The sequence below is a fragment of the Schistocerca piceifrons genome, chromosome 3 (assembly GCF_021461385.2).
Source record: "Schistocerca piceifrons isolate TAMUIC-IGC-003096 chromosome 3, iqSchPice1.1, whole genome shotgun sequence".
Taxonomy (NCBI): domain Eukaryota; kingdom Metazoa; phylum Arthropoda; class Insecta; order Orthoptera; family Acrididae; genus Schistocerca; species Schistocerca piceifrons.
The window spans coordinates 392,211,724-392,500,081 of NC_060140.1; the positions used below are offsets into that span (position 1 = coordinate 392,211,724).

At 42.3% G+C, this 288,358-nt stretch overlaps 1 protein-coding gene across 1 annotated transcript; it reads left to right on the forward strand.

The window, feature by feature from the left end:
• Positions 1-32,392: 32,392 nt before the first annotated feature.
• Positions 32,393-234,824, forward strand: LOC124788686 (diuretic hormone receptor-like). The gene is made up of 11 exons (XM_047255968.1): positions 32,393-32,553; positions 51,046-51,281; positions 74,307-74,496; positions 105,942-106,035; positions 127,020-127,113; positions 150,620-150,700; positions 194,902-194,972; positions 206,115-206,237; positions 229,648-229,833; positions 234,393-234,571; positions 234,815-234,824. Exons 1-11 carry the CDS (start codon positions 32,393-32,395, stop codon positions 234,822-234,824), a joined length of 1,425 nt encoding a protein of 474 aa, XP_047111924.1.
• Positions 234,825-288,358: the final 53,534 nt, after the last annotated feature.

A 288,358-nucleotide genomic window follows, 5' to 3' on the forward strand; every position in this document is an offset into this window, starting at 1 on the left:
CAGGAATGAGAGGACGCAAAAAGCAGAAATGTATGTCACATACTAAGGCCCACGGGTCCTTAGCAGTGAACAGAATTTGAGCTTCTTAGAAATCCAGTCAAAAGATACGGCTATTTTTGTCACACACATTCGTACTTGCCAAGTCAGTCATCAAAACCTATATGGTATCAACCTCCTAGATTCATGAAATTTGCCAAGGAGCTAGATTTCACAGTACAAGTGCCGGATAAAATCCGGAAATCGTTAATTTTAATCATATGACACAAAAAGTTTTTTCTTCATTTTTTTATCCTTGTGTCTGTCTGTCTGTCAGTTAAGAACCCATTTTCTCAGGAACTGATGGGCGTATAAAGTTCAAATTCATGTCACGTACTGATTTCTGTGATCCCCTGGCGATTTAATACGTTTAAGCTTCCAAGTAAATGGAATCAAAAGGTATGGTCATTTACGTCATAGACTTTAATACTCATTCACTCATTAAAACTTATAGACGACTTCGTGTTAAGCTAGAAACATGAAATCTGGATAGAAGCTAGGTTTTCCATTGCAAATAAAGGAAAAATATCAGAAAAATTGTTAATCTGTAATTGTATCACACGAACAGAATGTCTTATTTCCTAATTTTTTATTAATTGGTCTGTCTGCCCGTCTAATAAGACCCACTATCCTTAGGAAAGGATGGGTTTTGAAATTCAGACTTAGGTAACACACTAATGTCTACAGTCTTCTGCACTGTAAAATATTTAAGGTTCTTAGTCGAGATCTTATAGCCATGGTCTATGGGTAGCGTCTTTGATGAGTAATCAAAACATCTTCGGTCCTGGGATCGAACACTGCCATGGATTAAATTACGAATTAAAATCATCAGCTTTTGCGTTGAAGACTTTCGGCATAAGAAGACACCATCATTCTGCCAACCGCCCTATCAAAGAGGGGGAAGCAGCGGACAGAAGTTCAGGGCACTCCCTTGCTCCTGGGTTGGAAAACTGCCCGTAAAGGCGAAAAAATCAGAGAACATCAACGGCATGCGGATGCAGAAGTCAAAGAAACCACTGCTTTAAAGCCGCGTAATGTGTATCCACAACAAATGTGGCCCATAACTGAAAAAATTCAAAATGGCTCTGAGCACTATGGAACTTAACATCTCAGGTCATCAGTCCCCTAGAACTTAGAACTACTTAACCCTAACTAACCTAAGGACATCACACACATCCATGCCAGAGGCAGGATTCGAACCTGCGACCGTTGCGGTCACCCGGTTCCAGACTGTAGCGCCTTTAACCGCTTGGCCACACGGGCCGGCAACTGAAAAAGTGTCATGATCATCTCTTCACTGGCAAAAGATTCCGAAATTGTCTCTTCTTCGGATCTCCAGGAGGGGACTGCAAAGGGAGATGTGACCAAAAGAAATTGAACAACCAACGAAAAGATAACGCTCTACGAGTCTGCGCACGGAAAGTCAGAAGTCTGAACGTGGTGGGGAAGCTAGAAAGTCTGAAAAGAGAAATGTAAAGGTTTAGTCTAAATATAGTTTGGCTCAGTGAAGTGAGTGGAAGGAAGACATTGACATCTGGTCAGATGAGTATAGGGTAATATCGACATCAACAGAAAATGGTGTAGTGGGAGTAGGGTTCCTTATGAATAAGAAGGTAGGACAGAGAATGTGTCACTGTGAACAATTCAGTGATAGGGTTGTTATTGGAATCTACACAAAATCAACACCGAGAACACGCCGACGTCGAAAGCTGAAGATGAAGGGATAGAGAAAGCGTATGAGGATACAGAAAGGATAATTCAGTACGTAATGGGTGATGAAAATCTAATAATTATGGATGACTGGAATGCAGCTGTAGGGGAAGGAGTAGAAAAAAGGATTGCGGAAGTGCGTGGGCTTGGTACTAGGAATGAGAGAGGAGAAAGACCAGTTGAGGTCTGCAACAAATTTGAGCTAGTAATCGCGAATACTCTGTTCAAGGAGTAGGTTGTAACACCCCACCCGTCACTTAGCTGGTTTTGGCGTGTGTTCACTCCAACTAATTGACTAACAGATCAACAGAGAGTGAAAATCTGCCGCAATATCGGATAACGCAAAAAAGTAATATGGCCCTGTGACTCCTGATTGAACTGCAGTGACAGTGTTGACATTAATTTATTCCGAATTGATCACTTTTAATTAGAAAGGGGTGCACATTGATGTTATATTCAGCTATTGAACACCAGATGCAAATGTTGAACATAAAATTAATTAAGAAAGTGACTTGGGATTTCAACTACTTGACTGAAAAGAGATGCAATCGATTAGCACAAATTTATTTTAACTCCTGACCTTCAATATTACATTACAATACTCTCCTATCAGGCAGTGCTAATAAATTGAATTTGCGTGGAATAAAACACAATAACTCAAAAGTAATTCCTATCGACTGACTCAGGCGTAATGCGAAGTGCGAGAAGAATTCTACAATACACGGCCCCTGAAACCCTCGTGGAAACTTTGCCGACGTGGTCCAACAAATTAATCAGTGGCCAGAGCATGCGCAATATCACCGAATACAGCGTGGCAGAGCGACATCATTGTGTGGATGTCGGCCGACCTCGTGGTGCTGTAAGGCTGCGTTCGTCTATTCACTCGTAGCTATCTTGCTCAGTACATAGCTGAACCAAAACTTCCTATCTCCAAGCTCAATCGTTCCATTTGCTAAGTCCTAAACTGCAGAGATGGTCACTCTTTCTCAGGCAAGCTGTAAAGAACGCCACATCTGCACTCTAGGCAAGCTGGGAACGGAAGACCTCTACGGAGACTTCTCACAGTCCGCTCTTCGCCTCGGTTTCCCCTCCAGCAAAATCACTTACGCCAATTGCAGCACAAGTTGCACTAATTATGTGTCGCTTCCCAGCGCCGACCAATGCTTGCTCTGGGAAGTGAACTAATTCCCACAAAATTTCCCTTCCTCTCAACTTCTGCTATATTGCTCCTCGCAGGCCACCCATCAAGGTTAGCGTCTGCACAAACACCAAGCTTTCCGGAATTCTGACTCCAAGGAGAGTACTTCAAATTCCTTGGTCCTACATTCCCATCAGAGGCCGGCGTATTTCATTCTGTCGCTCTTCCCCTGATTTGCTTCAGAGTCTGCGGACAGTGAATTCAGCGTGAAGTTGCTATAGTCACGAACACGCATATTTTGACCCCTGTTGACCACTCCACCATAGCTTTGCGTGACTTTCTCGCATGTTTCACAGAAAACGGGACGACGGACATTTATCAAGTCACGAACATGCATATTTTGACCTCTGTTGACCACACCACCGTAGCTTTGCGCGGCTTTCTCGCATGTTTCACAGAAAACGGGACAACAGACATTTATCAACAGGTGTACAAGTTCTCCGTCTGTTTCTCGGTACACCAGTATGGAGTTGGGGTCAACCACCCACTCACTGTCACTCATCTTAAGGCGGCTGGAGGCCGCGCCCCGTTTCCGCTTTCTCAGAGTTTGAGCCGCCCTAAGCTGCCTATTGTCGCTTCCCTTAGCCGCTCCCCCGGCGGCCACGGTCAATTCTGAGTACTTCCCTGGGGTAAACTAGCCTCCAGTAAATCGATGTGTTTCCTCAAAGTTTTCATGTCATGTGAATTACTTTAAAACCATCACCCGACATTAATTATTCCAATACATCCATACTATATCCTCTACAAGATGCATTGTGCCTTGTCAGTCATTTTTGTTCAGCCCTACTGTTCGCTCAACGTGAGTTAGGTGATCTTTAATGACTTCATGTAAGGGGCATAGTTCTTGCCATCTTACAAGGTTACGTCATGATCAAACAGTGATTTCTAAGTCAGATACCGGATTGTGTGGCGTACCCAGAAGTAGATATAGACTTAAATCACAATCTAGTAGTGATGAAGTGGTGTCTGAAGTTCAAGAGAATCGTCAGGAAGAATCAATATGCAAAGAAGTGGGTTACGGAAGTACTAAGAATTAAAGAGTTGGTCTTGAAGTTCTCTAAGGATATAGATACTATGTTAACGAATAGCTCAATAGGCAGTTTAGTTGAAGAGTGATGGACATATTTAAAAAGGGCAATCACAGAAGTTCGAAAGGTGCAATACTTCAGTTGATCTATGAATGAAGGAGTACCAAAATGTTCAGGAAAATTTAGGAATACAGAAATACAAGTCGCTGAGGATTGAAATTGGTATGAAATGGCTACATGAAATTTGTGAAGAAAGAGAAAAAGAAATAATTGTCGGAATTACTGACTGAGCATACAGAATAGGCAAAACTACCTTCGGTGAATATTAAGAAAATTAAGAATGCAATGGAATTCCACTGTCAAATGCAGAGTAGATGGCTGATAAGTGGGAACAGTGCATTGAAAGACTGTCTGAGGGGGAGGATTTGTCTAATGTAATAGAAGAAAGAACCGGATTCAATACATAAGAGAGAGGGGATACAGTACTAGAATCAGAATTTAAATGAGCTTTGGAAAACTCAAGATCAAATAAGGCAGGTGAGACAGATAACATTCCATCAGAATTTCTGAAATCATTAGGGGACGTGGCAGCAAAACAACTACTCACAATGTTGTATATAATGTACGAGTCTGGCGATATATCATCCGAATTTCGGAAAAAAGTACCATCTACACAATTCCGAAGACTACATGAGCTGAAAAGTGTGAGAATTATCTCACAATCAGGTTCAGATCTTGTGTACCCAAGTTGTTGTCAAGAATAATATACAGAAGAATGGAAAACAAAACTGAGGATGTGTTAGACGACATCAGTTTAGCTTTAGGAAGGGTAAAGGCACCATAGAGCCAATTCTGACTTTGCGGTTGATAAGGGTACCAAGACTAAAGAAAAATCAAGAGACGTTAATAGAATATGACTACTTGGAAAATGCGCTCGACAATGCCAAATCGTGCAAGATATTTGAAATTCAGAGAAATACAGGAATAAGCTATAGGGAGAGAAGGATAATATACAACATGTACAAGAGCCAGAAGGAATAATGATAGAGGAAGACCAGGAATGAAGTGCCGTGATTAAAATGGGTGTAAGACAAGGATGCAATCCTTCACTGCTACCGTTCGATCTGTAGATCGAAGAAGAAATGATAGAAATAAAAGTAAGGGTCAAGAGTAGCATTGAAATTCAAGGTGAAAGGATATCAATGTTGAGATTCGCTGATGACGTTGCTATCCCCAGTGGACTAGAATGAACAGTCTAATGAACACAGAATACGGTCTGAGAAAGACGAAAGTAATGAGAAGTAGCAGAAATGAGAACAGCGAGAAACTTAACATCAGTATTTATGTTCGAGAAGTGAAGGAAATCTGCTAGCTAGGAAGTAAAGTAACTTACGACGGACGGAGCGAGCATCCAAAGCAGACTAGAACTGTATAATAGGGCATTTTTCACCACGAGAAGTCTACTACATCAAACACAGGACTTAATTTGAGGTAGAAATATCAGAGAATGTACATTTTAGCACTGCATTATATGGTACTGAAAGTTGGACTGTGGGAAACTAGAAAAGAAGAGAGTCAAAGCATTTGAGGTGTGGTGCTGCAGAATGATGATAATCAGGTGGACTGCTAAGGTAAGGAGTGAGGAGGGTCTTCGCAGAATAGGCGAGGAATGTAGTAAATGGAAAACACTGGCAAGAAGAATATATATAAATGACCTAGTAGATAGTGTCGGAAGTTCCATGCGGCTTTTCGCGGATGATGCTATAGTTTACAGAGAAGTTGCAGCATTAGAAAATTGTAGCGAAATGCAGGAAGATCTGCAGCGGATAGGCACTTGGTGCAGGGAGTGGCAACTGAACCTTAACATAGACAAATGTAATGTATTGCGAATACATAGAAAGAAGGATCCTTTATTGTATGATTATTTGATAGCGGAACAAACACTGGTAGCAGTTACTTCTGTAAAATATCTGGGAGTATGCGTGCGGAACGATTTGAAGTGGAATGATCATATAAAATTAATTGTTGGTAAGGCGGGTACCAGGTTGAGATTCATTGGGAGAGTCCTTAGAAAATGTAGTCCAGCAACAAAGGAGGTGGCTTACAAAACACTCGTTCGACCTATACTTGAGTATTGCTCATCAGTGTGGGATCCGTACCAGATCGGTGTGACGGAGGAGATAGAGAAGATCCAAAGAAGACCGGCGCGTTTCGTCACAGGGTTATTTGGTAACCGTGATAGCGTTACGGAGGTGTTTAACAAACTCAAGTGGCAGACTCTGCAAGAGAGGCGCTCTGCATCGCGGTGTAGCTTGCTCGCCAGGTTTCGAGAGGGTGCGTTTCTGGATGAGGTATCGAATATATTGCTTCCCCCTACTTATACCTCCCGAGGAGATCACGAATGTAAAATTAGAGAGATTAGAGCGCGCACGGAGGCTTTCAGACAGTCGTTCTTCCCGCGAACCATACGCGACTGGAACAGGAAAGGGAGGTAATGACAGTGGCACGTAAAGTGCCCTCCGCCACACACCGTTGGGTGGCTTGCGGAGTATAAATGTAGATGTAGATGAAGAAGGGACAGTCTGGTAAGACACCTGTTAAGACGTCGGAAAATAACTTCCATGGTACTAGAGGGAGCTGTATAGGGTAAAAACTATAAAGGAAAACTGAGATTGGAATACATCCAGGAAATAACTGAGGACGTAGGTTGCAAGTGCTACTTTCTGATGAAGAGTTGGAACAGGAGAGGATATCGCAAAAAAAAAAAAAAAAAAAAAAATTGTTGCTTGGAGACTTACTCATTGAAACCTGTAGGGAACTTCCAGTTTACCTAAAATCAAATTTGGCAACAAGGAAATCTCAACAATGTTACACTGTAACTACATAGCATAAAAATATATTTTTGCTGTTATAAATTACATTTGATTCAACAACTGTCAAAAGCATGTTAATAAACTATTACTGTTTGTAAACATAAAATGTAAGTTGTAATCATATTTTAGTAAGTATATAAAAACATTTTATTAAATATTCTCTATCTACATACACACTCTAAGACAAAAAAAACATACAAAGGAATAATGCAAACTGGTCACAGTTTGTAATTCATATATGTGTCGACGGAAAACGCAAAATTGTGAACTCTGCCTGCCGATGAATGAACGTGTGACGCTGCAGCGCTGTTCCACCATGAATGTGTCAAGGATAGTTAACCGGGAACATATCGACGCCACAGCACAAATACGCTGAGCTACCGTGCCGGCACCACTCAGCTAAGGTGGCGGACGTAACAATCCATACCGGTGCGAAGTGCCCGCGAGATTTGAGGCGCCATGTCACAGATTGCGCGGCCCCTCCTGCCGGAGGTTCGAGCCCTCCCTCGGGCATGGGTTCGTTTAGCTTAGTTTAAGTAGTGTGTAAGTCTAGGGACCGATGACTTCAGGAGTTTTGTCCCTTTGGAATTCACACACATCTGAAAATTTGAACAACTCCATACCTAGATATTTATAAACTTCTAGCTTATTTAATCACCACATTCGTCACTAAAAATGCTATTGATATGTGACCCAACCGCGCTGACCACTCAACTACGGAAGTATGTTGATGACCATTGATCCTTAAAATTATGAACCGGGGGGAAGCTGCTTGTGAGATGTCAGTCTTACACTGAAGCGCCAAAGAAACTGCTATAGGTGGGCGCCGTCAAATACAGACATAAGTAAACAGACAGAATACGGCGCTGCGGTCGGCAGTGATCATGTTAGACAACAATTGTCCGTCGTAGTGGTTAGATCGGTTACTGCTGCCAGAGTGGCAGCTTATCAACCTTTTAGTGAGTTTGAACATGGGATTATAGTCGGCGCACGAGCGATGGGACACAACAGCTCCGAGGTAGCGATGAAATGTGGATTTTCCCGTACGACCATTTGACGAATGAACCGTGAATATCAGAAATCCAGTAAAATATCAAATCTCCGACATCGCTGCGGCCGTAAATAGATCCAGTTGGAACGGCACCTACGACGACTGAAGAAAGTCATTCAACGTGACAGAAATGCAGCCCTTCCGCAAATTTCTGCAGATATCAATGCTGGACCATCAACAAGTGTCAGAGTGCGAACCATTAAATGAAACGTCATCGATATGGGCCCTGTAATGGTGGGGGCATGTGAATCTGGAGTATTATGGGACTCCTGATACTTCCAGATACGACTCTGACAGCTGCCACGTAAGTAAGCATCCTGTCTGATCACCACTCCATCCATTCATGTCCCTTGTACATTCCGACAGTTGGGCAATTCCACCAGGAAAATGTGACACCCCACACGCCCAGAATTGCTACACAGTATCTCCAGGAACACACTTCTGTGTTTATACACTTCCGAAGGCCACTAAACTCCCCACACGTGAACATTATTGTGCATACTTGGGATGCCTTGAACGTGTTGTTCAGAAGAGTTCTCCACTCCTTCGTACTCTTACGAATTTATGGACTTCCTTGCATGATTCAAAGTGTCAATTTCCCCTACTTCAGACGTTAGTCGAGCCCATGCAACGTCGTGTTGCAGCACTTCTGCGTGCTCGCGGGACCCCTACACGATATTAGGCAGGTGTACCAGTTTCTTTGGCTATTCATTGTACATTATCAATGTCCACCTGCAAGGAGATGAAACAGTTCTTCTAATCACAGTGATGCATACTTACCTGTTACAGCTTGGTTATTTATTGTGGCCTTGAAGTTGTCACAGATGCAAATAAACTCGTCTGTTTGACAGACCACGACGTTTGGATATGACCAGAGACTTCATGAATTTTAGTGAAGAACTCCTAGGCCATGAGAGCATCTAACTCATTCTGCACAGACACTTTCAAATCGAACAGTATACACTAGCATATGTGAACCGTAAAATAACGTGGGTACGGAGAGTGATATGTGTGAAAATCACTTTTGCACGTCCTGAACATTATAGAAACAGGGAGCTCAAATTGTTACAAACGTTTCTGGACTCTCAGATAAGAAATACTTCTGCTACTTATGGCTGAAACTGTGTATCTCCAGATATATTTTGGCTATCCTTATGATTGTCCACCATAAACCATAGGCGCACCACCTGCGTAAACGTGGAGTTACTGCTTGACGAAACCGAAGCAGAGGGCTGGGACATGACAGTAAAGGGACAGAGGTCTAACGTGCTTATAGCAACCTTCAAAGGCGGTCTCATCTTTACAGTCTGTCTTCTGGTATTGTAACAGACGACGGCTATGTGGGCAAAAGGCTTCGTGGTGGGAGCAGGCGCCGCGGCTGTGGCGATGGAACTCAGGGCAGCAGACAGCCTGTCTTGACGCTAGAGAGGTGGTATGGCTCTTCGTAGATGGCGAGGATGGATGTCGGTTGAAGCTGTGAAGGCCGCGTTCAAATGCGGCGGCGAATTGTAGGCTTCCTCTGTTATTGTAAATGATCGTGTGATGCGTGCTACTTCTTCCAAAATAGAATGTGGTAACTTCTGGACATCGATCCGGACGTGACTGCCAGTGCATCTTGGATCAGTCTATCTTCCATGAGGCTGTGTTCAAAAAATTTAGCAGTACAAGTGAATTCACCGTGTCGACTATAGCATTGGAATTCAGTGGCGTGTCTGCACCAGTTGTTCAGCACGCGGATAAAAGCGCAGTGATATGAATTCGGCAATCAGAGTGTGGGTCTACTTTATCCACGAGCTCGCCCAGGGTGAAGACGGAAGGCTCCTTCTGAGGAGTGTAATTCTGTATCATTTGAAACACTTGTGGTTCGCAAAGTGCGAGGAAGTAGTCTCCGGCGACAAGCAGTGTCACTATTGTGTTCCGCAGTGAGATGATGACACAGGCATACTGCATAAGATGAACTCTCCAGAATACGAACCCAGTGCATTAACAACTACGCCAACTCGCTCGACGTTAAGGATGCCTTGGGTTTTTATATATTTTTGCGTTACTTAGCCGGACCTGTTTACGGCCTTTAGGTCATTTGTTCCATATGTCTGTAATTGTCGAAAAATACTAGAAAAATTTCAGGTTTTCGGGTGCATACATGTGATTCAGTTATGTACGAAGGCGTGCTGAAAAGTAATGCCTCCGAATTCCTTACGTGAAAACTCTTTCAGCTTTTTAGGTGAGACCAAAGTTACTAACATGCTACACCTTTATTCTTCATGTATACATATTTATTTCTCAACCTACTCACCCTGGCCGCGAACACATTTGTCCTAACATGAGACCAGTTTGTCTATATCGTCAATGCGGATGTTTCACTTTGTTAATGGAGCCAAAACCTCAGCTCTCCTTGCACTGCTTCATCACAATCAAAGTGAAGTCCTCGAAGATGTTATTTAACTTTTGGTAACAGACGAAATTCGAATGAGGTCAAATCGGGACTGTATGGAGAATGATCGATGACAGTGAAACCAAGGCGTCGGAATGTTGTAGGTGTGGCAGCTGTCTTGTATGGTCTGGCATTCTCATGCTAAAGGAAAGAATGCTTCATGTCTCGACGAACTATTCGAATTCTTAACTCGAATACAGCAGACCTTTTGTCATACACCGACAAAGTTCGTTACACACCGCCATTCGGAACCCTCTAGCAGCACGGGCTTGCAACTTACGTCAGCGAAGCAGAAAAATCGACCGAGTGATATGCACAAAATTTAATGCCTCAACCGATATCGAGATACAATATAAGGAGGCACTACTTTTCAGCACACCCTTGTTCATCTGAGTATTTTTATGATGACAATTATATCTCAAGCATGCGGGATTTTCGTTTCCGAACCATATCATACAACAAGTGATGCTTATGTTTCGAAAAACCTAAACCATATGTTTGTTTAAAATCTTTCTTGACAAAAACATGTGTTATTTGAAATAGTATATGGAGTCACTTGCCGTGATGAAGATTCCTACATTATCATCGCTCAGCAGCAAAATCCTCATATCCAGTGTAGAGCATTCTTTTCAAACATTAATCCTCCTGTAACAATTTGGACGACCTCTTCTTTTTGGGTCATCAGTCTTGTTTGATGCAGACCGCCACGAATTCCACTACTGTGTTAACCTTTTAATCTCAGAGTAGCACTTGCAATATATGTCCTTATTATTAGCGGTATAGGTCCCTATCTCTGTCTTCCTCTAGCGCCAAGGTAGTTATTCCCTGATGTCGTAACAGATATCCCATAAACCTGTTCCTTCTTCTTGTCAGTGTTTTCCTTTACTCGCCGGTTCTGCTGAGAACCTAATTCCTTACCTTAACAATACACCTAATTTTCAACATTCTTCTGTAGCACCACATCTCAAATGCTTAAATTATCTTCTGTTCCGGTTTTCTCACAGTCCATACATACAGTACTGTGCTCCAAACGTACAATCTCAGAAATGTCTTCCTCAAATTAAGACCTATGTTTGTTACTAAATACTTCTCTTAGCCAGGAATGCTAATTTTGCCATTTGTAGTGCGTTTTTTATCGTTCTCTTTACTGATTCAGCCATTGGCTATTTTGCTGATTATGTAGGAGAATTCCTTTTCTTCGTCTACTTCGTGATTCCGAATTCTGGTGTTAAGTTTCTCGCGTTCTCATTTCTGCTATTTCTGATTAATTTCGCCTTTCTTAGATTTATTCTCAATGCGTAGTCTGTACTTATTAAATCGTTCATTTCATTCAACAGATACTACAATTCTTCTTCAACTTCGTTCAGAATAGCAATGTAATCAGCGTATCTTAACGTTAATCTTTCACCTTGAATTTTGATTTAATTCTTGAACCTGTTATTTCCATCATTGCTTCTTCGAGGTACAGACTGAACAATAGGACGAAAAATTACATCTCTGTCTTACACCCTTTTTAATATGTGCAGATCATTCTTTGTTATCCACTCTAATTGTTCCCCCTTAGTTCTTGTGGATATTGTGTATCTTGTACGTGCTGCATTTTACCCGACTTTCTCTATAGCTAACCCTTATTTTTGTCAGGATTTCGAACATCTTGTGCCATATTACGTTGCCGAACGCTTTTCCCGTATCGACAGATCCTATGAACGTGTCTTGATTTTTCTTCAGTCTTACTTCCATTATCAACCACGACGTCAGAACTGCCTCTGGTGGCTTTCCCTTTACTAACGCAAAACTGATCGTTATCTAACAGATCCCCAATTTTCTATTCTTCTGTACAGTTTTCTTGTCAGCAACTTGGATGCATGAACTTTTAAGCTGATTACACGATAATTTGCGCACTTGTCAGCTCTTGCATTCTTCGGAATTTTCTGGATGACGTTTTTCTGAAGTTCTGATGGTACATCGGCAGTCTCATAGATTCTACGCTACCTTATCGTTTTCATTTCACTACCGCTACGTACATTTCTTAAACTTGTGCTCTGATCTACAGAATCATTGTTGAAATTCTCTTCTATGTTCGTTGTTCTCTTCTTCAATGCTCCATATCCATCAACATTTCTCATTATATAACGTCACTGTCCCTCAGTTTCATCTTGTTACGACACTCCGCGGTGTATGTTTTGGCATTTTAGAAAAAATAAACGTGTGTACAGATGGTTATTCTTCTTCAAAATTCATATTTCCCGAAAATGTGCAAGTTTCCTTCAACTCTGTTGTCTCCTATATTGCTAAGCCCATCACAGAATATGCACAGAGTGAGAACGAGAGGAAGAACAGCAGTAACTTAATACAATGCGAGATGCTGAGGTATGACGTTGCGTAGTCGTAATCCGAGTGCAAAATTTTTCGGCAGAATCAAACGATTTATATTTTTCTAACGTTATGTGTCATTTTCGCATTATGTCTTGTACCTGACACTCTGAAGTTTCTACAGAATGAAAACATGATCAGAATTTCAACATTATACACTTTCTGGGTTAGACTGTTACTGTGCTAATTCATCATCAGAACGCAAACAGAAGCAGCAGATTACCAACTGATTGTGCACAGCTACGCAGAACGTATCGAAATAACAAGTCTTTTTCTGTTGGCAATAAACAAAATTTTTGTAAACCTCGTGCTGTTGAAAAGCTGTTTGATAATAAATCCCGAGTCCCGTTTATTGCTTCGTGCACTGGACTTAGAAATAAATGCTTGCGTACTTTTTATTGTGCAACTACCATTTACGTCTTTCATAAATGCTCATTCAATATCAACAGTTATGCTACTATACTGAAGTAAGTACTGATAGTGAAGAACATTTTTTCAAACCATTCGATACGAGAAGAAGTAATTTGCTCAAGATATTAGCACTTTATTTAACCACACACAATGTGGAAATAAGTTATTGTATTTTTTGGAACCTGCTGTATATATAACATGGTCTCACGGAATATTATGTGTTCCGTTAGAGAAATGTACCGTTTCTTTCAGTGAGAAGTATTTAGAGTCAATTTTGTTGTACTGATAGCGTTTCCTGGAATGAGATATGCTACATTTATGCGAATGAAGAACTTAGTGAGTACACTGCGCACACCTCATGTATCAACTATCGACATACACATCTGCACATTACTGTAATGCTGTACGTTTATGAAAACCACTTCCTTTTGTCAGCACGATCCGCAAATTGACGTTACAGTAATGGCTATCGCAGTTCATTAATTATGTAAAATTAACGTTGCCTTCCACATAATTAATATTGCTGCAGGATACCGGCTCGATATCACACAGAGCTTTTCTGAGTGAAGTACATTTCAATTGGAGCGTTAGCAGCAGCTATAATATCCAAGTACAATAGTCGTTCCTTCAAATTCAGTAGAGTCTGAACACTGTTTTGAGCCCCTGTTACTATAGTAACTGATCTGCCTCAGAGTGTTGAATCTTTAATCAAGATAAATTCAGCACATCCGTACAGCCATGGAAGGCGTTAATTATAAACACCAGGTTAATATGTTGAACCTTCTAGATAAACGGAATTTGTTAAGAAGATATTTTATCTTTATTAATTTTTGCCACGGTGAATGCTGATATTAGTTACAGAAGTTCGTAGTAGACGTGTTCAAATGCACAGTATTCCCAATGGAAATTGTTATTCATACAAAGTTAAATTATGAGGCGGGAGTACGTAACATAACAATTACCACAATAGTTGTATTTATAATAATTTCCTCAGGTGCACTCATATATGCATTAAGTGACGTATTTATAGTTACAGCGAATGAATGGAGACGTTACAGTGAGCACAGATGTAATCTATTAAGGGATCTTTCTATGGTCAGAATTAACTCGTTATTGTGTCCAACGTTGTGGAATAGGTGGAAGTAAATAATGGAATTTCTCTAGCTGTTACTCTGATTAAACCAATTGTTTTCATTCACTTCCTCATGATTTGGTTCTTACAACTGTCAGTTTTTATGAACTGTGCTATCAAGAATGTGCTATATCCAAACCAAATCATTATCGTAACGGTTATCACTGAAATGGAAGTTTTCCAGGTAGACTTAGTATGTTTTTCTGCTTAGCCTTCTGTGCTTTTAGAAAAAAAGCAAAATGGGTTAACAATTTATCATAGTGACCAAAGGAGGTTGTCCGTTTAAAAACATGTGTATGTATAAATCTACTAGGAGAAAATCATGGACAGTTGCAATACGATACCGATAGCGAAATTATTTAGAGGTGATGTAAACGGATTTAGCAGTAAAAAAATTAGAACATTGACAAAAATCAAAAGAGTACATTTGTGAATGTAGACTGTATATCTGTACTAACAATAAAACTCTGAAGCCATCGTGTCTTTCTGTTTGTCTGAGCACGCTAATGTCCAAAACTACCAGACGAATTTGCATGGATTTTAACAGGTCCCATGAATATAAATTGGGCCAACATATAGATTTTATTTAATCAGAATTGGACCTTGAAAAAAAGATATCTTACTGTAATTTAAAGTTTTATTTAAAACCATGGCGTGTGTGTTTTCTTATTTGAACACACTTATCTCCAAAACTACTAGACGTATTTTCATGGCATTTTCATAGATAACCTTAGTGTAGTTTAGGGGAGCTGACGGGCTTTTTCCATCAAAGTCAGATGACGGAGAAAAGATACGGTAATTAAAAATATTATTCACTCTAATATTAAAAATGTTAACTAACTCTGTTTCTTGCGTTTTCACCTGTTAACCGGTTTCGATTACATTTGGAATGGAGTTATTTTGACCGTTGAGGAAGGAAAAAGGCTACTTTACAAAGCGTGTAGTACAAGATGTTTAGCGATCTGAAGAATATTATGCGCATTAGGCAAAAATATTTACTCTTTGAAACAGCTAAAGAGCTATTTTCTGCTGTCGGTTGAGGTCGGAGCATACCCCTAGGCTGTACAAAACCAATTTCTGATACCCAACTGAATGAACAACGACGCGAAACGGTCATGCAAAGCATGCTAATTGCAAACAAGGATACTGTCACGCAACGGAAAACGTCTTATTTAATGAATATTAATGGAAGTGGGCCAAATAAGCACATAAAAGGGTATCACACCACTCACGGAGATTAACGGCAGGAGGGAATCTTTTAGTTATGAATGGAAAACATTGGCATTTTATCCAGTATATTTATTGACTTTGGACATGTACGTTATTACTTATTGAAGTCTTAAAAAGAACATTAATAATCGGACAAGGGAATACAGTTCACAGTGTAGCCTGGCACAGGGAGGATAAAACATTGTCAAATATTTGCGAACACAGCCTGTGACCGGGGAGTTGTTAATTAGATGTGGGAAGCACACGAAAAATAGGAGAGAGCACCATTAGATTGCCAAAAATGCGCACTGAAAACAACAAGCTGGATGCATGACATCGTGATCACGTACTCGGTTCCTGAAGAAAGCGCGTTAGATTCGGTTCTGAACTGCTTCAGATGTATCGACGATGTGCCTTTTTAGAACTCGGGCAGTGAATAAATAAAGTGGCAGGCGGTGGCAATGGCTGGGAGATGTGCTTTCAGCCCGTCTTTTGTACTTAATGCTTAAGTACAGACATACCTTTAGTGGCAGCAATTGTCGTCTCGTGAGTCGTCTCTCCCGTCCTTAACCTGAGGTGTTTATCCCCTGTCAGACCCTGAAGAGAAGAGTACTTCACAAAGCCTGAAGTAAAGTTAGTTCTCTAAGAGCCGTCCGAAATTTGGTTACGTTGCTGCCAGAACTAGAAACCGCCACCAATGAGCGCAGAAATTCCTCGACTTTACGCGAATGAATAATAGGTAAGAGCGTTAAGCAATCTCTTACTCGTTTCTACGTCATTACACTTCAACCAGTCGCTCAGAGGTGAGCAGTTAGAGCCAGGAGACTACCTTCACTCCATGAAATGATTATGGAAAGGTTGAATGAACGGCTCCACATGTAGGCACAGCGCAAAACCGCGAGCGTTCACCTACATCTACATCCACACCATACTCCGCAAGCCACCTAATGGTGTGTGACGGAGGCTACTTTTGTAGCACTAAGTCAGCACTCCAACCTTGTTCCTCTAGCGAAAACCGAGTGGGAAGAATGATTGTCGGGAAGCCTCTGTATTGGCTCTAATTTCTTTCTCCTCGTGGTTATGACACAAGACATATGTGAGGAAAGTAATGTGTTGTCCGACTCTTCCCGGAAAGTGCTCTCTCGAAATTTCAATAATAAGCCTCTCGTTGATGCACCACGCGTCTCTTGTAACGTCTGCCAGTGGAGCTTGAGCATCTGCATAACGCTCTCTCACCGGCTAAACGATCCCGTGACGAAACCCACCGCTCCTCGTTGGAACTTCTCTATCTCTCCTAGTAGTCCTACATGGTCGGGATACCAGATAGATGAACGATACTCAAGAATCGGTCGAACAAGGTCCTTATAGGCCACTTCCTTGCTGGATGAGTTACATTTCCTTAAGATTCTTCCTGTGAATCTCAGTGTGCCACGCCGGCCACGGTGGCCGAGCGGTTCTAGGCGCTTCAGTCCGGAACCGCGCTGCTGCTACGGTTGCAAGTTTGAATCTTGCCTCGGACATGGTTGTGTGTGATGTCCTTGGGTTAGTTAGGTTTAATAAGTTCTAAGTCTAGGGGACTGATGACCTCAGATGTTAAGTCCCATAGTGCTTAGAGCCATTTGAACCATTTTCAGTCTGGCATCTTCTTTTTCACTGTTTGTTTTATGTAGTTATTCCCCTTGAGGTCAGCCTGCCGAAGTGGCCGTTCGGTTAAAGGTGCTGCAGTCTGGAACCGCAAGACCGCTACGGTCGCGGGTTCGAATCCTGCCTTGGGCATGGATGTTTGTGATGTCCTTAGGTTAGTTAGGTTTAACTAGTTCTAAGTTCTAGGGGACTAATGACCTCAGCAGTTGAGTCCCATAGTGCTCAGAGCCATTTGAACCAACCCCTTGAGGTCGCTCTGGATACTTACACCTAGATGTTTTACGGTAGATACTGTTTCCAGCTGTTTATCATATGTAGTATAGCTGTACAGTCGCGGGTTTTTTTCCATGTGTATGCGCAATATGTTACGTTCATTTATGTTCAGGTTCAATTGCCAGAGCATGCACCGTTTACCAGTTATGCAAATCATTACTATCGTCTGACGTCGCTGCTTTGTTATAGACAATCACCCATCTGCGAACAGCCTTAGAAAGCGAACAGCCTTATGGAGGAACAGAGCAAGCTGAGTTCCGCTAGATCTCTGTTTGCGGAATCCATGTTGAATTTTGTAGCGGAGAGTTTCATTCTACAAAAACGTCATAACTGTTGATGATAGAACTTATTCCGTATTTCTGCAACAGATTGACGTCAACGATATTCGTCTATAATTGTATGCATCTGTCATACGGTCGCCCGCATCTCGTGGTCGTGCGGTAGCGTTCTCGCTTCCCACGCCCGGGTTCCCGGGTTCGATTCCCGGGGGGGTCAGGAATTTTCTCTGCCTCGTGATGGCTGGGTGTTGTGTGCTGTCCTTAGGTTAGTTAGGTTTAAGTAGTTCTAAGTTCTAGGGGACTGATGACCAGAGATGTTAAGTCCCATAGTGCTCAGAGCCATTTGAACCATTTTGTCATACGGCCCTTCTTACAAACCGGAATGACCTGCGCTTTCTTTCAGTCGCTAGGTACCCTTCGTTGCTCAAGTGATCTGGGATAAATTACTGCTAGAAGGGGCAAGTTCTTTCGTATAATCCTTGTAGTATCTGACAGGCATCTCATCTGGCCCTGACGCCTTTCCACTACTAAGCGATTATAGTTATTTTTCTATTCCGCGATCGGATATCGCAATATCTGCCATTTCGACGTTCTTACGACGATCGAAAGGAGGCACCGTGTTACGATCTTCCGCGGTGAAACAGTTTCGGAAGGCCTAATTCAGTATTTCGGCCTTCCCTCTGTTACCCTCCTTTTCGGCGCCAGTATGGTCACTCAGTGAGTGAATAGATGATTTTGATTCTCTTAATGATATTACGTAGGGATTTTACTCAGATCTGTTGAAAAAGTTTTACCTTCAAAATCATTGAACGCTTCTCTTATTGCATTCCTCATGCCCATTTTCGCTTCGTTCAGCTTTTTTTGTCAGGTAGGTTTTTTCTTCACTTGCATCTGAGGTGAAGTTCTCTTTGTTTATGTAGCAGTTTTCTTACACGGCCATTAAACCATTGTGGGTCTTTCCCATCCCGTAAGATCTTCCTTGGAACATACTTCTCTAGGGCACATTGCACGATGCCTTTAAATTTTTATCATTCGTTCTCCACATCTTCGTTCTCATCACTAAATATTTGTTGCTGGCTGCTCGGATACTATGAAATTTGTGTCCTGTCAGTTTTGCTAAGAAATTTATCTTCCTACCTTTCTTAACATTCTCTGTAAGACCCATCGTCGTAGATGCTATCGCAGCCTTATGATCGCTGATACCTTCCTCTACGTCAACTGATTCAATATGTTCAGGTCTGTTTGTTGCCAGGAGGCCTAAGCCGTTACCCTCACGAGATGGTCCTCTAGTTATTTGCTCAAAGTAATTTTCGGACAGAACATCCAGAACACGTATCCCTGTCTCTCGCACCAGTTTCGATACCATGACACTCCCAATCTATAACTGGCAAGCTGTAGTCATCACCTATTACAACGGTATGATCAGGAAAATTTCTAACGATACTCAGCAAATTCTATCTGGAGCGCTCTAGCTTTAGAGCTCCTGATCCAGGCTTTCTACAGAAGCATCCGATTACCATTTTTGGCAAATCGTTGATATTTAACTTCACACAGGTTATTTTACAATCGGAATAAGTGATAACGTCAGTAGATTTTATCGAAATCTTGTCCGCCGTCCGGTAGCTGAGTGGCCAGCGTGACGGTTTGTCAGTCCTCTGAGCCCGGGTTCGTTTCCCGGGTGGGCCGGGGAATTTTCTCCACCCAGGGACTGGGTGTATCGAATTCTTTGCTCCTATAAGCACTAATTCTGAGACCTTTCCTTGGATGCTCCTGCAGCTTACTAAAATCGCATTAACCTTTTCTATCTCTGATCTACAATGACGAACTTCTCTGAGGACATTGTGGCCAATTTATCAGGTAAATCATCTCTGATCCCAAGGGAATGTTTCTCTAACCCAAAAAACTCCCCATATGCAAGCCACACGTACTCCACTACGCTAGTACCTACTTCCTGCGTGCAGTGCACGCTTGATCTATTAAGGGGAATCCTACAATTCTGCACTCGTTAGCTGAGGTCGAGAAATTCGCATCCGATACCGTCGCACAGTCGTTTGAGCCTCTGGTTTAGACCTTCCACTCTACTTCAAACCAGAGGACCGCGATCTACCCTGTGTACGATGCTGGGTACGATGTCTAACTTAGCCTGCACCCCGTGTGCGATGCTAGTTGCCTTCACCAAATCAGCCATTCGCCGAAAGGAGCCGAGGATGCCCTTAGAACCCAAGCAGCAGGTGTCATTCGTGCCGACGTGCCCCACTACATGAAGCCCGTCGTATCCAGTGTGGACGACACACCCCAGTAAACATACCGAGTACACTCTGACATTTTTTCCCACCTTGCCTGCTATTTTCCGAGGGACTCTATCACCGCCTAACACTGGAGCTCCCAGTGACAAGTATACCCACTCTCTGGTCTAGTCCAGATCGTGCAGGAAAATCGGCCACTGGCCCCTACAGGAGACGCATCCCTTGCTGACTCAGAGTTATCACTAACATTGGGTATCATCTTGTACCTGTTGCTAAGGCACGGGGAGCCAGCCGCGTGACCTGCTCCCTCTTTCGCCTTCCGCCTAGTGGCATGTGAACACTGTCTGCCACACACTTTCCATTGGGGACAGACCGGTCAGATGTTGCGTGTCAGAAAATGTATCGACAGCTGGGTCACCAGAGGATTCCATGGTTACCATAGGTGCTGTAGGTCTCGTCACCAGGGCCGCAACTTCAAGCATTAGCCAGAAGCATATCAACGATAGCCAACACCTTGCACCTGCTTACGGACAGCAGCCAATTCTCCCTGTGTCCACTTACAAGAAGCACAGTCCGTAGCCGTAATGTAATGTGTAAAATATAGATATAAGATCTCAAATGGCGCTAATGAGTTGGAAATCTACGCAAAAAACAATGAGGAGAAGAAAAAAACATTAAAAATTACTCTGCAGATTTCTTTACAATACTTTGACCCAGCACGCTCTTAAACAGAAATAAATTTCTCTATTGAAGTGGATGTATCTACAATTACCTGTTGTTAGAAATTCTGAGTTCCCAAAATACTGCAGCACGAGATAAGTATGCAACTAGAGTGCATTGACCTAAACTATATGCTGTGTACCAGCACGAGATTTAAACTCCAGTGGCGTGCCATGGATTTTCTGGTGGCTGGAAAATTACACTATGAAGCCGCCTTACAGAAGGTTATGCACTATGATTTAGGCAAAAACAAAAACTTACAGTAATTTTCTAACCTCTGGTCAAAACAATAAAATACACACGTATAGTTCACTTCTTTCCAGAAACGCGTGGAAAAAAATCCAGAAACGAAACCATATTACCTTGTATCAGTCAACTGCTGCTGCCGCTGCCGCTACCGCCGCTCTAGCGCGCACTCGGCTCGGCGTCTGCCGAAAATGAGAGTGCGAGCCAATCAGGAGATTCTATTCTAAAGTTTAAACTGGATTACTTCAAGGCACTGTAACGAACAATCACAAGCCTTGAGAAAAGCCACACCTGCCTAGAGATCTCTTATCTAGCTGAAAGGGCTTGTACAAGGAATTTCATGTTTCAATCGAACAAGGAATGCATGTCCCACAACCATCCTGCACTGTGGACTGGGGGAACGTCAAGGCCAGCCTCCCTACCTGTAGGCAGGGGCTTCCGCAGAACAGCTTTATAGTGCCAATTTCCTCTCACCCATGCATCCTGTGAGCCTTCAGGCCTACGAAAACTCAATCAAAATTCAGTGAAGTGATAACAGCCACTGGCAATGCTAATCCACAGCTGCAATTAAAGAACAGTGTAATCAACGATACTTGACATTTAATGAACATTATGAGAAAAAATACCATATTACACTATTTAATCTTCGACTTTTGACTTTATCATGTTTTTGAAAATGATTTTATTGGTTAATATGTACTGTATGATACGACTCAACGTAATGAACATAACGCTTATGGAATCTTCAGTATTTCTATCCCCTACTCCCATACTTATGTTACTAAATGCGAAAGTACCTTCTCAAGTTTCGCAACTACACCACTGAACCAATTTAGATGAAATTTGGTATGGAGAGAAGGACACAGGGTACGTTCTAAAGTAAAAAAGAAACTCTAACCTTAGAGGGTGAAGTATGAAATCGAACATCTATTTTTCCTTCAGTGAACATAAACGATATTAAAGAGTTATTAAATTTGTTGCATAATGTACACATTGCATAATATAATTGTGCAGGATTACATGGCTAGAGTCAGCTGACATAAAAGCTTTCTGAATACGGTACTGTGTCATAATGTAAACCCAGAGAAATGCCACTGTAACCGTGGCCGAAACATTGGCTTCCCCCAGACCAAGAAGATGGCCCTAATGTAATCGGGAAAGGTTGTTTGTGGAAGCTCAAAATGGAATCATGAAGAAAATTTAGAACATTGACCACAACATGTATAGGTCAATAGTCCAATGGTGCAGACAGAGAAACTTCCAGGAAGACCTTATGTCGACTGAAATGTTTCCATACAGTGCCGAAGGCTGGAGGATAAGGGTCTATCATGGAAAATCAACGCACAACCTGAAGGATACTGAAATACAAGAGGTATCTCCTGAAGATGAAAGTTACTGTCAGGTGCAGGAAATGTGAATTAGCAGGCAAGCAGTATACAATATTGCGTGCCCTGAACATTCAAAATCAGCATACCTGTGGAGACATAAGAGGGAAAGTAATTGCTTCAACGACAATGTATTACACATGCATAGTTGACAAGCGGTACATCAGCTGCTTCTAATTTTTAATCCAAACACCTGCTGTATCGAGATCGACTAGTGTTCGCTGATGCGACAACAGAATACTGATAAATAGATACAGATCTGAAACAAATCATTCCTAAAATCTCCAATAATACTATACAAATAACACAACTGACGAAAGAATTGTGAAGGTGCGAGGAACTAGCTTTTCACATCAAATATATTTGGCACCTCCAGAATGTTGGAGCATAAGGTATTCCAATTTATCCAGAAATAGCAGTCTCAAAAATTTTTCGATGTATCTGAAACCTTAGGTTTCCGTAATTCGTGAAAGAGAGAAGCTGGTGGTTCTACTTTATTACTTACATGTAGAACGACCAGAAAAATTCCTAAGGCGCACACGGATGTCTGGGGAAAACAGTCAATTTCCTATTTACGTTCATTTTTTAAAATACTTTTTATTTCCTACCTCTCAAAACAGAGTCACGTCAATTTCGGCCAGTCAGTAAGGTCAGTTACATTCTTCTATTGTACTAGATGATGTATTATTATTTATTCTATAATGGTGTTTGATGAGATGAGTCATTACTGAAAAACTTCTAAAAAGGCCGGTGATGATAGTTCGCTTATTGTACCACCACAACATAACCTCAAGAGGCCTAAAATCAAAAATAGTATAAAGCATTATTATCTAATCAAGAGAGTCAAGCTAGAACATACTGCACTTTCTTCTCTCCTAAAATGATTCTTCGTGAAGTGAATCATTACTGCCATCTAGAAAAAGTCAGGTGATGAAAAATCGTTTACTGTAGCCACCTTTTTCAGTAGCAGATGCTGTCCCCACATTGCACACAAAACTGTTATCAAAATTCAGCGTGTTTTATTTACAGTAGAGCAAAACTGTTGCGTAAAGTAAGCAAACAAACCGCTCTACAGTTCACTCAATACACACTCAAACACAGCAAAACAAATCTAGGCTATTGATTTCGGGATGAAAATGGCTGGAATTTGAAATCTTTTTTCTTCCGAACTTCAATATGTTTTAGGGTATACTGCTTACAATAGTATTAGCAAAAAAGGGAATATCTAGTAAAATCAACCAATAATATCTTTTCAAATCGTTCATAGTATAATTTCTCGTCGTTGTACAACGCCAACCTGTGGGGCATAGACCTGCATGGCGATGGCACCAATATATCCAACATTAATTATAAATAGCATTTCAGTCAATATATCTTATTGCAATAGATCGGTACTGTTGTGTGTTCTTGGGATGGTGACGTTGGAACGTTGCTGGAGTGGGTGGCTGAATACTTGGCAGCCTACCTTTGGTACCTGCTTGGGTATCTAATGCTAGACGAAAGTTGCTCACCAATTTATACAGTGTACATTCATTGGTACATAAAATGAAACACAAGAGATTCCACAGAAGTCAGAAATCAGACGACTACAGATCGAACTAAGAAGACCAGTTGGCAGGGCAGGAGGAGGGGGTAAGAGATCTACAAGCACAAATATAGTGGAGCAAGTGATCAGATATCAGTGTAACAAAGAAAGTTGTTGGCTCTAGAGTGCATTTACAAGACAATGGCATGAGCTAAGACAACATGTGCTCTCTGTCCACCTTGTCCTCCTATTTCCACCTGTGCAACGAGCGAGGTGGCACAGTGGTTAGCACACTGGACTCGCATTCGGGAAGACGACGGTTCAATCCTGCGTCCGGCCATCCTGATTCAGATTTTCCGAGATTTCCCTAAATCACTTCAGGCAAATGCCGGAATGGTTCCTTTCAAAGGGCATGGCCGACTTCCTTCTCCATCCTTCCCTAATCCGACGAGACCGATGAATTCACTGTTTGGTCTCTCCCACCATATCAATCCAATCCAATCTACCTGTGCATCTCCTTCTCCATAGTTTCCATCTCTTTCTTGCCTTTGTCTATTGCCTCTCTTTCCCCCCCTCCCCCACGCTCTTTCTATCTATCCCCCTCCCTGTACCCCCTCTCTTTCAGTATTCCCTCCCTCTCCCCCCTCTCTCTCTCTGCTTACCCACACCCATAAGAATGTGTAGCCCCAGCAAGGCATGCCAATACTACCTGCACAATACTTCACTCTCCATCAATATCCTCCTCCCTGCTCTTTGTGTCCATCTCAACCTTCTGCTCTCACTATGCCCATCTCTTCTTCTACCCTATCTGTCTCTCATCTCCTCCCCCTCCTGTCTGTCCATATCCTTCTCCCCATTTCTGACCTCCTCACTTCTTTGTGCCCAGTTCCTCTTCCCAATCCTTTCTCACCCATTCCTCATTTCCCATTAGCTCTCTTCATCTCCTGTTCCTCTCTCTCCCTGTCCATTTCCTCTTCTACCTTTCCCTACCCATGTTCTCCTGCCACCCTATTTCTGTCACCCCTATACCCTTCTCTCACCCACTACTTCCTGCCCCTTTCTGTCTATCTGTCCCCTCCTGGCCCATTTCGCTCCATAACAATCGCCTCTTGCACTCCTCTTTCTATCCATTGCCTCCTTTATCCATCTCAACATACCACTAGTCATGCCCATCCGCACATGTAGCTCCAGTTGGTTGATAAAGCAGGCTAGCACCACACCCACAACATTCCTGTCGTGCAGTGTAGCCTACCTGCCAAGGGCCTTGGAAACCGTTTTTTACCTCTTGTGATAAGCTACCTTGCGGAGATGGTTGATAAGGCAGATCAGTACTAATGTACATAATGCTAACTGCTGTAATTACCCTTATGTCAGCTATAGTTGAAACGTTTGTGTCATATGAGCACATTTGGCTAATCAATTTTATGTGTTGAGAGTGGCAGAAGTGTTGCATTGTAAGTTAGCTTTGACATTGACTCTTTGAGTTTATATTTATGCCCTATATATTCCATCCAAACAGGCCTCAGAAGGCTCAGTGGTAACGACCGATCACCATGCCATCTTCAGCTGATAGGCATCACTGGACATGGGTACAGAGGGGTATGTGGTCAGCACACCGCTTTCCACACTGATGTCAGTTTTTGTGACTGGTGTCGCTACTTCTTAGTCAAGTAGCTCCTCAATTGGCCTCACAATGGCTGAGTGCACCCTGCTTGCCAACAACACTCAGCAGACGCTGACAGTTACCCATCCAAGTGCTAGCTACACCCAATAGAACTTAACCTCAGTATCTGACAAGAACCAGTATTACCACTGCGGCAAGGCCACTGGCTAATATTAATAGATAAACTGGAAGATAGCGATGAGTCCTTGAAGCCTTGTATTGTAGAGACCGCAGTGAATAAATAACTCAACAACTATAGTAGATGTTTCCTGGTTAATATCACATACAACAGTTTTTGTATGTCACAACTGCAAAAATTTATGAGACCAATACCGCTCAAACACAACACACATGTCCTGCAAGGGAAGCAGTACGTTGTGACAAAAAGCTTTTACTGCCTCTGAAATGAAGGCTGCCCTGGAAAGCAAGTCAATATTATGGTACAGTAGTGACTGAAAAACCAAGTTTTGTCTTATGTTCTGCTCCTATTGGAGCTAGTAGTAATGAACCCCACAAAGGTTGCACTGGTTAAATTTGCTGTTTCTGTCCAACATTTGGTTGAAGTGGATCCAGGGATTTTAGAGGCCTCTCAGACATACATACATGCGTGCTGATTCATATGCCGAGAGAAAAAAATCCCAACACCAAAAAATAATTAATTTAGAGTAATGAAATTTCAGGAACACATTTATCTAGCTAACATATTTAAGTGATTAACATTGCAAGATCACAAGTTAATGTAAGCGCGAGATAAGTCGTTGCAAAGGTGAAATTACGATGCATTTATAGCCACTGTAACTGCCAGAATGTCGAATGCAAGCATGCGAATTGGCTTTCATTGTGTTGTTGTACAGGTGACGGACGACAGATTCTGCAATGGAGTTCCATGTCTGTCGTACTTGGTTGGTCAGTACAGGGACGGTTACTGCAGGTTGTGGATGACGCTGGAATTGTCGTCCGATTGTAGACAGATCTGATGACTAAACAGGCCAAGGCAACACGTCGACACTGTAGAGCATGTTGGGTTACAACAAGGATATAAGGGCGAGCGTTATCCTGTTGGGAAACGCCCCCTGTAATACTGTTCTTGAATGGCAGCACGACGGGTCGAAACATCAGACTGACGTACAATTTTGTAGTCAGTATGCTTTGGATACCTACGAGAGTGCTCCAGCCGTCATATGAAACTGCATCCCAGATCATAGCTCCAGGTGTAGGCGCAGTGTGTCTATCAGACAGACAGGTTTGCTGCAGTCCTGATTGTAGCCAACATAAGGTCATCACTAGCACTGAGGCAGAACCAACTTTCATCAGAAAACACAACAGACCTCCATCAAGCCCTCCAATAAAATGTCGTTTGGCACCACTGAAGTCGCAAATGGCGGTGGTTTGGAGTCAGTGGAATGAGGGATAGAGGGCGTAGTTAGTTGTATCACTGTGTTGCCAGGTGCTGCTCAAATTACTATAGAAGATGTAGCACAATGCAGCAGGGCCATACGCCGAACACGATGATCTTCCTTCTGGTTAGTGCCATATGACCACCTGGAACACAGTCCTCTTGCATCAGTGCATTCTCGTGACGACCGCTACCAGCAATCGTGTACAGTGGCTACATTCTTTCCACCTCTTTTTGTATTACCACTGATGAAACCCTGTTAGAGAGCCTCGTTCAAACTCAGTGCGATGTTGATAATGGCGTCTTTGTCACCTTAAAGGCAATGTTGACTAACATCAACTCATTACGTCTAATCTGAAAGGTAAGGAACGCTCACGAACGTTACAGAGTGTATTTAAAGCAAAGATTATTCGCATACTTTTAATTGGCGCTGCGAGTACTACTCTTATGCGACTGGTGCGAAACTTGAATAAACAACATTTATGAGATGTAGAAACATGCCTACCAACTTTCGTTTATATCGGACAGCTCTTTCCCAGTGTTGAGAATTTTTACCCATCAGGATCCATAAAGCAACCAAATATTTCGTAAACGACGTATCTTACGAAAAAAGAAGTTCTCTGTGAAGAGTTAACATTAGAACAGGAGACATTCGTGTATGCTACAACTGGCCACATCCTAACCACCCTCCTGCATGTGTGGGGTCAACCCACCCTAGCACCCATTTTCATTGCATATTCGGAATCTAAGTAAAGATATACGTAGGAGTTACTTAAAACATTCTCTCCCACTCATGGTAGACGACGCCGTAATCGACAAATTTCAAATGTTCCTGTTTCTGCAGTTAAGAACCGACGTATTCGATTCTACGATTCGTTTACGATGTAAATGTACACCTTTGATTTCTAACGTTTGATATTTATGTTCGAAATTTACTTTAGTGTTGCAAATTTGGCTGTACTGTACAATATGGTTAACTGTTTCAATGTCACATTTAGCGTGGATGTAATAGTTTTCTGCTCCCATCGGGATTCTTGAGATCGTCGAGATCCCTTGCTTCTCCCTGTTGGGCTGCTTGATTTCAGTGAGCCCCTTGCCTCTCACGACTAGGGATGCTTGATTTCGGTGAGTTCTTTTGCTTCTCATCACTGTGGTGCTTGATTTCGATGAGTATCAATGGCAGGTCCACCTGGCACAGTCACTTCACCCATGCCCGCATCTCGTGGTCGTGCGGTAGCGTTCTCGCTTCCCACGCCCGGGTTCCCGGATTCGATTCCCGGCGGGGTCAGGGATTTTCTCTGCCTCGTGATGGCTGGGTGTTGTGTGCTGTCCTTAGGTTAGTTAGGTTTAATTAGTTCTAAGTTCTAGGCGACTGATGACCTCAGCAGTTGAGTCGCATAGTGCTCAGAGCCATTTGAACCATTTGAACAGTCATTTCACAGACATTTTATGTAGCCGCGTAGCAATCAGTGCGTGAGTAAGGGCGGTTGGATGGAAACACCCACCGAAGTCAATCCCCTGATGGTAAGGCTCATGGCCATCACCGAAATCAAGCATCTCGGTGGTTTTGGGATTCGCCACAATCAACCCAGTAGGGGGCAGAAAACTACGTTACCGTACAAGTAGCCTATTTACCAAAAATGTGAATGTCGAACTGTATTATTTGTACCGTACTACCACTTTGCCAACACTCAAGCAACGTTTGAACATCAACTGCTAGTAAAACAAAGGTTTGCATTTATATCTCTAAACGAAATACAGACACAAAGGCGTGTATCATTGTTGAAAAAACAGGCACACTTGATATTTGTCGATTACAGTGCCATCTGCCCCAAATGGGAAACAATAATTTGAGAAAACCGTATGTTTTTTTTTTTGGTGTACATCTGAATATGCAGTAGAAATGGGGGGAGGGAGCCAGTTGTAGCACAATGCCCCTTTAGTTATATTGTCCGGTCCAAGCGAGAATCTGATGCTCTTAAACGTAGCTAAGTAAATAACGAGCACTAGTTTCAAGTCAACGAATATTTATAGAAAACTGAAGTCCGGCACGCATACAAGAGCACGGGGCGAACTACCTCCGGCCGGAAGGTTCCACAGTATATATGGAGATATACAGAAGCTTCTAGAACATTGCTTCTTGACACGTCTAGAAGGTACTAGAATTAAATATATAAATTAAAATGGGTCTCGAAGTCATGACCCTTTGCGTAGTATTCCGATACCGTATCCACTGCACCACCCTAATACTCAGTTCCTTATATTCGTCTGCGACAAAATTAACTTTCGACACAGGACGTCTTTACGATGCGTCGTTTGCGAGATGTTTAGTTGTTCAAGGTAAGACAAGCACCTTATACAGGGTGTCTCACACCTTTTAGGTCACATTGAAGCAGATGATAGTGGGTCCACAACTGATTATACCGAGGTAAGGAAAAATGGTCGGAAGTGAATACTTATTGTTTTATGGAAATGCAAAGCATAACAACAACGTAAACCATTGTAACTGTTCAAAGTGACAACCGACAATCTTAATGCATGTATGGAAACGGCGCAAGCAGCTCTGAAGCACTGTTTCACAGATACCTGTTGTCGGTTGCACAGGAGACAGGCAGCCTGGACGCTAAGAAGGAGGTCTTGGTCCATTTATACGGGGGTTTCATACACCGAAATCTTGACGTAACCCCAGAGGAAAAGTCCAGATGTGTGAGATCCGGCAAGCACGCTGGCCCTGGGACAGGATATCCATTTCCAATCCAGCGATGGCGGCTGGTGCAACGTCGTGTTGAAACCACATCCTTTCGCAAACAAAAACGGGCACACCTCTAAGAAATGTGGCTGCACATCTGCATAAACACGAGGTAACGTGGACCAGTCAAACTGGGAGGCGACAAATAAGGTCACATTAGGTGGTTTCCTCCCATACGTTAACGGAGAATCGTTGCTGGTGGCCACTGGTGTGGATGGCATGGGGATTGTCCTCTCTCCAGACATGGCTATTGCGGCTGTTGAAAACACCATCACGAATTAATGAGGCCTCACCCATGAACAATAAAAACTGGAAGAAATTCGGCTCGTCCACACCATGGTGGAAAATCCGTTTACAGAACAGAAAGTGGGGCTGAAAATTCGTTGGTCCCAATGCTTGCGCACCTTCTTTACGATGCGGTGTAATACCTGTTCCACCAGTACTCTCCACACTGTATCCTTAGAAGAGCGAATTTCACGGGCAAGTGGACAGGTGCTCATTGCTGGGTGGTCGGCCACACGATCCAACACCATATCCTCAATGTCTGGTGTTAGGACATATCTTTGGCAGGAACCTTGGCCGGTTCTCTGTGGTGTGAACGATCCCGTCTCTCTTAAGTTAGTATCCACAAAGACAAACTTATTTCAATTAAGATGATGCCTGCGGAGTATGCGGTCTCTGTAAATTCATGCTGCTTTACGGACACTACATCCTGCCGCGCCGTACCTTAAACACATATTTACTAACTCTCTTGACAAGTAACGTTCCGTCATAGGCTATGTGTCATGCACTGTACGCAGCAACACATCTCACAATGGACACATCACAAACCGTCTGATGTAATGGACGACTGACGTCAGGGATAGTAGTGCGCATGCGGCACATGTTAACGCGCTGGTGTCATGCAGGCAGTCACCACGTGGTATGAGCCAACTTATGTAGGATGTCTGATTGGTGGTCATGAGTGGACGCAGTGTGTCACCTATTGCCTGTTCCAGTGTACAACAGACACCTGGGATCTTTGTGAGTGTGCGACAGAACTGCTGTATGCATCGTTGCAATACGTTCATTGAGAAGCGGTCGTCGCTTTGAACAATTACAATGACATATATTGTCGTTACGCAGTGTGCGCTGTTCATGACCATAACGCATTAAATATTCATTTCCGACCACTGGTTCCATATATCAGTATAATTGGTTATGGATCGACTATCATCTTCTTCAATTTGATCCAAAAGTTTTGACACACACTGCATAATATTTATGAGGAAATAACCATAGGCCAGTGTTACTCACAGGCAGAAATAAAGTATGTTGCGAAGTTTATCTAAGATAACGGAACGTAAGCTCTAAATTAGAACTCGTCATTGTGAACAAGTAACAAGTCCTACAGTGTGTTAAAAAAGCAGCACAAATGCCCTCAACATATTTGGAAAATAGATTTCACAATATAAAAGTATTTGATTCATTTGTCTCTTCAGTAAAATATAGGAATGACCAAGCAAGTAAAGGAAGTCAAATAACATAAAAAAGACGTTGCGTCTATCAAGGGAGCCAGTAGTGAGCTGAAATTTTGCACGTGATTGTTGAATAGCAAAATACAGTCACATGAATACGACTGATTGAACTATTGTTATCCATTGCCACGAATCACGTTCAAGCGTTGGTGGCAATCGTCTTGTCACCAGATAACGGTTTGGCCTCCAACCCCCTCCTTTCTTCACTGTAGCATCACTCAGCTCTTATTCTGGGCCTAGTGAAGTGGCGCGCTGTTAACACGATAGGCACGTTTTAGATTAGAGGAAGTTTGTCTGCGCCGGCTGATGTGACCGAGCGGCCACAGTCTGGAAGGGCGCGACCGCTACGGTCGCAGGTTCGAATCCTGCCTCGGGCATGGATGTGTGTGATGTCATTAGGTTGGTTAGGTTTAAGTAGTTCTATGTTAAAGGGGACTGATGACCTCAGAGATTAAGTCCCATAGTGCTCAGAGCCATTTGAACCATTTTTGAAGTTTGTCTGCATTTCTTGCGGTGTGTCTGTATTGCTGCAGCTGAATGCCTTCATGGCTTCTCGAACAAGGACAATGCCCATTTATTTCTTTCATCGTACTATCCAGAGTTAGTCTGTTCCTCCTAGAAACTGCGATGTCAACGGAATGATAAACCGTGCCCATCCCATAAAAATTTCGTTCCCAATTAGTACGAAACACAATATTTTGTTGTTACACTTGTGTCCAGACCCAACTTTTCTAATGCCCGGATCATCGCAAACCGCAGTGAGCATAATTATTGTCTTCGAATAAAAGTATAATTTCTGCTCGCTTCATTGCGTATTTCTTACAGTTACGTTCTGTGCTACACTGTAGCAATACTTTCTACGTGTGGTCCAAGTTTCTTCGAGCTATGTTAGTTGGTAGTGAAAGTCCTGCACACCAGTGTAGTTCAAATGTTCAAATGTGTGTGAAATCTTATGGGACTTAACTGCTAAGGTCATTAGTAACTAAGCTTACACACGGGATCAGCCGCACAGTCCATGACTGCAGCGCCGAGACCGCTCGGCTAATCCCGCGCCGCCCGACCACTGTAAATCTATCGACATTAATTGAACGAGCACCAATTATTGACGGCAAAGTGGGAAGTACTTTTGTATCGGAGGAGATCACTATAAAAAAGTACCTGCCGCTATCCATTGCCGATATCCACACGAAGGAAGAGACGCGACTCTCACCTTGCTGGTGGAGGATGCGAGAGGCATTGATTATGGTGAGGACTGAGGCCGCAGGTGGCGTGTAACCTGCTCCCACGCAGCTACAATGGCCAGAGGACCAGAGGCGGCGGTTGGCCGCGGTGGGTCGCGGCGCATGCGCACAACCGGGCCCAGCCCAGGCCGTGACGACACGCGGCACGCGTCGAAGATTGCCCTGTGTGGCGGATGCTCTCACGACGACACCGTGGCACGCCACGTCGATATCACGTATGGCTCCAAAGTTGCTGTTGCTAGTTCCATTTCGTACTCTCTAAGCCCATCTGGAATCTAGCTGTGTTTTTTTGAAATGGGATTGATTCGAGGCCCAAACAATAATGTGAAATCCCAGTTCCACAACTCCTGTGGATGTACTTGTCTTCTGGTCCTTGGTTCTCCATGATCCCAAGTCCACGGTTTCACTTTTTGTCTGACGTCATCTTAATTTCATAAATAACAAACATAGACTGTAAATAACGTTGGACTATTATCGTTAAATACGAAAGAAAAACACAAGTGAATAAGACAGTGTTTCTAAGTGCATACTAAGTGGAAACAATGTCTTGAAAAATACGCACTTCTGTAACTGGTAAAGCATTTGCTTGCTACACCCGTTGATGCCGCTCTAAGACACTCTCCACAACTACCGGTCCTCAGCTGTGACTACTTCATTTATTCTAGTGGCTTTTCACGTCGTTCCTTCGGCGTTACACAAGGCCTACGTTAGATTTACGTCGTGTCTTACGAATTAAGTTTCATGTCATTTTTAACTGAGGCTGATGGTCAATTATGTGGATAATTCAGTGTAGCGAAATATTACTGAGAGATCCTCACAGATTGCCGGCTAATTGTATTTACAATACATTGGTAACCGAGATGCATGAGGGTGGGAACAATGAACCATAAAAAATCACTAGAAAAATAACAAAATATTGTGACGCATGTCAAACAATTCCATTTTCTCGGAGAATACAGAACTGAAACTCGATTTTATCCAGGCGAAATACTACGAGCGTTATAAATGTATTTTATCATTGTATTAATTAATAAGTAGTGATTAAACATCATCCATTTAGTAAAACACATTACTCCACTCCGTTTCGGGCTGTTGTAGCAACAGAGGTTGAATGTTAGAAAAGAGACGTTGTTGCATGTGTTTCATTAATAATGAGGCGTTTCACGGAGGTAGCGCATTTTCAGATTATCTTCAACAGCGGAGACTGCAGTAGTCGTACCTTTAAAAGCCATCGATATGACAGCATTCAAGCGAAGTCTGGAATCCTAAAATATGAACATAGGAAAACCAAACCATGGTAATATTCGATGCAGTAAAAGGTTAGCAGTCACAGCTCTGTATCACAGTAGTAAACACAGTTGTACATAACGTGTATGCAAAAACGAGTGTGCCGCACAGTAAATTGACGTGAGAATTAATCTAAGTAATAGCACCGAGTGGCTACTACCATCGTTTGGCTTTCCTGTATCCATCTTTGACGACCGAGGTCCTTGCTTAGCGCCATCATATCAGTGCCGTTTAAATATGACCAATGCAGTATCCGCTGTTCAAAAGCGTTTGAAGAGGCGCTAACCACACGAAACGCATCTTTATTAATAAAATATTTGCAACACGGACTGTATTCTATTTTTGGAACATTAAGTAATAGCAATATTTTAACCTCTTACTTCGACTGATGTATCTTAATAGCTTCAAAAGATTTTTCTAAAAGGATGTCAAAATTAACTTGAATTATGTTTTATTATCACACCTGATAGGAACAACTGATGGAGGCTGCCCACTAAACCTGTGATGTTACAGCGGACATTAGTGGTTCTGACTCACAATACCTGCTAGAAAAGATGGGGAATAATATTTAAATAGAAACTAAATACGAAAACTTGGACCACGCGAAGAAAGGTGGTGATGTAATTTCACATAAAAATATCGATATGGAAGGAGCAGATAGTACAAGCAGTTTCTTATAGCGGCGGAAAATGTCTTATCTTACATCGGAACACATATTCATTGCGTAGAATTTTAGATAATAATTTAGAAAGGACGTTTAATCTGAAGCACTCGATTTGGAAGAGATCGACTGGCCCTAACCGAGCCTCTGATTTACGAAAATTTCTGCAAGTTTAATTATGTCACTACGTTCTCCTGAGGAGGTTCAGCAAGCCACCGAGATTTCTTAACGGGATAGCCGCGTGGTATCAGGCGCCTTGCCACGGTTCGCGCAGCTCCCCCCGTCGGAGTTTCGAGTCTTCCCTTGGGCATGGGAGTGTGTGTTGTCCATAGTGTAAGTTAGTTTAAGTTAGATTAAGTAGTGTGTAAGTTTAGGGACCGATGACTTCAGTAGTTTGGTCCCACAAATTTTCTTTTCGAGATTGCTAAGCTTAATTAATTATCGTTACTACAATGCTTCTGTTGGTAAGGAGAATGATGCAAGCACTTCGGCGTCTACGCCTGTTGTAAAATACATGAATGTATTCGCAATGGCGAATACGGACGACCATCAGTTGTGTAATGGAATGATGACAACGAAAAATTGTGCCGGACCAGGACTCGAACCCCAATTTCCCTGCTTTACGCCAGCAGTCGCCTTAATCATTTTGGCCATCCGTGCACAACTCATGACCAGACCCAAACTTCCATACGTCGTTGTTCTTGCGTCAGTCATTCAGAGACAGTCAGACCAATTAAGGGGACAGCTCGCGTAAAGGGGGAAATTGGAGTTCGATTCCCGGTCCGCCACAAATTTTCTGTTGTCGTCATTCCACTATATAGGTATGGTTCTTTATATTCGCAACATTGAATAAATTTCATTTATTAATTTAGTTTACCCTCCAGTGCTCCTGTGACATTGTAATGTCTGTTCTACCCGCCTCCGTAGTCCAGGTCGCTAACGTACGCCTGTAGCAGGTAGATGGGTGGTGGTGGTTGCAATTTTTTCTCCTCCTGTATTTAGCCGAAAAGGGAGGAAAGATAGTGGCGTGAATCCCTCATCACCTGTCTCAATGTCAGCGTCCTGGACTAATTATAAGGCTTTGCGCAATGTCTCATAAAGTGAGGGCATGTCACACCATCTGATGGGTTTATTCGGGAGGATGTGGCTGTGTGGCAGGATGCAAATTCTCCCTTCTTCCGTCATCACAAGACACAAATACACTGTGCACGCATCCATTATACTAACCGAAACTCTCAAAATATACACACGACCCATCTTTTACGTATTTGTTATCTGAGGATATAGAAACAGTGATAATGAATACCAGAGTAAACAGTTCATTTGAAGAACAATGGACGTCTCTGATAGTGGGAATCACAGAAGTTGGATAGACCAACATAGGTAGAAGGAAGTTACCTGCAAATGGCTCTGAGCACTATGGGACTTAACTTCTGACGTCATCAGTCCCCTAGAACTTAGAACTACTTAAACCTAACTAACCTAAGGACGTCACACACATCCATGCCCGAGGCAGGATTCGAACTTGCGACCGTTGCGGTCGCGCAGCTCCAGACTGTAGCGCCGAGATTACCTCCAAAGAAACCCTGGGTAAGAGGAGAAATACGTCAATCAACCGACGAAAGTAGGACGTACGAAAATTATCAGGCAAATACAGAAATACAGCAATATAAGTCAGAAATAGCATGAATATGAAGTGCAGGGAAATTGAAGCGACAAGCCTGCACAAAAAATCCGAAGAAATTATTTATTTATTTATTTATCCAATCTGATCAGATTGGAACCTTAATCGGACGTGGGTTTAATATATACAGTATCATTCGACATCATAGTTACATAAAATATAACAACAGTTTTAATATGATAAACGAAAATAAAATGATTTGGGTGTCTGTAGGGACAGTGTGAATAAATATCATTGATTAAGAGCCAATAAAGTTAATTTTGACCGTACTTACACTATTGTCGCTTCTGATAACTATGATTATAATAATGATAGTCGTAGATATAAAAAATATATATATTTGATGACATAGCGAGCTCTGACAGAGGGTAATTTAAGAATGTAGCACCAGATATGCACGCTGGGAAACGAACACGTGCTTGGAACGAAGGATGTAAAGGGCTGTCGAGTGCGGAAAGAGACAATGGCAATCTTTATTGTCACTTCGGTACATAGGCCATTAACTGTGTTTTGAAACTAGATATCTTGCTTAATTCTGTAATAACACGAGGGAACTTATTCGATAGTCAGGTTCGTGCTATTGAAAAATACTTCGAGAAAGTGTGTGATCCATGAAGTAGGGGCGCGTGGAGGGGCCACGGGTTAGAAGCACCATGTCACGAATTGTGCGGCCCCTCACGCCGGGGGCTCGAATCCTCCCTCGGGCATGGACGTGTGTGCGTTGTCCTTAGCGTAGGTTAGTTTAAGTAATGTATAAGTCTAGGGGCCGATGATCTCAGCAGTTTGGTCCCTTAGGAATTCACACACATTTTAACATGAAGTATTACAGAAAGCATTTTGCTCAGATGGTAACGGGTGTTTCTACCATGTTGCTCAGACGAGACTCTAAACCTCGAGGAGAGATACGAGGGACACTGTAAGTCGATAAGAGAATGCATCAGACAGAGGGTATAGTAATGACGGGGCTTGTATGAACATAGCTGTGCGTATGACTGTGAAATGTGGTCAAACAATCGAACATCACAGATATATTGAACGTAGTGATTCATAACCATTTCGAGGCGCCGCGAGCTTTCCTCAGAAAGTTTTTGCAGGATAACGTCCCTGTAATCAATAAGTGGAAGTGAAAGTGTTTGTACAACTTCCTTTCTGAATTAAAGAGGGAAGAACTTTTCATATTGTTATAGGACAGAAGAGATGCTGACGCTTTCTTGTACATCGAAATGTTGGTCAGAAAGACAGTTTTGGCGTACAGAAAAGTCCGAAGAACCTTTCCCGAAATCAAGCAAAGGTGCCTATATTAAGAGTCCAGGATTTAATTCTGCTGAAAAAAATTAAAATTAAAAAAGTAAAATAAAATAAGTAAAAAAAAAGCATTGAAGGGCACTGTGAGAGAGGCTAGATAGAAGGGAAAATTGGAACCGATTTGGAAGACGTGGGGGATCCATTATTAGAGTTTGACAGAGCTATGGATGATCTTCTATCGAATAAGGCACTACTTTAGAATTTCTAAAATGGTTGCGAGAAATAACAACCAATCAACGATTCGAATTAGTGTATGGACGATGAGAGATTGGAGACATACAATCGGACATTTTGGAAAAATAACATCCCAGTTGTGAAGACAGGAAGGGCAGGCAAGTGGAAGAATTTATACACATTCGGTTTAACAGGTCATGCATCCAACTTATGACAAGACTAATATTGGCCTACAGAAATATTGGAAAGAAAATTGATGACCGCTTACATACGATCAGTTGAACTTGAGGAAAGATAAAGGCAGAAGAGTCGCAGATCTGACGTGGCGATTCGTAATGGAATCAAGGCTTACGAGAAAAACAAGACCGCTTCAGAGGATCTGTCGATCCAGGAAAAGCGTTCGACAGTCTAAAATGGTGCAAGACATTTGCAGTTTTCAGAGAAATAGACGTAACCTAAGCGGAAGGACGGGTCATACAAAATATGTAAAGAACTGAGAAGTAACTTTGAGAATGGAAGATCACGAACTAAACGCTCGGATTATAAAGGGTGTAAGATAGTGTTACGGCCATTCTCCTCGGTCGTTCAGGGTAGTGGTAATGTTGAAAATAAAAGAAATGTTCAGGAGTAGGTTTAATATTGAGGGTGAAACAGTATTAGCTAATGCTAAGATTATATGAAATGTATAATGTTGTACTAACACTCCGCCAGAGCTGCTTTTTGTTCTCTGGGCAGCAGCAGCTGTTTAAAAGCATGAATAATTTTTCCCTCAATGAGGAATTTTCCCAAAATATAATCCCATATGAAAGCAGAGAATGAAAATGGGCATAGTAGCTTAATTTACTGATATGTTTATCACTAAAATTTGCAATAATCCTGATAGCATAACTAGATGAAGTCAAGGGTTTCAACAGATCATCAACATGTTTCTTCCAATTCGATTTCTCATCAGTGCACACACTCAGAAATTTGGAATATTCTTCTTTAGCAACAGACTTCTGTTCGAAGTCTATGTTTATCAGTGGTGTTATGCCATTTATTGTACAGATCTGTGTATATTTTTTTCTCCAAAAGCTTAGTGGGAGTCCATTTGTAAAGCACCACTTAATAATCTTAAAGACACTACTTACGATGTCCTCAGCCAATTCTTGTTTGCTGGATATGACTACTATACTTGTATAATCTGCAAAAAGGACTAGATTTATATCTTCATGAATACAGAGTGGAAATTCATTATCATACATTAAGAACAATGAGGGATCCAAGACTGAACCGTGTGAGACACCTTTCTTGATATCTCCCCAGTTAGAGGACTCTGCTGACTTTTGCAGGCTGTGTGCACTGTTAATTTCAACCTTTATGCATTCTTTCAATTAAATATGAATTGAATATTTGTGCACTGTCCCACTCTTACCACAATACTTAATCTTATCCAGAAGAATTTCATAATTCACAAAGTCAAAAGCCTTAGACAGATCAGAACAGATCCCAATGGGTGATTTGCGGTTATTCAGAGCATTTAAAATTTGGTCAGTGAAAGCATATATATAGCATTTTTCGTTGAACAGCCTGTCTGAAAACCGAACTGACATATTGTTAGTACTTCTTTTTTAAAAATATGTGAAGCTACTCTTGAATACATTACTTTTTCAAGAATCTGTATAAAGCTGTCAGAAGTGAGATTTGGCGGTAGTTGTAGAGGCAGACGTATCCCCCTTTTCATGCAGTGTTTTAACAATAGCGTATTTCAGTCTGTGTTCAAGAATGGCCTGTTTCAGTCAACTACTACATATGTCGCTGAGAATCCTACTGACCTGTTGAGAACAAGGTTTTAGTGATCTGTTGGAAATGCTATCAATTTAATGCGAGCTTTTACTTTTGAGTGAATTAATTATTTTCTTCGTTTCACTAGGAGATGTAGGTTGAATTTCAATCTTATCAAATTGTATAGGTATTGCCTCTTCCATATACAGCATTGCATTTTCTAATGAACAGTTGGATTCTATTTTCTCCACAACACATAAGAATGATTATTAAAATATTTGCTTCTTCTGACTTTTATTAACGAACTTTTCATAGAGTTTGATGTGAATACAGTGTTACTGTGATCTCGGTTGTCCTGTTTCTCTTTTAACAATGTTACACATTGTTTTAATTTTGTTATCAGAAGTGCTAATCTGCACATACTTCTGGTCTTTTCAATAAGTTTTCTGAATACAATGCAGTAGTTTTTATAGTGTTGGACTATTTATAGATCATTACTCCTTATAGATATAAGATACATTTACCTTTTTTGTTTATATTTTAATCCCTTTAGTAAGCCAAGGAATTTTAGATGGTTTCTTACAATTATGTTTCACTGTTCCCTTAAGACACTGTTTCCAAAAATACTCACAAAAGTATCATGAAATAGGTTAAATTTCAAATTCGCATCTGGTGCCCTGTACATCTCGTCCCAATCTAACTGTTCCAAGCGTTCCCCAAAATCTGGAATTGTAAATTGTTAATTGAAAGCACTATTTTGGAGGACTATTTTGCGTTACAGTATACTGCAGTGTCATGTACTGTAAGTTGTATAGTAGTTTAAGACGAACGAAGACTCATCTGAACAAATGACTTTCTTCCATCGCTCCTAACTCCAGATTTTATGGCTTAGCCACCACGTTCTCCTGCTGCGGGTATTTTCATGTTTTGTTCCTTTCTTAAGGAACTTCCTTCGTCTTGTTTTGATACTGACAGGATGCGACATTCGGTCCTGGTGTGACTTTTTCAGCTGTCGTTTTCTTATCTTATTCAACGATTGTCTACCATGTTTAATCAAGACACATTTTTGTCCTCGCTGTGACGAAGTGGACTGTATTTATTATCTGTTCTTGTTTTAAGTATAGGTCTCCGATACGATGCCTCTTGAAACACCAGGCACTTCGGCTATCTTTTGTTACGAAAGCATTAACCATACGGGCATCACCAATTTGTCAACGTTCGAATTCATTTAGGTCCAACATAATGCACGCACAACTACGCTGAAAACTATTCCGACCACGACTGTGTCCAGCAACGTATTGAGGACATTGCACAGCTGGTGTCTGTGGTCGTATGCATTACATTCAAGTATGCATTCCTCGCTGGTTTTTTTTTTCACATTTCTTGATCAGCTTCTAAATTTTACGAACTAATATTTAATTTAAATTTTCCCAGAGGGACCAGAAGAGACCAGACTCTATTATTTCTATTTCCATAAAGATCCAACATATGCCGTTACTTGTACAGACCGGCATAAATTTTACTTTCCTAGACTATGATAAAAAAAGACAAAAACGTCTGTAGAAATGGCAGACAGTATCGTCATAACATTCAATGATTCAGTACATGCTCGTCGCTACGTACGACTCCCTTCCTGTCCACTTACTGAACTCACTCGTCAGTTTCGTATCCGGACGGCCAGTAACAGCCGCAATATTGCAAAATGAGAAACACATTTCATTGGGATTGATCATTTTCTCCCATTCAAATTGACATGTTGAATATAAGAACATAAAGTGCAAGCTAGCAATGTAAAACAACGGAGCAATTCCTGTGCTGGATGTGGTGGTGTGTACATTTAGCAGCAAAATAGGTCATAAAAGTCTGCAGGAAACTGACGCACACGAACAGGTAATTGTACGGGGATTCGTACCACTAACCAGCAGAAAAGAATTCTGGAGTGCGTACGCTGACAGCCCGAGATCACTAGCTTTGTGACCTCAACCTCAATCAACATAAATTAAAAAACCTCAAGACTACATTTCGAGCAAATAGATACAACAACATAGACATATAATTAGCTCGCAGGTGCAGTGAAGACAAAAGAGACAAACGTACAGAAGGAACTCTTCCTGTTGTTCATATAACATATGCTAGGGGCGTCAGCAATTGCGCAGCAAGATTCTGAGTCACGGAGGAATCAAATAGATATTCCAGAGTGGCCGCAATATCTAAGATCTGTTGAGGCCCACTAAGGGTTCCATGGGTGTTCACCACACCTGCAGGCGTCCACGGACGTTGGTGTGAATCATGCGAAGTCTACGTTGGAGAAACCGGGAGATCCATTAGCACTCGCCTGTCGAAGCATGAATGTAACGCTCAACTGGGGCAGAATAAGAAGTCAGTTCTAGCTGAATACCACCACAGATATGACCATTATATTAATTTTCGGTAGCCATGGATGCGGCAACGAAAAATAAAAGAGGCTCTGAAAATAAACAAACGCCTAGCAGCAGGAGCAGGAGGATGGCTACAAGTTACCTACGGCCTGGCAGCCAGAGGTTCCAGCCCGGCGGACCACCACAACAGCTACACTTGAACCCTGTTTAACAGTATAAACAGCTGCCACGAGAGAACTGCCGTGCGACCTTAACGCTTCGCTGCAGGAAAACTGTTGCTGATTTGCTATTGCCTACCAATCAGCAACGAGAAATGCCTACTAATCACTCACTAGAGAGCCATAGGCGACAACTTGCCGGTGCGGTGTTTCCTACCAATCGCCTACCAGAGTTGACTTTCTACCAGCCACCAGACAGCACAGGCAACAGCCTACCGTACAGCCATCCCGTTCCGTAGCAACGGCTCCTCAATTTGTCCAGTGACATCCCAGATATGTCACATCCGTAGCCACTGGATAAACGAAATAGACAATATATAGGGAAAGATATTTACCGGTATCCAGTAGTGAATACTGCAGCAAGTCGGTCGAAACGTCAATACTTTCCTTAGGGTTTTATAAAGACGCGAGCTATTCATATGCTCTGTATATTCATATGCTCTGGTTAACATAGTCTAACATCACAGAGTCTTACTTTTCGTATATACCTAGTTTTGCATGAATGAGCACGGTATGAAAATTACGTTAGTAGCACACCAGGGTATAGTCATACATATAGGAAGCCGAAAAAATTGTGGGCAGAACAGCGATGGGGAGACAGAGATACAAAAATAAATAAATAAATAAATAAATAAAATCTCCATTTATTTAATTGATATGGCCTATACCTGTCTCATGAGCAACAAGAGTGGATGGCAGCAGAAATTTGCAGGGAGCCGGGATATTTCCACTGCGAATGCTGAATGAAACAACAAAGGCTGACGGTCTCTCTCCTCTATGTCAGAATCAAAGATGAAGAGTAGGATGGAGGGAGACGCAAAATACGATAAGAAGCTGTCCCGCAGAGCTAAAGCACAGGTGAATCGTAGCAAATGTCTTAAGTGATATATCCCCGAGAATATCTAAAATACAAGAGAGCCACACACACATGCGTAGCTATGTTAAAATGTCGTGTGATTAGGGCTTCCCGTCGGGGAGACCGTTCGCCGGGTGCAAGTCTTTCGATGTGACGCCACTTTGGCGACTTGCGCGTCGATGAGAATGAAATGATGATGAGTTGGACAACAGAACACCCAGTCCCTGAGCAGAGAAAATCTCCGACCCACCCGGGAATCGAACACGGGGCATTAGGATTGACATTCTGTCGCGCTGACCACTTTTATCTGTTTTAATTTTTATTTTTATTTATTTTATTTTTATACAAATGGATAAAGGAAAGACGTTCCTCTTCGGCTACATAAACAGAATAATAGGAAGTCGTCGCGTTGCGACATAAGGATGCTCCGTACTATAGCCCGCTGCGAATTTTTCGATGACTGTCGTCTCGTTGCAGCTACCGAGGGTGGATGCAGCTCTGTTGACAGACACGGATAGCAGTCAGGTGGTGTCTCTCTCACGCGTGAAGACTGTGTAGTGAAACAAAGCCAGGCGTTCCTATATCTTGGTACACTGTCTCTACGCAATGATTTTTTTTTTCAGTCAATCGAGCACACATGTAGCACATTTCCCTAAAACGATGGAAATTATTGGCTTCCAGCAAACCATATTGAGATTGCCAACAGAGGTTATATAATGCTGAGGTTTACACGTTTCAGTAATGATTGGGACAGCAAAACACCCAGTTTCTGAACGGAGAAAATCTCCGACCCAGCCGGGAATCGAACCCGGGCCCTTAGGATCGACATTCTGTCGTGCTAACCAGATCTATTTTTTATTTTTTTTTATTTTTTTGTAATCTCATTTTGTTCGCTTCATCTGCTCGGTGCGTACGTCGCAAGACACACGCTTCAGTTGGTTGTTGATCCATTAACTCAGTTTTTTTATTACAGAGGGCAGCTAACCCTTTGACCGAACACGCTGAGTTCCCGTGACAACGACCACACAGCTACCAGGGGCGGACATGGCATATGGTGAAACGACGGATGCATCACTTTAACCCAATGTCAACCACAACAGATGAACTTTGGAACCAAGTGAATGCACCATTGATGGTTGTAGCACAGGATGCTATTCGCGCCTTATGCGTGTCGGTGCCATCACACATGGAACAAGTTATCAGGGCTCATTGTGGACCCTGTGCCTACTAGGCAACAGGACACATACTGAACCGAAGTGACTGAAACGCTAATCATTTCTGCAGATTATACTAATGTACGTGTCCTGTTAATATGAATGTCCTATCTCTAGTCGTCAAAGGTACTCTGTTTATTCTGACGGTGAGTGTGCGGCTCCCCAATGGATCTCACACGTGCTCGATGGAATTTAAACAGTGGGGACGGACAGGCCAGTCCATTCGTCGAATATGCTCTCGTTTCAAGAGCTCCTCCACCTGTGCTGTTCAATGCGATCGCATTGTCTTCCATAATAACAAACTCAAAGTCCAAAACACCCATGAAAAGTAAACATGGTGAAGGAAAGCTTCGTCAAAACTACGTTGACCTGTGAAATTAACATGTTCAAAGATTTGGAATCAGTACGCCCATGCCTCACCAGACCATAGCAACTGCGTCACCAAAACGATGACCGGGCAAGGTGGCGCAGTGGTTAGCATAGTGGACTAGTTGTCGGGAAGACGACGGTCCATTCCCTCGTCCAGTCATCCTGATTTAGGTTTCCCGTGATTTCCCTAAATCGCCTCAGGTAAATGCCGGGATGGTTCCTTTGAAAGGGCACGGCCGACTTCCTTCCCCATCCTTTCCTATCCGATGAGGCGGATGACCTCGCAGTTTGGCCTACTCCCCCCAAATCAACCCAACACATCCAAAACGATGTACGTGCGGTAATGTTTCTAGATGCATTACGTGTTCCCACCTCTCGCTGTATGAGTTCGTACAGAATCACTACTCAGACTGAATGTGCTCTCATCCAAGATGAGCCGGCGGCCCTACTCCTAGTTTATCACTCTCTAAGCTCTTCGCACCATCGCAAACGAAGTCGCTGAAGTGAATTTGCCAATGGAATGCACCGCACTGTTTCTCAGGTAAGGAGATCGTATATGTAAAGGCACCGTGCAACTGTGGAGCGCGAGATGGCGTGCCTTTTAGTCCTGTTACATCTAGTTACAACTGCGACTGCAGTTCGGAGTGACTCTCTTCATGCATCTTGTACAGTTTAGCTGTCATCTGATGCTGTAGCGGAAAGTAGTCGATCATCTCCTTGAGGCAGCAATGTCTGTGGTTCAGAACGCTCCCAATGTACATGAAACAATGCTGTAAGCAACCCAAATTCTTGCGCTACACTCGTTCTACTTCGTCTTTTATCCAGTTTCCCATTGATTTCCCCGTGCGACTTCATCTAAATGTTGTCTCCGGCCTTCGTTATAATGAAAACATCGCCATAGTGCGCCGGAACTGGTCGCTGATTGACACAGACTGTCTTCTCCCTTTCTTTCAACTGCTGGCCGGAGTGGCCGAGCGGTTCTAAGCGCTACAGTCTGGAACCGTGGGACCACTTCGGTCGCAGGTTCGAATCCAGCCTCGGGCATGGATGTGTGTGATGTACTTAGGTTAGTTAGGTTCAAGTAGTTCTAAGTTCTAGGGGACTGATAACCACAGCAGTTAAGTCCCATAGTGCTCAGAGCTATTTGAACCATTTTTCCCTTCAACTTCCTCGTGTTGCGGTGAAGCCTCATTTGCCTCTATAGGCATAGTGACCTAACACCATGTGGCGTCCTGCTATCTATAGATGACTGTCAACATGCTTCCAGATTTTAATTCCTTTCCAACTATTAGTTATTATGTTACGTTACTTTATCTGTCTAGTCCTTAAATTTCGCTTAGCAGTGTAGTTTCGTCACCACAAGAGGGTCCAAAATTCCTTTGAAACTTTTCTCTGCAGAACAAGTAACTACCGAAGTTCAGTTAGCAGTGGATTTGTTACCAGTGAGAAGGAAAAAAGTAAACCTGTGCGAGAAACAACGAGCAACAGTGTTCCTCTTCAGCTTCGTAAGTGTCAGCTTCTGGAATCGAGCTTGAAAATTGATAAACAAAACAACTGGTCTGTCCCTGGGGCTTCTCCACTACTGCACAAGTTCCCCTATACGTGGTAAAATCGATGACTTTCTCAACATATGCCGACTAACTCTGTGTATGACAGTATACTTTTGTTGCAACTTGCGCGCGCGCAATCGCACACACACACACACACACACACACACACACACACACACACACACACACACATTGCGACCAGTAAGCAATAAGTGCCACTGAAAAGTTCCCCTTTGAAAATGCGTTTACTTTTCGAATATAGAAAATACCCCTCAGGTGCCAAATGAGGAAAATAGAGTGGGTATTCGAGTACGTAGATCCATTTTGCTGATGAATGCTGTTTTACAAGTGCCACCGTCATGGAGAAGAGCCAAACTCTTACTTAAGAAAAGGTGTGTTTCGATACTACACATGCGAGGAAAGTCGCATTGCATATCTCCTAAGTAGTGCTTTCAGGTCACTGTTGTGCCCTCTGGAAGAAATTAACAATGAATCATTCCAGAAACGCAGCAAAAAAAAGAAAAGAAATCACTTTTGTTTGGTAGGTGTTTTCTGCAGCCTGTGTTTCCTGTGTGACATTATTCTACGCCATTCCATTCTCTGACGTTTTGCCTCTGGGTCGAAGTGAAAACACCAACCTTTATCCTCATTTACAATTCGTTTGAACAGATTAGAGTCTCCGTCAGCTGCGGCGATGGAACTGATGCAATATGCCGTTCACGCTCTCTCTGTTACTCTGCCACAAATGTGGCAGAAACCGGGAACAAATCTTTCTCTAAAATGGACGTACTCACTCCTTAGTAACATCAAGTCCACTACAAGCATTCTGGTATTGGTGTTCAACTGACAACAGTTTTTTCGGCTTTTCCAACGTTTTCATCCACCCGACCAGACGCAGGACGTCCGACGGATGGTTCACCTTCTAAGGATCCATTCGTATACGCTGACAACCAGCGGAACGCTTGTGCACGATTAAGACCCTCATCCCTGTAAACACGTAGCATGTCTTCGTAAATTTCCTATGCAGTTTTCCATAATTTGCACTAAAATTTTATCACAACTCTGTGAGCCATGAAGAGTTGCACGAAGTTACTTTAATGCAGCTGTGCCTGCGCTGACTGAGCAGTCGACACGATGAAAACTTTTGCGTGCTCATAAACATCTAGCGGATGAAATGGCCACAACATTTGGCGTCTTTCTTGGAAGTTTTCCTAGCATCATTATTATTTGGCATACTGTGCACTATATATATACACTCCTGGAAATGGAAAAAAGAACTCATTGACACCGGTGTGTCAGACCCACCATACTTACTCCGGACACTGCGAGAGGGCTGTACAAGCAATGATCACACGCACGGCACAGCGGACACACCAGGAACCGCGGTGTTGGCCGTCGAATGGCGCTAGCTGCGCAGCATTTGTGCACCGCCGCCGTCAGTGTCAGCCAGTTTGCCATGGCATACGGAGCTCCATCGCAGTCTTTAACACTGGTAGCATGCCGCGACAGCGTGGACGTGAACCGTATGTGCAGTTGACGGACTTTGAGCGAGGGCGTATAGTGGGCATGCGGGAGGCCGGGTGGACGTACCGCCGAATTGCTCAACACGTGGGGCGTGAGGTCTCCACAGTACACCGATGTTGTCGCCAGTGGTCGGCGGAAGGTGCACGTGCCCGTCGACCTGGGACCGTACCGCAGCGACGCACGGATGCACGTCAAGACCGTAGGATCCTACGCAGTGCCGTAGGGGACCGCACCGCCACTTCCCAGGAAATTAGGGACACTGTTGCTCCTGGGGTATCGGCGAGGACCATTCGCAACCGTCTCCATGAAGCTGGGCTACGGTCACGCACACCGTTAGGCCGTCTTCCGCTCACGCCCCAACATCGTGCAGCCCGCCTCCAGTGGTGTCGCGACAGGCGTGAATGGAGGGACGAATGGAGACGTGTCGTCTTCAGCGATGAGAGTCGCTTCTGCCTTGGTGCCAATGATGGTCGTATGCGTGTTTGGCGCCGTGCAGGTGAGCGCCACAATCAGGACTGCATACGACCGAGGCACACAGGGCCAACACCCGGCATCATGGTGTGGGGAGCGATCTCCTACACTGGCCGTACACCACTGGTGATCGTCGAGGGGACACTGAATAGTGCACGGTAGATCCAAACCGTCATCGAACCCATCGTTCTACCATTCCTAGACCGGCAAGGGAACTTGCTGTTCCAACAGGACAATGCACGTCCGCATGTATCCCGTGCCACCCAACGTGCTCTACAAGGTGTAAGTCAACTACCCTGGCCAGCAAGATCTCCGGATCTGTCCCCCATTGAGCATGTTTGGGACTGGATGAAGCGTCGTCTCACGCGGTCTGCACGTCCAGCATGAACGCTGGTCCAACTGAGGCGCCAGGTGGAAATGGCATGGCAAGCCGTTCCACAGGACTACATCCAGCATCTCTACGATCGTCTCCATGGGAGAATAGCAGCCTGCATTGCTGCAAAAGGTGGATATACACTGTACTAGTGCCGACATTGTGCATGCTCTGTTGCCTGTGTCTATGTGCCTGTGGTTCTGTCAGTGTGATCATGTGATGTATCTGACCCCAGGAATGTGTCAATAAAGTTTCCCCTTCCTGGGACAATGAATTCACGGTGTTCTTATTTCAATTTCCAGGAGTGTGTATATATATATATATATATACACCTTTTCTCATAAAAACTGGAGTACGTCAAGGCGACGGGCTATCTCCACTTCTGTTTAATATAGTCCTGGATAAAGTCATTAAGGAATGGGAAAAAGAATTAAAAAATCAATCCTACGGGAAACCAATCCATCTTGGTAGAACCAAAGACAACGTGGAGATATCTTGTTTAGCATTCGCGGACGACTTGGCCATACTTGCAGATGATGAAGAAATCGCCACCAAACAAATAGAGATCCTTAAGGAATGCGCGGATAAAGTAGGTTTACAAATTTCGTTTCAAAAGACAGAATTTTTCTGTACGAAATTCCATATACACAGTTTGAACACAAAATATGGAAAAATAAATAGAGTAAAACATTTTAAATACCTAGGTGAAATTTTGGAGCCAACCGGAGGAGAGAAAGTAGCACAGAAGATCAGACAACTAAAAATGAAGAGAGCATATGGTATGACACAATAAAAAATGCATCTCCTCGAACACAAAAATCAGACACTACTGCGCAGTAATTAAGCCAGCAGCACTATATGCTAGTGAAACGCTCACACTCCACACAAAATGTGATTTAGAAAAAATACTAAAAGAAGAACGCAAAATTATGAGAAAGATTTTAGGTCCAAAATTAACAGAAGAAGGATACCGGATACAATCAAGAAGAACCACAGAAACTATATCAAACCTGGCAGCAGACATAAGAAGGCGAAGATTAAAATTTTATGGACATGTCACTAGACTTCCCCCCACACGACTCACCAACAGAATTCTCACTTACATAGAAAAAGTCAAATCAACAACACCATGGATTAGCCAAGTAAAATTAGATTTACAAAAAGCAAATATTGAACTTAAAGATATCAAAGATAGAAAAACTTTTAGAAATAAGGTGGAAAAGTGGATTGTATTGTCGGAGAAGGAAGCACTAAAGAGACCAGGAACAAAATGGACAGAAGAAAGAAAAAGAAAACATGGAGAACGAATGAAAGAAGTATGGAAGAAACGACGTCAGAAAGCTTTGCGTGATCCTTCTGGGTCCATTCGCGATAAGTAAGTAAGTATATTTGCATATCACAGTATCTTCTTCCTGTCTGTTAAATTGCATTAAAATTGCTACACCACGAAGTTGACGTGCAACAGACGCGAAATTTAACAGAGAGGAAGAAGATGCTGTGATATTCAAATGATTAGCTTTTCAGAGTATTCACACAGGGTTGGTGTCGGTGGCGATACCTACAACGTGCTGACATGAGGGAAGTTTCCAACCGATTTCTCATACACAAACAGCAGTTGACCGGCGTTGCCTGGTGAAACGTTGTTGTGATGCCTCATGTAAGGAGGAGAAATGCTTAACATCATGTTTCCGACTTTGATAAAGGTCGGATTGTAGCCTATCGCCACTGCGGTTTATCGTATCGCGACATTCCTGCTCGCGTTGGTCGAGATCCAATGACTGGTAGCAGAATATGGAATCGGTGGGTTCAGAAGGGTAATACGAAACGCCGTGCTGGATCCTAACGGCCTCGTATCACCATCAGTCGAAATGACAGGCATCGTATCCGCATGGCTGTCACGGATCGTGCAGCCACGTCTCGATTCCTGAGTCAACAGATGGGGACGTTTGCAACACAACAATCATCTGCAAGAACAGTTCGACGACGTTTGCAGCAGCATGGACTATCAGCTCGGAGACCGTGGCTGCGGTTACCCTTGACGCTGCATCACAGGCAGGAGCGCGTGCGATGATGTACTCAACGACGAACCTTACACGAATGGCAAAACGTCATTTTTTCGAATGAAACTAGGTTCTGTTTACAGCATCATGATGGTCGCAATTGTGTTTGGCGACATCGCGGTGAACGCACATTGGAAGCGTATATTCGTCATCGCCATACTGGTGTATCACCCGGCGTGATGGTATGGGTTGCCATTAGTTACAGGTCTCGGTCACCTCTTGTTCGCACTGACGGCGCTTTGAACAGTGGACGTTACATTTTAGATGTGTTACGACCCGTGGCTTTCCCCTTCATTCGATCCCTCCGAAACCCTGCATTTCAGCAGGATAATGCACGACCGCATGTTGCAGGTCCTGTACGGGCCTTTCTGGATACAGAAAATGTCCGACTGCTGCCCTGGCCAGCACATTCTCCAGATCTCTCACCAATTGAAAACGTCCGGTTAATTAGGGCCGAGCAACTGGCTCGTCACAATACGCCAGTCACTACTTCTGATGAACTGTGGTATCGTGTTGAAGCTGCATGGGCAGCTGTACCTGTACACGCCATCCAAGCTCTGTTTGACTCAATGCCCAGGCGTATCAAGGCCGTTATTACGGCCAGTGGTGGTTGTTCTGGGTAATGATGTCTCAGGATCTATGCACCCAAATTGCGTGAAAGTGTAATCACATGTCAGTTGTAGTATGATATATTTGTCCAATGAATACCCGTTTATCATCTGTATTTCTTCTCGGTGTAGCAATTTTGATGGCCAGTAGTGTATAAGGAAGGACGTAGCGATGTTAATGTGTGAGAGTAAGACGAGTTTGTGCGGACAGTGTGCGCAGGAGGAGCGGCGCAGCGATGCAGCTGCGCGCGGACGGCGACAACGGCAGCATGCTGCGCGAGCTAGAGTGCCTGCTGGCCGGCGCCGGCGCTGGAGACGCGGCCGCAGACGGGCCGCGGTGCGCGCGCTCCTGGGACCGCCTGCTGTGCTGGCCGGACACAGAGCCCGCCACGCTCGCCACCCAGCCCTGCTTCTCCGAGCTCAACGGCATCCCCTACGACACTACCCGTAAGTCGAACAAGAAACGCTGCGCCAACACACTCACTCACAGGGTCCCTCTCTGTTTTTTTAACTCATCAGTCTTCTGACTGGTTTCACGCTACCCGCCACGAATATCTCTTCTGTGCGAACCCTTTCACCTCACAACCACGCCTCCAGATGTCAGGCACTCAGACCGGTGCCAAACGTATGTCGACAGAGCATCAACGGAAATAACAAGCCGGTCGGGGTGACCGAGCGGTTCTAGGCGCTACAGTCAGGAAACGCACGACCGCTACGGTCGCAGGTTCGAATCCTGCCTCGGGCATGCATGTGTGTGATGTCCTTAGGTTAGTTAGGTTTAAGTAGTTCTAAGTTCTAGGGGACTGATGACCTCAGAAGTTAAGTTCCGTAGTGCTCAGAGCCATTTGAACCACTTTTGAAAATAACGATTTAGTTTGTGCTGTGTGCTGTAGGCTGTATGTAAACGATAATTAAAAGGAACGCTAGAGTTACGAAGCACAGGAAAAGGGCATTTCTAGTGGCTGTATTGTAGATCTCGCGTCGGCGAGAAGGTAGAGCGTTAACTGTTTACATATTATATGGGAGAACATTCTCCTGACATGTAAAATGACTTTTCGAAGTTTGTAGCAATATTTTGTGATTGTTACGTACTTATTAATGATCTTATTCTTTTGTTTATTATTAATTATTGTTATTACTATTACCTCCCCACGTGTGAGGAAATTGTTTCTTTAGTTTTCTGTTCTGTTTGGCTCAAAAATGGTTCAAATGGCTCTGAGCACTATGGGACTTAACATCTGTGGTCATCAGTCCCCTAGAACTTAGAACTACTTAAACCTAACTAACCTAAGGACATCACAAACATCCATGCCCGAGGCAGGATTCGAACCTGCGACCGTAGCTGTCGCGCGGTTCCGGACTGATCGCCTAGAACCGCTAGACCACCGCGGCCGGCTGTTCTGTTTGTATATTCTGTGAAACTACAGATGTGCTCTATAGGTTCACTACTTTCAAAGAAAATAAGCGAAAGCATACTGCCAGGATATCATTGCTGTAAAATGCTAAGAACCATTTTACATGTCGTAAATGTAGTCGTATATAAAACTTTCACGTACGATACAGTAAAAAAAAATGGTTGTCATTTGGGTTTGAGCCCAGGACGCTTGGTACGAGGATACAACTCTCTACCAACTTCGCCACGGAAGCAAGAAGTGTTATTTACTCACAGTATTCCGTAGTTACGGTGTTATTTTGAGTCAACGTTTACGCTTGTTCTGCTGGACGACAACACTTAGTACGAACTAAACCAGAGTTTTGGTTGATACTCTATCGGCATACAACGTTTAGTACCTATCTGAGTGTTTGACATCTGGAGGTTTGGGTGTCAGAGTAACACTTGCAACCCACGACCGCCTTCACGTATATTTTAACAGATGTTGTATCATCCACTCCCCTCTTCTTATCAATATTTCCATGTATTCCTTTCCTCGTCGCTTCTCTGGAGAATCTCCTCATTCTTTACCGCATCAGTCGACCTAATTGTCGACATTCTTCTGTAGCACCACATCTCAAATGCTTTCACTATCTTGTGTTCCGGTTTTCCTATTGTCCATATTTCGCTAACGTATAGTTCTGTGCTCCGAACGTATTCCCAGAAATTTTTTCCTCAAATTAAGACCTTTATTTGACGTTAGTAGACTTGTCTTGGCCAGGAATGCTATTTATGACATTGGTAATCTGCTTTTTATACTCTCCTTGCTCCGTCCGTCGTGGGTTATTTAGCTACTTTGGCAGCAGAGTTCCGTCACTTCATCTACATCATAATCCCCATTTCTGATGTTATGTTTCCCGATATTCTCATTTGAGCTACTTGTCATTACTTTCAACTTTCTTTGATTTACTCTCAGTCCACATTCTGTGCCCATTCGGTTGTTCATTACATTCTACACATCCTGTGATTCTTCTATATTTCCCTGAGTATAACAATATCAGCCGCGCTTCTTATCATTGATGTTCTTCCATCCTGAATTTCAATCCCGCGCTTGCATCTTCCTGTTGTTTCCGTCACTGCTTCTTCGTTGTACAGATTGAACATTAGGGTTGAAAGACTGGATCCCTGTGTTACACCCTTCTTCAATCTGAGCACTTCGTTCTTTGTCTCCCACTCTTATTGTTCCCTCCCTGCTTATTTACGAACTAATTCACACATCGCAAAGACAGTCACATTATTTCCTACTTACACAGTGAAACGGCCACCCCATACCACGTGCATTGTGAACTGGTAGATAGTCTTGCTTAAGATGCTATAACATTTTAACCTCTGAAGACGCCCATTGCGCTGTAGCAACCAGTAGCAGTGAATACAGGTTTATTCGCAACTACCTATGGAGTTTCAGAAAACAAATGCGTGGAAACTAAAAGACAAATGTAAAATGACACATAACAGTGGACAAAAGATCTCTCCTAGTTTCGCCTCGTACCATGTGCCATGGCGAACTTCCAGTAGCTGACAAGCGCGTCGGAATAATGGAACAAGTGGACATATCGTCTACATCATTCTGTGGCTTAGACTTAGTTCACGCCTGCAGATAGGGAAACTCTGTGTACTGATTAGCAAAGCATGCTGCTGTTGCCCCATCCCAACCAATGCGAATCAGTGACTTCAATGAATCGCCAACACATATTGAAGTTTGATGCGTTACAAATGGCGCTCATATTGATGAGTTGTAAAATACTGGGAGGGATGCTCTGTCCACTGATAAGTATTACTTTGTGAGTGTCTTGCAGTTTTTGTGCAGTCATCTCTTGTAATCCTTGAGGTACTCATGAACAAACGTGTATATATAATGATCACTTGAGTAAAAATGAGACAGATGGATAAAAAAGAAAACTGTCTATTATTTCAAAAGTAATCGCCATAACTGTTAAAACACCTATCCCACACTGAGACAAGGCGGTCAGTGCCTTCATCAAAAATGTTTGCAGTTGACTACAGAACCATGATTGTACCAGAGCACCTCTCCCTCCCATGCAAATGGCTGGCTCTGAGCACTATGGGACTTAACTTCTGAGGTCATCAGTCCCCTAGAACTTAGAACTACTTAAACCTAACTAACCTAAGGACATCACATACATCCATGCCCGAGGCAGGATTCGAACCTGCGACCGTAGCAGTCGCCCGGTTCGAGACTGTAGCGCCTAGAACGGCTCGGCCACCCCGGCCGGCCCCATGCAAATCTACGGCCACGAATATCCTTCTTCAGGGCTCTAAAATTGCGTAAATCGCACTGGGGAGATTTTGGAATTGTAATGTGTGAATTCTTAAGAGACCAAACTACTGAGGTCATCGGTCCCTAGACTTACACACTACTTAAACTAACTTATGCTAAGAACAACACACACACACACACACGCCCGAGGGAGGACTCGAACCTCTGGCGGGAGAGGCCACGCAATCCATGACATCGGAATTGTATGGAAGATGTGTGCTTCCCAGCGAAACTGCTACTGCTTAGTAGAGGCAACCTTGGCAACATGTGGGCCTGCCTGCCCTTATGTATCCTATCCCTATGCGATTTCCACGTTTTTGGAACCCTGAAGAAAGACATACGTGGACGTTGATTTACTTCGAACGAAGATGCGCATACTTGGGTACACTCATCTTTCCCCAGGCAACCACAAATATTTTTTCATGAAGGCAGTGACCATTTTGTCTCACAGTGGGATAAATGTAATAACAGTTCCGGCGATTACTTTTCAAGTAAAACAGTATACTAACTTCTTTCCCATCTGCCTCTATTTCTTTTGACTGTCCTTTGTACCGGAGGGTTATAAATAAACTTTCCCTATTCAACACGTTATAACACGGAAACTAACTACCATAAGAGTACCAAAGCTGGTAGAATTAATGCCAAGGACGTGGGGGAGAGAAACAATGCAGAATCAATTCTACAGAAATACTTTTAATGTGCTGCTACGGTGCATCATGCATACCGGTGCCATTACTGTTACAGAAAGGGGGCTCAATATGGCACGCATCTGTGTCCAGAAGAGTCTCAAGGCGCAGAATTGCATTCTGCACAGCATAACGAAGCGTGTCCGTAGGTACGCTGGTTACCTCTCTTGATATGCTGCGCTTCAGATTACCACATGTGTGAATGTTCCCCTGGTAAACCCTGTCCATCAGGTAGCCCCACAACCAGAAATCACAGGGAGCGAGATGGTGAATTCAATGCGTCTCTCTCCTGTAGGGCGGGTATGACATGCTGACGAAGCATATCGCAGTAACGCTGGCCAGTCACACTGCACGTCTTTCGTCCTTGAGCGCCAGTCTATTCAAAAAAGAATGGGCCAATGATGAACATAGCTGTGAAGCCACATCGTACGGCGACACGTTCACCATACAGAGGAACATCAAGCACAGTGAATGGAGATGAACACACAGTTCTGATTGTTCATCTCACACGTCAGAGGGAAGTGAGCTTCGTCTGTCCATAGGATGGTCCACGGCCAGCTCTCGTCAACTTCAATCCTTGCGATGAAGTGGAGACCGAAGTGATCACGTCGTTGTGCGTCCTGTGATTGAAACTGCTGTACGATATGGATTTTGTGCGAATACCATTTGAGAGTGGTTCGAAGCGCCTTCCGTACAGTGGACAATGGGTTGTTCGACTGTCGTGACACAGCACGAGCACCACCTAACGGCCGAGAATTGCGCGCATCATTGTCTGCCATTGCCATAGCGATTTCATCAACCACCTGTGGTGCAACCGATCGTCGGTCTCTTCGTGAAGCGACAGCCAGTTCTCCAGTTGATTCGAACTTCTTCATCACGCTTCGCACAGCAAGTGGAGAAAGAGGTCTCTTCCGTGATCCTTTCAGAAGGCGATATTCTCGAAGTACAGCTGCAGCATTACTGTTGTTTTGATAATAAAGCTTCACCAATAATACCCTGCTCCTTTTTTCCAAGCTCATGTTGACACGTCAACAAGTGCACTGCGACTGGTCATGTGTGTGAGACTACGAATCACGATAACTGGTCACGATACCTGGCGGCCTTGGTACTGGACGGTGGCGCTGTGCCCTTGGAAATCCCCCCTACTCTGGACATTAATGTTACCAAGTTTGGTAGTCGTACGGTAATTAGTTTCCGTGTTATAACGTGTTACATAGGGAAAGTTTAATTATAATCACCCCTTATATACTTTGTCGAGGTGACTACCGTTAAATTACATCATATTATTAAATTAAGTTTCGAGACATTATTACTTCTTTACTTTCACTACTCCATTACTTATCTTTACTTTGGTGGCAAAACTGCATTTGCAGTACACGTATAAAGTGGCGGCCGTAGATCCATTGTAATATTCAAATGTACAAGCTCTTTTGCTGTTGGTTTAAACACTGTATCAATACTGTGCTTCCTGGCTACTTTGCTAATGCGATCTTTGATAGTTTTTACAAAACATCCGCCGCTTGCCACAGCAGGAGTACACAAATATCCCTTGCACTTGCGGCAAAACGTACAAATGAACTACAGGTACAAACATTTACAGCCGACTTAAGGGAACAAGAGTAATTGTCGCCTGGGCAAGACGAATAATAGGCAGTAGTAGATCATGCGCTAGGACCGGAAAACCACCAAATTCGTTTCTCTGACACTGTGGTTTCAGCAAGCTCTAATAATTATCACGCTATGATGCACAAGGAGGTTATAGAAATTCAATAATTCGAAGATAATTTTAATAAGAAAGAAGGACTGAAACAAGACAGTTTGTGAGCCTTAGTGCTAAATAAAACAAACAGCTCCAGCACTACAAGCTCCGTACAGCACGCGTAGGCGCGACTCTGCGATCTTACGCAGCGGTCTGATGGTGTCACGCACCGACCGTTTCATGGGATGGATATAAACAGTTCTGCAGCCTCTTTCTGAGTCGTTGAAGCCACTGACGATGTCTCGAACATTTGAAGGCGAAAGGTTAGGCAGAGATTTATGCATTGGACAACGGCCTTACGTTCATAAAATAAATATCAGCAAATAGGCAAATACTGACCGTGAAAACCTGCGTTCTGTAAACACTAACGCACTATTCTGGCCATTCTGCAGCTCTAACACACCCATAGTGTGTACGTCTGTAAAGTTAGGGTCACATCTTACCATATCTCCCGCTTCACTTTTTTTAGGCAGTGACTTCCTCAGCATTGTTCCAGTGAATCTAAGCCGCGCTTATGCTGTTACCAGGATTTGATGTGATCGTTCCACACTATTTATTTATTTAACATGGCAAGATTAGGGTCATCAGAACCTCTCTTACATCTTTCCCGTTGTTCTACACGTATCACCTGATAAGTAACACCGGTACGTAAGGCGGAACTGGTCACTACATGTCACGAGAGGAGGACCTTCCAGTGTAAGAGGAGGCGGAGAGTGTTGTGTTATGAGTAGGGAAGCAGTAACAGCAGAATGGATAGGTCAGGAGAGCACAGTGACTCCGAACTGGGATAGTCATTGGATGTGACTTGAGTAAACATTCCATCAGGGAGATATTAGACTATGTAATGCTAGCCTACACTACTGCAGATGATGTGATTGTGAAATGGAAAAGCAAAGGAATAGCCATAGCTAAGTCAATAAAAGGCAGATCTCAAGTACGGAGGCCAGAGACCACAGAGCATTGCGGTGAGTGATTGTAAAAAATAGCATGAGATCAGTGGAAGGAATCTTTCTTGAGCAGCAGTCCGGATAACACAATGACTTTAGGCAGGAAGTTAAAAAAGAGTGCGATACAATGATTGAGCATCTATTCATAACCAATTTACTTCTGTAGTCAGTGGGAAGTGACGGTTGAGGTGGCTTAAAGAACAACGACACTGGACATTGGATAATTGGAAACGAATGATTTCGAGTGATGTATCCCTCTATACGCCGTGATATTCCAATGTAATGGTTTGGGTTTGGTGAATGCCTGGGAATGTCATCTGCCTTGACATGTAGTCCCAGCAGTGAAATATCGGATAGCTGCTGCTAATTGTATGGGGGTGTTTTGCGTCGTCTGTGTGCACTAGAGGAACAGTTCGGAGACGATGGTTATTTGTATCATCATGACAATGCACCCAGTCTGTGAGACAGTGATTTGTGGACAATAACATTTCCGAAATGTAAAAGAAAACAGTAGGCTGTAGTATTCTTAATTAATTGTGTAGTCAGCCGATTTCGAAGTTTCTCATTGTCAAGCATGTGGATATAAACTTGTTTAGGCTGTGCCCCGTAACAAAAATAAAGTGGGACATCTTTGGGACGAGTCAAGACGCCGACCTCGATCCAGACTCCAGCGCCCAAAATCACTACCGCCTCTTGTTTCGGCTCTGCAGGGAGAATGGGCTGGCATTCCTACACAGACATTCAAACACCTCACTCAAAGTGTCCCTTGCATAGTTCAAGCCGTTATAAAGAACACACCTCATATTAATGTCTTCTAATAGGTATCAGAATACTTTTGATCAGATAGTGTATTTTGCTTTAATACAGTATACTTAGCATGTTAGTCGTTTCTTCTAATAGAATCCATCATTTGAGAGTTACTCCAACATAAACAGAGCAGAAAAATCAGAGTTTCTATTCATTCATAAATAGTACAAAAATAACGACGGATTACTGGCAAGTAGTTTTAAACTGTGAGAGTTAATAGGAATTGGCACAAGAGAGGGGGTGGAAGAGGAGGAGGAACGTGATAAAATGTAATGAATGTAGACACGAGAAGGAACATGGCGTGACTGATTGAGAAGTGGTAACAAAAATGAGTGTTACTGAAAGTAGATGGTAGTAAAAAATTGCTGTTAGTCGGACATCCATAAATGTTACATAGAATGTTCGTAATTGAAACTCTCTATGTAGGGAGGTGTAATTTCGAGTTTTAGTTACTGTAATCGTAAATTCAGGCAGATTGTAGCACAGTCATTAGGCATTTGTACAGGTCAGTTCATACATTCTTTGTGTGTTTCCCTTACGTTATCTAGGCACGGACTCGTGTTTCAGTAACTGTTGTTCAACATCGATTAGAATGGACAGGGACTGTGATTGCTGTGTTCGGATGAGGGCTGAGTTGGCATCCCTTCGCTCACAGTTGCAGGCGGCACTGACTTCGGTCGCGCAGCTTGAGGCTGTTGCCAATGGGCACCACTGTGGGGAGCCGGACTTGGGTATCACGGGGATGTCAACCTCGTCCCGTCTGTCCCCAGATCGGTCTGCCGCTGTGGTTGCCCCGGTTGCTGTCCGCAGTGGGGCTGAGCCCTCGCCTGTGGTTGATTGGGAGGTCGTTCCAAGGCGTGGCAGGCAGCGACAGACGTCCTCGGAGGCTGATCAGAAAGCCTCCGCGGTGCGTCTGACAAACAGGTTTCAGGTACTGTCTCTGGCTGAGCCAGATGCAGCTGCCTGCCCTGCCTGTTTCAGAGGATGATTCTCAGCCTTCAAGGTCCGGGCAATAGCAGAGGGTGGGCTTATTGGTAGTTGGGAGCTCCAATGTTAGGCGCGTAATGGGGCCCCTTAGGGATATGGCGGCTAAGGAGGGGAAGAAATCCAGTGTGCACTCCGTGTGCATTCCGGGTGGAGTCATTCCTGATGTGGAAAGGGTCCTTCCGGATGCCATGAAGAGCACAGGATGCACCCAGCTGCAGGTGGTGGCACATGTCGGCACTAATGACGTGTGTCGCTGTGGATCTGAGGAAATTCTCTCTGGATTCCAGCGGCTATCTGATTTGGTGAAGGCTGCCGGTCTTGCTTACGAGATGAAGGCAGAGCTCACCATCTGCAGCATCGTTGACAGAACCGACTGCGGACCTTTGGTGCAGAGGCGGGTGGAGGGTCTGAATCAGAGGCTCAGACGGTTTTGCGACCGTGTTGGCTGCAGATTCCTTGACTTGCGCCATACGGTGGTAGGGTTTCGGTTCTGCTGAATAGGTCAGGAGTTCACTACACTCAGCTGGTGGCTACACGGGTAGTGGAGGCTGTGTGGCGTGGACTGGGCGGTTTTTTAGGTTAGAAGGCATCGGGAAAGTACGGGGTGGGCTGCAATCTCAAAGTGTGCATGGCAAACACAGGACATGTTTGGATCAAGGAACAGTCGGAATTGCAGTTGTAAATTGTTGTAGTTGGGTTGGGAAAGTCCCTGAGCTTCAAGCGCTAATAGAAAGCACAGAAGCTGAAATCTCTTTTTTTTTTTTTTCCTTTCCTGTGCTAACCTCTTCATCTCAGAGTAGCACTTGCAACCTACGTCCTCAATTATTTGCTTAACGTATTCCAATCTCTGTCTTCCTCTACAGTTTTTGCCCTCTACAGCTCCCTCTAGTACCATGGAAGTCATTCCCTCATGTCTTAGCAGATGTCCTATCATCCTGTCCCTTCTCCTTATCGGTGTTTTCCACATATTCCTCTCCTCTCCGATTATGCGTAGAACCTCCTCATTCCTTACCTTATCAGTCCACCTAATTTTCTGCATTCGTCTATAGCACCACATCTCAAATGCTTCGATTCTCTTCTGTTCCGGTTTTCCCACAGTCCATGTTTCACTACCATACAATGCTGTACTCCAGACGTACATCCTCAGAAATTTCTTCCTCAAATTAGGGCCGGTATTTGACATTAGTAGACTTCTCTTGACCAGAAATGCCTTTTTTGCCATAGCGAGTCTGCTTTTGATGTCCTCTTTGCTCCGCCCGTCATTGGTTATTTTACTGCCTAGGTAGCAGAATTCCTTAACTTCATTGACTTCGTGACCATCAATCCTGATGTTAAGTTTCTCGCTGTTCTCATTTCTACTACTTCTCATTACCTTCGTCTTTCTCCGATTTACTCTCAAGCCATACTGTGTATTCATTAGACTGTTCATTCCGTTCAGCAGATCATTTAATTCTTCTTCACTTTCACTCAGGATAGCAATGTCATCACGTTGTATTTCAATTCCACTCCTGAACCATTCTTTTATTTCCATCATTGCTTCCTCGATGTACAGATTGAAGAGTAGGGGCGAAAGGCTACAGCCTTGTCTTACACCCTTCTTAATACGAGCACTTCGTTCTTGATCGTCCACTCTTATTATTCCCTCTTGGTTGTTGTACATATTGTATATGACCCGTCTCTCCCTATAGCTTGCCCCTACTTTTTTCAGAATCTCGAACTGCTAGCACCATTTTATATTGTCGAACGCCTTTTCCAGGTCGACAAATCCTATGAAAGTGTCCTGATATATCTTTAGCCTTGCTTCCATTATTAGCCGTAACGTCAGAATTGCCTCTCTCATCCCTTTACTTTTCCTAAAGCCAAACTGATCGTCACCTAGCGCGTTCTCAATTTTCTTTTCCATTCTTCTGTATACTATTGTTGTAAGCAGCTTCGATGCATGAGCTGTTAAGCTGATTGTGCGATAATTCTCGCACTTGTCAGCTCTTGCCGTCTTCGGAATTGTGTGTATGATGCTTTCCCGATAGTCAGATAGTAAATCGCCAGACTCATATATTCTACACACCAACGTGAATAGTCGTTTTGTTGCCACTTCCCTCAATGATTTTAGAAATTCTGATGGAATGTTATCTATCCCTTCTGCCTTATTTGACCGTAAGTCCTCCAAAGCTCTTTTAAGTTCCGATTCTAATACTGGATCCCATATCTCTTCTAAATCGACTCCTGTTTCTTCTTCTATCACATCAGACAAATCTTGACCCTCATAGAGGCTTTCAATGTATTCTTTCCACCTGTCTGCTCTCTCCTCTGCATTTAACAGTGGAATTCCGGTTGCCCTCATAATGTTACCACCGTTGCTTTTAATGTCGCCAAAGGTTGTTTTGACTTTCCTGTATGCTGAATCTGTCCTTCCCACAATCGTATCATTTTCGATGTCTTCACATTTTTCCTGCAGCCATTTCGTCTTAGCTTCCCTGCACTTCCTATTTATTTCATTCCTCAGCTACTTGTATTTCTGTATTCCTGATTTTCCCGGAACATGTTTGTACTTCCTCCTTTCATCAATCAACTGAAGTATTTCTTCTGTTACCTATGGTTTCTTCGCAGCTACCTTCTTTGTACCTATGTTTTCTTTCCGAACTTCTGTGATGTCCCTTTTTAGAGATGTCCATTGCTCTTCAACTGTACTGCCTACTGCGCTATTTCTTATTGCTGTATCTATAGCGTTAGAGAACTTCAAACGTATCTCGTCATTCCTTAGTACTTCCGTATCCCACTTCTTTGCGTATTGATTCTTCCTGACTAATGTCTTGAACTTCAGCCTACTCTTCATCACTACTATATTGTGATCTGGTCCATATCTGCTCCTGGGTACGCCTTACAATCCAGTATCTGATTTCGGAATCTCTTTCTGACCATGATGTAATCTAATTGAAATCTTCCCGTATCTCCCGGCCTTTTCCAAGTATACGTCCTCCTCTTGTGATTTTGAACAGGGTATTCGCTATTACTAGCTGAAACTTGTTACAGAACTCTATTAGTCTTACTCCTCTTTCATTCCTTGTCCCAAGCCCATATTCTCTTGTAACCTTTTCTTCTACTCCTTCCCCTACAACTGCATTCCAGTCGCCCATGACTATTAGATTTTCGTCCCCCTTTACATACTGCATTACCCTTTCAATATCCTCATACACTTTTTCTATCTGTTCATCTTCAGCTTGCGACGTCGGCATGTATACCTGAATTATCGTCGTCGGTGTTGGTGTGCTGTCGATTCTGATTAGAACAACCTGGTCACTGAACTTTTCACAGTAACACACCCTCTGCCCTACCTTCCTATTCATAACGAATCCTACACCTGTTATACCATTTTCTGCTGCTGTTGATATTACCCAATACTCATCTGACCAGAAATCCTTGTCTTCCTTCCACTTCACTTCACTGACCCCTACTATATCTAGATTGAGCCTTTGCATTTCCCTTTTCAGATTTTCTAGTTTCCCTACCACGTTCACGCTTCTGACATTCCACGCCCCGACTCGTAGAACGTTATCCTTTCGTTGATTATTCAATCTTTTTCTCATGGTAACCTCCGAATTGGCGATCCCCTCCCGGAGATCCGAATGGGGGACTATTCCGGAATCTTTTGCCAATGGAGAGATCATCATGACACTTCTTCAAATACATGTCCTGTGGATACACCTTAGGTGTCTTTAATGCAGTGGTTTCCATTGCCTTCTGCATCCTCATGTCGTTGATCATTGCTGATTCTTCCGCCTTTAGGGGCAATTTTCCATCCCTAGGACAAGAGAGTGCCCTGAACCTCTATCCGCTCCTCCGCCCTCTTTGACAAGGCCGTTGGCAGAAAGAGGCTGACCTCTTATGCCAGAAGTCTTCGGCCGCCAATGCTGATTATTTATCAAAGTTTAGCCAGTAGCGGGGATCGAACCCGGGACCGAAGGCACTTTAACTATGTATCAAAGAGGCTACCCCTAGACCGCGGGGGTTATAGGTACAGAAAGCTGGCTAAAGCCTGAAATACGTTTTGCAGAAATTTTTACGAAGTCTCAGACGGTGTTCAGGGAAGATAGATTAGGCAGAATTGGTGGTGGAGTATATGTGTTTGTCAGTAGTGGTTTAACTTGTAGTGAAGTCGAATTAAAAACTCCGTGCGAATTGGTATGGGTGGAGGTTATACTTAACAGCCGAATTAAATTAGTAATTGGCTCCTTCTACCCACCCCCAGACTCCGATGATATAGTTGCTGAACAGTTCAGAGAAAATTTGCGTCTCGTAACAAATAAATACCCCACTCATAATGTTACAGTTGGTGGGGACTTCAACCTTCCGTCGATATGTTGGCAAAAATACTTGTTCAAAACCGGTGGTAGGCAGAAAACACTTCCGAGATTGTCCTAAATGCTTTTTCCGAAAATTATTTCGAGCAGTTAGTCCACGAACCCACGCGAATTGTAAATGGTTGCGAAAACACACTTGACCTCTTAGCTCTTAGCCACAAACAATCCAGAGCTAATAGAGAGCATCATGACTAATACAGGGATTAGTAATCACAAGGTCGTTGTAGCTAGGCTCAATACCGTTTCTTCCAAATCCACCAGAAACAAACGCAAAATAATTTTATTTAAAAAAGTGGATAACGTGTCACTAGAAGCTATCCTAAGAGAGAATCTCCATTCCTTCCGAACTGACTATGCAAATGTACACGAAATGTGGCTCAAATTCAAAGACATAGTAGCAACAGCAATTGAGAGATTTATACCTCATAAATTGGTAAGAGATGGAACTGATTCTCCGTGGTATACAAAACAGGTCCGAACGCTGTTGCAGAGGCAACGGAAAAAGCATGCGAAGTTCAGAAGAACGCGAAGTCCCGAAGATTGGTTAAAATTTACACACGCGCGAAATTTGGCACGGACTTCAATGCGAGATGCCTTTAATAGGTTCCACAACGAAACATTGTCTCGAAATTTGGTAGACAATCCGAAGAAATTCTGGTCGTATGTAAAGTACAAGAGCGGCAAGACGCAGTCAATACCTTCGCTGCGCAGTGTCGATGGTACTGTTACCGACGACTGTGCCGCTAAAGCGGAGTTATTGAACGCAGTCTTCCGAAATTCCTTCACCAGGGAAGACGAATGGAATATTCCAGAATTTGAAACACGAACAGCTGCTAGCATGAGTTTCTTAGAAGTAGATGCCTTAGGGGTTGCGAAGCAACTCAAATCGCTTGATACGGGCAAGTCTTCAGGTCCAGATTGTATACAGATTAGGTTCCTTTCAGATTACGCTGATACAATAGCTCCCTACTTAGCAACCATATACAACCGCTCGCTCACCGATAGATCTGTACCAGCAGATTGGAAAATTGCGCAGGTCGCACCAGTGTTTAAGAAGGGTAGTAGGAGTAATCCATCGAACTACAGACCTATATCATTGACGTCGGTTTGCAGTAGGGTTTTGGAGCATATACTGTATTCAAACATAATTAATCACCTCGAGGGGAACGATCTATTGATACGTAATCAGCATGGTTTCAGGAAACATCGTTCTTGTGCAACGCAGCTAGCTCTTTATTCGCACGAAGTAATGGCCGCTATCGACAGGGGATCTCAAGTTGATTCCGTATTTCTAGATTTCCGGAAAGCTTTTGACACCGTTCCTCACAAGCGACTTCTAATCAAGCTGCGGGCCTGTGGGGTATCGTCTCAGTTGTGCGACTGGGTTCGTGATTTCCTGTCATGACGGTCGCAGTTCGTAATAATAGACGGCAAATCATCGAGTAAAACTGAAGTGATATCAGGTGTTCCCCAGGGACGCGTCGCCGTCCGGAGTGGCCGAGCGGTTCTAGGCGCTACAGTCTGGAACCGCGCGACCGCTACGGTCGCAGGTTCGAATCCTGCCTCGGGCATGGATGTGTGTGATGTCCTTAGGTTAGTTAGGTTTAAGTAGTTCTAAGTTCTAGGGGACTGATGACCACAGCAGTTAAGTCCCATAGTGCTCAGAGCCATTTTTGAACCAGGGAAGCGTCCTGGGACCTCTGCTGTTCCTGATCTATATAAATGACCTGGGTGACAATCTGAGCAGTTCTCTTAGGTTGTTCGCAGATGATTCTGTAATTTACCGTCTAGTAAGGTCATCCGAAGACCAGTATCAGTTCCAAAGTGATTTAGAAAAGATTGCTGTATGGTGTGGCAGGTGGCAGTTGACGCTAAATAACGATAAGTGTGAGGTGATCCACATGAGTTACAAAAGAAATCCGTTGGAATTCGATTACTCAATAAATAGTACAATTCTCAAGGCTGTCAATTCAACTAAGTGCCTGGATGTAAAAATTACGAACAACTTAAGTTGGAAAGATCACATAGATAATATTGTGGGGAAGGCGAGCCAAAGGTTGCGTTTCATTGGCAGGACACTTAGAAAATGCAACAAGTCCACTAAAGAGACGGCTTACACTACACTCGTTCGTCCTCTGTTAAAATATTGGAGCGCGGTGTGGGATCCTTACCAGGTGGGTTTGACCGAGGACATCGAAAGGGTGCAAAAAGGGCAGCTCGTTTTGTATTATCGCGTAATAGGGGAGAGAGTGTGGCAGATATGATACGCGAGTTGGGATGGAAGTCATTAAAGCACAGACGTTATTCGTCGCGGCGAGATCTATTTACGAAATTTCAGTCACCAACTTTCTCTTCCGAATGCGAAAATATTTTGTTGAGCCCATAGGTAGGAATGATCATCAAAATAAAATAAGAGAAATCAGAACTCGCACAGAAAGGTTTAGGTGTTCGTTTTTCCGACGCGCTGTTCGGGAGTGGAATGGTAGGGAGATAGTATGATTGTGGTTCGATGAACCCTCTGCCAACCACTTAAATGTGAATTGCAGAGTAATCATGTAGATGTACAATTGACATAATTATTCTTACTGAAGTCTTGTATAACGCAGTTTCAGGATCTCAGCTCTATCTTCAGATCCAACGAAAACCAGCACAATGTGTAAACGTCCCAGTTAAATTAAAAGACGATACATCTGCACGCATGACTCATCGTACTCCTTCTGATGGGCCACGGAAGGCAGATGTGCTGCCCTTTAAGTTATCTGGGACATGTGCACTTTGCACTTGTTTTCGTAGGGTCTGAAGAGGAGCTGAGACCCCGGAAGTTTTAGTAATCAACAATGTAGTTGGTAGCGTTTGATAGCGGATTAACTGAGCATATACGTAAATTTTTGAGTAAACGTTATGAAATTGGCGAAAGGAAGAGCTTCAGTTTTTTCATAAAAGCAGCAGGGCATAGAACTGTGAGCAAAATACACGCTCGCAATGAATTAGGATGACAGCAGTGTCAGAGAAATAGTTGTCAATTTTTTTTGTACATGGTTGGGAGCACCTAGTTTACAAGACAAATGAGATATTGTGTATCGATTATGATACGATGGCATTTACCTCGTATACTGGATCTTGGGGCGTGTGTACGCCGAGGAACTATGAATTGGGCATTGCATAATCTCGTAACTTAGCTGTTGTCAGTATTGCGAGAGACATAATAATGTAGAAGGCAATAATACTCTCAAAAAAAAAATACCCTCGACGAGGGGATTAATCGAAAAGGGAAATCAGTAGACGTCATGTACATGTACAAGCAAACAAACGATTATAATTTAAGCATTTCAATAACGCGTTGGTCCACCTCTGGTTTTTATGCAAGCAATTATTCAGCAGATTGACAGAATTGTTATGCCCTCCTGGCGGTCATTGTGCCAAACTCTGTCCAACTGGCCTTTAGACCGTCAAAATTCCGACGTGGTTGGAGGGCCTGCCCATTATGTTCCAAATATCTACATTTGAGCAAGGTAATGTCCGTCTATTGCTTGTCTTCGTGTGTGCCAAAGGATAACTTGGTCATCATGGTCACCAGGTCTCTCCCAGAGTGAGGATTTTTGGCACATGGTGGGCAAGGCTTTCCAGCCAGCTTGGGATTTAGACGATCTTACATGCCATTCGGACAGAATTTGGCACGATATCCTTCAGGTGCACATCCAACAGCTGTATTAATCAACGCCAAGCCGAATAACTACTTGTATAGGGGCAAGAGGTGGACCAACGCAGTACTGACTCGCTCAGATTGTGAAGCCCTTGCCTGCAGCTCTTGCGGTTAGCGATGGTGACTCTCGACTTCGCGAGCCGGGTTCTATTCCAGGCCTCGTCAGGGATTTTCTCCACTCACGGTTGGGTGTATGTAGTTCTCATTATCATTTCATCGTCATCAACGCTCAAGTCACCGAAGTGGTTTCCACTAAAAAAAGACTTCCACCAGGTGGCCGAATTCTCTGGAAAGGGGTATCCTGCCACAAGTGTCATATGCACATTTCATTTCATTTGTGAAGCTCTTTCTCTTGAATGAACCTTTCAACTTTTCTGAAATTGTGATCGTTTGTTTGTCTATAAAAGTACATCACACATACCGATTTCCTTTCCCCGTCCCATTCAGGTAATTCCTTCACGAGGCATTTTTTGTTCCTTTTTTTTATTAGTACATATTGCCAGGTTCCTTCTGGTGCCTATTGTACCTGGGGTATGAAGAGTTGGCAAGATCAAATAGACGGGTGTTGCTGACGTAAGTCACACAAGCTTTCCTAGTTAGTTCAGAGCGTCTTCACTTTTCACGAATCGTACCATTAATAACAGATATTAGATAGAACGATTGGTTACGCAATAAATTTCCTCACTGAAGTTCCTTCGGACGATTATTTGCATGTATTATTTTAATTCTTTATTCAGAAAACTACATGATACGTATTTAACTCACTACCTAAATACATTAGTGGGTCTTAATTTTATATTTGTATTGCAAATACTGCAGCTTTTCTTGTTATTACTACTGTATGTTAGTGCTACTACTATTTCCACTATGGGCATTGCTAAGTTTTACTGTTATCTTATGCTCCAAGTTTCTTTTATTACTGTGTTACTTGGGATTAGTTCACTACTGCTATTTCTTATTTATATGTTATCTATGCTTAAACTAATCTACGCTACCTGCAGCGTTACAGGTGTGCCAGCATGTTACAAACCTACGTGGTCGGCTGTGCCCACCAAGCTTTGGGTCTTTATCTGGACCTTTCTTAATTATTACAACATTTGCCTTTTTGCAGATGAAGGGGAATTTCCTGACCTGTAGGCACTCGTTGTATAACTTAGTGAGAGGTGCCACCAGCGACGGTGACAGGAATTGTACCACCTCTGCCTTGATGCCGTCTGGGCCAGACACTTTGGCCTTCTTAAGCGCTTTTATTTGGGCACGGACCTCCTCTTCGGAGAAGGGATAAACTATGCTATTATCTTCGTAAGCCTGTTGGTTTTCTGTCCTGATTCATCATTGTTCCTATGAATCACCTTCTTCACTCTCGTCAGGCAACAGGACCCAGAGGAGGACCTCGGCAGTCTCCGTCCAAGTTTCCATCATCCAGTCTGAGTGCTTAGCTGGGTGGTAACGTGCTCGCCTCCCGTGCAAGTGGACCTGGCTTCGATTCCCGGCCAGGTTGGCGATTTTCTCCACTCGGGGACTTCGTTGTGTGTTGTCTTCATTATTTCATCCTCATGACCGGTACGCAAGTCGCCTAATGTGGCGTCGACTGAAATAAGACGCACTTGGCCGCCGTGCTTCCCCGGATGAGGCCTCTTGGCCAACGAAGCCATAAGCTCATATCCATTTCCGTCATCCAGCCCTCATTCCTGACGGTGGACAACACCTTATCTTTTCCCGTAATAGCTTGTATGGGATACCCCATAGGTCTGTAGCCAATTGACTTTGAACGTATTATGCCCAACTCTTCACCCTGACTGCCCTTAGCTCCTGTTGAAATTGTTCTTTCGCTTCCCTGTAAACATTTGCTTTTTTTCCAGTAGATACTTCACTGGTAGTACCTCCTCGCCCTCCTTACAAACTGGCGAATCTGTCTCAGTTCGGCTGACCATGGTGATGGAGAAGCTGCCTTTATCGCCCTGATGACTGCTTTCACCAGTTTCTCGGCATATTTCTCTACGTTCTCGTCACCTTGTGGTAATGTCTGTACGTCACACTCCCTCGCCAAGCGCTCCAAATCGGTCCTGTTGTAGCTGAATTGTATCTCACACCCCATCTCTCAGTGGCAAACTCTATCACTCAATGAGAATGTTATTACTTTGTGGTTGCTAGTAGTAATTTGGTCCCAGACAGTCCAATCTTTTATCTTGGTTGCGAGATGAGGCGTTATCAAAGTAACGTCAATATTTGTGCCCTCACCTCCACCACCAGTTTAGATAGGGGGGTGCCCTTGTTTATTGGTTACCCTTAACTGCAGCGCCATGATAGTTTCTTCTGTTTTTCTCCTCGGTCCTCTCGAGTGTCACGGAACCATAGTGGGGAGTTTGCGTTTATGTCCGCTGTCACGACAAATCTGCGCCCCTGCAACGCTGTGGCCACATCAGTTAGTTTGTCTAGAAATTCTTCAATTCCTCTACCATACCGGAGGTACTTACTGATGAGGTACGCGCTCCAATAGACGGCTGTAGTTCCACGACATTGCAGTGGTCATCGGAGAGCTGTGCGAAAACCGTAGCTCTCAGCGCCCTATTTATGACTATGGCTGCAGCTCTTGGTTCCACTTCACTGTGGATCACTTGCCAGTTGGCTGCTACAAAGGGTATCCACCCAGCATGGGTGTACAGCTCCTGTACAGAGCCCTTCCAGACTCCTCTCCTCCACCACCCTTCGGAGTTCCTGCATTACTAGTTGACTGTTGTGCGCATTTATTTGTCCTATGTTTAACGTGCTCGTGGAAAGTATGTTCGGATGTGAGTATCTGGCCAGTTCTTCCACCATTCATGCGCTATCCTCTCATTTGTAATAACAGATTGGTTGTATAACTCGTCCAAATCAAATTTTTCATTTCGTATTTCGAACACTTTTTTGGTTGAGTCTCGCAGGGCCCCAAAGTCAGTGGGGAGATTCATCGTCTTGAGCTGTATCCTATCCACAGCCTCCATCACCAGGAAGGTGACGTCCCTACCGTACCCGTGACCGACAGGCCCCACATGCCTCAGAGCTGTAGTGAGGACAGCTGGCTCCTCCAGGCGCACTAATTGCATACCGTGTTCTAAGTTTGAGTACACCCTAGTGAGACCACACCCAATCCTCTCTGGAAAGGTGGGTCTATTGGCGAATTTGTACTACTCATAAGGTTAACCTGCACTCGCTCTTTAGTGACCATATCATTGTGTCTTATCATCGGAAGACTCCCTACCACAGGATGCGCTTTCGGTCATTCATGTTCTTCAGGCTACCTTAGACCCCAGCTTGAAGGAGAGGGAACATCTTTCTGACCACAATGGTCTGTTTTAATACATACATCTTTCATTACCACTCTTTGAGTTTGCTTCTTGTTGAACTTTTGCATAAATTCCCTAAATCTGCTGGCTCTTAGTCCGTCCTTCAACCTTTTGCTTGGTGACTTTCTCTTAGGTTTCCTGTGTACGGGTATCGGCTCAGCCCTAATCAATTCTGGCAATGAACCTTTGCTCTAGCTTCCTGTACGTATGGCAGTTTCTTCTGGTGATGTAGCATGGTTTCTTCCGTCTTCGCGGGCAGGGGATGCATATCCCAGTTCTGCTGCAGTTTTTCCTTACATGGTCTTCAGCTCCACACCTGGAGCAAGGTGGCTTCCTTTCGCAGTCCTTATGAATATGGTCTAGGTCGCCACAATTGTGGCATCGGCTAACTACTAAGTAATCCCTCACATTGAAGGCATGAAAGTCCATGTATATCCTGCCCATAGTGGTGAGCCTGCACGACATTTTTCAGAGAACCAGGCAACGTGATGTACATCTCGTTTCCTGGGTCCGGTTTTAAAACGCAGCTTAAACTCGTTTTTGAATGTTTCCAGGTTCATGTCCTCAAAATTCTGTTGACAGATTGTTTCGTAAATGTCAATTTATTTATAGTGTGACTGGTGCATCATAAAAGTTTACCAAAGGGTTCTGGTTCTTGGGTGGTTCGAACTTCATTGATTTGTTTAATTTTGAATGATTTAAGATTTTATTCCGATCTTCTTCAACGGCGAAATCCACTGTAACTACATTTTTGTCGCCTTTATTTTATTTATTTTGATTTTGTCTTTTGCAATGTTTACAGTGGTTGTAAGAATCTTTTGCACTTTTTTATTGTCTTGACAGGAGAAGACCTCCGTGTCAGATATTTTCCATACTTTAGCCATTGTTTCTTTTGTAGACTGTGTCTTGGTGGCTAGTTGCACGGCCACTCCAGCCCCTTGTTTTTATTGGTTGCTTACGCAGTCGTTCGTTCTGTTTCTCAAATTCCTCCACTCGCCCCTCGAGCTTCGCACTAGCGATGGTCCAGGCAGAGAATTCATTTTTGATTGCCAGGACTGCTACCTAACTAATTTTCCCATTTTTAACACTAGAATCTAGTATTTGATTAATTATACTAAGCCTTTCAATAACAGTTTCCTCATTCAGCCCCAGGCCCTCTTCTGAGGTATGAACAGCAAGCATCAAAGACCTCGAAAAAGCACTCATGTCACTCGCCTCCTGATCAGCCATTGTGAAGTGTAGACGAATGAAAATATGGGAGCCCGTCTCTTACCCCAGACCAGCTTCTCTCGCAGAGGGGAAGGAGTGGGGGGGGGGGGGGATGGGAGACTGCTGCAGTCGCTCCCCCCCCCCCCTCCCCTAGGCCAAGGGCATTCCTGAGATGCCGGGTGCAGCACACCGTCGCCAACGTACTGGTCCCCCTCAGTGGCCCCGTCATCGATGATTTCACTCAGTGCTCCTTGGCAAGTACACCCCGCACTCTGGAGAAGCAGATGCACTTCTCGCCCTTAGCCGTCTACTATCCCAAGCTTCATCTTACCGGCCAAGGATGACTCCTACTCAGATCGTGGGCCAGTGACCTAGTCGCTCAGCGGTCTGGACCCAGCTAACCTGGCCCAGGTGATGTTGCCACCTCATGGGTTTGGCGGATGACGTCCCAGCTACCCATAGGCGCGTGGAAGCGTCCTTGCCGAGGCGTTCCGAGGTTCTACGCCAACAAACGAGGTCGCTGGCATGCAGGGCACCCGGTGTTCGGCGCTCTGCTCAAGGACAGAAGGGTGCTGCAGCCACCCAGCACAGAGGAGTCTCACACAGAGTGAGCAACACCCTCCAGCCTAGCAGTCCAGCTCAACCCTCCCCGCCCCGCCCCCCCCCCCCCCCCCAAGGGACCCATCTTCTGGTCCCTTGGGGGGCAGCTCTCCCTGTTTCATGCACCCTTCGCTTTCACATCGGACTGAGTTGCAGCTCTCCTTTCTGACGCAAGGCAGCATCATGGCGGGCCCGGGAAATGCCGAGCATAACTTCTGGACCACAGGAAGGCGGAAATAGCCACTTGGGAAGGAGAGGCTGTATGTGAGGCATGTCGCCGGCACGCTCGACCAAGAAGCGATACGCCCTGTGCGAGATTCTGTACCTTACGGCGCGCCGGCGGTGGGCGGGCCCGTACCAAGTGCACCGTACAAGTGACCGAGGAACTGCGAGCCTGCACCCATGCTCAACTCATCCGACCTCACGCCATGTATTTTTTTTTAAATCTTTATTCAATCCAATAATATCATACATTATAACCCACCACCTTATACATTAGTGCCGGCCGGTGTGGCCGTGCGGTTAAAGGCGCTTCTGTCTGGAACCGCGTGACCGCTACGGTCGCAGGTTCGAATCCTGCCTCGGGCATGGATGTGTGTGATGTCCTTAGGTTAGTTAGGTTTAATTAGTTCTAAGTTCTAGGCGACTGATGACCTCAGAAGTTAAGTCGCATAGTGCTCAGAGCCATTTGAACCATTTATACATTAGTGGGTCTTAACATCTACAATACAATTCAATGATGTTAGCAGAATTTTTTTTTAAATTCTAGTTCTAGTCTACTTACATGCTACAGGAAATTATGAGTTAGTTACTTAATGGGTAAGATCTAGTCTCTACTCTAATCTAACTATTCTAAAAGCTACTTCCTGCAGCGTTACAGCCGTGCTAAGTTGTTGTATAAACCTACTATGTGGACGTGCCCACCGAACTAATCCCAGTGGGCATACCCCTGGCACCGGGCTGGCGCTTAGAAAATCGCTGCAGGTTCTATTTTGAGATGTCCTTTCTATTTCCTACTCAGAATTATCTATCTACTAGGTCGCTATCGGTGTGCAATTGTCAAGTTCGTGTGTTAGCGCACCTTCCCCCTGTTCCAGAATGTGGCGGATTCCTACCGTCACGGTGATTGGCCAGTCCACGCCCTGGCGGTATGGGATAGGTCGCATTGAGTCAAGGCGTGATCAATAGTTCATGTGTTTTCCCTACGATATTCTCGCAGGACGTTTGCCGATACCTCACTGGCAAGGCGGTTTATGGTGTCAAATGTTGTCGGGCTTCAGATTGAGTGATACGTGCCATGTATTTTACTGCAGGTACAGTTTCCAGTGATTTGTCGCCAGTAGCGTAATCGAACCTGTACCCGTAGCCGGTGTGTTGCAGAGAACGCGTCGCGGTGGTGCCACGCGAACGGCACGTGGTCCAGCTACAGCAACTACTCGCTGTGCCGCGACCTCAGCCCGCTGGCGGCCGACGAGCCCGGCGTCGAGGTGGCGACGACGCTCTACTTCAGCGGCTACGCCCTGTCGCTGGCAGCGCTCGCCGTCGCCGTCGCCGTCTTCCTGCACTTCAAGTAAGCGAACTACGAGCACGATAGCTGTGACAACTGGAGGCATGGGGCACGTTTCATAGTTTAGAGTCAACCTACAGACAGAAAGTCACGAAAGAAATTACAAATGAACAAGATCATATTCTACAAGGGGCGACCAAAAGAGTTACAGTTTTAAGGCGTTGCTCCAAGTTACGTAATGGGGCAAATAAAAGTGCCCAAGACGAACGGATAAGATTGGACGTGAATTTGTGGCAGCATTAACGAAGGAGCAAAAGACTTACAGTTACTTCCAATAGGATGGAGCAACTTCCCATACAGCCAGAACGAACCTTGGAGCACGCTTACCCAATCTCCACGCGTGATAGAACTATTAGTAGAGGTCAGTCTGGTCGCGGCACTAGCGGACCACCCAGGTCATTTGATTTGTCGGTGTGCGACTACTTTGTGTCGAGTCCTCAAGTCTAAGGTGTATCGCAACAACCCACACGGTCTTAAACAACTGCAGCACAACGTTTCGGACAAGACTGAAGCAGTTCCAACAGTTCAGCTTCGATCTGCCTTCAGCAAATTGCTAACCAGGCCCAAAAGTGCCAAGAGATGAATGGTAGTCACTATCTACTTCTGGTGTAGTAAGGTTAGCACTGTACTTTATTTCCTCTGCTATGTTTCTTTGTACCCTGGAACCCTGTTCTCCGGGCCTATTTTATTTGTCCCGCCATGTATACGCAACATATCGCGATTTCGATGCGGTTACATAAGCACCAATATGTCGTCAGGGGATTAGTGTGGCACTCGTGTCTTTCCGACACGCGTGCGGTAAATGCGGAAACGTGAACATTATCAAACGCGTCCAAAACGGACCAACGTGATGTTATTCTTTTCTTGGCTGCCGAAGGACAAACAGATTTAGACATCCTTCGGAGAATGTAGAATGTATATGGGACGGCATGTCTGTCGAAAACCACCGCCCAGAGAAACTGCGACAACGGGTGCTGCAGCTTCATGATAACGCACGTCCCCGTATTACGAATGTCGTAATCCAGAAGTAATGCAAACTCAAGTGCGAGGCATTCCAGACCCATCCTGTAATCTTATCCCTCCCTACGCGATTTTCACGCTTTCGGAGCCTAGAAAAGCCTCGAAAGGTCGCCGAATCCTGTCGGACACGCATGTGCAGCAAGCAGTTGCAGACTTCTTCAGTGGAGCAGGACACGGCGTTTTACCATAAGTGTATCTTCAACCTGGTGCGTCCGTGGGATGATTGTCTCAATCTTCATGGCGATTTTGCCTTATTCGCGTACCTATTCTGGACTGTACAGCCTTCTAACGGGATCTTTTTGATCGACACTTGTGTGTACCTCTGTCCAGAATTAATTTGTGTCATCACAACATGAGGGAGCTGAAAAACAAGGTAGGTGAGCTTGTATCTGTTAAAGAAATTGGAAGTTTTGATGCGATATGTGTTCTGTGCCTCTCTGGTTGCAATATAGCCACAGGGATAGAGAATTTAATACCAAAGATTATACTTTAGCATGATTTTCATCTAGAATTTATATGGAAATATGAGAAGTGGCAATATATGTAAAACTTGAATATAAAGTCAAAATTATTACAACAAGCAGGTTTTCTGTAGATCACAATTTAGAAACTGTTCTTACTAAGTATTCGGCAACAAAAGTAACACTAGCGGACACGAAACGCCTTATATTCCGCATACCGGTTTCAAGCTACATTTTATCCTTCATTTCATTCCTTTCCTGGAGAAACTTTGTCTCAAATGTATATACATTATCGTCTTCTAGGCTCAACATCTCACTCGTTATAGAGAGACGCTGACTCAGGTTTTCAGGCTACCAAATGGGAACGTGTTGTGCACAAAATGGTCCTAATATCACCTGATTGTGAGTGTTGCGGGCGTAGCACTATGACACAATGTGTGTATAGTGTGTGAGCGTTTAGATTGACTGGGAGTGAGAAATGAATAAGCAGCGTAGATTATCCATTAATCACTGTTAAATAGCTTATTTGTAAAACAGTATTGTACACTGGGTCTAAACAGTATGCGACAGCGCTGTTTTCAACAGAGTGGCTTTGCATTCTGGAAGGTGGTGGCTCCAATCTTTATCCACCATCTTGATTTCTTTTCCGTGGTTTCCCTAAATTATTTCAGGCAAATTCCGGGATGGGTTCCACTATAAGGGCTACCGACTAACTGTCCCAACACTGTCATTCTAGACAGGTAATAACAAGACATATCCAGTATCTTTATAAAAGACATCTCCGGATAAATAAAGCTACTGCTACTACTACTACTACTACTACTACTACTACTAGTAGTAGTAGTAGTAGTAGTAGTAGTATTTAAAATGTGCTGCTAAGGACTGTCAAGGATTACAACATCTATGATGTGTACGAGCTGGCCTGTTGTTCAGTCGAAGGCAAAGAAAAGACCTCTTGGTACAATGCGAAGAAGATACCAAGGTTGGTTATGGGGCGGAGATGGAGTAACGAGAGTAGAGAAACTTTCAGTAAATGCATATTACACAGGGAGGGGATAACCGAACATAGAGACGCCAGTTAATGCCAGTAGATGAAGTGGCAACGGAGTCAGAGGTTAACTTGCAAGCTGCAGTATATTCTGTCTTGATATGGCTAGGAGCCAGACTTAAGTACAAGACGAGTGACTATTACCATATCATGTATCAAATATCCGGACAGAAATCTTACAGGCGGAGAATTGACATTTCATACAACAGAGAAGCATTTAATGACAGAAACTGTGCAACTGTATGTGGTGTGCGACACGTACTGCAGGAAGTAGTCAATTGAACACAGAACAGAACAGATCCGCAACAGATTTATGAAAAGTAGAGAATGTGAAGTAACTCATTACGCTAAACAGACGATAACGCTTGTTACAGCATTAAGGCGTCTAATAAGGAACAAGCACCAAAATGTGAATAACTTTTCCTACAATTTATTTCGTAGACTGAATCCATCTAAAAGTGAATCGTCGGCGAACAGATCTGTTGAAACAGGTTTTTGCCAGAAGAAACGTATGTAAGCATTTTGTGACGATGACTGATCGTATAGCATGGATTAATACACGAGGATGGCCAGATTGAGTAACATTTACTCAAAATCCCTAATGGATATAAAATAGGACAGCCTAATGCCATGGGAAAAGCCAACGTAGTGCGTGAAACTTCAAGAACCGTAACTAAAAACACAAAGAACCCAATACGCCAATAGCTGCCCAAATGGTCACCTTGGAATTACGTCCTATGACAACAATAATGATATTTTACACGGAAATTACAGTGACACAAAAATAACAGTGTTGTTAACAATACGTAAATTGTATGAAAACACAATCTGGTTGCCACAGACTTTGAATTTATTGATGATATTGACTTATTGCTACTGAGGCTAAGGGATATTACTTCGTTGCAAACGCTATCGATGCACAACACGAAATCATTGATGCCGTATAGCCGTCTGACTGATTCCGTGGGAGGCAACTAGAAGAGACTGTAATGGAACTCCAAATAGAGGTACTGAAAACGTCTCGCAATCCGCCAAACCATGGAGGGCTTGTGAAAGGCGAGACGATTGAGAGTGGAATGACATCGAGTGATCGCAGTATCATACGCTTTTTTTTCATTTTTTTTTTCATCAGTCTACTGACTGGTTTTATGCGGCCCGCCACGAATTCCTTTCCTGTGCTAACCTCTTCATCTCAGAGTAGCACTTGCAACCTACGTCCTCAATTATATGCTTGACGTATTCCAATCTCTGTCTTCCTCTACAGTTTTTGCTCTCCACAGCTCCCTCTAGTACCATGGAAGTCATTCCCTCATGTCTTAGCAGATGTCCTATCATCCAGTCCCTTCTCCTTATCAGTGTTTTCGACATATTCCTTTCCTCTCCGATTCTGCGTAGAACCTCCTCATTCCTTACCTTATCAGTCCACCTAATTTTCAACATTCGTCTATAGCACCACATCTCAAATGCTTCGATTCACTTCTGTTCCGGTTTTCCCACAGTCCATGTTTCACTACCATACAATGCTGTACTCCAGACGTACATCCTCAGAAATTTCTTCCTCAAATTAAGGCCGGTATTTGATATTAGTAGACTTCTCTTGACCAGAAATGTCTTTTTTGCCATAGCGAGTTTGCTTTTGATGTCCTCCTTGCTCCGTCCGTCATTGGTTATTTTACTGCCTAGGTAGCAGAATGCCTTAACTTCATTGACTTCGTGACCATCAATCCTGATGTTAAGTTTCTCGCTGTTCTCATTTCTACTACTTCTCATTACCTTCGTCTTTCTGCGATTTACTCTCAAACCATATTGTGTACTCATTAGACTGTTCATTCCGTTCAGCAGATCATTTAATTCTTCTTCACTTTCACTCAGGATAGCAATGTCATCAGCGAATCGTATCATTGATATCCTTTCACCTTGTATTTTAATTCCACTCCTGAACCTTTCTTTTATTTCCATCATTACTTCCTCGATGTACAGATTGAAGAGTAGGGGCGAATGGCTACAGCCTTGTCTTACACCCTTCTTAATACGAGCACTTCGTTCTTGAACGTTCACTCTTATTAATCCCTCTTGGTTGTTGTACCTTATTGTATATAACCCGTTTCTCCCTATAGCTTACCCCTACTTTTTTCAGAATCTCGAACAGCTTGCACCATTTTATATTGTCGAACGCTTTTTCCAGGTCGACAAATCCTATGAAAGTGTCTTGATTTATCTTTAGCCTTGCTTCCATTATTAGCCGTAACGTCAGATTTGCCTCTCTCATCCCTTTACTTTTCCTAAAGCCAAACTGATCGTCACCTAGCGCATTCTCAATTTTTTTCCATTCTTCTGTATATTGTTCTTGTAAGCAGCTTCGATGCATGAGCTGTTAAGCTGATTGTGCGATAATTCTCGCTATACCATCACTAGGAGGGAAATCCAAGGAACCACAGAAAACGGGAGTATAAGAGCGAAATGCAACGTCAAGTAAGCTACGTGCGAAGAATATAGCCAAGTATGTTTCATTGTCTACGAACTCCATCGCTGGCTGATAATGCAGGTTTTCAAGCGCAATTACTAAAAGTGACTAGGCATGGAGGCCTGGATACTAGTTATGAAAGGTCTTCTAGGCTATCATGCTGCCATGCCGGAAAGGCAGTATTCTCTACGAATGGAGAAAAAGTATCTGAGATCGGCGACTACTGAATAAAAGAGTTTTCAGGATTTTCCATTGCGTTGTTGGCTAAGATTACAGCAAGGTGAGGTCTAAATACACTGATGGAAACGAAATCGCAACACCAAAAAATGGTTAATGTAGACTATGGAAATTTCTGGAATACTTAAGAATCACAGATTAACGTAAATGCTAGGTGCGTGCATTGTGTTGTATAGCTGCCAGACGTCATTTTATGGGATGAAATTCAATGTCTGTTCCACTTCTTCGGTTAGGACAGCGACGGTTAATGCTGTTTGTGGAGTTGTCGTCCGGTGATGTCCCGTATGTGCTCCATTAGAGGCAGATTTGGTGATGGAGCAGGCCAAGGCAACATGCCGACACTCTGTAGAACATATTGGGTTTCGAAGCTCTATGTGAGCAAGCGTTTATCCTGTAGCAAATCACCTCCTGGAATGCTGTTCATTAAAAGTCGAACCACTACACTGACATACAAATTTGCAGTCAGTGTGTGTGCTTAGCCACTAGAGTGCTCTTCCTGTCTTAAGAAATCGTACGCCTCTCAACCCACAACTCCACAGACATGTCCACTATGTGTAGCTGGCAGACAGGTTGGTTGCAGGCCGTCAATTGGCCTCCTTCTAACCAACACACGGCCGCCACTGGCACCGAGGCAGGATCAGCTTTCATCAGAAAACACAAGAAACTTCCACCCTGCCCTCCAGTCAACTCTCGCTTACCGCCATTGAAGTCGTAAATGGTGGTGGTTTGAGGTCAGTGGAAAGCATTCTACAGGGCTTCCGGCCCTGAGCTGTCGTTGCATAAACCATCTGCAACAGTTCACTGAGTCACTATTGTGCCACTTTTTTGCTGCCATATTCCAAATACGATGCTCTTCCCTCTCGATAGTAACTCGTGGCCGTCTGGTGTCATGTCTTGTTGTGAAGGTACACTGCCGTAACCACCGCTGCCAGAAGTCCTGTACAGTGGCTACATTCATGCCAAATTTTTCTGCAATATCGCTGAAGGAACATGCAGCTTCTCGTAGCCATATTACACGACCTCGTTCAAACTCAATAGTATGCTGATAATGGCGTCTTTGTCACCTTAAAGGTGTTCATCACTCATGCCAGCTCACTGTGTCCTATCCCTCAAAGGTAACTAACGTTCACGACCATCGCAGCGTGTGTTTAAAGCAAACGTGATTTACAACCTCATAGTGGTGTCACTAAGGCCAGTCTTAAGCGAATGGTGCGAAATTTGAACAGATATCATCTTTCAGATGTAGAAACACATATAAGCTTTCGTTTATGTTGCACAACTCGTTGTTGTTGCGATTTTCTTCCGTCACTGTACTGGTAGCCAATCGTGGAAAAGATTGTCGAGATGTTAACGCTGCTGACTCGCTCTCCTGTGACCTACGATCCATCAGATAATGGCTGCAGTTCGATGTAGTTTGAGGGAGGATCCAGTAGCGGAAACTACCTTCCATATCATAATGTAGAAAACCGTACTGGAGAAACGGATACAGTGGCTTTCTTGTGGGTGTACTGGGTCCACAAGACCAAGAATTAGGCCACTGTAACCATGACCGAAACGTTGGTTTTTCCCGAGTTTTTACATTATGACGCGGTACGCTACTCAGAAAAAAAAGTGTCATCTGACTCTAGCCGGGAAAGACCAGGCAACTATACCTTCCATAGTTTATACGTAACCCCAAGGCATGAACAAAAACAGAATTCAGAATTTTATCGAAGATTTGTGGTACCAACAAGAGTATTAGTATTGGGTAGTTGTTTAAAGAGTCAATAGTAGTAGTCTGCATTGGTATCAATTAGTTTTTTCGTAGTATTCTGTGTTTTGCAGTTTTAGGAACTTACCTGTAATGCTTCTAAGTACCAGGTAAAAGTAATTTATCTATACCCGTTTGTGGGGCGGCGGATGTATAAGTTTGTAATAATAGTAAATCTATTGCTGGATAAACGCTTGCGTGTTGAATCAGTTTCTAGCTTTTAGAATGTTGTTAATGCTGTCTTTTGCCGTTCTCAACACTGGCTCTCTATTTACTTCGTGGCCCCCAGAAAGTGATTTAATAAAACTTGGAGCCAGTAAATAGATATCCTAGTGCCCACTTTACGTGAGAATGTTCTTATAGCTGCAGCTTATAGCTCTGAGGAATTAGGAGATTGTCCGGGATTTCTAATCAAAAACGGTTTTCCAAAATAGTTGAGTATATTCTGAAATTCACTGATAAAAACCACAAGTATCCCTACAACCTAACTAACAGAGCAGTTCAGAGTCTAATGCGCTGATGCAACTATAAATGTCCGAATTAAATGTTAAAAAAGAATGCTAGCCAAAATTTGATGAAAATATTTCATCAAACGCCACGCTAAATATTTGGTAGAATGACTGTCCCGCGACGGCACGTGAAAATACGACAAAACGCAAACTGAAGCTAGATAATGAAAATCATTCCAGAATTAACACTTCACATAAAATATTTTCATGGTTCCGCATATCTCTAGTAACTTAATACGGCACCCGAGGCTGTTTGTAGCAGATACACTGATGCGACGCGACTACCGACACAGATGGCGTGTCATTCAGCGTCTGGAGAGAACTGGGGCCTTGCTTCCTCGCGCAATGTTCTTATATATAAAGCCGCGGTGCGGACGGCGAAGGGAACGCCTGATCTTTCCGGCTCTCTCGACTAGCCGCTGGGCTAGTAACGCACCACTTCAAGTTACATAATAATTTATAGCTTCTTTGGCTGATGGCCGAAGAAGCTCTTAATTTAAACGTGCATTCAGCACGCAGGTAAGTATTGATAATAAAATTTTGACGTGGCTAAGTTAAATACTTTGGGCGAGAGAATTAATCTAATTACCCTGCACGCAGCAGATGAGCTCTGAACTGTCCCTTTTGAGATCCGCTATCGCTATAATTTTATAGGTATTAAAAAGAAACTTTACACATCTTCATAATCATAGCGGACCTCCAACCTATTTAAATCTAAATATCCTAGCCTTATTTACTAGCCTACTTAATCTATCTTGCTTCCTTCAGTTTTGAGACGAAAACCAGAAAATCATGAATTTCCACTAAAATCTTAATTTGTGAAATCCAAAGTACTGTTTTTATTAAATCATTATGAAAGATGAATCTAAATATAAATTTTGAAGTCTCTAGCTCTTCTCTGTTGCGCCAATGATTTTTCCAGAAGAACGTCCAAATCTCGGAAATGGCTGAAGTTATCGAACTGATATTTAACACACATTAATTTAGTATTATTTCTGACATGCTAGAAAAGTTTTAGTTCATTTGCTTGATTTTTAAGGTATTGCGCAACATTTATGACGTCAGAGCTAGTTACAGCAGACTGGCTGGCACACAACGGAAACTGATGTGGATTTACTACAGCGTGAGTAGGCTGCTTCCCTACATCACCCTCTACTTAAATTTTTTGTTTATGAATGTTAATGAATGAAAAAAAAAATTTAATTACAAAAAGGGAAGCAAGAGTACAGTTTAACTCCCTATGAAAAATCAAAATTGAAATATAAACCTGTAGAAACATTAAAGAAAACTGATTACCTACATTAATTATTTAAATTGTAGGCATGTTCACTGCCTTTTAAACAGTGTCATTACTCAAATTTTTAAAGCAAAGTTATGAAATATTTTGGCATACATATTGCCTTAGACAAACAAACACATAGAAATTGAAAATTTATGAAAATCTTAGATCCATTAGATACATTAAATACACTTTTACATACACAAATTCAAAGAAAATAACATGATACATAAACAGATGATTATCTCTTAGCAGTCTTTTCTAAACCTGAAAGAAAAGTTCACAAATAATTTTTACACACGTGGTTGTAGCCGCTTTGGCTGGCGTCCTACACTTCCATTCACAAGGGTAGAGGAGGGGAAGTTGCTATGGTGTGCGTCCTTCACGTTCTCTCTAAATTACATGGGGGAAAGGGGAGGGGTCACTGTGAGTTGTGTCCAAGCCACTCCACGCTTTCACGCAGCTATCAGGCTGCCATTATCTGGTTTGTCCTGTAGAACAAACAAAAAGAGTGCCTCAGACTCTGTTCACTTAATATCTAAGGGTGGGTCACAAAGAAATGGGGATATATACATTTTATCTTCCAATATTTTGCTGGAACAAAGTTAACAGAACTTTTTCAGTATTACTCTCGCGGTTACTTAACTGTCATAAAATCGTTAAACAAATGGCTCAAAACGCCTTTAGTCATGTACTAGAGAAAATTTATGCTCCTAAGGCATACAATCATAAATCATATTTAATCTGAATTTATCATTTCTGGGCCGGAACACTGAACCAATGCTCGGTACATTCCTGACAAATATGCATCTTATTTACTTAACTGACTCATCTTTGATTACTTTATCCTTAGAGATAGTATGAGTATGATTAGTGGTTGTTTTCTCAGCTTCCATGTACATGTGAGTAACTTTTGGTAATAGTACAGTTTTGAGTGTTCAAAACACACTACGATTAGTTGACTACTAAATCCACTTATTGGTCCTCTACTGTTGTCAGTTCCACATCTGCAATTACGTACTTACTTACTTTGAAGTGTATTTATGCTGAGCTAAAATAATGTTTTACGTCTGTCAGTATGTTATTTATTTATTTTGCTAGTGTATGTACTTATTTAACACTCACTCTATTAATATTTAAAGCATAGGATAGCACATTTATTTCATATCCATAGTGTATTGCAGCTGATTAGTTTGCTCACGTGGCAATCCATTTCCACTCGATCGGACGCTGAAACCTCAGGTAGTCTCTCTCGGACCTACCACTAAAGTGCATCAAGTAATTATGGACGAGCGTAATGCTAAATTCCTTAAACCTATAGGACACCATGAGCTGCTCTGTCTCATTTAACATAAGGGTACCTATGGTCGCATTCACGCCTCCAACCCATAACCTCAATACGTGTAGGTGTATCCTGTCACACACTACACTAAAATAATGGCCAGCTCCAACCTTATAAATACTTCAGGGACGTGTCCTTCACGTCTCAACCACAAACACTGCCCAATTCTATTACACTGCCTTTCCTTGCTACACCAGGTGAGTTTATACTTACAACTTATCTGCATATTTTTCATAACACTAAGCAATCTCTTTTATTATTAATTAGTTAGCTCTACAGCATACACTAGGTTTCACTACCACTTCAGATCCTGCTTGTACACGAATTTGTACATCCTTTTAAAATACTGTTGGTGGACCATTTCCAATAAAACAACACTTTGTACTTACTATATTACCAGGGTACTATACATAATTGTTACTCAAATACATTTTATATCTTAATTACGTCATACTTCTCTATTGTTTGTCACTATTAGGTTTGTCACATTAGGTATTTTCTTTTGTCACTAATCGGTAGATAGAATGGTTACATAACTCATGGCTTGATAGTCATGACAGAAAATTTTCATGTCTGGAAAGAAGAGGTCGAAATTTTTGTGGACAGGAAAGAGGAAGAATGAGTGAGACCTGAAATGGGAAAGAAGATCTCACACAGCTGGGACTGCACAGCTGCCACACTGTGTAGAGGTTAAAGAACAACCTCCTCCCTACAGCACTCATTAGTTTAATGCTGTAAAGAAGAGTTAGAAATTGTAGGTGGATAGAAAAGATGAAGAAGTGAGTGAGACCTGAAATGGGAAAGAAGATCTCACACAGCTGGGACTGCACAGCTGCCACACTGTGTAGAGGTTACAGAACAACCTCCTCCCTACAGCATTCATTAGTTTAATGCTGTCTTGATAACCATACCGGAAAATTTAATGTGTGAAAGAAGACGTCGAAATTTTTTTTTTTTTTTTTTTTTTTTTTTGGATAGGAAAGATGAAGAATGAGTGAGACCTGAAAGGGAAAGAAGATCTCACACAGCTGGGACTGCACAGCTGCCACACTGTGTAGAGGTTACAGAACAACCTCCTCCCTACAGCATTCAGTGGCTACCTATGAATCTGCCACGTCGATCTGAAAATACTTTATGATGCCTTTTTAGAACCTGTCTCAGTTCTTCCTTTGTATTGTCTGAAATCTTATAGATTTCCTGCAATTTAGCTTCTATCTTGTCTAACATAATTGCTTCTTCTTCTTCTTCTGTGTTTAGCTTACTTGTACCAGGATTAACATCCTCGTCCCAATACCTCCTATTTTTCAGAACTCGTATAGGCAGCTCCCAAGTTCCATCATCAGTCACTACATGCTTATCACTAAAAGGTACTATAATTACCCCGGTTATTGGCAAGACCATTTTCAACTGGCTTCCTTCAAAGTCAACAACACTCTAATATTTTGACAAGAAATCTATGCCAATTAAAACCTCAATACTGAGATTGTTTACAATTAAACATGGATGATCAATTAAATTACCACTTATGTTAAATGGTAGTAAAGCTTCTTGCTTTATCGTTTTTGACACCTTGCCAGTAGCACCAATTATTCTTAGTCCTGATACCCTCATTACTGTAAGCTTGTCTTTACCAGATAATGCATCAAAGAAGGACTGCGATATTGCACTCACCTCACTTCCACTGTCTAAGAGACAACGTACATTGATACCCACCACATTCACTATTATTATAGGGTGGCTTATTCTAAGTTGTACAGGTGGTTCCTCAAATTCATCTAATAGTTCCTTTTGGATTTGTCTCCAACTAAAGTGATCGACATCTGTCTTCATTACATTTAGGTCACAGTGTGTAGGGGTTTCCTGAATTACATTCTCAGCTGCTTTTTCCAGTCGATCTATTAATTTTAAATCGAAACACCGCACGACTTCATTACATTTAGTTTGCTGAACATGACCCAAATTACTGTAGTCTGAGCGATTCTGCGCCTCCAGACCGGGCATAACACTAGTTACAGCTAAACCACTTTTACTATTTTCGTCGGGTTCCTTCTCCAGTGACAACTGGTCACAGCTACTGGGTTCATCGACCCTCAACAGCCTACCCTCTACATTCTCACTTACCTCCTGTCCTAAATCTATTAGTACATTATCAACATCCTGCACAGGCACTTTAGATAAGAGCACATCATCCTCATCGTAAATATAAGCATGAATTTCTTCTGCTTCTTCACCTGTCAATTCAGTATTTTGTAGCTCATCCCTACTGTTACACTGCTGCGCCTTCTCTTTCTCTTCCCACTTAGAAAGCGTCTCTAACACGGTATCTATCAAATACTGTGAGTGATCTAATATTTCTGTTGTATCCTTAGGTGCTACCGACTCTTCATCCACATGTTCAGTTTGAGTATTCTGATCTGTCTTACCAATTCTCTTAACTACTGGCTTAGGAAAAGTAACCGCCTGGTGAGCGCCAGTGTCCTCATAGACGGGAACTAGTTTTCCTGCCTAGGTCTACTACTGTTTCCTTTATTTTCATTACAGTTAGGTGGCATAGCCTTACTTTCCGTACTGTTGTTTACATGCATATTTCTGTTTGGAACAAAATTATTATCCCTTGGACGCCATTGTTGGTTCTGATAATTATTTCCCCAATTCCTATCTCTCTTAGGATGACGAACACCTACTGTTCTGATGTTTACATTGCCATTTTGCTCGTTCCTAAAATTACTATTATTATTATTGGCCTTACGGTTATTACGTGCTTGCTCCTCATTGGCAGCAACACGTTCTACACGTTCCAAATTTTCAATGAAACGATCCAAATTGTCTCTAGGGGCTGATATAATTCTAGTTTGCCAGTACCATGGCAGTTTGGCTTCCAGACCTAGTATAATCATTTCTGGTTTTAGCTTTTCCGCCAAATGTGACAAACGTGAAATCCATGACCTAGCAAACTCTTTAATAGATTCCTTGCCTGCATTGAAGCGTTTTCCACTCCAAAATTCTCTCAACACTTCATTTTGCTTATTGCTAGACCAATATTCATTAATAAAAGCTGTTTTAAATTCCGCTAATGTTTTACATTTCAACATAACATCAGCTGACCAACGCATGGCGTCACCTGCTAAATGGCTTCTAATAAATGAGATTTTCTCTCGCTCAGACCAAGTTGGTGGAATCACATCTTCAAAATCGTTCCAGAAATCTAGCGGGTGGATATTTTTATCTGGATCGAACCGCAAGAACTGCCGACACCCGATAAAAGCGGCGTTTGCAGCTACAACATGTTGTACATTACCATTACCAGAAGTTACTGAAGCTACTTTACTCTCAATGTTAGCAATGTTAGTACTTATATTTTCTACTTTCATTTCAACATTATCTACTCTTTGCACAATATGAGTAGTGTCAGTTTTGATTGCTTCTACTTCTGCTTGACATATGTTTACTTTTATATTAACATCTTTAAATCTATCTGAGCACAGTTCAGACTCCGCCTCGATCTTTTCTGTTAACTTGTGCTCCAGCTTCGCATCTTCCATTTGGAAGTCTTTGCGAAACTCAGCAACTTCGGATTTAACTGTTTTATACATTTCAGAAAACTGTTGAGCAACCTTTTTCTTAATATCCTCATGATTGCAATCAATTTTACAATTCAAACTATCTAGATCCTCTTTCAACTTATTGCAACCAGCCTTGAAGGTATCGTCCATTACCTCCAATCGTTTATTAAAATTACTTTGACTGGCCACAATCCTGTTATTTACCTCAATTATATCCGATTTTAATTCAGCATTATTGGATTCTAATTTATTGTTCATTGCCTCAATTATATCAGATTTTAAATCAGCTGTCATTTTTGCATTACTGGCAGCTATTGCTTGTAATATAACATTTAAGTCAACAGCCCCAGCATCTTTGGGTTGCTCACTAGCTGGCTTTTTATCATACTCAGGTGACGAAAAACTAGCTCCAACACCAGAATCATCAAAACTAAATGAAACTTCTGATTGATTAGTCATATCTAACTTCTCCTTCTTAAACTCTACCATCTCTGATGACTGTTTCATTTTTAATTCATTAGAGAAACTATCATCCCATAAATTTACAATTTCTACTTTCCGCTTCACTACAGGGGTCTCTATTATTGAATCATTGCCCCTTCGCACACTACTGTCAGGAGACAATACTTCATTTTTCACTCTAACATTACTACTTTCATGTATATTTACACTTGAACCGTTGTCTGGATTTACAGTTCCTTCAACAGACATGGGTTCTGATATAAGTTTAACCTCAGTTTCTTTTGGCGGTTCCATCGCCGACAGTCTTTTAGTGCAGGTTAGTAAAATTTTTAACAGCTTTTCACTTAACTTAGTTCCTTCTGCACGACGTATGACGTTGCCGGCGCGGCGTACCAGGATTTCTGATGCGACGTGGCACGTTGAACTGCAGACGGCTCTCCGATGGCTGTTGTGTGTTTGCGTGGCCCGCAATTGCAGGCTCTGCGCCGGCTGCTCCAGCGAACGACTGCGGTGCGGCGAGACTGGTTTCTCGCGATGCCGGCAGCACCGCTAGACTCCGTCAATCCAGATGCGTTGTTAATCCAATTGCGTCGTCCATATGCACACGTAACACATTCACTGTTCTATACTCAGTTGCGTGTCGCATTTCACTCGCGAATCCGAAAAGTTAAAAATCACTTTCACTTAGTTGATTTCCCGGCCGATGCACCATATGTGGGGCGGCGGATGTATAAGTTTGTAATAATAGTAAATCTATTGCTGGATAAACGCTTGCGTGTTGAATCAGTTTCTAGCTTTTAGAATGTTGTTAATGCTGTCTTTTGCCGTTCTCAACACTGGCTCTCTATTTACTTCGTGGCCCCCAGAAAGTGATTTTATAAAACTTGGAGCCAGTAAATAGATATCCTAGTGCCCACTTTACCTGAGAATGTTCTTATAGCTGCAGCTTATAGCTCTGAGGAATTAGGAGATTGTCCGGGATTTCTAATCAAAAACGGTTTTCCAAAATAGTTGAGTATATTCTGAAATTCACTGATAAAAACCACAAGTATCCCTACAACCTAACTAACAAAGCAGTTCAGAGTCTAATGCGCTGATGCAACTATAAATGTCCGAATTAAATGTTAAAAAAGAATGCTCGCCAAAATTTGATGAAAATATTTCATCAAACGCCACGCTAAATATTTGGTAGAATGACTGTCCCGCGACGGCACGTGAAAATACGACAAAACGCAAACTGAAGCTAGATAATGAAAATCATTCCAGAATTAACACTTCACATAAAATGTTTTCATGGTTCCGCATATCTCTAGTAACTTAATACGGCACCCGAGGCTGTTTGTAGCAGATACACTGATGCGACGCGACTACCGACACAGATGGCGTGTCATTCAGCGTCTGGAGAGAACTGGGGCCTTGCTTCCTCGCGCAGTGTTCTTATATATAAAGCCGCGGTGCGGACGGCGAAGGGAACGCCTGATCTTTCCGGCTCTCTCGACTAGCCGCTGGGCTAGTAACGCACCACTTCAAGTTACATAATAATTTATAGCTTCTTTGGCTGATGGCCGAAGAAGCTCTTAATTTAAACGTGCATTCAGCACGCAGGTAAGTATTGATAATAAAATTTTGACGTGGCTAAGTTAAATACTTTGGGCGAGAGAATTAATCTAATTACCCTGCACGCAGCAGATGAGCTCTGAACTGTCCCTTTTGAGATCCGCTATCGCTATAATTTTATAGGTATTAAAAAGAAACTTTACACATCTTCATAATCATAGCGGACCTCCAACCTATTTAAATCTAAATATCCTAGCCTTATTTACTAGCCTACTTAATCTATCTTGCTTCCTTCAGTTTTGAGACGAAAACCAGAAAATCATGAATTTCCACTAAAATCTTAATTTGTGAAATCCAAAGTACTGTTTTTATTAAATCATTATGAAAGATGAATCTAAATATAAATTTTGAAGTCTCTAGCTCTTCTCTGTTGCGCCAATGATTTTTCCAGAAGAACGTCCAAATCTCGGAAATGGCTGAAGTTATCGAACTGATATTTAACACACATTAATTTAGTATTATTTCTGACATGCTAGAAAAGTTTTAGTTCATTTGCTTGATTTTTAAGGTATTGCGCAACATTTATGACGTCAGAGCTAGTTACAGCAGACTGGCTGGCACACAACGGAAACTGATGTGAATTTACTACAGCGTGAGTAGGCTGCTTCCCTACACGTTCCATTATATGAAAAAAATTGAACTGTGTACGTTTTTCAGATAATAGGCTGCAGTTGTGAACGATAACAAATAACATTGGTTAGTGACGCGTTAAATAGTTAAGTATTCTGTATTTGGAGTCGTATTCTCGTAGTTTGACTTAAAGTCCGTCATCTCATTCGAGCATTATTTGAATCAGGCTTTGTAAGAATGACGTTCTCCACGGTTATATTTGTCCTTGCGCATGAGCAATAAGTGACTTTTGTGTATACTCCCAGACGAAAATGCTCGCCGCGACAGGGCACATATTGCGAAAGCAGATGACCCACAGAAGATATTTTAACATCTTCCACGTCAGTTTCAATTATCAAGAAGTGACTTGGGGATAGCAGTCCTTCTCGTGACATCATTTGTATGATGAAAACAGTTTAACAAGATAAATGACACTGACATTCTATGACGGGCGCAGTCTGCAGAATCATGAGCATCTAACGTCTCTGTATGTGTTGTAAATGCTTTTCCATTGGATCTAAACAAAACATGTAATGGAAAGGATCTCAAGAGAGTGCTTTGAGGTATAAACGGGTGTCAAGAGACTACCTGAAAGAAGAGTTCCGTTGAAGCATTGCGTTTCGTTCGGCGTCCATCCAAGTACGAAGTGTGGCGTTACGAAATGCAGAACAAGGAGTAACTTTAGGAACATACATAATTTGGAGCTACAGTATATTCGAAAGAAAGCACAAATGGAACTGTGTTTATAACAGATTCCAGATTGCCAGTGTCAGCTGAGCTGGACAGTTGAAGACCTGATAAATTCTACATCTCCATCTACATTGATACTCCGCAAGCCATCCAACGGTGTGTGGCGGAGGGCACTTTACGTGCCACTGTCATTACCTCCCTTTCCTGTTCCAGTCGCGTATGGTTCGCGGGAAGAACGACTGTCTGAAAGCCTCCGTGCGCGCTCTAATCTCTCTAATTTTACATTCGTGATCTCCTCGGGAGGTATAAGTAGGGGGAAGCAATATATTCGATACCTCATCCAGAAACGCACCCTCTCGAAACCTGGCGAGCAAGCTACACCGCGATGCAGAGCGCCTCTCTTGCAGAGTCTGCCACTTGAGTTTATTAAACATCTCCGTAACGCTATCACGGTTACCAAATAGCCCTGTGACGAAACGCGCCGCTCTTCTTTGGATCTTCTCTATCTCCTCCGTCAGACCGATCTGGTACGGATCCCACACTGATGAGCAATACTCGAGTATAGGTCGAACGAGTGTTTTGTAAGCCACCTCCTTTGTTGATGGACTACATTTTCTAAGGAATCTCCCAATGAATCTCAACCTGGTACCCGCCTTACCAACAATTAATTTTATATGATCATTCCACTTCAAATCGTTCCGCACGCATACTCCCAGATATTTTACAGAAGTAACTGCTACCAGTGTTTGTTCCGCTATCATATAATCATACAATAAAGGATCCTTCTTTCTATGTATTCGCAATACATTACATTTGTCTATGTTAAGGGTCAGTTGCCACTCCCTGCACCAAGTGCCTATCCGCTGCAGATCTTCCTGCATTTCGCTACGATTTTCTAATGCTGCAACTTCTCTGTATACTACAGCGTCATCCGCGAAAAGCCGCATGGAACTTCCGACACTATCTACTAAGTCATTTATATATATTGTGAAAAGCAATGGTCCCATAACACTCCCCTGTGGCACGCCAGAGGTTACTTTAACGTCTGTAGACGTCTCTCCATTGATAACAACATGCTGTGTTCTGTTTGCTAAAAACTCTTCAATCCAGCCACACAGCTGGTCTGATATTCCGTAGGCTCTTACTTTGTTTATCAGGCGACAGTGCGGAACTGTATCGAACGCCTTCCGGAAGTCAAGAAAAATGGCATCTACCTGGGAGAGCAAGAGACAAATCCGTCTCACTGTTGGACAGTAACCTGGCTTACAATTGACAATACCGCGCCGTTCTTACGAAAATGAAGCGAAAAATCCACCAGATCACAAAGTACGGCACGTGAGGTCACTAGCTTGTGATGTTGCAAGCGAAGTTTTCATTTTACTAACTATGGTCATGCCTTGTTGGGAGGTGTGCGCAACAACATTCCAGAAAGATAAGCAATGTTTCACAATCAGCACAAATGCATGCACCTCACGCAAATCAAGAGAGAAAGCCCAAGTTATCCTTACAATTTTATTACCACAATGTATAATAACGCCAACGCACAATCATTTTAAAAATAGAAGGTTTGCACCACTTATACGAGTGAGTACAGAATTTACAATAATTTGAACTCTCACAATTCTTTACTGGCAAGACAAAGATCAACGGAATTATTCTTGCGATCACAGGTTTATAACTTTATCTACGTATATTTCCTTCAAAACAACATCTGTATCAAAAACTCTCATATATATTCTCAAATACAGGTTGGCAGTTACATAAAACCAACTATAAACCGTAACAGTTAAGGCTGGAAGGAACACTTTACTTCCGGTAGGGGCTCAAAAAATAGATAACAGTCAAAACAATGGCGATAGAAACAGTAACCCATAACTACAAACATTTTTCAAACAACCCACAGCGAAGGTCATTCAGTAGGCCGCGAAAATAAACACAGTATCTCCCACTGTCAATAAGTAATGAATAGGAGGCGCTAGTACTAAACACAATCACATTTTTGAACAAGACAAAAGTGAAGTTCACCAAATGTCTGTAACCTAGAGCACCTTGTAACGCTCTGGGCTACAGCGTACCTTGAAACGCAACAGGTTTCTAGCGAGTCCAGAATCCAATACAACTGGAAACCAAACAAATCAGGCCACGCCTGAAAATCGCATGCGGCTGTAAAATCCGTTGAGGACCCCCAATTGACGTCGAGTCGAGACACATAGCAATCTGAGTTGACGCGGCGCAGGTTGTCTGCCAGTCATTTGTTTGCTGGCCTTCGGTCAGGAACTGAGACCGCGACTGGTAGCAGCACCGCCAAAGCAGGCCACCAGAGTGCCCTCTCAGCAGTCGTGGCCAATGTCAACACTTTATTGGCGGTCACACCGGAACCATTTGGTGGGTATTCAAAGTGGCCCGGCGAAATGACGAAACTTAATCGTCGCACTAAGACTAGAAAACTTCCTCATTGCTTTACACACCACAAAGTACCAATAAGTAGATAACATACAGAGTGATTATAATTAAAGTTAAACTTTCAAACCGTTGAAGAAATAACACCACCGGTAAGAATGACGTGAAACTGCGATGTAATATTTTCAGAGAAGGGGAAAAATATATGGCAGAAGTAAAGTAAATAGTTACAAAATGTAGCAACAGATGGCACTGTAAGCATCATAATTTAATAGTGATCGGCTACAAATGACAAATGAATCATGTAACAATGCCTAAGGTGTACGTTTGATGCTAAAAAACTGTACTACTCAGTGTACATGGGTCTACAGGTGTGATACTTTTGGTTCGTAAGCCCATCCATGATGGCAAGGTCATATCATATCTGATGGAAAAAATCTGTTTTTAATTGTCCTGAGGCCAAAAAAGGGCACAAAAACCATCATTTATAACAATTTTTAATTATCCTGAGGCCAAAAACTGCATAAATAGCATCAATCACGTTGGTTTTTAATTGCCCTGAGACCAAAACCTCATAAACAGCAACAATTACATCGGTTTTATTTGTCCTGAGGCCAAAAAAAAGCATGAAATGAAATGTCGTGTGACGAGGGCCTCCCGTCGGGTAGACCGTTCGTCTGGTGCAAGTCATTCGATTTGACGCCACTTCGGCGACTTGCGCGTCGATGGGGATGAAATGATAATGATTAGGACAATACAACATCCAGTTCCTGAGCGGAGAAAATCTCCGACCCAGACGGGAATCGAACCCGGGCCATTTGGATTTACAGTCTGTCGCGCTGACCACTCAACTACCGGGGGCATGATAAGCATCTATCGAAATCAAATCAGATTATTGATTTCTGTGTGGCTGGCGCAAAACATATTCAATATGCTTTCCACCGCTTCCTGCAACAAAATGAAAAGTAGAAATAGCATCTTCCACAACTGATCGCATTGTTTCCAGGGTCTAGTTCAGAATGTGTTGCACAATGCGTGCCTTCAGTGCATGTAAGTTTGCAGTTGGTATGCTGAACACAACATCTTTCAGATGGCCCCGCAGCCAGAAGTCACACGGATTAAGATTAGGTGATTGGGATGGCCAGGCTATAGGGAAACGGTGGCTGATAATTCTAGCATTTCCGAAATGGTGCTGCAGCAGCTGCTTAACTGGATTTGCGATGTGCGGAAGTGCGCCATCTTGCATACTCTTTCCACATGTTCATGCTCTTGGAGACCTGGACTGATGTGATTGCACAAAAGACCCTCAGAGTGCTTACAAAAAAAAAAAAAAAAGATTCTAATGGCTCTGAACACTATGGGATTTAACTTCTAAGGTCATCAGACCCCTAGAACTTAGAACTACTTAAACCTAACTAACCTAAGGACATCACACACATCCATGCCCGAGGCATGATTCGAACCTGCGACCGTAGCTGTCACGCGGTTCCAGACTGTAGCGCCTAGAACCGCTCGGCCACCCCGGCCGGCGGAGTGCTTACCAGTGACGGTATAGGTAACAGTACCAGAAACACCTGTTTCTTCAAGTAAATATGGTCCTATGATAAATGATGCCATAAACTAGCACCACACAGTGACCTTGTCAGAATAAAGTGGTACTGGTTGATTTGTGAGTAGATTTGAGAAATTGCAGAGCACTCTCCCTTCTGACTGGGTGACATGTTGCTTAACGTTCTTAGGGAAGATGATTTTTATTACGATCTGACTTCATACATATGGAGCGCAGTACTTACGCTCTTCCTTGTGTGCTCTAGTGAAGGAGAACCTTTACCTGCGTTCAAGGAATGCCGATTCAAACGAGTGCAGTAAAACCGTTCGGCGACTGAGGGCCGAGGGAAGTGCGTTTTTTTTTTCTGTGGAGCCCGGATGAAGACATTTCCAGACCGCCGAGTTCTGTGGTCTTATTCTGCAGACATGTTGGATGGCACCGGTTGGTTTTCGGTCGCGTCCAGGTAGGCTAACTAGCGCCGAGGAAACACCGCTGCAGTAGGCAAAGCATTAAAGACTGGCAATAAAGCAGAGGATTGGCCCTTGTTAGGCAGGAAGCCAACAAGACAACTGTGGGATAGTTCACTGGCACCCAGGCGTCCAGACTCTGCTACAAAACATATTTCTGACGGCACCAGGCATTTAGAAAGTTAATGGCCAGACTTCGGAAGCTTCGAAATGGATGCAACATGGGAGGTAACAATCTTTTTGTGGAGGGCTGTGGTTCCATCCTGAGCATGTTGTTAGCGCAAGACATGGCGTAAATGCGTGGGAAAGAGGCCACGAAGCTGAATTTTTCTTTTCTTTTCCTTTTTCTCCCAATCAACTTAGCGTGTCGATTGGTCAAATCTGTGTATGCAGCGCAAGGAGCAGTCTCCCAACTTCGAATGCGGTGCTCCAGCTCGTGAGTGGCTTGTGCTAATGTGGGAGTAGAGTAAGTTGTAAATGGTCTTTGCTACCGAGCTGGCGAGGAAAGCAGGGAGAAAGAGAAGAAGTCACTCTTGTACTGGCACTTCGCTAGTAAAGAACTGCTGGTCACTACCTAAACGGTGAGAGTTGTGTCCTTTGCTAGTGTGTCACGGCGCTGGCTCCAGTATATGTTTTTCAGCACCCTGTTCTTACGAACCATATTTTTCTTTTTGGAATAGTAGAGTATCGATCTTTGATAGTAGGGTAGTTTTTGTGCCATACCCAGCCCAGGATTCACGTGTATGAAGTCAGATAAAGCGATTAGTGATCTGGTTGGTGTCGTGTGTCAATCCCCAGCTGATCAGTCTGCCCACCATAGACCCCACATTAGTGAAAGCGTTTGTCAAATATAAATGTTTGTGTGAGGTTTCCTTATCATTTTTTTTTGTCTTGAGATAGTATGAATGGAAATGGAAATGCCGCGTTTCTAGGGCCTCCCGTCGGGCAGACTGTTCGCCTGGTGCAAGTCTTTCGAGTTGACGCCACTTCGGCGACTTGCGTGTCTATGGGGATGAAACGATGATGATGATCATGAGGACAACACAACACCCAGACCCTGAGTGGAGAAAATTCCAACAAAGCTGGGAATCAAACCCAGGCCGTTAGGTATGACATTTCGTCGAACTGACCACTTAGCTACCAGGGGCGGACATGGTATGAATGAATAAATCTATTTTTAATTAGTTCACAACTACTCCCTGTGTTCTGATGAACGTTACCTTTGCCATTTTTATTAAAGTCCTGATTACAAGAGGAAGTAGCAAGCTTGCAGATTTTCCATAGCCCATATTAGACAATTGTGCGTATTGATATATCCTGTCAGCTGGAAATGGGCTTCAACCGTCCACAAAATCTTCCAAAAATGGCTCTGAGAACTATGGGACTTAACATCTATGGTCATCAGTCCCCTAGAACTTAGAACTACTTAAACCTAACTAACCTAACTAACCGAAGGACATCACACAACACCCAGTCATCACGAGGCAGAGAAAAACCCTGACCCCGCCGGAAAAATCTTCCACGGCCAACTATTTTCCACTTCCATGCGAGCAAGAGTTTCTAAAGCGAAGGTCTCTCTTGCTGTTGGGGCAACAGGAAGCAACAGGAAGCTTATGGGTAATTTTGAATGGGCAACAGAGAAGGATGATTGGTAGTTTTTTACGTGCCGTGCTCACGGGTATGTCCAATGTTCGGGCAATTCTCCGTGCACTCCCCGTTTGCACACCACCACTCGTCTCCTCCTGCATTGCTGTGGCCACTGCTTCCACTGACGTCGCATGAATTCATTTCCTTTTTGAATTTCCGAATCATTTTCTCCAGGCCCACAGCAGTCATCGGACCAACGCCTTTTTTCAACCCTGTCAGTGTCCGAAACTTCTGCAGAGCGACGTGTGCACAGTCATAATTCTTGCGACACAGGTTTACTAGCAGAGCGCGATCCGCATTGAGAAAGTCATGGCGAACGTCGCAGACGCGAAAGAAGGAAAAGCCGTGTACTCGGCGTGTTTATACCCACTTCAATAGATCGTGCACGTGACACGTGTTTTCATTTACGTAGTCTGACAACTACAGTGCCATCTATTGATCAATTTTCAGACTTTTTTTTTCTTCTGCCATACAATTCCCCCTTCTCCGATAACATTCCGTTGTAATTTGACATCATTCTTTCTATTGGTGTCATTTCAACAGCGTTTTGAAAGTTTAATTACAGTCACCCTGCACATCCTCAGGTGACACACTGCATGCAGTTCCGTGTTTTATGCTTTATGCTGGAAGAATACCGTGGCAAAAATACGAAGGTGTTTGATCACCGAAGTACAGGGAACCAAATGATATTGTGCTGTAGTACGACACTGGGCGCTCATCCTGGGTGCTCGTGGTTCAGATCCACTTTTAGATTTCCCACAATTCACGTTAATTGCTTCAGGAAAACTGCAAGGCGTTTTTGTTGTAAAGAACTCACCCGGTTACGTCGTCTAGTCTTTCCTAGTCAGAGCATGCGCTCCAAATTTAATGACTTCATTGGAGAAAAACTTGTACAGATTGACGCCTCTAATAAAGATCGTAAGGAATTACCGCGTCCAAGGCATAAATTACCCTCACCTTTTACACAAACGGAAGATGACCCACCTATATACCGCCTAAGTGCAAGATAACAAACCGTAACATTCCATTGTCGTTTTTCTCTCTAATAATCTGTTCTACCTCACAGTGTCTTTACAGCAAGAGGTGGGAATGGATGGCCCTATGGTGGTTGGTGTAATTGTAAAGTTGGTTTCAGGAAGCTGATAGTGCACTACTCTTGGCGGGGTAGCAGTGGAGCGACGGGTGGTTGTATGGGTTCATTTCGACGTATCATGGAACATTATATTAATTTTATTAGTGATTAAAGTACAACAGACTTAGCTTCACTTGGCAATGGCAACGCCCACCAAGATGTTTCCCGTAGACAGTAGTTATGGAGGTGCTGAGGGAAGTAGGCGCCCTGCAGCCTCAGTCAACTTTTGGTGTCACAGAAGAACAATGACGTCAGCGAGGTACGTGCAGTTGCCTGGGCGACGTTCGCCATAACTGGAAATAGCTTCACAGCTAATGGCAGGCTGCACCTGAAGTGCGTGTACCTCGCACGGGAAGACACGTCTGCCGGCCGCTGTGGCCGAGCGATTCTAGGCGCTTCAGTACGGAACCGCGCTGCTGCTACAGTCGCGGGCTCGAATTGTGCCTCGGGCATGGATGTGTGTGATATCCTTAGGTTTGTTAGGTTTAAGTAGTTCTAAGTCTAGGGGACTCATGACCTCGAATGTTAAGTCCCATAGTGCTTACAGCGATCTGAACCATTTGAAGACAGCTCTGATTAGTAGTGGATGGTCCTGGAAACGGCGGCGGACACCACAGTGTGCCCGCACTGCAGTGGTTGACCGAACTTCTGCCAACACCTGACCGCAAACAGCAATTCTTCAGAGTAGAAGGCGGGCAGTGATTGGAAGTAGGCTCGGAGGTGACCCCCACAGCTGGGAAGTGTTAAGCCCACAACCTCGGACTCAGAGCCAACAGTAGGCCTGCAGCATTAGGAATGTCATGTAGATTCATGTCGACTCGTGGACTCGCGTAGATCTCCCCTCGAAGCTTTTGGCTGCCATATTGCATCCATCTGTGGAAAAATGAAGGTTATTTATACGGGATTGTGCGTATTTGTTTTGTAAGGGCATCGATCCACATCGTATGTCTGAACAAAGCCCACAGCAAAGATGTGAAGCAGTGATGTAGTGGCTCTGCTTCTTCGCAGATTTTACAAATCGGCTCTTTCGGCTGGGCGGCGATGTGGTGATTGCTCTGCATCATAGAGGCACTTCCTGTTGTATCAGCAGCCAGCCCCTGATGTAACAGCATCTGTTCGGCTCCGGTCTCACCTGCTTCCTCAACTTCTTGTATTAGCTATGGCAGCATCGCTACGTCATTCAGTCATGCCATTTTTGGCAACACATCATGAACATCATAAATTCTTCATTTTCTCTTCCTTTTGAACTGATGGTAGCCAGTAAGGCCTGGTGATCACCTACCGCTCTTTCTAATATTTCAGTGCAAGGTATTTCTTTTATTGTGTAAGTTGAAGTCTTTGTTGAAAATACGTTAAAATTATAGGGCCTACAGCAAGTAAACTAAATTTAGACTAATAACCACGGGAAAGGCTGTTCTTTAACTAGCGAAAATTTAACAATGCGTTACTATCGGCTGACAATACCAAAGTGAAGGCCTCCTTATAAAATCAGAAACGATGGCTCAGAGCGCCCTGTAAGAATGACACTACCGCTGCTCAAGAACTATTAACACGAAAATGTCAGTTTCTGACGATTTCTGTGACTAAATTGAAAAATAGAACTGTAACTTACAGTGAGGTGACAAAATTCATGGATTACTATCGGACGTATACAGTTGGCAGCAGTATCGCGCACGCACGGTATAAAACAGTGCATTGGTGGAGCTGTAATTTATACTCAGGTCATTCATGTGAAAAGGTTTCTGACGTCATTATGGCCTCTCGACGGGAATTAACAAACTCTGAACGAGGGGCTACACTAATGGAGAATTTAATTTCGGAAATCGTTGGGAAATTCAGTATTCCGAGATCCACAATGTCAAGAGTGTTCCGAGAATACCAAATTTCAGGAATTATCTCTCACCACGTCAACACAGTGGCACACCGCCGTCACTTAATCATCGACCAAAAATGTTGAAATGTGTGTGAATTCCTAAGACACCAAACTGCTGAGTTCATCCAGCCCTAGACTTACGCACTACTTGAACTAACTTATGCTAAGAACAACACACACAAACACCCATGCCCGAGGAAGGACTCGAAACTCCGGCTGGTAGAGCTGCGCAATCCGTTATAAGGCGCCTCAAACAGTGTGGCCACAACGCGCGGCTAACGATTGACAGCAGCGGCTTTTGCGTAGAATGTCAGTGCTAACAGACAAACAACACTGCTTGAAACACCTGCAGAAATCTATGTGGTACGTACAACAAACGTACTAGTTAGGACAAAGCCGCGAAATTTGGGGTAGCAGACGACCGATTCGAGTGCCTTTACTTTCAGCATGAGATCGTGTGCAGCGCCTCTCCTGGGTTCTTCAGCATGTCGGTTTCACCCTACATGACTGGAAAACCGCGGTCTGGTCAGATGAGTCCGAATCTCATTTGGTAAAAGCAGATGGTACAGTAAGTGTGTCATGCAGACCTCACGAGGTCTTGGATTCAAGTTTTGAATGAGCAATTGGGCATGCTGCTTGTGGCTACGTAATGGTGTGGGATGTGGGGTCCTCCATTAAGTTCGACTACTTGGAGACCACTTGCAGCCATTCATGGACTATGTGTTCCCAACAACAATGGATTCTTTATAGACGACAATAGGCCATGTCACCGGTTCACGATTGGTTGACGAATCATTGTTTACAATGATTTGGCCACCCAGCTCGCCCGAAATGTAATATATCGAGCATTTATTGGACCTATCGCGAGGTCTATCCTGCACTGGAAACACTTTAGCAGTTATGGAGTACTGTAGAGGAATCATAACCCAATATATGTGCAAGGGACTTCCATCGACTTGTTGAGTCCATGCCCCTCCAGGTGTTGCACTACACCGGGCTATCGGAGGTCCAACACGATATGACGAGGTATCCCATGACTTCTGTCACAGTGTATAATGAAGGAAGAGAAGAATGATTCGAATAAAAGGAGCGATTTATTAAACATTCTGTATGGAAGTTACTGAGAGCAAGCAACAGCATTTATTTACATAGAACGGTCCTCTCCTCTCACCCGCACCCACTCCATCCCCGCCAAAAAGAGAACTTGTTATTACCAGAAGCGTTCCTGCGATGCTAGCCATAATCATTTAGCAGGAAACTTTGTTAATTAATCGGGACTTTGGTTGTAGGTACCTTAATGACCCAGCAGTTTCCTCGACGCGCCGTTCATTACTCCATTCACCCTCCACCTGCTCGCCGGGCGGCGCTTTCAGCTGATACACTTTGGGCACGGAGTCTGCGAGATCATATCGTCAGCGCTGGCCCTAGGGGGCCATTCTCACTAGGGGTGCGCCCTTTTGCAGGCCAGAAGGAAGCGCGGAGGAGGCTGCAGGCGTGGTCGGGCGGAGGCGGGCAGCACCTGCAAGAGACGCGGAAGGGGTTTTCTCATTAAGGCGGCGGCGGGTGGTGGCGCCGAAAACTCGGGCAATTACTCCGGTGAGCAGCGCTAATCAGCGCTCCTTATCTGGCGACGCGGCCGGCGCGAGTTGTTGGGAAATTAGGTTCCGATTGATTTCCCGACCTTGCCCTCCTGTGCGACCGCGCTGATTACGGCAGGGATGTGCCAGGGTGGCCGGGTGGCGGTGGGCGGTGTGTGCACGGAGTGGGGGTATAGGCAGAGGTTGGAGGCAGAGGTTGGACCCCGCAAAGGCCCTTCTGGCCGGGCGCGGCCCAGCCGCAGCCGCGCGGTTGCCCATTAAGGGCAGCAGACGGGCAGAGCGGACCGCCGAAGACCCCACATCTTAACCACCATGCGAAATTCACCCTCGAGTGCGTCTTTGTTGCTCCTCTGTGATTCTCATCTTTGGGAACTTCACTAATTAGGACGCTCCCTTAGGTGGTAATCTGAATAACACAGTGCGCTGAACCAGCTTATCCGTTACGACAGAAGTCTCGTTGCAATTAAAGTAGACACGAGATTGCATAGTCTTAACTTTAGACGAACGCAGACATTGTCACATGCCCTCTCTCGTTGGAAAACTGCACAGAAGTTTGGAATTAAACTCAGTAATCTTCCTCTTTTACGAAATTTCACATTATTAAATTATTTTGTTCTCAGTTTAGAGACTGTAACAGTTTACTGGTTTGGAGTGAACTAAATTACCATCATAACTATTATTTTCTTACGAAATAACAGGTCAAAAAGTCATATAACTGAATTGATCTCAAGTGACCAGGAATCGCGTTAGGTGCCAATTTGTCGTGTTTCATAACAAGATACCTCACCTGACTATGACTCATAAGAGTCTAAAGCGATAAACGCTTGCTAGGTGCTGGGGTGGAGAAGAGTTTGTACCTCTTTAATTTTGACTAATTTTGCATGAAAACGAGGTATGCTCTCGACCACCTCCTTACCTACCACCTAATTAATTATGCACACAATGGTAACGAACTGAAATGATGGTGGACCCTGCTAGTAGGAAAAATAAGGAGTGCACAAAAAATGGTTCAAATGGCTCTGAGCACTATGGGACTTAACTTCTGAGGTAATCAGTCCCCTAGAACTTAGAACTACTTAAACCTAACTAACCTAAGGACATCACACACATCCATGCCCGAGGCAGGATTCGAACCTTCGACCGTAGCGGTCGCTCGGTTCCAGACTGTAGCGCCTAGAACCGCTCGGCCACACCGACCGGCAAGGAGTTCAGACTCACAATAATTTTAAAAAATCGTAATCTACTTCAGAGCAAAAATAGAGAACTTTATCGTAATAAACAATAGGAAATGGGCTTCTGCATATATCTACGAAATGATATGCTGAATAGAATATTACAATGAGATTTATTATACATCAGAACATAAATGCACATAATTAACGATACAAACAGTAGGTTAAAGGATAGGGTATATTAAAGGATAGGATGTACTAAACTATTATGAGAATAAGAATTGGCTCGAGAACAAGGGGCTCCTACTCGCTGTGATGCAATAGATTGACGATAATGACTGGAGGTCCTAATGAATCAAATATTGATCTCCCAACTATATAGCAGTATCACAATTAGTGATACAAATGAGATCACATGTAGAAACAAGCAAGGTAGACTTGTAACAAAGCGAGCGCGCATGTTGCTGAGGGATTCAGTATAAAATTGATAATGTCCTACAATGTCGGAGCCGCAAAATACTGTACCAATACTGAAATCTGCAGCACGTCATCGGTAGGCAGCGTCCTGATCATGAAGGCGACGACTTCTGCCACGCAGCAATTCTGTGTCAACCTCTGGACTCGAAGGCTGTCCGAGAATTCTAAGTTCTTCCGAGAAAGACCGATCAAGTCGCTAGACTGTCCGACTCTGACGAAGATCAGATCCCGAATCCCCACTGCCCGCGCAACGCAAGAGCGAAGCCAACATTTCTCAACTCCCTACTCTCCTAGAAAACCACGAATCAGCATTCAGCGCTGATTCCAAAATGCCCCCCCCCCCCCTCCATTGTCTCAGAACATAATTAGCGCCAATAGCGACCGTTCCCTCCAATTTCAGCTGAGGGCACTGAACTTGCCATTTGACCGGCTACGAAAACAACCTGCGTAGACCACCGGCTATCCGGCGCCAGACAGTCGCACCCAACAGGGCACGATCCACAAGTATTCTCAGAATCAAGAGGACAATGCAGTCAATCGGTGCCAGGAGTCTTCGTTCCGGACGCGCTGGAATGGTAAAAACATAAACTGCAGCGACACTCAGACGTCTCGCAGGTCGTTTCTCCCTGAAATCAATGGGCGAAACTCGACCGACGTCAGTCGTTCCGCCAGGCGCTTAAACCCATTGTACAAACCCCTCAGAATTCGGGGAAGCGCAGCCCCCAACCGGAAATGCAGTGTGCTGCGTCCTCCGATGCTCACCTTGCACAGGCCACACAGGGAAGTAACCCAACATCCATAGGAATCAAGTGAAAAGTACATTGAGCTCTCAGTACTAATTCATTACAATAACCTTACTCACTCTGTTACCACCACGCAATTAATAAAATTGATGAAAATGGGAGGCGCCATGCAAAAGAGGGCATGGAACCTCTCACGCTTACAACTCATATACCCTGATGTGGGATAAGTCTTGAGTAATATTACGGGGTGTGAAACTCTGCTACAGACCTTCGGTAGTGCTTTCAGATTATGTCACCCTTCGAATCCAGTGGACCGATATCTATCTCGCAATGGTCCAGCATAGCAGTTCCCAATCTGTAGTTTCACCTCTGAGTCCTGCCGCACAATGAATACACCTAAAACACTAGGTGCAATTGCACTAACAGGAACTAATAAAACACGAAGATCGCCATCGCGTCGCGATCCGAAATAAACAAAGTTACACCAAAATAAGTAAAAAATGAACTTTATTACTATACTCAGAGCCCATTTAAACACAATACCTTATGCTAATGATTTAACATCTAACACTAAATTCGCTATGCCACGAACTGATTTTGGGAAGGAAAACCCAATGCAAATCGACCAAACATTGCACCAATGTTTTGCGTCGCTATAGTCACATGGGTCACGAGTGTCAAAAACAAAGTCTGGCGCGCCTCCTGATTATGACGGCCTAGGAACAAATGTGTTGGCAACGGTATCGTCTCCAAACTGGCTCGCAGAATGAGTGTTCGAGCCAGCCAATTAACAACTGGTACTTCCCTCCATACTACCCTAGGTTTTAGTATTATTTTTATAGTAATTGAGACTTTGAAAAGTAATAAACTCCACAGATAACTTGGTGGGAGTCGCATCACCTTTACCTATATGCTTTCAATATTTTATTTGTTGATTATAGTAAACAGCACATACACAATTTAAATCCAGGTCTGTGATTCGTTGATCTCGTTTACCCGACGGACACCAGCTTTCCAGGGGGGCAAGGCAGCATGAAATGTTGCGGCCATTGCACCTGGCATCTTGGCAAGCCACCGGCTTTTATTGGCGCCATCTGACTGTAGAATTCGGTCTAGTCGCCTATGTTTTCGTCCTTTTCCTTGGGACTTTTGTGCTTCTGCATCCACATCAACTATAGCTGGCGTTTTTCTACCGGCATCCATCGATTTCAACGTTTCACAGCACCTGACATTACACTGACTGTCGGCTTATTTGCTTGCTCTGGCCCATTGCAACCTGTAAGCATCCGTTAAAGCTCTGATGGGATAGATGATAACTGTTCATTTATGTGTGTTACAGGGAGCTGAGGTGTTTACGAAATACCATCCACACGAACCTCATGTGCACCTACATTCTAGCGGACTTCATGTGGATACTCACAACCACGCTGCAGGTACGCCAGAAGTTCACTTGAGCGCAAGCAGATATGTGTAGCTCTAAGAATAGAACCTCGTCGTGAAATATGATTAGCGAAGTCAGTGGAATTAACTTTATGTTTCACTATTTTGGATTCGAAGAAAACTAGCTCACATCTAGTAGTTCAAATTATCCTTCTAGGTTTACCGTGTGAGTGCTGCAAAATAACAGACATTCTGCTGCCTGATTGCCGTACAAAGATCTTGATGGCTTCAGTAATTGTTGCATGCTAATGAAAATTTCGGTAATTATTGTATTTATGTTTGGTGTGTCTCTTCCGGTAATTATTTCTCAAAGTTTTTGGTTAGGAGTGATTTGTTACTATCATATCCCGGTTTCGGAAGACTTTCCGGCATTGTCAGATGTCCAGTTTCCATGATTCCCTATCGTCCCACCAATATTATCTTAAATCTCTTGATATCTGCTTTTACAGATCCCTCTACCCAAATTTTTCTTACTTGACCTTCAACATTTTCTGCGGTTCGATGACACCCGCAGCTTAGTCGCCTTAGGTAACCTGGATCCATCCATCGGCTGGACATGAGCTTATCATAGTAATGGCTTATATTCGATATCAGTAGTCAATGTTTCTTCTATATCCATGTGGGAGTTTTTTAGGTCAGAAGAACCATCACTTGCCTGCAAGATCGAAGATACATCTGCCACAATGTTCTCAGAGAATACTTGTCCTTGCAGATCGGATGTAGAAACGATTAATATTATTTTAGTAAACAGCATGAAAGGGACACCGCCTTGTCGGAGACATTTTCAGTGCCAGCCGGGAGGGTTTATGTGCTCCGTCGGAGCCAAGGGATGTGCCGGCGGTAGCGTAGCTATCCCGACGATCACCCAAGCTGGAGTGGTCTTTACAGAGGTGCCAGATAAAGTGTTTCACAAGGCAAAGCAGGAGGCCTTTGGAAGCACGGTCAAGCCAGTTTCCCTACAGAAATAAACCTGATACAATTTCTATCTGACCAAATATCTTCGAGGATAAGAAGATATCCTATACCAAATACCAGGAGGCTACTTGGAGATGGATCATGGAGTTGATGTTAGGAGACGCTGTTGCCCTTGGGGCATACAGGGGATGGTCCCAAAAGTCGGTCCCAAGACCCAAGAGGAGCACTTACGTACAGAACATGAAGTTTTATTTTTTTCAAACTTCATCCTAGAAGGCTTTACGCATGGACATCACCCACTGATAGCGAAGAGAAGAACATCAGAAATCAGAATGATTTTATTCCATGAAGCTTCTCGTATTGAGAATTGAGGAGCGCTCTGTATGTCCTTTAAATAAATTTTTTATAGCAGAAAACGAGTTCGAAACTACATTTTATTGACTGGTTCCACAAATACAAAGAGATTTTCTCATCTTGAAAACCTTTTCGGGTTGTACGTCGTCTTCAACTGTGCGTTCGTTACTTAAGCCATATTAATATTTTTATAGGAGTACATTTCCCATTTTCGATGATCTTGTGTGGAACGCGAAATATAAAAGTTTCTTAATATCTGAAGATGACAGTTGTATCTGTAGGAATCGGTCGATAAAAAATTGTTATGAAAGAGAACTGAGCTACAAAAGAAATTTCTTTAATGATTTTTACCGGTGAAACAAGAACTAAGAAAATATGTGGAATCCATTAAAACATATCCTGATGCCAATATCAGTAATGACTATAGCCCTTAAGTAATTGAATTAAATGAATCATCTTAAGAACACTAGAAGGGGCATATAGACTTAAGGAATTAGAAAGTTCTGAAGTGAGAACAAATGTTGGTAATGTTCTTGAGGAAAAAATTAAATCAATAGAAGAGTCTTGGCCTACAGAAGTAGATACCCATGGAACTATTTTAAAGACAGCATCTCAGCTCCAGGAAAATTGCATTGCCCATAAAGTACAAAAAACTGCACGGAGACATAAGCAGAAGATGCAGAGAAGTGAGGGAATTATGGGCTTTTTTTTTGTATTTTTTTTTTTTTTTTTTTTTTTTTTTTTTTTGTCATCGGTCTACTGACTGGTTTGATGCGGCCCGCAACGAATTCCTTTCCTGTGTCCTGTGCCAAACTCTTCATCTCAGAGTAGCACTTGTAACCTACGTCCTGAATTATTTGCTTGAAGTATTCCAATCTCTGTCTTCCTCTATAGTTTTTGCCCTCTACAGCTCCCTCTAGTACCATGGAAGTCATTCCCTCATGTCTTAGCAGATGTCCTATCATCCTGTCCCTTCTCCTTATCAGTGTTTTCCACATATTCCTTTCATCTCAGATTTCCTTACCTTATCAATCCACATAATTTTCAACATTCGTCTATAGCACCACATCTCAAATGCTTCGATTCTCTTCTGTTCCCACAGTCCATGTTTCACTACCATACAATGCTGTAGTCCAGACGTACATCCTCAGAAATTTCTTCCTCAAATTAAGGCCGGTATTTAATATTAGTAGACTTCTCTTGGCCAGAAATGCATTTTTTGCCATAGCGAGTCTGCTTTTGATGTCCTCCTTGCTCCGTCCGTCATTGGTTATTTTACTGCCCAGGTAGCAGAATTCCTTAACTTCATTGGCTTCGTGACCATCAATCCTGATGTTAAGTTTCTCGCTGTTCTCATTTCTACTACTTCCTCATTACCTTCGTCTTTCTGCGATTTACTCTCAAACCATACTGTGTACTCATTAGACTGTTCATTCCGTTCAGCAGATCATTTAATTCTTCTTCACTTTCGCTCAGGATAGCAATGTCATCAGCGAATCGTATCATTGATATCCTTTCACCTTGTATTTTAATTCCACTCCTGAACCTTTCTTTTATTTCCATCATTGCTTCCTCGATGTACAGATTGAAGAGTAGGGGCGAAAGGCTACAGCCTTGTCTTACACCCTTCTTAATACGAGCACTTCGTTCTTGATCGTCCACTCTTATTATTCCCCCTTCGTTGTTGTACATATGACCCGTCTCTCCCTATAGCTTACCCCTACCTTTTTCAGAATCTCGAACAGCTTGCACCATTTTATATTGTCGAACGCTTTTTCCAAGTCGACAAATCCTATGAAAGTGTCTTGATATTTCTTTAGCCTTGCTTCCATTATTAGCCGTAACGTCAGAATTGCCTCTCTCGTCCCTTTACTTTTCCTAAAGCCAAACTGATCGTCACCTAGCGCACTCTCAATTTTCTTTTCCATTCTTCTGTATATTATTGTTGTAAGCAGCTTCGATGCATGAGCTGTTAAACTGATTGTGCGATAATTCTCGCACTTGTCAGCTCTTGCCGTCTTCGGAATTGTGTGTATGATGCTTTTCCGAAAGTCAGATGGTATGTCGCCAGACTCATATATTATACACACCAATGTGAATAGTCGTTTTGTTGCCACTTCCCCCAATAATTTTAGAAATTCTGATGGAATGTTATCTATCCCTTCTGCCTTATTTGACCGTAAGTCCTCCAAAGCTCTTTTAAATTCCGATTCTAATACTGGATCCCCTATCTCTTCTAAATCGGACTCCTGTTTCTTCTTCTATCACATCAGACAAATCTTCACCCTCATAGAGGCTTTCAATATATTCTTTCCACCTATCTGCTCTCTCCTCTGCATTTAACAGTGGAATTCCCGTTGCACTCTTAATGTTACCACCGTTGCTTTTAATGTTACCAAAGGTTGTTTTGACTTTCCTGTATGCTGAGTCTGTTCTTCCGACAATCATATCTTTTTCGATGTCTTCACATTTTTCCCGCAGCCATTTCGTCTTAGCTTCCCTGCACTTCCTATTTATTTCATACCTCAGCGACTTGTATTTCTGTAATCCTGATTTTCCCGGAACATGTTTGTACTTCCTCCATTCGTCAGTCAACTGAAGTATTTCTTCTGTTACCCATGGTTTCCCCGCAGTTACCTACTTTGTACCTATGTTTTCCTTCCCAACTTCTGTGATGGCCCTTTTTAGAGATGTCCATTCCTCTTCAACTGTACTGCCTACTGCGCTATTCCTTATTGCTGTATCTATAACGTTAGAGAACTTCAAACGTATCTCGTCATTTCTTAGTACTTGCGTATCCCACTTCTTTGCGTATTGATTCTTCCTGACTAATGTCTTGAACTTTAGCCTACTCTTCATCACTACTATATTGTGATCTGAGTCTGTACCCGCTCCTGGGTACGCCTTACAATCCAGTATCTGATTTCGGAATCTCTGTCTGACCATGATGTAATCTAATTGAAATCTTCCCGTATCACCCGGCCTTTTCCAAGTATACATCTACATCTACATCTATACTCCGCAAGCCACCTTACGGTGTGTGGCGGAAGGTACTTATTGTACCACTATCTGATCCCCCCTTCCCTGTTCCATTCACGAATTGTGCGTGGGAAGAACGACTGCTTGTAAGTCTCCGTATTTGCTCTAATTTCTCGGATCTTTTCGTTGTGATCATTACGCGAGATATATGTGGGCGGTAGTAATATGTTGCCCATCTCTTCCCGGAATGTGCTCTCTCGTAATTTCGATAATAAACCTCTCCGTATTGCGTAACGCCTTTCTTGAAGTGTCCGCCACTGGAGCTTGTTCAGCATCTCCGTAACGCTCTCGCGCTGACTAAATGTCCCCATGACGAATCGCGCTGCTTTTCGCTGGATCATGTCTATCTCTTCTATTAATCCAACCTGGTAAGGGTCCCATACTGATGAGCAATACTCAAGAATCGGACGAACAAGCGTTTTGTAAGCTACTTCTTTCGTCGATGAGTCACACTTTCTTAGAATTCTTCCTATGAATCTCAACCTGGCGCCTGCTTTTCCCACTATTTGTTTGATGTGATCATTCCACTTCAGATCGCTCCGGATAGTAACTCCTAAGTATTTTACGGTCGTTACCGCTTCCAATGATTTACCACCTATGGCATAATCGTACTGGAATGGATTTCTGCCCCTATGTATGCGCATTATATTACATTTATCTACGTTTAGGGAAAGCTGCCAGCTGTCGCACCATGCATTAATCCTCTGCAGGTCCTCCTGGAGTACGTACGAGTCTTCTGATGTTGCTACTTTCTTGTAGACAACCGTGTCATCTGCAAATAGCCTCACGGAGCTACCGATGTTGTCAACTAAGTCATTTATGTATATTGTAAACAATAAAGGTCCTATCACGCTTCCCTGCGGTACTCCCGAAATTACCTCTACATCTGCAGATTTTGAACCGTTAAGAATGACATGTTGTGTTCTTTCTTCTAGGAAATCCTGAATCCAATCACAAACCTGGTCCGATATTCCGTAAGCTCGTATTTTTTTTTTTTTTTTCACTAAACGTAAGTGCGGAACCGTATCAAATGCCTTCCTGAAGTCCAGGAATACGGCATCAATCTGCTCGCCAGTGTCTACGGCACTGTGAATTTCTTGGGCAAATAGGGCGAGCTGAGTTTCACATGATCTCTGTTTGCGGAATCCATGTTGGTTATGATGAAGGAGATTTGTATTATCTAAGAACGTCATAATACGAGAACACAAAACATGTTCCATTATTCTACAACAGATTGACGTAAGCAAAATAGGCCTATAATTATTCGCATCTGATTTATGACCCTTCTTGAAAATGGGAACGACCTGCGCTTTCTTCCAGTCGCTAGGTACTTTACGTTCTTCCAGCGATCTACGATAAATTGCTGATAGAAAGGGGGCAAGTTCTTTAGCATAATCACTGTAGAATCTTAAGGGTATCTCGTCTGGTCCGGATGCTTTTCCGCTACTAAGTGATAGCAGTTGTTTTTCAATTCCGATATCGTTTATTTCAATATTTTCCATTTTGGCGTCCGTGCGACGGCTGAAGTCAGGGACCGTGTTACGATTTTCCGCAGTGAAACAGTTTCAGAACACTGAATTCAGTATTTCTGCCTTTCTTCGGTCGTCCTCTGTTTCGGTGCCATCGTGGTCAACGAGTGACTGAATAGGGGACTTAGATCCGCTTACCGATTTTACACATGACCAAAGCTTTTTAGGGTTCTTGTTTAGATTGTTTGCCAATGTTTTATGTTCGAATTCGTTGAATGCTTCTCTCATTGCTCTCTTTACGCTCTTTTTCGCTTCGTTCAGCTTTTCCTTATCAGCTATGATTCGACTACTCTTAAACCTGTGATGAAGCTTTCTTTGTTTCCGTAGTACCTTTCGTACATGATTGTTATACCACGGTGGATCTTTCCCCTCGCTTTGGACCTTAGTCGGTACGAACTTATCTAAGGCGTACTGGACGATGTTTCTGAAATTTTTCCATTTTTGTTCCACATCCTCTTCCTCAGAAATGAACGTTTGATGGTGGTCACTCAGATATTCTGCGATTTGTGCCCAATCACTCTTGTTAAGCAAATATATTTTCCTTCCTTTCTTGGCATTTCTTATTACACTTGTAGTCATTGATGCAACCACTGACTTATGATCACTGATACCCTCTTCTACATTCACGGAGTCGAAAAGTTCCGGTCTATTTGTTGCTATGAGGTCTAAAACGTTAGCTTCACGAGTTGGTTCTCTAACTATCTGCTCGAAGTAATTCTCGGACAAGGCAGTCAGGATAATGTCACAAGAGTCTCTGTCCCTGGCTCCTGTTCTGATTGTGTGACTATCCCATTCTATACCTGGTAGATTGAAGTCTCCCCTTATTACAATAGTATGATCACGAAACTTCTTCACGACGTTCTGCAGGTTCTCTCTGAGGCGCTCAACTATTACGGTTGCTGATGCAGGTGGTCTATAGAAGCATCCGACTATCATATCTGACCCACGTTTGATACTTAACCCAGATTATTTCACATTCGCATTCGCTAATAACTTCACTGGATATTATTGAATTCTTTACTGCTATAAATACTCCTCCACCATTGGCGTTTATCCTATCCTTGCGGTATATATTCCATTCTGTGTCTAGGATTTCGTTACTGTTCACTTCCGGTTTTAACCAACTTTCCGTTCCTAATACTATATGCGCACTATTTCCTTCAATAAGAGATACTAATTCAGGAACCTTGCCCTGGATACTCCTGCAGTTTACCAATATTACGTTAACTTTTCCTGTTTTTGGTCTCTGAGGACGGACGTTCTTTATCAACGATGATAATGTCCTCTCTGGTAAGCCGTCAGGTATTTTATCGTTTCGCCCAAGGGGGGGGGGGGGTCCCTCTAACCTAAAAAACCCCCGTGTGCACGCCACACATACTCTGCTACCCTAGTAGCTGCTTCCGGTGTGTAGTGCACGCCTGACCTGTCTAGGGGGGCCCTACAGTTCTCCACCCAATAACGGAGGTCGATGAATTTGCAACCATTATAGTCGCAGAGTCGTCTGAGCCTCTGGTTTAGACCCTCCACACGGCTCCAAACCAGAGGACCGCGATCGACTCTGGGCACTATGCTGCAGATATTAAGCTCAGCTTGCACTCCGCGTGCGATGCTGGTTGTCTTCACCAAATCAGCCAGCCGCCGGAAGGAACCAAGGATGGCCTCAGAACCCTTGTGATTCTTGAACAGGGTATTCACTATTACTAGATGAAACTTGTTACAGAACTCAATTAGTCTTTCTCCTCTTTCATTCCTTGTCAAAAGGCCATATTCTCCTGTAGCCTTTTCTTCTACTCCTTCCCCTACAACTGCATTCCAGTCGCCCATGACTATTAGATTTTCGTCCTCCTTTACATACTGCATTACCCTTTCAATATCCTCATACACTTTCTCTATTTGTTCATCTTCAGCTTGCGACGTCGGCATGTATACCTGAACTATCGTTGTCGATCTTGGTCTGCTGTCGATTCTGATTAGAACAACCCGGTCACTGAACTGTTCACAGTAACACACCCTCTGCCCTACCTTCCTATTCATAACTAATCCTACACCTGTTATACCATTTTCTGCTGCTGTTGATATTACCCGATACTCATCTGACCAGAAATCCTTGTCTTCCTTCCACTTCACTTCACTGACCCCTACTATATCTAGATTGAGCCTTTGCATTTCCCTTTTCAGATTTTCTAGTTTCCCTACCACGTTCAAGCTTCTGACATTTCGCGCCCCGACTCGTAGAACGTTATCCTTTCGTTGATTATTCAATCTTTTTCTCATGGTAACCTCCCCCTTGGCAGTCCCCTCCCGGAGATACGAATGGGGGACTATTCCGGAATCTTTGGCCAATGGAGAGATCATCATGACACTTCTTCAATTACAGGCCACATGTCCTGTGGATACACCTTAGGTGTCTTTAATGCAGTGGTTTCCATTGCCTTCTGCATCCTCATGTCGTTGATCATCGCTGATTCTTCCGCCCTTAGGGGCAATTTCCCACCCCTAGGACAAGAGAGTGCCCTGAACCTCTATCCGCTCCACCGCCCTCTTTGACAAGGCCGTTGGCAGAATGAGGCTGACTTCTTATGCCGGAAGTCTTCGGCCGCCAATGCTGATTATTTATCAAAATTTAGGCAGTGTCGGGGATCGAACCCGGGACCGAAGACGTTTTTTGGTTATGAATCAAAGACCACGGTTACATTCGACATTATGGGCTACTGAGAAATATAATGAAACTGAGGTACGTCAGGAGAAACAAATTGAGCACATGGCTATCGAGAAACAGCTACGATTGGATGGCAGCTGACCTCAACCAATCGACTAGCTAGAAAGTGAGTCACAAAGTAATTTTAATCAGGATATAGTATCGTCCTGTGGCAGTTTTCGGTGAGCACAACTCTCATCAGTACGCCAGAATTGTGGTGTCAGCGCAATTTACGCTTCGCGGTCTGTTCGTGATGTGGACGTCCACAGGCCCGGTGTCTGTATGCACAAATCGTCACATACCTTTAAAATTAAATGGGAATGACAGAAGAGAGCGTTCTGAAATCTCAAAATCTATTATGCAGTTGCATGGTCGACGGTTACTGTAAACTTGATATGAATTGACCTTATAGTACCATGCAGACAGAATTTAGCAATAAAAGAACAGTAAATTAAAACGATCGGAAGATGATAATCATTGTTGTGTACATGAAGAAGCACTTTGTGTTAAATTAGCATCTATGGAGAACGTGAATAGCAATATATCTGAAGTCGTACGCAGTTACAACACCTTTCGTTGGAACTGAACGCAGAGTTTGGATACTTTATATTACTGAAAAGTTCGCTGCTTAAGACAATGGGAGTGCCAGAAATAATTTTTTAATTTAAGACCCCTATTGTGGAATTTATGAAGGAAAATGAAGTGTAGAAACGTGATTTAGAAAATTCGGAAGGGACATCTCATTTATTTCAACAGATCTCCGCGAAAGCCTGAAGAATTGCTTTAGTTACTGAAATTTCGGTCATGCTTTAAGATGGTATACAGCTTTGGTGTAGCAACGTCAATCCGTTCAAAGTGACCATCTTGCCAGTGGCTTCTGGCCACTATGTGTAGGGGAAAACGTAAAGGCAGTGGTCGAAAGATGGGTTCCACAGAGATACTTAGAGCAAGCTATTACAAAAGTGACCTAGAAGCAGGAAACAAAAAAAAGAGAAGAAAAGAAAAAAGAAGGAATAACGGAAAGCGTCCGAAGAGCAGAAAAGCAGTAAAAAGAAGAGTGCGAAGAGCAGGAAACCAAGCTTAGAATTCTTTTTGATGACAACGATGAAGACACTTTGGACTACGAAGAAAAATTTCAAATTTAAAGCCTGAAGTGCAATGGATCAATTACCAACTATACTCCCTCTGCGCTCATGATCTCTGTACAGGAGTTCAGGAACACAATTTGGCTTTTATTGATAAGAAGTGTAAGTCGAACGACGTTTCGAAACTATATATATTTATTTCTTTGATAAAACAGTTCTTTAATCTGTTATTTTTGAGATTAGATCTAAGAGGATTTTTTCGCACTCACGTGAGGTAAAATACTCGTTTTGGCATATTGTGGAAATTCAGTTGTTTGAAGTACTCAGTTTGATCCTAAAGATATGGGTTGACAACTACACAGAAGATTACAGCAACCAGCCACTTTTTACAATGCTAGTTATTTCTTTAAATAGCGCCGTTACCGGTTTCGAACCGCCAGGTTCATCTTCAGACGGCTAGTTCACGTTTTAGATTAGATTTCGCTTTTATTTCCCCACCTAACGAAATTTCCTTCGGGTAATGGTATCCTACAACCAAAACAAGATGTGAGACAACCTCTTTTTAGCTGTAACTGTGCTTCATGACAATTTTAAGTGGTGTACACAAATTGTTATTATTAAAGGGAAGATGTGTCGGTGACTTACGATGAAGACTCCGAGCAATTAGGTTCCATTGCAGGTTTCTCATCATCTTGCAGCAGCGAAAACAGTATAATGCACTTTTTGTGTATATACAGGGTGGTCCATTGACCGTGACCGAGCCAAATATCTCATGAAATAAGCGTCAAACGATAAATCTACAAAGAAGGTTACTTGTCTAGCTTTAAGGGGAAAATAGAGGGCGCTACGGTTGGCCCGCTAGATGGCGCTGCCATGGGTCAAACGGATATCAAATGCGTTTTTTAAAAATAGGAACCACCATTTTTATTACATATTCGTGTAGTACGTAAAGAAATATGAGTGTTTTAGTTGGACCCCTTTTTTCGCTTTCTGATAGATGGCGCTGTAACAGTCACAAACATATGGCTCACAATTTTAGACGAACAGTTGGTAACAGGTAGGTTTCTTAAATTAAAATACGGAACGTAGGTATGTTTGAACATTTTATTTCGGTTGTTCCAATGTGATACATGTACCTTTGTGAACTTATCATTTCTGATTAGCTATAAATACCACATTAGTGCAATAAATGCTCAAAATAATGTCCGCCAACATCAATGCATTTGGCAATACGTATAACGACATTCCTCTCAACAGCGAGTAGTTCGCCTTCCGTAATGTTCGCACATGCATTGACATTGCGCTGACGCATGTTGTCAGGCGTTGTCGGTGGATCACGATAGCAAATATCCTTAAACTTTCCCCACAGAAAGAAATCCGGGGACGTCAGATCCGGTGAACGTGCGGGCCATGCAGTTCAATATCGCTTCAACCGCACGCGAGCTATGTGCCGGACATACATCATGTTGGAAGTACATCGCCATTCTGTCATGCAGTGAAACATCTTGTAGTAACATCGGTAGAACATTACGTAGGAAATCAGCACACATTGCACCATTTAGATTGCCATCGCTAAAATGGGGTGCCAATTATCCTTCCTCTCATAATACCGCTCCATACATTAGCCCGCCAAGGTCGCTGATGTCCCACTTATCACAGCCATTGTGGATTTTCCGTTGCCCAGTAGTGCATATTATGGCGGTTTACGTTACCGCTGTTGGTGAATGACGCCTCGTCGCTAAATAGAACGCGTGCAAAAAATCTGCCATCGTCCCGTAATTTCTCTTGTGCCCAGTGGCAGAACTGTACACTACGTTCAAAGTTGTCGCCATGGAATTCCTGGTGCGTGGAAGTGTGGTACGGCTGCGATCGATGTTTATGTAGCATTCTCAACACCGATGCTTTTGAGATTCCCGATTCTCGCGCAATCTGTCTGCTACTGATGTGCGGATTAGCCACGACACCAGCCAAAACACCAACTTGGGCATCATCATTTGTTGCAGGTCGTGGTTGACGTTTCACATGTGGCTAAACACTTCCTATTTCTTTAAATAACGTAACTATTCGGCGAACGGTCCGGACACTGGGATGATGTCGGCCAGGATACCGAGCAGTATACATAGCACACGCCCGTTGGGCGTTTTGATCACAATAGCCATATATCAACTCGATATCGACCTTTTCCGCAATTGGTAAACGGTCCATTTTAACACGGATAATGTATCACGAAGCAAATACCGTCCGCACTGGCAGAGTGTTACGTGATACCACGTACTTATACGTTTGTGACTATTGCAGCGCCATCTATCACAAAGCGAAAAAAGTGGTCCAACGAAAACATTTATATTTCTTTACGTTCTACACGTATATGTTATAATAATGGGGGTTCCTATTTAAAAAAACGCAGTTGATATCAGTTTGACATATGGCAGCGCCATCTAGCGGGCCAACCATAGCGCCATCAGATTTCCCGCTTCATGCTAGACGAGTTTCTTTCTATGTAGTTTTATCGTTTGATGCTTATTTCGTGAGATATTTGGCCCAGTCACTATCATTTTCACTATCACTTTCACACTATGAAGTTTCATCACATAGAGGTATGTATACAAAGATGGCGATATTACAACCATAACAAAACCAAAGACTTCCACTCTCAGAGCTATTTCATTATGTACATGTATGTGACAGTAGAAATTTACAAATTGCTAATTTTACATTACTTACCACTTACATTGAAAGAGAACTGATAAAATTAAGATAAACAAATAAAGCAGTCAGTTTTAAAGTGTTACTGCAGTGATATTACGTAAATATTATGGTATACAGTGAAACAAAAGTAAACGGTATGGGCCAGATGTACGTAAGTAAATATTACAACTGTACATGTATTATGGCATACGTGAAACCACAGTAGGTGTGTTGGGATGGATGTGAACATATAAATATTACAACAGTGGACTTTTTGCTTTAGTTTAAATTGGAATGTAGATGAATGAAATTTTGAAGAAAGGCTGCATTGGCTAACTCTATTTGTTCATTGAGGAGACTTTCTGGTGATTTGCTTTGATGTACATACATTTCAATCTCATTTCATTTCCTCAAGCAAATTCTTAAGGCTACCTTTCTCAGCATGGCGCAATACTTGTACATGGTCTTCAATGTTCTTTATCCCATGACTGTTAGTAGTTGTGTGCAAGGCAGATGTGGATTTTGAAATGTTGTTCACACGTATGGCATCTATATTCTCTTTAAACTATGTCTTAATGCTTCTTCCAGTTTGTCCTATATAGTAAGTGAGGTAACTTTGACAGCTGAGCTTGTATACGCCAGATTTTGTGTGTGTGTGTGTGTGGGGGGGGGGGGCTGTTATTCGTTAAGTTGTGAAGTGCTAATTGCTAGAGTTTGTTGTTTGTGTGGAAACTAATTTTAATGTTTGTGTTTCAAATAGGTTACATATTTTATAGGATACGCTCCCTAGGGAAGATAGTGCAATATATTTTCTGCTATTTTCTACTGTGTCTTGTGTAAGTAGCATGTTTGTCTGGTATGCATCTTTGTAGGTGAATGGTTTTTGGTTTTTTGTGATTCATTGTTTGAAGCTATGGTTTTAATGATACTGATTTCTTTTTCTTTTTTAACTGGTTCAAGTGGAATTTTGTGTAGGTGGTTCAGCGTGGATCTAAAATATGCCAGCTTATGCTGATCTGGATAACAAGATGAGCTGTTGATACATATGTCAGTGAATGTTGGTTTTCTATAAATCTCAAAAGCGTGCTTATGGTTTTTGCTGGGGAATTTTACTTCTAAGAAATTGATGCTGTTGTTGTTCTGATGTTCAATACTAAGGTTGATGTTTCTGTGCATGCTACTCAGATTTTTGCTAATGTGTCTAATTCCTCATTGGTGACATCAAAAAGTATAATTTTATCATCAACACATCTTTTGTAGTAGATGACTTTTCTGGTGATGTGACTGTTAGCTTCAAAAAGTGATTTATGTAAATATCTGCTAACATCGTAGCTAGACTCTACCCATTGCCGACCCACCTTTCTGTTTTTATATTTTTTTATTGAAACTGACGTAATTCCAAGACAGTACCAAGGTGAGTAACTCAACGAGCTCACAGATCTCTGCCACGGTTAGTTTCTTATGTTTCAGTAGATCGTTTCTGAGTACGTTTATGGTATCCTCTATAGGGGCGTTAGTATAAAAGTTTACAATGTCAAGTGATGTAAATGTGTCTGTTGGTGGAATGTAAACATCTATAATTTTGACAATAAGTTCGTATGTGTTGTTAGCTGAGAACTTTTTTTAAATGTATGATAGGTATTAAGCAGATCAAGCAGTTTTTATTTACCCTACATGAAGAACAGTTCCTAAAGTTCATGATTGGTCTGATAGGACAGTTATTCTTGTGGGTCTCAGGCGGTGACCGGAGCCGAGGTGCAGTAGGGTTAATGGAAATGCAGTCACGCACGTCTCAATTAGTTATCAGAAAGTTACAATTCTTAAGTGTTTTCCTAATTTTTGTCTGAAATTTAGAAGTAGGATCGGAATCTACTTCAGTTATGTTGTTAATATTGAAGAATAGCATGGGTTTGTCAACATAATCTTTTTCACACATTATCACTGCGCAATTACTTATATTAGCTTTCATTATTGAAGCTTTATTCTTAGATAGTTTGGAACGTTTGGAACGTTTAGATCACTGTTTCTGCGTGAACTGTTGTTTTTGAGGTGTATTGTTATTATGTTATTGGCATTGAAGGCCAGAACATTGACTTCCGTGGAATTTAATTTAGCAGCATCACATGCACGTTTAGTAGATGCAGTAAGGCTCTTCAAGTTATTGGCATTAATTCTTGGCTCTACGTTATGCTTTAGACCTTTGTTTATGAGAGTAAGTTCATTGTTTGAAAAACTGATGTTAGTTGAGTTAATAGTTCTTTCATGAAACTGATGTAAGCTATCATATGAGTTTTGGAGGGGAGGTTCGCATTCTTCATTTTCAAAATATCTAGTTTTTTTCTTATGCCTACAGAATACTTTCTGCTGTTCTTTTTCAGTAATGTTCTCTGTGTTTTGTAAGATGTAGGAGGATTGAAGGCTGGAGAGGCAATTTCCAAGTTGCAAGTGTAGACTGTACTCCTGCAGTTAAAAAGACGTTGTCTCACGTCTTGTTTTGGTTGTAGGCCATCACCACCCGAAGCAAATTTCGTCAGATGGGGAAACAAAAGGCGAAATCTAATGTAAAACGTGAACTAGCCGTCTGAAGATGAACTTGGCGGTTCGGAACCGGTAACGACGCTGTTTAAATAAATAAACAGCATTGTAAAATGTGGCTGGTTGCTGTAATCTTCTGTGTAGGAGTCAACCCATATTCTATACATAGCCGCAGGCTCAAAATAACAGTTATAGACAAAATAGCGTGATCCTAAAGAGCTTAAACTATTCTACAGTGAGGCGACAAAAGTGATTGGATGCCTCGTAATATCGTGTCGGACCTAAATTTCCGCCGCGTACTGTAGCATCTAGATATGGCATGGACTCATCAAATCGATGGAAGACCCCTGCAGAAATAATTGAGCCAAGCTGCCTCTATAGGCATTCATAATTGCGTCAGTGTGTTGCAGGGTATTGCAGGGATTTCTGCGCGAATTGATCTCTCGATTATGCCTCATAAATGCTCAACGAAATTCATGTCGGGCAATCTAGATGGCCAAAACTTTTGCTCAAATTCTCCAGACTGTTCTTCAAACGAATCGCTAACACTTGCGTTCCGGTGACATGGCGCATTGTCATCCATAAAAATTACTTAGTTGTTTGGTAACATGAAGTCCAAGAAAGGCTACAAATGGCCTCCAAGTAGCCGAACATAACCATTTGCACTCAATGATCGGTTCAGTTGGACCAGAGGATGCAGTCCATTCCATGTAAACACAGTACACACCATTATGGAGCCACCACCAGCTCGTACAGTGCCTTGTTGACAACGTGGTGCATGGCTTTGTATGGTCTGCGCGCCACTCGAAACTGCACCATCAGCTCTCACCAACTAAAATCGGGACTCATATGACCAGGCAACGGTTTCCGGTCGTGTAGGGCCCAACCGACATGGTTACGAGCCCAGGAGAGGCACTGCGGGCCATGTCGTGTGTTAGCAAAACCTGTCGCATCGGCTGACTGCTGTCATAGCCCTTCAACTCCAAATTTCGCCCCTCTGTCCAAACGGATACGTTCGTCATACGTGCGACACCGATTTCCGCGGCTGTTTCACGCAATGTTGCTCGTCTGTTAGCACTGGCAACTTCACGCAAACGCTGCTGCCCTCTGTAGTTAAGTGAAGGCCTTCGACCACTGCGTTGTCCGTAGTGAGAGATAATGCATGAGATCTGGCATTCTCGACACACTCATGACACTGTGGGTGCCTGAATGCCGAATTCCCTAACGATTTCCGAAATGAATGTCCCACGCGTTTAGCTCCAATTACCATTCCGCGTTCAAAGACTGTTAATTCTCGTCATGCGGGCATAACCACGTCGCAAACCTTTTCACATGAATCACCTGAGCACAAATGACAGATCCACATACGCAGTGCCCTTTTGCGCTTGTGTATACGATTGATTCTATCGCCATCTGTATATGTATATATCACTATCCCATGACTTTTGTTACCTCACTGTATAGTATACTTTAGTAGTTGTAGATTATCATCCTGGTTTCTTTGCATATCTTCCTACTAATAATCAGGTAAAAATGGGAATACATTATGTTGGCCATTTTGGCCAGCTCTCTTCTACATGCTATAGATGTCACGTCAAGGAGGTGCTCTTAACTGCGTAAACAGGGCATATTCCTATGTGAGGCAGTGTTACGCTCTTAAGGCAATGGAAGTCGACAGGAATGTTGATGAATTTATGCCCTAAATAAACTTCCTTATTTAGCTGTACATATGAAATGTAACATTGTCAATCTAGACGTAGCGGACGAACAATTTCGATATCGCGCTGCAGCGCTGAACAGAGTTAACGTTTTCAGCCTTCGCAGAATACCTCTTCCGCTACTACATAATTCAGTTTTAATCATTTAAAACTAATGGATCTGACTAATCTAAATCGAGCAGCGCGGCAGGCAAAAGCTGTTATAAATAACCCGCTTCGTGCGAAATGATGAGATTTTCAGTCTGCAGCAATCAATTTGCCACGCACAGAGCGCCGGCCTCCTGCAATGGCGTCCGCATGCGCGTGTGACCCCGTGGTATTTTTAGTTTTTTTTGTCCTCTGCAGTGCTGTCGTTTTGTCTGCGGCCGGTTTCGGGATTCGAGCACACAGCCATTTGTCAGGGGCGACCGGAGACGTAATCTGGTCGGCGCCGGCGTCGCCCTAATTGGTTTACCCGGGGCGCTGCGAATGGCCACCTCGCCGCCCTAATTACAGCGCAATCCGTCCCGCGGGCAAACAGGTGCGAACCGGACCCTGCACATGGCTCATTTTTATTCGCCGCGATAGGGGCATGATTTTCAAAGACCATCGCACCTACGTTAATATTCTTTTTTATGTTATTTCTTATATTATAAGGTATGAAAGGGAAATAGAGATTGACAAGGGAATGAAACAGAGTTGTAGCCTATCCTAGATGTTATTCAATCTGTGCACTGATCAAGCAGTAAAGGCAACCAAAGTAAAGTTTGGAGTAGAAATTAAAGTTCAGGGAGAAGAAGTAAAAACTTTGAGCTTTGCTGATGACATTCTAATTCCGTCAGAGACAGCAAAAGACTTGGAGGAGCAGTTTAACGGAGTGCGCAGTGTCTTGAAAGGAGAATGTCAGACGGACATCAACAAAAGTAATACAGTATAGTCGGATATAGTCGAATTAAATCAGGTGATGCTGAGGGAATCAGATTAGGAAACGAGACACTTGAAGTAACAGAAGGGTTTTGCTATTTGGGCAGCAAAGTAGATGATGATGGCTGAAGTAGCGAGGAAATAAAAAGTAGACTGACAATGGCAAGGAAAGCGTTTCTGAAGAAGAAAGTTTGGCAGTATCGAATATAAATTTAGGTGTTAGGAAGTCTTGTCTGAAAGTTTTTGTATGGAGAGTAACGGTGTATGGAACTGAAACATGGACGATAAGAGAAGAGTTTGAAATGTTGTGCTCCAGAAGAATGGTGACGATTGGATGGGTGGATCACGTAATCAATGAGGAGATGAAAGAAGTTTGTGTCACAGCCTAAGAGAAGGGATCGGTTGGTATGGCACATTCTTAGACATCAAAGGATGGAAGGAGGTAAGTGTGGGGGGTTCAAATGGTTCAAATGGCTCTGAGCGCTATGGGACTTAACATCTGAGGTCAACAGTCCCCTAAAACTTAGAACTACTTAAACCTAACTAATCTAAGGACATCGCACACATCCATGCCCGAGGCAGGATTCGAACCTGCGACCGTAGCGGTCGCACGGTTCCAGACTGAAGCGCCTAGAAGCGATCGGCCACACCGGCCGGCTAAGTGTGGCGAGTAAAAATCGTAGGGGAAGACCAAGAGATGAATACAATAAGCAGATACGGAAGGATGAGGGTTGCAGTAGCTATTCGGAGATGTATAGGCTTGCACAGGACAGAGTAGGATCAAACAGGTCTTCGGACTGAAGACCACAACAAAAACAACAACATATTGTAATTGTACTCGTTACTGTACCAATGTGGGCGCTACACTAACCGCCCAGGTGACGATTTTTAAGAGTGGGAACCTATCCGAGCATTGTTTACGAATATTGATACAACCAAGAACGTATACTGGATTACAGCTGAAGACACTGGAGGGGGGAATCGTAGAGGTTTCGTGGAAAGAGCAGAGTTTGAGAAAATGTAGCACAATCTCTTACAAAAATAAAAACAAAAAACTTGTGAGAAACTGTGGTTTATTAATCGATAAATGTATTAATGTGACCAGATTATAACTGGCGTCCTGCATAGCTGAGCGACGAGCCTGACTGACTACTGTTAGGAGGATTCATTTCAGTTACCGGTGCTGTCAGGCGTTTTTATTTGCTGGGAAGGCTGGCAGGTGACCCATTCAGCCTTGTGATGTCCGTTTAGGAGCTACTGGAGTGATAAGTATCAGCTCAAATATTTGGGAAGATGACAACAGCCGGAAATTTCATGACCTTAGCAGTTAAGTCCCATAAGATTTCACACACATTTGAACATTTATTTTTTGCTCTATACAGTATCTCATACTGCACGACTGATAACGCCTCTTACCACATCTGCTGACATAATGACTGGTTTTTGTGTATTTTTTAGTTATAAAATGTCACTTCCCCACACTACTTGAATATGACACAAGACATAAAGTAAACACAGACACTTTTGAAGTTCAGCTTGACTAATATCTTATTAATCCATGCCATTTAGGCATTATCATATTACATATGCTTTATATTTTATAGAAATAGTTTTCTGTTGTGAAGTTATCGTCTTAAATTGAATTTCATTTGTATTATTACATTGTATGTATTAATAGTGTTTTCCTATTGGTATATTGAGCACAGAAGTACACTTAAAAGTGGAATTAATCATAAACGATACATTCTCTCACATTATCTAAAACATTCTGACAATGTTGAAGTAGTTAACCGATTCCATGCCTGTAGAAACCTACTGGTACTTAGTTAAAGACATCGTCATACCAAGTTTGATGTGCATTTTCATCCGGAAAGCAATTTTCCTGCCGGTTTCTCGGTAAGGATACGCAAAGATAAATTTTTGATGACTTAAGGTTAGAGTTAAAAGTGTGTGAGGGATGGCTTCCCAAGCAAACTGCGGATGACGTTTTTATGAATTCATCAGAATACGTTATAGTGTACTTGCAACACGTGATGCAGTTTTGTTGGTCGTTTTACTTATATTGCAACTGTAAGGTGTCTCAGGTGTTGCAAAAGATACCAGATGCGATGGACACTTCCCCTATGGAGCGAGCAGATGCAAAAATTTATGTTCAAACTGCCAGTTGCTAGAGTGGGTGTCTTTTCTTAGGGATCAGCCATTAATACATTTTTAAGAAGCTAGTATGAAGGTATCATAACTCGTGGCAAGTAACAATCTTGTGAGGGAATGCTTAATGAGTGAACTGATGACATTCACACAAAATGCACTAATAGTCACCCTTTTGATTTTGGGACTTGGCTGGACAGAATTCTGAGGGGTGCACAGCCTTATCGACCACCTAAACCCAACATCTCAGAATTAGTCCCAACAGTCGTAGGCCAGTGGCCAGGTTTTACGTCTAAGACTGTATGTATGGTGTATTGAAACAAAGACGTTTACTGTCAAGTTAAAGATTAATTCTTCTGGTATGTTATTCTAATATTATCAAAAATGTTCAAATGTGTGTGGATTCCTAAGGGACAAATCTGATGAGGTCATCGGTCCCTAGACTTACATACTACTTAAACTAACTTATGCTAAGAACAACACACACACACATGACCGAGGGAGGACTCGAACCTCCGGCGGGAGGGGCCGCGAAATCCGTGACAAGGCGCCTTAAACAGCACGGCCACTCCGTGCGGCCTAATATAATTTTCGACCAGTGTTGCATCGCCTAGAAGAAATGTCTCACTTATGAGTACACTTTGATGCTGATTCGACTTCTACAGAGTTTTGAAGCTCTACAGATACTCTGTTAAGATCACATCTGACAGTGGTTGTAGAAACACGTTATCCGACATCTAATTCTGTGTTGTATAGGATTAACAGAACTAGCCTCTCGAATATTAGGCAAGAAATGAATATTGGTTATTTTATCCAAGTGGGATCTTGTGAAATCCGCGGCCCTTAATGATAGCTGGTGAATGGCGCAACCAGCCACAAATAACTTTTAAAGTTTATTTTAGTGCCATAACCGGTTTCGGGCTACCATGCCCATATTCAGATAGCCAATATTTTCGTTAGATAGATGTTTTCATCAACAGCATGTCGCCGGCTTCAATGGTTTGTTTTCTCGCACATTTAATCTTGTCCAGTCTGTTGCCACGAGTCACGTGAGCAGTATATCCCTCCATAGATCTAATGCTGCAGTTCTTGGTTGGTGCTGCTGTTCCAACTAGTAATCGTCGAACAATCGGCTTTCGAATGTCAGGCATATTTCGCCTTGTGTCACCTTTGTCGAGCCAAATCAAAATTAGAAAAAGTAAAAACGAGTTTATGTTGTATTAAATTTATTTTTTGGCGGTAGCAAACCATAGCTGCTGTGAGTTCTTCCATCGCCATACTGGTACCATTCCTCATAAACGTGTCAGCTTGACATATTATCATAACAAACAACACAACGATAACTAATATTTCGGTTCTTCTCAGATCGCTGTGCAGACTGGTGCCACATCATGCGTCGCGCTCATCTTGCTGCTCCACTATTTCCATCTCACCAACTTCTTCTGGATGTTCGTGGAGGGTGAGTACTGCTAAAAGAAGATCTAGTTAGCCTCGTAATAGAAAAAGAAATATACAGATTTCTTATAGAACAAGGTAGGTGATTCAATACATTACACCCGAATGGCGCTTCATCCCAAAATAGACCAGTAAATGCATCTTAAACTTGGTGGATAGCAGTAAATCTAAACGTTTTCAGACAGTAATATCGTAGGGGGAAACAGATAACGCCATTATAGGCTCTGGAAATAGGAGTGTTTAATATGGCAGGCAGCTTACTTCGGAACGAACTTTTCTCATGGATTTAACATGTACCCTATATTGGATATCTGTTTGTCTCACTCCTCTCTTTTAATGTAGATGGCCTTTCCTTTTTTCAGAAAATGTATCATTGTGTCCCTCTGATAGATCTTCCTTTTAGTTTACATGCGGGGGAATATTTCCTGTCGAGTAATCGATAACTATTTAGATAAATTTCTGGCTGTTCAAGTCAACAACATTACCAGTTTAGCTGTGAAAACGCACATACACGATGATTCACAGGCTGATAGTATGTGGGACATTCCTCCTCCTAGGTTCATATAACGTTGTAACACGAAAAGATACCATCGTGGAAATGAGAAGAGCTTCCACTATAAACTAGGATTACTCAAGTGCGAACTCTGTAATGAAAGGGCGAAAATTATCTAAATAGAAAAGGCTATGTGGCGGAAACATATATTTTAAATAATGAAACATTCTTCTGAAAAGTATTTACGTAATTTAGCTTCCACTGAACACACCGAAAATATTGAAGAACTTAATAAGTGTGTTTTCAGTGGATTATGCAACAACCGAACAAATATCAAGAACACCACAGCAGAAGCGAATGTCATACTTTCCTCGTCTGGTAAATTCATTCTGCTCCACACGCTATACCCTTGAGGTTTACAGTGAGAACATTAATAAATATTAAAATCATTGCGAATATTACTTGCACATGAGTAGGATGTTCACAGTGTGACGTTAATACCACTGCTACTGCTACTATTTCAGTACTGACAAACATAATAATCAAGTGCAATAGGTATGTACTTGAGTATGTAAAATGCACTCTACTTGAATTTGAAACTGGCCAACGTAACAAAATTGTATGACTGAATGTGTGCAATTTATCCTTTTGTGTTTGTTGACTATTAACGCTTGTTATCATTCTACTTTTATGATTTACCTCACAGGAGTAATGATGCACCATAGACTGTCATAACAATTCCTGTTTTGCCTAATGAATAAAGAGATTCAGAAACGTAGCTAGAAAGACTTGTAGACTTAGAGAGAGCTTTTGGCAATGTTGACTGGAATACTCTCTTTCAAATTCTGAAGGTGGTAGGGGTAAAATACAGGAAGCGAATGGCTATTTTCATTTTGTACAGAAACTAGATGGCAGTTATAAGAGTCGAGGGGCATGAAAGGGAAGCAGTGGTCTGGAGAATCCTATCCAAAATGCTCCAAACTTTCTCAATTGGAAGAGATCCGGCTACCTTTAGAAAGCACTAAGACAAGTAATAGAAACTCTCCTCGTGTGGGTGTGGGTATTATCTTGCTGAAATGTAAACCTGTGGTGGCTTGTCATGAAGGACCACAGAACAGTGTATCGAATATCGTCGACGTACCGCAGTGATGTAAGGGTGCCGCGGATGACAACCAAAGGGGTCGTGCTACGGAAAGAAGTGACACCCCAGACCATTACTCCTGGTTGTCAGGCCTTATGGTGGGCAACAGTCAGGTTGGTATCCCGCCATTGTCTGCGACGTCTCCCAATACATCGTCGCTGGTCGTCGGATTACAGTTTGAAGCGGGGCTCGTGGCTGTGAACCATTCTACTCCAATCAGCGAGCTCCCAGGCCGAAGACGTCTCTGGAAACACCCAGGACAGTGGTGGAGTACTAACCTGACTGTCGCCATCTGTCCAGCCCGACTATCAGGAGTGATAGTCTGGGCTACCATTCCATTTCATAGCAGGACCCCCTGGTTGTCATCCTCGGCACCCTAAAAGCACAGCGGTACGTCGATGATATTTTACGCTCCGTTTTGTTTCCCTTCATGGCAAAGAACATGAGCTTGCATTTCAGCAAGATAATGCTCCTCCGCACAGAAGGAGAGTTTTTACTGCTTGCCTTCATGCTACATAAACCATACCTTGGGCACCACAATTGCGGGATCTGTTACCATTACAGTACGTTTGTAGCACTGCGGCCAGGGCCTTCAAACCGTCTCGGGATTTTGTCGATCTCATGCGCCGGGCAGAATCTGGCTCGATATACGCCAGGAGGACATCCAACAACTCCATCAATTAATTCCAAGCTGAATAATTGTTTGCATAGGGCCAGAGGTGGACCAACGCGTTATTGACTTGCTGAATTTGTGGGGCTCATTTTCTTCAATAAATCATCTATTTTTCTTGAGTGTAATCACATCTCTGTCTGTACATGAACATCATATCTACAAAAGTCGGTCCCATACCAAAGATTTCTTCGCGTTTGTCGATTTTTTCTTTTCTGCGTTAGAATGTGCATAAAGACGGAAAGAAATCATTGGCTGTCGACTGGTAATCACTGTTCGAGTCTTGTCTGCGTCATTATATTTTTCGTACTTTCCTTTCAATTTGGATACCGACGTCACAGAAACATGAAGTTCATCTAATATATGCAGATTAGCAGAAATCTCATTGTAATTTTTATGAATAATGTAAGTTTTATTACTTTTAATTACATTGTTGTTGTTGCGGTCTTCAGTCCAGAGACTGGTTTGATGCAGCTCTCCATGCTACTCTATCCTGTGCAAGCTTCTTGATCTCCCAGTACCTACTGCAACCTTCATCCTTCTGGATGTGTTTAGTGTATTCATCTCTCGGTCTCCGTCTACGAATTTTACCCTCCACGCTGCCCTCTAATACTAAACTGGTGATCCCTTGATGCCTCAGAATATGCCCTACCAACCGATCCCTTCTTCTAGTCAAATATGCCACAAATTTCTCTTCTCTCCAATTGTGTTCAATACCTCCTCATTAGTTATGTGATCTAGCCATCTAATCTTCAGCATTCTTCTGTAGCACCACATTTCGAAAGCTTCTATTCTCTTCTTCTCTAAACTATTTATCGTCCATGTCTTACTTCCATATATGGCTACACTCGATACAAATACTTTCAGAAAGAACTTCCTGACACTTAAATCTATACTCGATGTTAACAAATTTCTCTTCTTCAGTAACGCTTTCCTTGCCATTGCCAGTCTACATTTTATATCCTCTCTACTTCGACCATCATCAGTTATTTTGCTCCCCAAATAGCAAAACTCATTTACTACTTTAAGCCTCTTATTTCCTAATCTAATGGCCGCAGCATCACCCGACTTAATCCGACTACATCCCATTATCCTCGTTTTGCTTCTGTTGATGTTCATCTTATATCCTCCTTTTAAGGCACTGTCCATTCCGTTCAACTACTCTTCCAAGTCCTTTGCTGTCTCTGACAGAATTACAATGTCATCGACGAACCTCAATGTTTTTATTTCTTCTCCTTGGAATTTAAATCCTACTCCGTATTTTTCTTTTGTTTCCTTTACTACATACTCAATATACAGATTGCATAACATCGGCGATAGGCTACAAACCGGCCTCACTCCCTTCCTAACCACTGCCTCCCTTTCATGCCCCTTGACCTTTATAACTGCCATCTGGTTTCTTTACATATTGTAAACATCCTTTCGCTCCCTGTATTTTACCCCTGCCACCTCCAGAATATGAAAGAGAGTATTCCAGTCAACATTGTCAAAAGCTTTCTCAAAGTCTACTAATGCTAGAAACGTAGGTTTGCCTTTCCTTAATCTATTTTCTATGATAAGTCGTAGGGTCAGTATTGCCTCACGTGTTCCAACATTTCTGCGGAATCCAAAGTGATCTTCCCCGAGGTCGGCTTCTACCAGCTTTTCCATTCGTCTGTAAAGAATTCGCGTTAGTATTTTGCAGCTGTGACTTATTAAACTGATAGTTCGGTAATTTTCACATCTGTCAACATCTGCTTTCTTTGGGATTGGAATTATTATATTATTCTTGAAGTCTGAGGGTATTTCGCCTTTCTCGTACATCTAGCTCACTAGATGGTAGAGTTTTGTTAGGCCTTGCTCTCCCAAGGCTGTCAGTAGTTCTAATGGAATGTTGTCTACTGCTGGGGCCTTGTTTCGCCCTAGGCCTTTCAGTGTTCTGTCAGACTCTTCATGCAGTATCATGTGTCCTATTTAACTTTCATCTACATTCTCTTCCATTTCTATAATATTGTCCTCAAGAACATCGCCCTTGTATTGACCCTCTATATATTCCTTCAACCTTTCTGCTTTCCCTTCTTTGCTTAGAACTGGATTTCCATCTGAGCTCTTGATATTCATGCATGTGGTTCTCTTTCCTCCAAAGGTCTCTTTAATTTTTCTGTAGGCAGTATCTATCTTACCCCTATTGATATGCTCCTCCACATCCTTAGATTTGTCCTCTAGCCATCCCTGCTTAGCAATTTTGCCCTTTCTGGCGATTTCATTCTTTAGACGTTTGTATTCCTTTTTGCGTGCTTAATTTACTGCATTTTTATATGTTCTCTTTTCATGAATTAAATTCAATATCTCTTCTGTTACCCAAGGATTTCTATTAGCCCTAGTCTTTTTATCACTGCTACCTTCACTATTTCATCTCTCAAAGCTACCCATTCTTCTTCTACTGTATTTTTCCCCCCATTCTTCTCAATTGTTCCCTAATGCTTTCACTGAAGTTCTCTACTACCTCTGGTTCTTTCAGTTTATCCAGGTCCTATCTCCTCAAATTCCCAGATTTTTGTAGTTTCTTCAGTTTTAATCTACAGTTCATAACGAATAGATTCTGGTCTGAGTCCACATCTCCCCCAGGAATTGTCTTACAATTTTAAACCTGGTTCCTAAATCTCTGTCTTACCATTATATAATCTATCTGAGATCTTCCAGTATCTCCAGGCTTCTTCCATGTATACAACCTTATTTTATGTATCTTGAACCAAGTGTTAGCTTTGATTAAGTTATGCTCTGTGCAAAATTCTACTAGGTGGCTTCCTCTTTCATTCCTTAATCCCATTCCATATTCACCTCCTACGTTTCCTTCTCTTCCTTTTCCTATTATCGAGTTCCAGTCACCCATGACAATAAAGTTTCGTCTGCCTTCACTATCTGAATAATTTCTTTTACCTCATCATCCATGTCATCAATCTCTTCATCATCTGCGGAGCTTGTTGGCATATAAACTTGTACTACTGTGGTAGGCGTGGGCTTCGTATGTATCTTGGCCACAATAATGCGTTCACTATGCTGTTTGTAGTAGCTTACCCGCATTTCTATTTTACTATTCATGATTAAAACTACTCTTGCACTACCCCTATTTGATTTTGTGTTTATAACCATGTAGACACCTGACCAGAAGTCTTGTTCCTCCTGCCTTCGAACTTCACTAATTCCTACTATATCTAACTTTAACTTATCCATTTCCCTTTTTAAATTTTCTAACCTACCTGCCCGATTAAGGGATCTGACATTCCACTCTCCGATCCGCAGAACGCCAGTTTTCTTTCTCCTGATAACAACGTCCTCCTGAGTAGTCCCCGCCCGAAGATCCGAATGGGGGACTATTTTACCTCCGGAATATCTTATCCAAGAGGACGCCATCATCATTTAACCACACAGTAAAGCTGCATGCGTTCGGGAAAAATTACGGCTGTAGTTTCCCCTTGCTTTCAGCCGTTCGCAGTACCAGCTCAGCAACGCCGTTTTGGTTAGTGTTACAGGGTCAGATCAGTCAATCATCCAGACTGTTGGCCCTGCAACTACTGGAAAGGCTGCTGCCCCTCTTCAGGAACCAAACGTTTGTCTGGCCTCTCAACAGATATCTGCGGTACGGCTATCTGTATCGCTGAGGCACGCAAGCCTCCCCACCAACTGCAAGGTCCATGGTTCATGGACCTACTACAAATTGTACGCAAGATTCCAATTTCCATTGAAAATATTATCTCTTAATTACAGCCCTTTTGTAAAAGATTGTTTAAATTAAAAAATAACATCGCAAGTTCATGTTTCTTCCCCATTCCGTGTTTTCGCGTCATAGTAATGTTCATGGAACATGCACATAGTCTTAAAATTTTACCATGGATCAGCATAGTGGGTTCGTTATAGTTCAACGTTTTACCACATAATCAAACGGCTCATCGGAAAGATGACTTTGCTGTAGTGTATTAACGTAGATCGGAATCCTTCAAAGTCGATTTTCTCGTGAATTTTTTTTAAAGTCGCATTAAACTTCTTTGACATATTGACATTTGCGTTCTGAACATCATGTACCATAAATGTAAAAAATATACAAGAAAACGATTGCCCTATGGTCTCCTAAGTGCAAACACAGCGTTGTCCTGCGAATGGCTGCTTCAGCATGGGAACGCTACACTAGTACCAGTGATCGGTCTGGCTATTTTTGTGAGTCTGTGTTCGCGCTTTGAGAGACAGCGCACTCTTCAGAGAATGCAAATTTATTTCTACCTCCATTACACTCCATTACACATCCCTCATCAGTATTTACATCAGTTGTCGCAATGTGGGACTGATACAAGGAGGTCGTCGTAGTACTATTTATGTTTCAGAAATATTTAACAAGTGGAATATGCAACGCAGAGCCATAGTGAGCCACAAAATGTCTCGTCGGCTGTGACATTAGAATGTAATAGCTCTCTTTAGCCTTCTAAGTATAGAACCTAGGTTAACATTTCGTACGTGGTGATTGCCTGTGATCAAGAGACTAATTGAAAAAAAGATTCACGATAAAAAAAATCACAAACTATGACTGTTATGAATATGGTACAAAAGCATTTTTCAGCAATTTATGTCTTCAATTACTCACGTAGCGTAGTACCGTCCACTGATGCTTAATGTGGATTTTTGTAGTGCAGGTTTGATGCTAGGAATGGCAATCTTGTTACCAACGTCGATATGATACAGCGGCAAACGTAAATCATTTTCTAAATCTGTTCGTCTCTATTACTTGTAGGAGTGATGTTCATATCACAAACCTGATACTCCAGTTTCGCCGAAGCTGCAATGGCTGTGTACTAGACGGGGCTTGTTCTTTTCCTTAGCCTCGTCCGTTCCAAGCTAGTGCTCGTGCGTATATTCGGATGTTTATTGCTTAAACGATAACACATAAATTTCCGCTGTCATTACAAACATAACTGGCGATACAGTAGATTTGGTTCAGATATATCTATGGCTCAAATACTGCGGTACCTCATTTGAAACAATCGACGAAGAATATAATGCTGTGAAATAGTGTGGCCAACAATATGATTGTGATCTGTGTTCTCATAGGATACATATTGCAGCCTGTGGCGTTGCACACGGTGGAACAGTCACTGCCACACATGTTCCTGGGACGAATTTTCGACCTTTCAACTGCTTGCCTTCATTCAGTCGTTTTGGCTGATATTTACATGTACATCCGACGTTCCCCATCATTTAACTAGTGACGATGTACATTCATGACACTGTCAATATATAGGATGTAACTTGCATAAGTGTAGATATTTTTCTTGGTGACTGAGGACATTGTACTAAACAACATTACATCAGTATTTACGTCATTTGCAGACTAATAACTACAGCTGTTAGGAGTAGTATGTTTTCAAAGTTAGTTAGTATCTCCAAGTACATGTGGCAATAGCAGGCCAATAATGCTTATTTTACCCTGGATAAAACGTCGGGTACTGAAGTGTGAACAACGGTTAATCAACGCTGAAGGCGTAGTCCACTTGAAAGTGCAGTTATGACTGTGTGGAAAACATCAGATTAGTAAATTATATGACGTGTTTGCAAGAAGACTGTTTGATGCAGAGGAAAAACAATCAACACGTTGATGTGTGTAGATGTATAAAAATATCTGCAATTATAACCATTACATTTTGTATACACTTTTCGAAAACTTGTCGAAGTGATATAGTTGATGAAAATATATAAGAGGTTAAAAATCGATATATTCGATATGTCCGATGTATTATATATCAGAGAAAGTGACTTAGATTTTCTAGAAGTTATTGGGCTGTGCACAGGGAACTTTCTCATTTAAATTTGCTTTGTGAGATTGTTGATACAAAATTTGTCGAAAAGATTTTTGTAAAAAGAGACACTAGTCCTTAAGAACAGGAACATGAATTCCGAAAAGGAAGTTGGAGGATCTGAAGAGTGCAGTGTAAATTCATTCACTCTGAAGTGCAACAGTTTCTCACTGAATACGTAGTTCCTTAAAGCGTCTGCGTCTATTGGTGACAGATCATGGGGTAGCAATTGCGTAACAAGAACTGTCTGATTTTATAATTCTACATCTACGTGATAACTCTGCTGTTCACAATAAATTGACTGGCAGAGGGTTCAATGAACCACCTTCAAGCAGTCTCTCTACCGTTCCACTCTCTAACGGCACGCGGAAAAAAGAGCACTTAAATTTTTCTGTGCTAGCCCTGATCTCTCTTATTTTATCGTGATGATCATTTCTCATTATGTAGGTGGGTGCCAACAGAATGTTTTCGCAATCAGAGGAGAAAACTGGTGATTGAAATTTCGTGAGAAGGTCTCGTCGCAACGAAAAACGCCTTTGTTTTAATGATTGGCACTCCAATTCACGTATCATGTTTGTGACACTATCTCCCCTATTTCGCGATAATACAAAACGAGTTTCCCTTCTTTGTACTTTTTCGATGTCATCCGTCGGTCTCACCTGATGCGGATCCCACACTGCACAGCAATATTCCAGAATAGAGCGCACAAGCGTGGTGTAAGCAGTCTCTTTAGTAGACCTGTTGCACCTTGTAAGTTTTCTGCCAAAGAATCGCAGTCTTTGGTTTGCTCTACCCACAATATTATCTATGTGATCGTTCCAATTTAGGTTATTTGTAATTGTAATCCCTAAGTATTTAGTTGACTTATCACGTAATCGACATTTAGCTGATTTTTTTTAGTACTCATGTGAATAACTTCACACTTTTCCTTATTCAGGGTCAATTGCCACTTTTCTCACCATACAGATATCTTATCTAAATCATTTTGCAAGTTGTTTTGATCATCTGATGACTTTAGAAGACGATAAATATCAGCATCATCTGCAAACAATCTAAGACGGCTACTCAGATTGTCTCCTATGTCGTTGATATAGATGAGGAACAATAGAGGGCCTATAACACTTCCTTGGGGAACGCCGGATATTACTTCTATTTTACTCGATGACTTTCTATCTATTACTAAGAACTGTGGTCTATCTGACAGGAAATCACGAATTCAGTCGCACAACTGAGGCGATATTCCGTAGGCACGCAGTTTGGTTAGAAGACGCTTGTGAAGAACAGTGTCGAACGCCTTCTGGAAATCTAAAAATATGGAATAAATTTGACATCCCCTGTCCATAGCACCTACTACTTCATGAGTATAAAGAGGTACCGTAGCTGTGTTTCACAAGAACTATATTTTCTGAAACCGTGCTGATTATGTGTCAATAAATCGTTTTCTTCGAGGTACTTCATGATGTTCGGATACAGCATATGTTCCAAAATCTCCGTTAGTATAAAGGCCTGTAATTCAGCGGTTTATTCCTACTTCCATTTTTGGGTATTGGTGTGACTTCAGCAGGTCTTCAGTTAGTCTTGATAGTATAGCTAGGATGTTAACATGCTGTGTACGGACGCAGAAGGAGCTGGCCAAAGTTTACAAACAGCTGAATGTCCTTTTGGCTACGTCATTCGCCTTCAGGCTGCTGCCTCGGAGTGTAGTGGTGGCGGAGAATCTGGCACGTCGTATGGGACGCCTCAGGTGTTGCTTGTTTTGCCCATGGGCTCTTCTTCCAAGACACCCCCCCTAGGGAACCCGACGTGACGGATCCGCCCTCACAGCAAAGTGAGTGGCGGGTGGTAACGCGTTCGCGTCGCACGAGGCGGAGGGCCAATGTGGTCTCGTCCATTCACCCTTCAGCAGGGTCCGAGCAGGCACACGGGGGAGGGTTATTCGGAGCTACAATGTTATTTGCGTAATGGAGCACCTCAGGCAGATAGCGATCAGGGCTAGAAAGAAAGCCAATGTGTAGTCCGTATGTTTGCCGCGGCCTAGTCCGAGATATGGAGGCGGCCTTCACTGTCGTTATCGAGCGTGCAGGGTGCAGTCATCGGGATGTTGTGGCTCACGTCGGCACCGACGACGCCTGTCGCTTGGGTTCTGAGGCGATCTACAGTTCGTACGAGCGGCTGGCAGAGGTGGTGAAAACTGCTGGCCTCGCGCCTGCAGTGCAAGCAGAGCTCACAATTTGCAGTGTAATTCCCAGAGTTGATTGGGGTCCTGTGATTTGGAGCTGAGTGGAGGGTCTCAACCAAAGGCTTCGTCTACTCTGTGACGGTCTTGGCTGCGGATTTCTAGACCTGAGTTATCATGTGAGCATTTGTATGTCTCCCCTTGATAGGTCAGGGATGCACTACACAAAGTAAGCGGCTACTTGGGTAGCCAAGTAGTTGTGTAGTGCACATGAGGGATTTTAGGCTAGGCAGTTGGTTCTCTGGCGAACACTCACAGGACGATATGCAGCAATGGAGGTCAAATGGCGTTCAGAATAAAGACACTTAGACTGTCACAATTTTGTCAGTAAACTGCCGAAGTATTTGTGATAAAGTTCCCGAATTTACTGCCCTAAAGAAAAGTTCTCACACTCCAACTAATCTTGGGAGCCAGAGCTGGTCGAAACGCGAGTTGGAAAGGTCTGAGATATTTAGAGAGTTGAACGTATATAGGAAATACAGATTGGAGGCCGTAAGAGTGGGAGTGTTCATTGCAGTTGACAAAAGTATTATCTCTATTGAGATCTAAGTTCAGTGTGACATTGAAGTCACCTGGTGACATGTAACTGGTGTAGATGAAACCAAGTTAATTGTTGGATGTTTTTACCGGCCAACCGACTCTGCTGCGACAGTTATAGAGCCATTCATAGAAAGTCTATGGTCAATTGCTCGTAAATAAACTGAGTCATTCAATGCCAGATGCAGACGATTTAACCCGCCGAATATAGACTGCGATTCTCTGGATTCATTGCGGGGGTACACACAGATAGTCATGTGAAATACTTTTGAACCCGTTGAGCAGCTAGGTTGTCAACCCACACACAACGAAAATATCTTAGACCTTGTAGCTACGAACAGGCCAGACGTTATCGACAATGCCATTATAGCAACTACAAGAAAGTTAATAAATCAGTCACGAAGACTAGGAGATTATGTTTGCTAGGCTGAGCAGATAATCGTTTATTAGCATCTCAGTTAGACAGTGAATTTGCCCAACTTAGTTCCAGTAAAATGGGAGTAGAGGAATTACGTCCAGTAAAATGGGTGTAGAGGAATTACGTGTTATGGAACAGACTCACCATGGTTAAGTACCGAAATTCGGTGGATACTGATGAATCAGTGGCTGTTGCCCTCTCGGTTCAAGAGGGAACGCCCAAATGATGACAAACGAAGGTTAGTAGAGATTCGTGCGCCTGTGGAAAGGTCTATGCGCGAAGCATACAACTACCACCGTCACACCTTAGCAAAAGACCTGGCACATAACCCGAAAAAAATTCTGGTCTTACGTAAAATCGGTGAGCGGTTCTAAGGTTTCCATTCAGTCCCTTGTTGACCAGTCTGGTGTGGCAGCTGAAGATAGCATAACGAAAGCCGAAGTTTTACATTTCACGTTCAAGAAATCGTCCACACAGGAAATTCGTACAAACATTCCGTTATTTGACTATCGGACAGCATATTAATAAGCATATCGGGCGTAGAGAAAAAACTGGAGGACTTTAAAGCAAATAAATCACCAGTTCCGGATGGAATCCCAGTTCGATTTTACACTCCTGGAAATTGAAATAAGAACACCGTGAATTCATTGTCCCAGGAAGGGGAAACTTTATTGACACATTCCTGGGGTCAGATACATCACATGAACACACTGACAGAACCACAGGCACATAGACACAGGCAACAGAGCATGCACAATGTCGGCACTAGTACAGTGTATATCCACCTTTCGCAGCAATGCAGGCTGCTATTCTCCCATGGAGACGATCGTAGAGATGCTGGATGTAGTCCTGTGGAACGGCTTGCCATGCCATTTCCACCTGGCGCCTCAGTTGGACCAGCGTTCGTGCTGGACGTGCAGACCGCGTGAGACGACGCTTCATCCAGTCCCAAACATGCTCAATGGGGGACAGATCCGGAGATCTTGCTGGCCAGGGTAGTTGACTTACACCTTCTAGAGCACGTTGGGTGGCACGGGATACATGCGGACGTGCATTGTCCTGTTGGAACAGCAAGTTCCCTTGCCGGTCTAGGAATGGTAGAACGATGGGTTCGATGACGGTTTGGATGTACTGTGCACTATTCAGTGTCCCCTCGACTATCACCAGTGGTGTACGGCCAGTGTAGGAGATCGCTCCCCACACCATGATGCCGGGTGTTGGCCCTGTGTGCCTCGGTCGTATGCAGTCATGATTGTGGCGCTCACCTGCACGGCGCCAAACACGCATACGACCATCATTGGCACCAAGGCAGAAGCGACTCTCATCGCTGAAGACGACACGTCTCCATTCGTCCCTCCATTCACGCCTGTCGCGACACCACTGGAGGCGGGCTGCACGATGTTGGGGCGTGAGCGGAAGACGGCCTAACGGTGTGCGGGACCGTAGCCCAGCTTCATGGAGACGGTTGCGAATGATCCTCGCCGATACCCCAGGAGCAACAGTGTCCCTAATTTGCTGGGAAGTGGCGGTGCGGTCCCCTACGGCACTGCGTAGGATCCTACGGTCTTGGCGTGCATCCGTGCGTCGCTGCGGTCCGGTCCCAGGTCGACGGGCACGTGCACCTTCCGCCGACCACTGGCGACAACATCGATGTACTGTGGAGACCTCACGCCCCACGTGTTGAGCAATTCGGCGGTACGTCCACCCGGCCTCCCGCATGCCCACTATACGCCCTCGCTCAAAGTCCGTCAACTGCACATACGGTTCACGTCCACGCTGTCGTGGCATGCTACCAGTGTTAAAGACTGCGATGGAGCTCCGTATGCCACGGCAAACTGGCTGACACTGACGGCGGCGGTGCACAAATGCTGCGCAGCTAGCGCCATTCGACGACCAACACCGCGGTTCCTGGTGTGTCCGCTGTGCCGTGCGTGTGATCATTGCTTGTACAGCCCTCTCGCAGTGTCCGGAGCAAGTATGGTGGGTCTGACACACCGGTGTCAATGTGTTCTTTTTTCCATTTCCAGGAGTGTACAAAGAGTACTCTACGGCACTGGGCCCTTATCTAACGTGCATTCATCGTGAATCTTTCACCCTGCACAAAGTCCCTAGGGACTGCAAAATATTGCAGGTGACTCCAGCGTATAAGAAGGGTAAAGCAACGGACCAACAAAATTATTGATCAATATCCCCAACTTCTGTTTGCTACAGAATCTTTGAACTTATTCTCAGTTCGAATATAATAAACTTTCTGTAGACTTAGAAGCTTATGTCCATGAATCAGCATGGTTTTAGAAAGCATTGCTCGTGCGAAACTCAGCTTGATCTTTTCTCAAATGATATACTGGGAATAATGGATGAAGGGCAACAGGAAAATTCCATATTTATGGATTTCTGGATAGCAATTGACAGGTGGTCCATTGCAGTCAGTTAACGAAGGCACGAGCACATGGAATAAGTTTACAGAAATGTGAGTAGCTAGAAGACTTGTTAAATAATGAAACCCATTATGTTGTCCTCAGCGGCGAGTGTTCATCAGAGGAGGGCCCAGGGTTGTGTTCAAATGTTCAAATGTGTATGAATTCCTAAGGGACCAAACTGCTGAGGTCATCGGTCCCTCGACTTACACACTACTTAAACTAACTTATGCTATGAACAACACACACACACCCTTGCCCGAGGGAGGACTCGAACCTCCTCCGAGAGAGGCTGGGCCATCAGTGACATGGCGTCCTAGACCGCGTGAACACTCCGCACGGCCAGGGAAGTGTGAGAGGACCGCTGTTGTCTGTATATACATAAATGGTTTGGCAGACAGAGTGGGCAGCAACCTGCGGTTTTTTTGCTGATGATGCCATGGTGTACGGTAAGGTGTGGAAGTTGAGTAACTGTAGGAAGATACGTCTTAGACTAAATTTTCAGTTGGCTATAAATGTGGAAAAAATTTAGTTAATGCGGATGAGTAGGAAGATCAAACCTATAATATTCGGATACAGTATTACTAGTATCCTGGTTGACACAGTTAGGTCGTTTAAATATCTGGGGGTATCGTTGCAAAACGATATGAGGTTTATCGAGCACGTGAGAATTGTGGTAGGGAAAGCAAATGGTCAGTTACGGTTTATTGGGAGAATTTTAGGTTCAAAATGGTTCTGAGCACTATGGGACTCAACTGCTGAGGTCATTAGTCCCCTAGAACTTAGAACTAGTTAAACCTAACTAACCTAATGACATCACAAACATCCATGGCCGAGGCAGGATTCGAACCTGCGACCGTAGCGGTCTCGCGGTTCCAGGCTGCAGCGCCTTTAACCGCACGGCCACTTCGGCCGGCGAGAATTTTAGGAAAGAGTTGTTCAACTGTAAAGGAGACCGCATATAGGAGGCTGGTGCGACCTATTTTTGAGTACTGTTCGTAAGTTCGGGATCCGTACCAGATCTGATTGAAGGAAGACATCAAAGCAGTTCAAAGGTGCGCTGCTAGAATCGTTACCGGTTGGTTCGAACATGTCAGGTGTTACGGACATGCATGGGGAACTCAAATGGGAATCCCTGGAAGAAAGGCGACGTTCTTTTCGAGAAAAACTGTTGAGAAAATTCAAAGACTAGGTGTCTGAAGCTGTCTGCCGAACGATTCTACTGCCGCCAGCTTACATGACAAGAAGTGGTACAGCGTACCTAGCACCATCCGGTGGCTTGTGGAGTATCTGTGTAGATGTAGATGTAGGCGAAACACACTGGATATTATGAGGATCGCTGAAATAAGATAGGAACAGAGTGGACAAATTGTAAGTGACGAATTCCGAGCATCTTAAAATATGTTTTTGGGTGGGGTCCGCCTTTAGTAAAACACAATTTTGTTTTTTGCCCAGAAATTTTTCACTGCAGTTGCAGCATGATCAGCGGCTTTTATATTATTATGGCTTCTTACCACATGGTGTGGTATTCTTGCTGTATTACGTTTTTACAGTGTCTGTTTTTCATTACAGTTTGACACCTGCAACGTTTGCTTTTTCGTCATCTTCTTCATTGACAAGTTTTGTGTATTGAGTTGTCACTGTGACTGTTTACCAGCTGTAATCATGTCTGCGACAAAAACAAAATTGTGTTTTGCTAAAGACGGTCCCCACCCAGAAACATATGTTATTGTTAAAGCAAACACAGATAAATGAGCTTCAACCTCAATATGATTAGCCGAGCATCTTATTCTGAAACAGTATGTAACATTCGTGGCGTTGGCATAATATTAGGACTAAATGTCAAGGATAAAGTGATATCCCTCAGATATTTATGTACATACCAAACAGTAATCATAAGCCGTTCTAAAATGGTGATCGCATACCCTTCTTCACTGAGAAGTATGTCCAGTTTCTCAATCGCTACAGTAGGTAACATTGGTACGACCCTCAACATTTTGGGTGTATCAGAATCTGAACGCATAGTACTACAATCTCAGTTATCTCCATGTTTGTTAACGCTGTAATTTTGTAATATTATCTACGCACGCGGTAATGAGTGGGAGGAAAGTAATATCGTGTGCAACTACATTGTCAGATTATAAGAACATTCGTGAAAAATTTGCACGAAATGTGATCTTAGAACAAATCAATCCTGACAGTCGTAACAGTCTCTCACCAGTAAAATGAAATAAGTAGCGTCGTCCGAAGAAGTGACAGCGAAGGAAACGTAAACAATTCGGAAATATCTGCCCATTGAATTTGCAAAAGTGACGACAGGAACAATAAACTAAGCAAAAACCTGCAATAAAGACAATACATGCCAGCTGACGCACAGAGGAAATTAAATTTCAGCATCTAATATGCTCTGAAACGGTTATCCTGCTGCATTTCGCAAAACCGGGCACGTTTTAAATTTTGTGTCACGTTTGATAATACTTTGACGGGGCATCAGATTCACAGCGTGCTGATGACAGATGAATGACGGTTGCGAATGGATGTTGAATGAGTATGCTGCGAATCAGTTCTGAAAACGGAAACACCAGAAAAGCATTAATCACCAGACTAAAGCGAAAGGAAAGCGTGTAGTATTAATGGAACTAGAAACTTCGCAATTGCAGTTGTCATCAATAATTACACATATCATTACAGACATGATAGATATCCGAGAGATGTGGGACATGTACATGCATGTTATTAGCGTGACAAACTTTCCGTATTAATTGAGCAAACATGTTATCCGCTCCCTTCACATCCGGTTATCATGTATTTCTCGGAGATATGAAGTCACTTCATCGGAAAAACGAACTGTATTAAGGTAGTCACTGTCTACATCTGGCTCCAGCATGTTCCTATCATTTGGCTGCAAAACTTCTAGGAGCTGCATTTTGTACGCGTGGAAATGCAGCCGGATGTGGAAATATTCATCACAGTGCTCTGAGGTACGCCTCTTTCTCTGGAAGCACGACCCGCTAACCTCCGCAGACTCCCTTGAAATGGCGTACGCACCATGTCAACGGTGTCGTCACTCACTTCAGGATTACCACGTCTTGCCTTGTTACCAAAATTGCCGGTAATTTGAAACTTTTTGTGCTGTCTTTTGATGTTTCTCACATCTGGCGGATTTTGACCATACGCACATCGGAACATTCGCTGAATTATAATAGGCGACTGTATTTCATGAAACCACAACATTGAGCTTTCTTCTGCCTGGAAGACATTGTGACGTCAGCACTCGTAAATTACGCTGCTTGTAACAAGCGAGATAGAAAAAAAAAAAAAAAACTGATACTTTCGTTACACATTTAGCAATGTATTCACAAGAACTTTATGAATTAAGCTACATTTTGTTGAAAAACCGGAAAGACATGTGGAAGAGTGACCATAAAAAACGTTATAAGTTAAGGTACCATTTAGAGCACAGATTAGAGCTGTATGTAGCATAGTTTATTAGAATTAAAATTTTGTTACCAGAGACAGAGATCCTGCTCATGATCGCGTCACTCCATTGCCAGACTGCCTCGTGACACTTGCTGTTAATAGCTGATGTAAAATAATCACTATCTGCACTTTATTCCAGTCAATTAACAAAATAGCCAACGCCTTATAATTAATAACGTAAGTGGTTGCCACGACTAATCTGTACGCGACCATATTAAATCCTTCTCTTCCCTGACGACTGTTTTGCGCGTAGTTTTCTCTGCAGTTTATGTGAAGCTATGTTAACGTAGCGTGGCGAAACACCTACACTCGTGGAGAGCCTCCGTTTTTACAAGCAGAACCATCAGGCCAAAACACGCTTCAAAGGAATCTTGACTTCTGCCGAAAAGTCGAAAAGTCACCTTCCTGGAATGCTATGCCAGCGGCAGTCAGTGCTAGATAAAAGACTTCGGGGTTCTATGAGAAGCGATCGGCCCGCATTGTGAGCGGTAATTATTTTCTGCCTGTAAATAGTCCTGAAAAATTAGCCCGAAATAAGGCCGCGCTGCCCAATAAATATGCACAATCTGGAAGTAATTTTAAACGACGTTAGATATCCTAAGTAACAATTAAATGAGTCTACAACAGTTTCTGGCTGATGCTAAACTTTTGAAGGTCGAAAAACCACTGAATTTTAGGAAGTTTTCGGTTTTTCAATTATTACTCGACAACGATACATCCTACAGACAATTTCCAAGACACCGAAATGAGTGACCATTAACTTACGAGTAAAATTAACTGCTTCGAACTTAAAATTGGGTCAGACGTTTAGTCATAACAAAGATGGGTAATATTTACCAACTTGGCGGAAAAGGGAGTCATGTTCACGTTCCAGCGCCTCTAACACAAACATGGCTACTCTAAATGAAAAATGTCGTCAAGTAAGGTTGAAGAGTATCAAATTCTGTGTAAATAGATCTCGTAATTCAGTGACTCCTTTCCAAAGATACAAATAAATACGTGAAAGTATTCGTAGCCTTAATTTCTGGTAAGACTTTTATGTGAAGTCAGATTACTTTTGAATCCAAAATAATCCACATTCACATTTATGAGCAATGTTGTTCGGTACGTACCTATCTGTGTAGTTAGCTCTATTTGTTAATTATTCAAGTAGTTAATTTATAATTTTTCTGTTAATAACTTGTGTTTGGATTAATCATAGAAGTAGTATCTAAAAAATGGGAAAAGGTATGAAAAATATTCACGGGAAAGACTTTGGACACGTGCACTGCCCCTACGAGCCGTGATGCGTAGGGCAGAGGTGAATGGTGAATCAGATCCTGTTAGTTCAGAAACAATATTTCGTCGAATCCCTTCTCACCACAACAATTCGAGTCACACTTCGCCTTTGCGTTAGCCCCATAACCATTAACTCTTTCTGATGCGACAGAATAAGGTGCGAGACAAGAAAATCAGACCTTTCTAACTACTCAATCCAGCCAGTGTTAAAATAAGAAGCAACACATACTTCGTCCTTAATGGTGGGTTCCTCATACACCGAGTTGCGTGGGAACTGACGATGTGTTTTCCTCCATCCATGAAAAGTACGTGAACGACATCAAAAATTCGATCCTGGTTTTCTGACGGTAAAGTCCATGTACCTGGAAACCGTGATGTCGCGGGATTGAATATCGATCGAACGTTGGGTTTTTCGGTTTTCGTCTTAACCTAGCCAGTACCTCTCAACTATGTAAGGAGTCCCCAAAAACAATGCATGATTTGGATACCTCGTTAATCTATGGATCCCCCTTACGCGGTTGGATAACTGGAGTAGATTAGGGACACACAAGTCGCCAAAGTGCGGTCGAGTAGAAAAACCTACACCAAGCTACTGGGTCATACGAAATTATTACCTCAAAAAACGCTTTGCGTTCAGTTACACGATAGTGCTTGATGGATCCCTTGGAAGGGTGCTGAGTAAGGGATAAAATCTGTGAACACTCCCAAAGAGCCCAGGCTGTGTCATCAGCTTCTGTTTTATTGAATGAAACACTGCTACATATTATGTCAAAAGAACGTTTCTTACTAATCGAACTTAATAAGAAACGTGTTATCTCGATGCTGGCAGAAAAAAATTATTCGCTTAATACTACCAAGTCAAGCAGGCCATTGAGAGTACAGACCATTAAACTCGAGGCAGGGAGTCAGCTTCTTCATTGACGGGGAAGATACTGATTTGTTGGTCCTGCTGACAGATCACGCAGGTGACAGTACTGAGCTGGATTAGCCCGTAGCCAGTATCTTCCTTATGAAGCCTGGAAACAAGTCACATTCATCTACACCGACCACAAGTCCAAGCTCTCTGAACAAACCAAAGAACAACTGTTTTGTCTTCGGTGGCTGTGATTCCACCTCTATATTTTTCCGGAAGGGAAAAAGTCAAATTTTTAAAAATATTTCAAAAGAATGCAAACCTCCAACAAGGCACCTCGGAATTCGTGGATTCCAGTAGCAATCCGGTTAAGGTCGCTGATGCGGTAGTGAAGTTTATTGTGTGCTTGCACACGGGTGGTGGCTCGGAGCATTTGAATGAAATTCGTCTACAACTGATCCAGATAGCTCTATAGAAAAGTAATAACATCAGCTTGGAATCTTTGCCTCCCACCGAAGTTGCCGCTCGTCAGCACTCCTTCAGATTCAACTTGAGGGTTCAGATCTGGAGAAACCATCAGCTGGATCCACTGAAATGCGGATGGAAGAGCACCAAAAACGATCTGTCCTCTATTGCAACCAATAAACCACATCGGTCCTGGAACTGCTCACCACAATATGCTGCACGTGCTGGATGGTATGACCAGCAGCTTGTTCAGGCAGGAAAATGTCTATGAAGTGATTGGCTGCATTTAGCGACTCCAAGGGCGCTTACATGCTTTACGTCTCAAACAGAAGAGGTCATCTTTCTCGATTCGACCTAAATCGATGATGAGACTGACGTCGAGGAGAAAATCAGTATAGATCCTGTGCCAGAAGAAGACGAAGAATCGGAAGACGACGTTTCCTCCTTGGACCATCTTCCCCAAAATTCAGAAAAACGTCAAAACAATAAATTGTAAACAAATGTAAATAAAGAATGATTACTGGTAAAAGTAAAGTCTTCAATTGAAGTATTTTTCCATCAATAAAAGCTTTCATTTAAATGCTTTCTTTTTCATTTTTAAATCCATTTGTTATCATCTACGAGTGGTATGATAATCAGTAAATATTAATTCACAGAGCAAATTCCTACGTAAGTACCTAACTAAACTACCCTCAGATTTAAATATTTAGACAAATTTAGATGATTTAGGGCTGAAAACTAAGTTGACTTCGCAATAAAGCCTGTAATGGAATAGTAGTGGATATCTTCGAATTCCTACACTCCATGTGTTACATTTATTTATGTTCAGAGACAAATGCAAGCCTGCCGCAATCATCGATCTTCCGTAGAAAAACAAAATAGTAATGTGCTATTGATAATGTGTAGGAGCGTCAGTCGTAAGGGACCAGAATTAGTCTTCGTTTTTAAAGATTATAAGAAACACTGTAATAGAAATCCGAAGTGAATAACTGTGAAATCGTAAAGTCGGACTGGAATAAATACGGAAAGGATACATTACATGCCAGTGGTCACTGCTTATTTTTTTCTGTTAAGTGGTCGATAATATGTAGTGAAGTTGTTATACATTCTGAATGTGAAATAATACTAGTGAAGGTAAGCATCAAAGGTGAGTCAAGGATGGTAATCGGATGCTTTTATAGACCACCTGCCACATGGACCACAGTAGAACGGAAGGGTCATCACGGATTTGAATGAAATTGGGCTGAACATTTTCTCTGAAAAAGACTTACAGTTTCAGGGAGCCGACTAGAGAGGAGAACGTTTTAGACTCGCTAGAAACTAATATACCTGAGCTTTTCGAATTAGTTAACGCAGAGAAAGAAAACAGTGAGCATAAGGCTGTCAAATCATCAGTAGTCAGGTGAATGTTACGGAAGGAAAGAGACCGGAAACTAACTGTAGAGTACCTGAGCATCACCAATGGATAAATATAAAATACAGGGCCCGTATGTGCCAAATCAAAAACGAAAGAGAAAAAAAAAGGCCGCGCAGGGTAGCCCCGCGGTCTCAGGCGCCTTGTACGGACCGTGCGTCTCCCCCGTCGGAGGTTCGAGTCCTCCCTGGGGCATGGATGTGTGTGTGTTGTTCATAGTGTAGGTCATCGATCCCTAAGCGTACACACTACTTAACCTAACTTAAACTATAAGTTAGGTTAAGTAGTGTGTAGGCATAGGGATCGATGACTTCTGCAGTTTGGTCCTATAAGACCTTACCATGAATTTCCAATTTGACGAAAAAATTTTGTACAATGGGAAACACCCATCGCTGTTCATTAACCACGTCAGAAAGTTGGTGCACAAGAAAACAGCGGTTCATCCAAAATTTAAGCTATGTAAAAGCGTTGGTCATAAACGGAAGTATACTGATATGCAAAATGAGCCTAAGGAGAGCAATATGAGGACCGTTCAGTGAACTGAAAATTGTTATGTTGCGACCACTGTGGTTAAGGATCACACGAACGTCACTAATCACATGGAAATCATCTACTTAGTCTCTCACTGAAAATACCGGCACAGTATCTCAAAATGGGAGAATGATGACCAAAATTCCGATGTTGGTTTTACGAAATTGTTTCTGTGCAGGAAATCGTAGAATTCTTAATCAGTCTTTGCAACAAGCCGAACTGTCAGATACTGAAATCAGAGATGGCTGAATAGAAATTCATGAAATGACTCGAAACTGAAAGGTATATACGCCCGATGAAAATGCACAGATATTACTTGTATCAGCTTCCTTTCGTAATAGGAGCAGTGATTGGAGCACCGAAGGATGTGAAGCCACTGAAAAAAGCGCCAGTCCCGTTTCCAAGAACTGTCAGTCAAGTGCCCACAATTATAGATCTGTTATGGTGGTGTCAAACAGATGTAGAATTGGGGAACAAGTTTTATGCTCATGCCTTATAATATTCAAAGAAATTTAAAATCCCCTATATATAATAATCAATGTTGGTTATTCATAGATCTTACGAAAACCAACTTGATGTGTTCGCCAGTGTAGAACGGGGCTCTGGTTGATGCTACGATCCTGTCAATCCAGAAGGAATTCGATACAATTCCGCTGTGTAATTTGGAGAGTAGGGAACATGTATACTATTTAGAACAAGCATATTATCTTATAGTCAGCTTCTTCCTCTCGTCACCAGTTATTTTCTCCATGTAACATAGTATCTCTTTCAGTATACACTTGGGTGCTGTTTAGGATTACAGATTCTTATACTTTTAATCTTTTACTCTAACGCAATATAAGGTTGATTTGGTCATAGCTTCTTTGTGTATGTCAATGTACTTGATTCTCATGAAGATACAACGGCGTACGCTGGTCACACATTTTTAGATAATCTGTCTTTGTACAACTATATTCTCTCACTATTGTGTAGGCAATCTGTTTACTCTGAAATTGTCTGAGGACAGTATGTTCTTAACGAAACATAAAATAAATAATACTGTTGAACATTAACACAGTGGATTTCAAATTCTTATACATCTATGTTACACCAATGACCAACCGAGTATTCCGCAAACGGTAACTATCTCAGTTCACAGAGTAATTCCATAACTCTAACAATATGAAGAATGACGTTTAACATATTTGAAACGAATTCGGTACAGAGGACGACGCAAAAGAAGCAAAAAGTTTTATTTACTTAACACAAGTTTCGGTACAAATTGATCCCAAGTTCTTAAAATTAATTCTCCATGAGACACTGAAAAAAATACCAACGCAGCAAACATACAATATCAGACATACAAGACAATACCTGACAACGCATGTTTGCTGCTTACTTATTACTTTTTACTGTTCCTAATGGAATATTAGTTTTAAGAACTTGATAATGCCATCACGTAGTCCTGAAACAACTTGTTAAATAATTCAGACATATAGACAACTGGCACGTCTCACCCTGTGCTGGTATCATGAGAGAGTTGTAGTATGGCATCACAACAGATCATGTGAAAACACATTTATTCTCTAATGACAATGTAGATTGTATATGTATATTATTCTGTTCTTTTGTAATAACATATTGGTATATTAACTTATGACGCTTAGACCTTATGGATGCAGACATAAGTTTCATTGAACAATGTCGCTTTGCAAATTTTGCCACCTAATTCTAGTTTGGGTATCTCTCACATTATGCACGTTGTATAATTTGCAGGCCTCTACCTATACATCCTCGTGGTGGAGACCTTCACAGTGAAGAACATTGAGCTTAGTGCCTACGTGGCCATCGGATGGGGTAAGTAAGTAACATAAGTACTGGAGTGCATCGGAATTGATCTATTAAGCAAATTAGAAATTTTGTAAGGTTGCTGATTTCGTTCACGTGGACTTTTCACAGTGTTTCAGGGTGGCCACTTATCGTTTCAGTGCTGTATGTGGTGTGGGTTCTCCAGCAAGGATCAGAAAACCTGACCGATTAAAACCTGTACCGATATTTTAATTCCGAATACCCGGTATTTTTCGGTATTTATTTGGTCTCTGTTATAATAACTGTTTTTTATTTTTTACTAATAATGTAAAATTTGTGCTATTTTGAAACATTGCGTCATAACAGGAAATGGGGAAAACGATCAGTACTATTTTAGTAAAACTACAGGCAGAAATGATCAACAGTCACATGGTAAAAGGTTTGGTACATCATTACTGAGACAATAACGTCCCTGTTGCCGTGTGCCCTAGCATAAAGTACGTGTGTACGAGCAATGTGTAAGACTTGCTCTCACCTGATCTGTACGGTAGTTTCTCGTTGTCGTCGTCGGACATCCGCTGTATTGCAGAATGAAACCAGCCCTAAAGTGGAAATGCGTGACGTAACGATGAATTCCAACGCATTATTTACTTAAAAGGACTAAAGATTTGGCTGCCTTTTCTGTGAAATAATAAAAGAAGATTGTGGCAACAGCAATAAGAGGAGGAAGATTGTTGCAACAGCAATAAATTAAGAAGTTGACAAGTATTCATTCATAATGCACAATATAAATAGAAGGCAGCTAATGTGCTGGCAGTGTCCACATAATATGCCTATATCTGCGCGTAGCTCTTGGAAACGGACAAATTATCACAAAAAACAGACTTCTTCAACCTCAGTTTTCACCCCCTATCACTGACTATTCGCCGTGCCCAAACTCTGATATAATCCCTGATTACAAAATAACTCTTGAGCAGAGTTTCAAAAGATGAAAACCAGTACGAGACTGCTGGTGATTTTTTTTTCTAGTATTCAATCACTTACGACTTTCCTTTATTCGATTTGTACGTTTATTACAGGAGATAATAGGGACAAAATACCAATAATCGGTTATTTCAGAACCCGGATATTCTGAGCAGATTTAACAATCAGGTTAATGTGTCGTGGAAAAAAAAAAGATATAAACTAAAACCTATTGTTTCAGCGATAGACGCCGTCCTTATTCTGTATTACAGCGGCGGTTGCGGAGCTAACAATGCAAGAGCAATTTTACTTATTTATTGACCTGTGACACTGTACATGCACACAGCTTTGCTGCCGTGGCGCGAGCTGTGTCCCACATGCAGTATGTGACGTCCATGAGATGGACTGCAAAGGCAGTGCATCAGCAATTGGCGGCCGCGGCACCCTTGCCGGACAAATACAGGGTGAGAAGTATTTAAACCGACAAACTCTGGGAGGTTGTACGGGACATCAAAATAAATGTTTTTCCCTAATGTCATTTTTTCCTACGAGGATTATTTAAACCGGTGGAGACCGTATTACGCTCTTCAGTTGTTAGAGGCCGTATTACGATTTTCAGTTGTTAGAGGGCGTATTACGCTCTTCAGTTGTAGCCAACTGCTGTCCACCGTGTAGTAGTGCATTGTTTCTGTTTACTAGTGGAGCGATACACGTGCAGTGAGTACACTGATATGGTTGGTGCGTACTATGTAGCGCACCACAACAGACGAGCTGCACAACGGGTTTATCGACAACTATATCCTAATCACCGTATCCCGCATCATATGACCTCTGCTGCTGTGTACCAACGTCTGCGTGAGACCGGGTCATTTAGCAGATTACCTGGACAGGGACGCCGCCGCACGGTAAGAATGCTGCAATTTGATGAAGCTGTCTTGCAGCATGTGGAGGGGGATCCTTGAATCAGCACTCGTGCAATTGCACGTAACATGAGGACGAATCAGACGAATGTATGAACAGTCCTTCGAGAGCAGTTGTTACGTCCATTTCACGTACAGAGTGTCCACAACCTGGAACCAGTTGATTATCCACCCAGAGCACAGTTTTCGCCGTTGTACCTGGAACAGTGTGAAATGCATCCTACATTTCCATTCTCTGTGTTGTTTACCGATGAAGCAACGTTCGGGAGTGATGGAGTCTTCAACATGCACAATTCGGATGTTTGGAGTGAGGATAACAGTTACTAACACTCATCAAGTGCGGCTCTTCGTTAGTGTGTGAGTCAGTGTTGTTGGGGACTGTTTAATTGGGCCGTATCTGCTACCTAGGCCATTAAATGTCAGACACTGTTACAATTTTCTCGCCAGAGCATTGCCAGAATTGCTGGAAGACGCCCCACCCCCTACAAGACAACGCATGTGGTTCCAACATGAGGTAGCGCCGGCATATTTCAGTCGTCATGTGCGTCGATTCCTGGATCGACTGTTCCCAGAAACGTGGATTGGCAGAGGTGGTCCTGTACAATGGCCTGCTCGATCACTAGATATGTCCCCTTTGGACTTATTTGTGTGGGGAGAGATGTGCAACCTTGTTTACGGAACTCCTCTTGCATCAGAAGAGGATCTGGTTGCCAGGATAGTAGCAGCAGCAGGAAAAATTCAGAATACTCCTGGGGTTTTTGCCCGTGTCAGACAGAACATGATCTAAGAGTGTTACTGCCGGCCGGAGTGGCCGTGCGGTTCTAGGCGCTACAGTCTGGAGCCGAGCGACCGCTACGGTCGCGGGTTCGAATCCTGCCTCGGGCATGGATGAGTGTGATGTCCTTAGGTTAGTTAGGTTTAATTAGTTCTAAGTTCTAGGTGACTGATGACCTCAGAAGTTAAGTCGCATAGTGCCCAGAGCCATTTGAACCATTTGAGCGTGTAACCTTTGTTTACGTGTCAATGGAGGCATTTTTGAAAATCTACTGTAATTGAAGTTGGGTTGTGTTAATGTGTTGTCTCTTGGTCATAATAAAAAGGACAAGTGTTTGTTGGTTTAATTAATTTGCCGCCAGAGAAATCTTCCTCTACCGGTTTAAGTACTGCTCATAGGGAAAAATGACATTAGGGAAAAATATTTGTTTTGATGTCCCCTACAACCTCGCAGAGTTTGTCGGTGTAAATACTTTTCACCCTGTAGAGGGTTACCTCTAGTCGTAAGGCCAGAGGCGGCTGGGCTGGTGTGCACAACCTCTAGCCGTAGCGGTTGGCAGAAAGCTTACAAACTTCCGAGCTGAACTATGAAAGATAAGTGAAGAGCTGCTGTGTGAGGCATAGGCGACCGCTGAGTTGCCTCTAACCATCGAATCCCGTTTGAAGCCCGGGAACGAGACCAGCGGCTCCGACTAGTAGACGCAGTTGCTTGGTGAGGCAATGTGTTGACTATAACAGCACTTTGTCAAATAATTAACCTTCAGTACATCCAATACGACAATTTTAGATTGTTTTCGCATGTCTTCGCACCCTCTACGCAGGCCCTTGCTTCTGTATTTCGTTCCGTAACAAAACCTGTCAATGCGCTATTCCATGGAACACTGAAACCACACGTGAACACACAATATCGGATGGGAACCATGACGCTGATGTACTTTACTGCTAACATTATGGCAACGAATCTATGAGGCGGGAGAATCCCAGCTCTTACCCCTGTGAACTGCAGGCAGCGGGTGCGACTTCGGCGTATCTAATTTCGTGACGGCCACTCTAACTGTACATTTGACAGATGACAGACGGGTAAACTGCATCGGCAGAACACAAGATGCCGAATAATTCTGCCCTCTGACACAGGAGTATTTATACTTCATCTGGCTGCGTCTTTTGTCACAGCAGGCGGGTTCCTATTACGTATTCGGGTGTGGAAATGTCAGGCTGTGCTACACTTGTAGCAATATCGTACGCCATCAACGGTAGAACGCCGCACAGCCGATTTTTCGGCGTACTGAAGTTTCTGCCAGCATTAACAGTGTCCAGCTGTGGAACTGCCACTGTGGCTTACCCGCATGTATATCCACTCGTTGGAAAAGCATACTTCCTGATTTAGCTGCGACAAAGGAATGAAGCTTGTTCATGTTTCTTTCCGCATATGTAATGACTGTCGCCTCATTGCGAAACCAATATCTGGGTATGGGGTCAGAACATGTTGCTGTCACGGTTGTGAAAATAGAGAATGGAGAGAGATTTGTTTCTCGAGTTTCCACAACATGATCTTTACTAGTCGGACAGTATCCTTGTAGAGTGTGGAGTGTCACTTGTGCATCTAGATTAGGCTTTTTCAACGCTATCCGTGGGGAAAGGGCTTCATTGCCCGGGTGGGCAGGTGTATCTAGTGTAGGCTACCCTCATAATGCCCTATTACGCGCATTCTGTAGATCATCGAGCCGTTTGGCCACCGATGACCTAGTGTGCTCGCTCTGTGGAATAAAATCGGGTATAATACAGCCTAGCTGCATGTCCATCCACTTGTAAAACATTTGCCAACCCATGTCCACCTGTACATCTGCCCACCCGGCCGCCCTGGGCAGGTACATGAGCTGAAACGATAGCAACTAGATACATTAAACGACTGTGATTAGATAAAATTAAGTTTTCCACCTGCAATGTCATGAGCGTCAGAAAATAAGGGATATTCAGGGACAAACTCGATAGTGGCATACTTTATATTCTTGTATCGGAACATCCAAAAGAGCCTAGAAAAGATTTCCTTTCAGTGACCAAGTTATCACAAAGACAGAACTGAAACTGAAATACCGACACTGGTACACAACTTCATACCAATCAACATTTTTGAACTTTCTCTCTCGGTAGAATGATATTTAACAATGCCAAAGTGACGCTAGTATTCTAATCAGAAAAAAGTATTTATTCACAGTGGCGTTGATCACACTTGGCAGACTTTAACCGTTTACTTGGTTCCATTATTATAACCCATCATCGTAACTAACAATCCAGAACAGACAAAGTGAAAAGTTACAGTTAAATATAAAAAAATAGTTAAAATGTAAAACTGCAAGGGAGGAAAAATGAAAACGGACCCAGAATCTGGTTACGAAAGAAGTACATCAAACGGCCAGCTGACATGCATCATGCTCACTTAAAACTGAGCTGCCATCCGTGCTCGTGCATTGTGCATGGTGCATTGTACATATAAAATGGGACAGTTATGTTCACAGAGGGAACGTGACACTTTTTTACTAGTGTGAGTGAGAACTGAAATTTAAACCATTATTTCTGTTTAAAAAATTGTAATTTACAAATTATTTTTCGTTTTTAGAAGTATAATCCAGTCATCCTGAGTAGTAGTCTCCGTTTAACTAAATTTCTTTAAGAACTCTAAATTGTAGTTATACCACTGAAGTATCCGCAACAATATTATAAACTCATAGAATTTCCATTAGTGTCAAATGGCCTTAAATTTCCCTTTTTAACGCTTCAAAAAATACTCTTTTTCCATAATTTGTAATTCTGTTCCCTTCTTCATAATTATGAGTCTGTGATCAGTATCTATTTTGACACGCGATTTTCCTTCCGGTATGTGACTTCTAGATAATTTTTCCTCCCTGTTCTACTGTAACTGTTATCTTCGTATTCCTCACTTTATCTCACGTTGGTGTATTTTTTTGTTGGACTGGGTCAGGGCTGTTTTCCTCAACCGGTTGCAACCTGCTCGAAATCATTACGTGCCTCTCGTTCTTTCCTCGCAATTAGTGCCCTGTAATAATTCTGTCTCCTTTTGTTTTCCTTATTGTCCTTCCCTATCACGTAAGTTCACTTAAATTCCACAAGTATTCTGCATCCCCCTCATCAGCTGATATTATGCACATGAGTAATACGTGTGTACATCGACTGGGTTGCCTACAGGAACCAACATCGTTAACTACGCGTATAATGAAGACAACTACTGTTATTACCCCATCGTCAGTAGATCAGATATATGAATTCTCTTTCCTCGTCACCGTTTTCTTTTTTCTTTGTTTTTTCTTTGAGCCGTCAGTCTTCTGATTGGTTTGATGCGGCCCGCCACGAAATCCTCTCCTGTCCCGACATTTTGAAGACAAGAGTAGAGCTTGCAACCTACGTCCTCAATTTGCTGAATGTATTCCAGTATCTGCCTTCCTCAACAGGTTTAGCGCTCTTCAGCTCCCTCTGATGTCATGGAAAGTCATTCCCTGATGACTTAACGAATGTCCTGTCATCCTGTCCCTTCTCCTTGTCAGTGTTTTTCGCATATTCCATTCCTCTCCGATTCTGCGCAGAACCTCCTGATTCCTTACCGTAACACTCCACCTAATTTTCAACATTCGTCTGTAGAACCACATCTCAAATGCTTCGATTCTCTTCGGTTCCGATTTTCCCACAGTCCATGTTTCACTACCATACAATGCTGACCTCCAAATGTACGTTCTCAGAAATTTCTTCCTCAAATTAAGGTGTATGTTTGATACTAGTAGACTTCTCTTGGCCAGGAATACCCTTTCTGACAGTGCTAGTCTGCTTTTGATGTCCTCCTTGCTCCGACCGTCATTGGTTATTTTGCTGCCTAGGTAGCAGAATTCCTTAACTTCATGTACTTCGTGACAATCAATTCTGAAGTTAAGTTCCTCGCTGTTCTCATTTCTACTACTTCTCATTACTTTCGTCTTCCATCGATTTAATCTCAACCCATATTCTGTACTCACTAGAATGTTCATTCCATTCAGCAGATTATGTAATTCTTTCTACATTTTCACTCAGCATGGCAATGTCATTAGCGAAATGTAGCACTGATATCCTTTCACCTTGAGTTTAAATTCCACTCCTGAACCTTTCTTTTATTTCCATTATTGTTTCTTCGGTGTACAGATTGAGCAGTAGGAGCGAAAAACTACTGCCATGTCTTACACCCTTTTGAAACCCAACACTTCGTTCTTGGTCGTCCACTCTTATTATTCCCTCCTGGCTCTTATGCTTATTGTATATCGCCCGTCTCTCCCTGTAACTTACCCGTATTTTCCTCAGAATTTTGAACATTTTGCCCTATTTTGCATTGTCTAATGCTTTTTCCAGGTCGAGAAATCCTGTGAACGTGTCTTGCTTCCATTAACAACCTCAACGACAGAATTGCCTCTCTGGTGCCTTTAGCTTTCATAAAGCCAAACTGATCATCACCTAGCACATCCCCAATTTTCTTTTCCATTCTTCTGTCTATTATTCTTGTCAGCAACTTGGAGGCTTGAGCTATCAAGCTGATTGTGCGATAATACTAGCACTTGTCACACCTTGTCGCCTTCAGGATTATGTTGATGATATTTTTCCGAAAGTCAGATGATATGTCACCAGCCTTATACATTGTACACATCAACGTGAATAATCGTTCTATTACCACTTCTCCCAATTATTTTAGAAATTCTGATGGAATGTTATATGTCCCTTCTATCTTATTAGATCTTAAGTCCCCCACAGCTCTTTTAAATTCTTATTCTAACACTAACTGCCCTATTTCTTCTAAATCGACTCTTGTTTCTTCTTCTATCACACCAGACAAGTCTTCCCCTTCATAGACCCTTTCAATGCACTCTTTCGACCTATCCGTTCTCTCCTCTGCATTTAACAATAGAATTCCTGTTGCACTCTTAATGTTACCACCATTGCTTTTAATGTCACCGAAAGTTGTTTGAACTTTTCTGTAAGCTGAGTCTGTCCTTCCGACAATCATTTCTTTTTCTGTTTCTGCACATTTTTCATGTAGTCATTTCATCTCGGCTTCCCTGCTCTTCCCATATATTTTATTTCTCGGCGACTTGTATTTCTGTATTCCTCAGTTTCCCGGATCATTTTTACACTTCCTCCTTTCATCGATCAACTCAAGTATATCTTCTGTTGCCTATGGTTTCTTCGCAGCTACCTTCTTTGTATCTATGTTTTTCTTTGCTACTTCTGTGATGACCATCCATTCCTCTTCAACTATACTGTCTACTGAGTTATTCTTTATTGCCGTATCTATGGCCGTAGAGAACTACAAGTGTATCTCGTCATTCCTTAGTACTTTCCACTTCTTTGCATTTGGATTCTTCCGTATTAATGTCTCAAACTTCATCCTACTCTTCATCACTACAACCATGTGTTTTGAGTCCATATCTGGCCCTGGAGACTCCTTATAATCCAGTACCTGATTTCGGAATCCCTGTCTAACCATGATGTAATCTAACTAAAATCTTTCCGTATCACCCGGCCTTTTCCAAGTATACCTCCCCCACTTGTAATTCTTGAACAGAGTATTCGCTGTTACTAGCTTAAATTTATCACAGAACTCAATTAGTCTTTCTCTACTCTCATTCCTTGTACCATACCCATATTCTCCTCTAACCTATTCTTCTACTCGCTCCCCAAAACTGCATTCTAATCCCGCTCGACTATTAGATTTTTATCTTCCTCTACGTACTACATTACTCTTTCAAAATCCTGATGTACCTTCTCCATCCCTTCATCTTCAGCTTGCAACTTGGGCATGTATACCTGAACTACCGTTGTCTGTGTTTCTTTGCTGTCGATTCTGATAAGGACAACCGTATCACTGAACTGTTCACAGTAACACAGTCTTTGCCCTACCTTACTATTCATAACGAATCCTACTCCCGTTACACCATTTTCTGCTGGCCGGTCGGGGTGGCCGAGCGGTTAAAGGCGCTACAGTCTGGAACCGCACGACCGCTACGGTCGCAGGTTCGAATCCTGCCTCGGGCATGGATGTGTGTGATGTCCTTAGGTTAGTTAGGTTATAGTAGTTCTAAGTTCTAGGGGACTTATGACCACAGCAGTTGAGTCCCATAGTGCTCAGAGCCATTTTGAACCATTTTCTGCTGCTGTTGATACCACTCTGTACTCATCTGACTAAAAGACTTTGTCTTCCTTCTCATTTCACTACACTGACCTCTACTATATCTAGATTGAGCCTCTGAATTTCCATTTTCAGATATTCTAGTTTCCCTACCACGTTCAAGCTTATAACGTACCACGCCCCGACTCGTAGAACATTATCCTTTAGTTGATACTGAATATTTTTCTCATGGTCACCTCCCCTTGGCCGTCCCCTCCCGGAGATCCGAATGGGGAACTATTCTGGAATCTTTCGCCAATGGAGATATCATCATTACACTGCCTAGGTAGCAGAATCATCTACTTCGAAATCAACGATCTTGATGTCAAGTTTCTCATTGTTCTCATTTCTGCTACTTATCATTACATTCGTCTTTCTTCGATTAACTCTCAGTGCATATTCTGTACTCATTAGACTGTTCATTCCATTCAGAAGATCCTGTAATTCATCTTCACTTTTACTGAGGACATCAATGCCATCAGTGAATCTTTTCGTTATTATCCTTTCATCTTGAATTTTAATTACTCTCTTGAGTATTTCTTTTATTTCCACTAATATCTGTTTAATATAATATCAGCCTGTATGATTTACTAGTTTCCTGGTAGTTTCATGACTTTGTTACATTCTGCCGTTATCCATAGTTGCCTGCGAGAAGATTAACCTATAACTGCCGTCTTTATACTGGTCGTTGGTGGATTGAGAGTTATTTCTAGTACAACTCGTAAGATTTTGGCCTTCATCGTCCATTATTTTTGTTCAGAAACTAAACAGTAGCTAAAAGCTAACCTAGGGTCGGTTACATCACTAGACCTTGGTGTCACTGAATCTCGTAACTGAATAGAAAGTATATTACTCTGACAGGACTACATTTGGCATTTAGCATATTCACCTCTTTCATTTTCTCTCTCTCCGTCACTCCTTTCCACACGCTCTCTCATTCTCTCCCTCGCTTCCTCAATCTCTGCCCTTTTAGAACGATCTCTCATAAGCGAAGTGCACCTCATCATTTAGAACAAAAGGAGTTGTTTCATCCGATGTGTATCTAAAATATTGCCAGTATTGACCACACAGCTCTCTTCGTAAAAGCACTTTCTTGAAACTGAAATGATGATTATATACTCCGCTTGCTAGAAAGTTATTTACTAGTCTGAAAATCTTATTCTGGTTTTTCAGATATTGGATAGACCATGGGACATGAAAGTTTTTTGTATCGGCAATGCTTACACGAAACTCTTTGTGCATGTGAAAATGCAGCAGTACTCCAGTAGTTCCACTTTCAGCAGTACATTCCCTCACTAGCGATGGTTTGAACCGATTTACAAAGGGAACTAACAGGACTGTGGTCTTAAAAATTACTTTAAGATCGATGATTGCTTTCCTTTATTTGCAAGCTACTACTCTACGTAAACATAATCTCTATAAGATGACAATATTTGTAGCTTTAATCACCATAATTTTTAGTACTGGTGGTGTTGTGCTGTGGTTGTGTTCAGTTATATGCAGAAACTGGCACCGAAATATAAACAAATTTTACACAGAATATGGGAAGTGGTCACGGCTGTTTTGACCTGTTGTCCGCCACGAGTATCGATCCTCTGCGGTCATCAGCTTCGGTCCACCGCATCCCCTGTACACAGGATGACGCATACGTCTGTGTATTTAAGGCTGAATTTTTGACGTGTAATGTTGCGTGTTTGACAACACGTCGATCATAGAGACTGTAATTTTACTGTGATATGAATCAAAGTTTACCATTGAATCCCACGAGACACGTATTTCCAGCGAGACAAGTGTTGTTGCTGCCCAACATTACTGAGACCGGCTGGTAAGCGATTCCGTGTGTCTCAAGCCCTGGCTGTTATTGGTTCATCTTCACTTTGATCAACGAAGACGCAGAGTGGCTTACGTTGCAAGATAAAAGCACTAGCACCTGTGGCTATTCTCTGTACCACTCGTTTGTGATTTCAGTGGAGAGATCTTGGGAACTACATTCATCAGGTATCAAATCTTATCAAAGGAAGACAAAATAAGTGCTCTTGATTTATAATTTTGTAAACAAAGCAGTCTAGATCAGAGCTTTCGTAATGGTGCATTTCTTCTCACGTGTCACTCACTGTTGTAAATGTAATTTGTACAAACGGGACTTTTATTACGCATATTTGCTTGTGTAGACACTATGACCACAGTCATTATGATGATTCCCTGATCAAGTCGATACTCAAGCAAAAATAATGATTGAACTAGATAAATAAGATATTAAAGAACAAGATTAAAATGGTGATTAAAACACCATGAATGGAAAGAAACAGAAAGAAGTGAAAAACAAAAAAAATCACTATTAATCACAAATCTGAATGTAACAAAGAATATATTACCGAAGGATGGAGAAAGGAAAATTTTCTTGCAATAAGGTGGATGATGCAACACAATAGGCCGTAACATCGCTTAATTTCCGTCAATAGTTTTCCCACGGCGTTCCCAGAGCTCTGAAGACTTGTGCGAAATTTTCATTTAATGACCATCACCGTTGAAAATAACAACTGAAACGAATAAGAAGTAGCAAATAACGTAAGATTCTTCGTTGCTAAAGCCAGCAATATCAAAATTCAATCTTGAAGTCAAGCCCAGCATATTCCTTAAATTGTTTGAGCATTTTACATAGTGATTGACGTGGGGATGAGAAAAACCGATATCGGTATTTGTTCTAAATAACCGGTATTTTTTCGGTAGTTGATTGGTTTCGGATATTTTCTTTAATTACAAAAATCAAAATATCTGTTACCCAAAGCCACAGTGCTAAAATTTTTCATATTTAAATAAACCTTTTTTTAAAAACAAATAATTTTTATTCGTGGGATATGGATTGGTTTGAAGTATAAATGGGAAAAGAGTGCAGTGTTTTTTTAATGACGGTGCTGGCAGATCCTAGGACTGAACACATGACATAAGAAATTGTACAGCATTGCTGAGACAATGACGTCTCTGTTGCCTTATGTCGTAGCTTACGGTAGCCTGTACGTGCAGTGTGCAAGACTTGCTCCCATCTTGTCTACACAGTAGTCTCTCGTTGTCCTCGCTGACATCCATTGTATTGCAGAATAGCATCTACCCTAATCTGGAAATACTTTTGCGAAGTGACGTAGCAATGAAGTACGGTGCTTCTTGTAATTTGAAAGATTAAAGATTTGTCTAGCATTTATACGAAACAATAGAAGAGGAAAGAAATCATGGTAACAGTAATAAACTAAAAACTTAAGAAAGCGCAAAAGAAACTGGCATAGGCATGCGCAGTGAAATACAGAAATATGTAAACGGGCAGAATACGGCGCTGCGGTCAGCAGTGCCCATACAAGACAACAAGTGTCTGGCGCAGTTATCAGATCGGTTACTGCTGCTGCAATGTCAGGTTACCAATATTTTAGTTAATTTTTTATAGTCGGCGCACGAGCCATGGGTCACAGCATCCGCGAGGTAGCGATGAAGTGGTACTATCCCGTATGACCATTTCATAAGTGTACCGAGAATGTCACTAATACGGTAAAACAGCAAATCTGCGACATCGCTGTAGCCGGAAAAAGATCCTGCAAGAATGGGACCAACGACGACTGAAGAGAATAGTTCAACGTGGCAGAAGTGCAACCCTTCCGCAAATTGCTACAGATTTTAATGCTGAGCCTTAAACAAGCGTCAGCGTGCGGATCATGCAACGAAACCTCATAGATAAGAGCTTTCGGAGCCGAAGGCCCACTCGTGTACCCTTGATAACTTTACTCTTGAAAGACATCTTGTTTACGCCAGTGACTGTTAAACTTTTTATTTCCACTGTTGCAATTTCGGCCTTAGGCCATTATCAAGTGCAGATGTTTTGGCTTTAAGCCATGTCTACTTCGTACAAGCTGACACATTTATATGTCGTTGTCATTTGCTGTTATATACAGTACATCTGGCACTTGCTTCAGAGCAAGACGTTGTTGAATGTGGGGCTCCGCACCAGGTAATCGCTACATACTCCCATATTGGCTGAACGATTCCGTCAATTAAGACTGCAGTGGACACAGGACCATTGAGGCTGGACCGTCGATCAATGTAAACTTATTCCCTGGAAAGATAAATCAGGTTTCTTGTTACACCAAGCAAACGGTCTGGTTCGAACACGCTGTCATTCAGGTGCATGGCAGCTCGAAACATGTACCGCGCCAAGTACGTAGGCCAGTAGTTGCAGTATTATGGTTCAAATGGCTCTGAGGACTATGGGACTTAACATCTGAGGCAATCAGACTCCTAGACTTAGAACTACTTAAACATAACTAACCTAAGGACATCACACGCAACCATGCCCGAGGCAGGGTTCGAACCTGCGACCGTAGCAGCAGCGCGGTTCCGGACTGAAGCGCCTAGAACCGCCGGCCTCAGCGGCCGGCGTAATATTATGCTGTAGGATTTTTCAGCTGGGTCCTCACGAGCCTGAGATAATAATCACATGCAAGATGACTGTTATGGACTATGTGAATGTTATTGCAGACCAACTACACCCTTTCATGCTTGACGTCTAACCCGACGGCTATAGCATCTTCCAGCAGGATAACTGTCCGTGTCGCAAGGCCATAATCGCGCTACAGTGGTTCGAGGTGAATGTTGTGAACTCGTGATGAAGTCTCAGCCACTAAATTTGCCTGATCTGAAACCGAGGAAATAAGCTATCAGGCGACAGCCAGCTTACGGAAATTTCGTAATCTGTGCGTAGACATCTGATGCTACATACCTCTGAAAATCTACCAAAGATTCGTCGAACCCATGCGACGCAAAACTTACGCTGTATTGCGTTCCAACACACAGTTAAGCAGGTGTTCAAAATCTTTTGCTTTGTCAGTATGTGTTTGTACGTAAAAATTTTGCTTCTCGAGTTTCTCGAATATATCTAACAGATAGCATAAATTCCAAAGCCAATTTTTGCTGTGGAAGAAATAGACATATTCTTAGTTAATCTAACACAAATAATATTTCCATTTCTTTCCTATAAGAACCATTTCAGAGCTTATTTCCTTGAAAACCATTGCACTTTTGAATCTACTAATTTTGTTTTGAAATTCTATTCCATTTCATCAAATAAGTTTGCGAAAAGAAGAATGCTAAGTACGTGTCATCTAAGCTGGTAACTTTAACTACAGTTTGTAATACAGCATCAGACCTGAAGATTTTCTGGTTGCTAAGGGCTTACGACGAACCATCCAATGAACAAAAGTAGGACCACTGGTTGCAGATTAACTTTAATAACGTGAAACCCTGTTCTTTTACTGTCATTGCCACAGCGCCGTTGGTTTGTACTCCAACACATTTATTCAGTAGAAAGCTCATTATTCGAAAGCTTCATAGGTTTTGAAAAGCCTTACCGTCAATAACAATTTACAATAATGGCCGACAAAATAGTAAATCTTCGTTCGCAGTATCGGAATGACGATAACTGACACATATCACAAGAGGCGTGAAATTTTAAGTATCAGTCGATTCATTCTAAATTGCTCACACCTATTTTTTATTTTACTTGATTCCAATAGCCGGTCAAAAACTTTTACATGTTTATTGGAATAGAAACCCTGATGTTTTGTAAGTAAACATCTTATAAGTTTTAGGTTTCATGCCTTCACTAGCTAAGCTTTCACTACAAGTTAAGACATTCAGTAGTTACTGAAATAAATGTAAATCTATTAATGGTCTATTTTCTAGAGTTCAGCCGAGTTGTCGTTTTTATTTTTGTACACGACATTTTGACCTCAGGTACTGAGAGCAATATGTGTACTTCTTGCCGTGACTCAAACCAGCATTTGAAGTATTGCTAACGTCGCCAATCTATTTGCAGTGGAGTTCGACATCCGGCAACTGCTGCGGCCTTTGATGCTCGTATGTTTCTCGGAACCCGCAGTGTTAATGCTTGAAACGTAACGTTCTTTCAGCGATTTCCAGCTGTGATAGATGAGAGGGCTGACGAGATATTAATAAATCTAGTTCCGGATCGCAAGCTTTGCGTTACTTGAAATGTCCGTGCAGGTTTATTATGTTACCAACAGCTTTATTTTTATGGCCTTCTTAATTACCTTGTCCAAGGTATGTAAAATTTCTACCACAGTTCTGATGTCGTCACATTACGTTTCATGACTATAATCTAGGCAGCGCTCGGAGACAGTTGGTTTGCTTCGCTGCTTTAGTCGGATGTGTCATTGATGTTTCTTGCACCTCTCCTCAACTGCCCTAAAGTCTGCCCCACATGCGACATCTCATTTTCGCATGGAAAACAGTACGCAGCCGGCTTTCGGAGACCTTGTTCTTCTTTGAAATGACAAAGAATACTTTTTATCATTGTCAAGAGGAGCTAAATACATTGAATGTCATGTTTTCGTAGGAGCCTACAGATCTTTCTGGATACTCGTCCTAATAACGAAACAAGAAGAAAAAGGAAAAAAAAAACCACTCTGGGCTTTTTTTCTTTGTTTCTCAGTCTCAGCCTCTTCCTCAGCCGCTGATTTTAATACTCTCTCTTTCGGAACACAATTCGTAAGTCCTAAAAATCTTCGGCGATAATTTCTTTGTCAAACAATGATCGAGACCTGTAAAGCAAAGCCTCTAGCATGGAATTTCATGGTGACCCATCATCATCCAGTCTTCTTGATAACGACTCGAAACACTGGAATAATACAATAGAATAGGTTATGATAGCCGCTTTCGTTAACAGATACTCTGAATGTTTTTCTCAAGACATGTAGTCTTGCGTTTCCTTTCCCTGCTGCTACTGATATCACGCGTTCCAACTTACAACTTATAGACATTCATCCGATGTGAAGATGATCCAGATGCTTGTCACTAATCTAGTAATCGAATACTCTTAAGTGATTTCCCCCTGCTGTGGGGAATTATCGACATTTATAGTTAGCTGGCATTCAGTTCATAAAGTGGAAACGATATCAAAGTGATTCTGCACTGTCTTATTGAAACCAACCAGCGACGATTCCTTCCGTTAGATAGAAGCACAATGCCTTAACAGTGTGAGAATATTTGATCCATGACTTTCAAATGCGTGGACCTTAGGAATTTTCATCCACCAGTCTGTGAACCTGCCCGTCTGAGCTAGTCACCAGCAACGACCTGCATTCCTTTCCAGTTACACAACACTATGCCTACTGTAAGACTCGTAATATCTATGAGCGACGAAAGGGGTGAATTCCTCAGTATATTCCTTGTAAAATTTCCTGTGTATCTAGTTGGAGCCAAATACCTTATTCACATAGAGTAATTTGCGTTTTCCTTCACTAGTACGAGTACTTGTACCTGTATCTGATAATTGTGATTTTGTAAGAGGTTCAGTCGCTCGTCGCGTAGCAGAAACCTCAAATACAAATGCATCATCAAAAGTAGAATTTCATATGTAACCTTTCTGTTCATTGCCTTGAGTTTCAAGACAGCTTTGATACAAGAGAGAAATATTGTGCTTTCGATCGGTTAACAGTATTTATAATATCTATATAAGGTTAATTGCCTACAGCTGTAAGATAACTGAGGTAAAGTATCTTTAGCTTTCGGCTGTACATGAGAAACTTTATTTCTCAACCGGTTTTACTTATTACAAGTGTCATCACTGCAGGAATAGTTGTACAGTGAAAAATTGATGTTAACATCGTTTCGATTTTTCGATGTGTAGCTGAAGTGATGGTGCTTATAATAAGTGAAACCGATTGAAGAATGAAGGTGCACGTGTACAGACGAAGACTCAGAATGCTTTACTTCAAACAATCACATTTATTTATTTGTTTGAAGGGCATATTTACCGTGAATTTCTGAAAGATCTTTCGATAGAAAAAGTCTGTGGAACTTGTTCTGAGGATGACGCACAGCCCTGTACAGGCAGTTTCCTTTTTTCACTGCGCTTCTTTTCCTTTGATATTCTTTCCTGAAGGCTTCACACAGCGATTGTGTAAGCATTGTTCCGATATCCGAAGCTGGTGCACATATAATACATGTTTCAATTACGACGGTTTACAAGTCCCTCATTACTGCCCTTCTACCAGAATTCAGTGCTGTTGGCCTTGGAGGACAGTGATTTATTATTCACTAAATATCCGTATAATTTCAGCAACAAGTTATCTTCCCATCATCACCGGTCAGATTCAGGTCATAAGAGGATGCAGTAGTTCACTCACTGTATCAGGTGATCTCAACGTGTTTGTGAGGAAACTACTCTTTTGATGTTGATGTGACCGATGACTGCCGAAACCGCAAATTTTTTGATGAACGTTGGAGTGGTCATTCTGGAGAATAGATAATTTTTACGGTTCCGTGTCTCAATCGGTGAAAACAGAATCCTCATAGGATCACTTTGTTGTCCGTCTGTCTCTCTGGCCTACTGTTAGAAACCATTTATTCTCTGGAAATTATGAATGTATCACGTTGAAATTTATTCCACATACTAAGGTCTACGGCTCCTTGGTGGTGTAAAAAGCTGAAGCTCCTAAGACAATGTATTCAGAAGATACAGTGGTTTATATCACATATATTTAAAGTCGCCAAATCACTCACCAAAATCTGCAGCGTACTTCCGGTTGACCGGGGACCATTAAAGTTGGCAAGAAGCAAAAATTCACAGCACAAGTAAGACAAAAAATCGGAGAACTGTTAATATCTAGCCATACAACACAAAAAATATTTTTTTTCGTTTATTATCCGACTGCCTGCAACTCCGTCTGTTAAGACACCTTTTTTCTCATGAACCGGTAGACGTACCAATTTCTTATTTATGTCACATACGATGGATTATGGTATGTTGGGGCGTTGTAAAAAATTCAATCTTCTGTGTCAATGCACTCGAAGGATACAGTTATTTGCTGGCTGGGATGGCCGAGCGGTTCTAGACGCTACAGTCTGGAACCGCGCGACCGTTACTGTCGCAGGTTCGAATCCTGCATCGGCCATGGGTGTGTGTGATGTCCTTAGGTTAGTTAGGTTTAAGTAGTTCTAAGTTATAGGGGACTGATGACCTCAGAAGTTAAGTCCCATAGTACTCAGAGCCGTTTGAACCATTTGATACAGCCATTTATGTCACATATTTTGACCCCTTGCGAGTACCGATCTCGATAACAGGCAAAAAACGTCCAAGTTCCCGATTTTCGGAATGGATGAACTACCTGTAAACAGAATTAAGTTTGTGTGGAACCCTCGGTGCGTGAGACCTACTCGCAAGTCTGTAATGTCTGTAGAGACGTTCTGGCCGGCCGCGGTGGTCTAGCGGTTCAGGCGCTCAGTCCGGAACCGCGCGACTGCTACGGTCGCAGGTTCGAATCCTGCCTCGGGCATGGATGTGTGTGATGTCCTTAGGTTAGTTAGGATTAAGTAGTTCTAAGTTCTAGGGGACTGATGACCACAGATGTTAAGTCCCATAGTGCTCAGAGCCATTTGAACCGTTCTGGTGTTGCGAAGTCAAACTCCCTCCCCGTTTCTATCCTTAGATACTTTTTAGCTCGGGGGTCACTGATACGCTATCGTTTGCATAGCCACCGACCTCGTGAAAGCGCGCAAGCACTCCGGTGATCCTGAAGGTGTCCTGTGGTTAAAAGAATGTTATGCGTGCAGTTTCCGAAAGGAAGATCCGCTCCTCAGTACCAGTATAGTTTTAGACCTCGTGCTTCTCTAATAAAGTAGAAGATCGCTAAAGATTGGTGGCGTCAGAACACACAAACTTATGGGTAGAAATTAAAAGAATATCTTATATGATAGTGATAGAATTTTGAACGGATGTTGGAAATGAAGAGTGGAGGACTATATATAGAAACAAACATTAAATATGCTTTCAAGGGGACCGCGACTGTTCGACGTCACTAATACCGTCCGAATTTATTGTATATATAGGGCTTCTTGGTCATAAATAAATGCAACAGTGGTGCGAGCTCCAGGGGGCCAAGTGTTTAGAAAAAAATGCATTTCAGCGGCGATTGGCAAGGCATGAGTCATGTATGCTACCATAGCTTTCTGGTAGCGATTAGCGCAGCGGGAAGAATGCAGAACGATAATCAGGGGAGCGTGGAATCGAATCACTAACCAAAAACTTTTTTAATTCTTGTATTTTAGATTTTTACGTTACTTACACTACAGGCAAATAATGCCCAGTACCCTGTATGCATTAATATTTCCATAAAAGGTATGAAAAGAGAATCCATATAAAAGTTTGTAATTACAAATAAAAATTAGGTACTTTCATTATTTTACTGAGGCGATATCGGACAACCAGGTCTTGCAGTAATGTTTTGGGCGTCTTCAACCGCCGGATTTTTACAATTGCATTGTTGATTTAAGTTTCTACAGAATAACAAACTTGGTTTAAATTCATAAAATATTCTCTATCATTACACAGTTTGACAACATGAAACTTACCCTTTATATGTAAAAAAATGACAGTGATGGAAAATCTGTTACGTTACTTGATTTTCAAACAGCTGAGCAAAAGTGACGTACTCAGACAGTTTTCTCTTTACTTATTCTGTCATCACTAAACTGGCACACAATATTTTAGCGCATTACAGACTTTTTGACATTTAGTTTCGATGTTAAGTAACTCAGCAGTTAAATCTTCGCGTGTTTATTCAAGTGTTGTGTCTAATTTTTGAAGCTGTTGCTGTGTTTGTCTCTGATTTTTTTCCATTGTGTCTATCTTTTGAAGCTTTGTCCGATTTATTTCTGATTTTGTTCAAGTGTTGTGTCTAACTTTTGAAGCCATTGTCCTATTTGTTGCATTAATTCTAATAACAATCCACTGGTGTCTAAAGCATGTTCATCAGTGCTATTCGGCAGTGCACTTGAACAGGCAACATTCGCATTTTGAAAAGGAGAAAATGTGTCTAGACATGATTGAGAAACGGGTAATGAGGCGAAACCAGATGCTACAGTATTAGCAACATTTTCTCCTGTCATTTCGGACTCCTGAGGCGAGCTTTTGCCTACCGATCGATCGATAATACTACCCTGTTCAGTATCTGTTTCACTGTTTACACCATTATTTATCGCCTGGTCCATTTCCCTATGAACAATTACCAAATTACTACTTTGAATGTCTGTTAATTCATTACACGGTGATGCTGATAAGCTACGCTCTTCGTTACTAACATTTCTCAATTTACTTTGCGGCCAAGTGTTACGTTTTGCACACGCCCTAATTGTCACGTATTTCACACAATAGCAGAGGAAAGCACAATCTGAAGAGAAAAATAAGAAAACACGTTAAAATAACACTGAAAACAATATGAAATTAATTGCAAGCGCGGCTGCGAAATACTTGGTGCAAATCTACATGCATACCACAAACGTTTTACTGTACAACAATGATAAACTACAGCAAAACAATGATAAACTACAGCTACAGAGGAGTTTCTCTCTACAATTACGCGCTAGCAATAAACAAAAACTACACCAATTACTGAAATTACAAGAAAAAAATCAGGATACTCCAGCGAGGGATCGTCGGCTAAGGGTCGACATATGAAACTTCCCATTTGCATGTAAAAAAGTGATTTTCAAACAGCTGAGCAAAACTGAACGTACTCAGACAGTTCTCTCTTTAGTTATTCTGATCATCACTAAACTGACGCGATATTTTAGCGCAACGCAGTCTGACTTTCAGTAATCCCTCCAAAAGAATGGCGCTGACTATCAATAACCTATACCCTTCATGAATCACTTACCTCACAAAAATATTCGTTACTCGAACTGCTGCAATACAGCGAACGCCAACACTGCCAGCTAAATAAAAGCTTCTAACTAATGAAGGCACTAACTACTGATACGCATAGTTGATTGAGAACAAACAATGTATTTACCTTAATAGTGTTCAAAAGTCATAATATATATATCAGTACATGACATCCAGTGTCACAAATTTCCTTTTTCTGACGGACACACGTCCAGATAGTCCGCTCATAGTAACCTATCAAAACTCTGGCATCTCTCTCTCCATTATCCACCACTGCTGGCGGCTCACCTCGAACTGCCCAAGGCTACGCGCTGTTCACATCCAACTGCCCAACACTACATAAGCGAATATTCCAACAATGAGTCCAACCAGCCACAGACTGCACACAGCAGTCAAGGATTTTCATACAGAGCTCTGCGTGGCGTTACCAACATAAAAACCTAAACAGCCTACTTACAAGCAAAACATGCATAACGCATTATCTCTCCAAATATCGGCGAGGATAGTTGGAGATGGACAATGGGACGTGTTTCGATGCATTCTCGCCGGAAAATGATTTCTTTTAATCTCTCGATGAGATAACAGTAGCTTTGAAGATTTTAGGTAAAATTATTTATCTGGGGATGATTATTCACGTGTGTTGGAACATGACATAAACGGTGAAATTGGCCGATCGCAAAATTAATAAAGAATACTACAGCCCACTATAGACCATGTTTACCTTTACACAATTTTTAGAGCCTGTGGGCCACGCAAATCAAAATTATGATAAAATCCGATATCGCGGTGTTACTGTGCATTATTTCGATTTCTTTGCTGTGTAAGTAACGCAAAAAGTGAAAGCAAACAAGGAAAAGAAAGTTTTCAGCTAGGAACTCGACCTCACGACCTTCAGATTACCGTTCTGTACTCTTTCCGCTGCTCCAACTACTGTGTGGAGTCTACATTAACGTAACTGGCTCATGCCTCTCCCGACCCGCGCCGAAAAATGTAATTATTTATAAACGCTAGATCGCCTGCGGCGCCACTTCCGTTCCTTTCACTTCTGGCCAAGACCTAAACGTGCCAAAAATCTGAATGAAGTCGACGATGACAAGTACGTGCAGTGTCCTTGTTAGGTGTTGCATATTTATTGTTAAACGGGTATTATTTGTAATCTGGCCTCCACCCTTGTCCTATTCTTTTGTCTCGTTTGTATATCACCTGAACAGTTATGTGGCCTTATAAACTGCGGATGTGTGGTAGAGATTTCTCCCCGCTAAATGTTTATACACTAGATATGAAGGGTACAAAAGTATTCTGAAACTTAGCGACCACTGTTGCTATACTGTTATTTCATTTTGCAGCTTTGCTCCTCTAATGAATTTTGATTTAAACTCATCATGACAGCCCGTTACCATTTTGTATACTGTAGATGAATATTGTTTACCGTTACAAATAAACTGAAACCAAACAATGGAACACAAGGCAATTTCTAAGGAATCTAGTTCTCATAAAAGTATCGGTAAACCTTAAATTCTAGCTAACACAGGCATAAATTGATACGTGTGTGAATATGTGGTGGTGGGGGGAGGGAGGGGGGGGGGGAGGGAGGAGTAGAGGGACCAGGTATTCGGCCAGAGACTAACATGAGGAAAGTGATGTTGACAGACACAAACGCAATTTTGGAAATTTGTGGTAAGTTCCTATGGGACCAAACTGCTGAGTCCATCGGTCCCTAGGCTTACAAACTACTTAATCTAACTTAAACTAACTGACGCTAAGGACAACGCACATATCCATACCCGAGGGACGACTAGAACCTCCGACGGGGACAGCAGCGCAAACCGTGCCAACAAACGCAATTAGAAGGACATTCCGAACATGAAGAATTCTAGGATTTAATATAAAATCGATCTCTAATTCGACATGTTGTTGTGGTTTTAATGTACGTTTGCATTACACAATATGCGATTAAGTTATTTTACAATCAAATCTTCTTTTCTTACTCTGTTTAGGTAGAAAACAGTTTGTGATACTTCACCCTGGTGCTGACGCATAGACCGGTGAGACAAACAGGCGAACAGGCTGTTCCTGTGGTCGACGAAGGTGAAGTTCATGAAGCGAACGGCTAGCCAGAAGCAATGCTCAGAGTCGTCGTAGGCGTGCACAAACAGTCCACGGGGCTATACAAATCGAGAAACGTAAACACAGACAAGGTCTATCAATCTGCTGCAAATAGCTCTTATCGAAGACTTCAGAGAATTGTGAGGAAATGAGCGGCAAGTTCGGGCTTGCGTTACTTAATAGCACTGGCCGAACGCGCGTGACATGTCCGCGGCCGCACTTTGAGTCGACACACGGGATGTGCGGGGATTCTGAATCATTTTCGGATACTAAAGAAGTACCAGCGTTACATTCGTTTGGCTGATGTTATGATCTGAGCCCATGGAAAGTTAATGTTTCGTACACGTGGATTTCTGTCTTTGCAAAAACATGAAAGCAGGCTCTTTGCCTTCGCTTCTACTCTCCTGGAGTATCACTTCACATATTTGAAGTAACCATTCCTGCTTACCGGAGGTTAACACGACATCAAAGACGGAGCATCTCCCTTTCATAATTCTGAAATACCTACAGTGCAGATCTTGACCTGGCATCTTTAAGTTTGGCAAACATAGAGGCAGATAACAGATCATTGTGCATCATTTAATCTCGAAACTCCCGTACTCATTACATGAAAACTTATACAATCTCTTATGCTAGAGAAAGTACTACAAAAGCTAAGAGGTTATCTTCCAACTAGGACGGTAATATTCACTTTTTTAAACTGCGTCTACAGAGCAGCCGGGACTGCTTAGAACATTATGTTATGTCACCCGGGCCCTGAATTCCCACGGACAGAACTTGGAAGGTAACAGCGAACTAGTTCAAGTTTTTTTCAGTCCTTCGGGAGAGCTCAGATAGTGAAAGTAGTAGCGTCCTGTCGAAACAATCTTCCTTCATTCAGTTACGTCTTTCGTTAAATAACCTGATTATTATAAATTATGAGGAAGAATATGTACTACATCCTAATGAGCGAAGTCAGTCTGTTTAAAAAGATAAAACGGTAACACCATGTGAACCTAATGCCAATAAGCATATGTAAGGACTGATCGCAGTAGTACTGAACTTTGTATGAAACTTCCTGGCAGATTACAACTGTGTGCCGGACCGAGACTCGAGCTCTGGCCCGAGTTCCAGTCTCGGTCCGGCACACAGTTATAATCTGCAAGGAAATTTCATATCAGCGCACACTCCGCTGCGGAGAGAAAATTTCATTCTGTACTTATGTATGTTCCCATAATCTTTCTGTGAAATATATAACAAATTCTGAGCGCTACCTCCTTTCGAATACAGTAAATTTCTTCTAGAGGAAAGAGCTACTCTTCAAAAAATCAGCGTGAATTTGGAAACCACCACTAGTTCGAAAGTCGGCTCGCCCTTTCGTCGCGCGATGTCCTATAAATAACGAATGAAAAGCAATGTGCAAATTCCGTGCTCTTAGATTTCTTTAAAGCTGTTGACTCAATGCCAAACGGCGGATTTTTAACGGAAGTCCGAGCAAACGGTATGGGTTCTCCGTCAAGTGAGTGACTCGAAGGCTGTTCGAGAAATGGAAAGCAGTATGTTGTCCAGGACATCTAGCGTTCATCAGAGAGAAGGCTATCGTCAGAGATGTCCCAGGAAAATGTGTTGTCTGTTGTCGTCCACACACATAAACGACCTAACGGATAAGAAGATGAGCAACCAGCAATTGTTTGCTGATGATGCAGTAGGGTAGAGGAAAGTGACGTCTTTGAGTGACTGCAGAAGGACTGAATTTCTAATTGAGGTGATGAGTGGGAGCTCGTTCTAAATGTGGAAAACTGTAAGTTAATGCTCATGAGTAGGAAAATCGATCATGTAATTTTCTATTACAGTATTGGTGGTGTGCCGGGTGACACTGTTACGTCAATAATTATCTAGACATAACGTTGCAAAACGACAAGAAATAGAACGAGTGCCTACTGTTGGCTTTAGGGGAGGCCAATGGTGGACTTTAGCAAATTGGGAGAATTCTATGAAAATGAAGATCAACAAGTATAAAGGAGACCACGTGGACAACACTTGCGCTACTTATTATTGAGTACCGGGACAGGGTTTAGGATCTTTTACGGATAGGTTCTATTAACACGTGTTCCTGAAATCGATGAACTCTAATCGAAAGTTTTTACGGAAGACGAGGGTGTTTTCACGAAATGTAATTTAAAAATGTAGAGAAATTTCTTTTCCAACAGACGTGAGAATGATTCTGCTCCCTACAACGCAGATGTAACTTAATGACAAACGAAGACAAGATAGAAGGAATCGTGATTAGTTCGGAAGTATACAGTAACTTTTCCGTGCCTCCATTTGCTTATGGAACAGCAAAGGGAATCACTTGAAGTAGATCAAGGTACCCCTCCATCGTTCGTTAGGTGGTGGCTTTCGGAGTATAAATGTAGATGTAGTTACGTTTAAGAGAGCAATAAGCCTAGAATTTTCACAGAAAGAAACCTAAAGAATGGATCTTAGAACACTGAACAGGACTGGCATCGAATCAAGATGTTCTCATTCTCTAACGTTTCAGTTACTTCACTGATTCTAATAACTACGAAGTGTACCGAGGTTGCGCTCATAGAGCTTCCTTATCGCAAGGTACCTGTCATAGGTTATCTCGAACTTAATTGCAGTCCAAAGTCATGTTGCAGCTGAATGGACCTAGTGCATATACAACCTTCCCCTCCACCTAACCCCCCCCCCCCCTTATGACTCTACTACCACTATGCATCCCTCGCGCTGCGTCAAGCGTTTGGTGTGAATGGCGATGGAACTGGAAGAAAGAGACAGGGCTAATTCTGATGATGAACAGTGTAAGCGAATATTAAGACAGTCTTATTCCTTCATTTCACAATGTAAGTAGGAGTATTGTGAAATATAAAAAGAAACCTCGGACAGATACTCTACACCGTATCATTTCAAGCGTTTGACGCCAAAATTCCTTTCACCACAGCATTCTAACTGGCTGTCTCGCTGAGAAGAGACTGATAGTCACTTACAGATAGGAAACTAGAATTTTGAGCTTGAATCTCTCGTTTACACAAAATACCCTAGGAGAGCAATCGCGTTTTTAAAATTAAAAGCTTATATATTTTGGCCTTAGACGACTCGAACGGTATCATTACGGGTTTTTGACCCGCTACCAAGTCATCGTGAGATGACCAGTTTTCTAAGGAAAGGAATGGAAAAATTAAGAAATTAAATTACAAATTATACTGACTTGTATACAAAACCATGCATACTTGAATACGTTAACCTAGTTAATCGCAAGTATAAGACATGACATTCTCGGATAAAACTGACTGTGTGAGAAAGCCTTCTCAAAATTAAAGCTAGTCAAAAATTACTGAATTACTTCTGAATGTACGCTATACATGGAGAATGGGACAACTATAAAATCAAGCCTCTGTTGAAGGTCGTAGCATTATGATGTAAATAATGTTTCAGTCCAAACAGATGCATCAGAAAATCTAATTCCTTACTTAATGTGATTCTACGTACGTAAATTGCAGTAATTCCTCTGATGCTCACTTAGTAATAGTTCTGAAGCCCTAATGATACCATCTGAGCAACCTAAGTTTGAAATATATGGTTCACAAAAACATTACACAGAAACTGTCACGAAAGGAGAATCGAGTGAAGCAGGGTTCGACCACAGCAACACGTAGATCCATCCACTTCATGTCGGTGTGCAGCAAAACGTTATCGTAATAACATAAGTCTTTCAGCCACCAGCTGTCTCTGTTTTCAACGTACAGTGATCCTCAAACGAAAACGAGTTGGCCTGGCGCGGTGCGTCCACCCTGCAACTGAGAGCGCTGCTGACGTAGGAACGCCGACGTCGTGCCGTCTGCAGGCCGACAGGCGACAATTTTTTCCTGTCTCCCTCCCTCCTCGGAAACAAATTGGCTGGACTTGGCCCCCTGACACTCGTGACGCTTTCCGCTTGGCCGGCTGGAATTAATCAGATCGCGCGCCGTCCGCGCCGGAAACGTGCCGCCCTTATAAAGGCGATACGCGAGGCTGCAGCCACTTTGCGTTCCGACCGGTGGTAGTCGCTGCATTTCACGTTGAAGCCAATGTTGTGCTTGTGTATTATGTTGTTCTGCAGTACCATTCCACTCTTGTTTCCTATAACATGTTTGAAAAGTTACATCAGGGAGAAATATTTCTCCCCTCTCTCTCTTTCTGTCTGTCTCCTGTACCAATGACGGTGTTACCATTACCTTGACCAGTAACACTGAAGATAGCTTATTTCCAGTCATAACTGACATCTGTAGCCCACATACGGGTCAAAAATAAAGAACAGAGTTCAGCTGTTCTTTACAATCTACGAGGACTATTCGGAAAGTAAGGTCCGATCTGGCGCGAAATGGAAAAAACTCTAAATATCCGATGAAGTTTTGCACAGTTTTCTTTGGCAGTATTTCCAGTATGCCCGTCGATGGCATCAAGTCGCTCCTTTCATTTCTGAGCGCACAGTGAGCACGTAGAGATGCCTAAAAAATTGAGTCTCCCGCCAAGTATGGGTACCCGTTGAGAGGTTTCGCTTCAACCCATGCAGCAGACGTAACATAACTGTCATGTGTTTGCTTCATCATGGCAGTTCTAGGCCGCACACTGCAGGGGCAGTGAAGACGTCCCTGTAGCGGTGTTGTTTTTTTTTTTTTAGGGATGTCTTTGATTGCCCACCGTGCAGCCCTGACTTGGAACCCTCTGATGTTCAGCTCTTCTCACATGAATCGCTGGCTATGAGTACAAGACTTTGGCACAGACAACGAGCTGCAGACGAGCACAGAGATGTGGCGCAAAGCACAGGTGGCTGCCTTCTATGACGACGGTACTGGAATGTTGCTACAACTCTGCGACAACTGTCTAAGTCGGAGCGCCAACTGTGTGGAGAAGTAGCTGTAACTGTTCCACATTAAACATTTTTTCTTTTTACACTGGTTTCTACTCGTATAACATGACCGATCGAACATAGCCGAATGGGCGTCGTATAAAACGTTTAAAGACATTGCTCCTGTCACTGGAAAGAAGAAGATTAAACGTTTTGACACATCTGCGCTGTTGTTTGCTTTGTAGCAACGTGGCGACCACACCATAAAAGAAATCATTTTGTGTGTTGGAATTTGCTCGAACTCAATCCAGTGTTTAATGAGCTTTCCGCTGTCGATTCAGCAAGAAGCCAAGCTCAGCACAAGCAGATTTCTGATCGACATGCAAAGTTCTTGAAATGGTTGCATATGTGAAGAGAAGAGGACTGGTCGGCCACCCATGTCCGATGAAGAAGTCCAGCGTATCAGAGATGCGTTCACACAGAGCCCTCGGAAGTCCACTAGACGGGCAGGCAGGGGACTTCAGCCTCCGAAATCGACAGTGTGGCCTGTTCTGAAACGAAGCCTGCTTATGAAGCCTTACAAGTTGCAGTTACTGCAGCAATTGCGGCCCGGCGACCGTATTATAAGGCATGAAGGTTTCATTTCAATTCAAATGGCTCTGAGCACTATGGGACTCAACTGCTGTGGTCATCAGTCCCCTAGAACTTAAAACTACTTAAACCTAACTAACCTAAGGACATCACACACAGCCATGCCCGAGGCAGGATTCGAACCTGCGACCGTAGCAGTCGCACGGTTCCGGACTGCGCGCCTAGAACCGCGAGACCACCGCGGCCGGCTGCATTTCAATTCCTCCGGGGTATGGCAAAGGACACTTTCACTGAATGACTCATCTTTACGGTCGAATCGACGATTCTTCTATCGACTAAAGTAAATGGCCGTAATGTAGAAATTTGAAGGTCACAAAGTCCTGGCGTCGTCGCCGAACATAGACTCATTGTCACCGAATATGTCTTGTGCCGTTTCTGTTCACAGTGTTTATGGATATCCCGATTTTGTGGAGAAAACTGTGATGGGAATGTGATATCTGGACTTGTTGCCAAATTGGTAGTTTCCACAACTTTACGAAGGTTCCAATGTTTCCATTTTTATGTAAGTCGTAGCTCCGACTCAGTTTTACTATGTAGTGCGGCGTTATTTCGAAAACAATGTTAACAATACTATCCCACAGCTTTAGACTGGAAAGGGGACAACAATATCTTGATCATCGCTTTCGGCCTCTCAGGTCACCAGACCACACAGCCTTGCGATTTTTTTCTGTGAGGGTACATAAAACACACAGTTTTTGTCCTACCAATGACAACTATTCTTCAAGAGCCGAGGAACTGAATTACTGAACCTGTCGATTCAACAGACAGGGACCTATTGATTCGTGTGTGGTATGAAATGGACCAAATGTTCGATATTTCTCAAGCAACGCATATTACTCATGTTGAGTGTATGGTATAGATATCTACGAAAAAAATCTTCCTAGTGATATGCGCAATGTGTTTCTATCTTTCATAGTTTCTATGTAATTTACAATCGAAATTCTCTCTTTTTGAATAATCCTGTACATTGCGAGATAAATCAGCAACTTAACTGGTATTAAAAAACTATTTTAATACATCGTTTATTGTTCAGTTCCAGTTGCACATCTTTTTTGCTGTGTGACTGGTATCGATGTCACTGTATCACCATCATCATATCTGTGTAGATACGACAGCAACCAGTCGTGTATGTATCAGGACAACACATCTGAATACTCTATTCTGCAATCATTCGTTACACGGAACCTGCACTACAGCGATAAAATCGAACACGACATGAGTACTGGAAACACAATAGGGCTACAGCAGGCCATGAATGGTTTTGTCCATACATCTGCAGCATCCATATTTTCATCACCAAAGAATTAATGATCTCGTGCACCCAGTTACGATGATTTGGGCCAGACAAGTTGCGTAACTCTCTGGTTTGAGTGCACTCCAGTACCACATACAGGGGACTCGACAACTGTCATTACATCATAACCGCAACAGAAAGTCTCGCTTGTCTAACGTCCTAGCTGAGGGTATCCATAAAGCAAAAACACCAGCCTCTGGAACAAGATATCCTCGCATAATTCAGTGCCCTATGGCATACAAGAAAAAACTATTTCGTCAACGTCGTATGCGTTAACATATGGCTTACCTTATCTGTGCCAAGGAGTAAAGCAAATATCTACATCTTCTTCCAACTATACTTCTTTCACTTTTCGTTTGTCAGTCATTTACGCCACTTCTTTTTCGATTCTTTTCATTTCGTTTGTTTTTATTACGTACCTCTTTTTCCACCCTTCTTCATGTCCATTGCTGCCAATGAACTCTGCTTAAATCTACGTGACTGTGACCAACCTGTATTACTCTGTTATTGTGATTGACTAACGCAAACTTCGTTCTTCTTCTTTTCTGCTGTAGCAGCTACTTATCTTCCCCGATTTACATTATAGTTACTTCTGTTGCATGCTGCCTGAAATGAAGAACTTGTACAACATCTGTGCAGTTACGTGTATATGATTTGGAACATGAGGAATACCTGTTAGGATGTAAGGGACTGATAACGCTGATCTTCCAAGGGTAAACAAAGAAATAAAATATGTCGATCGACATTAGGTACAGAATTCATACCTGTTTGAACTCATTAAGATTTAATGGCGTACTCACCAAGAGATGCAGAAATAATCTTACGGTGTATGTACATGGTGTTTCAAAGTCTTTACGATAAACCTCTAAGGATGTCAGATATCGTCGTGAGGAACAATTTCTGTTGGAGGTACAATGTTTGCTGACGCTTCCCGGCGACGTTACTTGTCCTTTTATATTGGCCGTGTCTCTGAAACGTGGCAGGGAGTAGGTTCATGTGTATTGCCTATAATCTACTCATCTGCACCGTCTGAAAGTGGGTAGCCCCACAAAAATTCTCATTCGTTTCTAAAATATCGTTCTCAACTTAGAGACACTAATTGATAGGTCTTTTTGTTGAAACTCGATCGTTTTAGTGGTGTAGGTAAGATGGAGCTGACACTGCTAGCTCGGTGAAATCTCGTTGCCGCAGTGCAGGCGTATGCTAAAGGGCGCCTAGCTTCGCCGGGAACTTACTGGCTCTCAGAAAAGTTGTTCCGCATGAAGTGATCTATCACCACCAGACGTTTGATGCAAACACTTTGAAACTCCAAGAACATAATCTGAAATGAGCTAATACTGATTTCAGTAAATTTCTTCTGGGTGTGTGACCTCAGTGTCAGTGAGTAAAACTTCCGCTTTTCGACCGCTATTGTATGTGGCCTTCCCCAGTGCGGTCTTTTGCAATAGTGACCGAAATTCCCGAAATCTCACACATTGACAATGCGGTCACTGACCCGGAAGAATTTTATTGACTGTGGCAAAGGCACGGAAGCCTTTTACATTTACTAGTAATACTGATTTATTCAAGTTTCGCTTAAGTAAATCAGTCGTAACCTATGTGACGACAAAAATTTGTAACCCTGTGTTCAACTTAAAACTGCAAAGACTTAAGGAAACGTTCTCTTTTTATTTGCTTTACGGAGTATAAACCACGAATAATTCTGTAATTATTGTTCACGATTGTCATTCCTTATGGATGTTTATAATTCCTACCTCTCACATTTTTTTTAAAGTTCTCACAATTCCTAGTTATTAATATGGGTTTCTGAAATGGCAATTTTCCGTACCAAAACCCCAGCCAGGAAACATCTCGCTTGGGCTCAGTGGAGCGCAAAAGTTTGAGATAGGCGATACCCAAGCTCTGAATTTTCGAACTTGAGTATCGACTAGGAAAACATTCAGTTTAGTGTTCTACTCTAAATACGAGGGGCATTGAATAAGTAATGCAACTTATTTCTTTCAGAAAGCGGGTTCGCTTTATTCAGAATTCCCCACTCTTTTGGCTACAAAACAATATTATTTAGAATAATGTCCGTTCAATGCGACAGCCTTGAGCCACCAGACTGTATGCCCGCAATGCACCAGTTTACTTGTCCACGTCGGAGCCAATGTGTTGATGCATCAATAATGATCCACGTACTGCCTGCTGCGGTATGCCCCTTCATTAGGGCAAATTGATGGAAGTCGGAAGCAGCGAGATGCGGGCTGTAAGATGGATAAGGAAGAACAGTCGAATTAAGTTTTGCGAGCTTCTCTCAGATGTGCAGGACTTTGTGAGGCCTTACGTTGTCATGGAGAAGCAAAAGATCGTTTGCATTTTTGTGGTGACCAACACGCTCAAGTCGATTCTTCAGTTTCCTGAGGGTAGCACAATATACTTCCAAACTGATCATGAGGTAGAACATCAAACAGAATAACCCGTTCAGAGTCCCAAAAAACCGCCGCCATGACTTTAGTGGCTGAGGATGCGATTCTGAACTTTTTGTTCTGAGGGGAAGTGGTGTGGCGCCACTCCATTGACTGCTGTTTGGTTCCCGGTTCGAAGTGATGAGCCCACGTTCCATTGCCCGTGACGAAGCTCCATAAAAATTTTTCACGATCAGTCTTGTAACGCACAAGAAATTCCACACAGATGGTCCTTTGTTGCTCTTTACGGTCTTCTGTAAGACGACGAGAAACCTAGCTGGGATACACCATTGCCTACTCCAGCCGGTAGACCAGTGGTTCAGCACTACCAACAGAGACGTCCAGTTGAGCAGCGAGATGTCTGATCGTGAGCACCTCGAATGAGTATATCCGCAGTTCCAACATCGCAGGAGTCACAGCAGTGTGCGGCCGGTTGGCTCGCGGATGATCCCAAATGTTTGTGCGACCTGGTTGTGCTGATGACATACGCCTCGCTCAACGACTCACCGTGCTTTAGTTCACTGCCAGGTCTCCGTGAAGATTCTGCAAGCGCCTATTATTAAATGCGATGCTCTGGTTTTTCGCCAAAGGAATCTCAATTACAGCTGTTGACTTCTAACGCACTTCGGTTGCAGACGCAAATTTGAAGGCTAGTTACATCACCGTCACCCATCGGAACTTCATGAAACTATAGAGGCTGAAGCGGGAATATTACACGATGTCCCACAACAAAATCCGCATTTTTTCAACCGAAATTAGCCAAGAGAAACAAATGTAGCATTACTTATTGAACGTCCCTCATATCATGCTTTCTATAGGCACTTTATGCGTGGGTGTTTACCCTGGTGACTGCCTACTAGAAATGGAATGTGCTGGAAGGACCTTCTTGTGTATAACACTAGGCATCTTTCTTTCAGTCATCAATCTCCTGACAGTTTTGATGCATCCACCACGAATTCCTCTCCTATGCGACCTTTTCATCTCAGAGTAGCAATTACAACCTGCGTCCTCAATTACTTGCTCGACGTATTCCTCTACAGTTCTTGCCCTCTACAACTCCCTCTAGTACAATTGAGGTTATTGCGCGATGTCTTAACAGATGTCCAGTCATCCTGTGCCTTCTTCTTTTCAGTATTTTCGATATCTTATTTTCGTCGCCTATTCTGCAGAAAATCTGCTCATTCCTTACCTAATAACTCCACCTGATTGTCAACATTCGTCTGCAACACTAATCTCGCATGCGTCCATTTTATTCTGTTCTGGTTTTCCAACAGTCCATGTTTCACTACCATCCAATACTGTGTTCCAAACGTATATTCCCAAAAATGCCTTGCTGAAATTAAGGCCTATATTTGATACTAGTAGATTTCTCTCGGCCAGGAATGCTCTTTTGTCCAGTGACAGTTTCCTTTTTATGTTCTTGTTCTGTCCGTCATGGATTAGCACGCTGCCTATGTAGCAGAGTCCATGACGACATCTGCTTCGTGGTCTTCAATTCTGATGTTATTTTTCTCAGATCTGATCTATTATAAATTGTTCTGAAAGCCTGCGACTGTGAAAACAATAGGTATGTTTATAAATAACTCATCTGCTACCAGTCACGATTTTCTTTATTTTATTTTTCGCACGACGCGTTTCGGGAAATGATTCCCATTTCCAAGTGCGTTTTTTGTGTTTGTTATGTCATTCCTATGAGATGTTCTCGATGTGTGAGATTCTGCTTCAATTTGTTGACTTCGCTGCAATATATAAGAAAACACGCGATTTTTAGTTGGTTGTTGATTTTGTTATGAAGTTAGTGGCGAAATTTAGAAGAATTTGTTTCCTCATGGTCCATTTGCGCAGATCTCACACACACTAAACATCACACATAACTTGTACACTTTTAAATACCGAAAACATTTTCATAAGCAAAACAGTGACACAGATTTTCTTACAAGTAGTCGACAGAGAATGACATTGTAGGCCTTCCACAGAGTAGGATATGTTTTTGTACAGAGGTTATTTACCTTAACAATTTGGAACATAATTTACTTACGTCAATTTTATTAGTGTGCTTATTTCTATGTGTTACTATTTTTATTTAAATATGCTGTCGAAAGATCTGAAGAAACTTCTGATTCAATTTCAAGTTTTTCATTTCATATTTTATCTTCATATTTTCTGTAATGCGAATATATCTCCAGTTCTTCTAGCAAATCCATTTTTTGTCCTTTATCTAGTCGGTGGAGATCTTTTTTTTCTCTTTTTTTCCAAATGGGTGTCCTGTATTATGTACATGTGTTGCTATGGCTGATGTAGTGTGTCTGTTGTGTGTATAGACTTTTATGTGCTCTGTGTAACTGGTGTTGAAATTTCGACCTGTTTGTCCCAGCTTGAACATGGAACATTCCTGGCATGTGACCTTGTATATTCCAGAGTCTGAGTATGGATCATGCTTACACTTTATATTGTGTATTAGTTTTTGTTGTAGTTTATTAGATGCAGAAAATCCAATTTTTACTTTGTGATTTTGAAAATATCTGCAATCTTCTGTGATTCATTGCCAATGTATGGGATACCAGACATACATTTATTTTTCTCTTTTTCTTCTGTGGTGAATTTTGTAATTGACTCTTTCTTCACTTTGCCTAAGATTGTGTCAACCATGGAAGCATTGTACCCACTGGCAACTTCAATCTTTTTCTCTGTTTTTATTTTTTGTTGCATGTTTTCTTGGTTCAATGGTATTTCAGCCATAGCAACACATGTACATAATACAGGACACCCATCTGAAAAAATAGAGCAAAATGTCAAAGTACTCAACCAGCTAAATAAAGGACATAAAATGCGTTTGCTAGAAGAACTGGAGGTATATTCGCATTAAAGAAAATATGAAGATAAAATATCAAATGAAAAACTTGAAAGTGAATCAGTGAGTTTCTTCAGATCTTTCGACAGCATATTTAAATAAAAATAGTAACACATAGAAATAAGCACAATAATAAAATTGACGTAAGTAAATTATGTTCCAAGTTGTTAAGGTAAATAACCTCTGTACAAAAACATATCATAATCTGTGAAAGGCCTATAATGTCATTCTCTGTTGACTACTTGTAAGAACATCTGTGTCACTGTTTTGCTTATGAAAATGTTTTCGGTATATAAAAGTGCACAAGTTATGTGTGATGTTTAGTGTGTGAGAGACTCTGCACAAATGGACCATGAGGAAACTGTAAGTACAAACTCTTCTAAATTTCGCCGCTAACTTCACAAAAAAATCGACAACCAACTAAAAATCGCGTGTTTTCTTACATATTGCAGTAAAGTCAACAAATTGAAGCAGAATCTCACACATCGATAACATCATGTAGCAATAACATAACAAAGACACATAACGCACCTGAAAATGGGAATCATTTCCCGAAACGCGTCGTGCGAATAATAATATAAAGAAAATCGTGGCTGGTAGCAGGTGAGTTAGTTATAAACAAACCTATTGTTATTTTTCTTGCTGTTCTCGTTTATGCTACTTCTGATCACTTGAGTCCTTCTTCAGTTTACTCAAACCATATTCTATACTCATTAGACTCATCTTTCCGCTGAATAGATTCTGTAACTGTTTTCCACTTAGGACAACATAGTCATGAACGAAATTTGTATATTACTGACATCGTTTTACCATGAATTTTAGTCCCACTCTTGAACTTTTCCTTTATTTCCATCATTACCTCTTAGACTTATAGATTGGATAGTAGGGGTGAAACTGCATTCCTGTATCACACCGTTTTTAATCCGAGAACGTCGTTCTTATTCTTCCAGGCTTACTGTTCCGTGTCGGTTCTTGTACATATTGTATATTACACGTCCTTCCGTACCACTTACCCCTATTTTTCTTAGAATTACGAACATCTTGCATCATTTGATGTCGTTCTGCACTTTTACACGTCGACAAATTCTACTAACCTGTCTTGGTTTTTCTTCAACCTTGCTTCCAGTACCAACCGTAATCTTAGAACAGTCTCTCTGGTCCCTTTACGTTTCCTAAGGCCAAACTGATAGCCATCGAACCGTAAACCTTTTGATAATTATTTGGTGACTGGCCTCTGTCTCTCTGGAGAAGGGTTGTGATAACGCTACTGGTTCTGCATCTAAGTGGCCAGTAATGGAAAGCATCTACCGGTTGACGATGACCATAAATTCCAGAGCAGAATATTTTTCAAGTGGTTCGTTTTTTTAAAGTAATGCGGTAACGTAGCAGTTTTATTGGTATCCTGCTGCTAAACATCTGGTTGTACGAGTAGTTACTCTATGATCTGATGCGATCATATCACACATCGGCTATGACTGCATTTACAGACTAGTAATAACTTTTGAATGTGTGTTATCTGAGACAGTAAAACAGTACATGTCACACACAATAAATTTTCGTTGCGGGACTGTTAACAGCTAGCTCCAATACGTACAGATTATGGAACTGAAAATCCAGTTCTTCGTCAGAATCTCATTAATGCAGTAGCTCAAAATTTTTTTTCAATTTGAATTACATTTTTGTGTTTTTCGATAGTGTTTCGGTCGGTCACATCCCTTGGACAAGATACTGTCTCTATAAAAGATTAGATGGCGTACATATCGAGGGACGTGTGCACTCTGGGTGTCGCAACTTGCAGGCGTCGGGAGAATGAGATTATTCTGCATTCGCGCAGGGTGCTACTGAATAGTGGGAACGTGTGGGAACATGAAAGGATACAAGGGTGTGCAGCACACCCTTTTCGGGCAGCATTCAGCATCCACGCTTTCAAGCCGCACTGATGGCCGTCTGCGATAAGCCCTTTCGTTGCTGTCGGACTGTGTAAGTAAGGTTAAACTTCCTCCACAATTCCGTGTACCATATGGTTTCTGTGATGCTGTACATTATCAGAAACATTTTACGATGTTGTGTTAATTTAGAGTATTGTTAAATACCTTGCGGACATTTGGAATGATAATTTCTCAAATGAGATCTAGTCATTGAAGTGACATGTTGGTTGTTGTCTTCTTATATTTGTATATTGGCATATACTAGATTGGTGCGTAAGTTTGTAGGGTCTTTGATTTGTATGTTGATATTCCGGTTACGGTGGGTTCATTTATCAATTGTCATTTTCCATTTGTAGTTCATTATTGCTATTTGAGTTTACATATTGTCGTGTTTTCGTTTGGACATAGTGAGTGGAGATGTAGAGCCTAGAAAATTTAGTGCCAAGTGTATCAATCTGACGTTTCCTACATATTCTGCTGTTTATGTTCAATAGAGACGTGACCGCAGCGAAGGCAGCCAGAAACATTTGCGCCGTGTATGGGGATAATGCCAATGGACAAAGTACGGCAAGAAAATGGTGTTCTCGTTTTAAGTAGGATCGTTTTGATGTTAGTGACACTCTCCGATCAGGAATACCTTCTTTAATGAAAATCGTTTAAGCGCATTAATCTACAATGATCGAACTCAGTGTACTCAAGAACTGGCAAACGTGATGAAGTGTAGTCACTCCACAATCGTGCAACATTTCCATGCAATGGGGAAGGTTCAAAAATAGGATGTGTGTGTACCGCATGCTCTAAGCCGAAACGACAAAAATCAGCGGGTGTCCATATGCGCATCCCTGCTTGTTCGTCGTCAATTGGCTTGTGAACAACCACAACACAGTCCAGTATCGCTATTGAGGACGAGAAATAGTGTCTTTATGCTAATATAAGGAAAAGAGAAATGGTTGAGCCCAAACAATGCACTAACTCCCTGTACAAATATCTGCGCTCATCCACAAAAGGTAACGTTATGCATCTGGTGGATTAGCAACGGTGTCGTGTGCTACGGATTGCTTCCCCCAGGTGTAACTATTACTGCTGACGTTTATTGTCAACTACTGAGACGTCTTGAAGACGCAGTCCCAGAAGAACAACAAGGAAGACAGCACACAGTCATGCAACTCCACGATAATGCCCAACCCCGTTCTGCTAGACTGACATGAAGCACTATACGAGAGTTGGATTGGGAAGTCATCCGCACCCAGGTAATTCTTCTGATTTTGCGCACTCAGAATTTAATCTGCGAGGCCCTCTATCGAAAAACGTTCAAGCAACTTCCTTTTCTGATGTAAAGATGAAAATGCACTCCAAAATGGCTCGAAGAGTTCTTTGTCTCAATATCACGTGACTTCTAGAGTTGCGGAATCGAAATATTGCCCCAGCGTTGGCAGACTGTTGGACGTAGTGGGGGAGAATATGTTATCGATGACTAAAGTCTCTGTCATGTGGAAGCATTGTGTTTATTAAAATACGCTACGGACTTATGCAGCAACTCAGTAAATTAATTTTTTTCTGTCACCGTATGCTATACGTGATCATTGTGATTCTCATTTTCTCAGTTAGCGACTGCAGTTACCATTTTGTAGCAGCGGTCATCACATGACGCTCAGTACAGTGTACAAAAAAAAGTAATTACGATGAGTACATCTAAAATAATTTGGTAATATTTTAATGGTAGGAGCATAAGGTTAGATACTACTCTCCGCACATTAATCTCCATGGGGCTGTGGAGTAGGCCTGCCTCTGACGCTCGGCTAATTTTCTCAGCCTAATATCCTCTCTGTTTAGAAACAGCAGACAGAATAAGAGATAAATTGAGGGTATGCTCCTCGTGCTAACGTCGTAAGACTTCCATTACTTTGGTGTCCCGAATACCAATTCGTCGCATGTAGTTACCAGTTGATATGGGTAGCTTGGCAGCAAACTATGTCCTAGTGCTCTCTAAAGACTGAGGTACGTGGCGCTTTGTCCAAAAGGATGGCCTCGTTTTCGGAATAATCAAGTCTTACTTTCTTTTCTTCCTCTGTTTCTTATTTTATGTTGCATAGTGAAGAACAGATTGGAAAAGATTGCGTAGGTTGTTGTATTGCAGGAACAATCGGGTTTTACTTCTGTGTTCATAACATCTTTTCTGTACGCCAGATGTGTCAGAAAATGATCGCAAAAAATCGTAAATACTATCATTCAAATAAATACCCGAGACTTCACGCAGATGTGAAGGTCATCATTAACGAAAGCTAAAAGATGTTGATATATATCAGAAGGCGAACCTCAATGAAAGTCCAGGGTCGCAGCTGTACTATACTTTAAATACTCTCGGTTTTACCTCCTTTCTTTCCATTATAATTTTTTTTATATTGTAAAAAAGATCTGTCATTAAAAATATAAAAAAATTTAACAAATTCACAAGTATGAAAATTATTCCCTTTTTTCCGCCGTTATGCCCTTTTAAGAGAGAGATTTTGAAAGCAGATTTTAAGCTGTAATCAATATCCAGGATCCGCTGTTGTCTCTGATAATAAATTTTTGGTTATTAACTGCAGATGAAAACTGAAGAAGTTACAAACATGTAGGAAATGAAGATGATAAGATCCGTCTAAATCTAAGGAAGCATAGCAAAGTGAGAGTGTAGGTGGGAGGATCAGCTAATGATCGACAGAAACAGGGGAAAGGAATATTTTAGAACACGAAGGGAGTAGCTTTGAGAAATGAAATATGGAAGGCAGCTGAGGATTAGAGACATAAAAAGGCAGAGCCTAGTGGAAATCTCTGGATAACACAAGAGATACTGAATTTAATTGACCAAAGGAGAAAATATGAAGACGCAGAAAATACAGCTAGTGAAAAGGAACACAGGCGTCTAAAAATGAGTGACAGAAAGTGCAAAATAGCTAAGCGGGAATGGCTTGAGGACAAATGTAAGGATTTAGAAGCATTATAATAACTCTCTGAGAATAATTACCTGTCACGTACTTTGTGTGCCAGTTAAAATGGTTTTTCATGACTAATTTTTCAAAGGATGTCAATAATACTGCATGCGTCAGTTCGACTTAGCCCTTTAACCGCTAGGAATGAATTAACGGAGCAATATCGCATTTCACCACCGACAGCAGACTAATGAATTTTCCTCTATGGGAATTACAGTAAGTGTACGAGTACAGGTTAATGACACACGGACGGAACGTAGAAGTTTGGGTCTAGCCGTGAGGCCTGCAAGAAAGTCGACCGCTCGCGATTTTCGGGACATCCACGTTCGATTCCCAATCCGCAAATTTTTTTCAATGCAGTGATTGTTTTCTACAACTGGAGATTGCACTTATTCGCAGCTGCGAGTACATTTCCTGAAAATAACTTGTGCCCAACATGTAGATACGTTATTGGAGGTTACATGAACCAAGGTACTTCTTTGCTCCATTCCAGCTGATAAGAGAGGTACGAGAGGACACTTCAATGGAGTGTGAATAGACTGCATCAGAAAACAGCCAGAGGCAGCGTGGACGGATGGAACTTACAACTAACTTGCGAATTTTTGTCGTAGAGGCCTATGGCCAGCTGTGTATATCATCTGGCAGATAATCGAAGTGATGACCATAATTATTCTTATTATTGTTATGAGCTACAGTTAAACAGCAAGATTCCTTAAGGATTAAGGAAAGTGGCGAAGAAGACTCTTACAGTTTGCTAGGAGCGTGTGGAATAAAAACGGTGAAAGGTTTTAAAGATCAGCTCAGATGGTTGTCGGACGGAAACTGTCGATGTTGGGAGATGCGTAACAAGGACGTCATCGAGCAACTGACACCGATGCTGACACAAAACCGACATCTGTCGCTGAGACTTATATCGATGTAATTATGGGTTTTTGGAACGGAGCTGGCGACGTCACTCATAAATAATTCGATATCTGGAATCATATTATGGATTTTCACTAACACGAATGGACATCAGAGCAGAAAGTAACATGGTGTAAGTTGCTGGAAATAGTGCTGCCAATTCTATCCGGATTAGCGTCGTCAACAGTTATGCACAACTGTCTGCAGCACACTTAGTCCGACATCCAAAGATGTATGCGTGGTGTGCTTAAGTTAACTTTAACAGAAGTATTAGGCTGAAGTTTTAAACTGTTAAATCGAAATTGAACTGGGCTTCAGTCACAAAGGGTGCAGGCTGAACACAGGAAGAACATAGATACAGCAACCATTGGTATAACAGTTGTAAATCGTCGTAGCTGTATTGGGGAAGTACCAGAGCTCCAAGCGCTAATAGAAAGTATTGATGCTCAAATCGTTATAGGCACTGAAAGCTGGCTGAAGCCGGATATGAGCTCAGCCGAAATTTTTGCGAAGAACGTAACGGTGTTCCGAAAAGATAGGCTAAACACGGTTAGCGGTGGCGTGTTTGTTGCTGTTAGAAGTAGTTTAACTTGTAGCGAAATTGAAGTAGATACTTCCTGTGAGTTAGTATGGGCAGAGGTCATTGTTGGCAATCGGATTAAAATAATAATTGGATCCTTTTACCGAACTCCCAGTTCAGATAATACAGTTGCTGAAAGGTTCAAAGAAAACTTGAATTTGATTTCAAACACGTACCTGACTCATACGATAATAGTTGGTGGTGACTTTAATTTACCCTCGATATGTTAGTATTGGAGGGCAGCGTGGAGGGTAAAAATCGTAGGGGGAGACCAAGAGATGAATACACTAAGCAGATTCTGAAGGATGTAGGTTGCAGTAGGTACTGGGAGATGAAGAAGCTTGCACAGGATAGAGTAGCATGGAGAGCTGCATCAAACCAGTCTCAGGACTGAAGACCACAACAACAACAACAACAACAATGTTGGCGAAAATACATGTTCAATTCCGGGGATACGCATAAAATATTATCCGAAATTGTGCTAAACGCATTCTCTGAAAATTATTTCGTGCAGTTAGTTCATGACCCGACGCGAATAGTAAACGGTTGTGAAAACACACTTGACCTCTTAGACACAAATAATCGTAAGTTAATAACCAGCATCAAAACCGATATAGGGATTAGTGAACACAGGGTTGTCATAGCGAGATCGAATATTTTAATCCCCAAATCCTCGAAAAAGAAACGAAAAATATACCTATTCAAGAGAGCAGAAAAAAATTCACTTGACGCCTTCCTGAGAGACAAAATCCACTCATTCCCAGTTAATAATGTAAGTGTAGACTAGATGTGGCCCAAATTCAAAGAAATAGTATCGGCAGCAATTGAGAGGTTTATACCAAATAAACTAACAAACGACGGAGCTGATCCTCCTTGATACACAAAACTGGTTAGAACACTGTTGCAGAAACAACGACACAAACATGTCAAATTTAAACAGACGCAAAATCCCCAAGATTGGCGATCCTATACAGAAGCTAGAAACTTAGCGCGGAGTTCAATGCCAGATGCCTATAACAGTTTGCACAATGAAACTTTGTCTCGAAACCTGGTAGAAAATCCAAAGAGATTCTGGTCGTATGTGAAGTATGTTAGCGGCAAGAAACAATCAATGCCTTCTCTGCACGATAGCAATTGTGATACTATCGAAGAGAAGACAATGCTGCCAAAGCAGAGTTACTAAACACAGCCTTCCGAAAAGCCTGCACAAAATAAGACGAAGTTAATATTCCAGAATTCGAATCGAGAACAGATACCAACACGACAAACGTAAAAGTAAATATCCTCGGGGTTGTTAAGCAACTTAAAACACTTAATAAAAGCAAGTTTTCTGGTCCAGACTGTATACCAATTAGGTTCCATGCCGAGTACGCTGATGCATTAGCTCCATACTTAACAATCATGTACAACACTTCGCTCGACGAAAGATCCGTACCCAAAGACTGGAAAGTTGCACCGGTCACACCAATATTCAAGAAAGGTAGTAGGAGTAATCCACTAAATTACAGGCCCATATCGTTAACGTCGTAGCAGGATTTTAGAACATATATTGTGTTCTAACATTATGAATTACCTCGAAGGAAACGGTCTATTTAAACACAGTCAATATGGGTTTAGAAAATATCGTTCCTGTGAAACATAACTAGCTCTTTATTCGCATGAAGTGTTGAGTGCTATTGACAAGGTATTTCAGATCGATTCCGTGTTCGCGGATTTCCGGAAGGCTTTTGAAACTGTACCACACAAGCGGCTCGTTGTGAAATTGCGTCCTTATGGAATATCGTCTCAGTTATGTGACTCGATTTGTGATTTCCTGTCAGAGAGGTCACAGTTCGTAGTAATTGATGGAAAGTCATCGAGTAAACGAAGTGATTTCTGGCGTTCTCCAAGATAGTGTTATAAGCTCTTTGCTGTTCATTATCTATATTAACGATTTTGAAGACAATCTGAGCAGCCGTCTTCTGTTGTTAGCAGATGATTCTGACGTTTATCGACTAATAAAGTCATAAGAAGTCCAAAACAAACTGCAAAACGATTTGAAAAGATATCTAAATGGTGCGAAAAGTGGCAGTTGACCCTAAATAACGAAAATTGTGAGGTCATTCACGTGAGTGCTAAGAGGAACTCGTTAAACGTCGGTTACACGATAAATCAGTCTAATCTAAAAGTCGTAAATTCAACTAAATACCTACGTATTACAATTACGAACAATTTGAATTGGAAAGAAAACATAGAAAATGTTGTGGGGAAGGCTAACCAAAGGATGCCTTTTATTGGCAGGACACTTAGAAAATGCATCAGACCTACTAAGGAGATTGCCTACACTACACTTGTCCGTCCACTTTTAGAATACTGCTGCGTGGTATGGGATCCTTACCAGGTAGGACTGAGGGAGTACATCGGTAAAGTTCAAAGAAAGGCAGCACGTTTTGTATTATCGTGAAATATGGGAGAGAATGTGGTAGAAATGATACAGGATTTGGGCAGGAAATCATTAAAAGGAAGGCTTTTTTCGTTGCGACGGAATCTTCTCACGAAATGCCAATCACCAATTTTCTCCTCCGAATGCTAAAATATTTCGTTGAAACCAACCTACAAAGCGCGGAACGTTCACCACAATAAAATAAGTGAAATAAGAGCTCATACGGAAAGATATTGGCGTTCTTTCTTTCCGCAAACTGTACAAGACTGGAACAATGGAGAATTGTGAATGTGGTTCGGTGAACCCTCTGCCAGGCACTTAAATGTGATTTTCAGAGTATCCATGTAGATGTAGATGTAGAAATTAACTTAGAAAATATTAAAGGGATATTCGGCAGTACCCCTCGTTGAGGGTTAAATAAATACTCTGTTTGCTGTGTATTAATCTTTGTATTATATCTCTCTGACTAGTAACGTAAATAAAGCTGTAAGAACGATATATGTTGTCCTGCAGTTGTTATACAATACGTAAAACCCCTCGATTCTTTTAGTTTATGATTCTGCAAAGGTTCACGTTGTTTCCACCCCTTTGCAGGAAACTGTTAAGAGGAACGATTTAATTTCTCTTGTAAGAAGTATACGTTATATACATCACTGCCATTCATTCTTGCTACTGTGTTTCAGGCTGCCCTGCTCTCTTCGTGGCGATGTGGGGTCTCGTGAAGACTTTTGCGCCAAGAGAAAGGGACACTCAGGTGAGCAAAAATAAAATAAAATAAAATAAAAAAGCAGAAATATACATGAGACAAATGTCTATGGCACCACTATTTGAGATTCATATGTTAGTAATATATCTTTTGTACACAGACCACCACAATTTGGTTTACCTAAAAAGATTTCACGCTTATAGTATGCAATAGTTGTATAGGTTTTCATTAAGTGTCTGCAGGAGTTACAGAGAGTATCGTCAGGTTACTATATAAATTTATAAGTTCGCAGCGGTTTGTTTTGAATGTTGGTACAAGAGTTACTTTTTTTTTTTCTTGTGACTGGTTTGATCCGTCCCGCCACGAATTCCTCTCCAGTGCCAACCTCTACATCTTAGAGTAGCACTTACGTCCTACGTCTTCAGTTATTTGCTGTATGTATTCCAATCTCTGTCTTACTCTACAGTTTTTGCCCTCTACAGCCCCCTCATCCCTTAACAGATGAATTAACATCCTAACCCTCCCCTAGTCAGTGTTTCCCACATATTCCTTTCCTCTCCGGTTCTGCGCAGAACCTTCTCATTCCTTATACGCTACTGGCCATTAAAATTGCAGATGATAAACGGTTATTCATTGGACAAATATATTATACTAGAACTGACATGTGATTACATTTTCACGCAATTTGGGTGCATAGATCCTGAGAAATCAGTACCCAGAACAACCACCTCTGGCCGTAATAACGGCCTTGATACGCCTGAACATTGAGTCAAACAGAGCTTGGATGGCGTGTACAGGTACAGCAGCCCATACAGCTTCAACACGATACCACACTTCATCAAGAGTAGTTCAAAATGGTTCAAATGGCTCTGAGCACCATGGGACTCAACTGCTGAGGTCATTAGTCCCCTAGAACTTAGACCTAGTTAAACCTAACTAACCTAAGGACATCACAAACATCCATGCCCGAGGCAGGATTCGAACCTGCGACCGTAGCGGTCGTGCGGTTCCAGACTGCAGCGCCTTTAACCGCACGGCGACTTCGGCCGGCTATCAAGAGTAGTGACTGCCGTATTGTGACTAGACAGTTGCTCGGCCACCATTGACCAGACGTTTTCAATTGGTGAGATATCTGGGGAATGTGCTGGCCAGGGCAGCAGTCGAACATTTTCTGTATCCAGAAGGGCCCGTATTACCTGCAACATGCTGTCGCGCCTTATCTTGCTGAAATGTAGGGTTTGGCAGGGATCAAATGAAGGGTAGACCCACGGGTCGTAGCACATCTGAAATGTAACGTCCACTGTTCAATGTGCCGTCAATGCGAACAAGACGTGACCGAGACGTGTAAACAATGGCACCCCATACCATCACGCCGGGTGATACGCCAATATGGCGATGACGAATACACGGTTCCAATGTGCGTTCACCGTGATGTTGCCAAACACGGATGTGACCATCGTGATACTGTAAACAGAACCTGGATTCATCCCAAAAAATGATGTTTTGCTATTCATGCACCCAGATTCGTCGTTGAGTACACCATCGCAGGCGCTCCTGTCTGTGATGCAGCGTCAAGGGTAACCGCAGCCATGGACTCCGAGCTGATAGTCCATCCTGCAGCAAACGTCGTCGAACTGTTCGTGCAGATGGTAGTTTATCAAACGTCCCCATCTGTTGACTCAGGGATTGAGACGTGGCTGCACGATCCGTTACAGCCATGCGGATAAGATGCCTGTCATCTCGACTGCTAGTGATACGAGACCGTTGGGATCCAGCACGGCGTTCGGTATTACCCGCCTGAACCCAACGATTCCATATTCTGCTAACAGTCATTGGACCTCGACCAGTGCCAGTATCAATATCGCGATACGATAAACCGCAATCGCGATAGGCTACAATCCGACATTTATCAAAGTCGGAAACGTGATGGTACCCATTTCTCCTCCTTACATGAGGCATCACAACAACTTTTCACCAGGCAACGCCGGTCAATTGCTGTTTGTGTATGAGAAATCGGTTGAAAACTTTCCTTATGTCAGCACGTTGTAGGTGTCGCCACCGGCGCCAATCTTGTGTGAATGACCTGAAAGGCTATTCATTTGCATATCACAGAATCCTCTTTCTGTCGGTTAAATTTCGCGTCTGTAGCACGTTATCTTCCTGGTGTAGCAATTTTAATGGCCAGTAGTGTATTTATCGTCCATATTTCTCTTCCTTACGTGGCTACACTGCATAAAAATACTTTCAGAAACAACTTACTGACACCTAAATCTATACTCGATGTTAACAAATGTCTCTTCTTCAGAAACGCGTTCCTTGCCATTGACAGTCTACATTTTATATTGTCTCTACTTCGACCATCAGATATTTTTCTCCCCAAAAACTCATTTACTACCTTAAGTGTCTCCATAATCTAACTCCTTCAGCATCACCCGATTTAATTGGACTATGCTGCATTATCCCCTTATTGCTTATGTTGATCTTCATCTTATATTCTCCGTTCAAGACATTGTCCATACCATTCAACTGCTCTTCCAGGTCCTTTGCTGTCTCTGATAGAATTATAATGTCATCAGTAAAACCCAAAGTATTTACTTCTTCTGCGTGTCAGCACGTTGTAGGTGTCACCACCGGCGCCAGCCTTGTGTGAATGCTCTGAAAAGCTAATCATTTGCATATCACAGAGTCTTCTTCCTGTCGGTTAAATTTCGCGTCTGTAGCACGTCATCTTCGTGGTGTAGCAATTTTAATGGCCAGTAGTGTATTATCAGTCCACCTAATTTTCAACATTCGCCTGTAGAACCACATCTCAAATGCTTCCATTCTCTTCTGTTCTGGTTTTCCCAAAGTCCGAGTTTCACTTCCTTACAATGCTGTGCTCCAAGCATACATACTCAGAAATTTCTTCCTCAAATTAAGACCTATGTTTGATACGAGTAGACTTCACTTGGCTAGAAATAGTGCTTGTTGGCTTTTGATGTTCTGCTTGCTCTGTCCGTCATTAGTTTCTTTACTGCCTAGGCAGTAGAATTCCTTAACTTCATCTACTTCGTGACCATCAATCCTGAAGTTAAGTTTCTCGCTTTTCTCATTTCTGCTATTTCTCATTACTTTAGTCTTTCTTCGACTTACTCTCAGTCCACATTCTGTTCTCATTGGATTGTTCATTCCATTCAGCAGACCATGTAATTCTTCTTCATTTTCACTTACGATAGCAATGTCATCCGTGAATCGTATCATTGATAAACTTCCACCTTCAATTTTAATTCCACTCCAGAAACATTTTTTAAATTCTGTCATTGCTTCTTCGATGTACAGACTCAAAAGTAGGGGTGAAAGACTACTGCCCTGTCCTACATGCTTTTTAATTAGAGCACTTCTTGGTTGGCAACTCTTATTATTCCCTCTTGGTTGCTCTTGTACAAACTGTATGATACTCGCCTTCACAGTAACAGACTCTCTGCCCCTCCATCATATTCGTAACAAATCCTACTCCCGTTATCCAATTTTCTGCTATTGCTGATATTACCCTATACTCATTTCACTGACTCCTAGTATATGTACATTTAGCATTTGCATTTTTCTCTTCAGATTTTCTAGCTTTCCTACCACATTCAAGTTTCTGACATCCACGCCCCGACTCGCAGAGCGTCATCCCTTCGTCGGTTATTCAGTCTTTTTCTCATGGTCACCTCCCGCTTGGCAGTCCCCTCCCAGAGAACCGAAAGGTGGACTATTCCAGAATCTTTTGCCGATGGAGAGATTATCATGACACTTTTTCAATTACAGGCCACGTGTCCTGTGGGTACACGCTACGTGTCTTTAAGGCAGTGGTTTCCATTGCCTTCTGCATGATGCCTCTGATCATTGCTTATTCTTCCGCCTTCATGGGCAGTTTCGCACCCAAAGGATAGGAGAGTGCCCTGAACCTCTGTCCGCTCCTCCGCCCTCTTTGACAAGGCCTTTGGCAGAATGAGGGTGACTTCTTTTGGCGAGAGACTTCGACCGCCAATGCTGATTATTAATCAGAATTAAAGCGGTGGTGGGTTTCGAACGAGTGACCGAGGTTGTTTTCTGGTTTCTATTGTTCCTTCATCGATTTTAATTTTTTATTTGTAGTCCACTGTTGCTATTTGATTTTACATATTCTCAGTTTATCATCTGGAGAGAATGAGTGAAGCTATGTGCTTTAGGAAATGGAGTGTGATGTGGACTTCAGTAAAGGGAAGGCAGCGAAGGTGGCAGCCAGAAACATTTGTGCCAAGTATGGGGGCAATGTCATCGGACAGAGAACGGCAAGAAAATGATTTTCTCGTTTTAATGGAAATGGAAATGAAGTACCATACTTCTTGACACAGTGTAGGGTAACGATGGGGGAGACCCGCACCGCTGTACTAGGCAAGATCCTAATGGAAGTGGTTAGCCGTAGCCTTCCTCCGACCGTAATGGGGATGAATCATGATGATGAAGACGACACAACAACACCTAGTAATATCAGGGCAGGTGAAAACCCCTGATATCGACGGGAATCGAACACGGGAACCGACCGCGGGACCACGAGCTGCAGACTCTTGTTCTAAGGAGGATTTTTTTGATATTAGTTACAGTCTGCGTTCTGGAAGACCTCAGCCTTTGATGAAGATCGTTTCAGAACATTAATCAACAATGATCGAAGTCAGAGTATTCGCGAAATGGCAAATGTGATGAACTGTGGTAACTGGACCTTCGTGCGACATTTGCGTGGATATATATAAGTCAGTGGATGGCCATATGAGCTTGTCTGCTTTCCTCGTCCTCAGTTCGGTCGTGAACACCACCGACCATTTCTAACCTGTATTTTATTGCCTCCACAAAAGATTTGGTGAACCAGCGACGGTGTGGTGTATTAGGAATTGCTTTCTGAAGTGTAGCCATCACTGCTGTCATTTATTGTCAACAACTAAGACGTCAGGTAGACGCAGTCCAAGAACGACTATCAGGAAAAGTGGGTATAGTGATGTTCCTCCACGACAACGTACTCCCGAATTTTTCTTGTTTGACTAAAGCATTACACAGGAGTTTGGTTGGGTAGTCATTCCACACCCACCGTATTCACCTGACCGTGCACCCTTAGATTTTCAGCTTTTCCGCTCTCTATCGAACAACCTTCAATGAACTTCCTTTATGGATTAAAATGAGATTCGAACATTGCTGGACGAATTCTTCGCCTAAAAAACCACGTGATTTCTACAGTCGCGGAATGAAACAGTTACTCCAGCGTTGGAAGACTTGTAAATAGCGAAGGAGAATTTATTGTTGATTGCTAAAGTCTCTGCAATGTGTATCTGTTGTGTTTATTAAATTTATTAATAAATGCTACGAACGTATGCATCAACCAAAAACTAATCCTTCCCCGTTTATCAACTACCCGCCTGTACAACGTCTTCCTTACTTTTACCTCACGATTTAGAGTAATAATAACCATAAATTAAATATGAAATTCCTATCCATCCACCCTAAGGCAGACAAATACAGTTACATGTGTAGTTTGTGACTAGTGTACGAAAGCTCGATACTTTGGGATGTCTGATGCTTTAGTCTGATACACAGAAATGAATCCACCTCCCCCCCCCCCACCAAAAAAAAAGAGAATGTTTGTAGTATGCTTAAACAATGTGAAATAGTCCCATTGTGCTAACTTCTATATGTAATTCGAGCATTATACAGGAATAATTCACGATTCTATGAATTATATCACAAAGAGATACCCACCAAGCCGGCGACGACCAATTCACTAAAAGTGTCCCTCGAGTGACTACTAGTATTAGACTTTAGCGTTGCAGTGTGTCTGTTCGTAACTGGTCTTGATCAACCGAGTTACTCTTTTGCTTTGTTTAGTTGCAACTAAAAACTGCAAATAGATCTTTAAGATGAAAAAATCCTTCTCTTCGTTTTTGTGATGGTGGCAACACATTTTATTATTATAATCACTAATTACTCTCCTTCTCTAAATAGCAAAATATCTTTCCACTGACGTTTGGGAAAGTGGCTGTAGTACATTAAAAATATAAATGCAAGTTCCTTAGATGTTGTGGCCAGATCATCAGGTCCTGCCACAATGGGTTTTTGATTCCAGTCACATTCTGCAGAGATTTCACTCATTCAGTCGAAATCACAAACATACTGTGTGCCTTGTTTAAAAGTGGATTTCTGCCTCGAAGGAAGATCCAAGTACTACGTCTGCAAATTGCGCTCCTTTAGCTTGACACGTAGATTACGATGGCATGTTGAAAAGTAGCGCCTCCGAACTTTTTAATCTGTTCTCGGTATCGGTTGACGTATTTCATGTCACGCATATTACTCGGTCGACTTCACGGCTTTGCTGCGGCATGTCGCAACCGTCTGCCGCTAGAGAGCTCCTAGCGGTAGTGTATAACATGGCGGAGTGTAATGTAAATAAGTAGGTACATAAGTAACAGCGTGCTGTAATCTAGTTTCTGAATTTGAAGAGTTCGTCCACACATTAAGCACCCTCACCTTCAGCATTGCAATACCAGTTGACGCACAAGCGCAGCGACATCTGCAGTTATCCAGCGCCTGACGTTCACTATCATCGACCACCCTCAACAGTCGTGAGCTGGCCCCATCCGATTTTCATTCCTCTCCAAATTTTAAAGGAGAAATTATGTAACTTTACTTTGATAGTGTTGAAGCGATGACAGGCGAGGTGAGGTTGTGGCTGCGTAAACGAAATCAAACATCATACAGTCACGATATCAACAAACGTGCGTATCGTTGGGAGAAATGTATTCATCACCAGGGTGACTATGTTGAGAAATAAATACGTATACATGAAGAAAAAAGAGGCAGAATCTTAATAAAGTTGGGTTTATTTAAAAACAGTTAGTAGTTTTTAGATAAAAGATTCGGAGGCATTACATTTAAGAGCGCCCTCTTATTGTAGTCAAAATTCTGTTCAAATCTTCATCTACAGGGTTGTCCATTGATAGTGATCGGGCCAAATATCTCACGAAATAAGCATCAAACGAAACTCGTCTAGCTTGAAGGGGGAAACCAGATGACGCTATGGTTGGCCCGCTAGATGTCGCTGCCATAGGTCAAACGGATATCAACTGCGTTTTTCTTTAAATAGAAACCACCTTTTTTTTATTACATATTCCTGTAGTACGTAAATGAATATGAATGTTTTAGTTGGACCACTTTTTTCGCTTTGTGGTAGATGGCGCTGTAATAGTCACAAACGTATAAGTACGTGGTGTCACGTAACATTCCGCCAGTGCGGACGGTATTTGCTTCGTGATACATTACTCGTGTTAAAGTGGACCGTTTACCAATTGAGGAAAAGTCGATATCGTGTTGATGTATGGCTATTGTGATCAAAATGCCCAACGGGCGTGTGATATGTATGCTGCTCGGTACCCTGGACGACATCATCCAAGTGTCCGGACCGTTCGCCAGAGAGTTACGTCATTTAAGGAAACAGGAAGTGTTTAGCCACATGTTAAACGTCAACCACGACCTGCAACAAATGATGATGCCCAAGTAGGTGTTTTAGCTGCTGTCGTGGCTAATCCACACATCAGTAGCAGACAAATTGAACGTCAACCACGACCTGCAACAAATGATGATGACCAAGTAGGTGTTTTGGCTGCTGTAGCGGCTAATCCGCACATCAGTAGCAGACAAATTGCACGAGAATCGGGAATCTCAAAACCGTCAGTGTTGAGAATGCTACATCAATATCGATTGCACCCGTAACATATTTTTATGCACCAGAAATTGCAGGGCGACGACTTTGAGCGTCGTGTACAGTTCTGCTACTGGGCACAAGAGAAATTACGGGACGATGACAGATTTTTTTGCACGCGTTGTATTTAGCGATGAAGCGTCATTCACCAACAACGGTAACGTAAACCGGCATAATATGTGCTATTGAGCAACGGAAAATCCATGATGGCTGTGACATGTGCAATATCAGCGATCTTGGCGGGTTAGTGTATGGTGCGGCATTATGGGAGGAAGGATAACTGGCCCCCAATTTATCGATGGCAATCTAAATGGTGCAATGTATGCTGATTTCGTACGTAATGTTCTACCGATATTACTACAAGATGTTTCAATGCGTGACAGAATGGTGATGTACTTCCAACATGATGGATGTCCGGCACATAGCTCGCGTGCTGTTGTAGCGGTATTGAATAGCATATTTCATGACAGGTGTATTGGTCACCGAAGCACCATACCATGGCCCGCACATTCACCGGATCTGACGTCCCCGGATTTCTCTCTGTGGGGAAAGTTGAAGGATATTTGCTATCGTGATCCACCGACAACGCCTGACAACATGCGTCAGCGCATTGTCAACGCGGTGTGCAGACATTACGGAAGGCTAACTGCTCGCTGTTGAGAGGAATGTCGTTACACTTATTGCCAAATGCACAGTAGTTAACGGACATCATTTTGAGCAATTGTTGCATTAATTTGGTATTTACAGGTAATCACACTGTAACAGAATGCGTTCTCAGGAATGATAAGTTCACAAAGGTACAGGTATCACGTTGAAATAAGTGCAATAAAATGTTCAAACGTACCTACGTTCTGTAGTTTAATTTAAAATACCTTCCTATTACCAACTGTTCGTCTAACATCGTGAGCCATATGTTTGTGACTATTACAGCGCCATCTGTCACAAAGAGAAAAAAGTGGTTCAAGTAAAACATTCATTTTTCTTTACGTACTACAAGAATATGTAATTAAAAGTGAGGGTTCGTATTTAAAAAACGCAGTTGATATCCGTTTGACCTATGGCCCGCCATCTAGCGAGCCAACCATAGCGCCATCTCGTTTCCCCCCACCAAGGTAGACAAGTTTCGTTCTTTGTAGTTTCTTCGTTTGACGCTTATTTCGTGAGATATTTGTTCCGGTCACGATCAATGGACCACCCTGTATATTTTCGAATGCGGGCCCTAGAAGGGAGTAGAATACCTATTCGGACTAACATAGTTCAGTTTCAGTTATCCTTACAATATCTGGTAGCCCAGAAAATCGTAAATATCACTAGACACACAAAAGATGACGATATGATGCAAGAGAAATATGATGTTTCTTATCATCCCCTTCGCCATTAAGTAATCCACACATCAGCTGTAAGTTCTCGACATGGAACCATGCGGGATATTCCTCAGTGGCGTAGAAAACGTTACTTGGTAGGCTATACGGACATCCTAGTCTGCAAACGAACAGTGAAGGAGAAACAATTAAAAATGTAGCCACATTATGTCACTTTTAAGAACTATAGAGATAGTAGGGAAGGCAGAGAGAGAGGAAGAGAGTGACTGAGAGAGGGGGTGGCCAAGAGAGGGGGGGGGGGGGGGGGCGCTAAACTCGAATATCGTAAAGACTCAAGCATTTCGAAGATTACACTTTCCCGTCAACTATCAATATATAAACGCAAACGTCATACTATTTACGTAGTGTAAGCTACATCACAGAACCTATCGTCTTCCGATTTGTTGAGAAGGATTTTGGAGTGCTGATGAGAGATCTGGTGGGCATGTCTCTGCTGTCCAAAGACTGGAGGCGGTGGATATTTTAAAGGTAGTGAAATTCAAATTTACAATTTCAATAACATTGTCTCTCAAGTACCCAGTTAATGAATCAGAAGGACTAAAACCAGATTCTAGTTGTGTCTGTAGATATCTTTAGTTACTTAATAGACACGAGTTTTTGTTTTACGATAGCTACACTGATGAGCCAATACATTATGACGATTTGCTTAATGGGGTGCTACTGAACATTGGAACGAAATACAGCGGTGATAATGCTTACCATAGATTCAACAAGTCATAAGTACGTTTCCGAAGGTATGTGGCATTAGATGTCCACATGCAGGTCGCGCAATTCCTTTAAACTACGTGCCGATACTTAGCTGGAGCCCGGTAGCGTTCCACATAAGTTCCATAGCGTTCATCAGGCGAATCTGGTGGACAATATATCAAAGCGAATTCACTCTCATTATCCTTAAACCATGCTAGCACGATTCTGGTCCTGATTCGAGGACAGTAATCGTGCTGGAAGATGACATCGCTATCAGGAGTGGCATCAAGCATAGAGTAATGCAGGTGATTCAAAATAATGTACGTAGCTGTACCTTATTTTACTACAAAGGGTGCCATGGAAAGGTCCACTATTGCATAATGACTGACTCAACAGGCTTATGTCTTTGACCTGGTTCATGTTTGGAGCAGCATTCGCCTGGATGCCCTTCGACCTTACGCAACAACCAATGTGGTTCATCCAGTACTGCAACAAGTTCGCTTTTATCCACGGTACAGTGGCGATGATTTCGTGACCACTGCGGTCATAATTGATGATGTCTTTAGATCGACACGATAACACGTGGGTGTGGTCCGCTGCGGAGCTCATTATCAAAGTATGTGAGATGAGCAGTGCGCTAGGAAACAATTCGTCTTGCTCCTGCACCGCCATCGTCCTCAGTGATGAACTCCGCTGCAGATAGCGAAGTATTTTAGAAGCAGGCTAGCATCCAGGCCCCAGGTTCTGTGGTGAGATGTGGACGTCCAACAGTTTGTGGGTTCACTGTCCTTTAACTACTTTCCACAGATGTTCGTGACTGAACCACTTGAACAGCCGACCAGCTTCCCACTTTTCTGAGAAGCTTGTTGCTAGCGGTTCGCCATAACACTCTGCTCTTTCTCAGAGTCACTTATTGCGTAAGATTCCACATTTGCGGAACGAATCATCGTTACAATAATTCTCCATTTGTCTCTGCCTCATCTGTACACTTTCCTTACCTCATTAGGCGCCCACAGTTTCAACAGGCTTCACTGTGCCGCACGGTGGGCATTGACGACAATGTTTTGGTCATCAGTGTGTCTGTTCTCTTTCCCTAGATTTCAAAGACAAGTTTGCGTGAGACGTTTCATAGTAACAGCCACGTACAGTTTTCAGCTGGTAGGTGGATGCGGTACTATGTTAGTGAATGTCCTTCTTGGCTGCTATTCAGTAATCTATACAAAGAAAAATATATCATTCTTGCAACTATCTAGACTTTTTAGACACACTGATATTATCCATAAAAACTTGATACAGCATAAAACCTTATATTTTCTCGACAGCAGGACGATAAAAATGGAAGGATTTATTATGTATTGCGTTACACAGGTGCAGACGACGGAACCGCTGATGCGACATTGCCCTTGGATGAGCCCCGACAGCTACGACTGGCTGTTCCAGGCTCCAGCCATCGCCGTACTGGCTCTCAACCTCATCTTCCTAGTCATGATCATGTGGGTGAGTATGCCGCACGTCCGGAGGTAAACTGGCCACAGATTTGATAAAAAAAGGAAAGGAAAAGAGATTATGATTTAATGTTCCGTCAACGACATCGTAAGAGACGGAGCAAAAACTCCAGTTTGGTAATGACAGGGAAGAATACCGAATGCGACATTTGTGATACAACCTGCACGGTGTTTGCCTTCAGCGATTTTGGAAAACTGTAGAAAACCTAAAGCTTTGCTGAAACTTCTTGATAGATTAAAATTGTGTGACGGACCGAGACTCGAACTCGGGGCGTTTGCCTGTCGCAGGCAAGTGCTCTTACAGGAATGCTTGTCTTTTAAGTTGACAGGAGAACTTCTGTTAATTTAGGAACGTAGGAGACGAAGTACTGGTGGAAGTAAAGTTTTGAGGACTGGTCGTGAGTCGTGCTTGGATACCTCAGTGATACAGCACTTGCTCGAGAAAGGTAAAGAAGTTTTAATCTCGATCCGGTACACACTTTTAATCTGCCAGGAAGTATCACATCAGCGCATATTCCGCTGCAGAGAACTTTCATTCCCAAAGCTGGGCCGGCCGGAGTGGCCGAGCGGTTCTAGGCGCTACAGTCTGGAACCGTGCGACCGCTACGGTCGCAGGTTCAAATCCTGCCTCGAACATGGATGTGTGTGATGTCCTTAGGTTAGTTACGTTTAAGTAGTTCTAAGTTCTAGGGGACTGATGACCTCAGAAGTTTAGTACCATAGTGCTCAGAGCCATTTGAACCATTTGAACCTAAAGCTGGATTGCTGAAAGAGGATTTGAACCACCGTCCTGAGGCACCCAACTTATTGTATGTTTTCATTGAGTCACCTCACTCGGTTTTGCACAGATTATCGTTTGAAGAATCGATTATGAATAAAAAGCTATGTTTTCCGTCACAAATATATTTTGTACAAGAGTCAGCGTATCCGTTCGCAGCATATGTAACAGGTGCATATTACACAGTCACCTGAAATAAGTAAAACCAGGAACACTGATATTAGTCTAGTAAGGCACAAACGTTTCCATGCTACTATGCTACGAATTCCGTCCTCACGTTACGTCCAATAAACGTCTCATATGGACCTACACCGCTAGTCATTAATCCTGTAACATGATGAAGGATATCAAAGAACGAAATTTTATTTATTGTGTGTGTAGTAGGAAAAAATACAGGATTAAATTTGTAGTTGGTTTAGAGATTGAGGTTGTTTGGCACTGATTGGTTTGGGAACGGTAAGGTAGTGGTGAATGTTAAATAACATTCTGTTTGATTTTAACGTGAGGCAATTTGTATTTATAATTTCATATTAACAACATCAAAAGAACACAGTGACACTAAATTTACATGTTAAATACTGCACTGGACTCAGCTGGTAAAACTTCATAGTTTAACCCAGAGACCAATCTCACCACAAAGTGAAGGTCTTGTATTCTCATACAACTGTTACCTAGATTCCATTCTTTACATCCACATGACAGCAAAGAAATCGTAATTTGAATACACATTAGAGAAGGCGTACTAAATTCTCAGATATCCTGTGGTTACTCCGGCAGAGGAAAGCAGAAAACTTAATCAGGTGTACGTTGAAATTTGTTCCGCCAATACTAAGTCTTAATCTTCAATATTTATCCCAGCGACCACCTAAAAGTTACACAAAACATGAATGCACAAAAATATGACTTACACACTTTTACAATATAAGTCGTTCCATGCAGTTTCATGAGACTCTGGTCTGGTTAGCTATGAACCCAGTCTTTTGCTTCTCGAATCGTACGATAGTGCTCACATCCATCGCCCATTTCCATCAGAGAATAGTAACCAAATAAATTCAGAGGCTCTGGCAAGCGTAAACAAGATCCAAATCTTAAACAGAGACGGAAACCATTACACATCAGTGCTCAACAGAATTTGGTTAATCAATGCAATAACAAAAAAAAGTGGCCCAAAGCAAAACATTCTCCGTAGTAACCTTAAATAATTATCAATTACAGCCCACTTTTAGCAGTTCACATTTATTAATAATTACGCTTTTAGTGGCTTTGAACGCACTACCTGAAAGTATGCTTCCGGGAGCATTGATTATACAACACCACTGAGCTGAACAAAGTAGTTAGTACTGCCAAGAGAGGCACACAGACAAGCAGATGATATTTAACATAAACGTACCCAAATCCGTGAGGAACAAACACACCACCGCGAGGCAGATCTCGCAACGGCGTCAAACAGGAATGAATATCCCGTATTAATTATAATAATCTTCTTCGTACTGCAACCGTAAGACCTGTACCACACGTAACAGGCAGTTATGTTGATCTCATTTTGTGGCCAGTGTCACGCGAAATATTTACTTAACTAAACGGCGTAGCAGTTGTTAATTCATGAGCACTTCACGAATAGGTCACACTAACCAGTAAGGAACCTGCTAACTGTATACTCAAAATGGCAAACAAGCAGTCCACCATTCGCGTTGTAATTGAACCTAAGGTTCAGATCGTGTGCTCTTATGAAAAAGAAAGAAATGGTATCCGGCGCGAAAGGCACCACGCTGTTCAACGGACATGACTACTAGACGCTCATCCCCTTTACGCAATGCTTACTTCCCGGAGCTTAACGCCGCTGACACGCAGTTGCCAGCCTTAGCTAGAGAAGTAAAGCTTAACATCACAAGCTGAATTAACAATCCTGACTGATTTACTAACTGCGCTTCACTTAAACATACAAAGGTCTATGAAGAAGCAGAAGTGACCTCAGCTCAGTCTTAATCAACATATGCTGGGCACACGCCCTGACTATTAAAGCGGTAACCTAACTGAGTGGCACACAGTCAGATCCAAAAAACGAAGGGATGCTCTTAAACGAAAAAAGTATCTTGAATCATCACTATTCTCCCCGTGTTCTCGATACTTAACAGAGTGCAGATTCCTCAACGGTTGTCGCTGCATTTACGGCCTCACGTATGGAAGTCAACTGGTCACTGGGCCCGGCATCAGAGACATAACACAGCAGCGTCGCCTGGTTCCTCGCCAGACCCGGCCTGTTAATCGACAACACGGTGCTGCAGCACAATCAGTCTACGAGCGACGCCAGTTATTATATGTATGGGGTTTGACTTCGCTCGATTCCGCACAGTATGACTCTAAATATTCGTCTTCTCACCGGCCACTAATGACCTCTCCCGACGTAAGACCCAATAATTTGGCAGTTACATGCGCATGGCACAGGGATAATAATAAGGCGAGAGATTAGTATGTAGAGCTGATACCTCTGGCAGCTACAGTGGTTCCAACTACGTTTCGATCTCAAATAATGTGTACATCATTGCATGCTACTTCGACTTCATCCCAGAGTTCATCAAAAGAAGTGGCAAGCAGTTAGTGGCAAACCAGTTTCTCATCAACTCATGGTCAAATGTTTTCAGTGGGTGAGAGTTCTGGAGAATGTGTGATCCAAGGCAATGGTCTAACACCTTCTCTATCGAGGTAGGTCAGGATATCATGGCCAAAACATCTTTCATTCGCTTCTTGCGAGATAACATCACGAAGTCCTGAAAGACTGGGAACAGCTGCTAGCCTTAACACGTCTGAAAGTTAACGACTGCGCTTAAAATTGCTGTTTCTGCAAAGAAGAGGTAGTTTTGTTGTGTATCCAGTAGCGTCTATACCTGATTCACTTGCGACTATTGTGAATGCAGTCTGGCAACTTTCCTTTTCCGCCCTCCGCAATGGCTGAGTGGTTCTAGGCGCTTCAGTCCGGAACCACTCTGATGCTACGGTCGCAGGCTTGAATCCTGTCTCGGGCATGGATATGTGTGATGTCCTTAGGTTAGTTAGGTTTAAGTATTTCTATATTTAGTGTACTGATGACCTCAGATGTTAAGTCTCCTAGTGCTTACAACCTTTTGAACCATTTTTTCTTTCCTTTTCCTCGGAGCCCCCATACTGCAATAATGATCGCCGTGTGCATATTTTGTTGTTCCCCAGATGTCAATGCAGTGTCCATATTTATATTCGTCTTGTTGCAAACAAAGACATATTCTTAACGATACCTTCTAGGCTTATCTTATAGCACAAAATAGTAAAGGAGTAGAAATAAGGAAATTTTATTAAGGCTCATTTACATTACCACAGACCGAGGCGGAAGTAGGAAGCGAGCCAGTCACAAGTGGGTCAGGTCGGCGACACATTACGACACCGTCTGCCGAGTGAGGATACGTATTCAGCAGAAAGTGAACAGCAACAGCAAACCGAAGGACGCGAGGCAAACATATTACCATAAATGTCCGATGGAATTCATGTATGGTGATGTGGGTTGCCATATCAATCACTCGAATTGTCTACAATATTTTTGAATCCAGTCACGGATAGTTATGGCCTGGTGACATGACATCGTTGTTTGGCAACATGAGGTCCATGATTGGCTGTAGATGACCTATCGGTAGCCGAACATAAGCATTTACAGTCAATAATCTGTTCAGCTGCACAAGAGGACACTGTCCATTCCATGCAAACACAGCCCACACTGTCATGGAGCCACCACCTGCTTGCGAAGTGCCTGCTGACAACTTGGGTTCACGGCTTCGTCGGATCTGCGTCACACTCGAACCTTATCAACTGAAATCTGGACTTATGTGACCAGTTCACGGTTTTCCAGTCCTCTAGGGTTCAACGGATATGGTCACGACGCCAGGAGAGGCGCTGCAGGCGATGACGTGCTGATAACAACGGCACTTGGGTCTGTCGTACCCGATTAACGCCAGATTTCGCAGTACCCTCCTAACGGATAGCCGGCCGGAGTGGCCGAGCGGTTAAAGGCGCTACAGTCTGGAACCGCACGACCGCTACGGTCGCAGGTTCGAATCCTGCCTCGGGCATGGATGTGTGTGATGTCCTTAGGTTAGTTAGGTTTAAGTAGTTCTAAGTTCTAGGGGACATGACCATGGCAGTTGAATCCCATAGTGCTCAGAGCCATTTGAACAATTTTTGAACCTAACGGATACGTTCGCCGTACGTCCCACATTGATTTCTGTTGTCATTTCACGCAGTGTTGCTTTTCTGGTAGCACTGACAACTCTACACAAACACTGCTTCTCTCGGCTATTAAGTGAAGGCTGTTGGCCACTGCGTTGTCCGAGTGAGAGGTAACGTCTGAAATTTAAAATTGAAACAAATGAGCCCTCTGTCACTATTATTTTTAGTCTTATTGACAAGGATTCAACACTTCTAAGAGTGCCTTCATCAGAATGAAAACAATTAAAATGGCGTGATGAAGGTACTCTTAGAAGTATCGCAACCTGGTCAATAAGACTAAAAGCAAGAGTGACCGAAGGCTCATTTGTTTCAATTTTAATTTAGAAACGGTCACTGAACAAAGCAGCCATGTTTAAAACTTTGTCTGAAATTTTGTATTCTCGGCACACTCTTTGCACTGTGGCTCTCAGAATATTGAATTCCCCAACGATTTCCGAAATGGTATGTCCCACGCGTCTAGCTCCAACTACCATACTGAGTTAAACGTATGTTAATTCCTGTGGTCTGAAAACTTTTCACATGAATCACCAGAGTACAAATGACAATTCCGCCAATGCACTGTCCATTTGCGTGTTTGCGATACTACCACCTTTGGTATATGTGTACATCGCCATCCCATGAATTTGGTCAATTCAGTGTATTGTTGGCCCACGCTGGGAACACTCACTGCCTCCATCAGGAGTGCTGTAATGGGCACCGTCATTCAAGAATAATGAAATTTAGGAGATGAAGATCTCATTTGACCATTGGCCTCTCTGTAGTAGGTGTGAATAAGTTTGGGGGATCATACAGTTTTGTGAGCACAGCAAGAACAAAGAAATATCTATGAGACTTTGCGGCATCAGTCATTAGGAACCTACTTGATTAATTACGCGAATGGTTGGCTTTCGTGGTATAACACTTACGTACTGGAAATCATTATCGAGTTATTAAACGACTTAGTGAAAGTAATCGACGTTCCAGTACTGCAGAAGTGTAGTTGGTAATTCAGCAGAATGTCGTGCCAGTGAAGTTGAGATTACAACGCCGACTGCATAGCGTCGTGATGAAGGGAGAAATTAGTTGCAGAATCTGAGTGGGACGTGCTCTGTATTCAGGAGTACGCAGTCTGTTTGATATTCAGGCTCGATGTGCCCATTTAGGTGGCTACAACAGGCGCTCTATTAGCAACTAACTCACTGTGTCGCAAAGGCACAGCAAGGGTACCACACGAAATTGAAATTTGGTTGATATTTAGTCCTTTAACACAGAAAGAAACTATGCCAGCAGTAAATTAGCAAGTTAGATTATTACCTTGTTATCGAAACTGGCACTGAACGTTGTTTTACAAGTTTCAAGTTTTTATCTGGTGATGACAACAGCCGAAGCTTAGTTATAAATTAAGAAATATACTAAGCATTTTAGACGACTTTATCCACAAAAATACTTTTCACTAGTACTGCTTTTCGTCTGGAAAAATACTTTGTCCATTTCCGACTTTCTTTCATTTCAGATTGCAAATATCTATATCTTATCAGATTTTTAAACCCTTAGTGAGAGTTTCTCGTTGCCATAAATAACCAAAATAGATCTCTTTATTTATAATTCCAAACAAGAGGTTCCCCTGCCTCAAGACTGTCTTCAGTAGTCCAAGAAATTCTCAAATAATCTCTCACAAGTTACATTGTATCACACATTACTTGTCTGTAGTAGCGCAGCGGCCAGAGGCTAGGTTGAGGAGTGGTGTGGGGCTGGATTAGCTAATGAACACATAACACTGCGAAACACATTTATTGCAAATGAAATTGCCAAGATGATGAAAAGTCTGTTAATTATAACGTTTATTGAGCATGTCCACAATGAAGATAAACAAGCATGCACTGCAGATGAACACTTCATTGCAACTTCTTATTTAAATCTTTAAACGTTCAATTAACTTTTAACTCCATAAAAAACTGCGGCTGCAGGCCGAAGAGTCCTTACAATGACAAAAATTACTTCTGATCGCAAACAGAGAGTTGGCCTCTATCGATATATGAGGCAAATAGGATATTCGTGCAAAGGTAAATAGTACTGCCGCGCCACTGCTCCAAGTGTCATAGGGAAAAGGAAGCTTTTGTAAAAAGTAACATCGGACATTTGACAGACACAACGACCTTTCATGAGAAGATGCAAGTCAGTAAAAAATGAATTACAGCAATCTGAAGTTTAGCTACACTCTATGAATTACACAGTAGTTTCTGTCACTGAACATTCGTGTAGAGACACAAATACATGTCATATTATCGCTGTGTAACGGGACTGATACTGTATCAAAAAGGAACACAGTTTAAATCAAGGCATGACCTTAGTACAGTAAGTGAAGACAAACACTTCGAGATATCATCCTTTAAATTAAATAGGATTTACATCACCAAGAAATTAATGGTACTGGGTGTATGCCGATAACACAGTGACATTGTGGGCACTTTTCACATTAAATTGACAAGTATTGTGAGCTCGTAGGTACCATACCGCGCCTTTTACACGTCTTTCCCGGCAATCGGGGGTCACAGCACCGAGTTACGACACCTGAAGATGGGCTTATAAAAGCCCGAAACCGGTCGTGTGATAATGAAAGAACTTTACAACTGTAGCGGAATTTTCAACCTCTGCTATATTGCGCAGTTTTGGATGTTCCTCCATCTTGATTGTTTGCACTTTTAATGCAGTTTACTCCTTCTCCCACCCTGCCCCCCTCCCCGCCTCATATCTCTCATCACCTCTTAAAGCCCCATCTCCTTCTTTTAGTTCCTTTTACAATATCTTGATGCTCTCAATACATTATATTTTAGTCATAAAGAATTGTTATTTGCATGGAAGCAATACCCCAAACTGGTCTTATATTTTAAATTGTTACTTTTAGTCCCATTCTCCTTCACCCACCCTTCCGTTTCCCACCCTCTTTTCAGTCTTTACTTTAAATTGTCCAAATGTATCGTGTGTATAATTCCTGCACATAATTCGTTATATGGTTATATCTTATTATGTGGGGCTATCTCGGATTTACTATGAAACACTGGAATACCTAATATCTGAAATGGAAAGGAATATTCACTGGTTTTCTGTAACTGTAATTTTGGATGATTAAACTGATATTTGGCGATGGGGGAGCTTAAGTTAGATAAGAAATCTGAATGTTTACTATATACTACGGTGATATTGATGTATGGCATTTTCAACGCTGCGTCTTCGCAGATTATTTTTTATTTTTTTTTTATTTTTTTATTTTTTTGCATTTTCCTACCTGTGTGGTAATGTATAGGTGCTGCCTATTCTTCGAAAGTAACTACTGCATTTCACGGCAGATATTTCAGTATTTTGTAAAATAAACTGAACGAAGAAAAATTGCAGCAGCGCGAAGGAATTGTGCGACATAAACGAAAGTTGGTAGGTGTATTTTTAAATCTGAAAGATGGTGACTGTTGAAATTTCGCGCCAGTCGCATAACAGTGGTGCTAGAAGGGCCACTATGAGGATGCAAATCAGACTTACTTCAAATACACTCTGTAACGGTCGAGAACGTTGGTTACCTTTCAGATCCGAGGTGATGAGCTGATGATAGTGAAGAATGCCTTTGAACCGACAAGAACAAGAGTTTGAACGAGGTAATGAAACAGGGCTACAAGAAGCTGAATTTTTCTTCGGCGATATTGCAGAAGCACTTCACAGGAATGTAATCACTGTACATGACTGCTGGAAAAGGTGGTCACGAGATTGTACGGCCGCGAGGAGATCGGTCTCCTGATTGGCGCGTGGCACTACCAAGATGGAAGACCAGCGTGTTCGGCGTATGGTTCTGGCGCATCGCACTGCATCTGAACCAGCAATCTGAGCAGCAGTTGGCATCACAGTGAAACAATTAACTGTTACAATTCGGTTACTTCAAAGACAGCTCCGAGCAAGACGCCCTGTAGCCTGCATTCCACTGATTCCAAACCACCACCATTTGCGACTTCAGTGGCATCAAGCGAGAGTTCATTGGAACGAAGTGTGAAAGTATGTATGTTTCATAGTGAAAGCTTGTATTGACCGACCAAGTGTAACAGACGTGGAACTCCATCCCACAAACTGACATCTGGCACCTGTGCAACACAATGCATTCACATTTCCGACCTTGCATCCAACAATCTTGCTGTTACACCGGTTTTTAATGTATCAGCATTAAACATTTTCAATTACTCACCTTGCACTTACATCAACCTATGATCTTGCAGTGTGAATCACTTAAATACATTATCTAGATAATTGTTTTCTCTAAATGTCATTACTCTCCATTAACTGTTTTTGGTCTAGTTATTTTTTCCGCCAGTGCATTATACCGGGTGTTTGCTTTAACTTGAGACAACTGAATGTCTCGACAATGAGGAATCGTACGTAAAAAATTTTCTGTGAAATTTAGTGAAGGGTATGCCTGGCTGTGCTGTAATTGGCCACCTCCTAACCATCTCTCTTGCGTGGGTGGGATCAGCTACATATTTTCAAATGGGAAACCCTCATTTTTGTTGCATATGCGTATTAAGCGCAAAAAAAAAGAAATGATCGTATGGCAGTGTTGGCCGTGAGGCCCCATGCGGGGGGAGTTCGGCAGCCGTATTGCAAGTCCTTTTTAGTGGACGCCACGTCGGCGACTTACGGGTCAATGATCATGAAGGACACACAACACCCATTCCCCTGCCGGGAATCGAACCCGGGCCGCCTGCGTGGTACGCGGAAACGCTACCGCTACGCTACGGAGGCGGACGCTGGGCCAAAGAAATAAGTACAGTTTAATAAAACAATTGTTTCTCATTCGTGGAAGATGGAGTTGTAATGGACAAATATCAGGCGTGCTTATGTTTGCAATTAAGAAGCAACGAATTTGATTTTGTGCTTCATTTATAATGTAATTGTATATGTTTGTATTCTAACGGTTGTTATTGATGCCCATACACTATTTTTAGTGTTCTAAATGTGCTTGTACAGTTCAAATTATGTGGCTAGACTCAATTTTTTGGGATATTGCTCCAGGAAAACAGTGCTCTAATAATATTATAATTTATTTAGTAAACACATGGGTGGTCGCATATGAGTTGCTACTTTTTTATTTTGATGAGAGGTTTCGATTTACTATAGAGAACATCATCAGATCTACATTCTGTGAAGAGTAATAAAACATATTACTTTAGTTACAATCGAAATGAACATTAACATACAATAATGTAGTAAAAAGTCAGAACGATTTACCATTGGTGATAATAGGAATCGTTGGTGTGGAGCAAGCGCGTCCGTGCTGGCGTGGAGAACACAGCTAAATACGGCTCGGCTGCCGGTAGTTAAATAGTGGAAGCTCCTCCAATTGTCTCCGGCTTAAAATCATTGGTAGCCAATGGCCGTCAGAATTGATTACTTTGTGTGGAGAACAACTATTAGATGCATAATTATTAGGAGTTAGATCCATGAGGAAAAAGAACGAACGATATTTCGATTTTATGAACAAGAAAATCCATGATAAAAACGACTAATAGAAGGTCATTATCCAATGACTGGGCTCTTTTAAACGTGTGCTGGTAAACGTAAACATAACAAAGGCAGTTGGTAGGATGCCATTTTGGTAACCAAGGAGGTGATATGAATTCCGCCAACGCTATTAATCAAAGATGTTGTGAAATCTGATTGGGAAGGACGCCAGCTAGTAACCACAGAAGAGATGTGTAAACAATAAGTAACATACGTACATAACCATCTGCAGCTAGTGTAAATTTTCCGTAAATTAGCTGTTTGTTACGTAAATAAGTTGCTTGTTATGTAGTTATGTTTATCCAGACATAATTAATCTTTTCTTCAGATACCCGAAACACTGCTTACGAGGAAGATAGAGACCTAAAACACGGGTAACAAGACATACTGCGACTTTATACTGGTGCAAACGACATTTATACATCAAGAGAGCACCGGATTCCATATCGAAATAAGTATTATTCACGAAGAGTGACAAAACCTGTAGCAAAGACAAGGCGGCATGGCAAGAGCTTTCCCGTATGGCCACTTAATAAATATTTACATATGCACGTATAATAGCATTAGGTTTACATAGACATAACATTTATCACTTAAATGGCCGCTTCACTGTTTAAAATTATAATAATTCAATATTAAAGTACGGATGACAACATATACCTGTAACTTTTATACAACCTAAAATACATGCATATATCGAGGACGCGAATGACTTTAGATCGTCGATAAGTCGTAGCTACATAAAACGATAAAATTAATAATAATGATGACGCTATATAATAAAAGCTGTGGTGCGTAACATAAGGTGTATTTGAGTTCTCACAGGCTACAATGTTGTAATGGGGGAATTATAAGAAGTAGTAACGTTTGCTAAAAATTCGATGTATTTAACTATCGGCAGCCAAGCTGTATTCAGCAGTGTTCTCTACGCCAGATCGGACGGGAGTCCTCAGAACCAGCTATTCTTGCTATCACTAAGGATATACGAGGGTTGTTCGGAGAGTAAAAAAAGATCGGCAGTGAAATGGAAACCACAGTGAAAACGAAAACTGTTTTCTTTGCACATTTAGCTACACATTCCAGGTACTTTTCTACATAGTCGCCGCTCCGACGTAGACACTTGTCGGAATGTTATACCAAATTTCCAACACCATCCTCTTAGAAGGCAGTCGCCTGTGCTTTCCGATAATCCTCTACGCTGGTCTATAGCGCGTGGCATGAGCCCAAGTGTTGTCTTCGTGTCCAGCGTTTCATGTGAACAGAGACGATACTCAGGACGAGCCAATTAGGGTTGTGTTGTGGGTGATCGAACACTTCCCATCGAAAAGGTTGCAGGAGCGTCTTCATTGCCCCTGCAGAGTGCGTCTGAGAATTGCCATGAAGAAGAAAGTGCATGGCAGTTGTGTTTGGTGGGCTGCAATCATTAAGGCGAAGCTCTTAGCGGGCCCTCATACTTGGCAGGTGACATTGATGTTCCAGATACCTTTACTCGATCACAGTGCGCTCACAATTGAAAAGAGCGTCTTGATGCTATCGACGGGCATACTAGAGACACTGCCAAAAACGTCTGTGAAAAGCCTCGTCGGATTTTCACAGTGGTTTCCATTTCGCGACCGATCGTTCCTCACTTTCCGAATAGCCCTCGTATCATGCTGTAAGTTTTTCCCTCGCTATTGTATATTAATGCCTATCTCGATTGTAACTAAAGCAATATGTTTCATTTCTGTTCACAGAATGTAGATCTGATGATGGTCTCTGTAGTAGACCACAAGCGATCATCAAAATGTAACAACTCATATGCGACCACGACTATGTTTACTAAATAAAAAAATGGCTCAGATGGCTCTGAGCACTATGGGACTTAACATCTGTGCTCATCAGTCCCCTAGAACTTAGAACTACTTAAACCTAACTAACCTAAGGACATCACACACATCCATGCCCGAGGCAGGATTCGAACCTGCGACCGTAACGGTCACGCGGTTCCAGACTGAAGCGCCTAGAACCGCACGGCCACACCGGCCGGCGTACTAAATAAACTATCATCTCTGGCATATAAGGTACTTATGTGATAACACAGGGTTCGGTTCCCCAGGGGGCTGATTGTGATCACACCATCAGGATGCCTGACTTCGGTGGCTGCCCTCGAAACCCTACATCAGGGCGACTGATTCAGCTGTGTGTTCCATTCAACCACCGCCACTCTCGTGCGCCATGGATACTTACCAAAATCAAGCACACCACTGGTGAGAGGCAAGGGGGCTCACGATATCAAGCTTTCCGAAGGAACAGAAAACAGTTACATCTACTTCGTAGTTTATAGCCATACTGCTAACCTTATTATATTGTAAAATCACATTTGCACCGCATAAGTAGGTTTCGAACGTAAATATCAAACGATAGAAACGCAAAGGTTTACCTGAAATATGGAATACATTGGGTCGGTTGTTAATTACAAAAACAGACACATTTGATATTTGTCGATTACAGTGACATCTACCACGAACGGGAAACAATGGTTTCAATAAGCCAGATGTATTTTTTGGTGTAGAATCTGAATATGCTGTAAAGATTTACATTTGAAAGTAGACAGTTGCCCCATCCACGTAAAAGTGGTGGTTTGGAGGTCGCCAGTTGCAGCACAGACAACTGTTCCCTTTACTGATATTGCCTTTTCACCTCAAACATTGTTTTCGTTTGATGTGTTATGTTGGAGATATTTAGTTATTTCAAGTTAAAACAAATACCCTTCATAATGAATTTATATAATCATAGTGATGCAATTATTTTACACGTTGTAATTAGTTAAAAAATTATAATTGTCTCCTCACAATATTTGTCTCGTACCCTACATCGGCGTAGGAGTTTCTTCCATTGCATTCATTTCTGAGTATTGTTAAACGATGCATAGTAGGCACTGCGTACAAACTCGCCGTGACCAACGAGCACTTGGCTGGCTCGGTTTTTTTTCTTTATAAATTTCGGGCTCTTCTAACAAGTTGAGAGTACGCATGTTTCTCCTAATGCTCCCTATAGAATGAACAGTTTCTGGGAAATACAACCGCAAAGCAGTTTTGCTACAGGGCTGCGAATTCTCCTTAAACGTTTCGTCAAAGGAGCGGCCGGTTTGACCGACATAATGTTTATCATAGTTATTATAATCAAGTCTGTATACTCCAGAGCCATCTAAATGGTCACACCCCTCTTTCTGTTTATGTTTTACTCGCAATTTTACTCGTAGTCGTGCGGTAGCGTTCTCGCTTCCCACGCCCGGGTTCCCGGGTTCGATTCCCGGCGGGGTCAGGGATTTTCTCTGCCTCGTGATGACTGGGTGTTGTGTGCTGTCCTTAGGTTACTTAGGTTTAAGTAGTTCTAAGTTCTAGGGGACTGATGACCATAGATGTTAAGTCCCATAGTGCTCAGAGCCATTTTTTTCGCAATTTTAAGGTGTTGTTAATTTGAAAGCCACATCAAACTTCAGATTTCCTAAAATATTTCTCTACTTTCTGAGACATTTTGCGTTAAATTTCAAAGGAATGATTTTCTTACTTTCTTTATTGGTGCTATTTTCTGGGTGAATGTGCGTTTGCCTGCTGTTCAATATACCTGTCTTTAGCCTATTGCAAGGGTCCATCACATCATTCACAGAAAAACCATTAGCTATTGCAGTATGTTTCATAATGCTAAGTTCTTTAAGTATCTCGCTTTCAGCCAAAGTCAGATGAAGGAGACGGTGAATCATTGAGATGGAGAAGGCTTTCTTATATCGTGAAGGATAGCATGAACTGGCACCGTTGATTGCACATTGAGGTTTCCTGAAAATCGACAATTTATGTTTGTTGTCAACTTTGTTATTAGCGAGGTCAAAATAAGTAATGGAATTCTGTATTTTAGCTTCGTTAGTAAAAATTACTGTTCGGAGCCTGTTGCCTATTGCTTGAGTAAATGCGTCAATCTCACCCTATATCAGTAACAAAATGTCTTCAACATAACTTTTATAATTAATAGTTTTCTGTTTCAGCTCTGGAAATTTGGCAAAATTTTTAATTCTAAATCGTTCACAAAAATATTTTCTAAGGTATCATCAGGACTATTGGCCGTTCCAAACCCATCTTTCTGATAATATATTTCCTCATTGAAATTAAAAGAAATTGCAAGCTAAGACCAAATCTAATGGTTCAATTATTCCTATACACACTGATCTTGTTATGCGATGGCAAATTACATCTAATATCTTCAATAGTTTCTTTCATCGGAAAATCATCGTAGAGGTCTTTTTACGTCCAAGGATGCTAATGTTGCGTTACATCTACTTCGTAGTTTATAGCCATACTGCTAACCTTATTATATTGTAAAATCAAATTTGCACCACATAAGTAGGTTTCGAACGTAAATATCAAACGATAGAAACGCAAAGGTTTACCTGAAATATGGAATACATTGGGTCGGTTGTTAATTACAAAAACAGACACATTTGATATTTGTCGATTACAGTGACATCTACCACGAACGGGAAACAATGGTTTCAATAAACCAGATGTATTTTTTGGTGTAGAATCTGAATATATATATATATATATATATATATATATATATATATATATATATATATATATATATATATCCTTGACTGAATTTGCAAGCTCAGAACTGATTTTAACAGCAAAATAAGTATCGAACGTGTAAACTGATTATTAGGATAATGACTTCTACACCTTATAAGCCTACTGCAGGCTTTATCGATTGTATTTTGATTTTTACGCCATATATTACAAATATTATGATTAAATAATATGTATACACCTACAGCATGTGACATTTGGCGTGCTTGCGAAACAAATATTTTTGGATACTGTACAACAGTTTGTTTTGAACAGTAGTGTTGTTGACAAAGTTAGTGTCTACCGTACTTTATTTATGTGTGACGACGCTGAGCTGATTTTTTGTATGTTTGTTGACGATGCCATACGGCTCCATTATACTAGGATATGTTTTTAAAACAGCTATGCCTCTTCACATTTTGAGCGCATGATTTTCACATGTATGTCAGAAATAGTTTTCATTACGACCTATTTTATAGTTTTAAGCTCTAGACAATCCATTGGTTATATTTGTGTTTTTCCTATGTTTTACTACAGATCTGAAGATAGTCACTGCTGACGGAAATCGGTAGTCTCAGGACCTAAAAAGTTTGTGATCATGGAGGGATATAAAGAAATTTATTCTAACATATTTCACATCTTTTGATCTCAATTTTGTATTGTATTTTACAGCCTTTCAAAATTTCGAAACGCTTACGGCAATTTTAGAAAAATAGAAAGTGTTGTCAAGACGTCTGAAAGCTGTAAGACCAAAAATAAAAAGTTAAAAGGCTTAGATGAAGTACCAGTGAATGTACCGAAACAATGAATACAGAATATACGAACCATCTCAAAAAAAAATTACATAAATCAATCAAATCAAGAAAATTTCCCGAGTATTTAAAATAGGCAATAATAGTACCACCGCTAAACATACGTAAACAGAAAATATAAAAATTACCGGCACGTTTCCTTGCTTTCCCCAGTCTCTAAAGTACCACTGATTAATGAAAGACGAATTAATGAATTGCTTGAATTAATACACTCTCTTAAGTGGATAACAGTTTGGTTCCTGAAGCGGTAGATGTACAGAATCAGCCACAGTAGATTTCACAAAATTGGTACGAGATGCTCTTGACAAAGATGAGAGTGTCAAAGGCTAATTTTTAGTTCACCCTAAGGCTTTGGATACTGTTTATCATAGGTTTCTACTAAATAAGCTAGAAGCTTTAGGAATAAGAGGCATAGCTAATGACTGATTCCTAACATACCTAGCAGATAGGGTACAAAGAGTGGAGATAACACTTCTACATCTACATCATATTCGCAAGCTACGTAATGGTGTGTGCTACAGGGTACTTTTTGTACCACTAACTGAGCCCTCCAATCCTGTTCCACTCGAAAACAGCGCGAGTGAAAAATGATTGTCGTTAACGCTCTGTGTTTTCTCTTATTTTTTGAATTTTATCCTCGTGGTCATTCCGCGAGACGTATGTAGGGTGAAGTAATACGTTGCCCGACTCTTCCCGGAAAGTGTTCTCTCGAAATTTCAATAGTGAATCTCTCCGTGATGCACAATGCTCTCTTGTAAAGCCTGCCAATGGAGTTTGTTGAGCATCTCCATGACGTTCGCGTGCCGATTACACTATCCCGCAACGAAATGTGCCACTCTTTGTTGGATCTTCTCTATCTCTTCTACCGTTGCTCTCTCGCAGGGATCCCAGATAGATGAACAATACTCAACAATGGGTCGAACAAGGACCTTATAGGCCACTTCCTTCATGGATGATTTACATTTCCTTATGGTTCTTCCTATGAAACTGAGTCTGGCATCTGATTTTCCCGATATTTGTCTTGTGTTGTCATTCCTCTTAAGATCGCTCTGGATAGTTACTCCTAGATATTTTACTGCAGATCGTTTCGTCATCAGTAGTGTAGCTATACAATAGTGGAGTTCTTTTCCTATGTATGCGTAATAGGATACATTTATTTACTTTCAGGGTCGACTGCCAAAGCCTGCACCATTCATCAATTCTCTAGAGGTCATTCCGCAAATCGTCACTATCTTCTGGCGTTGCTACTTCGTTATAGACAACCTCATCATCTACTTTCTACTGTATAATTTGTGTGTATTGTAAACAGTAACGGTCCTATCATACTTCCTTGGGGCACACCAGAAAGTACCCACACATTTTCCGATTTTGTTCCGTTAAGAGCGACGTGGTGATTTCTGTCTGGAAGGAAGTCTTGAATCTAGTCGCAAATATGCTCCTATCCTCGCTAAGCTCATATGTTTTTCTATTAAATGGCAATGGGGGACGGTTTAAAATGCCTTCCTGAAGTCAAGGAACACGACATCAACCAGAACGGCGTTGGAATCAATGTTGATTTTTATAGAGGAGATTTTCTATCTCCAAGAACGTCATAGGTCTTGAGCATAAAACATGTTCCATTGCTCTACAACAGATTGACGTCAACGATACAGGCCTATAGTTGTGTACATCTTTCCTACTATCCTTCTTCAAAACAGGAATGACATGTTTTGATGAACTTACAGTGTCATTAATGATTCGTTATTCTATTTTCTTTCTTGTTAGTAGTTTCTGTGGTTTTCGTCGTTTTTTATATTTTGAATTACAGTTTATTTTTCTGTCCCGCTTCTTACTTTTTTTGGGCTTCCCCATTATCTTCAATGTGAAAAACGCATTTAATACGAATTACATTATTTATTTCTTAAGTTGTAATAAAAAGACATGTCCAGTATTCTTGTATAGATAATCCACTACTGTCACTAATGCTACTAACTTCCAATACAGACTGCGATGATTTAAGGATTCCATTCTCCACATCTTCCTCACATCAGCAGTTCATTTATGGACAGAATTAAAGATCAACTGAAGTAGAACCCAGTCAGATTCTCAGATCGTAAGACGTATAAAGCTGCTAGACAATGCACAACTACAACATTTCGCAAATATATGACTCATTACTTTCCCTGTGCCGCACTCGTGTCTTCTCTATCGGATACTCACTACTTTCGTTTTCCATGGAAGTTAGGGTGTGACTGAAGTTGGATTTTCATGCTGTACAAAAATTATATTTCTTGGTAACAAGCGAAATACAGGTAAGTACCGGAACTGATAGCCGCCTCCCATTTATTACCAACTGGAAATGCCTAAGTCTGGTTTCTGGCTCAAATGGACTAACAAATAGCCAGATCTTAAGCAACCTGCTTTACCTCTCGGAATAGAGATAAAAAAAACTGGAAAGAGAGATTTTTGTTAAGGTGGTTGAAGCAGCAGGCAGGTACACAGCACATGTCGAGTGAGTCAACGAATTTACCCTGTTGCGCACAGATTCGTATTCTCTATTAAATACTAAACATTCATACTTCTCTTGGGAACTCTATATCCAAGGAAAAATTAAGGAATAAAATTTCATTTTTTAAAATATTTCAAATTCCTTAGTTCTGAACAAGGTATGTTTCCAAGGCAAATGCTCGAATTAGATGCCATCTCCCCAACTTTTACAAGTGAGACCCTCTGACCTGAGATACCAGTTCAAAAAATGTCTAGCTGAAAACATCTGGGCTGTTTAATGGATCGGATCAGTTCAAACAGATGTTACCAGTAGGTAGTCTGACCCTCGGAGAGGTAGAGAGAGAGAAAGAGAGAGAGAGAGAGAGAGAGAACAATGTTTTATTTGCATTAATAAACTTCTAAAGATGTAATGTAATTGAGTAGTATGTGTTGCAGAAATTGTGCTATCATTTGACAGCTGAAAGTTTATCCTGTTCGTGTGAGCAGGGATCATGGAGTTACTCTACGCTGATTATTACGTCTGAATACAGCAAAGTCGTTAGCCAAAAAGTCCTGAAACAACATAAATCAAACAGAACCCTACGGCAAATAGCTTCCTAGGCTATTCGATAAAGTATAAACATGGAAATCGATTATTCTCAGAACTGAGAGAGCTTAGGTTTGCATTCTCTAGGAGCGTTACGGGTCAAATAAAGAATAATAGGGCATTTGTTTGATATTATTCATTTGAGTTAGAAAATTTCATATATTATGACAAACCTTTATAGATCAGCATTTTAGTGGTTAATTATAAAACTGGTTGTATCGCTTTGACTTTACAGACCGGTTTGTTAATACTTTTTCTAGAGAAAAATTTGGTATTACGAGATAGGAGTATGGGAATAACTATTGTGGGCGCTACGATAATAGAAAAATAGCCGGAGGAATTTTTGTGAAAATTCTTTTTGATGAACTGTGGCTATTTTACTATTATTATAGCGTCCATAATAACTATTCCGACGTTCCTATCTAGTATCAACATGGGCGCACACGTCATTCACGATTTCAGACCGGAAATGCAATTTAATATTACTTCAGTGTTCATAAAGTTAGAAGCTCCTCCTTTTTTACTAATAGTGAAGGAATATTGTTTAGTTATTTACACAAAGTCACGCATCGTTGAGCGATATTTGATTATTTTCCTATACACCTCCAAGGTTATTTTTGACGAGGACACAAGGCCTGATAGTTCAGATAAATAGTTCCAAAACATATAGGCCCAGGTTTTCGACCCGTGGTCTGACGTGAGCTTAGGAGGCCAGTCAGACAGGCTCTAAAGAAGGGTAGTGGGTCCCTAGAGCACTGCAGTTCGTGGCAACAGTGGCGGTGAGCTTGACCGCAAATGTCGTTTACTCCTTTGAAGGCAACTGCTCCTAAGCAAATGCAAGTATCTACAGTTTAACTGCGCGTAATAAACTCCCCTCCCTGTTCCCACTGGTCTAGTTGGCCACTATGACAAAATTCGTTGCCTTTCCCATCTGAGCCGGCCGGTGTGGCCGTGCGGTTCTAGGCGCTTCAGTCTGAAACCGCTTGACCGCTACGGTCGCAGGTTCGAATCCTGCCTCGGGCATGGATATGTGCGATGTCCTTAGGTTAGTTAGGTTTAAGTTGTTCTAAGTTCTAGGGGACTGATGACCTAAGATGTTAAGTCCCATAGTGCTCAGAGCCATTTGAACCATTTTTTTCCCCATCTGATCTTGTTGTCCAAGCAAATGAGCGAAAGACTCGAGCAATGAGAGAGCACATTTGGAGGAACTGATAAATCTTCTCGCGTGTTAAGATGAACTCGGCAAGTCAGGAATAGGAAATTTCTGCAGGTTTCTCCAATATTCATGTAAATAAAGCGAAGTTTTCAATGGTCACTGTGGCAGTGGCTGGGTGTTATCCCTTCCACTTAGAGATTATGTTTTCTTCCATAAGTGGGGACTTAGGTTTATAGAAGAGTGATTTTTGGGAGCTTGCCGTTTTTCCGTGGAGGGAGACTAAGAAAGGTTCAAATGGCTCTGAGCACTATGCGACTTAACTTCTGAGGTCATCACTCCCCTAGAACTTAGAACAACTTAAACCTAACTAACCTAAGGACATCACACACTTTCATGTCCGAGGCAGGATTCGAAACTGCGACCGTAGCGATCGAGCGGTTCCAGACTGTAGCGCCTAGAACCACTCGGCCACCCCGGCCGGATGAGGGAGACTGACTTCAGGTTTTACTGCAGAGACAGAGAGGTCTAGTCATGGCACCGACTGGGGCTCCCGTTTGCGAATTTTGACTAGTGGTGCATTTCTCATAAGTGCTATTGTCTTCCTCATCATCTGAGAAATACTATGATTTGTTACGTAACTTGTGCTACCTGATTACTGAAGAAAAGGCAGATTCACTTTTAAGACAGTTGACCGCTTCAGGTATTCAGGGAGTGTTTTTAGTGGTAATAATAGGACAGATATACACACATCAAAAACAGTTTTGCATCACCTCAGTTCCGAGTGTTCCGGAACCTGTACAGAAAATCGGAATAGAGATCGACATAACCATCGTTTCCGCCCTTTTTATTGCTCATGGAAATCACACATACAGCGAGACCTTCAGAATTGGTGGTCCACTCTGCTGTACGCACCGGTATCTCTAAAATCCAATAGCACGTCCTCTTGCATTGATGCATGCCTGTATTCGTCGTGGCAAAATCCACACAAGTTCATCAAGGTACTGTTGGTTCACGTTGCCCCACTCCTCAATAGCGATTCGGTATAGATCCCTCAGGACGGTTAGTTCGTCACATCATCCATAATCAACCCTTTTCAATAAATCCCAGGCATTTCGATAGGGTATTTGTCTGGAAACCATGCTGGCACCTCTAGTCTAGCGATGTCATTAACCTGAAGGAAGTCATTCACAAGATGTGCACGGTGGGGCGCGAACTGTCGTCCATGAAGCCGATATGGTTTCACCAAAAGTCGGAGGATGGCGTTCATGTAATGGTACAGCCGTTACGGCGCCTTCCATGACCACCGGCGGCGTACATCTGCCTCACATAATGCCACCCCAAACCAGCAGGGAACCTCCACCTTGCTGCACTCGCTGGACTGTGTGTCTAAAGCGTTTAGCCTGACCGTGTTGCGTCCAAATATGTCTCCGATGATTGCCTGATTCAGGGCGTATGCGACACTCATCGGTGAAGAGAACATGATGCCAATCCTGAGCGGTCTATTCAGCATGTTGCTGGGCCCGTCTGTACCACGCAGCATTGTGTCGTGGTTGCGAAGATTGACCTCGCCATGGACGTCGAGAGTGAAGTTGCGCATCATGCAGCCTATTGCGCACAATTTGAGTCGTAACACGACGTCCTGTAGCTGCACGAAAAGCATTATTCAACATGGTGGCGTTGCTGTCAGGGATACTCCGAGCCATAGTCCGTAGGTATCGGTCATCCACTGCAGTAGTAGCCCTTGAGCGGCCTGAACGAGGCATGTCATCGACAAGTCCTGTCTCTCTGTATCTGCTCCATGTCTGAATAACATCGGTTTGGTTCACTCCGAGACGCCTGGACACTTCCCTTGTTGGGAGCCTTTCCTGACGCAAGGTAACAATGTGGAAGCGATCGAAGCGCGGTATTGACCGTTTAGGCTTGGCTGAACTACAAACGAGTTGTGTACCTCTTCCTCGTGGAATGACTAGAACTGATCGGCTGTCGGACCCCCTCGGTCTAATAGGCGCTGCTCATACATGGTTGTTTACGTCTTTGGGTGGGTGTAGTGACATCAGTGACAACAGTCAAAGGGGCCGTATCTGTAATACAATACCCACAGTCAACGTTTATCTTCAGGAGTCCTGGGAACCGGGGTGATGCAAAACTTCTTTTGATGTTTGTATAAATACATGTCCGTCTAGCATCAGCGTACAGAGGAATCTTCAGTTTTATCAAAATCTTAAAGAAAAGATCACTTAGCACTAACTTCAAAATCCGCTTGTATGAATCTCCTGTTATACTGGAACATCATATAAATGTCAGGCATTAATATTTGGAAACAAAGTTGAAGAATAACTGCTAATATTCAAAAGAAAAATACTAATAAAACTTTTCGGGCCGGTATGTGAGGAAACTGACATGGAATGGAAGATAAGTGAAAACGAAGGATTAAGGGAACTGTACAAACATTGTAAAAGTGTCGAAGTCCTAAAGAAGAGGAAGGTGAACTAGAAATGCCGTATAGAAAGGCTGGCGGAAATTAGACTGCCTAAAATAGCATTTGGCAGTACAGTAGATATAACGAGAGGAAGAAGGAAATCCAGAATTAAGTGGCGTGATAATATCCGGGAGGACACGGCTGTGATGAACGTACCACCGAATGGTCAAACAGTGCACTCTCAGACAGAAATGGAAGAACGTCGAAGAGTATTCATATGGTCTATAAGGCCCCTGCCACATATAAACGTAAAGTAAACGTAAATAAATGAGTTACAAAATTCAGAGTTGATTTGAATCTCAAAACCAAGATACAATCCTACAACTGGTCATGATTAAAGAACCCTGTAAAAACAAATACGACCCCTGAAATCCTAATTTGTTTTTCTTACTGTGACGCTGATCCATTGCAAAGCAGATGCCGACCCTTAGTGTTTAAATATTAAATATGAGTGTACTTTGATATGCTATGAGCTCGTGACAGTGAAACTAAAGGTTTGTTAGAGACAATAGAGTGAGGATAGGTAGGGCAGTTTCTGCTCATTTCATTTATACGTTTAAAAAAGGCAATTTTTTATCATTTTTAATGACTAAGTAGTGTAATCACCAAATAAAAACAAAGATAAAGTTACATTGTAGTATACAAAAATGTACGTGTTGTCCTACACTAACTTGCTTTTACTATTTGTGCTCGATCTGTAAAAACCTTTGACAAGCCCGTGACGTTTTTACCCAGGTGCTGATCACGAAGCTGCGGTCTGCGAACACGGTGGAGACGCAGCAGTACCGGAAGGCCAGCAAGGCGCTGCTGGTGCTGATCCCGCTGCTGGGCATCACCTACATCCTCATGATCGCAGGGCCCACCGAGGGTTTCTCCGCTGAGGTCTACGGCAATATCCGCGCCGTGCTCCTGTCTACACAGGTAGGGAGGTTATGGGCAGTAAGAGACGCATTCAAACGACGGAGGACCCGAGTGGTGCCTGCTAAATATTCATAGTTACGGGCATTTGCTTTGCTAAACTTACTCCTGTAGAGGTCGGATGACGTCACCTAGATGAGCTTTGTGAAATTGTATATATATTATAATACCTGCTGGATGGTATAGAAGAGAGGCGAGAATGAGACAAAAAGGAAAACGTCAGTGTGATGATAGGACTTAAACGAAGTAATGTAGGCCTAGAGCACTTGTTTTATTCTATATGTACGTAGTTTCTTGACAAACAGCTCTGAACTGGACAGCAGAGGGTACATAATGTTGTGCCGCAAGATGGGAGGTCTTCTCATTCCAGTCGCGTATGGAGTTTGGAAAGATGACTGTTTAAATGCGTCTGTGAGTACAGTTATAAATTTTTTTCTTCAAGGTCCCTACGGGGAGTGATAAGAATGAAACTGAAGAATGTTTTCAGATTATTCATTTACTGCTGGTTACTCATATTTGTAATTCGGTTGTCTGCGTGTAATTTGCGTCTATCTTCATGAGAGTGCCAGTTCAGGTTTTTCAGTATTACCGGTACCCTTTTTCATGTGGCAACGAACCAGTAACCATTCACTCTGTCGTTCACTGTACACGTTCAATAACGCTTGTTAGTTCTGTTTGGTGCTTGTCACGCAATTTGAAAATGCATATACAAATGGTTTACAAATACAGGAAATGTATACGCAGTTGCGAATTCGAGCAACCTCCAATTGTAGAAAGGAATGACGAGGTTGAAAATTTGTGCCTGATCGGGACTAGAAGCGGGATTTCACGCCTGTCACTTGCTGTCAGCTAAACAATTTTGATTATCCGTACATGCTTCAAGGACAGGCCCAAATTTTTGTATATCGTAATCCGTGTGTCTTTAACCTGCCCTCGTACAGATATTGTAATTTCCGTACGGGGGAGACATTTAATCGATAGTTGCTAGCCTGGTGTCGGCAGATAAATACGTTATTGCAGTTCCTTTGTTTGTAGTGCTATGGAATGTTCCTTGGTCATGCACGCATTTATGAAAGAGCGTTGATTTCTTACAAACACAGACAATGTAATATAGTATCGATTTATAAAAGGTTTGGAATACTATCATAAAATGATGTCTACGACACTAGAGGTCTCACTGAACTAGGCACATCCAGTAGTACCTACATATTGGACGGTGTTTACTACTGGCATGCTTTGAGGACGTTTCCCAGTCATGTAAACACACCGCTGCTGCAGTGACACACCGAGAGCCGTCCAGTATTAACAACAGCTTCGTTCAGTTTGTGTTCAGCACTAGCCGCCCGGGATTAGCCGAGCGGTCTGTGCGCTGCAGTCATGGGCTGTGCGGCTGGTGCCGGCGGAGGTTCGAGTCCTCCCTCGGGCATGGGTGTGTGTGTTTGTTCTTAGGATAATTTAGGTTAAGTAATGTGTAAGCTTACGGACTGATGACCTTAGCAGTTAAGTCCCATAAGATTTCACATTTTGTTCAGCACTGCAGTAACATTCCACGTAGAGGCATACAACACTTTAATGACGTCAGGGTAGTGGCATTACTTTCAAAAGGTCATACATAGCAAGATGTTTTTGATCGGTTATGTGGCACTCAGAGTACTGTGTCTGAGGTTCGGAAAAAGTACAGAGAGACGGGAAATGTGAACGATAGACTTCGTAGTCGTCGTTCTCGTATGACAACACCAACTCGGGATCGTTTCCTCCAAGTGTCGGCTCAGAGGAGCTCAACATCAGCTGCCAGAAGTATTGAAATTGACTTCTCCCGAGCAACAGAAATTCATATCTCAAACTGAACAGTGCGTAGAAGGTCGCATCCGGGTGGTCTTCATTCCAGAAGACCAATGTGAAGTTTTGCCCTGAACCAACGGAACCAATGCGTGTCGACAATGGACCACTGCAGAATGGAATAATGTAAGGACTTTTTGCATGGTACCTGTTGAAAGTGGCCATTACACAGCGTCCGAATCCACGTGACAATCATCAGCATTTCACTGAAACTTCCAGTGAGGAATAGGACCACATACCCCAAGACAAACTTGATCGTCTTAACCAGAGGGTGCCTCGCAGCGCGGAAGAACTCACCCGTGTCCGAAGAGCATATACTCACTAGTAAAGACTTATAATCATCATTATGAAATAAAGCTTTTCACTAAGTTTTCAAGACGTACAATTAGGAGAGAGCATGCTTTGTTTTGTAATGATTTTTTGTAACTAACAAAAATCGTTCTTGTTTTCAGGAGAAATTATGTTTACTTTGTTAATAAAGTATTGTACAAACATCAATGGGTGGTCTACAAGAGGTCGTTTTAGTAAAGTCTGTCACATTCCAGGCTATTGTTGAGGTGTGGTGTTTTCTTTTTAAAGTGACTGCATTGTCTCGGAGCAAAGTCTGACACTTTTTTACCGATGATTGAGTTTATATGATGATTCCAAATCATATCGTTACGGTTGTAAACATCCGGTGTTTCCATGAGTTTACTGTGTAAATTTAAAGCAAGTTTCTCGTACTTGAATCAAAAATGGCAATGTAACCGAGAATCTGATGTATGATTTTAGGCTTTCCCAGACGATGATGACATCGTAACTTTTCGGATATTCAGCCAGGTGGCGCCATCCAATGGTACGGTATTTTCGCAAGCTCTCTTGTTGCCATCTTCAGGCATTCAAACAGTTGGGCCCCGTTCTATATGCTCGTATACCGTCTCCATTCCGCTTCCATTATGCTATTTACACTACTGGCCATTAAAATTGCTACACCACGAAGATGACGTGCTACAGACACGAAATTTAACCGACAGGAAGAAGATGCTGTGATATGCAAATGACTAGCTTTTCAGAGCATTCACACAAGGTAGGCGCCGGTGGCGACACCTACAACGTGCTGACATGAGGAAAGTTTCCAACCGATTTCTCATACACAAACAGCAGTTGACCTGCATTGCCTGGTGAAACATTATTATGACGCCTAGTGTAAGGAGGAGAAATGGGTACCATCACGTTTCCGACTTCGATAAACGTCGGATTGTAGCCTATCGCGATTGCCGTTTATCGTATCGCGACATTGCTGCTCGCGTTGGTCGATATCCAATGACTGTTAGCAGAATATGGAATCGGTGGGTTCAGGAGGGTAATACAGAACGCCGTGCTGGATCCCAAGGGCCTCGTACCACTAGCAGTCTAGATGACAGGCATCTTATCAGAATGGCTGTAATGGATCGCCCTGCCACGTCTCGATCCCTGAGTCAACAGATGGGGACGTTTGCAAGACAACAACCAACTGCACGAACAGTTCGACGACGTTTGCAGCAGCGCTCTGAGACAATGGCTGCGGTTACCCTTGACGCAGCATCACAGACAGGAGCGCTTGCGATGGTGTACTCAACGACGAACCTGGGTGCACGAATGGCAAAACGTCATTGTTTCGGATGAATTCAAGTTCTGTTTACAGCATCATGACGGTCGCATCCGTGTTTGGCTACATCGCGGTGGACGCACATTGGAAGCGTGTATTCGTCATCGCCATACTGGCGTGTCACCCGGCATGATGGTATGGGGTGCCATTGGTTACACGTCTCGGTGACCTCTTGTTCACATTGACGGCGCTTTGAACAGTGGACGCTACATTTCAGATGTGTTACGACCCGTGGCTGTACCCTTCATTCGATCCCTGCGAAACCCTACATTTCAGCAGGATAATGCACGACCGCATGTTGCAGGTCCTGTACGGGCCTTTCTGGATACAGAAAATGTTCGAATGCTGCCCTGGCCAGCACGTTCTCCAGATCTCTCACCAATTGAAAACGTCTGGTCAATGGCGGCCAAGCAACTGGCTCGTCACAATACGCCAGGCACTACTCTTGATGAACCGTGGTATCGTGTTGAAGCTGCATGGGCAGCTGTACCTGTACACGCCATCAAAGCTCTGTTCGACTCCATGTCCAGGCGTATCAAGGCTGTTACTACGGCCAGAGGTGGTTGTTCTGGGTACTGATTTCTCAGGATCTATGCAATTGCGTGAAAATGTATTCACATGTCAGTTCTAGTATAATATAAGTGTCCAATGAATACCCGTTTATCATGTGCATTTCTTCTTGGTGTAGCAATTTTAATGGCCAGTAGTGCAACTCAAGCCAAAAAGGTGCAATTTACTGTTAATAATATAATTTAACTACAAGGTTCCCATTAAGGACCTGTAAGGCCAATATGAAAGCTGCTAACCTTTTATATTAGCTATCGACCTTGGATTTATCGTATCTGTGTGTGGAAGAGGAAGTGTGTGGTTGTGACAAGAATCAAAGTCCACAATTTCTGTGCCACAACAGGGGGTGTTTACTTGGCTGATCTAGAGTGGGCATGCCTGCATAGTGTGATTTAAGCTCTTCAGTTATGGTGTGAATGGATCTTCACACTGACACACTCGAGGCTCGGTGCCAGTCCATATGCAGAAACCTGAGTGGCTCATTTTAAACACGGTGTCAAAATGTGGCGGCCTGTGTGTTGTTGGGCAGGGCTTCACGGTGGCGCTGTTCTACTGCTTTCTCAACTCGGAGGTGCAGACGGCGGTGCGGCACCGGCTGGACAGCTGGCAGACGGCTCGCAGTCTCGGCGGCGCTGGGTCCGGCGCCCGCAGGCTCAAGAGGTCCAACAGCCGCGACGGCTCGCCCAGGTCCCGCACCGAGAGTATACGGTCTGTATGGCCCGCACACGTCACTATGGGCAAGCACGCTGGTGCTCGCGCGGAGCATGTTTCTCTTCCCTCAACTGACACTTTATTACATAACGACTTGCTAGGTGATTGTAGCTATGTTCCCTGCTACCACTAGGCTCTCTCCAATTACGCTGCGGCTGAAGTCTTAATGGGTGCATGTTCAGTGCCTGAAGGCCAGAACTAGAGTTAAGCTTCGAATTATGAGTAACGTATTATTCTTAGGAAAGCTTGACAGAACTCGTTCCATACACTTAACAAACGTTACTGTATATTTATTTTTTATTCTCACGTCTATTTCCGTAGGACCAAATGGAGGAGCAAATCTCCAAGGCCATGGAACGCGTCAGTACATGAAATTACAACGTAAAAGTAACAACGGAAAAAATAAAATCTTTATGAACCCAAAAAATCAAGCCATAAGGTTAAGTAAACGAAATCAACAACATAACAAAAGAATCAGCTTTTCAAGGAACTCCTCAACAGAATAGGAGTGACCCATGAGGAACTTTTCAGCATAGATTTGAAAGGGAGTGGACTACTGCTAAGATATTTGAATTCTTGTAGTAGCTTATTGAAAATGGATGCAGCAGTATACTGCACACTGCACACCTTTCTGCACGAGAGTTAAGGAAGTGCGATCCAAATGCGGATTGAATTTCTGCAGAGTATTACCAGAATGAAAGCTGCTAATCTTGGGAATAAACTGATATTTTTAACAATAAATGATAGTAGAGAATATATAATTGAGAGGGCAATGTCAAAATACCCATACTAGTGAAAAGGAGTCGACAAGAGGTTCGCGAACTCACGCCACTAAGCTAAAAATATCAGCTTAGAATGGGAAGAGTTAACTCATTACCATAACACATGAGCGAATGAAAATAAGCAAAGGAAACTAATTTTCCTGTCGAACGATCACTTGCTTCTGATATCGTTCGAATAGTAAATATAGCAGCATTAAGACTTTGAACAAGATCCTGAACGAGGGCCTTCCACGACAGTTACTATCTATCTTAACACCTAGAAATTTGAACTGTGCAGTTTCACTACTGGTATGCCCATTCTGTGAAACTAAAACGTCCGGTTTTGTTGAATCGTGTGTTGGAAAATGTAAAAACTGAGTCTTACTATCATTTAGCTTTAATTTTCTACATGCCATGAACTTATCTCATGAACTGCACTATTTGAAACAGAACCCATGTTGCACACGACATTCTTTACCACCAGGCTAGTGTCATCAGCAAACAGATATATTTTAGAATTGCCCTTAATGCTAGAGGGCACATCATTTATACAAATAAGGAACAGCTGTTGCCCCAACACTGATCCCTGAGGCACCCCACGTTTGACCATACCCCACTCAGACCCCACATCACAGCCATTATGAACACTGCGAATAATGACCTTTTGCTGTCTGTCATTAAACTAAGAAGTGAACCATTTGTGAGCTACTCCCGGAATTCCGTAATGGCCCAACTTCTGGAGCAGTATTTTGTGATCAACACGATCAAATGCCTTAGTTAAATAAAAAAGAAATATACCTGACGTTCGAAACCTTTTGTTTAATGCATCCAGTACCTCACAGAGAAAAGGTAATATACTATTTTCAGTTGTTAAACGACTTCTAAAGCCGAACTGTACAATTCATAGCCAGTTATGTGATATAAAATGATCAATTATCTTTATATATACAGCCTTTTCTATAACTTTAGCAAACACTGCTGGCATCAGAATAGGTCTAAAATTGTCCACATTATCCCTTTCTCCCTTTTTATATAGCGGTTTTACTACTGAGTAGTTTAATCGTTCAGGAAACTGACCATTCTTAAAAGAAAATTTACAGATATGGTTAAGTACAGGGCTAATATTCTGCTAGGCACTCCATCATATCCAGGAGATCCTTTGTATTCAGTGATTAAATTATTGACTCAATCTCCCCCTTGTCAGCATCGCAGAGGGGTATTTCAGACACCAGTCTCGGAACGTCATTTTCCAAGAGAGTTATATGATTCCCTGTAGAAACTAAGTTTATTTAATCAACCAGCAATGCTCAGAAAATAATTGTTTGGTTCTATACATATCAGTAACAGAAATAGTTTTAGTGCGAACTTATTTTATATCATCAACCTTGTGCTGCAGACCAGGCACTTAAACTACGCAACTGACCACATGGTCTTAATTTTATCCCGTGAATTAGCTACTCTATTTGCGTACCAATACTCTTCTTTGCCTTCCTAAGAACATTTTAAACACCTTACAGTACTGTTTGTAATGGACTCACTATAGCTTGATTTTGACAACTTCTAACATTTTGATGTAATCCCCTCTTTGTTCTATATGATATTCTTATCCCACCTGCCAGCCACCCAGGCTGCCTTTTACAGCTAGTAATCCTTTTAGAACGTTATAATAGAAAATAATTCTCAAAGAGCATGAGAAATGTGTTAAGGAAAGAATTATAATTGTCATCTACGTTTTCGGCACTACAAACATCATGCCACTAGTTCCTTAACGAGGTTTAAAGTACTCGTTATTGTCGTTGGATTAGCTTTCCGACTTAGTTTGTAATTATATGTGACATTTGATTCAGTACGGAAGCCTTTTAGTGTTAAAATTTGTGCACCATTGCTTGAAAGGCCATTCATCCCATCTAGTAACGAACATGAATAAAAATATTGTCTATGTCTGTGGTACTGTTCCCCTGCAACCTAGTTGAAAAACAAAAAAAAAAAAAAAAGAACAGTCTGCATCAGATTATATGAGTTTAGAAAATCTACCAACATCTTTTTTCTTGCACAATCATATACAAAATTAATATCGAAGTTACCACATATAACGAATTTCTGGTACTTCCTATAAAGTGAATCAAGAACATCTCTAGCTCGAGCAGAAATGCTTTGGAGTTAGGCGACCGATTAACAACAACAATTAGAAGTTTAGTTTCACTAAATTCAACTGCCCCTGCTCAACATTCAATATCTGTTCAATGCAGAGCTGTGATGCGACTATGGACTCAAAGGGAATACTGTTTTTTTACGTACATGGCCGCTCTTCCATCCTGCAAAAAACTCCTTGAAATTCCAAACGATAAGCAAAGTTATACAAAAAGGACGTCGTGGCGTTCTTCCACTGCCACAGCGTCTACCATAAAGGGTCAACATTCTCGATGAACTTTTCAGACGATTACATTGTCCGTTTTAGGCTAGCTTCGGGTCAGTTTCGACTGTATAATTATAATCAAGCAACATACAGACTATCTCTATTCAACATGCCGCAGCGATCCAAACGTAAACATTAACGTGATCTGTACTGAATATGAACAAAAAGTCTGTAATACCCGCCGGAGACCCATGTACAATACAGCGCAAGGACGTATTTGACAACCACCCACTGAAAAACCACATTTTTCAACACGTAGACCTCCTACTTATTCTACCATTACATACATACGCAAACTCATTGAGTCTTGTTCTTCATCCTTTGTTCCCAGAATATTCTGAGTGAAAATGGGAAGCTGAGTTCCTTACCAGGATTGCTTTGAAAATCCGTCTTGATTTGTGGGTAGAAGCTTTATCCCCTGAACTTAGAGTATGATAAAAAATTCTACAAGATTGACGTTAAGGATATTGACCTGTAATTACGTGGACCCATTTTGTACTTTTGTCTTACACGGCAGCCAACATGCGCTGGGTGAGAGACTGACGATAAATGTAACTGAGAATCAGAACACTTTCTGTAAAACGAATTGGGAATACCATCTGGACCTCGCGTATTGTTTGTTTTCAACTCTTTCAGCGACCGCATCATTAGACAAATGGTTAGTGTCGCATCACTTGGTGCGAAAGAATCTGCGTTCCATTCCCGGTACCTCCTCGTATTTTTCTGACTTTAGTAAGGTCTGCAAATGTGTCTAGTCAGCCTGGTGAGGCCAAATAAGGAGCTGCTTGAATAAGGAAGAAGCACCATCATCAAAGTTCATTAATTGTTACTATAGGATAGAGGTATTTTTGACATACTGATCACGTGTCCCAAGAACGTACATCACGTCTCTTACTTCCTTGTACGCAGTAGCCGCAATTCGGAGCAAGTGTAACGTCTAATCCCTCAGTGCTGTTCTCTATTACTGTTTCAGCTCCTTTTCAACACCAGTAATGCCAGACTGCCACACCAGACTGGTCTACGAGCGATTCAACAGAAATCTTTGACTTGCTCAGTGATTTGACGTAGAGCCACAATTTTCTGGGATTCTCGGCAAATCTACCTATAATGTATGACGTTGGAAGTTGCTGACTGCTCTGAACAAGCCGCGCGGGATTAGCCGAGCGGTCTGGGGCGCTGCAGTCATGGGCTGTGCCGCTTGTCCCGGCGGAGGTTCGAGTCCTCCCTCGGGCATGGGTGTGTGTGTTTCTCCTTAGGATAATTTAGGTTGAGTAGTGTGTAAGCTTAGGGAGTGATGACCTTAGCAACTAAGTCCTATAAAATTTCACACAAAAATGTTTCAAATGGCTCTGAGCACTATGGGACTTAACATCGTTGGTCATCAGTCCCCTAGAACTTAGAACTACTTAAACCTAACTAACCTAAGGACATCACACACATCCATGCCCGAGGCAGGATTCGAATCTGCGACCGTAGCGGTCGCGCGGCTCCGGACTGAGCGCCTAGAACCGCGAGACCACCGCGGCCGGCATTTCACACACATTTTTTGCTCTGCACATGGATCTCTTAGTAGACCCACGCATTTCTAAAAACGTTAGCCTGTTCACTGTTCGGCGATATGGCTGAATACGGATTAAGAGTAAATCAAACTAAAACAAAAGTAAGTAGCGGCAAATTTATCAAAATTGATAGATAAACAAGTAAGAGAATTGATAGAAAACTGCTAACTTGGAAGAAACTAACATTTGACAAACGAAGCAAGAAGGACGTAAAAGCAGGCTGGACCAAGCAAAGAAGGCGTTTCAGATCAAAAGAGGACTATTAGTATCAAAAATCGGCCTTAATACGAGGAAGTAGTTAATGAAAAGGTAGCTTTGGAAACGATTCATGGACAGTGGGAAAAGTGGAATAGAAGAGAATCGAAGAGTTTCAGATGCGGGGCTATAAAAGAATGCTAAAAACGAGGTGAAGAAGAAGAAATTAGGAGATTCTCCCCAGAATTGAGAGCCGAGCGGGACAACTTGTCGAAAACATGGAGAAGAAGTAGGACCGGGATGAAAGGACACGTATTAAGACATCCGAGAATAATAAAAGTTCAACATGCTCTAGATGTAAGACCAGCAACCCTTTTATTTCATGAAGAGATCATCACAAATCTGTCACAGTAGCGATACATATGCAGGGTGAACATTAGTAAAACCGAGAAACTACAGGGATGGATTCCTGAATGGAAATGCTGGAAAGAAGGTCCTATGAAAATGTATCCGGAAATGCATTGTTCCCACGGTAGATGGCGCCGGCCAACTACAGTTCCTCTGGCCACGTACCGTGTTTTCCTTGTGTGTTGCAGGCTGTGTGATTGACGAAGCGTACTGTAAGCGGCAGAATGGCCGGTATTTATGCAGGAACGAGCCGAGATGGTGTTTGTGTTCTGTGAAACAGATGGAAACGGTAGAGACTGACTCTGCGGCTGATCCAGGCGGAGGTTCGAGTCCTCCCTCGGGCATGGTTGTGTGTGTTTGTCCTTAGGACAATTTAGGTTAAGTAGTGTGTAAGCTTAGGGACTGATGACCTTAGCAGTTAAGTCCCCCAAGATTTCACACACATTTGAGCATTTTGGTAGAGACTGACCCCAGCTACACCACACAACATTTCAAGAAGGTGATAAGAATAGTAACTCTTCTCTTGCAGGATACACGTCATCGTATATGGTGTAGACTACATTGGCAGGCCACTTGCCCTAGGGTTCATCTTGTTGAACCCGATCATCGAAATCTGTTATGCGCACAGTCCGCCGTCTGTCTGCACGTTCGTCTGTCTAAAAGGAGCCATGATAACACAAACGCCAAAAGAGGACTTGAAATGTTGTGTGACGTAGTATCTGTGATGATACTTGTTTTGGTATAGCCGGGCTGCCTCTCGACCGTTTCCATCTGTTTGGCCGTAAATAAACACCATCTCGACTTATCCCCGACATGAATACTGCTTACAGTACGCTGCGTCAATGATACAACCTGCAGCACACGAAGAACACAGGACGCGTGGTCAGAAGAAGTGTCATTCATCACCCCTATCTACCGTGGTAACGACGCATTGCCGGAGATCTATTCATAGGATCATTTTCTCCCCATTTCCAGAGAGGATTATATCTCAGCAGTTTGTTGGTCTTGTTAATGTGCACCCTGTATTTTAGTTTTTAGTTTCGAATCGACTGACTCGTTCTCAAGCCTGACCTACTGAAGCTAGAAGGAAGGTGCCTGATCCTAATGTCAACCATCTAAAATTGGCAATACATGCATCACACAGAGGCGGGAAATGTATATCGCAATATACATAGGCTCTGTATTCAAATAAGAATCAAACTCTAGTAGTTTGAATCAGACTCTTATAGTTGGCAGTTCGCTGCTGCACCTCCGAGGATACGTCCCGCAGCTGGAGACGAAACGTGAGGGGAAGTTTTATGTATCGACCATGGCCCGTCAGCCCAAAAGTTATAAGTGAAGTTGCGTTTTAAAATGGTTCGAACGGCTCTGAGCACTATGGGACTTAACTTCAGAGGTCATCAGTCCCGTAGAACTTAGAACTACTTAAACCTAACTAACCTAAGGACATCACAGACATCCATTCCCGAGGCAGGATTCGAACCTACGACCGTAGCGGTCTCGCGGTTCCAGACTGAAGCGCCTAGAACCGCTCAGCCACACCGGTCGGCTTGCGTTTTACTATTGACAGATATAGAGGGTAGAGCCCATAGCGGAAAACGGTCATTAGAGCATTGATGACAAAAAATCTGCACTTGAAAATAGGTGTACTCGCAGCCACATCGAATTTTAAACAGCCAAGCAAAAGCGACTGTGTATAAACGGCAGTCAAACGAAACGCAGATCAATCGAAAAAACTTAAATAAAATATGTTTTGTACGACTTGGTACATAACGGTAAGGATAGTTGGGATACAGAGTTGTGTGGCTACTGTCGTCATAGGAAAGCTGAACAGGACCTGAAGTGATTAGCGAACAAGTGTAGACAGTAACAAGAAGATTTACTTGTATTTCTCTACGCATACGAAGAATCATGACAGTGCAGAAGAAACAGAATCGACCTATTACAACAGCAACAACGATGGTTACGGGGTCGCGACTGCGTGGCTGCCTGTAGCATTGTGCGGCCGAGCGGGACTGGGATGAGGCGCTGCACCTGGCCGTCCTACGCTACGGCGACAGGTGGTGCTCGAAGTACAGAGCTGGGTCCACGTCAGACAGAAACTTGCAAATCCGTTACCAACGTAACTACGCGCGTGGCGTGGTATCGATACGTGATACTATCAGGTGTTTATTATTTCGAAACTGTTCGCCTTATCTGTTAAAAGATTTATCCCTCTGTGAGACAAGAATGTCACTACATTCAAGGAAAAAATGTTCGCGGTTGCCTGCGGAATCATGATTATACCCAGAAATACACCTCTTCGTCCGAAGCAAATTGACAGTTTCGAATGTCTTCATCCATAGCACAAAGATATGGAAATTGCATGAGAGGTTTCGAGGTCATGTGGAAGCTTGGAAGAGAACTGCAGTGAAACTTCTGCAGCGTACTCAAAACTTTGGCAATATATGGGCAGTTAAACGAACTATCTCAGCATTTACTATAAGCGATTTAGGGAAAATACGGGTCTGTAAGGTCGAAAGGATATTACAACCTCCATCCTCCCGAGTATGAACCCAGTGTCTTACCAATGTACCACCCCAATTATCGACCACATCAACTATATTGTTAACATGGCTGCTAAGTAACGCAAGGAAATTGTGCGCTTACGACCGTATGTCAGTACCACCCTAACTGAAACAAAAAGACAGGTGAAAGTCTGTCACCACTTCGTGAAAACAAAGAATGAAATTTACACACAGCCGTCATTCTGTTCGCAGGTACACACCAATTCTGCTAACAAATTAAAGGATTTGCAGTATAAACAGGTAGGAGCAAGACATTTACTTTCGTTCCCCAGGAAATGCGCATAGGTACTCATATTATTCTCTAAGTCATATTGTCCAATAAATAAATCACAGTATACCATATCATTCATTCTAGGTTTTGCGAAGATGCTCCTTAGTCGTGAGGCATTTGTCGAAACTGTACATGCCCGCCTAGATAATTGCATCTGGGTTTTCTCTTCCTCATCATCAACGCATCAGGTACCTTATCGAAAACATTTCACCTCTACAGTGGTTTCCATCTGAAACCACCCGCTGTTCCCTTTGGTGTAGATAACAGAATGTATAAAGAAAAGGGGACCTTCAAAAGTATAAAACAGGAAGGAGCTGTTCAAATTGGTGAGAAACAGTGAGTGCAGAAGTCCATTGATACGCCCAGTTAGTTCTTCCGATTTAACAAGTTTTCTCTGGAATACGCCATTTGAAATCCAGGTAGGAGAGTACTCTCCCAACTTACGTAACATTGCACCTCAGCCAACAACCTCGCCAGCGCTTTGCAGCCACTAAAATTCACGTAACATACCCTTAACCCTCTGCCGTCCGGCGACACCACAGTGGTGTCATGCGCGAAATAGCGGTCAACGGCCGGCGGCATCAAAGTGCTCCCGTGAGCATAGTATCGCGCAGTGGCCGGCATTTAGTGTTCTTTTGTTAAGATAACAGTAAGTTATACATTTCAACAAGTTTTTTTTGTTTTTATAAGTACTAGTGCCCTTTCATCATGGCAGACGAAAGAAACGATACGATTATTTACGATGAATGCGCGGACGTCTTGTCTGACGTTCCGGACGACTTGGTCGATTGATAAGAGGACATTGGACATCGATGAAATGAAAGTGAAGCAGAAGATAGTGAGTTACGTCCAAGAAGAATTCGGCGAACGCTACGGTTACCAACTGATTCGGATAAATCAGGCGAAGAACACAGTGCACAGTGGTCAGACTTCGATTTACCGGCGACCAACAATAAATCTGAAGGATCTCCGGGTCCAAACATATTTCCGACATATACACAGAGCGTTGAGGATATCGTCGATTTATATACAGGGAACGATCTATTTGAATACATTAGCAATGAAACCAACAAGTACTGCAGTAAGAACTGCAATAGAAGGAAATTGTATAAAAAAATGCTAAATTTGCTGACGTTATGGGGCCCTTGCTATCCTTAGAGGAATTGTAAAAAGAGCAAGGATCAATAACTATTGGTCAACGAATCCGTTGACAGACATATCGAAATTTCGCAAAACAATGTCCTGCAACCGATTCAGACCAATATTATCATTTATCCATTTTTCCGGCAATAACAATGTACCGGATAATGGCGACAGGCTTTTAAAAGTACCATTCGTAACTGATTATTTTTCCCAAAAGTTTAAATACACAAATATTTGAAACAAACAAATTTTGAATTCAATTGCTTAGGTATGTCTTCGAAATTTCATGACAGTAGGGGAATAGGATTAAAAACGTATGAGAACTAATGATGAGATTAGTAACACTTAACAATTTATAATCTCCCGATAGTGTCAAGAACGGCCGGCGACAAGCCAAGTAATCCGAATTAGCGCTGCCGAAACCAAGGGAATCAATTTGTACGAGACGCGCGGACGGCAAAGTGTTAATGTTGAAACTTTCCGGCACACAGTTTTAATCTGCCTGGAAGTTTAACATCAGCGCACACTCCGCTTCAGACTGAAAATCTCATTCTGTACCATTAATATTGCTTATAAAATACTGTCATTAACGCAGTATCTCTATTCCTATTCACTCGTCTCCTATAAACACTTACGACCCGCTGCTAATTTCAATCCAGGGCTAGTATGACCTAGAACTCCTTCTACAGTTACCTGCCTCCGGCATCCTTATGTGAGAAGAAGTGGAATTCCCTCACACTATCATTTATTTCCAGCTCTGCTACTAAATTTCGGGGCCGAGCGGTTCTCGGCGCTTCAGTCTGGAACCGCGCGACCGCTACGGTCGCAGATTCGAATCCTTCCTCTGGCATGGATGTGTGTGATGTTTTTAGGTTAGTTAGGTTTAAGGAGTTCTATGTTCAAGAGAACTCATGACCTCAAATGTTAAGTCTCATAGTGCTCAGAGCCATTTGAACCATTTGAACTAAATTTCTGTTTACTTCAACCCTTGAACATTTTTATCATTGTAGTTATAGAAACTATGTTCTTAACATAATTACTGACATTACTGTTGTCAGAAATACACTCTAGGACAAAAAACCATGCACGACAATGGAATTACTCCAACTGATCAGCCGCGCGGAGGGGCCGCGCTGTTAGAGGCGCCATGTCACGGTCTGCGCGGCCCCTCCGCCGGAGTTTCGAGTCCTCCCTCGATCTTGGATGTGTGTGTTGTTCTTAGCATTCGTTATTTAAGTTAATTTAAGTAGCGTGTAAGTGTAGGGACCGATGACCTCAGCAGTTTGCTCCCTTAGGAATTCACACACATTTGAACATTTTCGAACTGTACCGGAGTTAGTAGATTTGACGGACACGTACAGAGAAAGAAAAGATTACAATATCATAAGGCCCACAGGTGGGCCAATTAGTTATTGACGTGCTCAATTTGCGAAGAACTTTCTCTTGCATAAACCATCCAATATTTCTGAAATTATAACTATTTGTATGTATGTGCATGTATATCACATCGAACGATTTACGTCCCATTCGGACAATTCCTTCAGGGGGCGACGATTTCTTTTGTCTTAGAGTGTATAATCAGCGATTTTGAAATTTGTTTTCATGACACAGGGGAGTTTACACAAACCACTACACCACTGCTAGTTTTTTTTCAGAAAAAAAAGATCTTGGCAATCCATAACAGGGGCATTAAGAGAATAAAATCCAGTATGGTGGTTGTATATTTTGAGACTATTCATCGCAAAATAATTTAGACAAAGGTTATTGCCCTTTCTTTCCTAATAAGCACTTGTCTCATCCATAGGTTGAGACAAAGTCATGGGATAGCAGTGGGATACGAGACAGTTTCTGGCTGCTAAAGTCCATTACTGAATTGCCTTCGAACAGTCCTGGCAGAAATTAGTTACAGACACCCCATATGCAATGTTACTCATAGTACACCGTCGATCACACCGTATGAATCTGCGAAGGTGACGTGATGTCCGTTCCTCAAACACTTGTTGTCATCATGTGAAGCAGTTTACACTTGTACAAACATTGTCTCTACCGTATTCCACCCCAGACATTGTTGACTTCAGTAACAGAAATTCTTATGCAATCTCCGATATAATACTTTCCATACATCTCACATTGGTTATCATCCCATGTTCCAAGTCTGTGAACTGCCTTGTTAATTTCGTACTTGTCTCTAAAAGACTGCTCGGATATGGGGTCTATACTCGTGCTATGAGAAACATCTAACAGCAGCATTCGGGAGTCATATGTGACACACAGTCGAGTGGAGCAACCCTACCACTAACTTTTACCATCTCTGTCTAGATCACAACATCAGATCACTACTTTTAACGTTCAAACGACACGCATTAATATTATTATTCTTTGACGTGAGATATGTATTCATTTCCTTTTTAAATCTTCGTACACATGTGTCTAATGATGAGCCATAACTTTTTTCTGCTTAGCAGTGTGATGGACCACTTTTGGAACGGGATACAGGAAAGTTTCTGTGCTGTATTAAACTGGCAGACCCCTGGTATGTTTCGGAAGGTATGTGTCACTGTATGTCTAGGCACAGGTAAAGCAGGTGAAGCCGATGGTTAGCGGGCGCGAAGCTACACAATGTGATCAATAGTATCCGGATACCCCCAAAACTTTCCGTTTTTCATATTAGGTGCATTGTGCTGCCACGTTCGGCCAGGTATTCCATATCAGCGACCTCATTAGTTATTAGACATTGTGAGAGAGTAGAATGGGGCACTCCGCGGGCGGACTTCGAACGTGGTCAGATGATAGGGTGTCACTTGTGTCATATATCTGTACGAGAGATTTCTACACCCAGAAACGTCCCTGGGTCCACTGTTTCCGATGTGTTGGTGAAGTGGAAAAGTGAATTGCCACGTACAACACAAAAACGTACAGGCCGAACTCGTCTGTTGACTGACAAGGGACCGCCGACAGTTGAAGAGGGTCGTAATGTGTAATAAGCAGACGTCTATCTAGACTATCACACAGGAATTCCAAACTGCATCAGGATCCACTGCAGGTACTATGAGAGATAGGCGGGATGTGAGGAAACTTGCATTTCATGGTCGAGTGGCTGCTCGTAAGTCACACATCATGCAGGTAAGTGCCAAACGACGCCTCACTTGGTGTAAGGAGTGTAAACATTGGACGATTGAATAGTGGAAAAACGTTGTGTGGAGTGAGGAATCACAGTATATAACGTGGCGTTCCGATGCTAAGGCGGGGGTATGGCGAATGCCCGGTGAACGCAATCTGCCGGCATGTGTTGCGACAACAGTAAAAGTCAGAGGCGGTGGTGTTACGGTGTGGTTGTTTTTTTCATGGAGAGGGCTTGTAGCCCTTGTTTTGAGCGGCAGTATCACAGCACAGGCCTGCATTGATGTTTTAAGCACCTCCTTGCTTCCCGCTGTCGAAGAGCAATTCCTGGGTGGCGATTGCATCTTGCATCACGATCGAGCACATGTTCATATTGCATGGCATGTAGCGGAGTGGTTACACGACTATAACATCCCTGCAGCGGACTGGCCTGCACAGAGTTCTGACCTGAAACCTACAGAAGACGTCTGGGATGTTTTGGAACGCCTTCTTCCTGCCAGGCCTCTCCGACCGACATCGATACCTCTTCCCAGTGTAGCACTCCGTGAAGAACGGGCTGCCATTCCCCAAGAAACATTCCAGCACCTTGATTGAACGTAAGCCTGCTAGAGTGGAAGCTATCATGAAGGTTAAGGGTGAGCCAACACCATAGTGAATTCCTGCATTACCGATCGAGGGCGCCACGAACTTTTACGTCATTTTCATCCAGGTGTCCGGATACTTTCGATCACATAGTGTACCTCCTGTTACCGTCTGATATTTGTTACATTAAGTTCAGACACAGCGAATTTGTGGTCGAGATATGAACTTCTTTATCATTCTCCTCGAACAACTTCAACAGTATTCTGGCATTATGACACGGACATTTACCCTGCTGGAACATGTCATCGCCATCGGGGAATATATCAAGCTTGAAGAAATGCATGTGGTTCACAATGATTTTATCGTTGTCTACATAGATAAGGATGCCTTAGATTACTAACTCTGGTCTCACTGAAAACCAGTTGAATAACCCCCGTAGCGTAATACTGCCCACTTCGGCCCGCGTCCATGGCATGGTGCATGTTACGAGATCTTTTGTCCCGGTGACAGCTTACACTAATGATACATGATGTAATAAGAAACGTGGATCATCTCCACAGGGGAAACGTTTCCACTGATCCACGTCCTATCTCTAGAATTCTGTACCGTGCATACTGTGCTCTTAATTGACGATGTCGTTGGGTTGACATGGTAACAGGTCGTCTGCTGCTGCGCTCATAGTTCAAAAATGCGCACTAAGCGGTCTGCCTTGAAATACTTGTGCCTGCACGAGCATAATATGTCGTCAGATGTAACATAGATCGCCGTCTATCCTGCTTCACGAAGCGGCAGTCCCTTCGAACATCACTGGACGTTTGACATCTTGTCACCTAATCGTGTTTTCACCATACTCTAACCACTTTCCGTAGATGCTTACTACTGTATCCGTGCCGTACCCAGTTGCTAATCGCTAGAGTCTGAAAGTCCGAAGAGCTAAACCAGTCGAAATTGAACACATTCCAGAACGTCAAAGGGACACGTAACGTGACAAGAGAGCACACCTCAAAAGAGAACATCCCTAAACTTATAAACATCTAAATGTGGCAGATTATCGGCAGGTCAGACTTCTAAGTTAGCAAAAGCACATCTGACGTGATTCGGCAGCCACCGTAATTCCTCACCTCGAAAACCAGATTCTCCCTCCAGTAAAGACGGTGCGGGCAAGTCCTTCCGCCGGCCACTGTGACCAATTCACTGGCTACAACCTTCACTGGATCCACATTCTCATGTCCCGTGCCTTATCAACAGTCGTGTATACGAACCTATGACAGTAGGAGGCAAAAAGCCCATTCAGCCTCGCCGTTTCTGAGATGCTAATTGGCAACCGACGACTGTACCGCATGCCTGCTATCAAAGCCGAGTACGCCCTTTTACTGTCCTCATTGTCCGCGGTATGATTCGCCATTAGTTTTATCTCCGCTTATGCACTATTCTTACCTGGTCACGTGCCCGTCTCACCAGGAGGAGGCACTGAATCTCAAAGAGGTTAGTGGTCATTAGAGTACATAGTGAGTACGTTCTGTCAGTTGAAAATGCAAACGAGAGTTTTCAGAGTGAAAATATCATTCTGGAAACGAGATCAAGTTTAGAACCTGCCTTTCTGGAGCAGTCGTGTAAATAGTTAGGCTAAATGAAAACTCCTCCACATCTGACTCAAACTTTCATTGCTACCGATGACTTCTCCTATGATTTCCGTATGCTAAGATCAGAAGTACTTTAACGGAGAACGTGGGAATTGCACAACTGGAGGAACATGTGTGGTAGACGATCGTGATTTATCTTCGCACTAGGTATGCTTATGAATTGAACTTGCTGACCTGATTTTAGTATACAAGTAAGTTATTTCTGAGTGGTATCATTGTTTGTTATTGCAAGTTCATTGACTTATCCTTGTTGATGCCATTTTAGTTTCATTTCAGCACATAGTAATATTTGGGTACCACGCTCATTTCATTCGATGTACAGGGTGTTTCAAAAATGACCGGTATATTTGAAACGGCAATAAAAACTAAACGAGCAGCGATAGAAATACACCGTTTGTTGCAATATGCTTGGGACAACAGTACATTTTCAGGCGGACAAACTTTCGAAATTACAGTAGTTACAATTTTCAACAACAGATGGCGCTGCAAGTGATGTGAAAGATATAGAAGACAACGCAGTCTGTGGGTGCGCCATTCTGTACGTCGTCTTTCTGCTGTAAGCGTGTGCTGTTCACAACGTGCAAGTGTGCTGTAGACAACATGGTTTATTCCTTAGAACAGAGGATTTTTCTGGTGTTGGAATTCCACCGCCTAGAACACAGTGTTGTTGCAACAAGACGAAGTTTTCAACGGAGGTTTAATGTAACCAAAGGACCGAAACGCGATACAATAAAGGATCTGTTTGAAAAATTTCAACGGACTGGGAACGTGACGGATGAACGTGCTGGAAAGGTAGGGCGACCGCGTACGGCAACCACAGAGGGCAACGCGCAGCTAGTGCAGCTAGTGCAGCAGGTGATCCAACAGCGGCCTCGGGTTTCCGTTCGCCGTGTTGCAGCTGCGGTCCAAATGACGCCAACGTCCACGTATCATCTCATGCGCCAGAGTTTACACCTCTATCCATACAAAATTCAAACGCGGCAACCCCTCAGCGCCGCTACCATTGCTGCACGAGAGACATTCGCTAACGATATAGTGCACAGGATTGATGACGGCGATATGCATGTGGGCAGCATTTGGTTTACTGACGAAGCTTATTTTTACCTGGACGGCTTCGTCAATAAACAGAACTGGCGCATATGGGGAACCGAAAAGCCCCATGTTGCAGTCCCATCGTCCCTGCATCCTCAAAAAGTACTGGTCTGGGCCGCCATTTCTTCCAAAGGAATCATTGGCCAATTTTTCAGATCCGAAACGATTACTGCATCACGCTATCTGGACATTCTTCGTGAATTTGTGGCGGTACAAACTGCCTTAGACGACACTGCGAACACCTCGTGGTTTATGCAAGATGGTGCCCGGCCACATCGCACGGCCGACGTCTTTAATTTCCTGAATGAATATTTCGATGATCGTGTGATTGCTTTGGGCTATCCGAAACATACAGAAGGCGGCGTTGATTGGCCTCCCTATTCGCCAGACATGAACCCCTGTGACTTCTTTCTGTGGGGACACTTGAAAGACCAGGTGTACCGCCAGAATCCAGAAACAATTGAACAGCTGAAGCAGTACATCTCATCTGCATGTGAAGGTCCGCCCCGGTAGCTGAGTGGTCAGCGTGACAGACTGTCAATCCTAAGGGCCCGGGTTCGATTCCCGGCTGGGTCGGAAATTTTCTCCGCTCAGGGACTGGGTGTTGTGTTGTCCTAATCATCATCATTTCATCCCGATCGACACGCAGGTCGCCGAAGTGGCGTCAAATCGAAAGACCTGCACCAGGCGAACGGTCTACCCGACGGGAGGCCGTAGACACACGACATTTCCATTTTTATCTGCATGTGAAGCCGTTCCGCCAGACACGTTGTCAAAGGTTTCGGGTAATTTCATTCGGAGACTACGCCATATTATTGCTACGCATGGTGGATATGTGGAAAATATCGTACTATAGAGTTTCCCAGGCCGCAGCGCCATCTGTTGTTGAAAATTGTAACTACTGTAATTTCGAAAGTTTGTCTGCCTGAAAATGTACTGTTGTCCCAAGCATATTGCAACAAACGGTGTATTTCTATCGCTGCTCGTTTAGTTTTTATTGCCGGTTCAAATATACCGGTCATTTTTGAAACACCCTGTATATAGATCACATACATTTAAACTCGTAGTCATGCTTGAGACCCTCGCTTAAGGAAGTAGTTACTGTGTGGTTACCGAACCTGGCATTCGGTAATTGTTACAATCTTCTGAGACACTATGCCGATGCAGCTGACTGTATTACTTGTCGCAACATATCAACTGCTGGTACATATTCCATTCTTTATTGAGACGTTCTGTTCCACTCATTCTTGTGTTCCGCAGCTCAGTCGAGAAAACCGAAAGGTTATAGGATCAATTTGTTGCCCGTCGGTCTGTTTGTATGTCGGTCCGACTGTTAAAAACATTTTTTCTCAGGGACGGACAGACGTACCAAGTTGAAATTTGTGCCAGATACTAGCGTCTACGGTCTCTCAGCGGCGCAAAAAATTAAAACTTCTATGTCAATGCAATCCAAAGATGGGGCTGTTTATGTCAAATACTTTGATATTAGCAAACTCATTCATCAAAACCTATAGGGTACTTCCCGTTGACCTAGAGTCGCGAAATTTGGCAAGTAGAAACTATTCACATTAAAACTAAAAGAAAAAATCCGAAAAATGTTAATTTGTAAGTACGTGGCTCGATATTTTTTTTCTCATTTGTTATCGGGCTCCCTCCCTCCCTCCCTCCCTCCCTCCCTCTCTCTCTCTCTCTCTCTCTCTCTCTCTCTCTGTCTCTCTCTCTCTCTCTCTCTCTCTCTCTCTCTCTCTCTCTCTATCTATCTATCTCTCTCTCCATTGCTCTGTCAAGCCTCCTTTTCCTCAGCAATGGGCGGACGTATGAGATAGAATTTTATGTCACATGCTAAGGTGTACGGCCCCCTGGCGATACGCTTACAAGTCAATGTAGTCAAAAGATACGACCATTTACATCACATATTTTCATAGCCGAAAACTCACACATCAAAATCTATAGAAATCTTCCCTTCCACCTCGAACCATAAAATTTGGCAAAAAACAACATTTCACAGTACAGGTAAAGGAAAAAACCCGAAAACTCTTACTTTGAACTTATCATACACGGAAAAAATTGTCATTTGTCGTCCAATTGTCTGTGTGTCCGTTCGCCTGTTAAGACCCCTTTTTCGTCATAAACGAGTAGACATATAAAGGTGAAATTTATGTCACTTACCAAGGTCTATGGTCCCTTGAGGACGTAGAAAACGTAAGCTTCGAGGTCAGTGCAGTCAAAACATACGAACACTTATGTCACATATTTTGACACTCGCAAACTCAATCATGAAAACCTGTAGGGTACTTACCGTTAACCTAGAATTATGGAATTTGGCAACACCCAATGTTTAATAGTACAGATAAGGAAAAAATACGGGAAGTGTTATCAGTAATTATATAAGATGACAAAATATTTTTTTTGTATGTTATCCGACTTCAAACCCAAAAAAAACATAGTCGAAAGTCTTCGAATACCCAGTATCAATGTCGATAACAATCAGAAACGGTCGACATTATAGATTCCCAGAAAGGAATCAATCTTTACAAATTGTTACATGTAACACAATAAACTGGTAGCCAAGATCGCAGAAATTCTTTTTATCCATGATACCGGTTTCCGCGAAAGTAAAGCCGCCATCATCGGATCTAGGGAGGACAGAAAATACTATAAAAGTGGGCTTGGATTCCACTTATATAACACGTATACGTATAAATTTAGTAACTTACCTCAGGACACAGATAAGTTACAACATCAAGACAAACAATGATGATATTAATAGTTGCCTATAACACGCAGGCCTTACAAAATTGTCGTGAGTAGAACATAGGGGTCCAAGAGAGATGCCATAAATGTTAAGTGTCTCCATCACATACAAGCGCACGCTAGGTACTACCGCAACTCCTTACACTACATGCCGCGTCGCGAGATGGCGCTAGCAGAGGAGGCGCCAATGAATGTCACAGCTCGCGTCGTAACAGGCTCTGCGCGTGTGGTAACACTACGTCATTATGGCTTGTACATAATTCTAGAGATTACTGTATCACGTAAACATATACAAAAGTTATGAAAGCTGCAGACTTACACAACTGCACATCTGCCTGGTCACATATACGACATATCGAAAAGCAATTGCAAATTTCATGAGAACTGCGGAATTACAAATATGTACATCTGTCTGGTCCTATACGTAATAAGATACGGTGATACATAGATATTTTATGGGGTCTGCAGGGTTATACACAGCACATCAACGATGTATAAAATCAACCGAAAGTATATATAAATTTTAAGAACATTAGAGGGTTACACAGTGCAGAGCCGTCTGGTCATATATAAAAATACCAATAAAACACACTTGGCGTATGAGCACAGATTTTTCGGTTTACATGATACAGTAATCTCTAGAATTATGTATAAGCCCTAATGACGTAGTGTTACCACACACGCAGAGCCTGTTACGACGCGAACTGTGACATTCTTTGGCGCCTCTTCTGCTATCACCTACACGAGACGCGGCCTATAGTGTAAGAACAGAGCCGGAGTTGGCGTAGTACCTAGCGTGCGCTTGTATGTGATGGAGACACTTAATATTTATGGCATCTCTCGTGGACGCCTATGTGCTACTCACGACAATTTTGTAAGGCCTGCGTGTTATAGGCAACTATTAATATCATCGTTTGCCTTGATGTTGTAACCTGTATGAGTCGTAACGTATGTTACTAAATTTATATGTATACATGTTATATAAGTGGAATCCAAGCCCATTTTTATACTGTTTTCTGTCCTCCCTAGATCCAATGATGGGTGCTTAAGTTTCGCCGAAACTGGTAATCATGGAATAAAAAGAATTCCTGCGATCTTGGCTACCAGTTTAATGTGATACAAGCATCTAGATCGCTCCCACATGAGCACAATGTCCTCCCTACTAAATTGTTACATCTGTACAGAACCACCAGACCACGTCTCCTTCTAGCACTTGGCCAATATTTTTCTACTCCTTCCGCTCTGCAGCCACTTGGCCAATATTTTTCTACTCTTTCCGCTCTGCAGCCAAAATGATTCCGCGGCCACGAGGTAGCACCGTCTACCATCGCCTTTACAGCCTCTGTTACTGACGAAGATAGACGCGACACGCCGTCAAAACTTGTCCATCCAGACGCGTCCACGATAATCCGCAATGATGCGGTTGCGATAGATGTGGGAGGCTGACCGGCAGAGGTGATCCATCAGCGGCCAGGGGTCATTGCCGTCAGTCCTCGGCTTTGGGGTCGGTGTTTTTAGAAATATGAAGCTGCCGCGAAAGATAGCACCTGCTGAAGTAACACCCAGAAACATCCGTAACGTATTGTACCCTTGCCTGTCGAATGAACTTGCATGTCGCCCAATTCTAGGATATTGGCAAGACAGAATCTGGAAGTGAAAGACAATGAATGGAATATGTGGAACTAATTATCGTGGATATTAGATGTGGTATAAATCCTGGCGTTGAAGAAAGAAAAACACTATAAGAAAAGGCGATCAGCATCGAACGAATAAGCATTTAAAAAATTAAATATCTATCGAACTATTACACCTAAGTCGTATTTTTTAGGTATTTTAGACTGAAATGTGCACTCACAAGCAAGTGATGACAGCAGTTGTTTCGAAAACAGAGCATTCTAATCACCACGGTCACTTTGGCGTGTGACGTCGTTGCTACGCCCTTAACACTTTGTAAAGCACACTATCTTGTTTGAGGTACAACCGCTGCCATAAATAGAAACCTTGAATAACAACCAATTGGCTGCTATTCTAAATACTTTATTTAACGACTGGTGTGTTAGGTTAGTGGCCACATCATCAGGTTAGATCTGATAAATCATGACATTAATCTTGTGACATGGACGAGACCGAATATTCCTTGCGTGTTAATAAGTGACACAATTTGCGATTCGTCAGATGAGCGGAAAGAATGGGTTGACGTTCCTCACGCGTGCAATGAATCCGGAAGGGACGACAGTAGGCCGAAAATAACCTGTTAATCATTAGATCAGGGTCAGGATCCATCAAAAGTGCCTTAAGTACAGCAGACCGCGAAGAATGGAAGTACTGGCCAGGGATTGCCCAACTAGATGCACTGTCTACAATAGTCAAATTGGTGAAACATTTCTGAAGAAACACAGGAATAGTTAACATAACGCTAAAGGGCGCAGTAGAGGACAGGCGCGGATAGAAGAGGTGAAAGGCGCTATCGAGTCTCCCCCCCCCCCCCCATAACCCCCCACAAAAAAACATTTTTAATTATTTTCAGTCATCAGACTTCTGATTGGTTTGGTGTGGCCCGTCACGAATTCCTCTGCTGTGCCAACCTCTTCATGTCACAGTAGCACTTGCAACTTGCTGGATTTATTCCAGTCTCTGTCTTCTTCAACGTTTTTACCCTTTACAGCCCCCTCTAGTACTATGGATGTTAGTCCCTGAGGTCTCAACAACGTTCTACCGCCTTGTTCTTTCTTCTTGTCTGTTCTTTCCCCATATTCCTTTCCTTTCCGATTCTGAGGAGAACCTTCACATCCCTTAGGTTATCGGGCCATCTAATTCTCAATATTCCTGTGTAGCACCACGTCGCAAATGCTTTGATTTTCTGTTCTGGCTTTTTCACAGTCCTTGCTTCACTACCATACTATGCTGTGCTCCAAACGTACAATCGCAGAAATTTGATCCTGAAATTATCTACTGTATGTGATAGACTACTCTTGGCCAGGATGCCATCTTTGCACGTGCTAGTGCTAGACTGCTTTTGATGACCTTCTTGCTGCTTAGGTAGTAGAATTTCTGAGTTCTTATTCCGTCTTGGCTCTTGTACATGTTCTATATTACCCGTCTCTCCCTACAGCTTACCGCAATTTTTCTCAGAATTTCGAGCACCTTGCACCATTTGACATTGTCAAACGCTTTTTCCACGTCGACAGACGCTATGAACGAGTCTTGATATTTTTGTCTTGCTGCCATTATCAACTGCAATGTCAGAATTTGCTCTCTGGTGCCTCTACCTTCCATAAGGCCAAACTGATCGTCATCTGTACCTATATTATTCTTGTCGGCAACTTTTATGAGTGAGCTGTTAAGTTGACTGTGCGATAATTCTCGCACTTTCAGCTTCCACTCTTCGGAATAGAGTGGATAATATTCTTCCGAAAGTCAAATGGTATATATCCAGACCGATACATTCTACACACCAACGTTAATAGTCGTTTTCTCCCACTTCCTCCAACGACTTTAGAAATTCTGTTGGAATGTTACCTATCCCTTCTGCTTTACTTGATCTTAAGCCTTACAAAGCTCTCTTCAATTCTGATTTTAATACTGGATCCCCTATCTCTTCTAAATCGACTCCAGTTTCTACTTCTACCACATTAATCAAATCTTCCTCTCACAGAGGCTTTCAATGTTTTCTTCTCTATATCCTGCATGTAACAGTGGAATATCCGTTGCACTCTGAATGTCACCACCCTTGCTTTTAATTTCACTAATGGTTGTTTTTACTTCCTCTTCCGACAATCTCCTTTTTATTTCTTCACATTTCTAATGCAGCCATTTCGCCTTAGCTTCTCTGCAATTCCTATTTATTTCATTCGTCAGCGACTTGTATATCTGTATTCCTGAATTTCCCTGAACATTTCTACACTTCCTTCCTTCATCAATCAACTGAATTATTTCTTCGGTTATCCATGATTTTTCTCAGTTACCTTCCTTGTACCTACGCTTTCCTTTCAAACTTCTGTGATTGCCCTTTTTAGAGATGTCCATTCCTTTTCAAATGTAAAGCATGCTGAGCTATTCCTTTTGATGTATCTATAGCGTTAGAGAACTTCAAGCGTATCGTGTCATTCCTTAGTAGTTCCGTATCCCACTTTTTTGCGCTCTTATTCTTCCTGATCGATCTCTTAAACTTCAGTCTACTCTTCATGATTCATCACTACAACATTGTGATCTAAGTCTATATCTGCCCCTGGGGTCGCCTTACAATCCAATATCTGACTTCGGAATTTCTGTCTGACGATGATGTAACCTATCTGAAACCTTCCAGTGTCATCGGGCCTTTTCCATGTATGCCTCCACCCTGTACCTCCTCCTCTTCTGATTCTTGAAGAGAGTATTCGCTGGGACTAGCTGAAATTTAATAGAGAATTCAATTAGTCTTTCTCCTCTCTCATTCCTAGTACCAAGCCTGTATTCTCCCGTACCTTTCTTCACGTACTGTCGAATTCTAATGCTCTAAGATTATCAGATTTTCATTTTCCTTTACATACTGTTTTACCCGTTCAATATCCTCACATACTTTCTCTATCTGATCATCTTCCGCCTGCGACGTCAGTATGTATAGGCGAATTGTCGTTGTTGGTGTTGGTCTGCTGTCGATTCTGCCTAGAACAACTGCATCACTGAACTGTTCACAGTACCTCACTCTCTGCCCTACTTTCCCATTAATAACGAATATTACTCCAGTTATACCATTTTCTGCTGCTCTTGATACTACCCTTCACCCATCTGACAGAAATCATTTTCTTCTATCCATTTCACTTCACCGAGCCCCCACTGTATCTAGATTGAACCTTTGCATTTCCTTTAACAGCTTATTGACTCTTCCCGGAGATCCGAATGGGAGATTTTTCCGGAATCTTTAACGGCATCTAACTCGTCAGAAAAATATTTCACTTCCTCTCACCAAGAAACGATTTCCCTACTTTCTTGCTAACTCAAGCTTAATACTTGAATATTTTACCCTTCGGGACACCTAACTTCGACGACCGCGGTGGCCGTGCGGTTCTAGGCGCTTCTGTCCGGAACCGCGGGACTGCTACGGTCGCAGGTGCGAATCCTGCCTCGGGCATGGGTGTGTGTGATGTCCTTAGGTTAGTTAGGTTTAAGTAGTTATAAGTTCTAGGGGATTGATGACCTAAGATGTTAAGTCCCATAGTGCTCAGATCCATTTGAACCATTTTGAACACCTAACTTCCCTACGGGAAAATTTTGTAAGCTCGGACCTCGAAGGTTATAAAATTTTCGTCATCTACTACCGTATGTCAGTGGACTTTGCCAGCTTTTATTCTCAACATTACGTTCCACATTCAAAAGTTTATAGGTTCTTTACTTCACACCAATTCTTATGAGAGTACTCAGTTTATAAACAGGATGACGTATTGGTTGTAGTATAAGGTATATTTCAACAAAACTCTGCTATTCGAGGTCCCTGACCTCCTTTCCATGCTTGGTGTGAGTACACTCCTCACATTGCACCTTAGGTCGGCTATAGGTCACGCTTTTCACTTCACCACATGAGTATTCAAGGCATTACATACACTACTGGCCTTTAAAATTGCTACACCACGAAGATGACGTGCTACAGTCGCGAAATTTAACCGACAAGAACAATATGTGTGATATGCAGATCATTAGCTTTTCTCATTCACACAAGGTTGGCGCCTGTGGCGACACCTACAATGTGCTGACATGAGGAAAGTTTCCAACCGATTTCTCATACACAAGCAGCAGTTGACGGCGTTGTCTGGTGAAACGATGTTGTGATGCCTCGTGTAAGGAGGAGAAATGCGTACCATCATGTTACCGACTTTGATAAAGGTCGGATTGTAGCCTATCATGATTGCGGTTTCTCGTATCGTAACATTGCTGCTCGCGTTGGTCGAGATCCAATGACTGTTAGCAGTATATGGAATCGGTGGGTTCAGGAGGGTAATACGGAACGCCTTGCTGGATCCCAACGGCCTCGTACCACTAGCAGTCGAGATGACAGGCATCTTATCTACATGGCACGTCTCGATCCCTGAGTCAACAGATGGGGACGTTTGCAAGACAACAACCATCTGCACGAACAGTTCGACAACGTTTGCAGCAGCATGGACTATCAGCTCGGAGACCATGGCTGCGGTTACCCTTGACGCTGCATCACAGACAGGAGCGGCTGCGATGGTGTACTCAACGACGAACCTGGGTGCACGAATGGCAAAACGTCATTTTTTCGGATGAATCCAGGTTCTGTTTACGGCATCATGATGGTCGATCCGTGTTTGGCGTAATCGTGGTGAACCCACATTGGAAGCGTGTATTCGTCATCGCCATACTGGCTTATCACCCGGAGTGATGGTACGGGGTGCCGTTGGCTACACGTCTCGGTCACCTCTTGTTCGCATTGACAGTGGAAGTTACATTTCAGATGTGTTACGACCCGTGGGTCTACACTTGATTCGATCCCTGCGAAACCCTACATTTCAGCAGGATAACGCACGACCGCATGTTGCAGGTCCAGTACGGGCCTTTCTGATTTCAGGAAATGTTCGACTGCTGCCCTGGCCAGCACATTCTTCAGATCTCTCACCAAGTGAAAATGTGTAGTCAATGGTGGCCGAGCAACTGGCTCGTCACAATACGCCAGTCACTACTCGTGATGAACTGTGGTATCGTGTTGAAGCTGCATGGGCAGCTATACCTGTACACGCCATCCAAGCTCTGTTTGACTCAATGCCCAGGGGTATCAAAGCCATTATTACGGCCAGAGGTGGTTGTTTTGGGTAATGATTTCTCAGGATCTATGCACCCAAAATGCGTGAAAATGTAACCATATGTCATTTCTAGTATAATATATTTGTCCAACGAATACCCGATTATCATCTGCTTTTCTTCTTGGTGTAGCAATTTTAATGGCCAGTAGTGTATTTACACATCAACTGACACACATATTGTTACCTAATGACCCAGAGAATTGCACATTGCACTTATAGCTAAGGGGTTGGTGGTAATTTATCTCTTGTCAGACCGTAGCACTAGCGACTCTAACACAGTAGTATTTTCTCCATCTTTGTGGTGAGTGGTGGCGTCTACGTTCCTTTCACTACACACAGTCGGAGAGAGGGGTGCGTTGTACGGACCTCAATTCGTACTCTGCTATATCTTCCACGTTTCCGCATTGTGCTAGTGAATGTACCCCACACTGCCTTTAGCGTTACTATTTGGTACTATTGTATTCGTCACACACACTCTGGTACAACAGTTCCCTCCCACTTCACAAAGCCGTTTTCCACACCTTGTACGACACTTACAATAAACACACAAATAACAAGTTACAGTTACTAGACAAATCAGTACCGAACCAGCGTATCCCCACATGGAATAGTTAAGTCCTACAAGATTTCACACTCACTCTCCACATGGAGTACACACTCCTCGACCATCCTCTGAAGGTCGGCCGTTGTTGGTACTCCATTTCATCTAGTAAGTCTTCCGTCTTACGACCTGCTGCTTTTATATCATCTAAATACCTAACTATATGCTCTAATGGTACGAGTATGGGGATTTGAGTCATGTTTTATTTTTCGTCGTCTATTATACAATAGTCTCTATCTGTGGTTAATATCTTACCGATATTTTTAACGAACGATATGGTCGGCCTGAAACATAATCTGTGCACCATATCCCTTACATTTACTGACAAAACTTAACTTACCAGTGCACAATAAAGTCACTGGGTTGCGAATCATCGCATAATACTGTTAAGCCTTCGTCATTTGTGTGGGCAAAGTACAAACATTCGCTGCCTTGTATCTGTGTCCAGATACTTCCATTTAATGCAATGTATTTAAGATTGCAATTTTTGGGAATTTCTCTTACTGGTTGTAACGAACGAGCCTCATATCGGCTGCGATCGTAATTGGACGTTGGGACGAAATGTTATTTCAGATCTGATTTCTCAAAGTGACCGTTCTACAGCGTAACTGGTCACTGGGCAGTTGTCGTTTCGCTTCGCCTGTAATTAGGAATTCCCTTTCTGATGCTATATTTCCACCCGAACAGGCCTTTGAAGCCCAACGATACCAACTGGCCACCGTGTCATCCTCAGCCCACAGGCGTCTGTGGAAACGGCTGTGGAGGGCCATGTGGTCAGCACACCGATCTCCCGGCTGTATGTCAGTTTACGAGACCGGAGCCGCTACTTCTCAATCAAGTAGCTCCTCAGTTTGCCCCACAAGGGCTGAGTGCACCCCGCTTTTTAACAGCGCTCGGCAGACCCGACCGTCACCCATCCTACAGCTAGGCCAGCCCGACAGCACTTAACTTTGGTGATCTGACGGGAACCAGTATTACCAATACGGCAAGGCCGTTGGCTCTGGTGCTACACAAACGAACAATTTCTTTGCCTTACCGTACTCAATTTGTAGCTGCCATACCTTACATAGTGAATATACATTAATGTGCACTAGATGTGCATTTAATGCGTAAATTAACGTATTTCCAGCTAAAAATACGTCTAAATTTATGAGACGAAGTAACAGACACCCTTGAGATCAACTGGGAACTTTTTGTCTTTCAATCCTCCTTTTATTATTTCCAGTTACTTAACTACCTGTACAGCACTTATTAAGTGTGGTCCTAAGAGATCTTTCTGCGCGTTCACGATGACAGAAACCAACGATTCATATTCTCGTTCCAATTCATTAAAAATGACCATGATTTGCACTAACTATTCCTTGATAGTTGTTAGAATTAGGGTCTGTTGAACCTTCTTGTTGGTACTGCTTTTGTAATCTTCCACATGCTTGCTTAACTTTCTGATCCCATCAACGATAATTTGAGCGTTCTTGGATACTACGTTCAGCGTTTGATTTACCCCTGTCAGTGACGCCCTTGCTATCGTCACTTTCTCTTTGGATAACCGCATCAGCTCCCTCTGTTGCTCCTCTAAAACATCTATTTTAGTTTGAAAGAACGCTGCATCGTCTTCATCTAATGTACCGAACAGTACTTTGTTCTTCTCACCAAAAAAGTTTAGCATTCCTCGTTTGGACCTCGTTGGGTCGTCCCTAGCCAGCTGCTCAATTAACCCTTTCGCCCTTTTACCCGAATGCCATTTTACCGTTTTTTGAACGTTCTCGCATTCTCCAGTGTTCACTCTTTCCTGAAGCAACTTGCTCACACAGTGCGATACTGCTCGATTGGGCAACACTTGCGTTTGCGCAAATTTTTCGTGCAGTTCTCGTAGATCAAAATAACTCACAATTCTTCAAGTTGTACTGTTTGTTGTTGTGGTCTTCAGTCCTGAGACTGGTTTGATGCAGCTCTCCATGCTACTCTATCCTGTGCAAGCTTTTTCATCTCCCAGTACCTACTGCAACCTACATCCTTCTGAATCTGCTTAGTGTATTCATCTCTTGGTCTCCCTCTACGATTTTTACCCTCCACGCTGCCCTCCAATACTAAATTGGTGATCCCTTGATGCCTCAGAACATGTCCTACCAACCGATCCCTTCTTCTGGTCAAGTTGTGCCACAAACTTCTCTTCTCCCCAATCCTATTCAATACTTCCTCATTAGTTATGTGATCTACCCATCTAATCTTCAGCATTCTTCTGTAGCAACACATTTCGAAAGCTTCTATTCTCTTCTTGTCCAAACTATTTATCGTCCATGTTTCACTTCCATACATGGCTACACTCCATACGAATACTTTCAGAAATGACTTCCTGACACTTAAATCAATACTGGATGTTAACAAATTTCTCTTCTTCAGAAACGCTTTCCTTGCCATTGCCAGCCTACATTTTATATCCTCTCTACTTCGACCATCATAAGTTATTTTGCTCCCCAAATAGCAAAACTCCTTTACTACTTTAAGTGCCTCATTTCCTAATCTAATTCCCTCAGCATCACCCGACTTAATTAGACTACATTCCATTATCCTTGTTTTGCTTTTGTTGATGTTCATCTTATATCCTCCTTTCAAGACACTGTCCATTCCATTCACCTGCTCTTCCAAGTCCTTTGCCGTCTCTGACAGAATTACAATGTCATCGGCGAACCTCAAAGTTTTTATTTCTTCTCCATGAATTTTAATACCTACTCCGAATTTTTCTTTTGTTTCCTTTACTGCTTGCTCAATATACAGATTGAACAACATCGGGGAGAGGCTACAACCCTGTCTTACTCCCTTCCCAACCACTGCTTCCCTTTCATGTCCCTCGACTCTTATAACTACCATCTGGTTTCTGTACAAATTGTAAATAGCTTTTCGCTCCCTGTATTTTACCCCTGCCACCTTTAGAATTTGAAAGAGAGTATTCCAGTCAACATTGTCAAAAGCTTTCTCCAAGTCTACAAATGCTAGAAACGTAGGTTTGCCTTTCCTTAATCTTTCTTCTAAGATAAGTCGTAAGGTCAGTATTGCCTCACGTGTTCCAGTGTTTCTACGGTATCCAAACTGATCTTCCCCGAGGTTGGCTTCTACTAGTTTTTCCATTCGTCTGTAAAGAATTCGTGTTAGTATTTTGCAGCTGTGACTTATTAAGCTGATAGTTCGGTAATTTTCACATCTGTCAACACCTGCTTTCTTTGGGATTGGAATTATTATATTCTTCTTGAAGTCTGAGGGTATTTCGCCTGTTTCATACATCTTGCTCACCAGATGGTAGAGTTTCGTCAGGACTGGCTCTCCCACGGCCGTCAGTAGTTCCAATGGAATATTGTCTACTCCGGGGTCCTTGTTTCGACTCAGGTCTTTCAGTGCTCTGTCAAACTCTTCACGCAGTATCATACCTCCCATTTCATCTTCATCTACATCCTCTTCCATTTCCATAATATTGTCCTCAAGTACATCGCCCTTGTATAGACCCTCTATATACTCCTTCCACCTTTCTGCTTTCCCTTCTTTGCTTAGAACTGGGTTTCCATCTGAGCTCTTGATATTCATACAAGTCGTTCTCTTATCTCCAAAGGTCTCTTTAATTTTCCTGTAGGCGGTATCTATCTTACCCCTAGTGAGATAGGCCTCTACATCCTTACATGTGTCTTCTAGCCATCCCTGCTTAGCCATTTTGCACTTCCTGACGATCTCATTTTTGAGACGTTTGTATTCCTTTTTGCCTGTTTCACTTACTGCAAGTTGTACTATACAGATTAATTATATCACGGTCGTCGTAATACAGCCCCAGTGCCGATATAAACTGTTGCACTCGTACGTCCAGTGGCGGTGTGTCTCGTTCCGCGAGTCAGGCCGGCAACGTACTCCCCATAGTGATTGTCACCCGCAGTGCCTTCACTCCTGGCATCTTTAATAGAAAAGGCGTTCTCAACCTCCCAGTTCTATTTTCGCAAACCCTGTTTGCTGGACAGTAATTCGCCCTGCCATGCATTACAATTTTTACTACCAACCCAACTGTGACTCTCGTCCGTATACTTTTGTAACTGTCCCCAGGACTCAAGAAAACTATTTCAAGTGATCTGCACGCACTTTCACACACTTCTGTCCTTTCAGTCTAATTATTACATTTGGTCCCTGTACATCAACCACAGTGAACGGTCCTCGTCATTGACTGTCCAGCTTCTTACTGCGTCCTCCGCGCACCCTCTCATCATACAATAACATCCGGTCATGCTTCCTACATTCCTTTGGGTTCTGTGTTTTGTCGTAATTGACCTTATTTCTCTTCTTGCTTGCCTGTGTCGCTAGGTGGGCATCTTGATGTACCATCTGCATTCGTTCTCGGATCTCGGTCACGTAATCCTCGTAGTTATAAACTACGTTTGCTGGGTTTGTCTGAGGCTGTCCGGATATGTTACACTTTATCCTGAAAAACAATTAGAACTGAGTGTACACTGTGGTACTGTAAGGGGTCATGAGACGTTACTCCCAATCATCTTGCCTTCGGCTAACATAGTGCCGTCTAAATTCGGTTAGTACACGATGTATGCCCTCTAGGGCGCTGTTTGACTGAGGATGGTAAGTGGTTGACTGCACGTTGTCTATTACCGACAAGCCCGCTTCATACAGTCGCTATGAAATTACTGCCCATCTCGGTGAGCAGGGCCGTAGGGATTCAAAATTTCAGAATCCATTTTCCACTAAATTACGCGAAACCGTGTCGGAGCCCTGTCGCTTTATTGGCCCGGCAAAGACAAACTTTGTCAGTGAGTCCTGAAACGTCAGGATATATATGTTTCAGGCCGGCCGGGGTGGCCGAGCGGTTCTAGGCGGTACAGTCTGGGACCGCGCGACCGCTACAGTCGCAGGTTCGAATCCTGCCTCGGGCATGGATGTGTGTGATGTCCTTAGGTTAGCTAGATTTAAGTAGTTCTAAGTTCTAGGGGACTGATGAGCTCAGAAGTTAAGTCCCATAGTGCTTAGAGCCATTTGAACCATATCTGTTTCAGGATTTAGTTGGTGGTATTGGATCTACGATATCAATATCGCATCTTTCAAATATGAATTCCGTGATGGAATTAAATATAAGAATTGCTTCGTCTTCGCCTGGGTTATTTTGTTTTTCTGAGAACTCTCGCATGATTTATAAATTTCTCTACACCTGTCTTCAGTCCAGACCTAGTACAGTACTGTTTACGCGATCATAAGTTCTTTCCGTCCCCTGGTATCCATCTATAGGGGAAATATGCATTTGCGTTAACACTGCCAATTTGTCCGTGGGACTCATCACATTCTCTCCTCTTACCTGCGTTGTGACGTTGGTCCCTTCCCTGTCCGGCGCCTCGGTGGCCGCATCTAACAAGTCACACGTCACGTTACCAAGAAATGATTTCCCAATTTTCTTACTAATTTAAGCTCAATACTTTGCTATTGAATATTTTAAGATAGACATGAAGCTCACGCCTACTACTGTAGTACAAGTTTATATGCCAACAGCTCCGCAGATGATGAAGAGAGTGAACAAATGTACGATGCAATAAAGGAAAATTATTCAGACAGTTAAGGGAGACGAAAAATTAATAGTTATGGGAGACTGGAATTTGACTGTAGGAAAAGAAGAAAGGAAAAGTTGTAGGTGAATGCCGACTGGGGTAAGGAAGGAAAGGGGAAGCCATGTGGCAGAATTTTGCACAGAGCATAACTTAATAATAGCTAACACTTGGTTTAAGAATTATGAAAGAAGGCTGTATACTTGGAAGAGGCCTGGAGACGCTGAAAGGTTTCGCATAGATTATATAATGTTAAGGCACAGACTTATGAACCAGATTTTAAATTGTAAGACATTTCCAGGGGAGGATGAGGACTCTGACCACAGTTTATTGGTTATGAACTGTAGATTTAAATTGAAGAAAGTGCAAAAAGATATAAATTTAAGGAAATGGGACCCGGATAAACTGAAAGAATCAGAAGTAGCAGAGAGTTATAGACAGAGCATTAGAGAACAATTGACAAGAACAGGGGAAAGAAATACAGTAGAACAAGAATGGGTAGCTTTGAGAGATGAAACAGTGTAGACAGCAGAGGATCAAGTAGGTAAGAAGTCGAGGTCTAGCAGATATCCTTGGGTAAGGAAAGAGATTTTGAATTTAACTAACAAGAAGAGGAAACATAAAAATGCAGTAAATGAAGCAGGTGAAGAGGAATACAAAAGTCTCAAAAATGAGAGCGACAGGAAGTGCAAAATGGCTAAGCAAGGATGACTTGATCAATATGTAAGGATGTAGAGGCACATTTCACTAAGAGTAAGACAGATACTGCCTACAGGAAAATTAAAGAGACCTTTGGAGAAAAGAGAGCCACTTGTATGAATATAAAGGGGTCAGACGGAAAACCCGTCCTAAGCAAAGAAGGGAAAGCAGAAAGGTGGAAGGAGTAAACAGGGTGGTCCATTGATCGTGACCGGGCCAAATATCTCACGAAATAAGCGTCAAACCAAAAAACTACAAAGAACGAAACTCGTCTAGCTTGAAGGGGGAAACCAGATGGCGCTATGGTTGGCCCGCTAGATGGCGCTGCCATAGGTCAAACGGATATTAACTGTGTTTTTTTTTAAATAAGAACCACCATTTTTTATTACATATTCGTGTAGTACGTAAAGAAATATGAATATTTTAGTTGGACCACTTTTTTCGCTTAGTGATAGATGGCGTTATAATGGTCACAAACATATGGCTCACAGTTTGAGACGAACAGTTGGTAACAGGTAGGTTTTTTAAATTAAAATACAGAACGTAGGTACGTTTGAACATTTCATTTCGGTTGTACCAATGTGATACATGTACCTTTGTGAACTTATCATTTCTGAGAACGCATGTTGTTACAGCGTGATTACCTGTAAATACCACATTAATACAATAAATGCTCAAACTGATGTCCGTCAACATCAGTGCATTTGGCAATACGTGTAACGTCACTCCTCTCAACAGCGAGTAGTTCGCCTTCCATAATGTTCGCACATGCATTGTCAATGCGCTGACGCATGTTGTCAGGCGTTGTCGGTGGATCACGATGGCAAATATCCTTCAACTTTCCCCACAGAAAGAAATCCGGGGACGTCTGATCCGGTGAACGTGCGGGTCACCTGTCATTAAACATGCTATTCAATACCGCTTGAACCACACGCGAGCTATGTGCAGGGCATCCATCATGTTGGCAGTACATCGCCATCCTGTCATGCAGTGAAACATCTTGTAGTAACAGCGGTAGAACATTACGTTGGATATCAGCATACATTGCACCATTTAGATTGTCATCGATAAAATGCTGGCCAATTATCCTTCCTCCCACAATGCCGCACCATACATTAACCCGCCAAGGTCGCTGATGTTCCACTTTTCGCAGCCATCGTGGATTTTCCGTTGCCCAATAGTGATTATTATGCCGGTTTACGTTACCACTGTTGGTGAATGACGCTTCATCGCTAAATAGAACGCGTGCAAAAAATCTGTAATCGTCCCGTAATTTCTCTTGTTCCCAGTGGCAGAACTGTACACGACGTTCAAAGTCGTCACCATGCAATTCCTGGTGCATAGAGATTTGGTACGGGTGCAATCGATGTTGATGTAGCATTCTCAACACCGATGTTTTTGAGATTCCCGATTCTCGCGCAATTTGTCTGCTACTGATGTGCAGATTAGCCGCGACAGTAGCTAAAACACCTACTTCGGCATCATAATTTGTTGCATTTCGTGAATGACGTTTCACATGTGGCTGAACACTTCCTGTTTCCTTAAATAATGTAACTCTCCAGCGAACGGTCCGGACACTTGGATGATGTTGTCCAGCATATCCAGCAGAATACATAGCATACACGCCCGTTGAGCATTTTGAACACAATAGCCATACATCAAGACAATATCGACCTTTTCCGCAATTGGTAAATGATCCATTTTAACACGGGTAATGTATCACGCATCAAATACCGTCCGCACTGGCGGAATGTTACGTGATACCACGTACTTATACTTTTGTGACTATTACAGCCCCATCTGTCACAAACCGAAAAATGCGGTCCAACTAAAACGTTCATATTTCTTTACGTACTACACGACTATGTAAAAAAATGGTGGTTGCTATTTAAAAAAACGCAGTTGATATCCGTTTAACCTATCGCAGTGTCCTCTATCGGGCCAACCATTGCGCTACCTAGTTTCCCTCTCAATCTAGACGAGTCTAGTTCTTCGTAGTTTTTTCGTTTGATGCTTATTTTGTGAGGATTTGGCCAACTCACTATTAATGGACCACCCTGTACAGAGGGTCCATACAAGGGTGATGTACTTGAGGGCAACATTATGGAAATGGAAGGGGGTATTGATGAAGATCAAACGAGATGTACGAGACAGGTGAAATACCCTCAGACCTCGAGAAGAATATAATAATTTGAATACCGAAGAAAACAGCGTCGACAGGTGCGAAAATTACCGAACCATCACTTTAATAAGCCACTGCTGCAAAATACTAAAACGAATTCTTTATAGACGAATGGGAAAACTGGTAGAAGCCGACCCCGGGGAAAATAAGTTTAGATTCCGTAGGAATGTTGGAACACGCGAGGCAATACTGACCTCACGACTTACCTTAGAAGATAGATTAAGAAAAGGCAAACATACGTTTCTAGCATCTGTAGACTTAGAGAAAGCTTTTGACAATGTTAACTGGTACACTCACTTTTAAAAATCCTGCCGGCCGCAGTGGCCGAGCGGTTCTACGCGCTTCAGTCTGGAACCACGCGACCGCTACGGTCGCAGGTTCGAATCCTGCCTCCGGCATGGAAGCGTGTGATGTCCTTAGGTTAGTTAGGTTTAAGTAGTTCTAATTCTAGGGACTGATGACCTCAGATGTTAAGTCCCATGCTGCTCAGAGCCATTTGAACCATTTTAAAATTATGAGGGAGACAGGAGTAAAATACAGAAACCAGATTTCATTTACAAGAGTCGAAGTGCATGAAAGGGAAGCAGTGGTTGAGAAGGGTGTGAGACATGGTTCTGACCTGTCCCCGATGTTATTCAGTCTCTATATTGACCAAGCAGTAAAGGAAACAGAAGAAAATTTCGAGTAGGAATTAAAACCCATGGAGAAGAAATAAAAACTTTGATGTTAGTTTACGATACTGTAACTCTGTCAGAGACAGCAAAGGACCTGGAAGAGCAATTGAACGGTGTGGCCAGTGTCTTGAAGGGAGAATATAAGACGAACATCAAGAACATCAAAACGAGGAAAATGGAAAACAGTCGAATTATGTCAGGTGATTCTGGAGGTATTAGATTAGGAAATGAGAGATTTAAAGTAGTAAACGAGTTTTTCTATTTGGGGAGCAATATATATGATGATGGCCGAAGTATAGAGGATATAAAATGTAGACTGGCTATGTCAAGGGAAGGGTTTCTGAAGAAGAGCAATTTTTTAACATAGGGTATAGATTTAAGTGTGCGGAAGTTTTTCCTGAAAGTATTTCTATTTAGTGCAGCCATGTATTGAAGGGAAACATTGACGATAAACAGTTAAGACAAAAAGAGAATAGAAGCTTCCGAAATAGAAGCTTTCGAAATGTGGTGCTACAGCAGAATTCTGAATATTACGTGGGTAGATCACGCAAGAAAAGAGGAGGTACTGAAAATAATTGGCTAGTGGAGGTATTTGTGGCACAACTTGACTAGAAAAAGGGTATCGGTTGGTAGGACACGTTCTGAGGCACCAAGGGATCATCAGTTTAGTACTGGAGGGAAGCGTGGATTGTAAAATTCATACAGGGATGCGAGCTAATATTCCCAAAGATATTTGGGCTCTAATCCAGTTCCTCTTCGTCGAAATGTCTTGGCGTAAACTCGTCTAGGGGGTGAACCGCCCGTGTCGCATTACACGCTCTAATTTAGACACTTATGACCCTTTGGTTAAAGTGTCTGGCTGATGGAAAGTTTGCGAAATTCAAAGTTAATATTACATATAGTAACTGTAATATTATCGGGAACTAAATTAACGACTCATAAATGATGTAGGCCACACAGTTGCGATTTGTTTAGAATAATGTTTATTCAGAAATCAAACTAATAGTGGAAGTTGTCGTATTTAGAGTTACCGTTACACTCGAGCGCATATCTATTTCATACAGTTCGTCACCACGAAACACAAGTGCAATACTCCACCTCCTTAACTGCACGAAAAATAAGAGTTCACACCAGGCGCGCTGCTTTTCACCTTCTCAGAGACTAAGTCCCGCGATACCACGCAACGCGAAATTTTCTAGGTCGTTTCACTTCCTAGCTACCTAAGGGCCGACCGTCCGCTTTCGCGTCTCCACCCGTACCGTCCCCTTTGGTGTCTCGACCAGAACTGTCGTCTTTAGTGTCCAGACCAGAACTGCCCTCTGCCCGTCTCCCGTTGCGTTCCCAGCGCGCCGAACATCTTCGCTCATCTGACTAGTGCAGTTCCCTTTCCTGAATCCGATTTAATGCGGACCATGTTTTCCGTGTTAGTTCCATTCCAGAGATGTTGCAGTTATAGCTCTCAAACCAGGTCTGTAGTTGGTCATTTGTCTTTTGGTTCCAATCTAGTCTCCATTGTTTCATGTGGTCATAGTTATTATTTTGAAGCTGCTCAGCTGTGCGTATGGGTGGCTTTCTTGATTTCAATCGAGTGTGTCGCAGTTGTGAGAATTCTTCTTTAATTGGTAGTTCTGGTTTTGTCTCAATCTTTCTGAATTCGTGCAGTAGGGCCGCTTTTTTACGCAGGTCCGGGGACAGGATATTACATAGCACCGGTAACCAGTACGTGGGCGTTGATTTAACCGTTCCAGAAATCAACCTCATTGTGTTATTTAATTGCCTGTCAGTAAGTTTGGTATGACAGGTATTAATCCAGACTGGAGCGCAGTACTCAGCCACAGAGAACACTAAGGCGATAGATGAGGTGCGTAATGTTTTTGCGTTAGCTCCCCAAGTAGTACCGCTAAGTTTTTGGATGTTGTTATTCCGTGTTCCAATTTTTGCAGTGGCGTTCTCCAGATGTTTTCGGTAAGAAAGAGTGCGATCCAATGTTATACCTAAGTACTTTGGGAACTTATTATGTTTGAGGTTGGTGTTTCCGAGTTTTATGTTAATAATTTCATTTGCCATTTTGTTATTAAGATGGAATGTAGATACTTCAGTTTTGTTAGGGTTTAGCTTGAGTCTCCATTTCTTGAAATAATTGTATAGTATTTCAACGTCATTATTAAGGACTTCCTCTGTATTGAAGAGATACTTGTCTCTGGTAGCCAGTGCTATGTCATCCGCATAGCAAAATTTTCTTGACTTTGTGTTTGGGAGATCTGCTATATAGAGGTTAAACAGAAGAGGGGCCAATACGGAGCCTTGCGGAAGCCCGTTGTTAATAAGTTTTGTTTTGCTTGTCTTTCCGTTTAGGGTGACCTGGAAGGTTCTGTTACTCAGCATATTATGTATTAAGGATGTTAGAATCTGGCAAGGAATCACTCTTAAGAGTTTGTAAATTATTCCATCTCTCCAAACAGTATCATATGCAGATGTTAAGTCTAGAAATACAGCACTTGTTTTCAATTTCTGTTGAAAGCCAGCCTCTATGTAATATGTTAATGCCGGAACTTGCTCACAGCAACTACGGCCAGGCATGAAGCCTGCCTTTTCTATAGGTAAGTTCTCCATAATAATGCCGCTAATTCGATTATGGACAAGTCGTTCGAGAAGTTTGTATGTACAGCTAAGAAGTGCTATTGGTCTGTAGCTTAGCGGTTGGTCTGCTGGTTTCCCTGGTTTCAGCAAAGCTATTATTCTTGCCTTTTTGAATTCTCTAGGGAGATGGTTTGTAGTCAAAATGTTCGAAAAGAAATTTGCCAGCCATTTGACTACGTTCTTTCCAGCGTAGGTTAGAAATTCTGGATGTATGTTGTCAAAACCTGGGGCTTTGCCCGGTTTCATATCCTTGAGGGCAGTAATGACATCATCCTCAGTGAATGGTCTGGAAAGCTCTGATATATTTGGAGTATTCTTTTTTAGTGTTCAGAGTTCGCGCTTAATCATCCTGATATGTGGTTTGTCTCTCGGAGCTCTTGACATTTCGACAATGTTATATGCAATTTTCTCTGGTGTTATGGTTGGATTTTTCTGGGCTAGTCTTGTCGTACCTCCGAGTTTACGTAACAAACTCCATGCCTTCCTGGTCATCAGCTATTTCTTGGTCACCACTATTAGTAAAATCCTCATATAGCTGATGGCATTTTGCATCCCATCCTGGGATGTATTCTTTTCGAAACCCCCTAGGGATGTGTTTTTTAGCTGTAGTAATTATAGCTTTACTGAAACGATCGTAGCATTTAGGTAGTGACGGTATAAACCGGATGCATTTATCAAGGTCCGCTGAATACTTCTCCCAGTCAGCTTTTTGGAAATTCCATCTAGGTCGAGGGAAGGACCGTATCAGGGGTATAGTGACTCCGATGTCTAAAATAACAGGCCTATGCTGGCTGTGTGGGAAATCTGTGGCAACCCTTCTATGTATAGACACTGGTTTTCCCTCGTTATCGGTAGTTACAAAGCAGAGGTCCGGATTGTAGTCCGTGCGCCAGGCGGCCGAGTGGAATGTGCCCCTCTCCTTGGCATCGAATATAAGATGTAGATTGTTGTCGTCGGCCCATTCCACCAGCGCTTCTCCATGTTCATTATTTTGGGTGTATCGCCACATTTCATGGTGGATATTAAAATCACCGGCATATATGGTTGGGTGTTCATGTACGGGTAGTAAAATACTTGGCCAGATTTGGTTTGGTGGTTTGTAGACATTTATAAGTCTTACGTTGTCTACCTTTATATCAACAACATGGACGTTGTTTTCTGTGCTTGTGGACAGCAGGTGTGCATGTTCAATATCGGATCGGGCATATGTGGCGGTGCCATAGGCGTGATGATATGTTGCGCCTATTTGTTGGAAGCCTTGAATACGTCCTCTTCTTTGTAAGTCTTCCTGCGAGTCGGTATGTGTTTCCTGAAGGAGTACCACATCGATGCTATTGTCCAATAGAAACTTTTAAAGATATTCAGATTTGGATCGACTAATTCCCTCAATATTTAGCTGGCAGATCCGGACTGATGGTCCCAATCTTCTAGTCGGATGGTTCCAAAAGGAATCGTTCGTTGGTCACTTCGTTGCATGTTTGAATTACCAGGAGATCCCAAAGGATAGTCTGGTAGCCAAGTTTGTAGACTATTTAGCCGCGATATAATCACGTTGCCCGGGGTGCACCACGTGGAGGCTAGTCTACTACGCACCCCAAAGTAACAATAACACCCATTACATTATAAGCGCTAAATTCTTTTACATAGAGACCATACAATTTCCTTTTTAACTTTAAATGTCACGGCCAGTAGCCTTGCACCAATGTGCTTTGTGATAAATAAATAAAGAACAAAAGTAACTGATATGCGCTAAACTTTAAAACAAACATTCTGTTACCTAATGATTCTGTAAGGTACCATGCTGCCATCGTTCAATGTTTTTTTGTGTGGAGGAAATGATAATCTGATGCTTAACTGAAAATACTGATTATTTAAATTTACTATATCTTTTTAATAAATTAAGATCGACCAAAGCGTTCAGATTTTAGCATTCAGCCCATTGTTACAAAACTTGTTAATATCACTTTAACAGTTAATCCTAAACTATTATAGATATAATCAATATTCAAGTTTTATTGTGATCACCATGAAACTTTATGGAGGACGGCAGATTAAAATTACTGTGTCTTGATTCCCTGCATTACTACAGAATTAAATATTTTCCAACGATGTTTCACTAATAGCCGATGTCAGGTCCGTCATATTTAACACTGCTACTTCTTCTCGGCCACGAAAGGCTTCTACTGGGTTTCCCTATGTAGGTTCTTGTCTGTCTCATTCGCACACTACAGCCCTTAGGCCTCGATAGACAACAGACGCCTGTAAGTCTCCCCATCTCATGGTGCATTTGCGCACTTTGAGGCACGCAGAGTTCGTTTCACAATTATTGTAGGCTGACTTTTCCGGCCCTATACAGGGTGTTACAAAAAAGGTACGGCCAAACTTTCAGGAAACATTCCTCACACACAAATAAAGAAAAGATGTTATGTGGACATGTGTCCGGAAACGCTTAATTTCCATGTTAGAGCTCATTTTAGTTTCGTCGGTATGTACTGTACTTCCTCGATTCACCGCCAGTTGGCCCAATTGAAGGAAGGTAATGTTGACTTCGGTGCTTGTGTTGACATGCGGCTCATTGCTCTACAGTACTAGCATCAAGCACATCAGTACGTAGCATCAACAGGTTAGTGTTCATCACGAACGTGGTTTTGCAGTCAGTGCAATGTTTACAAATGCGGAGTTGGGAGATGCCCATTTAGATGTAAGGATTAGCACGGGGCAATAGCCGTGGCGCGGTACGTTTGTATCGAGACAGAATTCCTGAAAAGTCAACCCTCTTGACTTTCATTTATGGGGGCATTTGAAAGCTCTTGTCTACGCAACCCCGTCACCAAATGTAGAGACTCTTCGTGCTCGTATTGTGGACGGCTGTGATACAATACGCCATTGTCCAGGGCTGCATCAGCGCATCAGGGATTCCATGCGACGGAGGGTGGATGCATGTATCCTCGTTCGAAGCAATTGATCGACGTCGTAGGGAGCACGGAACAGTCCAGCCTATGACTCGCGACTGGAGAAGACCTAGAACGACGAGGACACCTGCAATGGACGAGGCAATTCTTCGTGCAGTTGACGATAACCCTAATGTCAGCGTCAGAGAAGTTGCTGCTGTACAAGGTAACGTTGACCACGTCACTGTATGGAGAGTGTTACGGGAGAACCACTTGTTTCCGTACCATGTACAGCGTGTGCAGGCACTATCAGCAGCTGATTGGCGTCCACGGGTACACTTCTGCGAATGGTTCATCCAACAATGTGTCAATCCTCATTTCAGTGCAAATGTTCTCTTTACGGATGAGGCTTCATTCCAACGTGATCAAATTGTAAATTTTCACAATCAACATGTGTGGGCTGACGGGAATCCGCACGCAATTGTGCAATCACGTCATCAACACAGATTTCCTGTGAACATTTGGGCAGGCATTGTTGGTGATGTCTTGATTGGGCCCCATGTTCGTCCACCTACGCTCAATGGAGCACATTGTCATGATTTCATACGGGATATTCTACCTGTGCTGCTAGAACATGTGCCTTTACAAGTACGGCACAACATGTGGTTCATGCACGATGGAGCTCCTGCACATTACAGTCGAAGTGTTCGTACGCTTCTCAACAACAGATTCGGTGACCGATGGGCTGGTAGAGGCGGACCAATTCCATGGCCTCCACGCTCTCCTGACCTCAACCCTCTTGACTTTCATTTATGGGGGCATTTGGAAGCTCTTGTCTACGCAACCCCGTCACCAAATGTAGAGACTCTTCGTGCTCGTATTGTGGACGGCTGTGATACAATACGCCATTGTCCAGGGCTGCATCAGCGCATCAGGGATTCCATGCGACGGAGGGTGGATGCATGTATCCTCGCTAACGGAGGACATTTTGAACATTTCCTATAGCAAAGTGTTTGAAGTCACGCTGGTACGTTCTGTTGCTGTGTGTTTCCATTCCATGATTAATGCGATTTGAAGAGAAGTAATAAAATGAGCTCTAACATGGAAAGTAAGCGTTTCCGGACACATGTCCACAAAACATATTTTCTTTCTTTGTGTGTGAGGAATGTTTCCTGAAAGTTTGGCAGTACCTTTTTGTAACACCCTGTATTTAAATGAGAACGCAGTGCTCGTTAACTCACAGGGAGACCAAGAGATGAATACTCTAAGCAGATTCAGAAGGATGTAAGTTGCAGTAGTTATTCGGTGATGAAGAGGCATGCACAGGATAGAGTGGCATGGAGAGCTGCATCAAACCAGTCTCTGGACTGAAGACCACAACACAACATTTTGCACTTCGCTACATCTCGCCATCTGGTATTATCTTGTTCATACTCATTGCTAAGTGCATTATCTTCCATTTCTCCACCTTCAAAGGAACCGGTCATTGACTGCAATTAGCAGTGATTCTGTGTAGATGTTTCAGAATTTCCAACAGCGATACCACACTGCAGACAACAGCATCTTAGCGAACAACCTGGGTCCAGCTCAATATATACGAGAAATCGTTTTTGTTTAGTGAGAACACTAACAGGTGTATTATTTTCCCTTGGAGTGCACCCAAGGTACTCAGTCAACTATGCCTCTTGCTATTTGTTACCGTATAGCGCTGTCCAGTCCCACCCCTCACTCCATAGTCGACTTTCTTGTATTTCTGATATTACTTCCTTGTTTCGCCGATAACGTAAATGAGAAGTTTAAAAACGCGGAAAATGTTCTGTTCTAAGATTTAGAAAATATCAAAATGTTTCCCCTTAGTGTGTGAAGAAAGGCGTACAAATACAGTAATCACCATCCGCTCCTGTTATAAGCAGAATAAGACGAGCTCCAACAAGCTCTGCAGTTCTTTATCACTTTCACTGACGATACCAACGTCACCGCGGTTAATGTTTATATCACTCTTGAACTGTTTTGTTATTTCCATCATTTCTTCTTCGATGAGTGATAAGAAACGCCGGAAGACTGCATCCCTATCCTATGGTCTCTTCACTGCGAGTACTTCGTTCTTTGTCTCCCATTCTTATATCCTCCCTCTTAGTTCCTTAGCGTTATCCGTCTTACCTAACACTTACACCTATTTACTTACGAATTTAAACTTTTATAACGAGTTTTATAGGCTAGCAAATCAAATGAACGTGTTTCCAATAAAAGAAATTCGGTGGGGAGAATCACTGTCATGAATCGTAAAATGCCAGTGGCTACAGGTGTCAGAGCGGCATCTTTTTTAAGATAGTGAAGACAGAAAGAAATAAACTTTTAAGAGAGATTTGGATTGATAGAAAACTTCAGTGTGAGAAAGTAGCTCAGTAATCTAATTCTGGCTTACTGCATCAGGACAAACTACAGTCGAGTAAAGTTTTCAGCAACCAGAAGAAATTTTATCTTGGTCAGTGTGAAATGCAGCTAGCTAACTTTATTAGAGGACTAAGATGTAAAATTAATGACTGACTCATCTACATTATGTCTGGACAGCATATGACCAGTACTATAGGAGGGTTACCTTTATAATAGCAAAAAACAAGAAAGTAGTGGTTGCTGGGGATTTTAATTAAGATTTCCATAAAAACTCTTCCAATAAGAATTTATTACAGACAGAAACATTGTTACTCAACTTAATTCCTACAATAAATTTTCCATATAGGGTAACTAGCGTATAAGAACAGCTGTTGAAAATATGTTTGTAGAAAGGTTTTACGAGGAAAATTATGTTACAGAACCAACAGTCAACAGACGCTCAGACTATGACATGCATTTCCTTTTGTTAAATGTTTATACTGATCAGGATATATAATTCATGAAATATGCGTTCAAGGGGGTAGTCAGAAGCCAAAAATTGGTTATTTTGAGGAACTTCTCATCGACATGAACTTGAGTGAAGTGTGCAGTGTTCACAACAAGAATGGAAAAATATAGCCCTTTACCATATTTTAGAGTTGTTTCCCTGCAAAACTAATCGAAATTAAACCAAAGGTCTAATTTCGCCTATGGAATATAGGTGACTTGTAAGACAAAAAGGTAACTGTTTATGTCAGTCAGGAACAATTCTGACTTTTATGTTATAGGTTATCGGCTGTGCAGCCATAGTACAACTGTATCACCAATAATCACCGAGAAAATTACGCACCAACTGTCGAATATACGCAACTATGTATCATAACATGTTTTGGGACGACACTATCTCACTTAAAACATGAACCTGACAGTGGACCAATGGCGTCCGAAAAATGTCGTGAGCAAATTAGACATTTACATTACACTTACATAGTGCGTAATTTTCACAGTACTGGCTGACACTACAGCGAACAAAACGCATACTGCAAATTATTGAAGATAGTAATGGAAACATCTAAGCAATCGCATTACGAAAAGAATATAGTCACATCAGATGAAAAGATGTAGACAATATGGGATAAAAATGAAGGAAGAGACTGAAAGAACCACATAGGAGCAAGAGAAGATAGTAACAATAGTAAATTATATATTGGTTAACAGATGTGTGCAGCCTTGAAAAACGTTTTATTAAGAATTTCATAATTGTTACAGAAACGGTGGGATTCTGAGGCTCAGTAGATGTTGCTGTGAAATAACTCAGACCAGTCATTACAAACAACTTCAGCAGTGTGAATATGACGCTCATTATACCAGCAGGTGTAATGGCTCCATAATTTTTTTAATCAAAAAATGCTAGTAGCTACGAAAAAATGCTAGTAGCTATGGTAAAATGCCAACTAATCTACTTTGTGAGAATGCTTCTAAACTAAGTTACTTGTAAAATTATTTGTGTACCTTGTCATATCTCAGTGGAATATTTTCTGAATGATTGGATTATGCTGAAGTTAACCATTTGAGTAAGAAAAGACCATAATGAATACTATCAAATTTACATCCGATTTCAATTTTACCAGCATGGTCGAAAATGGTAGAACAGTCAATTCGAATCTTCTTCTTAACCATCATAAATAATATGTTGTCAAAGACGCCGTTCTGACTAGTAAAAGGTTCCATCATTGAGGAGGTTATCTACTCAAACAGCGAGAATGTACTTAATTCAGTAGACAGTAAATAACATGCTGGTTGTGAGTGTTGTGACAGGTGAAAGGTATTTGACTGTGTAAATTACATTATCCTCTTTTTATAAATTAGACACCATATCATTAACTATCGTATCTTTGTGACAGGAAAAAGTGCCGCTACGAAACAGACCTGTCTGCAACTATCTGATATCATCCTACGGGGTATTCATTATAAGTCGTCTCCCACGAGGTTCCATCTTAGAACCCTACTTTTTCTTGGGCGTATGGGTTTCCTTTCATCGGCAACATTTCCAGATGTCAAGTTTGTTTTGTTAGCAGATGATACAAACATTGGAAAAAGTAGCAAATCATATATAGTTTTAGAAAAACCGGCTAATGAAATATTCATGAACATTAATAATTGGTTCCTAGAAGGTTCTTTGACAGTAAACTTTGAAGAAACAGACTATATCCTGTTTAAAAGTTAGAAGTGGTCTTTTTTTCAAGTATATGCTTAAAGACAGCGTTAAATTCTTAGGATTACAGCTTAATAATAACTTCGACAGTGAGCAGTGTACCACAGAACTGTCGAAACGCCTAAACATACCTCTGTTTGAATCGTGGATATTGGCAGACGTAAGCCATAAAAAAGAACAAAGCTAGTATTCTTCGCTTACTTTCATTCTATAATGTGATACGGGGTATCCATCAAGAGAAGCTAAAAGTTTTCTGGATCCAAAAACTTTTAAGAAGAATTATTTGTTGTATTAACTCAAGAACTTTGGCTGGTGACCTATTAAGGAACTGAGGACACTGGTTACTGGTTCTATACATCCGGTCCACCAGTTCATTTCATAGAACCAGTAAAACAAGAATAAGCTTCAAAATGATTTTTAAGTAACATATTTTGGATAAGAAAGATTCCCATTAATCAGGAATACGCATTTACGGTGATTTACCAGCAGCCATAACTAGTTTAACTACTAATTAAGTTCAGTTAAACAGGAGCTTAAAGGATTTACTGGTAGCCAACTCCTACTCTACTTTAGAATTTCTTAACTGAACTGACTGATGCGTATATATTAGTAATAACATCAAATAATGTGAGTAGTACGTCCGTAACTTCAGAGGAGTCATGTGATCAATCTAAACAAACGTTATAGGACGATTTGTCTATATTATTACGCTTGGCTGCAATATCCTAAAAATCCTCATTTGTACCTTAATGTGCTAAACATTTAAATTTCTTGTGATAAATTTTGTATTACCTTTAAAGAAAAATATGGTTATGATTTTTTGGACTTATTTCACATGCATGAGGTAATTTCACTTGCGATATGTGGGAGTTACAATGGCACACCTTTTCTTTCTCTGTAAATATCGATTGTGTATTCTTGTTTTCGGACATGTTTTGCGTCCTGGAGAATCTTCTCCCTACGGGCCTACGAAACGAAAAGTGTATCTAATTTAGTATAATATGATGTTGATTTTTCTTAAGTCTTGCTTCCATCACTAAACGCTACTTCAGAATGTTGCTATGCTTTTACTCTCCCTAAGTTACTTTCGTTGCTGCTGAATAATCGCCGTGCAATATTGCATGTTGGGTTCTGTCAGCGAATGATTCCACGGCCACTTCCAAGTATCTCCTGCAATACTATGTATGGTCGTAACTTTTTATTAGTCGGCAATGCGTTTCCTTGGGATCGCGTTATGTAATTTGAAAGAATACAAATTTAACGGTGCTCCTGAGTGTGCTATTAGAAAGATATCGTGTGTGAGAACAATCTATTTCCTTCTACAGAAGTGTCATCAACTAACCGCTTGCTCGTTGAACGAGTTTCCTTTTCCAAGAGGAATACTATTATGTTCTTGCTTAGAGATTATTCAAATACTTCTCGGTTCACATAAACAAAATCAAGGTCGAGGTTACCTAAACAATAACCGTTGCGGCTGTGAACGGAGCTAATATCAAAGGACAGTGGTGGGGTCATCGGAAATGCCAGCGTGCATCATTCTGGGTTTGATCGGTGGGGGGGGGGGGGGGAGGAGGAGAGGGGGGGGAAGGGGGGAGCGGGACCAGGGATATGGTCATTAGCGTACTAACGGAAATGTCACGGCACTGGGTGGCCAACCGCAGCCCAGTGGGAGGGAGCGAATACGCATGGGTGTCAAAGGGCTTGATGTGTCCGACCTGACAGCACCCCTAAATCACTCGAGATTGGCAATTGTCCTTGCTGCGCACAGGATTAATAATTTTAATAATTTCTTCCAACAAAAGGACCTGAATGATTATTAAAACGTTTCAGCGTGATTATTTTAAAAAAGGGAAAAAATTTCGTGTCTGAAATACACGAATTAACGTGTTACATCTCTCTCTGAACTACTTTTTCCTAAATGTAAAAGCTTCTCGGCAGACATCCTTGTACATAAGACAACCGCAGCTTCGGGCAATCACCTTGGGTATTAATAAACCGCTTCAACTGCAACACCGCAGGTGGACAACGATTATTGAGTACAAAGTTACGAGCTGTACAGCTCTAATGTTTTAGCTGTATTTTCGTCTGAAGATGTGAAAAAGCCACGAAACCGGAAGTGATCTAAAAATAATGAATTCAATTTGTTAATACTCAAGATAAAAGTTACCCATTTTTCCATTTGGTCTCCAGCTGACCATCAGTTCCAGTGTTCTGTCTTGCGCGAACTGTTTAACATGTTGTTACATTCCTCTAATTCGTGTTTAATTATAAGATTTGCACACAGTATAGGGAGTCCCACGTAACGTTATTGGCCTTAGTGCTACGCAAGCTGTTCGGAGGATAAAAACGACGCCATCAAAATGGAGCAGTTATTATACTGTACGTTTATCACAGTTAACTCTTTCCTATGTCGAGAATTAGAGAGGATCCTGTTATTATGAAGTACTCTGCAATTTAAAAAGTTCTGATAGCTCCTGGAGGGAGAATACAGATGACAGCGCCAGACTGTTAGTATTCCGATTTATTTGATGGAAGTAATTGAGATCTAACATGAATGAAACAGACCAGGACGTGGAGAGTTTGCTGTTTCGCCATCAATGTCACTTAAACGTCGGCCGAGCGGGCCGATGCCACTCTGTGTCCCCAGAATTGGATCACAAACGTAGGATACTGCCAGTTATCCGTGTTCGAATGGATTATGTCATGTTATAACAATGAAATATAACTAAATGTCTCTCCTAAGAGTCGTCAGGAACAATTTTCCCTCGTATTTCAGCAGATATTTGCTATTTCGCTTTTGTATTGTGTAGGTGGAATCGGCCCATACAAATACACCTCATCATACATTTCATGCGAAGCTCGCTGTTAGCAGAAAACTTCGGTTTGTTATTGTTACAAAGAAAAAGATTATTAAAGCGGGATTTTATGTGCCCACTGGGTAGAGACGTCCCACATTAGTCTAGGGCGATACCTGTTGTAACGTTGTTTATTAACAGGAATAGTAAAACACGAAGAATAACCAGTACTCTAGCAGAGACCGAGTAGCGCTGCTGCTTGGAGATAGCTGACAGCATGGGCCAGGGTGGCATGTGCCGACTCCATCAACACAATGCAACAACGGAACTGAAAGTATTTTCCGAAACTACGGAAAAATGCGCCTGAAAATACTTACAGGTATAATACACACTAAAAATTCGTAAATACGGGAAGTTCAATTTTACAGAGCTGAATGAAATGGCAATACATTTAGAAATTAACCTCTTTATGTAGGTAACAGCTACTTTAAGACATACGCAATCCATAAATTTTAGGGCACTATACAGTCTAATTTTCCTTGAACAATTGCATTTTAACTTTTTTTTGATAAATGCACAGTGTCGTCTTGAGCCTTACAAGACTCTCAGTTTGGGAAGGGATTCAATTTAAAAAAAAAGTTCTCCCATTATTGGTAACCATGTGAACCGTTCTTAGTTTATCAACACAAAAGATTTATTTTCTCGTTAGCTCCGAGTTGAATAACAAAGGGTGACATGGAATCTCTAGCTGTATCGCCATGCTCCATAACAATGTCGGTACCATTTTTGCTTATTTGGTGAGTGTTCTATGAAAATCACTGCACGACAGGCGTAGCTCGGTAATTAATGTCCTTTCTCTTCAAACGAGATCGAAACTGTAGACGTGTGCTATACATGGACGAATTACCGAATGATTACATTACTTTCATAGAAATTGTCTTTCATCTGGTTGCAGCTGCCTTAGTACAACCAACATCGAACTACATCGAACTTAACCCTTTAAGAACAGAGGTAACAGCGCGTGGTGTAGAATTGTTCGCACGAGTGAGCATCTTTGTTCACGTAAATAGTGTGTCTGAGAACGAATGAACGACACCATGGTAGATACACAAAATCAATTACGTATTTTTCATATTTCTCTTTGACTTTGATTTTTGCTATGCGCTGGCTAATCTGTGCGTATGTCTGTCGATTATTATCCTATACCATATAAATTATTTCATGTTATTAAATTTAGCAAGTACTATATTACTATTTTTTGTTTTTGTATAAACGCAACATCTGATTACTAAAATAGAACAACCAGCTATTCTCAACAATGAAAAATGCTGCTCCATATTATGGGATGGGCTATTGAGTGGCTTGTGTGGGCACACTCTCATTGGTCCGTCATATGGTCAGTCCCCCCCCCCCCCCCCCCTTGAACCATGGACCTTGCCGTTGGTGGGGAGGCTTGCGTGCCTCAGCGATACAGATGGCCGTACCGTAGGTGCAACTACAACGGAGGGGTATCTGTTGAGAGGCCAGACAAACATGTGGTTCCTGAAGAGGGGCAGCAGCCTTTTCAGTAGTTGCAGTGGCAACAGTCTGGATGATTGACTGATCTGGCCTTGTAACATTAACCAAAACGGCCTTGCTGTGCTGGTACTGCGAACGGCTGAAAGCAAGGGGAAACTACAGCCGTAATTTTTCCCGAGGAAATGCAGCTTTACTGTATGATTAAATGATAATGGCGTCCTCTTGGGTAAAATATTCCGGAGGTAAAATAGTCCCCCATTCGGATCTCCGGGCGGGGACAACTCAAGAGGACGTCGTTATCAGGAGAAAGAAAACTGGTGTTCTACGGATCGGAGCGTGGAATGTCAGATCCCTTAATCGGGCAGGTAGGTTAGAAAATTTAAAAAGGGAAATGGATAGGTTAAAGTTAGATATAGTGGGAATTAGTGAAGTTCGGTGGCAGGAGGAACAAGACTTTTGGTCAGGTGATTACAGGGTTATAAATACAAAATCAAATAGGGGTAATGCAGGAGTAGGTTTAATAATGAATAAGAAAATAGGAGTGCGCGTTAGCTACTACAAACAGCATAGTGAACGCATTATTGTGGCCAAGATAGACACAAAGCCCATGCCTACTACAGTAGTACAAGTTTATATGCCAACTAGCTCTGCAGATGATGAAGAAATAGATGAAATGTATGACGAGATAAAAGAAATTATTCGAGTAGTGAAGGGAGACGAAAATTTAATAGTCATGGGTGACTGGAATTCGTCAGTAGGAAAAGGGAGAGAAGGAAACGTAGTAGGTGAATATGGATTGGGGGGAAGAAATGAAAGAGGAAGCCGCCTTGTAGAATTTTGCACAGAGCATGACTTAATCATAGCTAACACTTGGTTCAAGAATCATAAAAGAAGGTTGTATACCTGGAAGAATCCTGGAGATACTAAAAGGTATCAGATAGATTATATAATGGTAAGACAGAGATTTAGGAACCAGGTTTTAAATTCTAAGACATTTCCAGGGGCAGATGTGGATTCTGACCACAATCTATTGGTTATGAACTGCAGATTGAAACTGAAGAAACTGCAAAAAGTTGGGAATTTAAGGAGATGGGACCTGGATAAACTGAAAGAACCAGAGGTTGTAGAGAGTTTCAGGGAGAGCATAAGGGAACAATTGACAGGAATGGGCAAAAGAAATACATAGAGGAAGAATGGGTAGCTCTGAGGGATGAAGTAGTGAAGGCAGCAGACGATCAAGTAGGTAAAAAGACGAGGGCTAATAGAAATCCTTGGGTAACAGAAGAAAAATTGAATTTAATTGATGAAAGGAGAAAATATAAAAATGCAGTAAATGAAGCAGGCAAAAAGGAATACAAACGTCTCAAAAATGAGATAGACAGGAAGTGCAAAATGGCTAAGCAGGGGTGGCTATAGGACAAATGTAAGGATGTAGAGGCTTGTCTCACTAGGGGTAAGATAGATACTGCCTACAGGAAAATTAAAGAGACCTTTGGAGAGAAGAGAACCACTTGTATGAATATCAAGAACTCAGATGGCAACCCAGTTCTAAGCAAAGAAGGGAAGGCAGAAAGGTGGAAGGAGTATATAGAGGGTTTATACAAGGGCGATGTGCTTGAGGACAATATTATGGAAATGGAAGAGGATGTAGATGAAGACGAAATGGGAGATAAGATACTGCGTGAAGAGTTTGACAGAGCACTGAAAGACCTGAGTCGAAACAAGGCCCCGGGAGTAGACAACATTCCATTAGATCTACTGATGGCCTTGGGAGAGCCAGTCATGACAAAACTCTACCATCTGGTGAGCAAGATGTATGAGACAGGCGAAATACCCTCAAACTTCAAGAAGAATATAATAATTCCAATCCCAAAGAAAGCAGGTGTTGACACATGTTAAAATTACCGAACTATCAGTTTAATAAGTCACAGCTGCAAAATACTAACGCGAATTCTTTACAGACGAATGGAAAAACTGGTAGAAGCGGACCTCGGGGAAGATCAGTTTGGATTCCGTAGAAAGGTTGGAACACGTGAGGCAATACTAACCTTACGACTTATCTTAGAAGAAAGATTAAGAAAAGGCAAACCTACGTTTCTAGCATTTGTAGACTTAGAGAAAGCTTTTGACAAAACTGGAATATTCTCTTTCAAATTCTGAAGGTGGCAGGGGTAAAATACAGGGAGCGAAAGGCTATTTACAATTTGTACAGAAACCAGATGGCAGTTATAAGAGTCGAGGGGCATGAAAGGGAAACAGTGGTTGGGAAAGGAGTGAGAAAGGGTTTTAGCCTCTCCCCGATGTTATTCAATCTGTATATTGAGCAAGCAGTAAAGGAAACAAAAGAAAAATTGGGAGTAGGTATTAAAATTCATGGAGAAGAAGTAAAAACTTTGAGGTTCGCCAATGACATTGTAATTCTGTCAGAGACAGCAAAGGACTTGGAAGAGCAGTTGAACGGAATGGACAGTCTCTTGAAAGGAGGATATAAGATGAACATCAACAAAAGCAAAACGAGGATAATGGAATGTAGTCAAATTAAATCGGGTGATGCTGAGGGAATTAGATTAGGAAATGAGACACTTAAAGTAGTAAAGGAGTTTTGCTATTTAGGGAGTAAAATAAATGATGATGGTCGAAGTAGAGAGGATATAAAATGTAGACTGGCAATGGCAACGAAATCGTTTCCGAAGAAGAGAAATTTGTTAACGTCGAGTATAGATTTAAGTGTCAGGAAGTCGTTTCTGAAAGTATTTGTATGCAGTGTAGCCATGTATGGAAGTGAAACATGGACGATAACTAGTTTGGACGAGAAGAGAATAGAAGCTTTCGAAATGTGGTGCTACAGAAGAATGCTGAAGATAAGGTGGGTAGATCACGTAACTAATGAGGAGGTATTGAATAGGATTGGGGAGAAGAGAAGTTTGTGGCACAACTTGACTAGAAGAAGGGATCGGTTGGTAGGACATGTTTTGAGGCATCAAGGGATCACAAATTTAGCATTGGAGGGCAGCGTGGAGGGTAAAAATCGTAGAGGGAGACCAAGAGATGAATACACTAAGCAGATTCAGAAGGATGTAGGTTGCAGTAGGTACTGGGAGATGAAGAAGCTTGCACAGGGTAGAGTAGCATGGAGAGCTGCATCAAACCAGTCTCAGGACTGAAGACTACAACAACAACAATGATCAGTCTCGTAAGCATAGCATACATTCTTTTGTCTATCATATGGTGGGTCTCCTAGGGAGGGTACACTTTCATTGATATATTGCCATATGACCGGCCTTGTACTTAAGGCTAGTTTCAGTGGTACATCGTGTGATGGAACTCATAGTAGGTACTCGGTTTCCTGATTTTCCACCTGATGCACCTCATAGTAATAATTTATTATCATTGATACGTTATGTGATGGACACCATAGTAAAGGCTCGGTTTCATTGGTTTGTCATACGATGCACCTCATAACTAGGGGTAATTTCCATTGGTGTACCATGTCATAGACCCCATAATGAGGACTCAGATTGCTTTCGTTTGTCATATGATGGGCCTCAAAGTTAGGAATCAATTTCATTGGTATGTCATATGATGGGCCTCACAATGAGGGCTAGGTTTCACTTAGTTTATCTTATATTGAGCCTTGTAGTTAGGCCCTAGTTTCATTGGTGCCTCGTCTGACCATACTCGGAGTAAGCGCAAGCTTTCATTGGTCCGCCTTGCAGCAGGGGTGTACTTTCATAAGAATGTCATGTGGAGGGGTTGTAGCCAGAACACAGTTTTATTTATTTGTGGTACAATACGGCTTGTAGTTGGGGCACGGTTTCATAGCTCCTCCGTAGACGCGCATTGTCGTAGATGATGATCCCTGTTTGTCCCTCAAATGATAGCTCAAGTAGTTAAAGGGTTTAAGACTATTTCATGTCGATATTCTTCTTGTCTGTCAGTTCTAAACCTACGTTATCTTTGGTTTATATGGTGAATAACACATTGATGAAACAATGGACCCTAACCTCCTCTGCCAGTTTGCGTTCCTGACGCTGTGACGACTGTATGCGTGTTGTGTTGCAGGGTAGGCGACGTGATGCCGGCTGGAGGCCCCAGGGAGGTGTCGGACAGTCAGCTCTGAGGCAGCCGGCACTGCAGGCGACAGCCTTCCAAAACCAGCGCGGGGGACACACGTAGTGGAGCGCAAGCCACGGGGGCCGTGCAATAGCAGCAGCGTGTGACCACACCTGCTGCCCACCGCACATACACAACAAACTTGAAGAGTACACTTGGCTCATTGTGATACATGCTCCAAGAAGACTTCATGAGGAGA

Excerpts from the sequence above, each read along its gene's own strand:
- LOC124788686 (XM_047255968.1), top strand. The coding sequence starts at position 32,393 with ATGGCCAGAGGACCAGAGGCGGCGGTTGGCCGCGGTGGGTCGCGGCGC. Across the intron at positions 32,554-51,045 it reads GCACGCCACGTCGATATCAC|TGTGCGCAGGAGGAGCGGCG; the intron begins GTATGGCTCCAA and ends TTGTGCGGACAG. Across the intron at positions 74,497-105,941 it reads GCCGTCTTCCTGCACTTCAA|GGAGCTGAGGTGTTTACGAA; the intron begins GTAAGCGAACTA and ends TGTGTGTTACAG.